The 243793-nt window shown below is 42.8% G+C and overlaps 2 protein-coding genes and 1 long non-coding RNA gene across 17 annotated transcripts; 1 reads left to right on the top strand and 2 right to left on the bottom strand.

The window, feature by feature from the left end:
• The first annotated feature begins 17626 nt into the window (after positions 1–17626).
• GAS6 (growth arrest specific 6) lies at positions 17627–100158 on the top strand. Of its 4 annotated transcripts, XR_007357458.2 has the most exons (17): positions 17627–17876; positions 18557–18723; positions 35185–35209; positions 35986–36048; positions 51038–51160; positions 54391–54513; positions 58151–58276; positions 59529–59650; positions 60483–60601; positions 61018–61207; positions 75292–75456; positions 77554–77722; positions 80526–80698; positions 82683–82911; positions 96582–96733; positions 99029–99246; positions 100068–100158. XR_007357458.2 is itself a non-coding variant. In XM_048856084.2 (16 exons), exons 1-15 carry the CDS (start codon positions 17642–17644, stop codon positions 96731–96733), a joined length of 2181 nt encoding a protein of 726 aa, XP_048712041.2. In that variant the 5' UTR covers positions 17627–17641; the 3' UTR covers positions 99029–99464. The 4 variants fall into 4 exon arrangements, 3 of the variants coding, with proteins under 3 accessions (XP_048712041.2, XP_048712054.2, XP_048712064.2); XM_048856084.2 differs by lacking the exon at positions 100068–100158 and having other exon boundaries at positions 99029–99464; XM_048856107.2 differs by lacking the exons at positions 17627–17876; positions 99029–99246; positions 100068–100158 and adding an exon at positions 17947–17986 and having other exon boundaries at positions 96582–97149.
• Positions 88402–90629, bottom strand: LOC142072604 (uncharacterized). Its single transcript, XR_012669131.1, has 2 exons — positions 89982–90629; positions 88402–88737 (listed from the first exon to the last, which is right to left on the bottom strand). It is a non-coding gene; the product is annotated as an uncharacterized LOC142072604 (long non-coding RNA).
• A 1096-nt stretch (positions 100159–101254) lies between the features above and the next one.
• Positions 101255–211365, bottom strand: TMEM255B (transmembrane protein 255B). 12 transcript variants are annotated; one of them, XM_048856200.2, is made up of 10 exons: positions 211132–211358; positions 210026–210229; positions 201157–201410; positions 197171–197233; positions 164813–164902; positions 135180–135260; positions 130058–130143; positions 122817–122976; positions 112515–112661; positions 101255–101934 (listed from the first exon to the last, which is right to left on the bottom strand). In XM_048856200.2, exons 3-10 carry the CDS (start codon positions 201253–201255, stop codon positions 101767–101769), a joined length of 894 nt encoding a protein of 297 aa, XP_048712157.2. In that variant the 5' UTR covers positions 201256–201410; positions 210026–210229; positions 211132–211358; the 3' UTR covers positions 101255–101766. The 12 variants fall into 12 exon arrangements, 11 of the variants coding, with proteins under 11 accessions (XP_048712157.2, XP_048712086.2, XP_048712075.2 ...); XR_007357466.2 differs by lacking the exon at positions 210026–210229 and adding an exon at positions 103050–103116 and having other exon boundaries at positions 101837–101934; positions 211132–211363; XM_048856129.2 differs by lacking the exon at positions 210026–210229 and having other exon boundaries at positions 112515–112658; positions 211132–211363.
• Between the last annotated feature and the right edge of the window lie 32428 nt (positions 211366–243793).

Below are 243793 nucleotides of genomic sequence, written 5' to 3'. Positions count from 1 at the left end.
CAGTAACTTACAAAAATAGCTTTCTAGCAGGATAAGTGTGTATGGTATAAGCAGGGTTGCAGAGAGCTTTAAGTGACATCTATAATTGCAAACAACCATAAGTTCCTGTGATTCAAGTTAGCATTGGCTGCATGATTCATAAGCCCACACAGAAGTCATCCTAGGCATGTTAAAATTATTGGCTTTACTAAGATCTTTCCTTGATGCAGTAAACTGGTTCTGGGTACATCTTTACATATCAGTCTTCCTCTACCCACTTTCAGCTATCACCATACTGCACTAGTCCTAAATTTAAAAACCGTTAGAAAAAATTATCCTTCTAAACAAGCAAGCTTGGCACCCCTCAAATCACGTAGCTTTCCTTGTGACAGTTTGTTTTGTTTTGGGGGAGAGAAATTGCAACCCCTTTGGCTTTAACCAGTGGCCCTCTGCATGATTCTGTCTCATTGTTCTGAAGCTCTCTGGGGCAGGGGCTGTCTTTAATGCTGACAGTGACACTGCACAGTACCCAAAATAAACAATAGACAGCGGTGGTAATATCACACATTGCTGGTGCTTGGTTAGTCCAAGACACCAGTGACATAATTCAAATCATTAACAGGAAGCAAAACTTCTAATACAAGACAGACTCAAAGAAAAGAGGGTGTAAATTTTAGGATACCCGGTTATAGGAACTAGGCTTTGAAAATAGTGATCATGATTTAAACCTGAGCCAGTGGCAGCTCTAGGTATGGACCCTTCCAATTCACCAGAAGCTGCACATGGTACTGTCGCTCAGCAATACCCCAAACCTGAACAAAGGAGCAAAATACTGAGCTGTGATGACCTGCTGCGTGTTGCAACTAGATCAGCAAGCCAGCTTTCTTCAACCAACATTAACTGTGGCAAAACAAACTAGTTACAAGTAATATAACACTCCAGCTGGAGTAAGTTCTTCATGCTCTCTTCGAATTTCACTGATTGCTTTAACTGGCAAAAGCTAGGAAGAGCACACTTCTGCTGGTTAGTTCAGCTTGGATGCAGCTGATCTATCTAGCTTGCAAGTGCATGTGCGCACATACACATTCCTATTGTTGTACTCACCAAGCATGTTGTTTCAGGTGGTGATTATGCCCTAAAAAAGAAAACTGTGTGAAATGACAGAGTTTGACAGATTGGAATGACCAATCTCTGTGTGGGAGTAATTGCCATGCCCTTACAAAATTGATGAATAACTTTCCTCGTGCAATGCAGTGTGTAATGTTCTGTTTCAGTTTATTTCAGTTTTGTTCAGCTCCACAGCAGCATTTATGTTCATATGTTTCAATTTTAAATGATCTGTAATCACACTTGCACTATGAAAATGATTACACAGTTCAAGGAATGGTTATGCATGCACTGTTACCTTTTACACTTGATCCCAGCTGTGAAAGTGTCTGAAAGAATTACATGGGGGAGATAGGAGAACTCAATCACATGAGAGACCCAGGAGAGAGGAGGCAGGGAAGTGCCTGCTGAACAGGACTTACAGCGGGGAAGTAACCTACCGTGTAAGAAGCAGGGAGGTCCCTGGGAGAAGTTGCTGACATTCCGACAGAGGGGATCCATCGAGAAAACGTGCTAGGAAGAAGGCCCTGCAGGGGAGAAGCCCAGGGAGGCTTGAGAAGCCTGGAAGGACTCTGCAGGGTTTGCGATTAGGGATGAAGAGCAGGGAACCTCAGTGTAGCCCAAGAGGGGCAGAAAGATTATTTGTTAGATGACTATTTGGCTTTTTAGTTGGACTCTTGTTACCTGGAAGGGAACTACATTTAAAAAGGGACCTGCATGAACGGCTAGACTATGCAAGTTGTAGACAGAGACAAGCCATTGCAGGGCCACAGACAGGGGTGAAAGTAAGGCAGTATGGGCCAGTACGATGTACCGGTAAAAAGTAGCCCCCAGTCCCAGCCCGTACCGCGGACTTTAAAGCGCTGCCATCGCTGCCCCTTTTGCGCCCCCCATTGGCGACCCCGCTGTGGGCATGGCTGCTGATGGGGAGCACAAAAGGGGCAGTGACGTTAAAACGCTGCCACGGCAGCGCTTTAAAGTCAGTGGTACAGGCCGGGACTGGCGGCTACTTTTTACTGCGGCAAAGGACCCTGCTTAAAGTGCCGTCACAGCATCGCTTTAATGTCATTGCCCCTTTTGCCCCCCAGCCCCGCCCCTTCTGCCTGTCTCTTTGGGGGACCCGGGGGGAGGAGCGCAGAGACATCCCCATACCGATAAGAGCTCAATTTTCCTTTCACCCCTGTCTCTTCGGGGGACCCGGGGGGAGGAGCGCAGAGCCATCCCCATACCGATAAGAGCTCAATTTTCCTTTCACCACTGGCCACAGAAGTGGTCAGCGGGGTGCTAGGGATGACAACCCTTTCAAATCCTTGCTCTGATGGCAGGGCTGCTATGGTGGTGAAGGGAACCCCTTACAGGCCCCTTACTTATTTCAGTTCATGGAATTCCCCTATCCATCAAGCTCTAGGCCTATAAACATCCAGTTTTTAAAATCATATAGCATAGAAGCCACTATTCCACTGTTACCATAGGTATATTCTATTTCTAAGTACAGGCAAATACTCTGATATTTCAGATGCAACTTATGGTTACTGGTAGCAAAAGCTGTTTAATGGCAACTACTGTATGAAAGCTTAATGTTGACCAGTGTCAGCAACAAGATCTTCCCAAACCATAAAAACTAGAACCTGCCCCACTCACTGTGTACCCTCAGAAAGCTGATGGTTAGTAGCTAGGCTTTGCAACGTCTTCAAAGCGTGGGCTCTGTAAGAGTATTTGAATTCTAAACAGATAATGCATAAATGTCTTGAACTCTTGACTTATTTTTGCTTATTCCTTTTGTATTAGTAATCTCCACTGCAGAGGGCTTTACTAAGGCTCTTCAACAAGAGTTTTATTTCATGCTAACAGCAGAAAATTAAATAAAGAAATGTTTGGGGCATGGCTGCATGCAGTGTTTTAACAATGCTCTCACTTGCTCGTACATTCAACAGAGGAAATTAATTGTTATGACAAAATATAGCTCCATGCTGGTAAGATCAGATAAACAAAGCTGGACAAAAATATTTATTTAGCCAACATTCCACTTTCTTTAATTTGGCCAGTACACCAATCTTACTTCTGAAAGGCTAAAGGCCTTAGTTGCATTTTGATTGTTGTCTAAGAGTTTCACAATCTTGCTTGTAAATGTCCTTGTTAGACAAGAATGAAAATCATGTGAGCTTTTTTTCACTTTAATAGTTGTGTGGTCCCTGGCAAAAATACAATTTTGCCGATAAGCAGCATACTGCACATATCAGAAAACCAACATGCTGAACAACATGTAAAATCTGTATAATCTGCAGTACCTTCTGCCCTTTCAGGGTTTTGTTTTGTTTTTTGTTTTTTTGCTGTGGAAATTACTCATTTGCAAGTTGGAAGCTACGTGATGTTATAGCTTAACCATGTATCTTTGAAATTTAAGAATAATATTGAGAAGAAAAAACTAATGTTAAGAAAACGTGGAGGTTATACTAGTCTGCTTTTGGATTAAGATTTTATTAGTGTTCCCATAATGTGCTCTGGGTTCTGTCAAAGCAGAGAACCTTGAATTTGACAGACCTGAAATATGGTTGTGATGGGTTCCACTGAGCAGCCGGGGCTCCCTCTCAGGACTCAATAGAGACCAACCAACAATAGAGAGGCTACAGCCAAAAGAATCCCCAGCCAGGACCCCAGAGTTGTAATGTCCCGCTCTGGTCGAAATCCGGACCAGTATGACTTTATTACCCAGTTTGTCTCTCCCTCAATGTGGAGAGGAGTATGCAACAAACTTGTTGTGTTAACCAAGCTGAGATTTTTCCCCAGACACTTCACTCAAAGGCACACTGGTTTAGATTAAGTAAAAACAAGTTAGATTATAAGTGATAGCAAACAGATCAAAGCAGATTACCTGGTAAATAAACAAAACCGCAAACTAAGCCTAAAATACTAGAAGGACAGAATATGAATTAGCAATTTCTCACCCTGACTGATGATACAAGCAGACTTGCAGATTCTCAAGGCACAAGCTGCAAAGCAAGTACAGCTTGGGCTTCCCACCCCCATTCCAAGTCCTTTTCTTCCAGAGCTTCTCTCAGGTGTTGAGTTGTGAGGGAGTGAAGATGATGATGTCACTCCCTGCCTTATACAGCTTTTCCAAAGGGCAGGAACCCTTTGTTTCAAATGTGGTTCCCATACCAGTCTGTGGAAAAATACACGTACTCAAGATGGAGTTCAGAGTCATGTGGTCTGGTCACTTGCCCTTGCAGAGTCATAGCCGCCATTACTTACAGGCTGGCTGAAATGTTTACAGAAGGCTAAGCTATTCCACAGCCCATTGTCTTTGTTGATGAGCCATTAGTACTGTCTGGCTTCTTCATTTTTGTATCTGAAAGGCTGGCTGTGGGTGTTTTCCAGAGCAAGCCAATTTGAAAAGCAGATTCATCGTCAATATTTATAACTTCAGTTACAAATAGGATACATGCATACAAATAGGATAATCATATTCAGCAAATCATAACTTTTCCAATGACACCTTACATGACCCATCTTGTACAAAATGAATCATAATTATGCCATAATCATGTCATAATATCACTATGATGAACATGGGGTGAAGCGTCACAGCCGTATATAACTATTCCAATAAGATAAACTGTTAATATCTTATGAATAAGGCCAAATTCACGGCCATGAAAAATGCGTCATGGACCGTGAAATCTGGTCTCCCCCCGTGAAATCTGGTCTTATGTGTGCTTTTCCCCTATACTATACATATTTCACAGTGGAGACCATCCCAGTCTTTCTTCTGTGCTGCTGCCTTCAGAGCTGGGCAGCCAGAGAGTGGTGGCTGCTGATTGAGGGCCCAGCTCTGCAGGCAGCAGCGCAGACTAAGGGTGGCAATACCCTACCAGGCCATCCTTACTTCTGCACTGCTGCTGGCGGCGGCTCTGCCTTCAGAGCTGGGATACCGGCCAGCAGCTGCTGCTGTCCAGGTGCTCAGCTATGAAGGCAGAGCCGCCGCCAGCAGCGGCGCAGAAGTAAGAGTAGCAGTACCGCAACCCCCGCCCCCTGCCAATAACTTTGCAACCCCACCACAATTCCTTTTTGGATCAGGACCCCTACAATTACAACACTGTGAAATTTCAGATTTAAATAGCTGAAATCATGAAATTTATTATTTTTAAAATCTTATTGTGGTTAGATGTTGATAGATATTTGGCGTGTGTGTGTGTATGTATGCTGGCCTAGTCCTGCGCAGATAGCTGGCATGGCAGACTTCAAGTGAACTACCCAATGACTACAAGATCTGTTAAGGGACAAAGGCACCCAGGTAGGTTTATTGTTGACAAAGCATGGTACTAGTATCCCGCAGACTCTACCGGACCACTAATACATGTAATCCCGTAACAATGGACCAGCTCAGTGAATGGTGGGACTTTCTGTTCCTCCTTAAGGTGAGACAAAGATACTCCCTCTGAGATACATCTTTATACCCCGATACAAACAAGTTAGTACTTGACAACCCCTTTGACACAGTTATTGCCCCTGACGTCGCTAGTTATCGCCCATCATTTTGTACATGTTGGTTCAATCAAAACATCTCTATTATGTACTGTCCTCCTGATCTTATCTTTTAGGAGGGGTCAGTGTGTTCCTGTTATCCTTGGGTAATGTTTTTGTACCATCTTTGATATCGGGATGTTCTGGTAATACTTGATATCGGGATGTGTTTGCGTGAGCACTTTGTGACTAGCATTTCTTAGGAATGTGTATTTTTGCAGTATCAGCCCTGTTCTTGCCAAATTTTGTGAGCAGGTCCTGCCTCATACCAGGTCTCTGATACAAGGGCTTATGTCTCAGGCTGTCTTCCTACTACACCTATGACCGTGAAATTGACCAAAATGGACTGTGAATTTTGGTTGGGCCCTAATTATGAACAAATTTACTGCATTAGTAGACTATTAAATTAACAGATTTAAAGCATAAGAAGTCACAAAGCTAAAGTTAGGCAACAGTACATATGTCATGAAGCACAGCTGTGTATTTTGTCATAAAACTGAAACCAAATCTGGGTCCCATTATCCTCAGAATACAGTGTTTCTCTGTGGAAGCTAGAGGGATGGTATCATTTCCCAGAAACCTCAGAGCACCCACAGAGTTGCTATTAGAGTCCAGGGGCTGCGTCTTCTGCCCTTCGTAGCTTCCACAGAGCACTATGCCACAGGAGCAAAGGTGTTCCGAATGGCTTCTCCACAATCTGCCACCACTGTGCAATGGAACTGTGGCAGCTCATCTGTGTATGAGATTTCCTGAGGGGGTGGAGGTGAGATTTGGCCTTTATGATATTAAGAGAAATATATGAAGTTACACACTATTTAACAATAAAAACAGGAATTAAAAAATAACGGAGAATGGCTGCTGAATTAAAACTGCCACCGGAACTTAATTTTCATATTTCTTGACATTTTGTGATATAAATCCTAATCCCACAAATACTTACACACATGCTTGAATTTTTGCATGTGAGCTGCGCATTGAGACTAATCACATGCATAAGTGTTTGTAGGATCAAGGCCAGTTTTTGGCATTTAGGGCCTGATCGAAAGCACTGAAGCCAATGTGGGGACGGGCATTCTGGACCTGCTGAAGTCAGTGGAAGATTTGCTATTGACTTAAATGGGACCAGAATTTCATCTGCAGTCTTTCCATTGACTTCAGTGGGCTTTCAGTTAAACCCTAAAAATCAAAGTGTTTAGGAAGAAAAATAAAAGGAGGGAAACTTTAAAAAAGGAAAGAAGGAAAAAACAACAAAAAATCTACAGTGCTACTCATTGTGCACATACCGTAAATTTATGAAATTTATTTTCATAGAATTATCAATCTGAACATGCTACTTCCATGAATTGCAGCTATTTGATTATTTTTTACATAAATTATATTGCCCATAATAATGAGAATCAGATTTTTCATTACTGTTTCCCACAATGAAAATTGTGATATTAAATATGAAAATATATAGCATTTAAATTCAGTATTTAAATTAAATAGTTTTTCCCCTCAAATTTCTATGTAATTCATAGGAATTTGTGGAATTTCTATAGTGGCCACAATATTATTTATAAATTCCCCAAGGAATTACAATTTTTCAGACAAATGGATATTACTTCACATTTTCCTTTTCCTTTCCAAGTCCTTTCATTGCACAGTTGGATTACTCTGTGTGCACGTGTGCTTCACACCCACATTTGCTATGTGGCATAACTGAACCATGCTGTGAGAATTTCTCTTGTGGAGTATATAGGGCCTGGCAGCTTTAAATAACCTTCATTAATGTGGTTTCTTCCCTGCCCCTTTGTCAACTAAAAACATAATAAAAATAGTTTTTAGAGTGAGATTTATAAACAATACATCTCTAAAAACAATTAAAATGAGAACTGGAAAGGTTTCATGCTGTTAAACAGCTGAATTTTTGTCTTCCAGCCAGATGATAATTGAACATTATTTCACAGAATCATAGAATCATAGAACTGGAAGGGACCTCGAGAAATCTTTTAGTCCAGTCCCCTGCACTGAAGGCAGGATTAAGTATTATCTAGACCAGGGGTGGCCAAACTGTGGCTCGTGAGCCGCATGTGACTCTTTCATAGTTAAAGTGCAGCTCACAAAGCGCCCCATGCCCTGCTTACCAGATTGGGGACTAGGGAGCTCAAGGCTTCTGTCCTGTGGTGGGGTTAGGGGCTTCTGCCAGAGATGACTAGGAGGGGGACAGATTGGAAGGGGGGGCATAATTTAAAGGTTCATCCCCCCCAACAGCCTGAGTCAGGCCCCCCCAGGCACACACACCCTTTTACCCTCCGTGGCCTCTCCCTGCAGCTCCCAGGTGTTAGCTGTGCCTGGAGAGGCAATGACAAACTGCTGGGAACTGCAGGGAAGGGCCGCTGGTTTAGGTCCTTGGGGAGAGGCAGCAGAAAAAGCAGTGGCTCTCTCTGCAGCTCCCAGCTGTTTGCCGCTGCCTCTCCCCAGGGCCACAGCTCCCAGCTTACAGATTCCAGCACCTGCTGTGCAGGAAGGGGGCTTGGTGGTACCATGTGACCAAGAAGGGCCAGCAAACCCTGGCAAAGATTGGGGGGGGGCACATGACCCCTCTTGCCCACCCTACGTGTTGCCTCTGGTTTCTGCCCAGCAGGGAGGGGGTCTCCGGACTTCAGACCTTCAGGGCATGCCTGCTGGGCCTCAGTGCTTCGGCAGGAGTGGGGCTGAAGCCCTAAGCCTGGACAGGTGCATCCTACAGGGCTAAAGCTCTGAAACCCCTCTCCCCACGGAGCTGAAGCCCCGAGCCCTGGCAGGTGCCTCCTGTGGGAAGCCCCAAGACCCTGTCATGGCAGGGCTGAAGCCCCGGCAGGCGCCTCTCCCAGAGTTGAAGTTCTGAGCCCCAGCAGGTGCGCCCCAGCTCTTGAACTTCTGAAGATTGTTGTATGCGGCTTGGAGGGTCAGTAAGTTTGGCCACCCCTGATCTAGACCATCCCTGACGTGTTTGTTTAACCTGCTTTTAAAAACTCCCGTGATGGAGATTCCACAACCTTCCTAGGCAACTTATTCCAGTGCTTAACCACCCTGACAGTTAGGAAGCTTTTCCTAATGTCCAACCTAAACAGCCCTTGCTGCAATTTAAGCCCATTTCTTCTTGTCCTATCCTCAGAGGTTAACGAGAACAATTTTTCTCCCTCCTCCTTGTAACAAGCTTTTATGTACTTGAAAACTGGTATAATGTTCACTCAGTCTTCTCTTCTTCAAGCAACAATTTTTTTCAATCTCCCCTCACAGGTCATGTTTTCTAGACCTTTAATAATTTTTGTTGGTCTTTTCTGGACTTTCTCCAGTTTGTCCACATCTTTCCTGAAATGTGTCGCCCAGAACTGGACACAATACTTCAGTTGAGGCCTAATCAGCGCAAAGTAGAGCGGAAGAATAACGTCTTATATCTTGCTTATTCCACTCTAATACTAATGCTAATACATCTCAGAATGATATTTGCTTTTTTTTGCAACAGCTTTACACTGTTGAATCATATTTAGCTTGTGATCCACTATGACCCCAGATCCCTTTCTGCAGTACTCCTTCCTAGGCAATCATTTCCCATTTTGTATGTGTGCAATTGATTGTTCCTTTCTAAGTGGGGTACTTTGCATTTGTCTTTAGTGAATGTCATCCTATTTACTTCATACCCTTTCTTCAGTTTGTCCAGATCATTTTGAATTTTAATCACAGGCATTGTGCTGGGTCTCTCCATTGGGGTCAGTGTTACCCTGTGAATATAAACGTAGCATGTGCATGGTGACGCTATGGGCCCAATCATCTTTTCCTATCAGAAAGCCCACAGACTGGGACTAAAGGAGAGGAAACCTCAGCGAGGCTCTTCTCACAGAGATTTCTCCCCATTTATTCCGTCTGGAGGAGAGTTTGACTCCCTTCCAATTGAACAGATTGCAGGAACCTCCCACAAAGCCTGTGGATTCAACAGATCCCAAAGGATTGGGGTGCGGGAGGGAGGTCCTGGGACTTCTACATGGAGGCTACGTGCCTCTATAGCAGCTCTGGCCTATGCCTTGACTGTATTGTCTCACAAATGGAGCTGTGCTGCCGGGGTGTCCCCTGCCATGGCTTCCCCCCAGGGACCTCTCTTTAAAAGGGAATGTCCCCTGCAAAAAGTAATCAAGCTCCAGACATTCGTACATTCCCATTCTGAGCTCCTCAAGGCTGCTGCAGGGACCAAACACATCCCACTCCAGTTTGCCTGCCCTCTCTGCCTGTGGAGATCTCTAGGCCACCAATGTGTGGGAACAGAAAATCCATGCGTGCATTAATATAAGGCAGTGGTTCCCAAACTTGTTCTGCCGCTTGTGCAGGGAAAGCCCCTGGCGGGCTGGGCCAGTTTGTTTACCTGCTGCGTCCGCATGTTCGGCCCATGGCGGCTCCCAGGGGCTGTGGTTTGCCGCTCCAGGCCAATGGGGGCTGTGGGAAGCGACGGCCAGTACGTCCCTCAGCCCATGCTGCTTCCTGCAGCTCCCATTGGCCTGGAGCAGCAAACCGCGGCCACTGGGAGCTGCGATCGGCCAAACCTGCGGACGCGGCAGGTAAACAAACAGGCCCGGCCCACCAAGGGCTTTCCCCGCACAAGTGGCGGAACAAGTTTGGGAACCACTAATATAAGGGCATGTTCAAGCCCTATGTTTTCCTATGCTCACATTATGGGCCTGAAGCTGCAGATCTTACTCAGGCAAAACTCCTATTGACATCAGTGGGCTATTTTGCTTGATTAAGGGCTACAGGAACTGGTCCAATAGAAGCAACATTTTTTAGACTTACAGTTAAAGATACAGTATTCATCTAGTACACAGTATACATGGCTATGTAGTATTAATTCTTTGGGTAATATCTGGTTTATCTCTCTCCTTTATAAAGTCCCTATATAACCTTATAAAAAAATCACATTAGAAAAAGAAGCCAATAGTGATTATCCTAAAGCATGGGCCTTACAATGAAAAAACAAAAGAGGAAAGCACATAAAAATAAGATACAGACATGCTTTTTTTTTTTTTTTTGTACAAGAACAAGAATTTATTTCAAATATCTCCATGGGTAAGGGCAATTGCCAGGAGAAACATGTTGTTCATAGCCCTTTCTGTGATGCTCATCAACATGGTGTCTGAGTTACTCTTAACATGAATAACTTTATCACAAGAGCACTGTGGATTAGTAATCATTATCATCCACATTATACAGAGGGAGAACCTGAAGCATGGGAAAGCTAAGTGTCATGACTTGCCTAGGTAGCTTGTGGCAGGGCCAGGAATCAGAACCAGTGTCCTGAATTCTAGTCTTAACTTATGGCATAAGTGTAACTGTAGTACATGTTTCAAGACAAAGAGGAGAGATTAACATCTGAAGTCTTGTAATAGGCCCACTTTGAAGTTTGAGGATTCCCCAATCATCATCTTTTTTCCACCAGTAATTTAGGCCACTCCTGCCCCATTCCACATTATTTTCCATAACAGCTGAATCCATTAGACCCAGATCTTCAAAGGTATTTAGGTGCATAGCTCCTACTGATTTCAATGACAATTCAGTCAGTAAATACCTTTGAACTATGGCCCAGCTCTTTATATTCCAGCTCTCCACAGACTTCAGTCTGTTCTTCATCAACTCAGGACTTCAGCTTTCTATTTGTAAATGGATATCATACTTCCCTGTTCCCAGAACCTTAATTAATTAATGTTTGTAAAAATGATTATATGGAAGATGCTGTATACCTGTCACATTTGTGTATGCTTCTCATGTTCTGTTTTTGAATGTTGCTATATTCATAAACAAATTTATTTTTACCAGAGAGTCAAGCTTGATAGTATATTTCAGTGGAATCCAGCTTACACCCAAAACAATATTACTTTCTTTAAATCAATTTTACTCTTGAAAAACCCAAATATTAGAAAGCCATAGCATTTTAAAACTTTAGCTATAGATCACTTTTTGACAATATGCTTTCAGAGGCAATATATTGTTGCTCACTAATGTATCTCCATGTCCTTTACTGCAAAAACACCTAGCCAAGTTGTCTGAAACTGGGAAAGTAAAGCCACATCTCTTAGAAACTACCTTCTTCCTAATTTTACTGAGGTACAAAAAAGCAGAATCTTATAACCTGTTGCTAAAATGTAATTTTGGGGATTCAAATATCAATGGCCTCCATTTTCTCCCTTCCTTGCTATATCTGATTCCAGGAGTTGTTTGTACCAGTAGCTATCAGAATGCTCATATAGTGGATCACTTTGTTAAAAACCTATATGCTCCTTCATCAGAGAGTCCAATGAATGCTACTTATTGTTCCAATGGATAGTGTGCTAATTCTGTTTCTCAGAGGTTCTTTTTCTAGGCATTTCCCCTTTCAACTGGTTTTTGTGAGACTTGAAAAATGCATGGCAGTCAATAACAAGGTTCAATTTGATTAGCGCCTTACCTCTAGAAACTAATTCTTCAACAGTTATAGGCTTGCCTTATAGCATGCTGATCCTCTGCCGTAACCTAATCTCAACTTCCATTTTTCTTTGTCTCCTACAGTAAAACTTAAGGCCTGATTCATCTTATCATTTACTCTAGATATCAGGCTATTTGAATATAATTATTTCCCTTCTGGGAAAAAAACAAGCCCAAATCCCACACCTTAAAAATTCAGCTTGAACAATCATAGTTTACCTAACCAGAAGAATTTATAATTAAAGAAAAAAATGATATAAATGAATTGCTATTTGGGGCAATCAGCACATAAAATAAAATTAGTTTATTCAGAAAGTAAATTGCAAGTGAAAGAGAAATGCATCACACAACTAATTTAAAATGAATTTTCAGCTCCCCACTGTTATATCCATGGGCTCTTGCTCTGCTGTGATACTCCAGGATGTTGTGACATCACAGCTATAATAGACCCTTGCTGGAGGAAGTAGCTGGCCCATATAAGGTGTAGAGCAGGCCCATTTCCATTTTGCAGCCTGCCCCTACTGGAACTCTCCTGCAAATATTCTTTGGCCAGTGAGCAAAACATTCTATTTATCAAACGTAGGAAATATATTTTTGGCCACAATTAACAAATGTAACTCTCAGGATATATATCTAAAATGGAAATTAACTGGGTTTTTTTTCCATTAAATTTCTCCAGCTAGAATCCACAATCATGCGCCTTTTTCGGTATTATTTTTGTTTACCTTTATCTTCAAGGCAAAATGTATCATCAGGCAGAAGTGCTGATCACAGTAGATATTAAAGATTTTGCTTATTTAGAAAACTAGATATGTTTTCTAGATATGTCGTTTGCTAGATATGTCGTTTTGAAAAACTATTTAGAGTTGGGATGCCATTATGCCTATTTAATTATAGTAAGGGTGGTGTTTAAACTGGCAAATAAACTATAAGGCACATTCTCAATATGTCCATATCTTCTCCTTACTTTCCCCTTTCCTTTCTCTGTTGACGCCATTCTGAGAGTGGTTTGCTAAGTCTTACATAGCATGGAACACATCTCAACAGAGAGATCGTCCTGCGGACCATGTCTCCTTCCATTTATGATTGCATAGGCCACCTCCACTCCCACAGGCAACTAACTGCCATCCCTCTGACAATTAAAGCAATAGTTTACATGAGAAAGTATTATTAGGAAGACATCTAATGTATTTTTAGCTCCTTTTAGCGCAGTTTAGCAGCTGAAAACAAAGGGAGTGCCAGTGCCACGTGACCAGCCAGCTCTGAGGACCATGAGAAAGTGCTACACTGACCAGCATTTGGGAACTACTGTGTTATGACAACTATTTCCTTGTCACCAAAACCAGTGGAAGGCAAGATGGCGCCTGTTTCAAGTGTACATATTTTAAGACATCTTTAGAAAAATGGAAAGTTTGCAAGTTTGAGGGGGACAAATGGGGTCTCATCTGCCCTAAGTTGCAAGGGTTTAAATTGTCCAAAATGCTATGGGTGATATTCTGGCTCCGCTGAAGTCAATGGGAGTTTTGCTATTGGCTTCAGTGGATCCAGAATTTCACTGCACCTAAGCAATTTCTTGTTTGATTACTTATTAAACCTAATGAGTACTATAAGCAGGTGAGGGGTCAGGGCCCCATTTTAGAGGCAATGGTGGAAATGCCATTATGGTGTGTGTGTGTGTCTCACTATGCTCTTATATCATGCATCCCAAAGAAAATTCAGCTAGCCTCTGGACTAATCTATTCACCACTTTGGGACTAATACGTTACACACTAGAGGGGTTTATATTAATAATTATAGTTTTGCTACAATTTTTTCCTATTTTTTAAATTTCTCTTGACAGTTTTTTCTTCTTTTCTTGAACTTCTCAGTAGTAATATATGGAGAAGTGACATTAGCATTTAGGGGAGGGTATGATGGACACATTATTCTCCATCAAGAAATAAATTATGCATTTTCTTGTAAAATACTATAGATGAATTTTGCTTAGGGCTGGATAATTTTATGACTCATATTTGTTATAATAAAACTTTGACTTATATGGCACTGATTATGCTTAGCTCCATAATACCTGACCCAGTCCAACTGACTGATTGCCCAAGCTGTGTTTGGATTGCAGTTGCCGAGGAATATGTGGGTTGTTTTCCAAGAGTCAAGGGGGGAAGTTGGGGAAAGCAGGCTGGGCTGCTACATTTTTCATGAGAGGGAAAGGAAGAGAAGGGAGTGGAACTTTCCAATTTGTGAAGAGCCGAGCAGCTCCAGCCTGTTCCATTTCCTTCTCCACCTCTCCATTCTCCTCCCCTCCCCAGCTATGAAAAAGTAGCAGTCCATTCTGCTTCCTTCCTCCTAATTGCTCACTAGTGGTAAGATCATGGTAGTTGGTCCATGCATAATGTAGATCCACTGGTCCAAAATTCTGGATTGAGGAGAGCCGTGGGTCACATCCACTAATCCCATCCTTCAACCATAGTAGTATCAAATCAGGTGTCTGCAGGCTGGGACTAAGGATTCTGTACTTCAGCACTAGTTTTGGCCTCAGTAATCAGCCCAGGGGCTGATCCCATCGCACGATGCACTCTAATTCAGGATTTGGCCCTAAAATTGCCTGCACATTTGTAATAGCTGGGGTGACCTTGCCTAGAAGGCAAGTGTGTCACAGAATTAACATCTCGTTTTGCTAATGCCTGCAGCCACTTTTGAATTTTAGTTACTATTTCGACCTCTAATTAAAGGAAATCGCACTGAGCTGAATCCAAGACAGTCACAGTGGGGACAACTTTAGAGCTTCCTGTCCTTGAAAACTATGGTTTATTTCCTGGCATCAGACTGGGAACTGCAGTTCATAACAGTAAGCAGCAAATTCCAGATCTTAATGTGCTAAGTATATTTTGGCACATTCCCAGCTGGTAGCGTGATTAGGTCAAGAATCCTGAATTCTATCTGCTTCGTTATAAGGATTTTCACATTTAAGTACGCTATTTTCCATTACCTTTACATTTTAAAAATATTCTGATGTAATTTCATATTTTTTGCTATATAGAATGTAGAAAATTTTGCAGCTGTAATTTACACAGTTTTGGTAGAGACCAAAGGCTGAAGGAGGAAGGAGACTGAACAATCCTATCATTCAGGGGTGCTGGAACTATTTTTATAGTGGGGGTGCTGAGAGCCATTGAACCAAACTGTAAACCCTGTATATAATGGAAACCACTTCAAGCCAGGGGGTGGTGCAGCACCCTCCCCTCTGCACCCTTAGTTCCAGCACCTATGCTATCATTAGGCTTGGAAGGATTAGATATTCATTGGTGTAAATGTTGATTTCATCATATATAAACAAACCAGCACAATATTTCCATTGCTAATTGAAATTTACAGATAGGCAAAATAAGAAAAATGCTTCTTGAGAACTTATTAGAGTTTGATATAAGGATATTAATTCATATATTTTGACATGTGATGTTGCCAATTTGTGGGTTTCTTTAACCATTATAAAGCTTTAACTTTTTTTGAGTCTCAGCATTGACTGCCATTAAATAATTACTGTTTGACGTTCCCCAAAAATTTCTCACAATTGTGAAAATTTATATAAAAATTGAAAAAAAGCTTAAAAATTAACTTCAATATTATCTGTCAAAATTATATATATATAAAAAATCTAAGTCTGCCAAGCCTACCCATCATCTCTAATATGCCAGGTCAGTGGCATTTTGGCCATGTGGGGAAACTGGACCACGCATAGGATAAAGATCTTCAGTCTCCAATGAGGTCAGGCTAGCATTTTTCTTGAGCAACACAATACTTCATAGGATGGTAAAGAGTCCCTGTCGTGCACCTAGCTGATGGAGTGTTGTACCTGGGAGAATAATTCCTTCCTGACCACCACAGTTGACCATCTTTTATCCTGAAGCATGATTTCTGATCACCCATATACTCTTATCGGTATCTTATCTTGCATTTTACAGCTACATTCTGCAATTACAAATGTTATCACAAAGTTAACCAATTTTTAAAATATCCAGTTACAGCATTTGACTGAATGATGCCCTGTAGCAGCGATTTTTCACAGACCAGGAATACATGGCATAAAGATGAGATATCTGTAATTTGTTCAAAATGTAAATATTCCTTTGTTTTTTTGGTAAGGGACCAGGTAAAGAAGAGTGACTGACCAATACTTTTCAGAATTTTGAATACTTTACTCAAATCCCCTCTAAGTCTTTTCCTTACCAGTCTAAATAATACTAAAATTTGTAGTCTCTTATCAAGGACAACCATTTGTATATTCCTAGCCGTCTGTGTTGTCCTTCTCAGCACCTTTGTCTTCTCTGCTATATATTTCTTAATGTGCAGTGACCTACAAACTCATACATGCAACTGAAGACCTCTGTGCCCATACAGAACCTCTTTAAAGTCAATCACGGCATAAAAAAGTGGATACACTGGCAGAATATCATTGTTCAATATAGTGTCATTTTAATATTTTATGCATTACTTTTCTATCCTTTTTCATGCCCTTGGAACTAATATAATGTTTTAACTGCTACTGTGTTCTAGGCAGGAAAGTATATGCATATTAAAATATCTTATTGTATTTAAAATATTAAAACATCATGTATTGATCAACAAGTGTGGGGAAATGTTTCTGCCTATTTACATAAGCCTGGAAACTGCAGGTATTTTGAAGCACTTACAGCATCACTGTGCTATCCGTCATACTGTAACTGCTGCTGAGTCATAAGTGATTGGCAGATGTGGGAATACACCATTTTGGTTAAACCAACATCTAAGCAATCTCCAAGTTTTCCCCTTGGAGGGCATTAGCTGAAAATATAAAACTGAAAAGTGGAACCTTTATTTGTGAAGAAAAATATATAGGGGGAAAATAATCTAAGCACCCTATTTCAACTAGAATGGGGTTTGGTTTGACCTCTGATTCGCTTTATTCCCACTAATAGTTGTAATCAGTTTACATTTCATCTGATACCCCCCCCCCCAACTTTTTGGGTAAACTTTTAGCTTATCAATATATCTTCCTTTTAGGTATATGAACAATATGCTGCTCACTTAGCTCTTCTAAATCAGTTTAATCTCAACCCTACAAATATTTACACACGTGCTTGATTTATGCACAATCCCTAGTCCCACTGAAGTAAATCCTCAATGCTGAGCCTTAAACCTGCGAGCAAAAATTGAGTTCAGTGGGATTGCCGACGTGCATACAGCGGAGCAGATGCCTAAGTGTTTGCAGAATCGGGGCCGTAGCTTTCCAGGGCTCAGGCACTACCGTGACGAATGCAAAACAAGGCGGCGAGTCGAGCGAGAGCTGGGATGTAAAGGGTGAGCCCTTGCCCAGCGCGTGAGCCAGGGATGTTTTTAAAGGAGTCACCGGGCTGGGTTAGTCACCTTGAGGGCCCCGGCAGCTCAGTCCCCGCTGGACTTTCCCTGTGTGCAGCCTTGTCTCTATGCGCCCCCCGTCTCCCGCGGCGCAGCTGCACCGAGCCGGAGGGCGATAGGTGTGTCCCCGCGGCCCGGCCTGGGGGGAGGAGGGGGGGGCGCTTTGGAAATGATTGGGCGAGAGGAGCGCGAGCGACACCCCTGCTGGGCTCCGCCGCAGCTTGCTCGCGCGCGCGCTCGCCGGGCTCCCACAGTAGCCGCGCTCTCCCCGCTCGCGCCGGACCGCCCCGCTCCTGCTGCTCCCGCCGCCGCCGGGCACAGCCGCAGCATGCCGCAGTCCGCGGCCCCCGCCGCCCTCGGGGCTGCCCTCCTGCTCGTCCTGCTGGCTACAGACTCCTCGCCGAGTGAGTGCCAACCCAGGGGGGAGAACAACGTCCTTCGCCTCCCCCCCCCGCCGGGACCCCGCCACCCGCACCCTCAGGCGCAGCAATGCACCAGCCCAGCCTTTGCGACGGTGTGCAGGGGAAAGCAGCAGCAGCTCCCCCGTTTTCTCCCAGGGACGCCCAGAGAGCGTTTGGCGGGACGGCGGAGGGGATGACTGTGGCGTTTGCTGGGGCAGGGGGTGATGGGGGGTGGGACACTGGCGTTGTTGTGTGGGCAGAAGGAGTCGTGAGTGGGGGCATGGCTGGGGCATTCCTCTGGGGGTGTCCGTGGGGTGCACGCGTGTGGCGTTGTTCTGGGGGGGGGCGGAGGGGCAGTGCCTTTTGGGTGCAGGCAGGGTGTGAGCGCACCCCTCTGGCATTGGATGGCTAGGGGGCACAGGGGGTGCACGGTGCAATGCCCTGGCTGCCCAGTGTTTGGGGTGCGGGCTGGGGAGAGTACGTGCTAGGGCAGTGCTTTGTGCGGGTGACTTGGTGTCTGTGCAGCGGAGGGGTGCGTGTCGCTAGGTGTCTAGAGCCGGGCCGGGGGGTGCACGCTCGTGCCGTTGTTCTCCTGCTGCGTGCAATGCCCAGCCGGCGGCTCGGATTTGATTCCTGTGTTGACCGCTGCTTTCCCCCTCCCCGGTGTTTGTCTGCGGCCGCAGCCGTGCTGCTGAGTGCCCCGGAGGCTGCCCAGTTCTTGCGGCAGAGGCAGCGCCGAGCCTACCAGATCTTCGAGGAGACCAAGCAAGGCCATCTGGAGCGGGAATGCGTAGAGGAGCTGTGCAGCAAGGAAGAAGCCAGGGAAGTGTTTGAAAACGATCCCGAGACGGTAAGAGTGATGAGCGGAGCTGCCGATCAATTTGGGGTTTTGGGATTGTGTCAATCTCTCGCTCCCCGGCAGCAGCTGGAATGAGGGCGCCAGCTGTCTGCACAGCTGGGGAAGTTGTTTGGGGGAGGAGGCGAACCATTAGATAAATAGCTGAAACCACAGCATAACCAGCGCTCCCCTCGGCAGGCTTGTGTTAGTGTTGTCAGGATCAAGCAAATACAGTTGTTTTTTTTTTTTAAAGTCTGGATACATTTACTGGGCTGACATAATTTTACATGAAATTCCTATTTAAAATATCCGTATTCTGCGTTCAAACTTAAAGGGCTAAATTCACCCCGGTGTAACTCCAGCAAGTCAGGGGAATTACACCAAGATGACAGTGTTATAGCATTTTTGTCTGGACACCTTTGTCTCCCCCCCTCCCCCCAATCCCTTGAAACCCAGGAAATTTAAAATCGTTTTAGCTATGTCCCAAAACAAAGTCATAAAGACATTTCAGGAAGAAATACATCAATAAACACGCTTAAAAACTTTCATGCCTTTTTTAAGTGAGTATTTTGAGTTTGTGGTTTAGGTTTGGGATTGCTCTAAATCAGAAGAGGGGAGACCAGAAAGAACGACTTTTATAGCATTTTAAATTACATGGTATTGCTGTAAATCTGCAGGGCATCTAGCTTCACACTCAGTCACAACCTACAAAAACAACTTAAAGTCCTCATGAATCTTGAGTATTCTGTTTCTGTGGCACTTTGTGTGGCTGTAGTTGTCTTGTTTTACTAAAGTTTGCTTATTTTCTTTTCCAGTTAGCGTGCACCTTCTGGGTGTGTTGTTTTGAATAGGTTGTCCCCTTTCAGGGATTATCTGGGATTAGTTTAGTGGTGGGGAGTGAATTTCTTGGAGATCACATTGAGGCTTGATATTGCACAATGTGTTCATGTTAATGGTTTGATGCTTTTTGAGTGGTAGGAGATACATAGTTCAGGAGTGGGGGCAGGGAGAGAGGGCAGGACTTGGCTTTTCCTCTTCAGTTAATGTTTTATATTTAAGTGAAAACATGTCTTGACATGTTAGCCTATTAAGATATACAGTGCATTGAATGCACCACATCACAGTGCAATGGATAGTTACAAAGCAAAAGTAAAAAGGACAGCAATATGCAAACAGATTCTAATGCTGGTTTTTCTTCTTTCTGCAGTTCAGAGTTTAAGATCAAACTCCTGTTTAGTTAGGTCCACTAATGTCTGTTACACTCCTGCCTGTGTACATACTCTTGCACCTAGATACAATACTGTTTGGTGCTCTGTAAAATACATAGATTGAATGCATTATAAACCCCTGTAATGGGGTGTCAGACTGGCTGACACAATTATTTTCCATATTCCCGTTGAGCTAAAATGTTTTAGTAGAATTTTACACTCAGTGTAGGTGTGCAGAAAAGAAAAATCCAAAATGTGAACTTTGACCTTTCATAAATAAAGTTAATCTGAGGTCACCACTTGTATTTATTGGATTTTAGCCAAGAAAATTGGCAAGGGTGAGCAAGTGTATGACGTACTCACAGGCTTGTTCACTAGAATAGTAGGCTGCTGTAAACATATGTAATGATTATGAATAATAATACTGGGCACTTATTTCACACTTTGGAAAATTGTAAAACTTTATTCCTATTATGAAGACATTGAAGTTATTTAGGTTTTACATCTTATCTATAGCTATAAACAAATTCCCTGAGACATAGCCATGTTATTTAAGCACCTTTGAATAACAAATATTTTGCAGTTGATAACGCTTTGTTTTCTATTTGTGGATTTATTTTATTTTATTGCAGCTGTTTGGTCTCTTTCTAACTTTGAAAAAAAAAAAAACTTAAGGGAATATTGTCAAGGTTACAGGCCTCTAATATTTGTGTCCACTTGCATATTCTACATGCACCCAAAATGTTACGTTTTAAAATGCCCCAAGCTCTGCAGGTCCTCTCCTGAGACAGCCACCAGCCTACCCAGAATGATTAATTTGTTAGCAGTTTGCACATGTGGTTCTTGCCTAAGACAGATCTTATGCCCCTTCCAGTTGAGTTGCAGATCAGTGTGTGGCATGGAGACAGCACTTGCTGTGCTGCTGGACAGTCAGCTAAGGGTTATGGACAGAGGTAAAACACCTATGCTATTATTACTACATCTGTTGGGAGCCTACAGTGCTGTTAATCATAAAGTAGCATGGATGGATGAAGTCCCATTCAGGGAACACTGCTGCTTCTTTGACAGAGCCTAGAAGATTTTGATGGACAGTTGTTCCTCATCATTTAGTACTCTCATCTGTAGAACCACACGTGGCTTAATCTTGTCACCTCTCCTTGTTTACTTTTATATGAGGCAACTGAGGGGGTTTGCTAGGTGCCATGATCTGTGGTGCTATTAATACACAGGTGACAGTCCTATCCTGTTGACAGAGAGAATCAGGGACCCAACAGCTGGCTCAGACTCAATTCAGGAAAGATGGAAATGAAGTTAGCAGTGTGTTGCAGTTTGAGGAATAACGCTAGCTGTGACCTCATCTCTCAGTAGAGGAAGTCTGTCCTCCTTTTCTCTCCCTTTGTATTTACCCCTTCTTGTCAACTGTTGAGAATAGGCCAGTTCCTCCTTAATTGAATTGGCTCTTTAGCACTGACCCCCCACTTGGTGAGGCAACTCCCATATTTTCATGAGCTGTGTATTTATACCTGCCTACTGTATTTTTCACTCCATGCATCTGATGAAGTGGGTTTTAGTCCATGAAAGCTTATGCCCAAATAAATTTGTTAGTCTCTAAGGTACTACAAGGACTTCTCATTTTTGCTGATATACACTAACACGGCTACCACTCTGAAACCTGTCCTCAAGTTGTTCAGGTGGCTGGAGATTGCATCTTTACTTCTTGGATGTGGGCCTAACCACAGTGATCTATGCTTTTGTCATATCAAAAAGAGACTACTGTAGTGCATTCTAGGGCTGATTCTGAAGGCTAACCAGAAAGTTTAACTGGTTCAACAGACCCATCTATAAATTGTCAGGACTATATCATTCCAACACTCTGATTTATGCACTGGGGCTTATCCAGCCCCAGGTCTGTTCCAAGCTCCTGGTCCGTAATTTTAAAGCACTAGATGAGCATGAATGACTGCTTCTCATTACATTTCTCACATGGCAGCTGTGCTTTGTAAGAAGTCTAAGGTCTGGTCTACACTACAGAGTTAGGTCAATGCACGACAGCTTACATCGACGTAACTATGAAAGTGTCTACACCTACATTTTCCTCCTGCAGATGTAACTGCCCCGCTATGCTGACTTAATAACTCCACTTCTATGAGTGGTGTAGTGTCAAGGTTGATGTAGTTAGGTTGACACAGTATCAGTATAGATACCATGTTGCTTATGTCGACTATTACTGGCTTTCAGTGCCCCACACTGACTGTACAATCGATGCAAGCATTCCTGATGAGGACACACACTGCTAACACAAGGAACAAAATGCAGACACGCATAAGCGATGTAATTACTGCAGCGGTCGTATGCCGATATAGGTTAGGTCTTCTTAATATTGTAGTGTAGACACGGCCTAAGGTTTAGTCTAAACCAAGGGCTTGTCTACACAAGGTAGCTAGAGCATAGTAAACAAGGGTGTGAATTAGTGCAGAGTAGCTAGTATGCTTTAACTCCCCATATGGATATTCTTACTGTACACTAAACGTTGGGCAGGTTAGTTTAATTCATTTCCAACGTGTAAGCTAATGCCCACAGAGGCACTCTTAGCACTCGGTAAGAGACCACAGGGGGAGTTGGTGCAGAACAGCTAACTACTGCAGGCTCTTTCCTTATGTAGACGAAATCTTAGATTTAAAGATATGATATGAAATCATATTAGCTAGTTCAGTTTAACTAATGCCTTCAAAAACATCTAGTCAAGAAAAGGCAAGTTTACTTTAGTATGTGCTAAGCTGGTCAAGTAAAACGCCTAGATTTCCTCCTAATCCTATAAAGTTTACTCCAGAGCCAATTTTGGATTTTCTCCTTGTGGAAAGATAGCTCTGTTGACCCAATAAACAGAAATGAAACATTTTGACTTGCACCTACAGTAGGTAGGATGACTACAACTACATGGTTGTCATTTTGGTGTCTTGCATGCATTGTTTTATTGACCAACTTTTTGGAAACACGCCTGCAAACATATTAACAAAAACATAAATGCTCTTAAACCTGAATGACGGTGTTGTCACATTTGTGATTACTTGTATCAATTGCTAGTCATATTATACCAAGTAGGGTTAAATGACCATATATTTGCAAGTAAATATAGCTTTTTGTTTTATATTAGGGAGAATATTGACTAGTCCCAGATCGGGAGAGGGAAGATCATTTGTTACATTTCTAGTTTGAAATTTTTCCCTACCCTTAAAAGAAAACAAGATTGTAGTATCTGTATGACTATAAATGGTAAAAACAAATACATGCTACCCTGGTATAGTCTTGCAGCCTATCTTTTAGATGAAGCCCATAGTAGCATCTTTATATACTGCTGCAGAACTCCTGGATAGGCTGAAATCTTTTGGCAGGTAAGAATGCCAGTAAAATAATGGGAGAGAATTTCAACAGATAATATTGATGGAGGAAAAATAAGAAAGGGAGCATGTTAATAGAGGAGGATTGCTTCCTAGCACACCATTTTAAATGAATGAGCTAGGTGTGATAAATAAGTTTGAAGTTGCAAAACATCTTGGACATAGAGATAAGAATGTTATCTTATTTAACATGTTGATGAGGGCCTTTATGAAGGCAGTAATACACAAATATTTGCCTGTAGTATTTAGTCAGCTACTATTAGCTTGTTAGCTTACTGATAAACAGCTCTGGAATTTGGCTGACCTATTCCTAAAATGGAATTTACACAATTGTATGAATAGAATGAAGAGTGCAAGGGAAAGTAACTAGCAATTTTTTAGTGAGCCTGGATTTCACTTTTTTTAAAAAGTGTGATAGGTCAGTTAGGTATGAGGGGGGGTTAGGATGTAGTCTCTTGTTTTCATAAATTGTTGCTGCTACTGAGCTGCGAGCTCATATACATGCGACCCCCGAGCATGCTCAAATAAATTTGTTAGTCTCTAAGGCACCACAAGTACTCCTTTTCTTTTTGTGTATCAAAGATGTGTATTCACATCTTTACAGCCTTTGGCACTTGTGTTTTGGCAGAGATGTAGACAAGAGAACTGGTATAGTTACACAAGGTATGTAGCATAATTCACTGATTGCCTGATGGTTACCTCTAGTGATCGAAAACATAAAATGATATCTGAGATAAGAAAACATGAGTTGTCTTTGTCTTCTGACTTTTTCTCCATGCAGAATTTTTTGACATGGATGCAAATTTGGCATTGTTCTAAATTTCTGTCTTCAGGATAGATGTCTGGCAGCAGAGAGCACTAGATATAGTACCAGACAGACTGGATTAGAAGCAAGGTTTCAGTTATGAATTTAGCTATAGAGTGGACACATGAAGACTTGCAAGGAAATTGAAAATTTAACTCTTCTAGGAAAAGTATGAATTGCAGTGGGTGCCTCGTCATATTTTTAAAAAACCTTCAACATTCTTTGTACTCAGCTGAGCTTACCAAGAATTTGTATTTACAAAGCAGGAGTAGTGGCCAGTGTATAGTAAAGGTCAGATGTATAGTTAACTGATTGGTCTTGTTAAGTATGAATGTTTGTTATTGTCCCATTGCATGACGTGTACAATACAACACAGTTAAGTTACAAACATAGACTACAGTTTTTGAAACTTGACTCCCCTCTTCTAGGAAGGATGTTGGAAGCTGAAATATTTAGGTCACACTTCTAATAATAGAGATGTAAATATAGATATCTAAATATTAATATCACATTAGAAAAGTAGGAAGGGATGTAATGGTAGAAGGAGGGAAGGGGAGCTAAGTGGAGGGATGAGAGGTGTAAAATGTCTTCAGGTTCTGTTAGTGGATATATGTAGTCGAAACATGAATAATATTCATATTATCCTTCAGTCTAGAAGTCTTCATCCCTGTATAGAATATTAGTATCTCAATCAAGGCAAAATCTTGCAAGATTTGCTCTAGAAAATCTTTTTTAACATTTTATATTCTTATAGTATTTTGCTACATTGTAAATGAAGGGCCAAATTTACTGCTGGCATAAAGGGACCAGCTCAGTTAAAGTCATTAGAGTGGTATTTGTTTATGTTAATGCTAAATTTATCCAAGAGAGCATGAGAGTTAGAGGAGAGTTTTGTTCTAATGACCTAAGCTAAGTATACTACAAAATGGAATCCCAGACACAACTGTGTGAGATTTATAGATTTCAAGAAAGGAAATTTTTGGGAAATTAAGAGATGTTGTGAACACAGTGCAGAAGGAAACTGTATTGGAAGAGATGAGCCAGATTTGCCACTGACTCTACTGGAGTTGTGCTCGTTTGAGCTGCGCCCACTTCCACAAGTGTGGAAGAAAGCTGGGAATCCTGAAACACGTCATAACTAACACACAATGGACCACAGTTCCTCTGTGAGAAAAAACTTGAGAAACCAGAAGCTCCTAATATGGCGTTATGAGAGGCTGTTCAAATATATGATGGAAAAAGAAAATTTAAATTGGAGAATTCTGAGGGAGTGGGATTATACAGGGCTGGAGCAAAGGAAAAAGCCCAGGAAAATCAGAATGAGTTAGTGTGATAGTGTGAGCCAAAGAACTCTAAGGATAAAAGGAATTTTTATAAAATGGAAGAACAGCTTTCTTTTTAAATAAAGAAAAGGGGAATGGACTACTGGGAATTAAGGCAGACACTTAGTACATCTGTTTGATGAAAATCAGGTAAAGGATTACATTGGAAACATTGAATATGTACAAATTGGCGGTTTATGTGCTCTCCAGGGTCTTAAATGAACATAATGAACCATTGACAGTTACTTTTAAATAGTTATGAAGAACCTGGGAAGCACCAGAGGATTGGAAGGAAACCAGAAAATGTGGTACTGATCTCCTTTAAAATAGAAAACTGTAATCCTGGTTACTGTCATCCAACACACCCGACTTCAAACCCTGGTAAGATAATTGAACAAATATTCAAGCCACTTGAAACCAGGATTCATCATCTCTTTCCATCACTCCTTTTCTCTCATATCTGGTGGAAATTATTGAACAGATCTCTCCTCTTCCCTGTCTGCTCCCTTCATGGCTGTTTTACTGTGGCAGTCTGTTCCCAAGGCTCTCTGCTTCAGAAACATCCATGTTAGTGAGGTTCCTATTTTCTGATTCCTTGATTATAAACAGTGAGACCCAAAGAGGGAGAGGCTTGTGAAGCTGAGGAAAAAGAGCAAGTCTTGGTGTCCTGCCCACATTAAGGTGCCTTGTGCTGCCTGCCAGTGTGGGACAAAGGGAACCTAGCTGAAGAGAAGGAGGGAAAAATGAATGGCAGACTGTAACTGGACTGACCATCGTAGTTCTGAATGACACCTGGTGGTGGTGCTTTTCATGACAGCACACATCAGATTTACTCCTGGAAGAGTGTTCCAGTGAGTTCCAGAACAGTTCATGAGCATTGAACAGGGAAGGAAGGATGGCTTTGTCATTGAGAGGCTGGACTGGGAACCAGGAGATCTAGGTTTAATTCTTGGCTTCGCCACAGACTTCCAGTGTGATCTTGGGCATGTTGCCAAACTTCCCTATTCCTCAGTTGCCTGTCTGCTCTGAGACTAAGGCTATGTCTACATTAAAACTTTTGTTGGTCAGGGGTGTGAAAAAACACACCCCTGACTGACATAAGTTTCACCAACAGCAGCACCAGTGTGGGCACCGCTGTGTTGGTGGGAGACGCTTTTCTGCTGACATAGCTACCGTCGCTTGTTGGGGTGGTCTAATGATGCCAACAGGAGAGAGCTCTGCTGTCGGCAAAGAGTGGCTATATACAGCAGTGCAGCTGCGGCGGTAAAGCTGTGCCACTGTAAGGTCTGTAGTGTAGACGTAGCCTAAGTCTATTCCTGTAGTGAAGTGCTCAGGTTCTGCGGTAATGAAGGTTTAAATTAAAAAAAAATCTGTGTGTAAATAATTTTAAATAAGAGCAAAACAATAGAAGATATTAATTCACCTTCCTTATCTTTCCAATATTTTGGGACCCACACAGCTACATCAATACTGTACACAACAATGGAATAAAATCAATAGACTAAGGGAATGTGATAGATGTAGTTTAATTTATCTGTACTTCAGTAAAGGATTAATAGTGTTCTCTGAGATCTGACTTGAACATTTAATTCAGAATGGATGGGATATGTGTCTTGTCATTCTGTTTGAAGTATGACTGAATGATCCCAAAGAGTAACGATAAATTATAATATATCAAGTTGAGGGGAAATGTCCTTTTTGATTACACCAGGGATTGTTATGGCCAGTTTTATTTAACATCATTATTAATGATCCAAAGAGGGGTAAACAATAGATTTGTTAAATTTACAAATAATACAAATTGGGATGTGTTGCAATTAGAGAGGATGCAACGCGGTACTAGGGATAATTTGTAAAGAGGTTAGGTAAATATAGACTGGAGAACAAATTCAATTCATCCTTTTAAAATTGTAGGTTATTACAGCTGAGGAAAAATAAGGTACCAGTGGGTGGTAGGTGGACTCCCCATGGAAGTGATAGAGAAATCCTCATGGCATGAGTAATTTAAAAACTGGACTGGATTAGCATAGTTTATAACCAACCCAGTGGAGACAGACTGCAATCCAAAATCATTAACAAATATCCTAACATTTGGACAGGAGGATCATTCTAATCCAATTCAAATAATTATTGCCCAATCAAGAGCGGTCTCAGACTGCCAGTAGAAACCCTCATTGTTTGCTGTTTGCCTTCTGTTCAACAATGAGCCATATGGTTGTTTTTCTTTTCTTTCCTTTTGTTACTGTCTTGATATTATTTTCTTTAATTCATGCAAAGTTGGTTTTATGGTGGTTCTATTTTTTATTTTTATTTTAATTTTTGACCACAAAAATCCTTGACTGGATTGAGCGCTCAAGAATATGCTGTTTGGAAACAGTCCTGGGTCTCCGTGAGAGAAAAGATGTTTTTAAACTTTGGTTTCCAGATTCTCTGGTTCTGTAGCGACACCTTGTATTCCTTTAGAATAGAAACACAACTGCTGGTGCTAGAAATCCCTTTCTTAAATGTATGTTATAGTAAAGGTGAGTGGTTTATTGGGCAAAATCAGCAACCCAGTGAAAGGGACAGTCATACTATTTGTGCTATGGGATAGTTGTGCAGTGTGGAATGGATATTTAAGAAACAGACACTGTGCCCAAGGGCCACCCAAAGAAGATATACATTTGTGTTGTGGTGGCAGTACTGAAGATTGATAGAAACTCTCGTTGGCTGTTGAGATGACTTGCTAGGTGCTGTAAAGTGTTCGGTCAAAAATTACACAAAGAAATGCTGTGAACTATTTATGGGCCTGATTCTGCAATATGCAGAATATCTCTCACAAATTTATGAATATCCTCAACTCCTACTGAAGTTAATAGGAGTTAATAAGGCTCAGCAGCTTGCTGGAGAGGCTCAACACTTTGCAGGGCTGAGCCCTTTGTGACCATAATCCATGACTGGTTTGACAAACCATTTATGAGAAAGAAGGCTTGGGCACTCAACAAGGTATTGGCTCAAGCTGAATTTACATGTTTGGTTGGAAATTATTAGTTATAGCACAGTGCTATTTAATTATGTTAGATTTCAAGCAAATCTTCTCCTTTTCCCTCTATGCACGAGAATTTTAGGGTTATAGTGCTGAATTTGCACCCTTAAAATTTATGCAATAATTTGCTGACAGAAATCTCAGTAGTTAAATGATTACTGGTATCATTGCAGGCAAAAGTCAGCCAGTTGGATTTGTAGCTAGACATAATGACTTGCAGTGAATAGCCAGTGCAAATGTAAGCGAAAAACAAACATGCAAGCACGTAGTTTGGAGGCGCAAATTACATTTGTAAACCAGGAGGCTATGCCACGTGTGTTTTTCTAAAATGTATGTTGTGGAAATTATTTTGGAGAAGTTCTATGGCCTGTGTTGTACAATAAATTGGATTAAATTATCACAGTGGTCCCTTCTGGTTTTGGAATCTATGAATCCTAGATGAAAACCTACTTGATAAAGTGGAAGGCAAGATCCATGTAAGGTTTTGAATAACAGTAAATGGTGCAGGGGTTGTCACTTAATTGTAAGATGTTGCATGTAGATAAGAAAACCAAATGAATTCAGTTTCAAGTTGTTGTGCTGATTCCATGGGTCTACAGAGTACCTATCCTGATGAAGGCAGATAAGATGGTTCTCCTCTTCTGCTAGGGAAAGTTCAGTATTCTGATGCAGGTTTTGTTATGCTGCATTTTGTTTCCTGAGGGTAAAAAAAAGCTAGGCTATTAAAATGGAGCTGCAAAGAAAAAGTAAATTGGCCTTTATGTCCTTTTATGCTTGGTTTGTGCAGCCTAAAGAAGGCCTCAGAAGATTCTCCTCCCCACCCCCCTGCTTTTTGTTGTTGTTGTTCTAATATTAGAAATTCAGATGTTGTTTCGCTTGAAGGACTGTGTCTCTGTCTACATTGGGAAAATGTTCATAAAATGGCCCACTTTTGCTAACTCTGGTTTAGTAGACCCACTGGTGTTAACAACATTGGAAGCCCTAGTGTAGATGAACTCTCACCAGCTGTCCCCAGTGTTTAAGCACTGTGTTGATTAGACCCGGCTCTGATAAGGGTTACATGACATGTTAAAACAAAACAGACAACTGAGAGACAGTCTACTCTAGGGCTCCCAATATTGCTGAATTAGTTTTAGCCACAGTGGGGAAAATGTCCCCGTTGTAGGCAAGGTCTTGGTTATGCTTTCAGAAGAGCTATTTATATACTGTGACTCACCTAAGGACTGCTTTCTGAGTTGATGTTCTTCCATCTTCTCTAAAAATGTGGTGGGACAAATATGACACTGGTGTAACTTCACTAGTTTTGGGGTGGTAATGCCAGAGATGAGTTTCATGCAGTGGATTTAAAATAACTGAAGTAAAAGTACCAAATACCTTTAAACATTGTTCTACCGTGGAATGATGGAAACAGAAAGTGGAAAAGAAATTGTATTCATCACACTGAAAGACTCCTCTTTTAAAAAGTATTTAAATCTCCTGAGTTAAAAATGCGTCTATATCTCTTGAACTCAATGAAAGAAGGCAAGCAAGAGCCCGTCTGGAGAGACTGGCCCTCTGCCATAGTTTCCACTTCAGTGGAGGGGAGGGGACTTGGATCATGTGAGACTCTCCTGGTCCTTCTCTTCTCCTCTTTTTCTGTTCTTACCTGAGTTCTGTGCTGAATCAGTGCAGAGGCACATGTCACATTGTAAACTGCTTATTTACATACGACATAGGCAACACTGGATACTGCAGGTTATGCAACACCATCCTTGGAAGTTGAGGCTTCCTTAGGTACAAAAGTAGGTTGATTGACAAGTAGGATACAAACAAAATGAGACATTATATTGAGCCACAAGTAAGAGGCATTAACATTTTGTCTGTTTTGATGGGAGCACACAGAGTTTGGAATTGTTCATACCTGCACTGATGGAGGACATTCTCTGATGGAGGTTAACAGTTCCGTTACACAGGGCTGGAGTGTGCTTGCCTTCCCCTCATTTGGAGTGGGATGATATTGATGGATGGGATAGTTATGCTGATTGGTGAGGTAGACTGTAAAGAAATAAGAAGTGATGGAATGGATAAGACAGCGTCTGTCTGGGCAAAAATCACACTGGAGAAGAAAGCTACTAGCACCTGCCCTGGGATAGTGTTTGGGGTGTGCTATAGACCACTGGGATCTGATTTGGATATGGATAGAGACCTCTTTAATGTTTTTAATGAAGTAAATACTAATGGGAATTGTGTGATCATGGGACACTTTAACTTCCCAGATATAGACTGGAGGACAAGTGCTAGTAATAATAACAGGGCTCAGATTTTCCTGTATGCAATAGCTGATGGATTCCTTCGCCAAGTAGTTGCTGAACCAAGAAGAGGGGATGCAATTTTAGGTTTGGTTTTGGTGAGTAGTGAGGATGTCATAGAAGAGGTGGTTGTAGGGGACAACCTTGGATTGACTGATCATGAGCTAATTCAGTTCAAACTAAATGGAAGGATAAACAAAAATGGATCTGTGACTAGGGCTTTTGATTTCAAAAGGGCTAACTTAAAAAAGTTAAGGAAATTAGTCAGTTAGGGAAGTGGATTGGACTGAAGAACTTGTGGATCTGAAGGTGGAGGAGGCTTGGAATTACGTCAAGTCAAAATTGATTAAGGATTTATAAATATATCAGAGGGATAAATACCACAGAGGGAGAAGAATTATTTAAGCTTAGTACCAGTGTGGACACAAGAACAAATGGATATAAACTGGCCATCAGGAAGTTTAGGCTTGAAATTAGACCAAGGTTTCTAACCATCAGAGAGGTGAAGTTCTGGAACAGCCTTCCAAGGGAAGCAGTGGGGGCAAAAAACATATCTGGCTTCAAGACTAAGCTTGATAAGTTTATGGAAGGGATGATATGATGGGAAAGCCTAATTTTGGCAATTAATTGATCTTCAACTACTAGCAGTAGATATGCCCAATGGCCTGTGATGGGATATTAGATGCGGTGGGATCTGAGTTACTACAGAGAATTCTTTCCTGGATGTCTGGCTGGTGAGTCTTGCCCACATGCTCAGGGTTTAGCTGATAGCCATATTTGGGGTCGGGAAGAAATTTTCCTCCAGGGCAAATTGGCAGAGGCCCCCCTGGGGGTTTTTCGCCTTCCTCTGCAGCGTAGGGCACGGGTCACTTGTTGGAGGATTCTCTGCACCTCGAAGTCTTTAAACCATGATTTGACGACTTCTGTAACAAACCCTTAACCTATGTCTGAGCTACTGGAGTGGGTGGGTGAGATTCTGTGGTCTGCGTTGTGCAGGAGGTCCGACTAGAGGATCATAATGGTCCCTTCTGACCTTAAAGTCTATGATTCTATATGAGTTGTGGTCTGGAAAATGTTTGTCTAATCCATGTTTATGTATAATTTTTGGTAAATAAAGCATGTGCCTTGTATTTTTTTATTCCAACAGTTACTGTAAAAACAAATCCAAGGGAAAGGGGTGACAATATGCGAGTGTTAATTCCTTTTTTTAGAGCCCTAGCTGGAAGCTAGCATTGACAGTAATTATGTGGTTAGTTTTTCCACTGGAGTGGCCACAAAAAGGATCAGCTAATAAATTGTTGCCTTTTGATGCTATAGATACTATGTGGCTTTCTGGATCCTCAGCTGTCAACTGACTAGTGTTTAACTCAGCTAGTTCAAAACTAAACAATGCATCGAGTGCATCTCTTACCACACTTTTTAATATTACGGATATATTAGCAAGCCACAAAATATTTCTTTGTATTATTTTTTATTCTTATAAGATCCTTCTTATTTTGCATACTTTTTGAGGTGTGTGTGACTATTTAGTAGGGGCTTGATCCTGCAAGGAGCTCAGGGCCCTCAACTCCCACTGAAATCCATGGGAATTGAGGGTTCAGAGCACTTTTCAGGTTTGGGCCAGCGGAATCTATGAAATGGGGATATAGAGCTCCGTGCTCATGCTAGAAAAGAGGTAAGTCTCACTGTATTGTTCTACAGACTAGAAACATTTCAAAGCTTTAATAATACAAAGTGCTAACCAGTGCTCCTGCAAAACAATACCACCTTGATGTTAAGTCATTTTCTGTTCTAACGATCGGCAGTAATACAGCATTCCTTCTGGGTTAATCCTTTGGTTTTAGCCAACCAGAAACACAGAACCACCAGCTCTTTGGAAACCTGCAGCAGTGGAAATTCACCCAGGCATGATGGATGGGGAAGTCATTTTCAGCTCAGCTCTTATTACTTTAATTCATTGTTCTTACATCTCAGAACTAAGCCCATTAAATAAAAAGTTAAACCATCATGAGCAAATGATATTAAAACCCATAGTCAGTCTCATTTTTATTTAAAATGTGTGGCAGAGTGAACCATTCAAAGAGGTCTTCTGCAGTCTGAGAGGTAATATTCATCTTTATTCTTGATAATGGAGGAGTTTGGTAATAAATAAATAGGTCATTGAAGGAAGGGAGAAAAGAGTTTAAAATTATATTGTAGACTTCAGTTGAAAATACTTACTTAACATGTGTGTTTCTGTACCACAGCTTGTAGTGGACAAACATCTGGTCAGTTTCATTTTGTTGCTGTTTGGAAAGCCATGAGCAGTAGCAGAGGCACAGTTCTGTGCACAGTAAACTAGCATTGCATTAGTATGTGCTGAATTTGTGTTTAGAAGGTTATGTTTGCAACCCAAACAGCTAATAATTTTTAAATGGAAGTTTAGATTCTGAACAAGTCGATGGTACTTTCCCAATATTCTTCTTACTCCTCATAAGTAAGTAGGTTAGTGGATTTTTCTGCCCTGCTTCTTCTTGTAACAGAGCTCCAACAATCGTAATAGCAGCCAACTTAGATGAATGTACATGAAACATGCCATTTCTGTCCCTTCTGATTCACTTCAAATGTTTGTTTTTGCCGGTAACTGATTTGGGCTGTGGTTGTGCTACATCCCCTTTTTCACAGCTGTAGGTTGACAAAGGGGAAAGATTTAATAAAATTTCCAATCATTCCATCACATGCATACATCTTTTACAATTCAAGTACTGACTGTGGCTCAGTATGTTAGATGCACATCCTGGTGCTCTTTGAAGTACTTAAACTGTTTGTATTTACTTTTATTTCCACACTATGTTTGCTCCATGTTTTTCAAAGCTTTGATTTCTTACTGTGGCTGAAAAACAGTAAAAGTAGCCAAAAAACAAGGAAACCTGGTCTAAATATTATGCTAACAACCAGATTCTGAGGGCCTCACTGGGTCCTTAGTGACCTACATTTTTAGTGTTTTCATTGAGGGTGCATGTGCTCAGCAATTCTTGGCCCTGTATGTCCTTTTGAGCTAAATGTGCTGCAGCTTTAACTACTCTTTACTGAAGCTTCTTTGATTTTAGGTTACGAGATCATGTGGCTGTGTTTCAGCAAATGGAGTTTGTTCACCAAAAGCTTTTGATCTTCTAGAGGAAGACAGTCATGCAAAATTATTCTAGATTTCATGACCTAATTGGTCAATTGGATTGCAGTTAGCAGTCCAGGGGTGTTGTATCAAAGTGTGTGTGTTTGTATAACGCATGTGTGATGCGCACATGCATGTGTAATAGAAGTTGAGTAGTTTCAGAATCTTGGGGATTCTGATACCTAAACGGATCTTGTGGTACACAAGATAATTACAAAACATGTAGTCAAACCCATCCCAATCTCACTGTAGATACTGGAATTGCACTGAAGTCTTTCAAGTGACCTCACAAAGACCAACAGTTATATGTAGGATGTCGTGATCACTGGGGGAAGAGTCTGCTTAATTCAAGCAACAAAATTAAAATCCCTGAAATTGTCAGTACTTTATCCTGAGTCGTCCGACTCCCGTTAACCTTAGTTTTAACAATATTTTAAACTAACAATCTAAAGTAAAACTATTAAGGGTGATGTAACATTGGAAAGAGATCTTTTCCATGGCTACATATTAACCCTTCTAAACCAGCGTTTCTCAATAACTGATCCATGGACGGTGCTGGTCCCTGAGATCTCCCTGACACAGTTTAGGAAGGCAGCAAGCCAGTCCCTGGTATCAAAAAGGTTGAGGAAACACTGTTCTAAACCATGCTGCTGTGGTGAGTCTTGCTTTCCCCATATTTACATGCCTAGAGTGTTCTTTTCTTTCAACAGATATTGTTAGTTATATACGTTACGGGGCAGTTTTATAAGGGAAGCTCTTCAGAGTAATAGTGTGCACCTTGTTCTAGAGGCAAAGGCAAAATTTAGGCTTTTACTCTAATGGTTAAGGTATTGTCAGAGTTCTGTTGGTGCAGAGCAACTCCAAAGAGGGGGCAGTGGGTGACTAAATGATTCTGTACTTTTCCCTCTGGTTTTTATCCCCAGATTCCTCTTACTTCCTCTACCTCATTCCATGGTCAGCATCTTTACTTCTTGGATAGTGGGTAAGTGGCTTCCTGTTCAGTCACTGCCAGTGCCACTTCATAGGTCAACTGTCAAAAAATTATTGGAGAAAAACCATTTTTTCCCCTTCCCCTTCAGATCAGAGTAATCAGTTCCATGATCTTTTGTCTCCATTGGCCCAGGGCAAAAGAAGTTGAGAGTCCTACGTGTGGACCCCGTTGTGCCACCACCAGGCTAGACCATCAAACTAGTAGCAGCAGTTAAAAATTAATAAAATTGATAATAAAAACTAATATTATTCCAATAAATCTTTGCTTTTTTTCTTTCTCCCACAGGACTATTTTTACCCGAAATACTTGGGTGAGTTACAGTTATTACTTTTAATTTTTTGGCAGTGCTGGTATGTGTGCCTAACATTGGAACATGGGACAGCCAGTCTGTCCCAAAGAATGTAATAGAGATCCTCTATTCCATCCTGAAATAGAACCAATTGCTCCTCATATGATTTTAAAGTGGGTGTATGTTGTTTATATGTATAGAGTGACATACACAAACACTTTACCTTATTTAAAGTGTATGTTTAATGTTGCATTTATTTCTGTAACTTACATCAAGAGTAAACAGTTTGCGGTCTTCTACAGTGCATACACTTTTTAATAGTTTAGTTTTGAAAGTATTTTTTAAATAAGAGGATTAGCTTGCAGACCTATTGCTTTTTACATTGTATGTATCATTGTCATGCCACCACATTGCTTTACATTTGCATTGAACATTTAGTATTTAACATTACATATATCAACAGTTTTAGAAAACTGCTTTTTGGATTTGAGAGAAATCTTTTCTATTTAGTAGATCAGCCTTTAGTAGCTACTAATATCCTTTTAGCACCATAGTAGCATCTGGTAGAACGATCATATTGTACAGTAGAATTATAAACTGTTCAACTGAATATCAGAGCTGAAATATTTATATGAACTGAGAAGAATTTTTAAGGCATCTGGAGGGCTGCAGTTTAACATGGATTTTGTACCTACCCTCCAGAACCTTGTTTAACGAAACATCAGCATGCCAGATATCAATTTACACACTGTGACAGCTGGCGCATAATAATAATAATTTCATTTTCTGTTCTTCAGCTTGTATTGAGAAATTTGGGTCACCGTATACAAGAAGTCCAGATTTCCTTACATGCGTTCATAGTAAGCATTTTTCATATTGTATATTACAACTAAACATAACAGCCATTTTGTTTGAGGTGGGGAGGCACCTCAGTCATCTCCATTCTGATAGAATTTTGGCACCTCTCCTACCCGTTTGCTTTCTTGAGGACCTTATGTCATGTGTGGCACCCTTCTAGCTGAAGGACCAGTTGAGACTCTATTCCTTTCAGAATCCATTAATGCTGCTCCTTTGTCTTCCAAAGGGTGATGTCAGGCATTCTTTCTCCCCTGCTTTCTCAAGGGCTGAGCAATCTGGGAAACAAGAGACAAGAACTAGGATTTACAATTACGTCTTTCACTGGGCTTGGCTTGTCACTTTCTTTTTCTTTCCTTAGAAAAAATAAGTAAAAGTTTGGTTCTTCTCTGTTAAGCCTGAATTTCACCTTAAGTCATTTTGGAGTCACTTAAGAGGGACTTTGGTGACTTTCTGCACAGGGTGAATTTCATCCATCACATGACAAATTTCTGTGTTGTATGAAAAGCTGCCAAATCACATTTATTCAGGTCGTAAGTAAAAAGATGGGTTTGCCAACCATGCAAACTCAACTTGGAATCATGTTGAAAGTCAAGCTGGGTTCTTTCTGGCCTGTGAATTTATTAATGGTAAAGATTCTGCAGTTGGAATTTAGTTAACCATTATGTTAACTATCCAGTTCCCTCTCCCATAGCTATGTTGGCACCATAATGCTAAGAATATAAAGTAGCAAAAATATTTTTTTCACTCATGTAAGCAGATACAATTCTAAATATACCCAGAAAGCAAATCAACTGAATAAACAGGCATTATTTATACCTAATCACTTTTTAATTTTTCCTCTGTACTTCAGTGTCTTATCATGGTCCAGTTTGATTGGTCATGAAATCCTACCAATGTTAGGGAGTTGTTCACAAAAGGAGGGATACAATTACCACTTCACTAAGTTTTCAAGGTTAAAATCCATTAGCACTTCAGCAGCTTCCCTAAACTGTTGACAGAGTTTGCTGTATTTGAACTCCAAGAATAATAAGCAAAAATTTAAGACCTGAATTTACAAAATGCAGCAACATGACTTACATAATATAAAAGAATCATCTGAATAATTCATAAATGTTTTAGAAATACTGGGCCAAAGGGCATTTACCTGTGTAAGGATGAATAAAAGCTGAGGAAGGGGCTAAGAATTTGGCCAATTGTAGGTGAAGAGGTTTAGCACTATAATCATATATTCTTTCCAGTTTAAAATCCAAAAATGTTTAAAACAGAGGGCATACAAATGTAATGAACTGATGGCTGGACTGTGGCCAGCTTGGGTGCTTGGGTACACAGGGGTAGGGGAAAGAGGGTGTGGAAGGAGCCCCCCATATTACATCTACTCACAGAATTTGCTATCGTTTCAGTCCTTGTGTTCACCTGACCAAAAGGACTCCATGAGTCTGACACTTCTTAATGATCTCATTTCTGTGTTCAAACAAGATGGTAGAGGGTCTCTTCAACATAGCAGACAAATGTGTAACAGGATCCAATGGCTGGAGGTTGATGCTAGACAAATTCAGGCTGGAAATAAGGTGCACACTTTTAACAGTGATGGTGATTTAGCCATTGGACCAAGCATACCAAGGGATGTGAAGATTCTCCGTCATGTAAAATCTTTATAACAGTCTTTTTAAAAGATGCTGTAATTCAAACAAATTATAAGATTGATGATGGAATTACTGGGTAAATTCTATGACTTGTGTTATGCAGGAGGTCAGACTAGATGATGTAATGGTTCTTTCTGGCCTTAAAATGTATGATTAGGCTTGCTTTTTTTTTTTTTTAATGAGGCAAGTAGATGGTGTCATTTTTGTAACTTGACAAATTCCCAGTGCAGTTTTAATCCAACAAATTGGTAAATCTCAGAGGATAAATTTAGAAGTCATAAGTGGCAATTACTATGTTCAGACTTTCAAGCTAAGGTCTCGTTTTGATGTCAATTTTGAAAAAACTAGAAATTTTATAAATTAAGGTGTGATATCTGGATATGAGAAAAGAGAATACTTGTGCTAGGAGATCTAAAGGAATAGAGACAAAGGCCTACAGAGCCTGATTCTGTTTCCTGTTACTTTGATGTAAATCAGGAATAATTCCAATTAAATTATTGGAATTACACTTGTAAAACTAGTGAGAGAGCATAATCAGACCCTGTGTTATAAACAAACCAATCTGGAAAAAGGGACAAAGCATCCAGCACAATGCTGGCACTGTACAAAAAATAAAATAGTTAATTCTTCCATTGCCAGTGGGTTTGGACATATTTTATTGTCTCACTGTATTTCTCCCATTTTGCTCTGCAGAACAGGTAGGGATGGAGTGTGTAGGAAAAGATGCAGAGGCCAGAGATCCTCTGAAAATTTGGGCACCAACCCTGTCTGTTCATTTTGTCTACTAGGCTCCTCTGAATAGCATCACAAAGTGTACAAAGATAGTTAATGCTGCTTTGAACAATGTTAAGCTTACTGTACACAAGCTTTGGTCTGCATAGGGAAAGGAACATGCTCAGAGCTGCTGTTTCTTGGCTTGTTTCCCTGCTCCCTGACCCTCCTTACCCTTTCCCCGTCCTCCCCCCTTTGGTATGACCTGTCAGCTGTGCAGAGACTTTCTAGAGGGGACGTTGGCATGTGTGGTGGACAGCCTGTATACCAGCCTTTTCCTACTGTGTAGCCTTCCTCATGCCCTTTCAATAGGTTTGCTCTGCTCTGCAGAGCTGGGGGAGGGAAGACATTTAGACCTTGTTTGTGATTGAGTGTTCTTCGTTATCACTGTGAGCCTTTCAAGGAGGGCTAGGTGCAAAGGCTTTGGCTAGTGATTCTCAGACATTCTCAGCATTTCAAGACAAACTATTACAAACATGTATTCCTATGGCAGCAGGCTAACCACATTCCATTCCCTAACAGTTCTCTAGTGCCTTCCTCCCTCTCCCGCAACAGAAGTATTACTGAGCCTAAGACAAGTTCTTATCTTCTCTATAGCTTGGTCATGACTGGAAATTCTTGATGTTACTTTAATTGCAGAGCTGCTAAGGTGGCTGTAGCCTTATCACATTTTGATAGAAATGGACAGAATTATGGGTGGGAATGTAAATACCATCAAATGTAGGCATTTTAGCCCTTTGGGCCTATTTTAAGAATTCCTTTTTCCTTCTCCTCCCCCTCCCCCCCCCCACCAACGCACCATATACAGCAACAGAAACCACCACCAATTACATTTTCCCTTTGTCCTTCAGTTCACTTCAGAAATGATTGAGTCTTTATCATAAGCAGGATCACAGTTGACAGGTATTTTTGTGAGAGTGTCTGAACTTGTACCATACCATCCTTTAATCCAGTTACTATTACTAGGCCCTATTAAGCATTCAGCAGGAAGGGGAGGGGGAAATTTTCATGCCATCCATTGCATTAATTCAAAAATAAATACAAAACTATTGCTACAGGGAAACTGGATAATTTGCAGCAGCAAAAATGGCTACACTTATTTTTTGAGTCTTCGTAAAGTTTAAAAACACTGTAGGTATACATGATTTAAGAGGGGTGCTAAGATGATAGGCACATGTCCTTCGTGGGCAGTGAAAACTTAGGGCTTGTCTACATGGGGAAGCTCTTCTAGAATAATCTAGACTGAATTCAAAGTGCAGTAACTATTCCACACTAAGGGCAAGTCTACACTACAAAATTTTAAGTCTACCTAAATTTCATTAATTTGTAAATCAGTTTTGCAGGTCCACACTACGCTCCTTGTGTCAGCGGTACATGTCCTCACCAGCAGCGCTTCCATCGATGCAGAGCCAAGTGCACCATGGGTAGCTACCCCACAATTCGCCTCCATCTAGTACAGTGTGTTTTGGGAAGGGTTTGCAGTGCCTCATGGGGTAAACGAGTTGTGCAGGGATGACTGGGAACATAGTTTCAGCGTTCCAGGATGCAGTTGTATCCATCCCATAATTTTAGCTGCATCCCATAATGTTTCATGCCTCTTTTCAAAGCCCCCCAAACCTGCTTGTCCGCCATCTATGTGAGAAGCATGGATCCTGCACAGCTCTGCACTATTGTGATGAGTGTTGCGAGTACAACGCCCCGATCCTGCACCATAATAGCACTATTTGCAGAGCTGCCAGAGGAGTTGTGGGGAACATGACGATTCCTTGGAGGCTAGATTGCTGTAGGACAAAGAAACAATTCAAGGTTGTTGTTGGTATTCATGGAGCAGCTGCAGACGATGGAGCACAACTTCTAAGCCTTTGAAACAAGCACTGACTGGAGGGATCACATCATTATGTAGGTATGGGATGATGAGCAATGGCTGCAGAACTTTCAGATGCGCAAAGCCACATTCCTGGATGGGTGGGCGGAGCTCGCCCCAGCACTCTGGTGTAGTGATATCAAAATGAGAGCTACACTGACAGTGGAGAAGTGAGTGATGATCGCTGTGTGGAAGCTTGCAATGCCAGATTGCTACTGGTGAGCCAGGAATCAATTTGGAGTTGGGAAATCCACTGTGATGGTTGCTGTAATGCAAATGTGCAGGGCCACTAATCGCGTCCTGCTACAAAGGACTGTGATTCTGGGCAATGTGCAGGACATAGTGGATGGTTTTGCGGCAGTCAGGTTCCCGAACTCTGGTGGGGCAATAGATGGCACGCATATCCCTATTTTGTCTCCAGACCACCTTGTCACATAGAAAAGTAACCCTTTCTGCTGATGTACCATGGTATTGCAAGCACTGGTGGATCACTGAGGATGTTTTACCAACATCAATGTGGGATGGTCAGGGAAGGTGCATGACACACGCATTTTTAAGAACACAGGCTTGTTCAGAAAGCTGCAAGCAGGGCCTTTCTTTCCAGACCAGAGGATTACCATTGGGGATGTTGAAATGCCACTAGTGATTCTGGGAGACTCTGCTTACCCCTTACTCCTGTGGCTCATGAAGCCATGCACCGGCCACTTCAACAGCAGCAAGGAGCACTTCAACTACAGGCTCAGCAGGTGCAGAATGACAGTTGAATGTACCTTTGGCTATTTGAAAGGCTGTTTGCGCTGTCCACTCACGAAATTAAACCTCGGTGAAAAAAAATCCCAATGATTATAGCTGCCTGCTGTGTCCTTCATAATATCAGAAGCAAATGGAGAAAAATTTCTGCCAGGGTGGAGGGTGGAGGTAGAACAGCTGTCTGCTGATTTTGAGCAGCCAGATACCAGGGCTATAAGAAGATCTCAACAGGGAGCTATTTGGCTCAGCGAGGCTGTGAAAGACCATTTTAATAGTGAGCCACAGTAATTTGTGTTGCTGTAGTGTGCTCTGCCTGGCATTGGTTTTATGCACCCTAGTATGAATTTTGTAATGTGTGTGTGTGTAATAATATAACATTGCAAATACAACTATTGCTGTTATCTGTGAATGATTTCAGCCCCAGCCAGTATATGTTGTGAACTAATAAAGATGACTTAAGTTTCCATAAATAGACTTTCATTCCAAACCCAGACAAAACAGACATATTTATAACTGAATGAAACTTTATAAATACAGGGAAAAGAACCTTTGAAGGGGAAAGAACAGTCATTCCCATTTCACAAACACATTCATCAGCCTTGTCTCTCACAGGTCAGTGTATATGTGGCTGCGATTGCCTGAACTCTTCCCCGGAAGTGATAGGGATAGTGCAGCGGCCTTGGACGCCACCTGGAATGTGGCAGGGGTGTGAAGGGAGGTCTTGGAATGCAATTCTAAATGGGCTGCAGAGGGAGGCGAGCATGGGTCTGTTCAATCTTGAAGGTCAGCAAGAGTCTCCAGCATTTCTGTCTGACGCTTGAGAAGCACTAGCATCTCCTGCTGCACATCTCTCTCCTTTTCCTGTGTCTTTCTCCTCTCTGCTCGATCCCCGCCCATGCTGTCTGTGAGGGTGATCCTCCAAGCCCTGTGTTTATCTGAAGCACCAGAGGCTTGCAGTATCTCTTGGAACATGTCATCCTGCCTCCTCTCCTTCCCCTCCTCCTTATCTGGCTGAGCTGCTCCACTGATGTAGATGGAGAGACCCCCAAGGCCACATTTCCAGATACAAAGATGCACAGAAGTCCTCTTGTGATTGTATTCACAAGATAAATGGAAACTTGCTATCCTGAACTCACTCCCCTTGATGCACACAAGTTCAAAGCACTACATTCGCATTTCTCCTTGGGATTCATAGAGCATGGTGGCATTCCCAGCTATGGTGAGTACGGTTGCGGGGGGGGAATGTAGCTGAACGGAGTATATGTGGATAGGGCAACTGAACTGAATACTGGCACCGTTTTCCATAGGCAGTGGTGATTTTAGCTGATCTCTCACTCCTGAGGGTAATGGAGGCTGAAAGGAAACAGCTTGTGCATGCATCCAGCTGCAGACTGGGTCCGTATGCTGCTAGCCTGTGTGCTGCATTGGTGACTGTTGAAGTAATTGCTGAGTGCCATGGGAAAGTGTCCTACCATGGTGGAAGAACTAACTGAGACCTCCCCAGAAACCTTTGGCAGAAGTTGCAGACTTATCTCCAGGAAAGTTTCCTCGAGATCTCTATGGAGGATTCACAGGACATCCGAGTGCACATAAACTGTTCTGCAGGGCCCCCTCTGCCTAACTGTATAGCCAGGGGAATGAGAAGCAGATAGTAACTCTTCCTCTATTGATTATTTCACTGCTGCTTCTAGCATGAATATAAAAGAGTAAATGAACAGATGTGTCCCTGCAATATCAAAGCAAACTGCATACTTGCCAGAGGTTCCTTCCTCTGTATCAGCCTCACCCACACTGGACTGTAGGGACTGGCTCGACTGCTCTGGAGTCAAAAACAGGTCCTGGCTCACTGTGCCACTGGATCCCCCTGTTGCCTGTCCCCCGTACTCCTCCTCCTTCTCTTCCTCATCCAACACCTCCTCACTGTTCCTTGTGGGGGCCTGTGACTGAGTTCTTCAAAGTATCAACAGGGCTCTTAGGGGTGGTGGTGGGGTCTCCACTGAGGATGGCATGCAGCTCTTTGTAAAAGCGGCATGTCTGCAGTTCTCCACCAGAGCAACTGTTAGCCTCCCTTGCCTTCTGCTATGCTTGCCACAGCTCCTTGGCTTTCACGGGGTGCTGCTGCGGGTCCCTCTTTTAGCCCTTCTCCATGCCTCGCGCGATCTGCTCGGAGATATCAACGTTTCTATGGCTGGATCGGAGCTGTGCCTACACAGCCTCTTCTCCCCACAGTCCCAGGAGATCCTCCACCTCCCATGTACTCCAGGCAGGAGCGTGTCTGCAGCGTATAGCCAGCAGGTCAGCTGGGCAGTTGCTAGGTGAGCGCTCCATGCCGACCAAACAGGAAATGGAATTTCAAAAATGTGCAGGGATTTAAAGGGGAGGGGCATATATACCTGTGTACCTGTCTGCCAAGCAGTGGAGTTCAAAATGGTGACCAGAGCAGTTATGGTGAGGCATTGTGGGACACCTCCTGGAGACCACTAAAATTGACGTAACTAACCTAAGATGCTATACCTCTCACTGAGGTGGAGTTACTAAGTTGGCATAGTGAGCGAGTTACATCAGTGGCAGCTGTGCTTTAGTGTAGACACTTACAGAGTTAGGTTGACACAAGCTGCTGTACATAGGCCTAACTCTGCAGTGTGGACCAGGCCTAACTCTGCATGTGGATACTCTTATTCCCCTCCAATAGTGCCTTGTATGGTTTGCTTAATCCACTTCCAGAGCGGATTAAGATCATACAAAAGCACTCTTAGCCCTGGTCTACATTACGAATTTATGTCAGTATAACTACATCGCCCAGGTGTGTGGAAAATCCATATTCCTGAGTGACATAGTTATACCAACCTAACCCCCGGTGTAGACAGTGCTCTAATGATAGGAGGGCTTCTCCTGTTGACATAGCTACTGCCTCTCGGGGAGGTGGAATACCTGTGCTGATGGGAGAAGCTCTGTCAATGTAGGCGATGTCTTCACTAAGTGCTACAGTGGAAGCGGTGGCATTGAAAGTGTAGCCACTCCCTTACTGTGGAGTAAGAGTACCCACATGGGGTGCTAGTGCAGAATAGCTGTTCTGCAGTAGTTGTCCCATGCTGTTTTCCCCCTGTAGACAATCCCTGGGAATCTTTCTAAAATGTTCATTGAGCAGTAACCAAATACCACTGTGCTGTAAATGCTTCCAAAATATGGCAAAGGGATTTGCTTTGTCTGCATCATTAAAAGTATGTTTTTTAAAAAGTTTTTCAAAGTAAACTGTTTCAAAGGCATGCCTTCAAGATCAAAGAGAGTAAGATGAGAGAAATGCAGTTCCCATTATTCTGACAAAGGAAAACATTCACTTAGTTGTGAAATACCTAACCCAAAATCTTATGTCCTCTGTAGCTGAGCAGTCTGACCAGACTTGTCATCAAAATAGGAAGATGAGGTAACACTATCCATCCCCCCATAATACACATACGCATGCACACAGAGCACATTTAAGAAAATAATTGTCAAGGGATGGCCCAATCATTAGTCTCATCAGAACCGGTGGATGAAGAATCCTTCCGGTTTTCTCCTTAATTTATACACACTCTTGCTGGACATAGCAGACATTTTGTAACTGTACTAGAGGTGAGAGAGGAAAGCGAAGTCAGTGATATTTGACCTAAATGTGCTGCCTGGGAACATCCTGGCAGTGATCTTGATTTACAATGGGTAAAAATAAGGTGTCTCTCCTGATAGGTTTTCAGCAGTCTGGCTGTAATGGTAGAAGTATTCAGCAATATCATCAACCTTTACTGGAGACAAACAGTGATTAGTGCAGAGAATAAAGTCAGGAGAGAATTTTTTTTTTTTTTTATTCCCCCACTGTGCTACTAATTTGCTATATTATTATGGTCAAGTAACTAAGGCCAGGTTTTTCAAAAATGGCCATTAATGTAGTGTGTCCAACTTGAGACATCTAGGGTCTGATGTTAAGATGTGCTTACCTTCAGCTGGAGTGGGGTGGGGGGGATGTGAGAAAACCTTGATCTATGCAGGAAATAGCCCGACTTGATTATGTAAAGAGTTGTCACTTTGGATGGGCTAGCACCAGCAGGAGAGTGAATTTGTGTGGGGGGGTGGAGGGTGAGAAAACCTGGATTTGTGCTGGAAATGGCCCACCTGTTGATCACTTTAGATAAGCTATTACCAGCAGGACAGTGGGGTGGGAGGAGGTATTGTTTCATGATTTCTGTGTGTATATAAAGTCTGCTGCAGTTTCCACGGTAAACATCTGATGAAGTGAGCTGTGGCTCACGAAAGCTCATGCTCAAATAAATTGGTTAGTCTCTAAGGTGCCACAAGTACTCCTTTTCTTTTTCTGAAAGTAAAGCCATAGATCTCTCAAGCTGAGCACCCAAAATCAGTTGGTCATTTTGAAAATGTTGGCCTTTACCTCGGTGCCTCACTTTTCTGATATGTAAAATAGTCGTAATGATACTTAGCTTTGTAAAAGGACTTTGGGATCCTCTGACAAAAGGCACATTGTTATTTATTGTTATTGCATGTAGTGCACCAGTCCAATTGCCTCCTACTCCAAAAATAATATGTTTACATAGGTTTTTGGCTCCCAGTAAGCATAACTGTTTTTGTTCTAAGCTGACTTATCTGCAATTCATGGCATAGGCCAGTTTCTACTTGGGGGATGAGGGAAGGAAGGGACGAGTGAACAATTATAAAGCATTTTACAAGGAAACATTGCCAGTGGTGCTTGCAGTAATACTAAAAAAGCAAACAAGTAAACAACAACAAAAACCATCCCCTAACGCTTTGCTCTTACTTTTAAAGTACTTTTTATCAAAGGTTCTCAAATTACTTTACAAAGAAGGGGGTAAGTATTAGCACTATGAGCATTTTTGTCATTTAAATCAGTAGATTTCTGGCTGAACAAGGCTTTGGCCCTATGTGGAGGGCATTTATTGTCACAGCATAGGCTCTGATCGTGGTGGGCCGTTGATCTGTTTGGAGCTCTGTTTGCTTCACTGGGGTTCTGCTCAGTCATAAGAGTCCATCCGCCCTGATTGCAGGATGAGGCCAGAGTGGGCATTGTGAAACTACTTACATTGTTTTCTCTAAACACTGTTGGCTGCAGTCTGTCCAGGCCTTGAACGGATATGCAGTGTGGGGTGTTCCTTAGTGTCCTGGGGGCATAAGGTACCCCAAAGGGGAAGCAGGGAATCCTAGCTCTGCAACCCTGCTACCGCCAAGCACTAGCTACCTGGCCATGCATGGGACACCTCAAGCATTGTAAATTGCAAGATTGGGACCATGAATTGTAAGTTCTCTGGGGTAAGGACTCTCTCTTCTTGTGTGTTTGTACAATGTCCTGCAGTGTGGGCACCCAATCCTGATTGGAGCCTTTATAATAGTGCTAATGCTTGCAGCGGGCACCGTAAAGATTCCAACGTTTTTGTTCACTGAAGTAATTACCTTTTGTCCCATGATTTGTGATATTGTTTCCACTTAGAATGGGGAATGTCTCAAACCCATCATTGTGCATTTATATACTGCAGGAGGTTAATGTCCAGATTTTAATGGCACCCCTTTTACATACATTTGTTATGCATTGCTTGTCCTGATTGTATTTGAACTTTTTTTATAGACTCCTCCTTGTTGCATTAAACTGAAGTGAACCAACAGTAATAGAAATTCCAGCACTTTTAGCCTGCAAATCCAAGCTGAGCTGTGAAACTACTTTAAAAAAAAAAAAAAAGCAATCCAGCTCAAAGCGAAGACGGAGTCAATGAAGAATTATAATATGCAACAGTATTTTAATAGTTTTTGCCAAGTCTGATGGTCCTGCAGATTGCACTGTGGCTAAAATTCATGTAGAAAACCCTCTCTGTGTGTGGGCCTTTCTACTGTCTGGATGGGAATGGGTGGTCTCTACATCTGTTCCAGATATGCTGATGCGAAGGGGCAGGTTTTGAAAAGGTCCCATGGGATGTGTGTTTATGAAGATCCAGTAGCCCAAAGCACCTGCATAAAGGGCATTATTCTTTGGGCCCTACCAAATTCCTGTTCCATTTTGGTCAATTTCACAGCCAGGAGGTTTTAAAATTAGTCAGTTTCACATTTTCAGATGTTCACATCGGAAATTTCATGGTGGTGTAACCCTGGGGGGTCATAGAATCATAGAATATCAGGGTTGGAAGGGACCTCAGGAGGTCATCTAGTCCAACCCTCTGCTCAAAGCAGGACCGATCCCCAATTAAATCATCCCAGCCAGGGCTTTGTCAAGCCTGACCTTAAAAACTTCTAAGGAAGGAGATTCCACCACCTCCCTAGGTAACACATTCCAGTGTTTCACCACCCTCCTAGTGAAAAAGTTTTTCCTAATATCCAACCTAAATCTCCCCCACTGCAACTTGAGACCATTACTCCTTGTCCTGTCATCCGCTACCACTGAGAATAGTCTAGATCCATCCTCTTTGGAACCCCCTTTCAGGTAGTTGAAAGCAGCTATCAAATCCCCCCTCATTCTTCTCTTCTGTAGACTACATGATCCCAGTTCCCTCAGCCTCTCCTCGTAAGTCATGTGTTCCAGTCCCCTAATCTTTTTTGTTGCCCTCCGCTGGACTCTCTCTAATTTTTCCACATCCTTCTTGCAGTGTGGGGCCCAAAACTGGACACAGTACTCCAGATGAGGCCTCACCAATGTCGAATAGAGGAGAACAATCACGTCCCTAGATCTGCTGGCAATGCCCCTACTTATACATCCCAAAATGCCATTGGCCTTCTTGGCTACAAGGGCACACTGTTGACTCATATCCAGCTTCTCGTCCACTGTAACCCCTAGGTCCTTTTCTGCAGAACTGCTGCCTAGCCATTTGGTCCCTAGTCTGTAGTGGTGCATTGGATTCTTCTGTCCTAAGTGCAGGACTCTGCACTTGTCCTTGTTGAACCTCATTAGATTTCTTTTGGCCCAATCCTCCAGTTTGTCTAGGGCCCTCTGTATCCTATCCCTACCCTCCACTGTATCTACCACTCCTCCCAGTTTAGTGTCGTCTGCAAACTTGCTGAGGGTGCAATCCACACCATCCTCCAGATCAATTATGAAGATATTGAACAAAACCAGCCCCAGGACCGACCCCTGGGGCACTCCACTTGATACTGGCTGCCAACTAGACTTGGAGCCATTGATCACTACCCATTGAGCCCGACAATCTAGCCAATTTTCTACCCACCTTATAGTGCATTCATCCAGCCCATACTTCTTTAACTTGCTGACAAGAATACTGTGGGAGACTGTGTCAAAAAAGCTTTGCTAAAATCAAGGAACACCATGTCCACTGCTTTCTCTTCATCCACAGAACCAGTTATCTCGTCATAGAAGGCAATTAGATTAGTCAGGCATGACTTGCCCTTGGTGAATCCATGCTGACTGTTCCTGATCACTTTCCCCTCATCTAAGTGCTTCAGAATTGATTCCTTGAGGACCTACTTCATGATTTTTCTGGGGACTGAAGTGAGGCTGACTGGTCTGTAGTTCCCAGGATCCTCCTTCTTCCCTTTTTTAAAGATGGGAACTACATTAGCCTTTTTCCAGTTGTCCGGGACTTCCCCGGATCGCCATGAATTTTCATAGATAATGGACAATGGCTCTGCAATCACATCCGCCAACTCCTTTAGCACTCTCTGATGCAACGCATCCGGCCCCATGGACTTGTGCACATCCAGCTTTGCTAAATAGTCCCAAACCACTTCTTTCTCCACAGAGGGCTGGTCACCTTCTCCCCATGCTGTGCTGCCCAGTGCAGTAGTCTGGGGGCTGACCTTGTTTGTGAAGACACAGGCAAAAAGAGCAATGAGTACGTTCGCTTTTTCCACATCCTCTCTCACTAGGTTGCCCCCATCATTTAGTAAGGGGCCCACACTTTCCTTGACTTTCTTCTTGTTGCTAACATACCTGAAAAAACCCTTCTTGTTACTCTTAACATCTCTTGCTAGCTGCAACTCTAGGTGTGATTTGGCCTTCCTGATTTCACTCCTGCATGCCCGAGCAATATTTTTATACTCCTCCCTGGTCATTTGTCCAATCTTCCACTTCTTGTAAGCTTCTTTTTTGTGTTTAAGATCAGCAAGGATTTCACTGTTGAGCCAAGCTGGTTGCCTGCCATATTTACTATTCTTTCTACACATTGGGATGGTTTGCCCCTGTAACCTTAATAAGGATTCTTTAAAATACAGCCAGCTCTCCTGGACTCCTTTCCCCCTCATGTTATTCTCCCAGGGGATCCTGCCCATCAGTTCCCTGAAGGAGTCAAAGTCTGCTTTTCTGAAGTCCAGGGTCCGTATTCTGCTGTTCTCTTTTCTTCCCTGTGTCAGGATCCTGAACTCGACCATCTCATGGTCACTGCCTCCCAGGTTCCCATCCACTTTTGCTTCCCCTACTAATTCTTCCCAAAAGGCGGTCAGGGTGGGAGGGTCGCAAGGCTACTGTAGGGGGGTTCTGGGATTGTCACCCTTACTTCTGCTCTGCTGCGGCCTTCAGAGCTGGGGAGCCGGAGAGGAAGGCTGCTGGCCCGGCACCCAGCTCTGACGCTAGCAGCACCTCCGGCAGCAGCACAGAAGTGAGTGTTGCAGGGTATGGGGGGGGGTGGGTTACCATATGTCCGGTTCTCCCGGCAGGCTACTGCACGAGTTGGGGGCTGACAGCTAGTGCCACAGCCTGTGTGTGTGTGTGTGTGAGAGAGAGAGTCAGCAGGTGACAGCTGGAGTCACCCGAGCTTTCTGCAGCAAGGGGAGATTTTGGAGGTGGGTCTGACCCACCTCGGGAGCAGTCCCTGTAGGGGAAGAGGAAGTCTCTTCCCTGCCCATCCCCAGCCGGGACTAGCAGCTGGAGCCCTGCACAGGCTAGGAGCCACCTGCTGTGTGCAAGATTTCATGGGGGAGATAAGATTTCATGGTCCGTGATGCATTTTTCATGACCATGAATTTGGTAGGGTCCTACTTATTGTGTATTACAACATTTGAAGAGGGGCTGCCAATGGATTTTATAGGGGCCTATTCCACCTCCACTTAGTTCCTGGTATGCAGCCTTATAACTTTTTGGTTTTGTACCTGAATGGGTGAATTTCACCTTGTGAGAACAGTCAAGTTAACAGTTTGGTTTTTGATTTAAAAATCCATCCTGAACTGGTTGACTGCTGTCTTGTGCGGAAATATTGCTGATGTGTACAATAGTATCAGCTATAAAGGCTATATGTGATGTCATTTCACATATAGAGCTCCCACTGACATCAATTGGAGTTCTGCTTGAAAAACAGTGGTAGAATCGGCTGACATTCAACTTTATTCAGCCTTGTCTGGTTAGGAACATTTTACGGTCTATAGACTAGAGGTTTGAAGTTATTTTATTAGTAGTACATCAGTCTTTTTTTTTTCTTCCTTTTTTCCTTATGATTTCTACAAAAGTGTGTACTCATGGATGTTTTGATAGCTATGTAAAATACAGCCTTTACTAAAACAAACCTATCGGTCTGATAACCTCACCCCAACAGCCAACCACCAATCCCCCCCTCTTTCCTCCAACACTGACCCTCTTCATGCCCCCCTTTCCCTCAAAAGCCTGGGAGAGTAGATGGGCTTTTCTGTGTTCCCTAAAAGTCAGCAAATTTGGGCTATTTTTGCCAAGCTGGGGGTCATCGGTTCCAAAATGTAGGGACCCTTGCCCGTCATGGAAGAAACTTCCTCCCATTTTTAATAAGGTGTGCTTCAACTTCAGTGCTTTTGCTGATTGTTACTAAGGTGGCATTGCATAAATCCTGACACAGAAGGATAATTCAGTACAGTAGCACTATGAAGCCTCTGTCTGTTGCGCCAATCACCTGTATTTCTGATAGTAATTCCAGTATTCCTAAAATGTCTTGATTTTGACAGAGGCAGGAAAACAAGCTGAGAGTTCAATGTGGTGTTTTGTTCTTTTTTTTTAACCAGATTTACCAAATCAGTGTTCTCCTTACCCTTGCCAGAAAGAGGGGACTGAAATATGTGAAGATCTAAAGGGTGACTTCTTTTGTCATTGCAGACGTGGTTGGCGTGGGCGAAAATGTGAACAAGGTAGTTATATTTGGTTTATTTCTTAATGACTTCTGATGACCAGGTAATACAGGATTGTCTGTCATGTACAATGTTTTTATACCTCATACATTTACTTGAACTGTTATTCAGTGCACTTGTAAATAGTCATTGATGCCAAACTCCAGTATTTATCCCTTCCCCACGGTTACATAATTCACAATTGCCATAGCATTGAACTTTGGTTTACACATCATTCAGGGACACTGCCCCCACCTACAAAAAAAAAAAAAGTCCTGTATGAAGCACATAACTGTATAAAATGACATTTTAAAAAAGAAAGCTAATTGTGTATAGGGTTGATCCTGGATACCCTTATTTATAGAGGACCTGATACAAAGACTACTGAAATCCCAGTGAGGATTCATATTGACTTTATTGGGGCTACTCACATAAGAACTACTTGCTTGAATAAGGGTTTGCTGGTTGTATAAATGGGAGGTTTTCCTGTGAGGTTTGCCATGTCATTTGTAGCATACAGAGGTTTCCCCAGCTCTCTCTGATTACTGGTTTCTGCTCCTTTCAGGCCTTTCATCAGAGCCATCACTTTACTGGCTGCAAGGATTAATTAAGATTCATTTGAGATCATATGCTGCTAGCTCACAATCATGCTGGCCCAGGCAGCAGGAGATCTCATAAGGGAACTGAACCTGAGCTTCCTGTAGAGCTGTGGGAATATTGTGCAGAGTGGTGGAATTATTCACAAATATTTTATTTTAAAAATGTTGTGAAATTTGTTCGTGAATTGATTTGTGCAGCTCTGTAAGCTCAGCAACGGCAATAATGTTTTGTTTTTTTACTCAATGTCTCTTCCATTGTCTTGATCATCTAGAGACACAAGTTGGGTGAGGTAATACCTTTGACTAGACCAACTTCTGCTGGTGAAAGAGACAAGATTTCGAGCTTACACAGGGCTTTTCCTTGGGTCTGGGTAATGTACTCAGTGTCACAGCTAAGGGGACTGCCTACAACCTCATCCCACATGAACCCACCGCAAGGACCTTCTATATGCTTCTCAAGATACACAAACAAGGGAACCTGGGCAGACCCATCATGTCTGGCCACAACACCTTACTGAAGGAATATCTGGATTCATAAAAACCATCCTCAAATCACTCCAAAGGGCCAGCTTCTTCCAGAACACAACCGATTTCCACCAGAAACTCAGCAACATTAATAACCTCCCTCAGAACATCATCCTTGCCACCATGGACGTCACCTCCCTGTATCCCAATAACCCTCACAATGACTGCATCGCTGCCTGTCTCAGATATCTACAAGATAATGGACAACACTCAGCCATGCACCCCAGACACATCACCAAACTCCTCCATTTCATCTTCACCCATGACAATTTTACATTCAACAGCAAACACTGTTCTAAACCATGGGAACAGCTGTGGGTACTAGGATGGCTCCCCGATATGCCAACCTCTTCATGGGCCACCTTGAAAAAGAATTTCTGAACAAATGTACCACAGAACCAATGATATTCCTGAGATACAGCAATGATGTTTTCATCCTCTGGACAGACAACCTAAACTCACTCATAGATTTCTACCACAACTTCAACAATCACCACCCATCCATTCAACTCTCTCTAGAACACTCTCACTTACTAGCATCAACTTTCTGGACACCACAATTAGCTTCAACAATGGAACCCTGCAGACAGCTATATACAAGAAACCCACAGATCACCACACCCTTCACAGATCTAGTAACCATCCCAAACACACCAAGACATTTGCTTTCTGCAGCGAGGCATTCAGATACCACAGAATATGCTCTGAGGAGAAAGTCCAGGATATACACCTTAACACACTTAAAACTGCCTTCACCAAACAAGCACACTCCACCAGATAAGTAGATTGCATCATGGAATGGTCCACCTAAATACCTCAAGAGAACTGGCTTCAATACAGAGATAAAATCCCCTCTGACTGTACACCCATAGTTCTCGCCTACTACTCCACATTGGAACCTGTACGGGGTATCATTAAAGAGTTACAACCCATACTCGATGGGATTACACCCTGAAAGAATTTTTTCTGGAACCCCCTCTTCTGGCCTTCAAACAACCCGCTGAGCCTCTCCAAGCTCCCCACAGGCCAGTATACACCAACTCAAAGAGGCACCAGATCCTGTCAGAATATATGCAAAATCTGTAGACCTTTCTCCACTGCTACGATGACCAACGCTCCTTACAACACACCTTTCAAGGTTCATAGGTCTTACACATGCCTATCACAACGTGTGGTGTACCTCATCCAGTGTCCTAAATGTGCCCATAAATATGTGGGTGAAACGAGACAGTCACTACACTCTCTCAAATGAACTCACACAGAACAGTGACAAAAGACAAAAACATCGTATCACCTGTGCGTGAATACTTTACAGAGTGATCACTCTATATCTGACCTATCATTCCTCATTCTCAAAGGAAATCTGCACACCTTCCAAAGACAATTCTGGGAGCTTAACCTCAGAACTTTGCTAGACACTAAAGATCATGGACTGAATAGACACACTGGTTTTATGGCTTAGTACTACAATCTGTAACCCACTAACAACCCCTCCCCCTCCTTATCTTTTTTCTCCTCTCCTTTCCTTTCCCCCTATGACTGGAGGGGAGTTAAGAGGCCATTTCACCTTGAATGGTTCCTTGAAATATGTGTTAACTATTTATGCTGCACAATCCGTTCCACCTTGTGGAACGTTCCACCTTAGCTTTGACACTCTGAGTACATTTCCCAGACCCCAAGAAGAGCTCTGTGTAACTCGGAAGCCTGTCTCTCTCACCAGCAGAAATTAGTCCAGTAAAAGATATTATCTCACCCACCTTGTCTGTACTATCCTGGGACCAGTACGGCTACAATAACACTGCATTGATCATACTGTTGTTTAAATTTTGAGTATAAAGATCCCTTCCCAGATGTGGCTCAGGATGCTATATGAACATCAGGTCTGCTCCTGCAAACACATATGGGAGTTACTTTACTCGTGGCGATAGTACCATCAGCTTCATTAGGATGATTCCCAGGAGTAAAGACACACATACCTGTTTGCATACATTTCAGTAGTGGTTGTCGAAGATCCTAGGTGCAATAAATAAGTAAGTGTGTGTGTGTGTGTGTGTATTTGAGTTGGTATGCACGTTTTTGAAGCTGTTTCTACACATAACAATTGTTCTTCCATCTCTTGATATCTAGATATTAATGAATGCAGTGTGCAGAATGGTGGCTGTAACCAAGTCTGTCTCAACAACCCAGGCAGTTACCGCTGTTCATGCTATAGTGGCTATGCTCTTCTTAAAAACAATAAAATATGTGAAGGTAAGATCAATGTATACCTTTAATTTCAGGTTAGCTGTTACATTAAAGTCAATGATTAGCAGTTCTCGATCACGGTGGACAACATTAGGGTATGTGTTATGTTTATATTATTTTGGATATAAGGTAGGTGGGAGGTAAAATGTGTGGGTGGAAGTGAGATAGTGGTTTGAAACTTAAGGACTTGGTAAGGGTCCCCTGGCTTGCTAGGAGCCACCCTAGAATATTTGTTGAAGTCAATAGGCACTGTCTTCCCCTCTGTCCGGTGAGTGCTCGGCCCAGTCCCTGCCCCTGCCCTGCCTCTTGTCTGCCTCCTCCCCTGAGTGCGCAGTGTCCCCACTCCTCCCCCTCCCGCCCGGAAAGTCCTAAGCGCTGCCAAACAGCTGTTAGGCGGTGGCAGGGTGGGAAGCACTGGGTGGGATAGGGAGGAGTGGGGACACGGCGTGCTTGGGGGGAAGGAGAGGAGGGGAGCTTGGCTGCCGGTGTGTGCAGGGCACCCGTGAATTGTTCCCTGTGGGTGCTCCAGCCCCGGAGCATCCACGGAGTTGGCACCTATGTGTTCGACAGTCAGCAGTGGGAGGGGGCCATTGGAGGAATGGGTGGAGATTTGCTGGCTGTAGGCAGTTTGGTCCAAGCTGGCTGAGGATGTCAAGAATGGTTTCTTCAAACACTGATCTATCAGGGATGATCGAGGCCTGGGCTCCTTAAAGAGTGATGGTAAGACCAGACTGGGAGAACATCAGACTTTGTGGCTTATGAAGAGGAAGCCTGAACTGTGGGGGGGTGAAATTGTTCTTTCCAGGGCTGGAAAAGGACTGTGATCCTGCTGATCAGTACTGGAGTTCATTCACAGATATATGTTGTAAATAATAAATCGCAGGTCTCTTAATTCAGTCCTGAGTGGAGCTGTGGTGAATGGGGATTTATGCAGTGGCCTTCAGAGAACACCTACCGTAGCTGTCGGGACCACTCTCCTGCTCCTGGGGTCCTTGTAAGAAGGGAGCAGAGGGAGGGGTGTCCCGAGGTAAAATTGCCAAATGAGAAGCTTGGTGGTAGCAGCAGTATACAAGACCAAGTCCTGGGAAACTTGGAGTTGTGACAATTACGTTTTATACTGTTAGTTTACACCAAATGTTGTGTTTTAATCGTTAGGCCAAAAGAAACTCTTAATAATTGGGTTTTTATTTTGTTTTTTTCCCCAAGTAACTGCAGCCTATTAGGATTTTATTCAGTAGTGCAAGTTTGGAATACATGCCTAGGCATGCCAGTAGTCACACCATACTTTTCTGCAACATCATAACATGGGAGTGATTCACGGAAGATTTGTGGGTTGGATTGTACTAAATTGGTCCAGCTGATCAGCCCTCACATCCTGACAACACTGAGAGGAAGAAGGGTTGGCAAGAAGAGTTGTTATGATTATTCCCAGTCTCATTGCATTGCAATATAAGAGCCTGTTGGTTTTCTTTTCTTTTTTTGTGGTGTTTGTTAAACTTAATATTATTTTTTCTTAATCTGGGTATGTACAGCAGCTAATAAATTCAGAAGGTGAAAGTGCAAAGAATGGAGCTTTCAGTCTTCCTTGCATAATCTCATTTAAGATTAACTGTTGAAATGCCCTGGTGAGGGCAGACAGCAATGTCACAAAGCAGTTTAGGACAGAAAGTGAAGCAGAACATCATGTCCAGTTGAAGCTACAGGGTGAATGTTATGTCAGCAGAATTTAACTAATCCAGATTTCAAATCCCCTTCTTTTGCAAGCTGTGCCATGGGATCATTAATGACCACAAGTGGCCAAGCCCTCAGCTCTATTTATCTCCATTCAAAAGACACATTATGTATAAACCTTTTAACGTGCTGGCACAGAATTTATTTCATAACAGTTCAGTCATCCCTGCTTATAAGAACCTTGGTCGACACACACAGTACAGGAAATAGAGCCCGGCATATGCAGAAGCTTCAGCACAATAACTTTATCAACCAAACATAAATACAAAATATGGAAATTTCCTGCAGTATTCTGGGGAGCTCTCACTGTATTAAGTTTATGTATGTAATTCCATCGGGGCGGGTGACACAGCTCCTACAGAAACTAAGAACAGTGGGGGGTGATTAGGCAAATTCACTAAGGTTGTAACACCTCTAGAGAAGTACCACCACCTGGAGATTCTCATCTACTAGTTCAAACTGGTTTCTGCAGAGAAAAACAGACAAAGGAGGACTTTTGATAAATAGCATGGGTTTAAACACACTCACGGTTACGCACCTGTGGGGGTCATCCCACTCCCCCATCGGGACATGAATGTTTGCTGTTTGCTGATCCAGCAAACACACAGGAGTTTCTGTCAAAGCGGGGGCCCCAATCCTTGGGAAGGTTTTTGGAAGGACCTTGGCCTACTGAGGCCCCATAAGACTGATGGGTGACCTCTGGTAAACTTCTAGCAGGCATATAAGGACTCGTGATTGGTTTTATATGTTTTTTTCTAGAATTTTCACCTTGAGAATCAAGGTGCTTGCTTATAGAGAACTATATGGTACCTTGTGACGGCAGGCAAAGCAGTTGTAGTTTTAATATGTTAGCAGGTCGAGGTAGACAATAAACTCTTCCCTAGTATTTACCTTGATCTGCTAGCACACGTTAAAACAACAACTTTGTCCACATTCGCCAGCACCTGCTGAAAAGTGACTTATTTTCCTCACCCCACCCCTGGACCTAAGGGGAGTATGCCTCCCTATAGCAGAACCACCCAGTACTCTTAAACTGATGCCTAATTTGGTGATTAGATTATAGACATGCACTCCTTTGGGCCCAATTCACAATAGTGCAAAGGGACACATTGACTTTGATGAGTTGTACCTATTATTCCAGCTGTGAAGTTCGCCTTGTGTCGAAAAGAAAATGTTCTGTTTAATGTTGGTTTATTAATCCAACACAACGACAATAGAACAAAAAACCTTGCTATTAAAGACAGATGTATAATAATAATAATATATATGTGCCACAGGTATCATAAATTTTAAAATGATAATATGCTTTAGGTGAAATTTGAGAGATGGTGTTTGAAAGAGATGTGGGAATTTTATAAAGTAACTGAAATTGAATTACAAATGGTTAAAGGCTGAAAATTTTAAAAAATTACATGCATTTTATGAAATTGTGTGTGTTAAAAAGAGGAAGAGCAGGGGAGAGGAGAAACCTGTATTTGTTAAAATAACGTTTCTTTGATTTTGGGTTTCAAATCTGTATTTGTGTCACCAAAAATAAAACTGGTCCTCCACTTCCTGACTGTGTGCTTCTTATTGTTCCACAGTTTGTAGTCCTGTCAAACTTGGCAACTGGGTCTATTTTTTCAGTGTTTTCCCTCTGGGTCACTTTGCATTCCTCTTCCAAAGATAGCCAATGGCTTGAAGAGAAACCAACAGCTGTTCTTGGGAAGCCTGTAATCACTTCCTTACTGGCACTGAACAGCTTTAATATTTAGCAGACCATCACTGTAGACAGATTCTCAAGGATATTAGTAAACTTCTCAATTAGCTAAATAACTGAGAAGACAGTTGACCCTGCCATACTCAAAACTTGCAAACATTGAAATGATACTGATGTGAAATAGCCCTGTGTGTTTGACTGTTTGTTTTGCAGACATAGATGAATGCACAGTATCAACAGGCATCTGTGGAGAAGCTCTTTGTAAAAATTTAATAAGCTCGTATGCATGTCTGTGTGATACAGGCTACAGATATGATAATTTAAGCAAGTCTTGTCAAGGTAAGTGCATGGAAATAATGGGATTAATTACATGGTAACATTTATAAAGTTCTGTGATGATGTAAAGCACTATGGGATTGTACAGTACATTTTATTAATCTCCCGTTCTTTTTAGTTCATCATTTAACCACTGTAGGTCAGTTGCTTTTCAGTGCCTGTGAGCAACTACAGAATAACTAAGACTTCTTGTATTGACAGGCAGAGATCTGGTTGGGATCCAGACAAATCTGTTCATAGTGTTGTTTCCATCTGTAGTGGCAGAACACTACAGAGCAGTAGTTGTTGTTTAAAAATCTCTCGTAGTATTTAGCTGCGCTTGGAGTCCTGTGTAAATAGGACTGTGTACAGCTCTGTAAGTGTTCCAGGACCAGTGTTGCCTCCAGCATTATGTCTGAGTAGTGTAAGGACATGAATTTCACATGAGCCTTTATGCACTGGAATGGGTTACCTAGGGAGGTGGTGGAACCTCCATCCTTAGAGGTTTTTAAGGCCTGGCTTGACAAAGCCTTGGCTGGGATGATTTAGTGGGTGTTGGTCCTGCTTTGAGCAGGGGATTGGACCTCCTGAGGTCTCTTCAACCCTAATATTCTATGATTTATAAAGTGCGAGGGCTTCTTTTTCCTTCTTTCCTTTCTTTCTTTCTTTTTAAAATAGCTACCTATATCCTTGGGCCACAAATGTGACTTTTTCCCCCCTGGATTTCTGAAGTGAATGAGAAAATGCAAAAGGAGGAAAGAAATTAATGGAGACCTCTCATTAGTATTGTCAGCTCCTTGTTGTTTATTAAGGACCCAATTCTGCAGTCATTACACTGAGTAGCAATTATGCAAATTGTCATGCTGATCACAGCTGGGCTACCAAAACAAGTAAGATCTACTCAGTGCACGAGTACCAGAATTGGCCTTATGAGGAAGCATTGTCTAGCAGTTAGAGCACAGGGCTATGAATCAGGAGACCAGGTCAGACCAGGAGTCAGGGTTCTGTTCTCAGCCTTTCCAGGACTCACTATGTAACTTTGGGCGGCCAGAACTTATTTGTAAATCAGATTCCTTACCTGTAAAATGGGGATAATAATAGTTCTGTACCTTGGAGGGATGTTGAGGGATAATTACTGAGTGTTAAGCACTTTGAGATCATCAAATGACGGGCACTATAGAAGGGCAAAAATATTATACAGTTTGTAGACCATTTGCTTAAAAAATTAATCAGTATTTTTCATTGTCCCCCCTTTCCCTTTGCTGGTGGTGTATAGATGTGAATGAATGTGAAGAGAAACTTTGTGAGCAAACCTGTGTCAATTCACCAGGGAGTTACACCTGTCACTGTGATGGCAAAGGGAGAGTTAAGCTTTCCCAGGACATGAACACTTGTGAGGTATCTTATCTCTCATTTCAGTAACTGAAAAACGAAAAGCTTTGAAATAATTATGCTTGGATTAAATAACTCAGAGGGGAGAGTCCAACTGTCCAGGCTTACTTGAGCTGGGTAGTAGATACCATAAGAGGCCAGTGTCCTGTCTCCTCCACCTCTGTAGGAAAGGGGTCTTGCTAGGGTGATGAGAGAATAGCTTATGCAAGTCTTATCTTCCCAGGATCCCACTGGCTAAGCATCTGTTGCTCCATTCCACAAAGAGGATGGCAGTGGAAGCACTGTGTGTCCTCTACTTAGCTGTAATTTACATCTGTCTGCATAAGCTTTTCTGAATTAGGTCCACTGAGGATGGTGTAGAAATTTAATGGCGTGATTTAAGTTATAGAGTAGTACTTTCGCTTTTTGTTGCGTGCCACGATCCCTTTATGATTTTTTTCCCTTTGGCTGAGGCAGGAAGGAGTCTCTGATACTTGGCGTGAATGCAAAAAGCATCCATTAGCAAGGTTTTTATAGTGGACTTTTTTCTGAGGATGTAGGATTACAATGGAAATTGTTCTTTAATGTGTAAATTTTTTTTTTTTTTTTGCTATAGAAAAATATGCCCTCAGGGGAAGCAAGGGGAAATGAACTTTAAGCGTCCTCATTACTAAAATTACAGTACTGTAGTCTTAGGACTTATCAACAGTTGTTTCATAATTGATACCCTGATCAACAACTATATCCATGTCATGAGTGTTTGAGATTAGAAAATAGCAAAGGAAATTCCATTTGATTGTCGTCTTCTTTCGTTAATGTATGAGCAAATAATTAGTCTACAAATATGTTTCGATTATAGGATATTATACCTTGTGTGTCTTTTGCTGTTGCGAAAAGTGTTAAATCTCTATACCTGGGGAGAATGTTCAGTGGTACGCCTGTTATCAGACTACGCTTTAAAAGGAAACAGCCCACAAGGTGAGAATGCTTTTAGAACTGCAGCTGAACATTGCGTCCCTTCAGTACATGTATGGAATTAAAAAGCCACTTGGAACTAAAATTATTATTATTAATTTGTATGTATTATGGTACACTTGGGAACACTGATCAAGGATCAGACCCCAATTATGTGAGGCACTGTACAGACAAGTAACCAAGGAGGGAGTCCTTGCTCCAGAGAATCTGATGATCTCTGAAATATGTCAGCGTGTTCTCTACTACTGTTTTCATAATAATATATCCTCCATCTAGTTTAGTCTTAGAATTGAGTTAAAAGCTAATACTTTTTAATACTTGGTTCTTAACTGTCTGAACTGATGCTCTCTGTATGGAAAGCACACAGTGGTTTTTGAATTCTGCATAACTGATTTGTTTCTTGACACCCATGTGGTCAGACTTGTGGCTGAATTCGACTTTAGAACCTTTGATCCTGAAGGTATCCTTTTCTTTGCTGGAGGCCATCAAGACAGCACGTGGATAGTCTTAGCTTTGCGCAACGGACGGTTAGAATTGCAGTTGAAGTACAATGGAATAGGCCGTGTGACCAGCAGTGGGCCAGTTATCAACCATGGCATGTGGCAAACAGTGAGTATAAGCTGCTTGTTTCATGGATGTTATTGTCCCATTGTTTGATTCTTGGACTGCATCTAAAATGCACTTAGGCTTTTTGCTTTCTTTGTATTTTGAAGGGATATTGTTTGGACATAGCCTCATGTTTAACATGCTGTTATATTTTATATTTAAAGGTGGAAATGAAACTATTGGGGTTTTTTAAATCTGGTGTTCCAGGACTCAGCGTAAATACAGCACTTTAGGGCACATTCTTCATCTAGACAGAGCATTGCTTGCAATCTGTGATTGCAGACACAGTACAGAATATGCACAGCCTTCTTTCCATTTTTCACTACAGTAGCGTGGTGGTGGGTGAATGGGGGCTATATGTCACTTCTCATTTTAAGTTACTTTTAAGAAAAGAAAATAAACTTGGGTGTAAGAACAACATTTCAACTATAGAATTCAAGTGTAGCAATAAGCTGATCCCTGGAGCAGGGTGCCCATGGAGAGACGTGCATGGCCTGAGTCAGAGCTCTAGGAGGCATTGTGCCTGTGCAGGAATGATACCTCCAAAGGCACTAGAGAAGTTTTGCTGCCACACCTCCTTGAAGAGGATGCAGTATATCCTCAAACCACGTGGCACATATGGCTGAGTTGGCAGAGTTGGCGTTATGCCACCTTTCCTTCTTCCCTGCTCCTGTGCACAATCCTCAGGCTGAGCCATCCTCTAGAGTAAATTAGAGCAGCCTCTGTGGCTAGGGGGCCCAACTGTAGAACTAGCTTTGCGATAGCAGAGGACTACCTCAGCTGGTGTGTGTGTGGTGGTGATAGTGGTGGGGAGTAGGGGGTGGAATCTTCAGCTGGCTCTGAAAAGCAGCTTTGAGTCACCTTTGTACCTCTGGAGCAGCACAAGATACGGCTGAGCTCTATGGCTTTGTCCTTTTTAAACTACGAAGAATGCTTATTTTAAATACAAAATGGTCTGTTTCCTCCGTAAATATATGGGGCAGCCTTTTTAAAAAACATTTTGATGTCTGCTTACTTATCTTCATAATAATGTAATTCCCAAGAATATTGCAAGAAGATGCAATCTGTTTTGGAGTTGGTGTGGGTTCATATTCTTCACAATCACAGCAATGTCTTCTAATTTCTGTTGATGTTGGAAATTTCATATTCTTGGGCATTATTATATGTGACCAAATCAACAAGAAAGGTTGCAATATGAATTTGTGAAATATTTGTCATTTTATGTATTCATCTTCTCTCTTATTCCTTTCTTTTTCCTTTCCCTTTAATTTTCATTCATTTGGTTTTCCTGTTGAGCCCTTTGACCTTAAATCCATTAAGTTACTTGTTTCGTAGAGACTGGGTGGGTAAAAATTCCTGGTTAATTTTAGTACTCTAAAGTCAAGGATATTAATATTTGTGGAGGAAGAGGGGCAGATTTGAAATTACAGAATATTATTTATAAATGTCCATTCAGATTTCATGTGTTTACGAGAAATTGGGTGGAGGATTTTTTTCCCCTAAAGAATAGTTGGAAAAACCATACCCTGTAGTGTATTCATATTAACCAATAGACATTTGGTAATACTTCCAGCACATCAAATAACGTCTCATTCAGTTCTCTTACTCTCACTGAAACAAATAATTTTCTATCTCCAAGACAACAGTGGTGGAGATTCAGTGAAGCTGTAGATAAAGTGTGCGACATGCAGTAGTTCATATTTATGAGCTTCTTCAAGCCAGGTCTTGCAAAACTAAAGATTTATCACCATAATTTGAAATTCTGTGCTGCATGCAGTGATGTCTCTAATTGGGTGTATGGAGTGGTGTGATGGCCTACTGGTTAAACTTGTGATGGAAAATGTGTTTTTATTTATTTTAAAAAAAAAGTGTAATTGATACTGCTAAGGCTGGTGTGTTAGTCACAGCAGCTGCAATCAACCAGTTAAACTCTTTAACTTGGGAACATAACAGGCGTATAAGCACCAGACCTCACGGTGTGGTAATGTGAACTTTCACAAATCAGTGAAAGGAGGAAAAGTCTGGAAGAGATTTTCTTTCTAAGTGTTGGGTAATGGAGCTAGGTGAGTGAAGAATGTAGAGTCTTGTTTCGGCTATGTTCGTTTGCTGTTGAACTAAGGCGGTGGTAGGAAGGGGAATTATCAGTGTAATTATTCTGTAATTAACATAATTGTCATTCCCCTGCCAACAGACTGTTGAGCACTCCTATCCCCATATTTTCCCCCAGAAACTGTTCTTAGTCACTGCTTTTCTTGTTGAGGTCTGTATGCCCACAGTGCACTGCAGGGATCACTGTGGTGTCTGGTATTACTGATATCTCTGTTACAGACCTGGAAGTGGAGGCAAACAGCATCTGAAATGAAATTTGCAAATAACACTAAACTGGTAGATTTGTAATAACCAGTGAGGAATGTGAATGCCAAGGAACTTGGAGCTACTAGAAATATGGGGAAAAAATAACAAATTGAGGTACAATGCAAGTTAGTTTTTCCACAGATGTATAATAGTGATCCAGAACATAGATAGCCAACAGGAGGGAGAAATGTGGAAAACAGGAATGCCAGCAGCTGACAGTTGGAAACTGCTTAGGCTTTAGATCTTGCCACTACATGGAAAAGTCTGTGTAAGGACTCCATGGCATTTCCCCTCTGTATTCTGCCCTGGGTCTGGGTTTCTCAATTCCTCTGCCAAAGAAGCTTCCCTGCCCCCAAGATCTGCCAGGTCTCAGTCTAGGGATTGGCTAGATTAAGGCCATCACTATGGAGGCCCTGCATGCCAACACTAACACTGGAGGCTGTCTTACTCTCCACAAGTCTGGCATCAAGTCTTTAACCCCTCATTCCACAAGTGCTCCTGGAATCCCCGCAAAGGGTGGGATGGAATAAGGGACCGATCAGTAAACTTTCAAAAGTACCTAAGGTGCTGATCTTCAAAGGTATTTAGGCACCTAACTTCAATGGGAATTAGCTGTCTAAACACCTTTGAAGATCTGGGCCTATGTGACTGAGGCCTAAATGCCAGTTGCAGAAGTGATTTAGGTGCTTAGGAGCCAAACTCTAATGGGATTTAGGTTCCTAAGTGCCTGAATCACTTTTGAAAATGATATTTAGCCCCTCCTCCCCACTACCATTATGGCCAATAGCACAGTGGTTAGAGCACTCATCTGGGATGTGGGAGACCTGTTTTCAGATTCTTGCTCTGCCTGATTTGAAGCGGGGGCTTGAATTTGGGTCTCTCATATCCCAAGTGAGTGTCTGAACAATGGGGTGATTGGGTATTCTGGGTGGGGTTCTTTCAATCTCTCCTTTTGGAGCTGTTCCACTCTGTATAAATAATTAAATATTTAGTGCGCCAAAATATCCCCTCACCTTAAAACTTACCTCCTTAAAACTCTCCTCTGCTCTGATGCCTACAGAAATCTTGATGAGCAAAACATCACAGGAAAGGAAAGGTTTAAGAAGGGCAGCTGAAGCTAGGCAAATTCAGACTTGAAATAAGGCATACATTTTTAATGGTGAGTAATTAACCATTGGAACAATTTACCGAGGTTTGTGGTGGATACGCCATCACTGATCATTTTTAAATTTGGATTGGATGTCCTAGATCTGCTCTGGGAATTATTTTGGGGAAGTTCTAGGGCCTGTGCTATATAGGAGGTCAGCCTAGATGATCAGGACGGTCCATTCTGGCCTTGGAATGATGAATAATGAATAGCATGTTCATGTGCACTGCTGATACCACAACCTATCATGCCAATCAACATTATCTCATTGTTTCCTTGTACTGTCCCCATCTCTCTGTTTCCATCTGTTGTCTCTTGTCTTGTAATTAGAATGCAATTTCTCTGGGGTAGGGACCACCTTTTGGTTCTGTGTTTGTACAGTGCCTGGCACAGTGGTGTTGTGGTCTGTGACTGGGGTTTCTAGATACTACCATTTTACAAACAATAGTGATGGTTAGGGTAATCAACCTGGGTTCAAGTCCCTTGCTCCAAATCAGGTGGGAATTTGAAAATGGGTCACCCACAGCCTAGATGATTGGCCTTCTGGGTATTCTGACACAATCCCCTGCCCCCAAAATTCCTGATATGGTTGCCCTGGCTGCCTTGTGCCAGACCCAATCCAGTAAGTATACTTTGAGAACCCCTACTGGATCGGTGCCTGTTACAGAGATAGGCAGGGAATCCTGAGTTCGACAATCCCATCAGGGCTTAGGTATGAGCGAGGGTGTTGAGCAGCACAGTGACGTCAGGGCTTAGGCAGTTTTGTGCATGCCAGCAGTGGGAACTTAGGCACCATGGTGGACTTTACAGGGAGAAACTTAAGCACCTAGGGAATTTAGGCACCTCCAGAATTAGGTGGCAGGTCAGCGGGAGTTTTGAGGATCTAACTGGTGCTTAAAAGTTGGGTCTTAGGCTCCTAAAATGGCAGTTGGGCACCTACATTTCATTGTGTATCAAGCCCTTAGGCAATTCTGAAAATTTTAGCCCTAAGCATCAAGTTTGACACACCTGTATTTGTCAGAACCACAGGGTCAAATCCCAGTAGGATCAACTCAGCCCTTCAACCTTCTGAAAGAGGGGGGTGTGGATATGGGTGTGTCAGAGAGACATATAGATGAGAATTTAAAGTGAGATGACTGAGGTCCTTTCTGTTCTGAGTACATGTTAAAAATCCCTTGCCACTTCTCAAAGGAATAGCATTTTCCCTAGTTTTCTTGGCCACAGTTTTCCCCAGCCCCATTTTTGTTGTGTGTGTGGCATGTCAGTTTTGTGCTTGACTGCCTCCCTTTATTCCTGGAGGTGGCTACATTTCAATGGTACTTTATGTATGTGGGCCCTGATTCTGCAGTGAGATGCATGCAGGGAAATCCTTGTGCCTACCTGGTGCCCCACTGAAGTCAGTTGGGTTTTGCCTGGACACAAGGATCTGCCTGGACATATATCAGTGGAGGATCAGAGCCATAGTTTGTAAAGCTCCTTTTGGAATTAAAAGCACTGTATAAATATACAACTCTTTAAATACTTTCTCAGATATGAAACCTTTCTTCTTTTGTTCTTTATTAAGCTGTCACTGCTCCAAGATGGGACCCATTTCTGTCCTGAAAGCATCTGTGTTTTTCATTAATTACAGGTCCAATAAGAAACCCTCCCTTATCTGTCCTTTCAGCTTTTCTTTTCATATATGGCTGTAGTAGTAGGAGGATAATAAATAACTTGGTATTGCAGTTAGACTGTTACATCTCCAAAACACTGTATCAACATTAAATGATTGATCCACTCATATTATAGAAAAGGAGTACTTGTGGCACCTTAGAGACTAACCAATTTATTTGAGCATGAGCTTTCGTGAGCTACAGCTCACTTCATCGGATGCATGCCGTGGAAACTGCAGCAGACTTTATTTATACACAGAGAATATGAAAAAATACCTCCTCCCACCCCACTGTCCTGCTGGTAATAGCTTATCTAAAGTGATCATCAGGTGGGCCATTTCCAGCACAAATCCAGGTTTTCTCACCCTCCACCCCCCCACACAAATTCACTCTCCTGCTGGTGATAGCCCATCCAAAGTGACAACTCTTTACACAATGTGCATGATAATAAAGTTGGGCCATTTCCTGCACAAATCCAGGTTCTCTCACATCCCCCCCACCCCCATACACACACAAACTCACTCTCCTGCTGGTAATAGCTCATCCAAACTGACCACTCTCCAAGTTTAAATCCAAGTTAAACCAGAACACCTGGGGGGGGGGGGGGTAGGAAAAAACAAGAGGAAATAGGCTACCTTGCATAATGACTTAGCCACTCCCAGTCTCTATTTAAGCCTAAATTAATAGTATCCAATTTGCAAATGAATTCCAATTCAGCAGTTTCTCGCTGGAGTCTGGATTTGAAGTTTTTTTGTTTTAAGATAGCGACCTTCATGTCTGTGATTGCGTGACCAGAGAGATTGAAGTGTTCTCCGACTGGTTTATGAATGTTATAATTCTTGACATCTGATTTGTGTCCATTTATTCTTTTACGTAGAGACTGTCCAGTTTGACCAATGTACATGGCAGAGGGGCATTGCTGGCACATGATGGCATATATCACATTGGTGGATGTGCAGGTATACGAGCCTCTGATAGTGTGGCTGATGTTATTAGGCCCTGTGATGGTGTCCCCTGAATAGATATGTGGGCACAATTGGCAACGGGCTTTGTTGCAAGGATAAGTTCCTGGGTTAGTGGTTCTGTTGTGTGGTATGTGGTTGTTGGTGAGTATTTGCTTCAGGTTGCGGGGCTGTCTGTAGGCAAGGACTGGCCTGTCTCCCAAGATTTGTGAGAGTGTTGGGTCATCCTTTAGGATAGGTTGTAGATCCTTAATAATGCGTTGGAGGGGTTTTAGTTGGGGGCTGAAGGTGACGGCTAGTGGTGTTCTGTTATTTTCTTTGTTAGGCCTGTCCTGTAGTAGGTAACTTCTGGGAACTCTTCTGGCTCTATCAATCTGTTTCTTTACTTCAGCAGGTGGGTATTGTAGTTGTAAGAAAGCTTGACAGAGATCTTGTAGGTGTTTGTCTCTGTCTGAGGGGTTGGAGCAAATGCGGTTGTATCGCAGAGCTTGGCTGTAGACGATGGATCGTGTGGTGTCTACACACGTAGACTGTCCATGGCAGACTGTAGAGATGTAGAGACTGTAGAGACGTAGAGACTGTCCATGGCAGACTGTCCATGGACACCATCATAGGGCCTAATCATATCAGCCACACTATCATAGGCTCGTTCACCTGCACATCTACCAATGTGATATATGCCAACATGTGCCAGCAATGCCCCTCTGCCATGTACATTGGTCAAACTGGACAGTCTCTACGTAAAAGAATAAATGGACACAAATCAGATGTCAAGAATTATAACATTCATAAACCAGTCGGAGAACACTTCAATCTCTCTGGTCACGCAATCACAGACATGAAGGTCGCTATCTTAAAACAAAAAAACTTCAAATCCAGACTCCAGCGAGAAACTGCTGAATTGGAATTCATTTGCAAATTGGATACTATTAATTTAGGCTTAAATAGAGACTGGGAGTGGCTAAGTCATTATGCAAGGTAGCCTATTTCCTCTTGTTTTTTCCTACCCCCCCCCCCCCAGATGTTCTGGTTTAACTTGGATTTAAACTTGGAGAGTGGTCAGTTTGGATGAGCTATTACCAGCAGGAGAGTGAGTTTGTGTGTGTATGGGGGTGGGGGGGATGTGAGAGAACCTGGATTTGTGCAGGAAATGGCCCAACTTTATTATCATGCACATTGTGTAAAGAGTTGTCACTTTGGATGGGCTATCACCAGCAGGAGAGTGAATTTGTGTGGGGGGGTGGAGGGTGAGAAAACCTGGATTTGTGCTGGAAATGGCCCACCTGATGATCACTTTAGATAAGCTATTACCAGCAGGACAGTGGGGTGGGAGGAGGTATTTTTTCATATTCTCTGTGTATAAATAAAGTCTGCTGCAGTTTCCACGGCATGCATCCGATGAAGTGAGCTGTAGCTCACGAAAGCTCATGCTCAAATAAATTGGTTAGTCTCTAAGGTGCCACAAGTACTCCTTTTCTTTTTGCAAATACAGACTAACACCGCTGTTACTCTGAAACCTATCATATTATAGACTGTTCTCTGCCTTTTGCAATGTTGGTTTCAACTTGAAACATACGTGGGTTTTCTTCTATTTGTTATAAAACAGGTGCGTAGAATCTACTGTTCTTCTTTGAGTGGTGTTCCTGTGGGTGCTTCACTCTAGGTGTCGGTGCGTCCTTGCGCTGGAGATGGGAGATTTCTCGCAGCAGTACTCGGTCGGGGGAAGGGCGCACACAGGAGTCATCTTGTGCAGCTGTTGGCACCTCCTGTAGCGTGTGCTCCCCCGACCGTGCCTCAGTTCCTTCTCAACCATCCTCGGCTGCAGACGGAGGTCTGCGGCAGTGCTCTCTTTGATACTTTCTGGGAGAAAAAAAAAAGTTACAAGTTACATAGGAACTTCTTTTTAGTCTATGCTTAGTTACATTGTTTCGTTAGTCTTAGAATATCAGGGTTGGAAGGGGCCTCAGGAGGTCATCTAGTCCAACCCCCTCCTCAAAGCAGGACCAATCCCCAATTTTTGCCCCAGATCCCTAATGGCCCCCTCAAGGATTGAACTCACAACCCTGGGTTTAGCAGACCAATGCTCAAACCACTATAGTTTCCTTAGTTCCTCGTAGAGGTTTTTCTTCCAAAAAAACCCAACCAAACAAACAAACGGAAAAGAGAAGAAAGAAGAAGACTTTTTCTCTCCTTAACTCCCTGTTTGGGAACAGTTTCTACAGTTTACCATTACAATTAACTCCCACCCTTATCTCTCAAGAGGCGGGAGAGGCTTAACTGCAGTCATGCCGGGCTTATCAGGATTTAGAAAGTGTGACTCCTGCCGTGAACCGCTGGTGACGGCCACACCTCCTGCATTCCCTGTCTGGGAGAAACTCATATCTCCCAGAACTGCATACATTGCACCAACTTAACAACAAGGGCAAGATGTGACAGGGATCTCCACTTGAAAAAGCTTTTGCTGGAGAAATCCCTCCAACCTCCGCAAGAGACATCCTCCGGGGAGTCTCATAAACCGAGATCCCCGAGCTCTGATAAGGCTCCAACTTCCAAAACTGTCAGGAAGCAAGCTTCGACTTCTCCAGCAAGGGTGTCTCAGAAAAAGGGAGCTTCCCCAGCGAGGTCGTTACCCTCAGTGCTCCACTCATCCAGAGTGAGCACTTACGAGGCACCGGGCTCCTCTGGCACCGTCCCTCAGCGGACCGCTGCTGAGCCCCAACGCACAGCACCGAAGTTGAGATGTCAAGTCTCCTCCATGGCAACGAGTACCCCAGTGCAGAGCGTGGTACAGACAGCGGCACTGCGATCAATGCTGCCTCCACCAGCACCGATCCAAGACTTGCTGCCGCCTAACAAGCCGAATCGGGCACTGGTCAGTGCTCCAACGGTCGACCGCAACCCCAAGGCAGGACCAGTGCAACTCCTGCGTCCTGCTGACATAGCAGTTTCTTCGGCACCGCAGTCACCACTGCTCGGCACTGAACACTCCTCGAGCTATATAGTGCGGCACCATCTCCTGCACCAATCTCCATGCATAATGGTGAGGAAGGAGACATGCAGGACAACCGCTTCTCCTCTCAACATTCATCCCCATCACAGATGAGACCTACATGGAACACTGTGAAGCCTAAGCCTCATCTCTCCGAGCATTCACAGCCCTGATATGCACAGCACTGGCCTTACCCATTACCACCTTACCCCATGGAATGGCATCCTTGGCCCATATACCAGAACCCCTATTCTGGTCCCCCTTCCCCAGCAACAAGAGGTTCCAGAGTACACCCATCCTTACCACACAGAGAAATCTCTAACCCCCCGCTGAGACAGAGATGGCAGAGGAAGAGATACTATCGCAGGTAGACCTGGATGATTCACCACCTGCCCCACACTCATCTTCTGCACCAGACAAAGCAGTGAAGCCGTCTACCCCTACAACACCAGATGACTTGAAACAGTTCCAAGAACTCTTCAAAAGAGTAGCAAACAGCCAAGAAATTGCCTTACACGAGGTGCAGGAGAAACAACATAAGTTAAAAATCTTACAACCAGCATCATCGACCAAGATCCCCCTCCCCATGGATGAGGCTATAATGGAGCCTGCAGAGGTAATATGGCAAACACCGGCATCGGCACCACCTACCAGCAAAAGGGCTGATAGAAAATACTTCGTTCCAGCCAAAGGCATGGAATTTTTGTTTTCTCACCCTCAAGCCTGCTCTCTGGTAGTAGAAGCTGCTAATCAGCGCAGTAAACCGCCTCATTTCCGCTCCTCACTGCAAGATAAAGAACACAAGAGACTGGACGTCTTTGGGTGGAAACTTTACTCGTCAGCCACACTTCTGCTTAGAGTTGCCAACTGTTCTGCCCTACTAGCAAATTATGACTACTGTAGTAAAATACAAGAGCTCGTGGAGGACCTCCCTGAGCATAAACATCCTCAACTCAATGCCATTATCAATGAGGGTCAGTTAATAGCCCACACAGCACTGCAAGCCTCAATAGATGTAGCGGGGACAGCTGCCCAAACAACCGCAACAGCTGCGGTTATGAGAAGAACATCATGGTTGCAGGCTTCGGGAATTCCTAAAGAACTACAGCTAAAAGTGGAAGACCTCCTCTTCAATAGGGATAAACTATTCTTGTCTCAAACCTCCATACCAAACGTCCTCCATACCATGAAGACCTCCCGAGCGACGCTGTGTACACTAGGCATACACCCACCTCCTGACAAACGCCCTCGCTTTTAACCATACCAGAGGTCACGAAACACCTTGTTTAACCGTCCACAACCACGATACTTCACTCAGAACAGACCCAAACAACGGTCTCCACAGAACCAGGCTCCACAGAACCAGGCCTCGTCCACCCGTCCATCTGCATCTAAGCCACAATTTTGAAGTCTTGGTCGAGGGTATGCACGACCTCCCCACACCTCTAACGCCAACAGATACCCCATCCCACAATTTTGGTCACTGCTTACGCCCATTTTACCATGCCTGGGCTGCGATAACCACAGATCAATGGGTTTTGGAGATCATACAATCTGGCTACACCATTCCTTTCACAGCCGTCCCCCTACCTTCTCCCCTTCCCCGTCCCTCTTCAGGGATCCTTCTCACGTACACCTTCTGCAACAGGAAGTAGACCACCTCCTGCTGCTGGGTGCTGTACAACCAGTACCACATCAATACCGAGGGAGGGGTTTTTATTCCAAATATTTCCTGACAGAGAAGAAAGGAGGGGGATGGATGCCAATCTTAGATCTCCGAAAACTCAACAGGTTCGTACACAGCCACAGGTTCAAAATGGTCACTCTGGGCACAATAATCCCAGTACTAGACGGCGGGGACTGGTTTGCAGCTCTCAACCTCCAAGATGCATACTTCCGTATTACAATACATCCTGCCCACAGACGGTTCCTGAGGTTCACAGCAGGACCCAACCACAGCCAATACAGGGTCCTTCCCTTCAGACTGTCCACTGCTCCCCGCGTAGTCCCCAAAACGCTCGCGGTAGTAGCAGCACATTTATGACGCAAAGGAGTCATCATCTTCCCCTATTTGGATGATTGCCTTCTCAAGGGTACCAACCGAGAAGAAGCGGCAGGCATGCTGAAGACCACAGTAGACCTGTTTCACCAGCTAGGTCTACAGATAAACGAAAGGAAATCCACCCTGGAACCAACCCAGCGATTGGAGTTTATCGGAGCCGACCTCGACTCCATACAAGCCAAGGCAATATTGCCAAACCACAGATTCACTACATTGACCAATGTTATTTCCACGGTGACCATCAGCTCACAAACTTCAGTGAGGACATGCCTTCAGATTCTGGGACATATGGCAGCTACGACTTTCTTAGTAAAGTATGCCAGACTCCATATGTGCTGTCTGTAGCACTGGTTAAGCACGGTCTGTGCAGCCAGCAAACACTCTCTCAACAGACGTGCGACACTACCACCAAGGGTTATCCTCTCCCTACAATGGTGGACACAGCCAGGGAATGTATGCTCCAGGATTCCCTTTCAACAAGACCCCCCATCAGTGACTATTACAACAGATGCCTCCCTGATAGCTTGGGGCACCCACTTGGGTCACCACAATCTACAAGGTAAGTGGTCTGTAATGGAAACCTGACTACATATGAATTTCCTGGAACTCTGCACGGTACACAATGCATGCCAACACTTCCTCCCACTCATACAAGAAACCTTAATCTCTATTCTCACAGACAATGTGGCGTGCATGTTTTACATCAATCGCCAAGGAGGAGCCAGGTCTCACTCGTTATGTGTAGAAGTCATGAATTTATGGAACTTTTGCATCCGCAACAATATAAGCATCACAGCATCATACCTACCAGGGTGCCAAAACACTACAGCCGACAGCCTCAGCAGGCACTTCTCACAGGAACACGAGTGGGAAATCCACGACAGTGTTCGTGACACAATATTCCAAAAATGGGGTCACCCAGTAATCGACCTTTTTGCTTCAGCGACAAATCACAAATGTCCACATTTTGCTCCAGGGCAGGACTGGCACTGGGATCGCTAGGAGATGCCTTCCTCATCCCGTGGAATGCGTCACTCACGTATGCCTTCCTGCCGATACCACTGATCCCATGGGTCATCCGCAAGATACAACTCGACAGAGCATACATCATTCTCATTGTTCCCACATGGCCCAGACAGACTTGCTTTCCATACTTCTCACATCTAGCAGTCTGTGCCCCACAACAGCTGCCTTTCTGGATGGACCTCCTGTCCCAGAACAAGGGCCGGATGCTCCATCCAGACCCAGCGAAACTCCGTCTCAAAGCATGGCTCCTCTCTGGTTCCAACATGGGGAACTGAACTGTTTGGAGAAAGTAAAACAGGTATTACTAAATAGCCATCGCCTCACCACTAGAAATACTTACCGCCACAAGTGGAGAAGATTCTCCCTTGGTATCAGCAAAAAAAGCTGGACGCAACCATGGAGCCTCTATCTATGATCCTAGACTACCTAGCCATAAGATCTATTAAAGTACACCTCGCTACCATCACAGCCTTCCACGAACAGGTAGAAGGGGCTTCAATATTCACTCACCCAATTACACGGCGCTTTCTAGCAGGTATTCAGAACATGTGCCCAGAAGTACGACAACTTGCACCACCATGGGATCTCAGTCTTGTGCTCAAATGTCTCACAAGACACCCTTCGAGCCTCTAGCAACCTGCTCGCTCCTTCATATGTCAGTGAAGGTTGCATTTCTAGTGGCAATCACGTCTGCCAGACATGTCAGTGAAATAGGAGCATTGATGGCTGAACCACCGTATGCTGTATTTACCAAAGACAAAATCATGTTACGTCCTAACCCCAAATTCTTGCCCAAAGTGGCTACAAATTTTCATATTAACCAAACCATACGCTTACCTGCCTTCTATCCCAAGCCACATGATGACTCTCGAGAAACAACGTTGCACATGCTAGATGTCAGACTGGCTGTAGCCTTTTACTTGGACAGAACTAAACCACACCGCAAGTCACCAAGACTATTTGTCTTTACAGCAGAGCGCTCCAAGAGCTCTACAATATCAACCCAGAGACTTTCCAAATGGGTCTCTACCTGTATTCAAACTTGCTACCACCTGCATCACAAAGAACCCCCCGTGGGCATCAGATCCCACTCAACGCGAGCCATGGCGACATCATTTGCATTCTTGAACAATGTCCCCTTAATAGACATTTGTAGAGCTGCAGCCTGGACATTAGAGCACACTTTTGCGAAGCATTACTCTATCATCCAAGGCCATGTCTCAGACTCTGTCATTGGCTTTACAGTGCTCTCATCGCACACTTATACATAACTCTGAACCCCTACCGCCCTGGTGGGGTACTGCTCTACAAGCACCTAGAGTGGAGCACCCACAGGGACACCACTCAAAGAAGTTACTCACCTTGTACAGTAACAATGGTTATTCGAGATGTGTCCCTCTGTGGGTGCTCCACCACCCACCCTCCTCCCCTCTACTTCGGAGTTCACACAACTGAGCTCTGCGGTGGAGAAGGAACGGAGGGACGGTCAGGGGAGCATGTGCTACAGGAGGTACCAACGGCTGCATGAGATGACTCCTGCGCGCACGCTTCCCCCGACCGAGAAGTGCTGCTAGAAATCTCTGGCGCAGGGATGCACTGACACCTAGAGTGGAGCACCCACATGGACACACATCTCGAAGAACCATCGTTACTGCACAAGGTGAGTAACTTCTTCTTATGACAGCACAAGTTATCAAGTGGTTTTTTTGTTTTTTGTTTTTTTGTTTTTAATCAAAAGACAACATAAAATTGTAAAAAGTTAATGAAGTGGGCTTGGCACAATAAATATTTTCTTAGCTTGAGGATTTTATTAATTGTGGCTGTACTTTGTGACTTTGCAGATACTAAACCTCTCTATCTCTGAATATTCTTATTTACAATTTTATTTCTTCAGATCTCTGTTGAAGAACTGGAGAGAAGTTTGTTTATAAAGGTCAACAAGGATGCAGTTATGAAAATAGCTGTTGCAGGAGATCTGTTTACTTCAGACAAAGGACTGTATCAGCTGAACTTAACAGTGGGAGGCATTCCTTTTAAAACTAAAGACCTTATTCAACCCGTGAGTACTGCTTTAATCTTCAATCACGTTGGTACACAGAGTGTAGTGGGCTTGACTTTTAGCTTCACTTACAATAGGCTAACTTTATAGACCCCAGTGGAGTAAGTCCTGATTTACGTCCGACTAAGTGAGACAAATCAGGCCCAGTGTGTTTTTGAAGCTGGGAGCAATGTAGGGGGAACTTTCCTTCCGTACACCAGCAGAGTGCTTAATGTTGAAGTATGTATCATGCCAAGCTTTTATTTCTGCTAACTTTTTAGCATTTATTTTTAGTAGCGAGCCCGAGGCATGGTAGCACGGGCGGTTTCTCACCCTATAAAAGGCTTTTTGCTGGCTTGTATGTGGTTTTGGGGTTGTTTTTTTTTTTTTTGCCCCCCATGCTCCATCTTCATGAAAGTCAGTTACAGCTAAAAGAAAAGGAGTACTTGTGGCACCTTAGAGACTAACCAATTTATTTGAGCATGAGCTTTCGTGAGCTACAGCTCACTTCATCAGTGTGCATCTGATGAAGTGAGCTGTAGCTCACGAAAGCTCATGCTCAAATAAATTGGTTAGTCTCTAAGGTGCCACAAGTACTCCTTTTCTTTTTGCAAATACAGACTAACACGGCTGTTCCTCTGAAACCTGTCAGTTACAGCTAAGAAACCAATTCCTTTTTTTTTCTAATTAAGATACTTCTATAGGAATGAAAGTCAAGATGCTCCTTGGAGATGTTTGATTGAGGCTTGGGGCTATTTTTGGAAGCTTTTAAATTATTGTAGCCAGAATTTCCATGGACGCCAACAGTGCAAGGAGGTTTATATGAGTTATTGTTCAAACAGCTGCTGTTCTACCTCTCTTTTGACTGACTTTCCACCTTGAACAATGGGGCTGGGTTTTATTTGTTTTTAAATAAGGTGACAACCCTGTGGCCTCAAGACTGGAAATATAGCAACCTAAGGATATGTCGTTCAGGGTGATTGCCACTCTGAATGTGTTTCAACTAGAGGTGTGGTCTGAACATGGGCCTGGGAGCCAGAAACCCCTGGGTTTTTATTCTGTATCTGACACTTACCCTCTCTCTGTCTATATATATCTTCTTACTATATGTTCCATTCTATGCATCAGATGAAGTGGGCTGTAGCCCATGAAAGCCTATGCTCAAATAAATTTGTTAGTCTCTAAGGTGCCACAAGTACTTCTGTTCTTTTTGCGGATACAGACTAACATGGCTGCTACTCTGAAACCAACCATTACTAATCTAGCAGCTTCAAGGGAGTCTTTGGTCTACTTGCTTTCTCCCATTTTAATGCTAGAGTTTAAAATATATATAAAAGCTGGAATTAATAAGGTGTGTGTGTGTAAGGTTGCACCCAACTTCTGGCTCTTTGCCATACATCTTTTACATCTGTGTCTGGTCACAGTGCATACCACTTGGTCGTTTCTCATTTCACACATTGTGTGACGTGAACTTTTTATGGTGAAATGTGTTATAATTCATGTCCTCTCTTTGTAAAGAGTTTCACATGGATTTATACATGGCAAATCTCGAGGGGATTCTTAGAAATAAATGGCACTAAAGATGTACAGCATGTAGAAGTGGGTAACACAGTTACGAAAGCAAATTTAGTCCCTGCATGAGCCATACCCCGTGGAGCATTACTGACTTCAGTGGATATCTGCATGGGCACAGAGCATAGGTGCTGACTTTCTAATTTCCCTGGCGCAGCTCGACCCCCTCTCCATCTCAGGACCCACTCCACCCCTTTCCCCCAGGCCCCACCCCCACCCCGCCTCTTCCCGTCCCAGCTCCATCCCTGTTCCACATCCGCTTTGCCCTCACTCCGCCTCCTCCCCCCAGTACCTCCTGCACATGGCTGAACAGCCCTGGAGCACCGACAGAGTCAGTGCCAATGGCACAGAGGTCTGCACGCATGGATGTCATTGCAGGATTGGGGCTTGAGTCTGTTCTGGTGTGATTGTATGTTGGTAAATGTGGTGAGATTTTCCCCACACCATTATATAGTTTGATCTTGTGGGACCCTCTGTGCCCATAGTCCTCTCTCCGTTTAATACAGAATAGCAACTAAAGGTAAGATTATTTCTCTGTCTTACAAGATAAATCCTCGGCTGGATGGTTGCATGCGGGCATGGAACTGGTTGAATGGTGAAGATACTACTATCCAAGAAACAATAAAGCTGAATGACAAGATGCAGTGCTTCTCGGTGGCAGGGCGAGGATCATTCTATCCTGGCAGTGGTTTTGCTATATTTAATTTCAATTATGGTAAGTGCTTTTTTTTATCATTGTCATAGTATGTTGTCCATACCTATGTATTCAAATAGAACAGAAATAACAATTGTAAAAGTGCATGTATTCCTGACTTCTCAGGTAAGCCTTTGTTTTTTTTTAAAGACACATACACATATGCTCTGAAATTATTTAAATGGGTAGGGAGAAATCATCATGTGTACTAAAATAATAAAGCAGTTGGAATTAGCTCTTTCCCAATTAAGAAAGCTAGCAGCTGTAGTGAGAAGCTGAATTTGGGATTCATGAAAAGGAAGATCTAATAATGCTGGCTAGAACCCAACATTATATGGGCAACTCTCATTAGGTTCCCTCTGTGTGGTTTTGACAATGCATTTATCTCTGATGTGTGTGTACCCTTCTCTGCTATTGCAACTCTGACTTTTCTTAAGACCATGTCAGTCATAGTAATGTATATTAGATTTATGACTTAGGCTATGTACACACTTCAGGTTACATTGGTATAAGTTACGTCGCTCAGGGGTCTGCATAAGTCCCTCCCTTTCTCCGAGCGACATAAGTTACATCAATCTAAGCGCTGACGTGAACAGTGTTATGTTGGCGGGAGAGCTTCTCCCACCAACATGGTTACCTCCGCTTGGGGAGGCTGGAGTGATTAAGTCGACAGGAGTGCTCTTTTCCGTCAGCTTAGAGCATCTGCACTAGCAGTGATGCATCGGTGCAGCTGCACCGCTGTAAACTCTGTAGTGTGCCATGGCATTAGATAGAAGTTCACTGTTGCCTAAAATGAAATGTCCATACTGAATTTCACTTGTGATTTAAGTTGATATTTATTAGATTCAGATCAGTCATGGTAACTATATCAATGATATAGCGAGGACGTCAACACAGGCTATGTGAAATTGGCCTGGATTTAGTTCCAACCCTCTCTTAATCATAATAATTTAGGAATTAGAAGGATGGCTTTGCCTTTGTTTCAGATTCTTCCATTTATACCTGTCCACTGAAGAACTAAATAGACCATTGACATTGGTAAAAGTTTTAAATGCTGACAGGCCTGATTACAAGTTCTCCTCTCCCGTTATCTCTTGTGCAGCATTATGTGGATTTTTCTGTTCTGCTAGTATAAATTAGAGAATATCTTACCAGGTGACTGTCATGCTGTTTACAACATAGATGCAAGAACTACTAAATAGAGTCTGGCATCTGAAGTGCAAATGAGACCACATTCTTAACAGAGCTGTATTCTCAGAATTTACATTTTTATATTCATTTATTATAAACAATTATACTTATTTTTTTGTTTAGTAACAGTAAAAGGATGTAAAGACCCCATTTATCCTATTTACAGCAGTAATAAATCAGTATTGTCTATGATCTTGTCTAGACAGGCCAGGGACAGGCCACATCTTGAATACTTGTATATTCAAGTTGTATATGCAGATCTGGTTGCCCATCTCAAAAAAGATATATTGGAACTGGAAAAGGTACAAAAAAGGGCAACAAAAATTATTAGGGGTATGGAACAGCTTCCATATGAGGAGAGATTAATAAGACTGGGACTTTCCAGCTTGGAAAAGAGACAACTAAGGGGGGATATGATAGAGGTCTATAAAATCATGACTCTTGTGGAGATAAGGGGGGATGTGATAGAGGTCTATAAAATCATGACTCTTGTGGAGAAAGTAAATAAGGAAGTGTTATTTACTCCTTCTCATTAGACAAGAACTAGAGGTCACCAAATGAAATTAATAGGCAGCAGGTTTAAAACAAACAAGAAATATTTTTTTCACACAATGCATAGTCAACATGTGGAATATTTTGCCAGAGGATGTTGTAAAGGCCAAGACTATAACAGGGCTCAAAAAAGAACTAGACAAGTTCATGGAGGATAGGTACATCTATTTCTGAGTTCAGCATGTGACCGTTTATTGCAAGCTAAAAGGGCTTCAGAACCTCTAATTGGCTTGTGGAGGGATAGTGCTCGAAGTGTTCTATTTATATTTCTTCTGTTTTGTTTTGACACATTTGTGTGAAAGTGTTCAATTCCTCAATCATTTTGTAAAGTTCAAGACTGATACAAAAATTGGATTCCACATCTTGCAACAGCTCTGAGAATGTGATGGATTGATAGCATGTGCGGCGGGTGAACCATGGGCTTGGGGAGGCTAGACCCTGGCTTGGCCTGCCCCTTCTGCCTCAGGTCCTGTCCCTCCTGCCCACCGGCTCCCCAGCCCTAGGCCACTGGAGAGCCTGCAGCCCTGGAGCACCAGGTGGCACGTGCCGCCTCCTCCCCCAACCCTAGAGTGCTGGGCGGCGCAGCTCCAGCACCAGGGCCCCAGCCACCCCAATTCCTGGCCATAGGCTGGCTGCCCTAGCCCCACCCAGCAGGCTTCCCGGAAGAGGAGGTAGTCCACCTGGGGTGGGGCAACTATCAGCAAGCAGGAGGGGGCCTTGGGATGGAACGTGGATGGAGCCACATGAGGCTGTTTGGGGAGGCACATCCTTCCTCAGCCTATGCTACGCGCCGCACATGATTGATAGCCCTTAGCAATTGAATGTCTGTCCTTGATTTAAAAAACCAAAACCCTCAGTCTTGACTTCTGACTTTCTGAAAGGCAGCGGCCCTTTCTGTGGAGTGTAACAAGGCAGAGCTGTTACCATTTTCCTTTCTGATTTTTCGCATTAATGCTTGTGTTTTTTTCTGGGTTAAAGAGATGTGGCAATCTGTCCATATGCTCATCCATCCATAGTTGTCTTCTCTTGTCTGCCACTTGGTCAATCATTTTGTTTTTCTGACATGCATCTCTCTCTGTAGTGCAACCATCTGCTGGAAATGAAGCTGAAAGGAATTGGGAAGTAGAAGTAAACACTGTAATTCGGCCAGCAGCAGACACCGGGGTACTGTTTGCTCTGGTTGGTGAAGAAGCTTCAGTCCCTTTATCATTGGCTCTTATTGACTATCACTCTACAAAGAAACTTAAACAACAGGTACGAGCTTTAATCTTCTACTGGTGTAAAACAAAAAGATCCCTTAATATTTCATCAGAATTTCTAGGGCCATTTTCAAAAAATCTCAAAATTTGTGCCTGCCATTTTGTGTATACATTTACATTCACCAGTTCAGAATTTTATATGCAAATCAGATGTTTGAATGTCATCAGAGTACAGGGATTCTGCTTTTTGTGGAAACCGTTTTAGAAGGAGAGTAAACACTTCTTTGAACATTTGGCCCTTATAAAGGATATTGATTCAGTAGCAAATATCTCCACACTGACAATATGGCTCAACCTCTTGAATTTTAGCCACTTTGTTACACTAGTCTGAATTATACTATAAACTCCTTTGTACGGAGACTTTGTGTTCTATAGTGTAAGTGAATAATAACTCCACTGTAGTCAAGGGAGTAACACAGGCCTAACTCCAGAGTGTCTGCAAAGTGCCATGTACGGTATAAACAATATAATTAGTTATATTCATAATATAGGGTTAGATTTTGCTGTCACAGTTCAGAAGTAACTCCACTGAAGTCAGTGAGACTACTTCTCATTTACACTTAGGGCTTGCCCTCAGTACATGGAGATCGATGCTGCTGCAATCGATGCAGCAGATGTCGATTTAGCGGGTGTAGTGAAGACTCGCTAAATCGATGGCAGAGCGCACTCTGGTACTCCAGCTCCCTGAGAAGAATAAAGGAGGTCAACCGGAGAGAGCATCTCCCGTTGACACAGTGCAGTGAAGACACCGGGGTAAGGAGACCTAAGTTGCATCAACTCCAGCTACGTTAGTCACGTAACTGGAGTAGCGTAACTTAGGTCGATTTACTGCGGTAGTGCAGACAAGCCCTTAAGCTGCTCAACACCACTTTGGCAGTGAGGCAACTCATGGGAGGGACACGAAGGGTCAAATGCCCCTCAAGCAGCTGGCCCAGGCGGGGAGAGGAAGGGGCGGGGCCAGAGCCTCCTCCAGTCACGTTGTCTGGGATGCTGCCTGGTGCAGTGCAGCGGCTGTCTGGGAGAGTGCCTGGCTGCGGTAGTGGGATAGCTTCTGGGGATATTGGCCAAACGAGTTGGAGTCTGCCCCCTGCTCTCCCTGGGATGCTCAGAGTTGGCTCCTGTCCCCAGAAGTCGAGCCGGAGCAGGCTGCCACTGCTCCCTGCCCTGGCTCAGCTTTTGGGGACAGAGCCGACTCTAAGCATCTCAGGGAGAGCGGGCGGCTCCGACTCACTCAGCTGCTGTCCTGGAAGCCAAGCCCAGGCGGGAGGCATCCCACTGCTACTGCAGGCAGATGTTCTCCCAGGCAGCTTCTGTGCTACACCGGGTAGCATCCAGGAGTGGCTCTGATGCCTGGCTGCTAGGAACAGCAGCCAAATATGCCAGGGGGAGCCAGCCGTGTGGGAGGACAGAGCTGCTGGTGCCCCCCTCCCTCCCCCCCCGTAATGTGGGGTGGGGACAGGGAGAGCGCAGGGGCCCCGGACTGGGGGCAGGGTGGGGAGGAGTCACCTGGGGAGGTTACGTGTCCTCCCCTTTAGCTGGCGTCCCCCTCCACCCCCAGTATGGGGAGGCACCAGTCATCTATCCTTAAGGCTCCTTTGAACTGCCAGAGTGGTGGTGTTTACAGTGCTGTTGTTGCTGTGTTGGTCCCAGGATATTAGAGAGACAAGGTGGGGGGGGGGGTAATATCTTTTGTTGGACCAACTTTTGTTGGTGAGAGAGACAGGCTTTTCATCTGCACAGAGTTCTTCAGGTGTGCTGTTAGTGTAAATGAGAATCAGACCCAGACAATGGAGTTACGCAGGGTATAAATCTAGTGTAAGTGAGCTCAGAACCTGACTTTCAGTAATAATATCATCCGTTCTTTGCTGGCTCTCAAAAAGCCTTCTAAACAGCTGCAGTTACGAGCATTATGAAATGGGAAATGTGTAAGTTTCAGTTTGTGTCTGTGCCTTCACTTATTGCACTTTTTTGCTTTTCAGTTCATTATCTTGGCCACGGAGAACACGGTTGTGTCCAGATTGGCAATAAACGTTTGTGATGATCAGGAACACTCCGTGGACATCTTCATCAGCAAGGGGCAGTTATCACTCACCGTGGATGGGACTGCAGGACAGACTGAATTAAGCCATTCCCAGCTACAGGACAGTCTATTTCTCTTGGAGGGCTACCTGCAGTCATCTGTGAAGACATACGTGGGAGGACTGCCAGGTGATTATCAAATTCTGCAAAGCAGAATGCAGGTTCTAACAACAAATAATGGTACTGGTGACTGGAAAAGGGATCAAATGTGTTCGTTAGACCCTGGTGTCAAACGCTCTATTTCTGCCCAAGTGAGTTTTGTTGTGCATGGGTGGGTGCAAGGAGGGCATTTAGCATTGATACCCTTTAACTTGTTTTTGTTGAATGACTATATCAGCCTTTTCGGAGAGGCGGAAGCAAGAATAGGAATCTTGGTTGGGTTTCTTTTTGGTCAGCAAATGGGGTTACCTGGTCAAAGAAGAGCTATGAGGAGGGTCACTATCCGTCTGGCATAATCTGTGGAGGTTATTACCTCAGATGTGTGGAGCCCTGAATTAGCATCACATTCAACCCATGTACAAGTCTGAGATCAGTATCCGATAAGGACCAAAACACTTGAAGGTGTAGTCCGACCTTTTGAGGTTCTCACTCCCATTGTCTCCCCAGCCTAGCAGACTGACTTCAGGCTCTATGCAGGCTCTTGGTACCCCTAGCCCTCTGTTGAGTGGGTGACCCATTCACCTCACCTCTGTTGGAAGTCTTAGGGGCTCATTGCTGTGGTTCTGTAGCTTCTCTGCTGATGTTGCCATCCAGAGAGCACTATGTGTAAGAGCTCATGACATTTCCAGTCAGGGACACCCAGGGGGCACAGCACAGAGGCTGCCACAACCTCTGGCTTTTGCAGCAAAAATAGAGCCTCTGCTGGAGTCACTTCTGTTCTCTGCCTGGAACCTGACAGATTGACCTTCGATTTGAATCAAAGATTTGGCTGTTCGGGGTTGTTTCTCATTCTAGCTGAACTGGTTTACTACTCCCTATTGCTGAGAAATGCAAATGAGGAAGCATATGAAAAGCATGTCTCTCTGCATAATAGTAGTTACTATCTGCAGTACTCACAGCAAGACAAAGTCCTGGTCTTGCTTGTCTAATCCATGTAATATGGGGAAGAGAGGCTGGAGCAGTGCTGGCCTTGTGGTAGGTGCCGCAGCAGTTAAGCCAGCATAGGGCAGGATAGTACAGGGCAGCTGAGGTGTAACATAGCAGGGTGCTTCTTTACTGCTGTTCCTAGAAGGAGTAATGTGAGCTTCCCCATAGCTCATGCTGCATAACAGTATTTATACTAGCAGGCCTGGCTCCTAGGCATGCCAGAAGATGGGAGACCACACCCTCCTGGGACTCTGGTGTGTTGGCAGGTGCAGTAGCCAGTCCCTCAATATAGCACTTAGTGGAGTGCCATAATGTACTGCAATTTTGCCCAGCTGTTGCGCTAGTAGGAGGTAGCCAATGCTCTCTTTCACCACTAGTGCAGCAGAGGGCAGGATTTTCTCCTGAAAATTAGGAAGTGTCTGTCACACACTTAGAATGGAGGTAGTTTTCTCTGCTATAGCGCTCTAGAGTAATTTATTTTTAGGCTGGCCTTTCAGTGCAGTATAAGGTACATTTTCATTAGTCTCTAACTGGAGTAGGTACATATCCTAGAGCTGATTTTAAAAAAAAAATGGACGAAAAAAAATCATGAACATTTTGTCATTTCCCACCCAACATTTCCCATTTTTTTCCTTGAAATTTGGAACATGTTGACTAGCTGTATCGAGCTGGCTGAACACAGGGCGCGAAGCAGGGGAATGTTAGGTGTTTTTTTTTCCCCAGTCAACGTTTTTATGAACATTTTCATCGAAAAATCAGCATTTGAAAATTTCTGATTAGCTCTAACATGCATATATTATCCCTAACATCAATAATAGGGCTCTTCTCTTGATCTGTGTACATGGCATCTTTAATTGGTCTCTCTTCCATGGACTGTCTGAGCATTAGCTTGCAGTGCAGAAAGAGCTTTAATCCATGGAAGCTCATCCTTGGTCATGAGAAGTGGAATTTGTTTCCTTGCTTGCAGGGAAACACTATTTACACTGCATAAATCCCACTAACAGAAATATCTCTGAACATCTGTGTCGCTGCAGCTGCATATCTTGCCCCACTGCATCAAGAACACTTTCTATTTATAATTAAGTGGTGTGACAGCTATTTTTCAAATTGTTAAAGGCTGTATCAGCTGGAAACTTCTTCCTGAGTCATCTATTAATCCCTGTATGCCCTGAAGCAGGAGGATTAAATGCTTATTTTGTCTAGTGTAACAGTAGGTCATTATGGCAAAGGATACATTTTGTAGATCTTTTAAAATCTGAGCTGTGGCAACCATTTGTTTTTCATAAATTCCAAGGCCAGAAGGAACCATTGTTAACCTCTAGTCTGACCTCCTGTGTAACACAGGCCATAGAACTTCCCCAAAATAATTTTTTTTAAAAAAAATCCAATATTGATTTAAAAATGGTCAGTGATGGAGAATCCACCACAACCCTTGGTAAATTGTCCCAATGGTGAATTACTCTCTCTGTTAAAAAAATGTATGCTTTATTGCCAGTCTGAATTTGTCTAGCTTCAACTTCCAGCATTGGCTCTTGTAAAGTAAATCCAGTTGCACTCTAAATCTACAAGAATTACAGCTAGGTTAGCTGCCTTCTTCCTTCTGTGATGTGATCTGATCTGCTCAGCAAGTTGCTTGTTTCTTTGATTGAGTCCAGAGGTGGAGCCTTAACATTTGGGTTAAAACAGTTTAACAAATGAGAAGATTATAAACATTTAAACATTAGGGATGGGTTAACTAACCTGGACTAAATAAACTGAACCAAATGTTCAACCGGAAGTTTCACTGAACTGAATTTTTTTCATCATTTGTTAGTTGGGGCTGACGCTGGGTTGTTTTCATTTTTTTCCCTGTCCTCCTGTTTCTTTATTTCAGCCAGAAATGGGAAAACCCCAAAACAGCAGTCACTCTTTGTATGTTTTTTAAGGCAAATGAAAAAATATTATTTGGCCTCCATATTAGCAGTATCCCCCATATTAAGTAAAGACCATGATGCAGATATGGAAGAAGCATTATTGGATTGCAAGGGAAAAAGGCAACAATTTATTGATGATCACCATACTTCAATAAAATTGTTTTCTATGGTATATTAAATTCTGCTGAATCCCTGATTACTTCAAATTTTGCACAAACAAATTTTCTTAAACTTTTCATCAGTGTAGAGACTAAACAGTTTATGTGAAGAGACTGAATCTTTGGATTCATAACCAACTTTTGTTTTTTGAGTGCTGTCCATTCCACATTAAGGGTGTGTGTGTGCACGTGTGTGTGTGCGTGCATGCTCGCTACATGCACCGGTGCCGGAAGTTTTTCCCTCAGCAGTATCCATAGGGGAGCGGCTCTGGTGCCCTCTGGATTGGCGCCTGCATGGTGTAGTGTAAGGGGCGCTGCCGACTCCCCCCACATTCAGTTTCTTCTTGCTGCCAGTGACGGTGCATGGAACGTTCGCCGCTCTTACAAGCGTTGCTTAGGCTTCTTTTGTATGAACTAGAGTTTTTATAAAGTTAGTTAGCCCTTACCAGTAGTTAGTTTTACTTAGTCGGGGGATGGGGCATGCGCCTATCCCCAGGCTTTAAGCCCTGCCATCGCTGCAAATGGCCCATGCCTGTGAGCGAGCCACATAGTAGCTGTCTCAGGTGCCTTGGTGAAGGGTACATAAGTGAGAAGTGTCGAATCTGCAGGTCCTTTAAACCTAGGACTAAAAGAATGTGAGATCAGACTCAAAGCGCTCCTGATGGAGTTGGCACTCACTCCAGCCCCGGAACAAAGGTCTGACTAGGTTCCCAGCGCCGCAGCATCGGTGCGTAGTGCCCCGCCATCGATGAGCTGGCACTGATCCCTGTCCGCGGCCCCAGCCAAGAAGTCTAAGGAGGCCAGTAGGGGATGGTCTCCTACTCCCCGCAAGGGGAAGGACAGGGCTGGGGGTGAGCTAAGACCCGTGCAGGGTGGCTCATCTGCCCCATCAGGAAGTCGGGCCTCAGCTCATGTCGAGCGATGCAGCCCACCCTGTTCCTTGCCTGGAAGCCCGGACGCAGAGGCAGGCCTTCATCAGCTTCAGGTGCTGTCGATGCCTCATGTGCTCCAGGCTGCGCTGGAGGTCCTGATGCTCCCGGCGCTGCTCAACCAGCCCTGGCGGTGTCCAGATCTCAGGGTAAGCCCGCCTTGGGACTTTTCTGTCTGCCCTCGCCCTATCATTACCTCTCCCCATAGTGCCACCGTTCACCCGCTTGAAGCCGTCATGCCTTGGAGTTAGGGAGGCAGATGCATCGGAGTCTTCTACAGTTACCGGACTGTGGACACCAGCAGCAGGATTTGAGGTGGGCATTTGAGGATTTGAGGTGGGCATTGCCAGTTACCTGGTGCAGACCCACAGAGGCATGCACTCCCCGGCAGGAATGTCAGGACCGGCCCTGTGCATCACCAGAACACCGTTACAGATTCCAGGAACAATCGGAGGACCGGAGCCACAGGCCCCACCAAAGATCCCCGAGATGGGTGTCACCGTATTCGGGGAGATCCCCCTGGCACCTGGACCGCGATACCTCCAAGTCCTGCTCCTCATTTAGGTAGCATTCTCGAAACGCGAGGTGTGGATTGCCAGTCTCCCGTTGCAGATCCACTGAGCGCCGCTGGTCACCGAGGTCCCCATGAAGGCACACGTCCCGCTTAGACCGGTCCTCCTCTGGTCACCGAGGTCCCCATGAAGGCACACGTCCCGCTTAGACCGGTCCTCCTCTAGACGCGACCACGATTATCGCCAGGCACAGAGTCGCTGCTCCAGTGGATCCAGGTCACCAGGTAGCAATCACTCTAGGTATGGCTCCGGTGCGGAGTAAGGCTCCACATCGGCAGGGCAGCCTCCCAGATCCTCAGGGCCTCCTGCATCATCAGTACCGAAGCCGGCCCTGTGGTACTCCTGGAACCTGTGGGGGTTCACCCAGCCCTCCCAGACTGCCTGCTCGGTGTCAGGAGCCTCGAACAGGCCTGTGGCCTCGATGACCCAACTCCCTCTAGTACTTGAGGCCTCAGGGGATAAGACCCCGCAAGTCCATGTGGACCAAGGGGAACAGCCAGCTGGACCACCAATGGGTGCCATGGAACCCGCGGTAATGGCCTCCTCGTCATCACCGGCCATGGCTATCATGGAGCCCCCTTACCCGGTTCCCCAGGATGATGCTAAAATGGACCAGGATCTGTTGAAGAGGGTCATGTCCAACCTTGGCCTGCAGGCAGAGGAGTTGGAGGAGCAAGCGGGCTCCCTGTTCAACATCGCCTACCCGACAGCCCCTGCTAGGGTGGCCTTTCCCCTTCACAAAGGGGTATTGAAGATATCCAGTGCTTTGTGGCAAACCCACTCCTCTCTTCCCCCCATTTCCAAGTGGGCAGGGCGTAAGTACTTTGTCCCAACTAAGGGGCACGAATACTTTTACTCCTATCCTTCTCCAAATTCCCTGGTGGTCGAGGCACTTAACCACAGGGAATGCCAGGGGCAACCCAGAACTACCCCCAAAAATAAAGACACCAGGAGACTGGACTTGTTCGGATGGAAAATTTATTCCTCGTCTAGCTTATAGTTGAAGGTGGCCAACCACTGGGTCCTCCTTGGCCCCTACGACTTTAATATGTGGCAGACCGCAGCCAAGTTCAAGAATGCCCTCCCGGAAAGTTCCCATAAAAAATTATAGGCGATCCTTGACGAGGGCACGGTCACTTCCAGGGCAGCCCTTCAAGTGGCATCTGACACGGCAGACTCCGCTGCCCACACCATAGCGTCCGCCATCTCCATGCGACAAGCATCCTGGCTGCTCCTCTCTGGGTTGTCCGCCGAGGCTCAGAAGTTGATTCAGGACCTCCCTTTCAATGGCCAGGCTCTGTATGTGGAGCAGACGGACAACAAATTACATGGGCTGAAGAACCCCCAAACCACCTTAAAAAACCTGGGGCTCTATGTTCCAGGCCCAGCATGTAAGTGGTTCAAACTGCAACTTCCCCAGGGGCCAGGGAGCCAATCCCGGCAGGACCTGCTGCAAAAAAGCCCAAGGGCTACAGGCTGCTCACGAGCCACCAGCCCCCACCCTCTGCCCAGTTGGGCTTGACCCACTCCAAGCAAGTAGCTAAAAAGTCGTTTTGAGGGTACACCTGAGGGCAGCCTACAGTCTGTTTCCTGGATCCGATTTTTTCCCAGTTTTTTGCAACCAACTTTCCTTTTTCCTCCTGGCACCCTCCAATTTATTTCCACCCCCCCCCCCCACTTCCACTCCCCATCTCTCTTCAGGGACCCTTCTCACGAGAGTCTTCTCGAGCAGGAAGTTCAGGGGCTCTTACAGCTGGGCCTCCTTACCGGAACAAGGGTTTCTATTCCCCGTATTTTCTGATCCCAAAGGCCAAGGGTGATCTGCGTCCCATCCTGGACCTGCAAGATCTCAACAGATACCTAAAGAAGCTAAAGTTTCACATGGTCTCCCTGGCCTCCATTATCCCCTCCCTGGATCCAGGAAACTGATATGTGACCCTTGACCTGAAAGACGCACTTTCACATAGCAATCTGCCCAGGACACAGATGCTTTCTCCATTTTACAGTTGGTTCAGCCCACTACCAGTTCGCAGTCCTTCTCTTTGGCCTGGCTACAGCACCAAGGGTGTTTACCAAGTGCATGGTGGTAGTCGTGGCCTACCTCAAGCATTGGGGTAACCAGATTTACCAGTACCTCGACGACTGGCTGGTCAAAGGCAACTCCAAGGCTCAGGTCCAATGCTGTGTCACTGTACTACAAGCCACGTGCCACTCCTTGGGACTGCTAGTCAACCACAAAAAGTCCATGTAAGTTCAAAGGATAGAATTCATCGGAGCCGTGCTCGACTCGACCCAGGCAATAGCGTTCTTGCTGTTAGACAGGTTTCAGGCCCTGACGGACCTCATTGCAGAAGTGTCTGTATTTCCCCTGACAGCGGCCAGGGTGTGCCTGCACCTGTTAGGCCACATGGCAGCTTGCACATACGTAGTCCGCCATCCCAGGCTCCGTATGCGCTCCCTGCAGCAATGGCTGGCTTCAACCTATTCCCAATCCAGGGACCTCCTGGAAAAGATCATAACCATTCCTCTGGTGGGTCTTACCTTGCTGCAATGGTTGGACTATCACAAGAAGGTCCTGGAAGGAGTCCCGTTCGACAGTTCCGCTCCATCCGTCGAGCTAGTGTCAGAGGCTTCGGACCTCAGTTTGGAGGCATACCTTGGACATCTCCAGACCCAGAAGATGTGGACCCTGGAGGAGACAACGTTACACATAAATGTCAAGGAGCTCAGAGTGGTCTGGTTGGCCTGCGAGGTCTTCCTGACACACCTGTCTGGCAAAGTGGTGAGAATCCTGACAGACAATACGGCCTCGATGTTTTGCATCAACAGGCAAGGAGGAGTGTGCTTATTGGCTCTCTGCCAAGAGGTTCTCCATCTCTGGGACTTCTGCATCTTCCACGGCATTCATCTGGAAGTTTGTTACCTCCACGGTATCAGGAATGCCCCAGCAGATCACCTCAGCAGGGACTTCTCTCACCACGAGTGGTCACTCCACCTGGAGGTGGCCTGCATGATCTTCCAGAGGTGGGGAACTCCCCAAGTAGATCTGTTTGCCACCAGGCGAAACAGAAAGTGCCATTGGTTTTGCTCCTGGCAGGGCCTGAGCAAGGGCTCCCTCTCCGATGCCTTCCTCCTGTCATGGGCCGAGGGTCTGATGTACGAGTTCCCTCCGATCCCTCTGCTCAGCCAGGTCCTAGTAAAGATCAAGAGGGACAAAGCACAGGTTATCATGATCGCCCCTGTGTGGCCTTGCCAGCACTGGTTCGGTGTGCTCATGAACAAGGCGGTTGCCCTTCCCTGGCCCCTTCCCTACCATCCGGACCTGCTGTCACAGGATCACGGTTGGCTCCTACACCCCAACCTTGAGTCTCTACACCTCTTGGCGTGGATGCTCCGTGGTTGAACCTGGAGGAGCGTACCTGCTCGGAGGAGGTCCAGCAGGTCCTCCTGGGAAGTAGGAAGCCATCCACGAGACTAATTTACCTGGCCAAGTGGATGAGGCCAAGCTGGCTGTCAGAGCACAGCATTTCTACTTCACGTTCTTCAGTGCATTCCATCTTGGACTACTTACTGCAGCTCAGGAATCAGGGTCTGGTGCATTCTTCCATCAGAATGCACCTTGCAGTCATCTCTGCGATCCACCAGCCGATCCAAGGTCAGATGGTCTTTCCTCACGACATGACTGTCAGGTTCCTGAGGGGCCTCGAGAGGCTTTACCCACAGGTATGGGCCCTGTCCTGCAGTAGGACCTTAACCTGGTCTTCTCCAGGCTCACCAGCGCACCTTTCGAGCCACTGGACTCCTGCTCCCTTTCCTACTTGTCCTGGAAGGTCAGTTTCCTGGTGGCAGTGATGTCAGCGAGACGAGTCTCAGAGATTAAGGCCTTGACCTCGGAACCACCTTACACAGTCTTTTATAAGGACAAGGTCCAGCTGCGGCCCTCCCAGCCTTCTTGCTGAAGGTGGTATCTTCCTTCCACATGAGTCTGGATGTATTTCTGCTAGTGTTCTGTCCCAAGCCGCACAAGACTTCTGAGGAGAGGTGTCTGCATGCACTGGACATCTGGAGGACCTTGGCTTTTTACTTGGAGCGTACCAAGCCTTTCGGTAAATTGATCCAGCTCTTCATTGCTACGGCGGATAGGATCAAGGGCCTTCCGGTTTATTCACAGAGGATTTCCAACTAGATCACCTCTTGCATAAAGACCTGGATCACCTCTTGCATAAAGAGCTAGCAAGGTCCCACCATTGCCAATCATCAGGGCCCATTCAACTAGAGTGCAGATGTCTTCAGCGGCCTTCCTGGCATGCGCCCCAATCCGGGACATCTGTAGAGCCGCGACGTAGTCCTCGGTCCACATGTTCACGTCTCTGTACGCCATCACTCAGCAGGCCAGAGATGATGCTGGGTTCGGCAGAGTTGTGTTACAGTCTGCACAGCCGTGAACTCCTACCTGCCTCCATGGGAACTGCTGGGAGCCATCTAATGTGGAATGGACATGAGCAAGCACTTGAAGAAGAAAAGACAATTACCTGTACTGTAACTGGTGTTCTTCGAGATGTGTTGCTCATGTCCATTCCACAACCTGCCCCACTGTCGGAGTTTCTGGCAAGAAGGAACTGAGGGTTGGGGGAGCCGGCAGTGCTCCTTATACCGCACCATGCAAGCGCCACTCCAGATGGCACCAGAGCTGCTCCCCTACGGATACTACTGAGGGGAAAACTTCCGGCACTGGTGCATGTGGCAAGCGCACACACCTAATGTGGGATGGACATGAGCAACACATCTTGAAGAACACCAGGTACAGAACAGGTAATGGTCTTTTCTGAGCTTCATCCATCACAATTTATAAAAGATCTATTGTGGAAGTACTAGAAATTCTTTACTAATGAGCTGCATATATAATACTAATGCAATGAAATTAATTCATTTTTATATACCATCTTAGAAGTCCTAGCATCCTTCATGTCACTCAGCTCATCCCGTGCCTACACCGCCCATCGTCCCTTTCCCCCTTACCTTTGTTACCCTAGATCAGGTATTCAATCAGTTTCTCCTGAGGTTAGAGTTTAGTTTAGTTTCCTACGACACACCCCAATGGTGATTTATCCCCCAGCTTAAGAAGCCTGTTGTTTTAAATATGGCAAATGGGGAAAAGCATGAAGTAAAGTTGGTTAAACTATGCTAATTTAGCTGGTCACTGTAGAAAATACCCTGTAGCTAGGGCTTGGGGCATTGTTTAAAGAACTAAACAAGATATGTAAAAGTAAACCCATTTCATGACTAACAGGTGGGCACCACATGCTTCTCTATCTGCTCTGAAGCCCAAAAGTCTGTGGACCAAATTTAAAGCTGCCAAATTCAGTAGAGTTATGCCTGTATACACGAACCTTGAATTTGGCCCTGTGTGTCTCCAAGCAGAACATGTTTGGATTTTGTGTAGTCTCCAGGGAAGTAGTGTTAATGTCATAGGAGAATCTTGTAGATCTAATCCTTGCTTTGATGTGGAGATGAGGGGTTTACCCAGATTCCCATGCCATTGTGAGATTAAATCATTCTTGAGCAATTCATCACTTTGTTACACAACCAACTTGATTAGCTAGTGGCCTTTAGGGCATGAAAGAGGACACTTATCTCAGTAAGCTTTCATTTAACGGTTTTATTGCCTTTTAATCTCCGTGCTTAAGGAGGCTAGGTGATAGAATTATAGAAATTAGTAGTAGTAATAATATCAAAATTTTCTTCTAATCTATTGGCATGTACTAAATTTCTGTCTTTTTTCCGGTTTCAGTATTTATGTGGCCACTAGTGAGCATTGAATAAAAGGTTTTCTGTGTGCCCATTAAAGCTCTCTTAGGGTGTGATAATCATGTTAATTTAGGAAGCATTATTGTCTTCAGCTCCTTTCCAGAGAATGTTATTAACTTCTTTATATGCAGTGTAAAAAGAAAAGGAGTACTTGTGGCACCTTAGAGACTAACCAATTTATTTGAGCATAAGCTTTCGTGAGCTACAGCTCACTTCATTGGATGCATCCGATGAAGTGAGCTGTAGCTCACGAAAGCTTATGCTCAAATAAATTGGTTAGTCTCTAAGGTGCCACAAGTACTCCTTTTTTTTTTGTGAATACAGACTAACACGGCTGCTACTCTGAAATATGCAGTATAGTTATAGCCCTGTCTGTCCCAGGACATTAAAGAGACAAGGTGGGTGAGATAATATTTTTTTATTGGACCAACTTTTCTGTTGGTGAGAGAGACAAGCTTTTGAGCCCTGCAGAGATCTTCTTCCGGTCTGGGAAAGGTACTTCCAGCATCACAGCTCAGTGCAGGGTGGAACAGATTGTTTAGCATAACTAGACAGCACATTTTAAGGGACCATTCAAGGTACAGTTGCCTGTTAACACCTCTACAATCATAAGATCAAAAGAGGTGGTTAGTGGGTTACAGTTTGTTGTAATAAGCTATTAATCCAGTGTCTCTATTCAGTCCATGATTTTTAGTGTCTAGCAGAGTTAGGCCTTGTCTACACTACAAAGTTTTGCTGGCAAAACAGGGGAGGTGTACACGTTACAAAGCTACTTTTGGCTGCAAAACTGCTGTTTTGCCGACAAAACAAAACCACTTCAACAAAAGGCATAAAGCTTTTGGCGGCAAAGTTAAAGTGACAGAGCATTGGTGTAGACACTGCTGTTTGTTTTGTTGACATAACTGGCTTCCACTAGAATCCCACAATGCCCACTGTGACCTCTCTGCTCACTATTTTGATCTCTGCTGCCCTGTAGGCATGCACCCCTCCCTTTTCAAAGTTCTGGGAAGTATCTGGCAACTGAGCTTGCTGCTCTGTTTGGGGAACAAAGAGCAAATCATTAACATGGAATGCTCCTGTTCTGCCCTGCACTAGGAACAGAGCTGCGGGCAGACTGCAGCTGCGGGGAGGAGGGGGGGAAGACTGCTGTGCTGCTTTGACATTCCTCAGCTATGGTTGCCAACTGTCTAATCACACAAACCCAAACACCCTTGCCTTGCTCCCTGCCTCGCCCCTTCCCTAGGCCCCACTCCTGTCCTGCCCCTTCTCTGAGGCTCCATCCCCCTTCCCTCTGTTGCTCTCTCTCCCCCACCCTCACTCACTTTCATTGGGCTGGGGCAGGGGATTGGGGCTGAGTGGTTTGGAGTGTGGGAGGGGCCTCCAGACTGTGCCTGGAGCAGGGAGTTGGGATGCAGGAGGGGGTTTGGAGTGTGGGCTCTGGGAGGGAGTTTGGGTGCAAGAGGGGGCTCAGGCTGGGGCAGAGGGTTGGGGTATGGGAGGGAGTTTGGGTGCAGGAGGGGGCTCAGGGCTGGGGGTTGGGGTGTAAGAGGGGGTGTGGGCTCTGGCTGGGCCTTGCTTACCTCAGGTGGCTCCCGGAAGCAGCGGCATGTCTCCGCAGTTCCTAGGCTCAGGGGAGGTCAGGCAGCTCTGCATGCTGCCTCTGCCTGCAGGCACCACCCCCACAGCTCCCATTGGCCATGGTGTTGGTGCTCGGGGCAGGGGCAGGGCGGGGACACCCCCTGGCCACCCTGTGCCTAGGAGCTGGACATGCCGGCCACTTCCGGGAGCCACGCGGAGCCAGGGCAGATAAGGAGCCTGCCTTAGCCCCACTGCATCAGTGAAGGGACTTTTAGCCTGTTAAAATCCTTTTTAAAAACAGATGCAAAACCTGCAGAATGAAGGATGAAATCATCACATATCCACTTGACTCCAGGAACTGGAACTTCAAGAAAAACAAAAATTACCATGCGATTCATGACAAAAATCATGAGACTTGGCAACATTGCCAGGTGATAGGGTGTTTCTGTCTTTATCATTGTCCTGTGTGAATTCATCGTGATTATCTGGTTTCACCCACATAGTTGTTGTTGGGGCATTTAGTGCACTGGATGAGGTACACCGCATGTTGTGATAGGCATTAGTATGATCCATGGATCTTGAAAGGTGTGTTATTGGTGGGAGGGTCGTAGCTGTGGAGATATGTCTGCAGGTTTTGCATCTGTTCTGGCAGGGTCTGGTGCCCCTTTGAGTTGGTGTGTCTGCCACCAGGCCCTGCCAGACAGCCCTGGCAGAGCCTTCCCAAAAGTGGGAGCCAAAGCGCCAACCCCCCATGTGGCCACACACCCGGCCGAGCCAGAAGCAGTGGCGGGCCGGGAGCCATGGACCCACCAGCTGCTGGGAGGGAGGAAGGGGGGGGAGCAGAGCAGCCCTCAGCCCGTGTCCTTGCCCTGCACCCCCCACCCAGGACAGCTGGCAGGTTCGCAGATCCCCACAGCTGCCCGCGTGGCTCTTACGCCGACCTGCTCCGGCCGGGGGACGGGGCCTCAGAGCCGCAGCCCAGCCATGCTAAAAGATGCGCAGCTAGGCAGCTGAGAGGCACTGTGGAACTTCCACCTGCCCTGGGTGGTGGGCCCAGGGATGGGGACCTGGGCTGGGGGCTGTTCTCAGGCCTCCTACCCTGGGCAGGTAGAAGGTCTGTGGTGCGGCATCCCCTGCTGCCTGGGCTACAGCTGCTGGCCTGGCGGGGGACCCATGGCGAAAAGTGGAAGGGTCCTAGTCCCCCCATTCCAGTGCCACTGCTGCCAGAATAACAGATGCAAAATCTGCACCTGTTGTTAGGGCAGGGGCTGTGGGTCTGGTACAGGAGTGGGTGGGTGAGGCTTTGTGGCCTGTGGTATGCAGGGGGTCAGACTAAATGATCACAATGATCTCTTCTGGCCTTAAAGTCTGAGTCTAAGTTGAAATGGAAAAGCAATGAGGGTCTAATGTTCAAAATGTGGGACCAGACCCTCAGCTGATGTAAACTGGCATACCTCTATTGAAGTCAGTGGACCTACGCTGATTTACACCAGCTGGGGATCTGGCCTGTGACCTCTTTTTGTGTGTGTAGAAATGGAAGCTTATGTGAGGTCCCTTCAGAAAAAGGCCCTTAATATGAAACAAAGTGTTCTTGCATTCTGCTTACCGTGAGGGTGGAAAGGAAGGGTACAGAATGGGGGAGAGGAAATGGGAATGTATTAGAATTAATCCAAGTACCAGTCATCTAAACTTGGTAGGGATGGTGTTTATTGAAATTTAAGGAAGTTAAAGAAATGTTCTTCTGCTTTTACACAGATGTTCCTGTCACTTCCACTCCAGTCACTGCATTCTACCATGGCTGCATGACTGTGAAGATGAATAATAAGGCACTGGACTTAGATGAGGCTTTTTACAAGCACAGTGACATCACATCACATTCTTGTCCTCCAACTGAGACTGGTCAATAGGTACCACTGCGATGTAAAAGTTTTATATTAAAAAACTTTCCATGCTTTTTTTAAGACATAAATTATTCAGACTTCCCGCACTATGTGTATAGTTTCTCTCCAACACTGAAGTTATGTAGGCGCTACTGATCCTCACGAGTCAAATTGATTATTGAAACATTTCTTTGCTTTGAGGTTTAGAGTTTGTAATATATTTGTAAATAGTTCAGAAGACTAAGATTAATCATCCAAAACTGAAGATGATACCTAAAGTGAATGTTAAGACTGTAAAAAGACTGATGGATAGCTGTAATGCAGAAAACCTGGTAATATGTCAGTGTGAACTGGAAGAAAAATAATATTGCTGTATTACTTTTATTACCAAGCATTGCTTTCTGATTTACAAAATATGAAAATAAAATATTTACATAAAACTTCTTAACTGCACTGAGATTGTCTCTTGGGGCTATGATTTCAGACTGTGGATGATTTGCAGAGCCGATGACATTTTATTAATATTTCAGTGACTAGTGTGTTCATTGGCCTCTGAAAAACTGTAAGTGGGCTCTAGACTAGCGAGCAAGCTCATTTTTAGGTGGCGGGGGAGATGTGTGGGTGTGGTTTTTAGGATTTGTTTTGTAACATGCTCTCTCCAGAGATAACAGGCTCAGTCACAACCTTTAGAAAAAGCTCTACATCAATGGAGAACTTGAAAGTGAGAGGAAAAATTGGGTCAGCAGGAAACAATTAAAAGGAAAGCCTAGCTCAGGTAGAAGCCAAAGTGTCTTATGTCAGTAATCAGTGAAGCAAGTGATGAAAGATATATCAAGAACAGGGAATATCACGCAGTGATGTAACTTTTGCTACTTAATTTTTAGGCTGGCTCACTTACCATGAGCCTATAGGAGCACTGAGGCTTTGTGATTAAGTGTGAACTACCCAGGCTGAATAGCGGTGTGGCTGAGAATGTGTATGGGCTTATTCACCAGAGTGTTGAGTGCCAACAGAACAAAGTGTGTGAATTTCCATGCTTACCAGTAAGGGCTCTTCAGGATAGACACGGTAGGCTTTGCCAACACGGTTTTAGGCAGATCAGACTATCTTTCTCACTGCTGCACACTGGCTCTGTGCAAATTTTAGTGTCCGTTTTGCCTACTCACTTTCAGCTATTGCTAGTCTCCAGAGAGGTTACTAGCATGGGGACAGCTCCTGCAAGGTGCTGAGCATCTCTTGAGATGATGTCATCCAGGGGATTTTAGGATGATTGGAATTTCTCCAGAGACACTTGAAAGCATGCAGCACTTGGCCCATATTTTGCATCAAATTAGAGTAACAAATTGAGAGTGATTAATATCTTGTTATGGTTAGAATTCAAACATTTTATGGATAAGGATATCTTGGAGTACAGCTAGAATTTCATGCATAGTGCAAATAACACTGGGTATGCCAGTATTTTGATATGAGATTTTCTTTTTGTTCAAGGAATTTTTTTTAATAAACTCTAGATTCATTAGTTGACAAATTATTTTACAAATAGAGTCAGAAAAATGACTTCTGGGGCTTGCAAGGGTCAGTATGGCACAGATCCAAGTTTACTAATATTTTTATAGATATTCTGTAGCACTTATATACAGTGTTTTACCTGGTCAAAGCTAGAGAGAGAGTCAACAGATTAACCTAATAACCTCCAACTTTGCCCACAGTTGTAGTCCAAGTATCCAGATAGAACTTTCCCCAGAAAAGGATGGGCAACCAGATAAAGTATCCCATGGGGAAAAAAATCCTTACTGCTAAATGTGTTTGGAAGAGGGCTATGGCAACTGTACTGTATATAGCCACTAGATAATGCAACATCAAGACTGACTGGTTCTCTGAGCCAGACGGTCAAGGGTGATGCAGCAAGACTGAAGAGGTCAGGTCTGCTGCTTCAGAGTCAGGCATCAAGCCTTTTGTGCTTTAAAGAAGGCCAAATAGCAGAAGTCCATGCATATTCAAAGGGGACCAGATGAAAGTTCTGAAGGATATTTATTCACTAAAAGTAAATGAAAAAGGAGACAGGCTTACAGGAGAAAGGTGAATAGGTCATGTATACCAGTAATAATTTAATTTGTCTTACCTTTTGAGGAATGGGGGGAGGGAAATCCAAATACTCCGGATGCTGCTTCTGTTAGGAGATGATGATGGATCAACTGGTGACATGATTAGGACCTAGGAAAGGTTTTATTCAGGTTTCTCATTTTCAGCCTTACTGGGGAATGCTACAGGTATCATAGCCTATGGTGATTCTCTATTGTATTGTTTTTCTGGTCATTTCAGGTCTTTTCCTACATCAATATCCCATCCTTGCAACTTGAAGTAGCTCTAAAGAAAACAGCACACGCTTGGAAGACATCTGACACTTCTTACTCATTGGAGGAACAAAACCCAGTTTAAGCACTGTTCTTTTCAAAGAGCACCTGCTAGCAAAATAGTTTCACCTCTAGCATTTGTGTTATTCCTGCAGTACTTCCCAAACAAATAGCTGTGTGGCATATGTGAGTCACAAATCTGTGTAACCTTTGTTAATGCCAATGGTTATATTTATAGTGCCAGAAATATCTTGGATACTGGAAATAAGAATTTTGTGGTATGAGGTGGTGCTTTAATTCCACATTCGATGATATGTGAAAGGGACTGTAACAGCGTACTGTGCTTAAAAAAGTGAATTGAAATAATTGACATACATGGGAAATACATCATTTTGATGCAAAAATTGCTCCAATTATTTGTGTGTGTAAAGACTTTATACACCTATTTTGTGTGGACAAAACGTTATGATTTACAGTATAAAAATATGGAGAATATAGGAATGTGTATTATTTCTAAACTGATGACATCTGTAATGCTATACAGTGGTGCGCAGACTGGGGGGGAAGGTGATAGGTTGGTTTCTTCCACATACCTTTGTTTTCTAACTGGCAGCAGTGAGAAGTCAGAATAGGAGACATACCTTCCTCCTCAATCAATTATACAGAAAAAGTGAAATCTCCATTTCCCCCCACCCTCCCTTTTGAAGCAGTTCATGTAGTTCACTAAGCCACTGAAGTTAATGGTGTTGGTCCATTCTAAATCTTAAGGTTCACACCGTGTGTCTTCTATCCTTCTAACCAGCCAAAATTCACATTATACAAAACTGGATATATGTGCAGTTTATTTTGTGACTGAGGAACTGATCTGTTTGTTGTCTTTATGTTATACAGTCATGGAAATCCAAGCACTTAGATAAACTAAAATCATTAGCTCATGTGTTTTGAAAGTAACTTACCCTTCTTTCCGCCTTGCTTAAAATTTTTTTTTTTTTTTTTTTTTTTTTTAGCTTGAGTGCCAAAATTCTGCTTGCCTTGCTCCTGCAAGTTATTTCCCTGGGCCTTCTTCAATGGGGTAAAATCTAGCCCTGATCCTTTTAAGAAACCATTCTGAACTGAATAGGTAGGTTTCTCTGGTGCATTTTGAATAACGTTTCATATTTTGTATTGAATTCCTTTTTTTTTGTACATCAGTACATCAATAGAAAACTACATAATTTTATGATCTTTTGGTGTGACTTCAGCTGTTCAAATGTTCACATCCTGTGAAGGAAAGCAATCTAATATTCTTAATAGATTTTTTTTTTAATTGTAACAACTGCTTAAAAGCTTAAGGATAAAATGTCTCCCTTCCCATTTTGCACTTTGACTGTTGGGGAAACTTTTTTTTAAGTTTCCAGTGTGGCACTGGATTAATTGCTACCCAATGAGGTAGGTCCATGGAGCAAACTACATTTCCTGTGCTGTTCCATAGTCCTGGTGTGGCAAAGAACACTGAGGCCCTAGGGGTGCTGCAGGAGGAATCAGCAACTCGGGGTCATGAATTAATATTTTCATCCTTGTTTAAGCACTGTCATCACTGATTATGGCAGCATAGAGCTGAGAATAGTGCTTGCTACTTATCCAGTAGAGGGAGTACAAGATCATGTCTTTCCTTTGGATGCTACCTCCACAGGAGTTACTGTGTGTATATGTATTTTTAAATTCTCTGTAGTGGGAGGTTGGCTAGGAAACCCCCCCAAAAAAGGAATACTCTGAGTATTCACTAATGCATTGCAGCAGCTTCAAAACTACTGGACAAGTCTCTTTTTATATAATAATTTAGGTCAACGTACAGCATTTTAGTTTCCATTTTTACTAGAAAAGGAATCATTTGCCACCATCTCATCTGCCTTTTACAGTATACGGAAAAATACAGAGTTCAATACTGTACTAAGTAGTATACACATGTTAAATATTTAGCTAAAGGTGCAATTTCCCGCTCACTGATATGACATTTTATCATTGTTAGCATTAGCTGGACTGGTACACATTTCAAACAATTAAAACAGCCCTGTTCAAATAAAATTTTATATTTGTACCTTACTTTTCAGAATAGGACAATACTAAGTGGCATCTTGACCTCTGAATTTTGCTTCCCCTTTCTTGTGATGTGTACACCAACTTAGGTTCAGTAAAAATATGCAAACACAGCATATTTTATTGTCAATAACTGTCACACAGTATTTATTGGAACAACATTTTTACCAAAAAGGGGCTATTAACTGAATAGTATAAGGGAAAGAAAATCTGGTTTCTTTCAATCCAGACTACCCACTTGTATCCACCAGACTATAACAGTTCTAAATCACTCTGTACTGGTTTATGAAAATGGAACCAAGTATCCAAAGTGTTTTTTATTTGTTTCTTCTAGTGGGAAAAAAAAGTCATCCTGTATTATGCTAAGAGAGAAAATCATGCTCATGTTAGCCAGACAATAATGTCCCAATTGACTACATGCAAACTGTGTGGTGATGGATACCTTCCTCTGGTGACACGCCTTCCTTAGGTTTCCAGGATTTCGGTTAGCTCACAGTGAGTTGGGGTTAAAAGTAGAACAATCATAGAACACAAAATGGTTTCCTTAATAGTCTGCTGCCTGTGCAGCTCAGTGTTTCCAAAGATGTCTTTTTAAAAAAAAAAAAATCAGTTACAATGTAATTCTATGGTCTAGGGTGCATAGGGTGGAGGCTTTTCTTCTGGCAGGAAGTAAGTTGGTGTGTATAGTGGTGGGGCATTGGGTGGGAGACCATAGTTTGAGCTGGACTGAGATGGAGGCTGAGTATCATCCGATAAAGAAATATCAGTAGATGATGATGTTGGAAAATGGCTTGCAGGCTGTAATTAAACAAAGAAAAAATTCAATCTTCAGTAAGGGATTACAGACATGTTTGTAGATATACTGTGTTACATGTGTATGGTATGTACCATTAAACCTCTCAGGCATCTGTAAGGTGCACATCCCTGTGGTGGTGTTAACACACACACATTATCACTGTGACTGTGAGACGGTTGACACTTATCACTTAAGTTAGTCTTCATATAAGTTTTATGCCTGCATTTCACCCTCCATCAAGGCAACTTAATAAAACACTATTTTTGTGAGAGAGGATGCTCTAGTCCCCCTGGTAAGTCAGTATAGCTGAGTGGGCTTTAAGGGATATGCAGCTGTTTATTTAAAATTCATATTGCTACCTGGAAACGATCCTAGGGCTGTAGGCATTTGAGATCAAGAGAGGGTAATAATAATAATAATATATATGTTAGTCAAAAGTTCAGAGCTCTGTGTATTGTTGCAGTTGTGAGGAGAAACGGGTGGTGGAGTCTGGTATCTTTGATGCACTCTTGTTTGTCTACAAACAATGTACAAAATTCTATTTCCATGAACAGAGGACCAACCAAACACCAGGACAGCATCCTTGTTCTCAATACCAAAACCTCTTTCAGCCAGCAACCTCCCCACCCCCAAAAAAGTGCTCTCTAGACTTTATCCAGGGTTGTGCTCCCAGCTCTGTCTGCATGTCGCTCTTGTGCTTCTTCACTCCCCCCCCCACCGCCCCACCATGGAATCCTCTGCCCACACAGTCCAAATTACTGGGCAGGCTCACATGCCCCTTGTGTCTTAGACAGCCAAACACCTCCACCTTACAGCTATTTTAAATGAGGGGTAGAAGTCATAAGAGTTTAAGTAAGGTTCAACCTGACCCACAATATCTTATTTCAGTATAGGATGCCTATTCTCTGATCCATTTTATGGCCCCTGTGTGTGTAACGTATTACTGACTGGACTGTAATTCTCCAGCTCCTTTAGACTTGGGCTGGAGTGAGGAAAGCAGCCCATCTTCAACCATGAATGCTTCACCCACTTTTTTAAAAACAAAATGGCACATTGACACTGTTTTAAATAGGAGTTTTGCCATTGATTTCATCCTTGACCCTCAGATGTTAATCACCTGCCATTCGAAGGGTATCAGCTGAAGTGTTGAGTGCTCAGCTCTGAAGTGCTCAGATTCAAAGACCCTGAAATTTTTCAATTAAAAAAAAAAGCTATTTTCAAGATAAGGGAAATGCAAAATCTGACAAGGAAATGCCACTGTCCCAGCTACTTAACATTTTAAAAAGCATCCATAATTTTCTAGAATAGTGGTATACCGGTAACCATTGCACCTAGGTAAGTTTTTCCTTTGAGCAGCACCATGGATCTCAGATCTGGCATTCTACTCTCTACATGGGGGCGGGCAAACTATGGCCTGTGGGCTGGATCCGGCCCACGGGATTGCCCCCTTTGGTGCTGCAGGCCCCGTGCTGCTCTCAGAAGCAGCTGGCACCATGTCCCTCGGGCTGGGGGGGAGGGCTCTGTGTGTTGCCTTTGCCTGCAGGCACAGCTCCCATTGGCCGGGAACAGGGAACCACGGCCAATGGGAGAGGTACCTGGAGGTGTGGGGCCCTGTGGCCCCAGGGGCTGTGCAGGGATGTGGTGCCGGCCACTTCCTGGAGAGGCGCTGCATCGGGCCAGGGCAGGCAGGCACGGAGCCTGCCCTGGCCCCAGGGCATGCCGCTGCCACCCCGGAGCCACTTTTGGAAAGTGGCACCAGGCCGGAGCCCAAATCCCTCCTCCATCCTGCCCCCCAACTCTCTGCCCTAAGCCCCCTGCCTGTACCTCGCAACCCTCCTGCACCCCTGCCACACCCAGCACCCCAACCCGCTTCCCTGAGCTCCCTCATACAGCTCCTCTGTCCCAATCCCTTGCCCTGAACCAGTTTCTGCATCCTGTACACCAACCCCCTGCCCTGCATACAATTTCCCCATCCCGCTGTGGCCCTTGGCCCAAAAAGTTTGCCCGCCCCTGCTGTAGCATTAGCACAGGGGTGGGCAAACTTTTTGGCCTGAGGGCCCCATCAGGAGTTGGAAACTATTGAGGGCCAGATGTAGTGTATTAAACTGCTCCCCAGAGGAATGTGCTACTCATGGCTGCCAGTCCTTGTTCTCTGAGCACCATGGTAAGAGTCTGGATAAAGGGCGGGGGAGGGGGGGGTGTTGGAGTCCTAGGAAGCCTGTCAGGGTGGGGGGTGTGGATAGGGGTTGCGGCTGTCAGAGGACAGGGAGCGGGGGGGTTGGATGGGTGGAGATTTCTCAGGGGGCAGGAGCTGGCTGTTGGGAGACACAGCCTTCCCTACCCGAGTGTAGTGTATTAAATTGCCCTACACAGTGTACAACTTACAGCTGCCAGTCCTTGTGCTCCATAAGTAGCCCATGCTTACAGGGAGAAATTTAATACAGTACACCTGGCTGTTCACACTGCCCAGCAGGAGCGTACAGCCCCTCTGCCCAGAGCGCTGGCGGCATGGCAAGCTGAGGCTGCGGGGGAGAGGCCGGGAGCTCAAGGGCCGGGCAGGACAGTCCCATGGACCGGATATGGCCTGCGGGCTGTAGTTTGCCCACCTCTGCATTAGAGAGTAAACTGTGCTCTAAGCCTATTTTAGAAATAGCTCTAACACAGTAAATAAAAAAACTCTGGCTTATAGCTGTGTAAAATATAAACTTCCCCTCTCACCATTTTTTTTTTTTCTGGTCTCTGCTTGTGGACATGGAAATAAGAGGCAAAACAAGGAGCTTTTATTGACAGTTTAACAGTTTGTTTTCAAAAATAACATTCTACCTTTTTATAACAATATGATTCTCCTCTAGCTCTTCCACAGTTGAGATTAGCGCAGTGTGGACTCAGGTCTAGTCCCTGAATTTTTAGCTGTTACTTAACCAACCAGAGACAGGCACTTTTAATAATTTAACCCCATGTCAAAATCCCATTTTCCAGAGTTAGGAATTTAGGCCCAGATCCTCAAATGTATTTAGGCCTCTAGAAGTCAATGGGAGTTAGGTGCCTAAATACCTTTGAGGATCCCTTGTGAGTCTAGGTCTCATAGAGACTCACTGGGACTTACTTAAGCTCCCAAGGGCTAAGTCCACAAAGCACTCCACCTAGTGCTTAGGTGGCTTTGCATATACCTACCCATGGAAACTCTGTCTCTTTCGGCCTCTAACTCTGAGCACACGCACAGTCTGGCCCCACACAAAAGACAGGTGTGTGTGTCTTGACTTAGCGGTTAGGGCACTCAGCTGGGATGTGTGAGACCCAATTTCAGATCCCTGCTCTGCCTGAATGCGTGTCTCCCACATTAGTGCCCTAACCCCTGGGTGGCAGCATCACTGTTGGGCTCCAAACTCTGCAGCAGGTACTCCTGGAAAGTCTGGGGGGCTTCAAGGGTATCTGCACGAGCTGGGAGCCTTGGCCCTGTAGCAAGGAGCCTGGAAGCGTTGAGAATGCCAGCGGGCTCCATGGCTCTCTGGGCTACTAGACTCCTGCTGTGGAGCCAGCTTCCAACTCAGCTCTCTGAAGATCCCGTTCTGAGGTAGAAAACTCCCCTTTCATTGCATGGGAGCCTGGGCACCTCAAGTGGAGGTGGGGAGTTAGACACTGCAATGCTCAGCATTGCAACTTCCACATCCCTTTGTACATCTCGCCCTACGTCACTTTTGAAAATGGGACTGAGAACATGAGCAAAATTGTCAAAACTGCCTATACAAATAACTAACACGGCACCCTCAATTTGATTAGGTTTATATGTAAAAGGAGACCAGTAGGTGGTAACTGTCATTTTTGCTTTCTGGAAATGTGAGCTAAGCTTTGGGTTAGGACTAAAGATTTACTCAGTAGTGGAGGTGGGTAATGTCTAAGAATTTGGCCATTTCAGAACAGATTATTTATAAAATGTCCCAAAATGGAAATGATTATTAGAGAGCCTGCTCTGAACATCTTCACCAATCGTGAGTTTGCTCACATACATAAGCCTTTATACTAGTGCTGTAACTAATTCCCTCCACACAGCAATTTGATTATCTCATACATGGAGCAAGGCTGTTTTTTTCCAGAAGGATTAATAGCTTTCATCTGTGGAGGCTAAAGCTTGTATCTGATCTCTCCTGGTGTGCAGGTGGTTCCTGCCTCTGATTGTCATGAAAAGGCAAATGAACACACTTCCAAAAATATTTAACAATATAGGAAAAATATAAAGTAGGTTTTTTTTAAAACATTGAAGAATTTTGGATAAACTAGTGACATTTATTTTTGAAAGGTGAGGGGGCTTTTATGTGGCAGAACACTAAATACTTAATATGCATCTCTTCAGTTTAGTTATTTTCTTTGTCATATCTTTTAGTTGTTCCTCACACCAGCTCATACTCAGCTCATACTGATTTGAACTTAATGATAATCTTTAGAAAGTCATAGGTCCATTGCCAGCTGAAAATGAGCCCTGATTACTAGACTCTCTCTAGCACATTACAGTCTATAATACACACAAGAGTAATTGTGGTGAATTAAATGACCATATTCAGTTTTCAGAATCTGAAGTTCTAAGATTGTAGGGTATCATTTTCAGGCATGCAGGCTTTTATGTGGTGCTTATTACTTTACTTTCCTGGCCTTCATCATTGTAGTATCTGAGCACTTCACCAACATTAGTTAATTTTTATCTGCACAACACCCCTGCGAGGAACAGAGTTATTAATTATTTCCTTTCTACAGATGAGGAACCAAGGTACAGAAATTAAGTGATGTGCCTAAGGTCAGTGGCAGAGCTAGGAGCTGACTTCAGGGCCCCAAGACCAGTCCTGAGCTTTACCCACAAGATCTTCCTTTCCATCAGGCCTTTGCTGACTTTACACTGTACTGCTCTGCTGTTGCCTCATGCAGCAGTTAATCTATCATTTAAAGGAAGGGCTAGATCACCAGAGAAACACCAGCAGGGACAGCAAACTCAAGGGCATTTGTTTTTTAAACCCTGCTCTTGTCAAAGGCCAATGTCACGGAAATGCAGAAAGGTGAGGGAGCCAGTAGTCACAGATGGAGCAGGGAATGTCGAGGATTTCAGGGCAGCAGCAAAGGATCAAACATTAGCTTTTCAAGTAGATGCAGCTGTGAATTCTCTGTGCGTGTGCGCATGCCCTCTGCACCAGAGACGAAGAACTTTGCCTAGCAGTACCCGCAGGGGCGGCACTTATGCCCTGTGGCCATAGCCCCTCCCCTGGTTGCGTAAGGGCAGCACCAGCCCGACCCCTCAGTTCCTTCTCACTGATCGTGACTAGAGTCAGAGCTTTATGGTGTCTTCACCTCCCACTTTCACTCTCAGTTTTCTGACTAGTACCTTAGGCTTAGTTTAAGTGTTATTTGGCAGCCTTGCGTGATGCCCTCACCAGCGTTCAAGCATTTTTCATCATGGAGGGGGGCCATCCCCAAGAGCAACCCCCACAGCAGGTCCTTGTTGAAGGACACATTAAAGAGAGTGGCTCCCTCTGCAAGTCAGTCACAAAGAGGACTTGTGGTTGAAGCAGCATCTTCTGGAACAGGCCATGAGACCCACTTTGGCTCTGAGACCCTCATCTGATAGGTGGTCACCTTCAGATCTGGCAAATGATGCCACTCTGCGCTTAGTCTCTGGCGTCTCCCCCAAGAAGAAAAGGGGTCATTCACTCCCCTCTGGCCAGGAAGAGATCTCATAAAATGAGCCAGAACCATTCCAGGGCTCAATGAGATTCCTCCTCCTCTTCCAGGAGGAGTGCTGACCAGCACTGCACTCCCTCTGGCATGTGGGATGGAGCAGGTCCATTCACCTGCTCCTCGGTACCATGTGGTGAGCAGCAAGGCCCTGTACTGTTGACTCGGTTCTGGCCATGGGACATCCATTGAGTCTGGTACCAATGAAGTTGGCACCAGTACTGATGGTCTCCATACTGATGGCATATGAGCTGGCATTGGACCTGCTTTGCCTCTCCATCCTGGACTCTCCGCTAGTTCATGAGTTCTCCAGTGCTATGGCGTCTACCAGCTCATCCTCCATTGTGCCCCTGGCACCCTCTAGCTATGTGTCAGAGATGCTGGGTACGCTGACCCTGCAGCTCCTACCACCTGAGCCGTGGACTGTGGATTTGAGGTTGGGACTGGCACAGAAGGCCTCCTTGAAGTTGGTGCATCCTTCAGCACCATCATTGTCTTGGCAGCAGATCCCATCATTAAGTGCAGTGCCTTAATCAGTGCTGATGCCTCTGCCAGTACCAAGTGTGAGCATGTCCCATTCGGTGCCACTGGTGCTGATTCCCCACCCCTCTTTGGCACTGATGCTCCCTCCCGACTGGGCTTCAAATGAGTCTGAGTGGTTGTTTGCCCCATCGGGGCTGGCTCTCCTTTGTTGCCACAGAACCTCCGGGATTCCTCAAGGTCAGGGTTGTCCTCGTCGGATACACACCAGAGCTCACCCTTGGATCATTATTCACACTGAGATCAGCATCTGCTCCACAGTTGGCACAGTGGTTCTTGGCCCAATGCCTGCTGGCCACCAATGCCTTATGCATTTGTCCAGTGGCTTCCTTGGAAGCTCTGGGATGTGCCTCAGTTCCTGAAGTCACTCTCAAGAGCGTGATCACTGGTCGCGACAGTAACTCCTGCTCCCATATCGTCTCAGCTGCAATTGACAGCTGAGTCCATTCCCCTGGGACCTATATAGCTCTTCCAACCAGATCCTGTGATGCAAGAATAGAATCCATCATTGGAACAGCAAACTGCCTCCTCGTCCTCCCCGGATGAATCTATTGTGCTGGAATCTTCCTCTTCCTCAGTGCCCAAGGACTTAGTTTAAGGCATACCAGGGACTCCCAAGGTAGTGGCTATACACCTCAGGTATCCAGGCAGAAGTCCTGCTGGAGAGCACACATAAGGTGCTGGGTATTCTCCAACCATCAGCTCCAGGGAGAGTAGCCTTCCTGCTAAATGAGGCTCTCAAGGAGCCTGCAAAGGCCCTCTGGAAGACCCCACCTTCCATTGGTCGCCTATGGCGAAGAGATCAGAGAAAAAGTACCTCATTCCAACGCAAGGGTGTGAGGGTTTCTACTCCCACCTGGCCCTTACCTCCCTGCTGGTGACTGCAGCAAATACCAGCAGGGCAGATATAAATCAAATGAACATCATGATCCAGCAGGCTTTGGTCTCTAAATAGGACTTGGACAATTGGGCAGCCATATCTAAGCTCGCAGACAGCTTGCTAGAACCCTCCAGGGAAAAGCTTTTTTGGCATTTGTTGAGGAAGGGCACATGGTTGCCAAGACATTATTGCAGCAGCCAGAATTATGGCATCAGCTGTCACCATGAGGAGGGCCTTACAGCTGCAGAATTATGGCACTGCGCCCAATGTGCGGCAGACTATTGAGGTATCCCGAGATACTTTGCATGCTTTGGGAGTATATATTCCGGCTGTTAAGAGACGCCACTATAACAGTCAGTGGCTGCAACAGCAATACAGCTCTCAGCGTTTTTTTGGACTATCGTCCCTTCCTGTGCAGCAGCAGGACAATGCCATAAAGAGCCACAGATCCCAAAAGAGAAAGTCCTGTGGTTCAGGGTTTAACCAGCTGGACCTCTCACTTCTGGTGCCTAGCGAGCACCCATTTTGATTTGTGTGTCCAGGACAGCTGTCCAGTGGGAATCTCCCCCCCATCTCCCCTGTTCGGGGACAGGTTGGACAGGTTCGGGGACAGGTTTACAGTGTTTGGAACTCTGTCACAACAGACATCTACATCCTAGGCACCTTCAGGTCAGGTTATGCCAGTGGTTCTCAAATTTTTGCATTGGTGACCCCTTTCACACAGCAAGCCTCTGAGTATGACCCCCCTTATACATTAAAAACACATTTTTATATCTAACTCTATTATAAATGTTGGAGGAGAAGCGGGGTTTAGGGGTGGAGGGTGACCTCGTGACACCCTACATAATAACCTTGTGACCCCCTCAGGGGTCATGACCCCATTTAAGAACCCCTGGGTTATGCCGTACAGTTCCTCTCCATCCCTTCTTCCCACCCACTACCACATCCCCTTTCAGGGACTCCCTCATGAGACACTGCTCCTTGAGCAGGTTCACTTTTTACTGGCTTTGGGAGCCATACAGGAGGTCCCCCTGTAACATCAGGGGCAGGGATTCTACTCCTGGTATTTCCTGGTCCCAAAGCCCAAGGGAGGGATGAGACTTATCCTCAATCTCCTGTTCGGCCAAATGGAAGCAATTCTCGGTATGATCATTAGCCTGTGGAGTTCAACCGATGCTACCTTGTGTCCAGGACAATTTGGAGTACCTGTTACACCTTCAGCCTTCTGGTCTTGCATTTAGTTAATTGGGACTCCACCTGGCTGCAATTCCAGCATTTCATCTGCCCATCAATGGGAAGTCCGTGTTTTCAAACCCCATGCAGTGAGGTGCTTGAAAGGAGTCACTCATCTCCACCCACCAGTTAAAGCGCAGTTTCCTTTGTGGGACTTAATACTCTTAGTAGCTCTTACGGGACCTCCGTTTGAGCCTCTTGACACTTCTTCCTTCCCTCTTCTGTGTCAGAAATCTGCCTTCCTTGGGGTGATAAGGAGGGGGAGGGATAGCTCAGTGATTTGAGCATTGGCCTGCTAGACCCAGGGTTTTGAGTTCAATCCTTGAGGGGACCATTTAGGGATCTGGGGCAAAAATTGGGGATTGGCCCTGCTTTGAGCAGGGGGTTGGACCAGATGACCTCCTGAGGTCCCTTCCAACCCTAATAGTCTATGATTCTATGATAACATCTGCAAAGAGTCTGTGAGTTGCAGGATTTGATGGCAGAACCTCCTTATGGGTCATTTTCCAGAAACAAAGTAACCCTGCAGCTAGACCCTAAGTTTTTATCTCAGGTGGTTTCCCAGTTTTACTTGAACCAAGTTAGATATCTACCAGTGTTCTTCCGTAAGCTGCATTGAACCCCAGAGAAGCAGCATCTTCACACACTGGATGTCAGGCGATGTCTAGCTTTTTATCTGGATAGAACGAAACCTTTCTGTTCCTCACCTCATCTGTTTGTTTCACATGTGGACAGCTGAAGAGTCAAGCAGTCTCGTCACAGACCATCTCCAGGTGGATAACTTCCTGTAGCATGACAGGATATGAAGTAGCCCAGGCTATGCCTCCTCAAGAGCTATGAGCTCATTCCACAAGAGCTCAGACAACGTCAACAGAATTTCTAAATGACATCCCTACATTCAACACTTGCAGGGCAGCCACTTGGTCCTCTGTGCATAGTTTTGCAAACCACTATGCCTGCATTCAGATCAGATGCAAACTTCAGGAAGGCAATCCTGCAGTCCTCCTTTAGATAAACTCTTGAGCCCCACCTCCTACGAGCACTGCTTGGGAAGCCCCTCACATGGAATACTCAGCTGCATCTACTTGAAGAAGAAAGAATGGTCATCTACCCATAAATGTTGCTCTTCACGATGCGAGGCAGATGTCTATTCTATTCTGCCCTCCATCTCCTCTGCATCGGAGGCTGTACTCCTGACATGGGGGGGTGAAGGAACTCAAGGGGTCAGGGTGGCGCCGCCCTTCTACAGCCTGGGGAGGGGCTGTGGCCACAGGGGGCGAGTGCTGCCACAACAGGCACTGCTATGCAAAGTTCTTCAGCCCTGGTGGCTGGGGTGCACACCCCTGGACACAGCTCACAGCTCTGCATCACATCTCAAAGAACAACAGTTACAGAGAGGTGACCGGTTGTTTTGTGGAGCCAGAGGGTAGCAGCGGAAAGATGGAGGAACAGATTAGATTTCTTTGGCTAATTTTGCTAGTCCAGGTGCCAAAGCGAATTCCTCACTCCATGCTTGTTCAAAATTCAAATTATGCTCCGGCAATTGCCATTTTATGATTCAGTTTGTTTCAACGAATAGAGGATTAGTGACCATGAGAACCGTGCTTCAAAATTAATACCCCATATAGAGAGCCATGGCCCTTCATGCTGCTATTGATGCTATTATTAACCCAGGCTGTTCCCTATGCATGGGGAAAAATGTATGCTTTCACCTTATCATTCTTCCTTAAGACCTACTCTGCTGCCATGCTTACAAATCACTCCTATCTGGCACTGAGTAGGCAACGTGGGGAGTTCTGCTTTTCTGCTAAACCAGTCTCATTTATGCTTCTCATCCTCCCAGCCTTCCCCACTCCTCTGTTTTGTCCAACTACTGTCCTGTCTGCTCTAAAGTGAGTTTCCAGGGCAAGGATTGTCTTTGTTTATCAATGCAGCACCTAACACCATGGGACCTTGATCGGGGTTCCTAGGCACTACCAAGGAACAAATAATAAAGATCAATGAAGGACCCTGGGGGGAAGATCTAAAAACAGACCTTTGCTGTAAGAATAGAGGAGAGTCTGTGTTTTAGGCAACCAATCCATCTTCCCTTCCATCTCCAACTCCCCCAAAACCCCACAGCAGACAGATTTAGCAGTGCAGGATTTATACCAAAGAGAAGCATCTGGCTTTCAAGAGGATTAACAAGAAAAATATCATTTTGTACTCTACCTGGAAAGGTAAAGGATAGGATGGATATGCAGGAATAGCGGCCGCAGAGGGACAAAAACTGGCATATGTCAGGATCTGCTGGGCTGGATTGTACAAGATCTGAGGAGGAGGGGCAGAACTAAAGGCAATTTGGGACAGAGGTGCCTGCTGAACACAAAAGACAACAACATATTAGCAAAATGCAACCCTAGAGTAGGAAAAAGGAAAACTATTTTGACTACATCAAACTGACAGATTACATCATTTGACAGTGTTTGATTTCTCTATTTTCTTATTTCCCCAACATAAGAAATACACAACCTATACAAGTTGTTTTTCCCTTCATACTAATAAAAATGTTATTTTCTGCTTTGATTGTACCAGCCATCCAAGAATCTCAAATATTAATACATTAACCTTCACAATACCACTGTACCCTCTAGAGAAGTAAGTTGGGAAACCAAAGAACTTTGAAATTAAAGCCTCCCTCACACACACACACACACACTTTTACTTTACTCTCTAGAAATAGGGTGTGCTGGGGCTTTTTGGTCTGAAGTTACACAGCTGCATTCTTTTTTGCCTTAAGAAGTGTCCAGCGCTTCCTTGTGCCTAGCTGACGATGCCATGGGCAGGACTCCAGCCCAAGAAGCAACAAGCCTAGAACCCATGAAGAGTGTGGTGGGGGGGCAGCCTTGACCTCTTCCCCTGAAAGCACCCCTACCCCACAATTTTCCACTCCGCCAGGCACATAACATCCCTACTTCTTGCCATCATTAAGCAAGCATGCTGCTGCACTCCCTGCAGTAGCAGAAATTGGACTGATCCTATAAGGCTTTTCCCCTTGTGCTCTTGAGACATGTGGCACATACCCTACCTAGCATTTGCTATTCCAGGCCTGGCCTCCCACCACCTTTGTTCCATCAGGGAAGACACTGTTGCAGCACTCCTTACTCCACAACCCTTTTGTTGTCGACGTACCCCATGGGCCTGATCCAGTGAGTAGCCAGTGTTTTTCTGGAGGTTCTTTTAAGATTAACCCGGCAAATCATCACATCTTGCAAAGGTGACATATGGGTCACGATTCAGCTGCTGCTTTACTAATAGTTTCTGTACATGTAAAACAATCCCCTGAGGCACCCAGTGTCTTATTTGTATTGTTTGGCCACGTAGGCCCCGACCCTGCAGAGCAACTTGAAGGATTGGGGGCTGTTGTGGCAAGCCATGTGAGACAGAGACCATGTCTTCCAGGCTCAGAGCTAGTTAATGAGGAGTAGGGAAGCTTCACAAAATGTAAGTGGAGGCAATCTGGATCCTCCCTAGGAATCATAGAATATCAGGGTTGGAAGGGACCTCAGTAGGTCATCTAGTCCAATCCCCTGCTCAAAGCAGGACCAATCCCCAACTAAATCATCCCAGCCAGTTTTGTCAAGCCTGACCTTAAAAATATCTAAGGAAGGAGATTCCACCATCTCCCTAGGTAACACATTCCAGTGTTTCACCACCCTCCTAGTGAAAAAGTTTTTCCTAATATCCAACCTAAACCTCCCCCACTGCAACTTGAGACCATTACTCCTTGTTCTGTCATCAGCTACCACTGAGAACAGTCTAGATCCATCCTCTTTGGAATCCCCTTTCAGGTAGTTGAAAGCAGCTATCAAATCCCCCCTCATTCTTCTCTTCCGCAGACTAAACAATCCCAGTTCCCTCAGCCTCTCCTCAGAAGTCATGTGTGCCAGTCCCCTAATCATTTTTGTTGCCCTCCGCTGGACTCTTTCCAATTTTTCCACATCCTTCTTGTAGTGTGGGGCCCAAAACTGGACAAAGTACTCCAGATGAGGCCTCACCAATGTCCAATAGAGGGGAACGATCATGTCCCTCGATCTGCTGGCAACGCCCCTACATATACATCCCAAAATGCCATTGGCCTTCTTGGCAACAATGGCACACTGTTGACTCATATCCAGCTTCTCGTCCACTGTAACCCCTAGGTCCTTTTCTGCAGAACTGCTGCAGAGCCATTTGGTCCCTAGTCTGTAGCGGTGCATGGGATTCTTCCGTCCTAAATGCAGGACTCTGCACTTGTCCTTGTTGAACCTCATCAGATTTCTTTTGGCCCAATCCTCTAATTTGTCTAGGTTCCTCTGTATCCTATCCCTACCCTCCACTGTATCTACCTCTCTTCCCAGTTTAGTGTCATCTGCAGACTTGCTGAAGGTGCAATCCACACCATCCTCCAGATCATTAATGAAGATATTGAACAAAACCGGCCTGAGGACCGACCCTTGGGGCACTCAACTTGATACTGGCTGCCAGCTAGACAAGGAGCCATTGATCACTACCCGTTGAGCCCGTCAATAAGCCAACTTTCTATCCACCTTATAGTCCATTCATCCAGCCCATACTTCTTTAACTTGCTGGCAAGAATACTGTGGGAGACCGTGCCAAAAGCTTTGCTAAAGTCAAGGAACAACACGTCCACCGCTTTCCCCTCATCCACAGAGCCAGTTATCTCATCATAGAAGGCAATTAGATTAGTCAGGCATGACTTGCCCTTGGTGAATCCATGCTGACTGTTCCTGATCACTTTCCTCTCCTCTAAGTGCTTCAGAATTGATTCCTTGAGGACTTGCTCCATGATTTTTCCAGGGACTGAGGTGAGGCTGACTGGCCTGTAGTTCCCAAGATCCTCCTTCTTCCCTTTTTTAAAGATGGGCACTACACTAGCCTTTTTCCAGTCATCCGGGACTTCCCCCGATAGCCATGAGTTTTCAAAGATAATGGCCAGTGGCTCTGCAATCACTTCCGCCAACTCCTTTAGCACTCTCTGATGTAACGCATCCAGCCCCATGGACTTGTGCTCGTCCAGCTTTTCTAAATAGTCCCAAACCACTTCTTTCTCCACAGAGGGCTGGTCACCTCCTCCCCGTGCTGTGCTGCCCAGTGCAGTAGTCTGGGGGCTGACCTTGTTCGTGAAGACAGAGGCAAAAAAAGCATTGAGTACATTAGCTTTTTCCACATCCTCTCTCACTAGGTTGCCTCCCTCATTCAGTAAGGGGCCCATACTTTCCTTGACTTTCTTCTTGTCACTAACATACCTGACGAAACCCTTCTTGTTACTCTTAACATCTCTTACTAGCTGCAACTCCAGGTGTGATTTGGCCTTCCTGATTTCACTCCTGCATGCCCGAGCAATATTTTTATACTCTTCCCTGGTCATTTGTCCAATCTTCCACTTCTTGTAAGCTTCTTTTTTGTGTTTAAGATCAGCAAGGATTTCACTGTTAAGCCAAGCTGGTTGCCTGCCATATTTACTCTTCTTTCTACACATCGGGATGGTTTGTCCCTGTAACCTCAATAAGGATTCTTTAAAATACAGCCAACTCTCCTGGACTCCTTTCCCCCTCATGTTATTCTCCCAGGGGATCCTGCCCATCAGTTCCCTGAGGGAGTCAAAGTCTGCTTTTCTGAAGTCCAGGGTCCATATTCTGCTGCTCTCCTTTCTTCCCTGTGTCAGGATCCTGAACTCGACCATTTCATGGTCACTGCCTCCCAGCTTCCCATCCACTTTTGCTTCCCCTACTAATTCTTCCCAGTTTGTGAGCTGCAAGTCAAGAAGAGCTCTGCCCCTAGTTGGTTCCTGCAGCACTTGCACCAGGAAATTGTCCCCTACACTTTCCAAAAACTTCCTGGATTCTCTGTGCACTGCTGTATTGCTCTCACAGCAGGTATCAGGGTGATTGAAGTCTCCCATGAGAACCAGGGCCTGCGATCTAGTAACTTCCGTGAGTTGCCGAAAGAAAGCCTCGTCCACTTCATTCCCCTGGCCCGGTGGTCTATAGCAGATTCCTACCACGACATCACCCTTGTTGCTCACACTTCTAAACTTAATCCAGAGACACTCAGGTTTTTCTGCAGTTTCATACTTGAGCTTCATACTAGGAAAATGTTGAAAAACCAGTTGTAACACTCTGCCATTCAAAAGGTTATAAGGCAACTCTTTTTCCATTGCCACTCCTTTCTCCCATACTCTGTAGCCATTCATGCTGCCCCTTCCTAAAACTCCATTCTGTCCATGAAGCCTAAGTGAGGAAACGTCGGCAGATTCACATCCATGCTAATCTGGGAAGGTGGCAGTTACAGACATTTCCATGCTGATGGGGCTGAGGGCTTCCTTTGGGTTTTGTGTAACACCAAGGACCAGGTCAGCGCTGAACACATAACATGGGACATAATAAGAATGATTTTCTATCAAATGTTGGATTGATACATAATTATACAGAAATAATAAATATACATCAATACAATTACAGTAATAACTTTATTGGGTGTTTCTATGGAAGGGGCTGACTCTGAGCTTATTGCACGGAGGTAGCCATGTCCCTTGGAAATCGCTTTACTGAAATGGAAAGGATTGTCCTCCCGTTGGTTTCAACAGAAAAAACAGTCGACGTAGCCCCGTTCTAGGTAAATTTCAACATGTATCTAAGCTGTAGGGGGTGCTTTTTTCTAATGAACATGAGTTTTATAGACATCTAATACGAACGTGTACATTAAGACAGAACTGCTCCCCCCCTCCCCCCCAGTACTTCTGGCCCAGTCCCTAAATATCTTTGTGGAGCTGGGCCTCCCTCCCTCCATGGCTGGAGAAAGGAAAGTGTGGAACACAGAGACATCCCCTACTCCAGAGAAATAGGGAGAACAAGCTAATGAGAGTAAGGCCTTTCAAGCTGAAGAAATACATGAGTTACTCATGCCAGAATGTGGCTCAGCCCTGAGTCAGAATGAAACATAAAATGCAGACTGAGACTTATCTATCCATTGATATAAACCAAGAGACAGACATGTTTTTTCAACAACAACATGAAACACTGGTATTATATTTGTATCTTTGCAGTTAGCCAATTTCTTTGCTTGTTACATGCTACGTACGTCGGTCCTTCTCACCACAATCTCTGTGAAAACTTTTAAAACCACTGTGCCAGAAACTCATGCACCAGAAGCAACTATGTTCCAGTTTTTGGAAGACAAAATAATATTTTCTTTGCAGGAAAATCTGATGGGCTTCAAAGCAATTGCACTTTGTTTTTCAGCTCATTCTCACACCACTATAGCTATAACTGGTAGCTATAACTCCCAAAAGCTACACGTGATTTTTAGTAGACATCCTAGCTGTCTCTTTTAGATTTCATCCTTAAAGAAATGCCCTCAGTAGCTGTAAAGGACAATGTCTAAATAAACCTTCACACAGCCTGTGGGCATTTCTGAGAATACCACATCATGAAAAAAGAGATTATGATTCTCTCACACCAAATTTTATTTTTTTATATCAATCAGCCTCATGCCCTTTTGCATGCCTCTCCTTAGTGTTTTCCCAGTCCCCAGTTTCCTAACAGCTGTTCATTGATACACAGCTACTGAAATAAAGTAGCAAATCAGTAAACCAGATAGTGTAGGTTGCCTAAAAGGAGACTGGAAAATAATTTGCTGCAGTGGATAACAGCAATTCTATTATTGATTTTTGTAACATTTGACACTATTGTGGGGTTTCTCTGTTTAACACATGCTTGTGGTGATTTACACAAATTCAGCTTTAGTTGTAAGCAGATAAAGTGCTCACTCCCACCCCTCCACTCCTGCTGCAGAGGAAATGTAAGCAGCTCTCTGATTTCCTCAGCATTGTCGAGAGCTGAATGAACTTGCTCCGCACTGAGATAATGGTGCATGACTGCTGCTGTAGTTTCATTCCATTGCTTTTTGCTGCTTGGATGCTTGCTTGGCCTGAGTGCTCAAATCTGTAAATGCAAGCTCAGCCTTTCCAGCATATTGTGATGTGTGAGGGTATGAAACTTGGTCACAATTATTCCATTTCATGTAGGAACATTTCAATAGGTTTGCATCCCTCATGAACAATGCGATTAAATCCAGAGGGATAAGTTTCACCCCAATGAGTATTTCTGGAGCAAAAGATCAGTCCAAGGTCTATGCAACACCCAAGTTCCCATTTAAGCCTTAGCTTAAGTAAAAGTGGGATTTATGTGTTGTATAAGCCTTGTGTTGGCCCTCTGCACAGGGGTGGATTTCACCATTATAACCTAATCCTCAGAGGAGTATTCACAACTCCTATTGGTTTTGGTAAAGCATAATTTAATTTAATTACCTTTTAACCTGCCTTGTAAGCTTTATAAGCCACCTTCCCATTACTTATCTGCATCTGTCTCCTAATGCACGTTGTGCCTCTGCCCACAGCAGCCCTGCTAGCCTGGAGAAACTTTTTAGCATTTAGCAATGCAGCCATTGTCCTTTAGAGCACCTACAGCAGATGTTACAGAAACAAATTCGAGATTTCCAGTGCTGGGTAGAAGACTAAGGTGATGTCTCAGTCTTCAAAGAGATGGAAATGTAATTCTTGATGTAGCAGTGGTGCTCACAAATTGATCCAGTGAGGGCTTCAGAAGAGAAAAACACTTCACAACAATCTGTCACTAGCCACATCATCACCCAATGGGAAGTACCGACAAGGCTTCCTCCTTTCACCTCTTTGCCCTAGCCAATGTATCCCAAGCAGTAGAAGCTGACAACAGCTGAAATGGGTAGTCAAACCTGACACACCCAGAGCAGGACATTTTAAATGGTTCCAATGTGGTTGATGTTCACTATGTTTCAGATAAATCTTAACCAATGCAGGAGACTGGCCTGAACAAAGCTAGTGGCCCAGGGACCCAGGAAAAGCAACATCTCAATCATTTCCAAAGTAAGAGGGACAAGTAGAGACAAAGAAGGGAAGACAAGGAGAAAGAATGAAGCAGAAGGGCTGTGTCAGCATTGGTTGAAACTGGCTCTGTAATTCTCCCCTCTGCTCAGGAATCTCCCGATTCTTCTCCTTCCTGCTCTACCTGCTCATTTTTACATGTGACCTTTCCCCATACGCGTCTATGGAGCACACAGTGAGAACATAAAGTAACGCTTGAAAGCAGCTTTTTCTCCCCTCAGCAAAGGAGGCACAGGCTGTTCATCACTAGATTGCTGTGTTTCCTTACCGGCACTACGGGAACACTCTTCATACCACTTCCCCTTGAGTCACCAAGTCCCCCTCATGCCTCAGAGTAAAGGATACTCTGCTGCATGTTTACACATTGCTTGCGCAAATGGCTGAGTGTGGTTGTTTACCGAATGTAGGAGGACAGTTGTGTACTGGTGTACATTGTACAGCCCCTTAACAGTGTTTTTTTTTAAATAACTCGCATGACCCTGCTATAATAAAATATTTCTAAAAGCCCTGAATCACGACACAGAGTTAGTTACTGATAGCTTGTTTTCCTGTGTGTGTTTTGCTGAAGGAAGCACACTGGGGTGGTTGTGTCTGAATAGGAGGAATATATTTTATAAGCAGTGGTCCCCAAACTGTGGAGCGTGCTCCCCTAGGGTGATGTGGAGGAATATTCGGGGGGGGTGGGGGGGAAGGCATGCAGCTCTTCCCTCAGCTCCATTTAGCCCCAAGTGCTGCTCCATCTCCAGACCCTCTCTGCCCCCAGACCAGCTCCACCCCCAGCCAGCCCTCATTCCATCTCTGCCCCCAGCCAGCTCCCTAGCCTCAGCTCCTCCCCGATCCCCAGTTCCACACCCAGCTCCTCCATCAGCCCAAGCTCAGCTGCCGAGGCAGCCTTGGCTGTGCAGTAATGGAGAGGGAGGCACAGACAGATTCTGTCACTGATAAGAGGAGGCATGACTGAAAAAGTTTGAGCACCACTGTTATACAGGAATGTCTCCAAGTGTCAGTGTTATGTTCATATGTACTTTGAATCACCTTTGCTGTCAGCTCCTAGCTCCTGTAAATACAGCCTGCCATCTTACATTTACACACAGCCTTTCATCCCAAAGGTCCTGAAGTGCTTGACAAACGAGGGGCCAGATCATCCCCTCCTGAAAAAACCCTCTGAGGACCGCTTCATGTCCTCCCCAGTTAAAGGAAGGATTGACACCATTGGAGGAATGGCAGACATGACCTGCTGACCACAAAGAGCCAAAATATCAGTGGGAAATGCTAGCCCCAACCAGGGGTAGCAAGTTGTATGGGCCCGTGGTGCCTGGGCTCCAGCAAATTCAGGGCCCGGGGGGCCTGGCTCCACCAACGTTTGGAGCCAGGTCTCTCCCCTGGCCTTGCCTGCCGCTCCTGCATACCTCCCCCGGAGTGTCCCCTGGTGTCACCTGCTGCCCCCACATGCCTCCCCCGAGCATCCCTGCCTGCCCTGGGCAGTGGGTGGCTGCCCCCTGCAGCTCTCCTCCCTTGCCGGCCGCTGCCACAGCCATCTACAAGGGAGTGGTGCTGTGGGCAGGCTGAGCTGGCTGCTGTGCCTGCGGAGAGAGGAGGGGAGGAGGTGCATGGCAGCCTGCCCTCTCCCCGCCCGCCCAGCTGATGACCGAGTTGACTCCAGGGGGCAGGGCTTATCCTGGCTGGACCTCCTGAGCAGCAGCCTGACGGGGCTTGAGTGAGTGTCCCCTGGAGCTTGCTGTTGCTGACAGGGAGAGGGCTGGCCTCTCTGGCCCCAAGCCCTGGGACAACCGGCATGCTGCACCCTGAACTCCTCATCCCCGGCCCAGCTCCGTGCCCCACACCACCTCCCACATCCCAATCCTCTGTCCTAGCCCAGAGCCTGCACCCAGCACCCAACCCCCCCGTCCCAACCCAGCACTCCAACCCCCCTGCACTCCCCATCCTGTGCCCCAACCCCCTGTCCCAGCCCAGAGCCTGCCAACATTCCAAACCCCCTCCCAGAGCCTTAGGCAGGTGTGGGGGGGGGGGGCGCGGCGGATTTGAACCCATTCTGGGCACCACCAAAAATTATACAAACCTGCCACCTCTGGCCCCAACCTGATGGATCTCAGGGTATTTGTGCAGAGCAGCAGCTTTTCTGTGTTCCATGCCTACCCCCACCTCATCCCTGCAGCCTGGTTAGTGATCCACGCTGCATTAACTCCCCACCACAGCTGTATGCTACCCATTCCTCCGACAGAAGCAGTTCAAGCAAATCTTGAGCCCCGTGCAAACACATTAGCCTGGGCATGGGAGCTGCAAGGCCCAAGATTCAGTGTGTAACATTATCCAACCCTACCCCCTTCCTACTCAAACTTAATCTGACCTGCCAGCTTTGTCGGGAGGGGAGGGTAGCTTGTGACATGCGCCTACCAGAGTAGCAATAAAGGGGGAGACATCACAATTCATCAGGGGCCTTAAGTTATCATCACTGCTGAGCTCTCAGTCAGCACAAAATAGCTTACACTCCCTATCACGCAGCAAAGGCAAACATCACATCACTGTTTCAACCTGCCCTTTAGGCAGGGACCTCTGTAGCTATAGGTTGACCAGCTTTGTCTGAATCAGTCCTGGTCCCTGCTGAACCACAGAAGATGCACACCAGGAATTAACGTAGCGACAAGCAACATTAACTTATGCATGGACTTCTGCAGCTAAATGAAGGCAGCTTTGCTGGAGACAATGCTCCCTGGTCCCTCCACCCTCCTCTTGCTTTTGGCAAGTGATACCCCAAAGATTTCTGAATATTGTAAAGGAAACACTGCTGTGGTGCTGGCTGCTCCTCAGGGGAAGGGAGGAAGCATGCCTTTTCCATCTGTGCTGCTTCCCTAACCCCGTGTAATCACAGTAACCTAGGTTTGATCTGCTACCCATTGCAGAACAGCCAGCAACATACAGCCATGTATTTTGGAATCATTTTATCCACCACTTAAGCACAGCCACCTCTACGACACAGCAGCTACTTAGTATCCCCACACACCACCACTGCACAGCCGGTTAGGGCAGGCAGGGAAGAAGAACAGTACCTCTTATGGAAACCAAAAAGGCGATTTAGGTTAGCAGAATGTGACAGTTCACATCAGAACCTGGCTGATACCCCAGAGCTAATCCCTGCTCTTTGGAACACTATCACACAATCTTTAATATTCACAAGTGGTTAGGACCTCAGTTTCACATATCTATTAAACTGGCACCTTCTAGCACCAAGCTGGGCCAATGGTTCAGTGCTTACTCAGATAAAAAGAGGCCACTTACTGAACCACCAACAGGACTGCTACAGATGCCAGTTTCTGACCTACACATGTGTATTACCCCGCCCTGACCCTACTTAGCTATAACACCTGGCCAGAGCACAGGCCAAGGACTCAAAGTTCATGCAGGAAACATTTTGTGAGCACTTGCTGTGTATGGTTCTGTTGTCTGTTTTTTTGAACACATTAGGTAACAGGATAATTAGCAACATACAGAAATCACCACTGATGAAAAGCTGCAGGAATTGCAAATCTTACCATGTCTTTAAAGGCCCCAAGTATGGCTGCCGTGACTATCCCAAGAAATAAGCCAATGATGTTCAGGACTGTGGAGGCCCACAGCAGCCGATACAAGTGAACCACATCCTGACAGCTGTTCACTCCAAGAAACTCGTAGTAGCTGGTTGACTGTTCTGAACTGCAATGGGATAGAAATGGTATCACCACTATATCAATGATTTACAGCGCACCAGCCCAGCTGAATCCTAAAATGTTTAATGGGGGTGGGGGAGGGGGCAAAATAGCTGAAACAAGAGCAAGTAGTCCAGCCTTGTCTGAATGAGGAAATTGTACACAAACATTCTCACAGGAGCTAACATGGCTCAGCTAAAACCCTGGGAGCTCTGGTCTAGATTCTCTGCAGCCTGACCTGTTTTTTTAAAATCCCTATGTCAAATTAAACTGGTTTAACAAAAAATAAAGCTACCAATGGCCATGCTAGGGGCCCCCCAGTGCTACCCCTCATTCAGCTGACTAGCATTAGCACATGTGGGGATTTGTTGGTACCATTTTCTAGGATAGCTATGGCACTAATAGGTGATGCTACATTTCTAATTTGCGAGCACTCTTAGTAATGTGTTTGAGAGCAGCTACCAGCTAAAACATGCCTAGCACAACCTCCTCCTCAGTTCACCTGTAAGCATTGCTTCAAAGATCCTTGTTGAATGTGCATGGTGCTTAAGAAGTGAATCCAACCATAGGGAAGGGAGATTTTACTAACTGGCTACATTTGCATATAGGGTCTGTGGTTTCAAACTGACAGAGGCAACACAATTCAGGACCTAATGGATATCATAAAGATGTTCCTTTAAATTGCAGATTGTACAATCTAGAAATAATATTTTTACATTCATACATACCAACTGCTATTACAAATCAGGCAAATTATGACCCCAAATTTTGTTTGCTGCAGACTCTGTGTACTGTGTGGTATTTGGAGAAATCAAATCCCATGTTTTGAAATACCCTGCTATTCTATTGGCAAACACAACTGCCAAGTAGTAACACTTTCCCACTCACCCACTTCATAACAGCTACCTAAGCTGGAGAGAGTTTCTCCCTGTTTGCTCTAGGGATATGTGTGCTATGTCCAAAGCCCTTCCCCTCACCATGAACTCTTTTTAAGGGTGGAAGGGAAATTTCCATCAACATTTTGATGAAAGGCAGAGAAGAGTGCCCTGTGAAATTTTTGTTCTGAATTCCAGTCAGGCTCATGGAGTGCAGTTGGGGATGCTGGGTAGGGAAAATGCTAAGGAGAAAGAAGGCAGGGAGAAACCTAAAGTGGTCCTGTGCAGAGCCACGCCAGCCCTGAGTATTTTTATAAATATCAAACCTGTTGCTGCAGTGCATGGTTGTGGGAGCACAGCACCTGTTGCTGTGGTGCATGGTTGTGGCAGTACACCAGCTGTTGCTGTGGTCAGCCACACCCCATCGTAGACATCAATCATCTCAGCAGATAAAGCCAGTGGTCCCCCTAGCACTGGTCACATTCACAAAGGTACTTAGGCGCTCTGCTGCCTAATGGCATCCCTCGTCACTGGGTTAGAGAAAGATTGTCTCTATGGCCTGGTGGCTAGGGCACTCCCCTGGGGGTGGGAGGCTTAAATCCCTGCTTCAGTAAATATTTAATTGATTCTACAAAGTGGAGCAGTCCCAACAGGAGAGCCTGAGAGACCCGCTCCAGAATATCCAGCGCCCCAGCAGTCAGAGCACTCACCTGGGAGGTGAGAGTCCTGGGTTCCTGCTCTCAAGCAGGGATCTGACCTGAGATGTTCCACCTCCAGGTGAGTTTCTGAACCACCAGCCTATTGGGCGTTCTGGGACACCCCCCCCTGCACCCCCCACAGACTGGCCTCTGTGCAAAGCCCTAGCCCCTAGGCATCGTCTGAGCATTGGGACTAAAATGGCTTTGCACGTGCCTGCTGGCAGAAATGTAGGGGCTTTGGGGACTTTGGGATGAGATGGCAGCTGAGCCATGGCTTTGAGAATATCCGTGGTGCCTAAATGTTGAACACAAGTGCCTAAGCACCTTTGTGAATCTAGCCTTCACCTCTCTGTGCCTGTTTTCCCTCACACCTTGTACAATCTACACAGACAAAACCGCTAAAGCCTTTAGGGCAGAGATAGTCTCTCAGTCTATGTTTGTTCATTGATTAGCCAATGGGGCCTTGATCTTGGCTGGAGTCTCTCGGCGCTATCACCATATAAATACATAATAAAATCATATCCTGTCTTGGACAGTGACCAGTATCAGGTGCTTCAGAGGAAGATGCAAGAAGCCCCATAATGTACAGGCTCCATGGACTGCCTACAGGGGAGTTTCTTCCAAGCCTCTGTCAGTTAGCGGTTCATGCCAAGAAGCAAAAGGGTTAACCTTCAATCCCTTATATTTTTCACTCTATCCGATAACTTTGGATGTTCTATTTATCCATTTAAGGATCAGTTCTGTGTTGTACCCAGCTAAACTCTTGGAGTCAATGTTACCTTGCAGCAGTGAGATTCACCATTAATTATGTCTTGTTAAGAAAATATTCCCAGTTTCAATGTATCACTTTTCAATTCAGATGGATTTCCCTTTGTTCTTATACTATAAAAAAGGATAAACAGGAGGGTCTGCTTTACCTTTGCTATGCCATGCATTATTTTGTGCACCTCTATTGTTACCCTCTTATTTCTCGCCTCTCTAACCAAGCCAAACCACTTCCTGAAAACCCTACAACTGAAGTTAAATGTCAGTTATAAGCTAGGGATTAGAATTAGAAGTAACAGAGGAGGAAAAGGACCTTGGAATATTGGTTGATCATGGGATGACTATGAGGCGCCAATGTGATATGGCTGTGAAAAAAGCTAATGCAGTCTTGGGATGCATAAGGAGAGGTATTTCCAGTAGGGATAAGAAGGATTTAGTACCGTTATATAAGGCACTGGTGAGACCTCACGTGGAATACTGTGTGCAGTTCTGGTCTCCCATGTTTAAGAAGGATGAATTCAAACTGGAACAGGTACAGAGAAGGGCTACTAGGATGATCCGAGGAATGGAAAACTTGTCTTATGAAAGGAGACTCAGGGAGCTTGGCTTGTTTAGCCTAACTAAAAGAACGTTGAGGGGAGATATGATTGCTCTCTATAAATATATCAGAGGTATAAATACCGGAGAGGGAGAGGAATTATTTAAGCTCAGTACCAATGTGGACACAAGAACAAATGGATATAAACTGGCCACTAGGAAATTTAGACTAGAAATTAGATGAAGGTTTTTAACCATCAGAGGAGTGAAGTTTTGGAATAGCCTTCCAAGGGAAGCAATGGGGGCAAAAGATCTATCTGGCTTTAAAATTAAACTCGATAAGTTTATGGAGGAGATGGTATGATGGGATAACATGGTTTTGGTAATTAAATATTCATGGTAAATAGGCCCAATGGTCTGTGATGGGCTATTAGATGGGGTAAGATCCGAGTTACCCAGGAAAGAATTTTCTGTAGTATCTGGCTGATGAGGGCATATGCTCAGGGTTTAGCTGATCGCCATATTTGGGGTCGGGAAGGAATTTTCCTCCAGGGCGGATTGGAAGAGGCCCTGGAGGTTTTTCACCTTCCTCTGTAGCATGGGGCACGGGTCACTTGCTGGAGCATTCTCTGCTCCTTTAAGTCTTTAAACTACAATTTGAGGACTTCAATAGCACAGATATAGGTGTGAGGTTTTTTTGTAGGAGTGGTGCGTGAAATTCTGTGGCCTGTGTTGTGCAGGAGGTCAGACTAGATGATCATAATGGTCCCTTCTGACCTAAATATCTATGAATCTATGAATCTATAAATAAAACACACACACTAGGATGAGTGAATAAATTGCTTCCACAAAAATTACAAAAGTACAGATGGCACTAACCTGATCAGTAGCAGACATACCATGGCAGTTCGATTTAGCATCTCGTAGGCAAGGAAAGAAAAGCATTCATCCAGGCTTTGACTTTGTCAAATTGGTTCCATAAATCTGAACCCCAGAAACTCATCCATTGCTCTTGCATTCTGGGGAAACTCCTACCTCTCTCTAGTCCCAAACTTCACTTTAATCCTTCAGGGAAGTAAGGCTTGACAAAATGTTTTTTTGTTTTTTTGCAGAAGCAAAAGATACTTGTCCGTTTCTCTGCCAGTTTCACTGAAAACCTCCTTCTCCCAAACTTGTATGACTTTTGGAATTCCCGTATGTGGCAACCTAGGTTTGAAATGGGCTGGGTCATTCAGGGTTGCAGGCATGGGTAAAAACAAAAAATGCGAGCGCTGATGTGAGCCAGGAGGGTGGGGGGTTCAGGAGGTCAATCTAGGGTGTGTAACACTAAAATGTGAACTTGCACTTTCCTGCTGGTACACAGAGAGCACAAGAGCCAGCATCCCACCCCTCCCCACATTCCCTCCCCACCCCACCGCAGGAGATTTTCCTGAAAGTTTCCTGCTCCTTACACAACATGCTCTCCTACTGCCATGGATGAGCAGTTTCGGATACTCCTTTCCTCCCATTCCCCGGGTTCCCAAGGTCCTGAGAATGACATGTTGTGACAGAACCAATGTCATTCTCCTAGCACTCTACTGACCCAGGCAGTTTTGGTTCCCAAAAACCAACAGGAAAAAATGTAAGTGTGTTAGAAGCAGGAAACCTGCCCAACAATTGGTGGGGCCACTGGACAACTGAAGTGCTGAAGGAACACTCAAGGAAGACAAGGCCATTGCAGACAAGCTAAATGAATTCTCTGCATCGATCTTCACTGCAGAGGATGTGAGGGAGATTCCCACACCTGAACCATTCTTTTAGGTGACAAATCTGAGGAACTGTCCCAGATTTGGTGTCAACAGAGGAGATTTAGGAACAAATTGATAGATTTAACAGTAATATGTGTCATCAGAACCAGATGAGATTCACCCAGGAGTTCTGAAAGAACTAAGATGTGAAATTGCAGAACTACGAAATTAGGTATATAACCTATCGCTGAAATCAGCTTCCATGTCAGGTGACTTGGAGAATAACTCACGTGACACCAATTTTTTAAAAAGGCTCCAGAAGCGATCCTGGCAATTACAGATCGTTAAGCCTAACTTTAGTACCAAGCACATTGGTTGAAACTATAGTAAAGAACACAATTATCAGAGACACAAATGAACATGACTTGTTGGGGAAGGTCAACATGGATTTTGTAAAGGGAAATCATGCCTCACCAGTCTATTAGAATTCTTTGTGGGGGTCAACAAACATGTGGACAAGGGAGATCCAGTGGATATAGTGTACTTGGACTTTCAGAAAGCCTTTGACAAGGTCTTTCACCAAGACTTTTAAGGAAAGTAAGTAGTCATGGGATAAGAGGGAAGGTCCTCTCATGGATCTGTATTTGGTTAAAAGAAAGGAAACAAAGGGGAGGAATAAATGGTCAGTTTTCAGAATGGAGAGAGGTAAATAGTGGTGTCCCCCAAGGATCTGTCCTGGGACCAGTGCTGTTCAACATATTCATAAGTGATCTGGAAAAAGGGATGAATGGTGAGCTGACAAAATTTGCAGATGATACAAAATTATTTAGGATAGTTACGTCCGAAGCAGACTGCAAGGAGTTACAAAGAGATCTCACAAAACTCAGTGACTGGCCAACAAAATGGCAGATTAAATTAAGTGTTGATAAATGCAGAATAATGCCTATTGGAAAACATAAACTGTTGCAAAATGATGGGATCTAAATTAGTTGTTACCTCTCAAGAAAGAGATCTTGGAGTCATTGTGGATAGTTCTCTGAAAACATCCACTCAATGTGCAGCGACAGTTCAAAAAACTAACAGAATGTTTGGAACCATTAGGAAAGGGATAGACAGTAAGAAAGTAAATATCATAATGCCATTAGATGACCCTTGTGGTCCTTCCTAACCCTCTGATTCTATACAAATTCATGGTACCCTGATACCTTAAATACTGCATGCAGTTCTAGTTATCCCATCTCAAAAAAGATACGTTAGAACTGGAAAAGGTATCGAGAAGGGCAACAAAAATGATGAAGGGTATGGAACAGCTTCCGTATGGACAACAGGGGATGGATCACTCAATAATTGCCATGTTCTGTTCGTTCCCTCTGAAGCGTCTGACATGGGCCACTGTCAGAAGATCAGATACTGGGCTAGATGGACCGTTGGTCTGACCCAGTATGGTTGTTCTTGTGTTTTATGTCAATGATGCTGCTTGCAATGGTACTGATGTACACATGTGCAATAAGGAAGGCACTGGGAAGGGACTTCAGTCTGGAAATAAATCTCGTGTTTATTTTGTTTGGCAATTGTGTTATCTGGCAGGTAGGGGAGGCCACGTCAGCCTGCTGCACCACGATTCTGAGCCCATCTGCACTAGCCTCTCTCTAAGGGCCGATGTAGTCACCTACTGTTACTTGACTAGCATATTCAGGCACTTCCACTGTTATATCTTCTCAGCCTCTGTTTTGGTAAGATTGACTTAAAGTGGAAATCTTTAGGAAATAGGATCAACATTCTCCTTTATACCATACCTATCTTCATGGCCATTGAGTAAAATCCCTTGAGCACATAAATGCTTGTGAAAACACCAAGGCCCCGCCTATGATGTAAAGTTTTGACATGGAAATGATATTTCCTTTAATTTTGCTTCCCAGAGATCAGTGAACACATGAAAAATTTTGAAAATTGTAATGCAAGCTCCCCAAAGAATCTTTACAAGGTTGTGCTTTATTTATTTTGGTGGCCACATAACAAAATCCTACGGACAATTTTTAAAGAAAACCTACTAAAATAATAAGAGCACTGAGGGGCAAACTATGTGAGCAGGGCCCCCAAAGACAGTTTATCCTACAAGTCTGTGGGGAGGGGAGAACAGGATCTGGGAAGTGCACACTCTGGTGCAGTACAGACCTCACCATAGGGAACTACTGTGCGGCTGAATGCCATATTTGTATTATGTGAATCCATTGGCCCATTTCCTCTCAGAATGGTGCTGCAGGCAGTGTGGGTGCTATTGCGGCTTTTGGCCATGCACTGGCTCTGCAGTTTGGGGCGTGGAGTATTCCTGTGCCTTCACACAGGGTTATCACCTGCTAGCCAGCTGTGTGCTGATTCCTGGGATACTGGCCTAAATGCAAAGGGTCTGTACTCTAGAATACACATACTGTACAAACAAACAAACATTCTGATAGAGCAGATGTGTATTGCTTACATGTACTTACTTTTCACAATTGTACAGGTCACAGCAATAGCATGTATTGCTCTTTACTCTCAGCTGGCACTTGCTGTTTAAGGTGTAACACGTTACCTGGGAATAAGAGAAGGGACCATTCTTTAGTCTAAGTACTGTAGCTACAGGACCTGGCCACCATTTTGCAATTCATCCCACTGACCACATAGAAGTAACACATTTGGTTTACTCTCAGGTGCTTGTACTGGTACAAAAATTGTCATTCACCCAAAGGGGAGGAAGCAGGCAAAGAGGCCACAGTAGGACTACAGCATTATACAATAACTGATAAGTATCTAAACATTCCTTTTGGATTGGAAACTGGAGAGTAACTGTACAAATGACCTGATGCCAGAGTGTCTTCAGCATTCAAACACATATAACTCCAGAAAAAGTTCTTGCATTTTTGTTTAAAGCACCATAAAAATACTGAAAATATTTTCCCCCAGAAGTTATAAGGCTTTGCTGTCATGAACTTGTTTGATCAAATCTGTTCACCATTTTTATTTTTTGTAATCTAAACGTGATATCATGGGCCTGATTCTCATTTACACTAAGACCCCCTTCTGCTGCCAGAGATATGAATAATAATATTCTCTAGTAAATTATATTAAGTCTTTCTGTCTACCTATTAGAACCCTCTGCGTCTCCTGAAGTCTCACTCCTTTCCCCTTCAGTTTTTATTACACCAGAATAAAAAAAAATTAGAACAAAAAACAAAATATAATAGGAAAAAAGTCCAAGCAATTAAGCAAATGAGTACCATTTCCAGCAAGCTCTGGAATACATTTGTGAGACTATGGACTCTAGAGAACAGACATATAAATGCAGACATATGCAAGTCACCCTCTATTCAGACAAGAGATCATTTTAATGACCCTTACAATGTAATATGCATACATCATTTCTATTTGACATAGCAGGCTCACTGTAATATTTTATAGGCAAGTTTCTTTTTGCGGTCTTTAGCTTTATTAATAGAATTTCAAAATATTGGAACTGCTGTCAGTGTTAAACTGGCTAATGGTATGGAAAATACAATATTGCTACCTTCTTTCTTAAAGACCATTCAGAAAGGTTCTGTTTGTACCATGAAAAAAGCATTTACTAGTGAATGGAGCCTTTCTCCTCATGAAAGAGATGGTAGCAACATGCTTAGGAATAAATTGCTGCCTTTGAAAAGCACTTGTGAAATGACCTCTGTCACACATGCCCATCCAATAAGGTATTATTCCATGAGAGAATATGGTGACTCTGGAAGACATGAACAGCTCAAATTAAAAAAATCAGAGAAGATGGGGGAGGAAGAAAATGGAGGGGGCTTCACAAAGACTAAGGAGAGAACAAAGAAAGTCGGTGACAGAAACAGATGGAATTTGATGTTTTTCCCTCACAATAAATGCAAGAATATCTCTTAAATTGGTGCTAAGAGGAGGTCAAGGCACAACAGCCAAAACTTGAAAAAGGTTACTGAAGTGTGGTCACTGAAATGCAGATGTAGGACTTGATATGCAGAGCAAACACAAATGGTTTAGCACATGGTTTAGGATCTGATTCTACCACCCTAGCTCACATTAAGTAATATCTTACTCCTACTGAAACCAATGGATTTTGTGCAGGGCCCACAACTGATGAGGCTAGTGAAGAAAAGAAAAAGAAAAGCAGCGTGCCTTTGGCGTAGGCCAAGACACCATACAATGGATACAAGCTAACTGAGAGAACATCATAACATGATATAGGTCCCAGACTCAGCAAAGTACTTAAGCACATGCTTCACTTTAAGTATGAACCTACATCCCATTGAAGTCAATGAGTTTGCTCGATGAGTCCTGTCACAACCTGGCCTAGTCCCACTTTGCGAGGACTGGTTTGTGTGGACCCATCCACTGGATCTCACATGCTGCTAAGCCACCTGAGTCTGGAAAGAGCTTGGTCACTGTTCCCACCTCTGGGTCTCTGGGACCCACTCCCAGGGGCAGACTTCATGGCTGCTCCCCTTCTTTGGGATGTGGGGTCCCACAGACTGTCTGCCTTAGACCCTGAAGCCAACGCCTCAGCCCTCTTGAGCCCCCTGCTCCCACATTTGCTTATACATTCCCCCTCAGAGTTCCACCTTCCTGTGGGCACTTTGAGGGTTTCTGTGGGTTAACCCCTTCAGGAAAAATGTGGCAGGCAAGTATGGAATACAGGCTTAGCAAAGGAATTTCTTAACCACAGGACTTTACTCATAAGAAACCACTAGAGAATTAGAAATCTTTGCAAAATAATCGAAAGCCTGAGATCTGGTCAGCATTTCAGTTCATCATGCATCCGATGAAGTGAGCTGTAGCTCACGAAAGCTTATGCTCAAATAAATTGGTTAGTCTCTAAGGTGCCACAAGTACTCCTTTTCTTTTTGCGAATACAGACTAACACGGCTGTTCCTCTGAAACCTAGTAGTTGACAGACAATCAAAGGTTGATTGCTCTGTGCTAACTGAACTATCACACTCATTCAACCAGGTGTCAAGCCTCTTTGCTGGGTAAGATGTGTGTCTCGTATATATCACAATAACTCTGCCCTGGGCAAGGTATACATGTGTTCAGTCTGTAATACAAAATGGATGCTCTAATCCAAAGTGGAGGTTACACTATGAAATGAAGGTCACAATGAAGGTTACAATCCAAGATGGAAGCTGCAATGCATAAAGGAATTCACAATTTGATACAGCTATATCTTACTCCATCACAAGCCCACTGAGTTATGGTGTGTTTTGTTTACCTCTGTCTTTTTTACTTCAAGTCAATGGGACTTCAGTACGTGCATAAGTGCTTTCCTGAACTGAAGGCATAAATCACCAAGGGCCTGATTCTGCTACACTTCCTCACACTGAATAGTAACTTACTTTACGAGGAGACCCACTAGTTTCAGTAACTACTGCAGTCTAATCAAGTGCCACTATACTGCATGACATGTGGCAGCATCTTACATCTATCTGTAAACTAAAGTTTGTGCAGAACTTAGCCACTTGCTTGTTACAGAGGGCATCTACCTGGCACCACATGACATGAGTGCTTTTGGATGTGTGCTGGCTACCTATTGGCAACTAGGTAAAATTTAAGCTGCTGGTTGGTTTTATCCTATCATATATGTTTGTGTTGGCCTGGGACCTATGTATCTCAAAGACTACCTCTCTCCTTATGCCATGCTGCCAGAGTCGAGATCAGGAGGGACTCCAGAGTTGATGCCCCATTTGTACAAGAGAGTTGTGGTACCTGGGAGGCCACTCTCTGCAATCACCCCGTGGCTTTGGGACTCACTCTTGGTTTGAAATTGTCCTAGTTTGTCAACATTCAAGGCATGCTGCAAGGCCCTTACATTTGCCCTGTCTGAAAGAGTTTGGGTGTATATTAGAGGAAGATATCAGCTTCTGTGTTATGATATATGCTAATTATTGGATGAGACAGTTACAGGAGTTGTCTATTTTAAAACTGCATTTCTAAAATGTGCTTGGAGTGCCAAGAACAGGCATTCCTTTTTATGAGAGTAGTGAATAAATCCAAACAAATAAATACTCAATGTGAGCAAAAGGGACAGAATCAGGCATTAAATCATGTGCCACTTGTGGTTATTCTGCATGTCAAGTCCCATTCCTTCATTTCAGAGATTAGATTATTATCTTTTTCATGTTTTGCCTGGTTGTGCCTCTCCATGCCCTCAACACCAATTTAAGAGATGTTCTCACATCAGAGTAATTGCAAGAAAATCAAATTCCATCTGTTTCTGCCAAAGGAAGAAAATGAAACGAGAAAACTCCACCAGTTATGTATCACTTGCACGCTATCAATGGCTTTTCTAAGGAAACTTGTGCTCAGGAGAATTGCATCAAGCAAATAATCTGCCTTCTTGGTGAGAAATTTGCATGGAACATGGGTCATGCCAGCTGGTAACCAGTTGGCTAAAATAAAAAAAACAAAAGCTAAACTTGACAGCTGTGGATCAATATCTCTGGATTAGTGTACAGAAATCCAGATCAATTCAATTGGAAAAAACATGTCAGTGGACAACCAGACAAGAATTTATTACAAGGGCATTAAACTAAACATGCTATAAACCCATATTACTTTTTTTTGCCAGAAGAGGGCAAAGATCTCAAAGCTGGTCAAATTTATACATTCCTAGGAGCTCAAGACATTGGCTAATATCTCTGATGCTTTTTAGAATCAAGTGGTCTGCTCGAGAAAATCCACAGGGAAGCTTAATCAACTTCACTTTAGCAGAGAAATAGTTCTGTTTACTTGGTAGACATATCACTGGTATTTTTTATTTTGTGGGGAGAAGAGGGAATTAAAATTATGGGAAAAGATGCTGACACAGGTCCTATGTCTTATTTACATAGGTCAGCAAGAAGATCAGTAAAATATTCCTTTAATATATTTTCTTAAATAAACTACGGAATGCTCTGATTCCAACTGCATTACTCATTTACACTTGTAAAAGACTTGACTTGACTTGTCTAATATTATTAACAGTAACATTTCCCATAAGCTTATTCAGAGCTGTGGAAAGAACTGTGATTGTGGATATCTGGCTTCCTGTAAACCCTAGTACTGTGTCTATTTTCAGTTCTGCTCTGCTTTATTTCCTTCTTGCTACCACCAGTTTGGAATCCCACATTTGAGGGAAAAAACACAGAATGAATAGCAATACTAAGGAACATAGGTGGGAAAAAAACTAAGTCTAGATTTTTCAGGAGGCAATCTATTTGGGCACGGTTATTCTTCCTGCCATTTTAATATGGTTGAGATAATAAAGGGAAGCTGAATACAGAATATGGACATTCTTGGCTTATATTAGATGATTACAGTAGAGATTTGAAGTTTTCTGGCTAATGCAAATTTATTAATTTAGATATTTACTACAATAGTCCAGGCAGCAAAACCTCCTCAGAGGATTATGTAATAAAGATGGAATGGCTATATGTGATATAAATATTATAGTCAACTCAAAAAGATCTTCTGAGAAATAAATTATTGAGGGTGCTATTAGGGAAAAAAAAAGAACATTTGGGCTTCTAATGAACCCCTCAGAACATCACAAAGGAAATGAATGAGCTATGATATCGTTTTGTTTACCTCTGTCTGGTAGGCATCGTATAAGAATCCTATTCCACTTGAATAAAACTGACACCTTCTAGTGTACAAAGGTCTAGGGTCCTGCAAGGAGAAAAAATATTAATGAAAGTATCTAAGCCAGAAAAACTGTGCCATCATAATATCATCCCCCACTGCCAAAGGAACATGTTAGGTGACCAGTCAAAGTGCACTGCAATGCCGTCTGCTTTCCAATCTGTATTTGCTCAGAAATCTGTTGCAAAGGGTTACATTTCCCTTGCCTGCTCTACCTCTAGGCTGTGCACGGATAATTTATTTTTCTCTGACCCAATGGCCTCCTTTGACAGACCAGCATCTCAATCACTTAATACCTTTTTTTTCCTCCCTACTGCCTTCTTCCACACAGAGGTCAGATGAATAACATACTCTTCTGAGAACAGTATGGCCACTATTTCCCCACGTATAAAATCTAATCCAATTAATTTTAGAATTAACAAAGTATTTGGTAGTTTATTTTAAAATACAATGCCTTACTTTTAAAGATTTTAAGAGTCTTTTGCCATAGAGAAAACAGAGAAAATAAAATAGGATCTTTAAATATACCACTCAATTTTTCATACTATGGGACCCCAAAGCGCTAACTTTTCTCATAAACTAACTAACTAACTAAATTGAAGAAAAGACAGTAGTGATATGAAAGAGAAAATCTAGAGCTGAGCTCATAATTCACAGTGAATAAATATTTGCCTCTTTTTCTGTTCATGAATATCTGCAAAATGATTGTGATTTTCTCAAATATATTCACTACACAAATTTACTACATTTTCTTGATGCAAAAATCTCCTCAGTGATAACACAAAGGGAAAGCCTCAGAGGAATATCCACCGGCTGGCAGGGAGGGGCATGCTTTCAAGCAGCAAATAACCACTTGAAGGCTACTGATGTATGCCATTGCTAAATTCAGGACTATGAGTGGGATCCACAAAAGTACTAGGCACCTAAATCCCATTTTAGGCACCACTGCAAGCCACAAAACACCTGTTCAGCTGCCATCTAACCCTGTAGGTGCCTAAAGTCCCTCAGCACCTATGTTTTTGCAATACAAGTTCCCTACTGCCTATATTTCTGCCTCTGAGCATGTACTCTGTTGCCTTCCTCGAGGTGTCCAGGCACCCATCTCCTGCCTCTGACCCAGAGTGATACGCACATTGGGGAAGGTAGGTGTTTGGCCACCTAAATGGCACGTGGGGCCCACTCCGGTAGGTATGCTCAGAGGCTGCCTATCAGACTGGGCCCCTTGGTGAGTTCACACAAAATAGCTCAGAGGAGGACAACTTCCCTTATAACCTGTAGCCCAATGGTTAGGGTACTCATGTGGGGATGTGGGAGAGCCCCAATTCAAGCCCCCCCGCCTGATGAGGAGAAATGAGTTGAACAGGGATCTGCTACCCCTCAGGTGAGTGCTGAGACCACTGGGATATAGAATCATTCGAACACTATCTCTGGCCTATTTAATTATATAATTGAAGTGGAACAGCTTCTACAGGAGAGATTGAGGAAGCCCCGCCTCTGACTATCCCATAGCCTAGTGGTTAGATCATTTACCTGCGAGCTGGCTGATTCCTGTTCAAATCCATCTTCTATTCATCAGGCAGAAGGGGTACTTGAGCCCGGGGTCTCCTACATCCTAGGTGAGTATCTGAACCACCAGGCTAAAGGTTTTCAGAGGGGGCCTCCTCCCCCTGCTTTGTGTAGAATTAGCAAGACTTTGAGCACACCTACTGGACTGGGCCCTGCACATGACTTAGGCAGCTGAATGCCTGACTTCCCCTGGTGTGGGACTCACAAGCAGAAATAAGTTCTTCCCTCCAGCCTGGACTGAGGTGCCAAACTCCAAGAGGGGTGCTCGCTGTTCAGGACACACCCCTCTTGTTGACATCTTTCATTGGATAGTTTAGGCAGCTCGTGCCTAGAGTGCTGCTGTGTGGATCCCATTCTAAGGCCCCTCTCTCTCCCCCCATTCATGGTATGGGGAGCCTCCGTGCCGAACTCAGGCTTTGTGGATCACAGCGTTGTTCCTGTGAGGTTTCTAGGCACCTAAAAGCTAGGCATTGTGACAATGAGTGTTGTAATCCCTAAATCCCTTTTGTGGATTCTGTGTGTGCAGGGGAGGGATTTATTGACTGCACAGATCTCTCTTACCAGTTGTATTTCACAAAGCAAAGCAGAGAGTGGGAGGAGTAGGTCTGAATGAAGCTGGCACACACAAAAAATTCCAGCATTTTGCCGTGCAGGTTTTTAAATATGTTGCTGAACCCTAGTCCAGACAACTGAAGAGCTCTGAGACAGCTTTATCACAGAGTGAAAAGCAACAGCACCTCAAGTAAAGGGGTGTGAACACCATTATCCACCAAAACCCTCTTTTCCTGCAAATGTACAGGCAAAGGACTCGTAACCCATTAGAAGAAACTCAACCCTCCCTCACCTGTCCTTTACTGTAGCGGCTTTGGTTTCAAAACCTGTTGAAACCAGGTGTAAACTGGCAGCTGAAGCTAGGGCTGTGCTAGTTAAGATCTGCTCTCATTATTTTATAATGAACTGCATAAATCTATAAAACCCAACAAGGCAATCAGAGAAAATGCAGAGCCCTGCAGGAACCAGACAGGTAGATTAATACAGCTCATTCGTCATGTTACTTGCTTTGACCTTCTGATTACCCTGACAAACTAAAGTAATAGCTTGAAGACAACTGGCCTAAGGGTTGGGTGAAGCCTAACATTGCATCCAATAATATTTGTTTATACCACACAAGTAGAGAATGAATTGCTTCAATAACTCCTATTCTTTGGAGGAACAGGAAATACCAGAGTGATGGAAATAACATGTTGTTTCTAGCATTTGTAAAACTTGAAGGGTATTTTTCTACTCTGGGAAAACACTGGGCTTTAGCAGTAACTTCTTTCACTGCTTGGGGGTGGGGGGGGGGGAGAGAGAGAGAGAGGACTAGTGAGCAGAGCTGAAAAGGAGCACAACACCAAGAGAAATGACGCTTGCTCCCAATATAGACATCGGCAACTTAATTAAAAATTGCCATTCATTATGTCCACAGCAGAAGCAAGCTTCATATGTGATAATGGAAGTGCTGGAGGTAATCTTTCTTTGTGCTAATATCCTGCACTGTCAGAAGGCTTCCAAGAGATGCTCAGTGCTAATGTTGTCAAACATAGCTGATCTTACATATTTTTAGAGGAAGTGAGAGAATTCCCCCTTTTCCAGCACCAAACATAGGAAGAGGCCTCTGACTCTATTCTCCCAGGTCACATGATGTTCCTACCCTTTACGTCTCTTTCCTATTTAACAACAAACAAATTATTGCTAATCTCCTCCCTATTGCTTTGGCCATGGAGGGGGCACTTGATGTGACCACACTGCTTGGTTGTGCCGGTGAGGAGCAGAAGGGGGGTGATTAACCAAACTGTTCAAAATAATCATTGTTTTACTGGAATGTTGTGTGGGGGAAACTATTAGGCCTTTGACTTGTAGTGGCCACTGTAAGTACAATTAATTCATTTGGTGCAACAGTATGGTAACCCCATATGTTTTTGTATGCAGCTAATTTTGAAAATGAAGTCATCTGAATATAGAGGGCAAATTTTCTGATCACAATCAATGCCTCTCAATGTGTACATTAGCCTAAATTTAGTTGCTGAACTACATTTTTATTTGGGTGATGGGTTCAGATTTAACAGCTCAATGACCCACAACGATACTAAAGATTATTTAATATTTACTTTATTCAGATACCCAAATAAATCAATAAACCAGGGATGCAGTCATCAAGGTTTGATTGCGCAGTATATTAAGGCTGCTGAAAAGTAAAATCAATAAGAACCATGATTTAACTTTTTTTTTCTTTTACTTACTCATATACAATGCGGTCTGCCTGAAGATTAAGAGGCACATAGAATATAACCACAGAGACATTAAAAAGTGTTTAAAAATTATCCTACAGTATGTCATACTTTATTAACGCTTAAATGATTTCATTACTCCATGTAATGACAAAGGAAAATGAACCATGTTTTAAAGCCGTGAAAGTATTCCTGCTGGACTGCTCATAAAATGCTGTCTGACTTCTTTATATTGCTATCTGCAGACTGCATATGCATATGAGATAACTACCACTCCTTGACACTAATATGTATAGCAACACTTGCAGAAATACAGTATGTGTACTCTTATACTCTAATACGTATTATTTAACCTATTAACATTAACTCTAATATTTCCCACCAAGAATATCCTGTTGTTGCATGCCCAAATAGTACTGAAGACAAATTAAAGAGGTTCTATTAAAATCACCTTAAAACAGACTGATGTCATTTTTAGTGTGTGCACATTATAGACACGCAGTAAAAATGCCATTGACATATTATAAAAAGACATTCTTTAATTTACCCACAGAGAGATGAAGAGATGGCTAGGGCAGCTAGATGCTATGGTGATACAAATAACATGTATATTTAGCATGAGCTAAGAACTACTCTTTTCCAGTCCTCTGGAGTACTGGGGAAAATGACAATTTTTCTTAAAAATGAATTCATTGTGGCACATAACTAAATTGCTAGACAAAATTCAGCTTCATTTTGTAAGTAAATCAGGGTTTCACCTGTGCACTCCTCAGCAGGTCTATGACTAGTGGTGCTTTCCAGTCTTCCCACTCTGAACCATCTCCTGTTAAAAGGGCATTACCCCAACAATGTTGTTTGCTGTTTGAAAAGCAGCGGGAAGGGAAAGAATAGCACTGTGTGTGTACCCTATTACATGATCCTGCAAAGATGGAATGACGCAGCTCGCCATGGGGCCTGATCCTGCAAGGTGCTGAGCGTATTTACATTCCCGCTGATATTATTTTCAACACAGGGCACTCAGAGTGAAATCCTTGCCCCAGGGAAGTCAAGAGGAGTTTTGTCACTGAGCTCAGTGGGACGAGATTTTGCCTTAGCACTTTACAAGATGAGGCAGCTGAAAAGCACCTGTGAACTTCTGGGGTTTCACTGGCCTGGATCCTGCAGGGACCTCTTAGGATTTACATTTTAGGCCGAGATTTCCATAACCATCTAATGGATTTGGATGCTCAATTCCTATTAATTTCTGCCAAATCACATAAGTCTCAGCCTTTGTGAACAATAATTTCAGACACAAAGGGACTGAACTGTAGCCCTCTTCCATCTTGGTTTTGGAGTTTGGCGCACATATTAGGACATAGGTCTGACAAACAGAAGGCTCGGAGAGGAGAGTTAACCCCAGAAAGAGAAGATTCTGGCCCAAGTGCATAGGGTTCTGGTTTGGTTGACCTGCTGTTTTTAAAAGCACATGGCACAAAACCCACATTCTCCTAGATGCTGGCAGCATCCCATTGCAATTTTTGAAGGATAAAATAGCCTTTGAACAACATCTCCAGCAGATTTGGCACAGCTGGTTTTTGGGTTTGTTTGGTTTTTTTAGCTCAGGTACGGAATGCAGGTTTTCTTATCCCAATTTTTGTTTCCTTAGGGAAAAAACATATATATAGTAGATAATACAAAGAATATTCCATGTTCTCTCCATCTGAGCCCCATTTTACAGTTTCTGAAGGCTGTAACAAGCATAAACCTTCGTAAGTAATGCTTATGCAGCATGTTGCAGATGAGAAACATTATTAATTAAAATAATTATACACTAAGTTCTACTTTTTATTTTTCTATTTTTTTTATCCTTCAATACTGGATTAATGGCTATAGAAGCTCTCATTTGTTTCTTGCTGATAAGTTAGGTCTTTGCACTGAGTACTTCTTGAGTTTAGTTGTGAGCTCATTACAGATAGTAGCCAAGATTTTTCAAGATGATCTAAATCTAAAACCACACACGATAAGACAAGACTTCTCCAGAGATAGTTTTCCTGTGTAACAACTAAACTCTGGTTCCAAACACATATCTGTATGTTTCTAGTTATTCTAATTCTCTTTAAGATCAAGCTATCCGTTGCCTTTTTGGAAACGGACATGCAAATGCACAGCTGTATGTTACCTCATCATTACTGCAGCAGGGCAAATGTAAGTGTGAATTCCAAAATCATCTGTCTGCCAACCAAAATGGGCAGGATGCCTTTGTGTTCAGTTACTATAAAAACTACATTAATATGAAGGGAAGTGTTCTGGAGCTCCTGCCAGTCCTAAATCTCTCTGATCAAAAACTGTTTCTTTAGCAAGAGGACATTAAATCATTTGGACAAAGCTCAAAGGAAGATGTGTGGCTGCTAAGTAAAGTAACTTCTAGAAAATCCCAGTGACTTATGAATGATCAATTCCCTAATTTTTCTGGATTCATATATAAATAAAAATCTTGTGTTTTTTAAAATGTTACAAGAAACTTCTCTTCCCTATGACCAGCAGGACATTAGTGAATATCTGGGTTGAATATGTAGGGTAGAATTTTCAGTGTTGTCGTAAAGAGGGTATAATTCATAGGAATAGAATATTCTACCCCCCCTTTGTACACCTGGCCCCAGCAATCACTAATTTAAGCATAAAATTATACATTGTGGAACCATGAACAAGTTGTTCTCTCTGACAGTTATTTTCAGTTTCCACTTCCTGAAGTTCTGTGTAGAGGTGTACAAAATTCAGTCTGCAGTTTGCAATTTTTTTCAGTAAAAACAGACCCTTTCATGTACTCTTGTAAAAAAAAATTACTTTGCATAATTTCACCACTGGGGAAATAAGTAATACTGTGAACCCCTGAACTCTCCCTCCCATTCCAATAGCGGTCGCTCATCTTCTAGAAAGAAACCTTGGCCACCTGGTGGATTAACAGAAAGAATGCCCTGCCAGTAATAGAATCCTAGCACTGGAAGGGACCTCAAGAGGTCTTCTAGTCCAGTCCCCTGCCCTCAAGGCATGACTAAGTATTATCTAGACCATCCCCGACAGGTGTCTGTCCAACCTGCTCTGAAAATGGTAGTGCAGAAAACTATATTTTCAAATGTACTATTAACTTGTAGTAGCAACCATGGGTGCTGCTACAACTGAACTTTATTTAAATAAACAAATGAAATCAAATTAACCAAGTAACCATTTTACATAGCATTTAAAAATAGGGTTGTGTTACTCTAAAATATTGTTGCAGTTTCAATACTAGGCAGAGCATGTTTGCCCTCTAGAGGAAAATATATGCATCATCTCCAGTACAGTAAAGTTCAACCAAAGGTTAGAAGCCACAGAATATTAACTCTGGGCTTTTCTTTCTTTCTGTTCATGCTCCCCTTCATTTTGTGCCATACTGGGGACTAACTAAGTTAGTGAGTGAGGGAAACGTCTCAAAAAGAGGTTGTCACGACATAATCCCACTTCTCACCTAATCCCACAGAACCATTTCGCCTTGAGCTCTGTGCATCAGCTGAGAAGCAGCTTCTCTGTGGGTCATACTCACTTTACCCCAATGGTTTTCCAGGCAGGAATCCATGTGGCAGTTAACACTGGTTGAACCACCATCATGTCTCCTTCATGCCCCTCAAAAAGTAGGCAAGGTGCAAGTCTAGGGGAGGGTGGAAACAGAGGAACAGGGCTCTCTTTTCTTACTGATGTCCCAGAATCCATGATTTGCATCCATAATTCTCTGCAGAGTCAGCAGCCTGGCATTTATTGGTATAGTAATGGGGGGGGCATAAAAATGACATGAAGCCACCTTTATTTTGCTTCTCCCTAGAGCTGTTAGGAAAAAAAATAATTTCTTAAAATGTCAATGAAAACTTTTTACAATATAACCCCCCCCCCCTTTTCTTTTTAATTTGCTGATTTTGGCCAGCTTAAAAGGGTCAGCATTTTTTAAAAATGTGAATTTTTGCTGAACATTTTTTTAAATATTTCCATGATATTTTTGCTGCGTTTTTTTTTTAAAGTCGGCTCTGTTTTTCCCTCCCCATTCCCAATCTTGGTCTGCACAGACCAGAGGATCTAGCCCTTTTTCTTTGTGTTAGATGCAAATGCAAATTAAAACTGAAGTGTCATTCAAGGATTCTGCACCTGTTGTGAAGGAGGCTCTCTGTAGAACTGCATCCAGTAGCTACTAGCAAATGGCAGAGAAAGAAGAGATAGATAGAACACCAACAACATAGCGGAGGGAAGAATGAAGATACTGCTAATAAAGATGCTGTTGATTTTCAAAAGTGATGAGTACCAGCACCTCCTTTTGACTCCAACAGAAGGTGGGACTGCTCAGACCAAAAGCGTACAGTGTGTTAAAGTGCGCACACATATGCAGTGCATGTTATTGTTTAAATTGGTCAATGAAGATGAACAATTTAATGCAAATTACTTCCACAACATTCTTTTAAATGGAAGCAAAAGCCTGGAAGAAATGTTTAATCAAACAGTCAACCCCAAGTCCATTCCAACACTCTTAAAATACTGTGCACTAGCTTTCTTTAAGTGCCAAATGATTAGAAAGCACTTAAAAGATTATTTAATAGTCTAAAGTGTCAAGAGAAGAGAAGGACCCAGCCTATCAAGTTAAATAGGAATTGTAAAAAGAGGCCCTTGAAAGTGCAGCATGGAAGATAAATCATTCCTAGGAATGATGGGGAAATAAATCTATTTTATGAGGAAATGAGGTTACTAAAACCACAGCATTGGTTCTGCTTTCAGCACTGCAACTAGTCCAGTTCAGAATAGCAAAAATGACAGCCTCGCTTTTTCGAATGTAGTACAGGCACCAACACGTATAGTGGTATGCGATGGGCAGAGAAGCACAATAAAGTACTTAAATATATTGTGATGGTTTCTGAATCTCTTGTAAGTTAAAATGAAACCCACACACTCACACTGTTCCTCTCCTATCTCTCTATCTACCCATCTATCTTACCTCCATCACTATAGTACCAGAGTGCCTCTGTAGTAAAAGGTGGCCTTTTAATAGGTCAATCTCTACCCTCAGATGCGTGCAGTATCAGACTAGAAAAATCTGTTACTTATGAGAGAGAGAAGCATAGGTGGTCCCATGAGTAGCAGGAAAGTTTCAGAAAATGGCTTGCCAATAGAATCTCACTCATTGTTTAGAAATCAGACCTTTCCTATTCCCTTTTCTATTTTAAGAGATATAACGTGTGGGGAAAGTTTTGCAATACGTCTCAAGACAGCACGTGCTCAGTTTTAATTCCAAAGGGGTTGGGAATCTTATTATTGTGCTAATGATCAGCCTCTCTCAACTGATCAATATCATGTTTACATTTTTTTGCACAAATATTGGTCAAACAGATTGAAAAATTTAGGCCCTGATTCTAAGGCTCTTTGCAGCACCTTTGCAATGACTTAGCTTTGGGGTTACTCTGATTGATGCCTTTGGGGGGGCCCGTCCTATGCACAGCAGCAGGATTTTGGGAATGCAAATATATGCTGTATGCTGTTTTTGCACACACCCCTTTGCTGACCTCCACCCAGCCTGTGCAGTACACTCCTTAACCATAGCCAGAGACTGGCCCATAACTTTGTAGCCTGTCAGCAGAGATAACATTGACAAGCAGGGCAAAATATGAAGAAAAAGTTTTGGGGAACAAGAACAGAGGCCTGTGGGATACCAATTTAGAGAAAAAAGAATTACTATCCTTGAGTAACCTGAGAGAGTAGTCATGTTAAGTAGGGAAGAAAACCATTGCACTGTGGAGTTAGCAAGATGTAGGTGCCCAGGCAATGAAGGAGAAGAGTGATGCTCAGACTCAAAAGCAACTGATATGTCAGGTAGGGTAAGAACAGCAGTGAGAACTTTGGTATTAGCCAGAATAAAATAATAACTAGAGAGAGCTGGTAGAATGGCCAGAACAAAAACAAGGTACGAGTTATCAGAGAAGTTAATTTTTCCTCTCACACCCAGCCTTACTCTGTTTTTTTTCTCCCTCTGGGCAGATTTTTCACAATTATTTTCTTTCAAACTTCTCCACACAATCCTAGTGACCTTATCCTTTAATGTTCATGGACTTCCACACTTTCCTTTCAATTGCATATTTCACTTTCAGGGCTTTTGGTTTTGTAGCATCACAGTGTCCCAATTTATTGTCAGTCACAAACACACAGCCAGTTCATTGGGTATTTTGTGCTTTTAGAGAATAGGAGAACATAAAAATAACGGAGACAGAGTTCAGTCCAAATAACTGCACTTTTACCAGCTATGGACCATAATTTCCCCTCCCAGAGACAAATCCCTGGGAAAGAAAAAAGAATTCAGAACATTCATCATAGAACTCATCATGATCACCTTGTGCTCCTGAAGGGACAGGAAATTATATCCCAGTGAAGGAGGCAAGGACATAACCTGTAAGAAACCTTGCCAAGTAGTAGCAGAGCTAGGCTTTGCAACTGGGGGGGTGGGGAGTGGGTGTGTGTGATGTATGGTGGTGCCATCTCAGAAACATAAGAACGGCCATACTGGGTCAGACCAAAGGTCTATCTAGCCCAGTGTCCTGTCTTCCGACAGTGGCCAACGCCACCAGGTGCCCCAGAGGGAATGAAAACAGCAGGGCATTTTACTGAGTGATCCATCCCTTGTCATCCAGTCCCAGTATCTGGCAGTCAGAGGTTAAGGGACACCCAGAGCATGGGGTTGCATCCCTGTCCATCTTAGCTAATAGCCATTGATGGACCTATCCTCTGTGAACTTATTTAATTTCTTTTTTTAACCCAGTTATACTTCTGGCCTTCACAACATCCCCGGCAATGAATTTTACAGGTTGATTGTTTATTGTGTGAAGAATTATTTCCTTATGTTAGTTTTATACCTGCTGCCTATTAATTTAATTGAGTGATCTCTGGATCTTGTGTTATGTGAAGGGGTAAATAACACTCCCTTATTTACTTTCTCCAAACCACTCATGATTTTATAGACCTCTATCATGTCCCCCATTAAGTCCTCTCTTTTCTAAGCTCAATAGTCCCAGTCTTTTAAATCTCTCCTCATACAGAAGCTGTTCCATACTCCCAATCATTTTTGTTTCCCTTCTCTGTGCTTCTTCCAATTCTAATATATCTTTTCAGAGGTGGGGCCAATTACTCTATTGGTTTGTTAATTTCATACATTATCATGCCTGTGTATTTTACATGTTATTATGCCTGCTGCACCCTCCACACCAGCATTGCCACTCTAATCCCAGCCTGGTATGGAGGGGAGGTCCTAGAAGAGGGTTGGGGCTGGAGAGCGAGCTCACCCAATGACGGCTCCCACAGGCACTGGCTTCCTCAGCGCCCAGGGAGTGCTCAAACCCCGGCTCTGCCATTGAAAGTCTGGTCCGTGGCGCAGTGGGGCTAAGGCAGGCTCCCTGCCTGCCCTGGCTCCGCGTGGCTCCTGGAAACAGCCAGTGTGTCCAGCCCGTAGGTGCATGGGTAGCCACAGGGGCTCTGTGCACTGCCCGCCCCCGAGTGCCAGCTCCACAGCTCCTATTGGCCAGGAACCGTGGCCAATAGGAGCTGCAGAACGCGGCGCCGGCAGGGGTGGGCAGTGTGTACCACACAGAGCCGCCTGGTTGCGCCTCCAGCTAGGGCCAGGACATGCTGGTCGCTTCAGGCTGGGAGCCTGCCCACAGTGCTGGGAGCCTGCCTTAGCCCCGCTGCACCGCTGACCGGGAGCTGCCTGAGGAAAGTGCCGCCTGGCTGGAACCCTCGCCCTGAACCCCCTGCCCCAGGTCAGAAGCCCCTCCTGTACCCTAACTCCTTCCGTGAGGATCCTCATGGAGCCAGAGCTGCCACATTTCCGGCTGCTTTGCACTGTCATGGTAGTCGCCAGGATCTTCTCCCAAACGTGCATATGTGTATCAGCTGGTCCAGTCCTCTCAAGAGACCTCAAAACAACATGTGGCCAGATTCTGACCAGCGTGAAGCCTAGGGAGACTCTTACCCGGATACAGAGTGTCGGGGAGGCAGAGGGAGCTTGCAGAGACTGCCCCCAACCCTTAATACAGCGCATTCCCCCACTGCCTGCATTCAGGTGGGCCTCTGCTAAATGCAGGGATGTCAGGGAGTCGAGAGGGAAAGTGCAATGGAGCTACTTTTTCTCCTCCAGTTTGGCTACTAATGCTGCCAATTGCGTTACCTTCCACATTGCACAGCAACAGGCAGCTCTGGCTTCTTAGCCCTGGTCTACACGACAAACTTATGTCATTATAACTACGTTGCTCGGGGGTGTGAAAAACCCCTGAGAGACACAGTTATACCACATAACCCCCAGTGCAGACAGCCCCATGTTGACGGGATGGCTTCACCCATCAACATAGCAACCGCCTCTTGGGGAGATGGGGGTACCTACACCGACGGGCGAAGCTCTCCTGACAGCGTCGGATGAGTCTTCACTAAACACTCCAGTGGTGCAGCTGTGTCACTGCAGCACTGTAAGTGTAGACAAGCCCTCAGGGTTGCACTGGAAATACTGTTTTTAATTTTCTGAGCATTAGCACCTAGATATTCTAGTCAGGGGAAGGAGAGGGGGCCTTAGAACTGCCAATAATAAATAATAATTTTGTATATTTGAGCTCTTTACTTTGGCTTTAGTGTAGTATTTTAACTAAACAGTTGATTGATATTACTCAGAGCTGTGATTTTAGTTGTTGCTTCATGCAATTATACATTTAATTGCTTATTATATTTGATTACTTACTTTGCTTGATTATAGGGTTCACTCTGTGAACTGACTGCTGTGTCTTGATTATAACTTCATTGTGTCATTTGAGCAATCACCCAATCACATGAACTACTCAAACTATTTAATCTATTGCTGGCAACATAACACAGAGCTATATTAAGTAAAAAAAACACAAAAACCTCCTCCTAATACTACAATAACTCAGTCTTTAAAAACAAAAATCAGGAAAATCAAAGTTATGGTTGTTGTGGGAACCACAACTCTGGAAGTTCCTAACTTTGATATTTTAATCATATAAAACTTCTTGTTGCATTAAGGTAGGTTTTTTACATTTATAATTCCTTTTTGCTTTTATTTCACGTTAAAGAAAAGGAAAGAGGAAGATACGAGTGCAGTGGTGGGAAACCTGCAGACCATGGCCCGTCAGGGTAATCTGCTGGCTGTCCACGAGACAGTTTGTTTACATTGACCATCTACAGGCACTGCCGCCCGCAGCTCCAAGTGGCTGCAGTTCGCCGTTCCCAGCCAATGGGAGCTGCAGGAAGCTGCGAGCCACAGGAACGTGCTGGCCGGCATTTCCCACAGTTCCATTTGCTGGGAACAGCAAATCATGGCCACTGTCTTGCGGCCGACCAGTGGATTACCCTGACGGGCTGCATGCAGCCTGTGGGCCACAGGCTGCTCACCACTGCACTAGTGAGTGCATTTACTTGAATGATCATATATCCAAATAAAATGCTCCAAGTCCCCCCTTATTATTTTATAGGGCCTGTAAATGTGCAAGGTGCTTAGAAAACAAATGGAAGCCGGGTGCCTGCTCCAAGACACACTCAATCAAAGGCCCTGATCTTGCAAACATATCCACATTTGAGGTAAACCCTCAAATTCACAGAGTGCCGCAATGAAGTCAATAGGTCTCAGTAGTAAGGGTGAAAGGATCTGCCTACATGGATGGGATTGCAAGACTAGGGCCTGAACATAGCCCAACAGACAAGCAAGAAGACAATATACATCGAAGCTGAAGGAGGAAGGATATGGGTTTTACAAGTAGGGAAGGGAAGTGGGGGAATAGTCAGGATGGGAAATAGATAATTCTCCATCTCTTGATGTCTTTAAATCATAACTGAATGCCTTTCTGGAAGATGTGCTTTAGCCAAACACAAGTTATGCTTTAGTAAAAGACTAGTTATTGTGCTCCATATAGTGTGAACAGGGTGAAGTTACTGGCCTGTGATATACTTGAGGTCATACCAGATGATCTAATGGTCCCTTCTGGCCTTAACTCTATGAATCCATGTTACCATGAATTAAGATGGCCCAAATTGAGTAATCAGTTCATCAATTCATATGTGTGTCTTGATTGTTCAGACGTTGTGAGTTTTTTCCTGTCTCCTCAGAATCATCACTGCACATTTCAAAGTTCAAGTACATCTCAGAAGTTCATGAATATTTAAATATACCATGTCAATGCTCAACAATAAGCACCCGTGGGCTGGTGTGTGGGTGCATCTACATAACTGCACCACGACACACACAAACCAGTAAGGAAAATGTATCATGCATAATCAGTATACTATTTTCATTAATTTATGCCGCCTTCATTTTGTACTTAACTTTTCTAAACTTGGCAAAGCATGTATTTCTCAATGAAGACTAAATACATGACAAATATGAACATTTAAAATAAATATATGTTCAAGTTACTCAAGTACCAAAAAACAAAGTGGAAAATTTGTTTAAAGGATGAACTTTGAAGGAAGCTGCCCTCCCTCCAACCCCTCTCCTTCCCTCCCGTGCAGAGCATTCTCCCCCACCCCCTCTCCTTCCCTCCTCCCTCTTGCACAGAGCTGCCTCCCGCCCACACCTCTCCTTCCCCCTCCCATGTGGAGCTGCCCCCTCCCAGCCCCTTTCCTTCCCCGCATTTTACACGAGTACAGTGAAACACACAGAGGTTAAGTGAATTGCCTACAGTCAAGCACAAAGTGAATCAAGTATCACTTCTAGTTAGAGAACTCAAGAGTCCTGACTCCCGGTCTCCAACACTTACCAAAAGACAATACTGTTTTAATAATAAATCTAATGTCTCAGCTATTACAATATTTGGCACTTAGGCAGAGTTCTCTAGCATTATGCTGTATTATGTGTACAGCTGCAGCTGTCCACACTCACCTAAAACTACAGGCTCCAAAACTACTGTCACAAGTATCAGCAGGGTTATTAATTCATAAGAACGGCCATACTGGGTCAGACCAAAGGTCCATCTAGCCCAGTATCCTGTCTTCCAGCAGTGGCCAATGCCAAGTACCCCAAAGGGAATGAACAGAAGAGGTAATCATCAAGTGATCCATCCCTGTCACCCATTCCCACCTTCTGGCAAACAGAGCCTTGGGACAACATACCCTGCCCATCCTGGCTAATAGCCATGGCTGTACCTATCCTCCATAAACTTATCTAGTTATTTTTTGAACCCTGTTATAATCTTGGCCTTCAAAACCAAACAATTTATTGACAAGATGACAACTTTAATATAGCCACATTTTTAGTGCATTGAACCATTTATTTTCATTCATAACTATTTCCATGCTGCCACTATTTTATATTAGTGTTTGATTCTTTAACATATAAAGAGACAAGGCTCCCGCCCTGAGCAGCTTACAATCCTGTATTTTTCCAATAAATATGTAGCTTATATTTAGTGGTTTTAAACTTCAAGCTGCTTTACAAAAGCTAAATAATTAATCCTTACTCCCTGGTGGGAGGTAAGTAAAAATCATTTAATGATGTGGAAACTCAGGCAATGCAAAGTTATGCAATCAGCAAACATCACCTAGCGAGGAAGAGAACTCATTTTTCTGGCTCCACAGCCTGTGCGCAGACACTCTGACTACATCAGCTTCTCAAACCACTTAAAAAGGAACATTTATATATTGTTTCTAAGTTACACAGGAATAATTGAAGTATTTTAAATCGTTACATGTTTTTCTTTATTAAACCTGTTGCAATAAGATAGGGAGATCTAACTCATTTAAAACAATAAAGGCAGTAAAATAAAGTTCACCAACTATACACGGTTCCTTTGTTGTCTTCAATAAATAGTTGGTTTTCCCCCATAGCTATTTTTTTAAAAAGACTTTTCCGGCCAGCCCAGTACATTATATATAAGCTATCTAGGCTTTTCTCTTCTCCCCTCTCACGCTCATTCATTCCTTCCCTATTTGAATGGGCCTTTTAGACAGCCAAAATTCCCCCTCTCTTTTGAATATATATACACACACTGCTCCTTTGCTCCCTGTATTTGTAAACAGACCTTCCCTTCTAGGGGCCCCCGGATCCCCTCTCCCCTGCCCCAAGTTTCTTTTTGGCAAAACTTGGCATTTGTCCCATTTGCTCTTGCCAACTGATGATGAACAAATGCCCAATTTTGCCAAAAAAGTTGGGACGTCTGGGACAGGGCTCACAAAGGGGACTGTCCTGGCCAAAACAGGATGGTCACCCTAGACTGTAGGGAGCCCAAGCAGCTGGGGGAGCCCAGGGCCCTCCACCTGCCCTGGGCGAGGAGTCAGGGCCCAAAAGCAGCCCCCAACCTGTGTCCCTGCCCCCCAGGGTGCACCATCCAGGATAGGTGAAGGGTCCAGGACTCCCCATAACAGCCCAGGCTTCCTGAGCAGCTCTTACCACAGCCCGCCTTCTGGCCAGGCCGTAGAATTTCACTCAGTGATTCCTGCGTTGAGTCTGTAACTTCTGGCTGAAGTAAGACAATCTTGCTTTAAAGATTTCACATGATGGACAATCCACTACATCCCTAAAAAAGTTGTTTCAATAGTTAACTATAATTACTGTTAAAATCTTGTGTCTGCTTTTCCAGTTTGTTTTTAGCATCAACTTCCAGCCATTGAATCTCATTATGCCTTTGTCTGCTAGACTAAAGGGATCTCTGCTAAATCCTCTCCTTACGATGGTACTAAAACACCATGATCAAATCACCTTTTAACCTTTTTTCTGATAAAGTAAATAGACTGAGCATAAGTCTCTCACTATAAGCCATGTTTTCCAGACCTCAAATCATTCTTGTAGCTGTTTTCTAAGCACTTTCCAGTTTGTCAGCATCCTTTCTGAAGCATGGACAGACACATAAACTGGACACAGTATTCCAATAATGGTCTCACTAATGCTGTAAACAGTGGTAATACCACCTTCCTACTCCTAACTGACATTCCCCTGCTTATACGTCCAATGACCATGTAAGCTATGTTAGCCCCAGCCATGTACGGGAACACATGTTCAATTTTTCATACTCTCCCTCCATCCTATAACCATGGTCCCTTCTTTGGATGAGATCCTCCCTGCTCCTCTAGCTCCTTCACTGCAGATAAAAGGGCCAGAGTGGTGTAAAAGGGCCTTAAAAAACCCATATCAGCTGAGAGGATTTCCCCAGTGCAGGCACTATGGAAGACAGATATTGGGCTGAGCTCAGAAGCCCCAGTCCAGCGAATGTGCCAGGATGGGACTGTGAGAAGAAGGGTCATATCGGGGTGGGACCACAACACACAGCACTATGGAGATTCCTATAGGGCAGCCCAAGAAGGCTGCTGTAACTTAGAGAGGCTTCCAGGGATGTCTAAATTATACCAGGGCCCTCTCCTGGGTCAGAAGGGCATAAAAGTTGCTGAAAGCCACCCTAGCCCCTTTTTCTTCCTGACCTGTGAATTCTATGCTGTACCTCTTAGAGGTGCAGAACTGAACCTCACCCTTTGTTCCTAGGTGCACAACTGCACTTGGCCGTATTAAAATGATTATTTGAATGGGCTCAGCACCTGTCCTGCTAGAAAGGCTTCCACTGATTGGAACAGCCCTGCTGGCAGCATTAAGAGCCGGATTCTGCAGTCATTTAAGTCAGTGGGAACAGGTACATAATATATAGTATCCTTCCCAGACTGCTGCACAAATTCGAGGGCACTGTCTAATTTGTGCAGTAGCCTGGGAAGGACACTATATGTTTTCCATTGTACTATAAGGTATGAAATCCAGTACCGTACTCTATGTAGCAAGAGCATCAGCTTCAAAATGCAGTGTATCCTAAATTATCACACTTCATTTTAAAGTTATTTACTAAAACATTCTCCTACACTGATTTTTCTTTTAAGAACGTCACTTTTTAGTAAAAAAAAGCACCTGTAAGTGCCTACTTCAAAAAATAAAAAGCATATGTCTGAAAATAAAGGCTTTTAATAGGAGCTAAACATCACAAGTGAGCAAGTGTTAATCTTCAATTAGGAATAATTAGTTCTGATTCCATTGAAAAAAATCTTACAGTATATGCCATGTCATTATATTAATGAGTCATACAGGATGGAAACTAAATTAAAAGTAATTAGCTATAATTTTGCATCATGTATCAGCATAGAGAAAGTAAAATGCATTTATGGTTTTCCTTCAGGGAAGCTTAATAATTTAATTGAGGCTAGAAATTACATATGACTTGAGTTCAGTTTTCTATTACCAGTCGTCAAGGTAACAACTTCTTTAGAAATGAAATAAAGCTATTTGTTTTTCCTTTGGATGAAAGGTGAATATTATAATATTTTCAAATGGGTTCTTAAAAGATTGTACAAAATTATTTTAAATTTGAAGGATATGTCTGTATGAACTTAATACTCATAAACAGTGCTGAGAGAGAACCCAGGAGATTGGTGCACAACTAGGTGACTTCAATGTGGTGACCAATGCTAAACTCCCCAAGTTACATACCCATGCCTTGGCTTTGGTTCAGCTTCTATAATGTGTGAGAGAGAAAACCTTAGGGGAAAAAAGTTGGAAATTCCCTGCCATTCCAAGCATAACCACCCAATGGTGTCAAGAAATCCATCAGTTCCTGGGCTTCAGAATACACACACAATGGCTAAAAGATAGGCCAGTAGCACATTCCCCTCCTACTTATCACATCATATAGGTAAACTGCAAAGAGCTTCCGCCTGTTCAGTGCGCATGAATTTCTTTGTTGGGTCCTTCCAAAATGTTGCTGACAGCGATATCTTAGCTTCACTATCATGGAACTTTCATTGTACCTGAGACTTCCAATGTGTGTCTTGCATTAAACTTATGCCCTGGGTACGGGGCTGACAGTGTCTGATTATTTCAATCGTTGTTGGATGTAACTTAGTCACCTGTAGCCCATCACAGACTGCAGTTTTCTGGGCCCCAGTGTTTGAGAAGAATGGGAGGCTGGTAACATACCTCAGCTATCACCAGCAGTCTTTGATTCTGAGGCAAGCTAGGGCACAGTTTGATTCAGTGTCTCACAGGGGGCTGAAGAAAAACTTTCACTATAGGCTTTGATCTTCTTGTCAGTTTCCATCACTTCCATAAATCTCCAGTCTAAAAACTCGTTCAACTTTGCCCTCACATTCCTGGAATGTCCCTCTCTCCCTTTAGTACTATCGACGTTCACTTTTACCCAGCAGTTCTAGGTTTCACTGGAAATAAATTATTTCATCCGCTATAAAATGCAATTCCTGCCAGATGATCTGAACATCATGTGGTGGTTAAGATCCTCGTTTAAAATGCTCACATCTGGCAGCAGCCCAGCTGCAGCAGCTCTGGGACCCACAGCCAAGACACTGAAATTCATCTTGTGTCCCATCCCTCCCAGCTGGGCATGTAACGCTCCGGATGTCATGGAGAATTATGGGGCACCTCTCTCAGTTCTCATGACAGCACCTGGCCCTATCCTACTCTCTTCTGTTGCCTAGGTTGGAGAGTCCCTGGCCTACCTGATACTCTAAAGAGATATAACTACTTACAGGCAAAACAATAAGTAAATCCAGATTAACTGGCTATCAAATCCCCCACTCTGCAAAATCATTTGCCATGATGATTTCTCAGCTTCTCAGTCTAAAGGAATAAAAACACCACATGGCTGATAATATTTCCACAAGCTCTTTTTGAGAAAAATTGTTGTATTCAAAATATGTATCTCCCAAAGTTGTCTATGTAAAATACGACGAGCTGCAGGACAATAAGCTCAGAAAACATGGTGGCAGGTCGCCCCTCCACTGTGTTCAAACTAAGTCATCTTAGCCAAACTTAGTCTAAGTCAAATACTAAGTCATCACAGCAAAACCATCTGCAGTTAGAACTCAGATACTTGCATCGTCCCAGGTTGCTCACGTGCTGATGCTGGGTGTGCATAGGGTACATATGGCTGCAAATTCAAAAACCAGTTAGTGGTATCAGAGTTGCACAGCTGTAGAAATGCAGGCATTTCACAGGGTGGCAGTGTTATACTTACTGCATTTCTAGTGTCACCCACTACACAGGACAAGAGGTAACAATGCAAGTTTAACAACACTGGCCCAAATACCGCTGAATAACTGGAAGGAACACTTCTAAACATGACCACATCTAAATGTCACATTGGCTTTCACCGCTCCTGCCAACATAGGCTGTGGTTTTGTGATATAAATACGTGTCCCCTCAGAACTCTACAGACACCAGATAGCCATACGAGTATAACAACTTTTGATCATTTCCAAACTGGACTTGATTCAGACTGGGAACCAGAGATGAAAGACTCCATATCCCCATCATCAAGTCTCTGAGCTACCCAGTTCCCCACATAGCCTGTTTCAGTACTTCTCCTTTTCTTATTAATTATTCTTTTAATATAACATGTATAGAGAGAAGACAAACAGATCAAGCTTAGGTTTTAAATCCTCAAAATTCTGTTATACTTTATAAGCAATTGTACAATTGTTCTGATTCAGCAGTTTACAAACTATGCTTTAATTATTTAAGAGTTCATTTTTATGGATATGCATTTTATAGCTTTTTTTTCCCCTTTGATGTCCACCTTGCTGTGAGTTCAGTAATATTTAAGGTGTATATTCATTTCAATGCAAACATTACATAATGCCATGTTCAGTTTTAATTCCTTCCCCTTACCTACTTCCCTCCAAAAAAAGAGAGAAAGAAATCAGGACATTTGAAGTTAAGAAAATAAACTTTTAATTTTGTTACAAAACTGAAAGTTTTGATAACTTCAAAAATAATGTAATGTGACAGCAAATTTAAATCAATCACATAAACATTATTGTCAGAGAAAGGCCAAAACCAGAGGTCCAGATATGTACTTATTTTCCTGTCACAGTCCTAATGCACTTGAAGTCTTTAGAACAGCTCAAGCGAGTTTACCTCTGTAATCAAAACCTGAATCTTGGTATGTGGCGCTGGCCAGCATGGAAACTGAACCTAATCTGGAGACAAGTGATACCAAGTCTGGGTCTTCAGAAGCTTCCCGCCGCCCATCCACCCGCAGTGAGATTAAAATGTGTCAGACAAACAAGGTCACTGATATTTACAGCATATGATTTCAGATGTCATACAACCTCCTCTCAAAGAACAGGAGGACTTGTGGCACCTTAGAGACTAACACATTTATTTGAAAGCTTATGCTCAAATAAATTTGTTAGTCTCTAAGGTACCACAAGTCCTCCTGTTCCTTTTGCGGATACAGACTAACACGGCTGCTACTCTGCAGCATCCTCTCAGAGGCTCTACAGTTCAAGCTCTAGACTCTATGACAACTAACTTTAGAAGAAACCCGTATCCAAGCCTCCACAGCCATTCCCTTATTTAGCCATCACTTCCCGCTAGTGACTCATGAGAGTCCATGTAGCAGAAAGTAAATAAGTTCCTAGATCTCAAAAACAAAGTAAAATTTGTGCTTCTATTATCTAAATGGAACAGACAACATCCTCCCCTGACCGTGGACAGGCAGATCTTGCAGGGGAAGGCATTTTATCCTCTCTGTGGCCAGTTTCCTTGACATTTGTGCACTTCTTCCTCAGGCTCAGACCAAGGATTCTTAAGAAGAAAATCAGGGAATGTTTTAAAGGGATCTAGTCTCCTGTAAGTAGAACACACAATTCTGAAGTTTCTAAGAAACGGAGCAAAAAGTTCTTCTCCTCAGATCTTTATAATGTGATTTTCCTTCAAATGGTTTGCTTCTGGCTTTACTCCATAATGCAATGCCATCACTTTAATGTTCACCATTATTATTAGAGGACCGAGACACATTTTATTGTTGGCTGCCCATGAAAACCCACCATTGACTGCCTCCAATTATTTGGATCCCTCTTTCATGTAATATGCTCTTTCAGCATCTCTCAATTCATAAATAGAGGTTTTAAGCAGCAGTTAACTTTAATAATGTTGTCATCCACTGCAGTTCCTTGAAAAGATTATCCACTTAACTCACACAAGTCAGGACTCCCAAGTTTCAGAAACTCGGAAGGTGATGTTCGGGGTTATGGGATAAAAGAGACAAAAATCACAAAAAAAATATAGGTTTCAGAGTAACAGCCGTGTTAGTCTGTATTCGCAAAAAGAAAAGGAGTACTTGTGGCACCTTAGAGACTAACCAATTTATTTGAGCATGAGCTTTCGTGAGCTACAGCTCACTTCATCGGATGTATACCGTGGAAACTGCAGACGACTTTATATATACACAGAGAATATGAAACAATACCTCCTCCCACCCCACTGTCCTGCTGGTAATAGCTTATCTAAAGTGATCATCAGGTTGGGCCATTTCCAGCACAAATCCAGGTTTTCTCACATTAAGGGTAAATTTTCAAAACATTGTAAGAGGCTTTAGCTGCACAACTCCTGGCCAAGCTACCCTAACTTAGCCTTTTCAATAAACTTTTAAGGCTGTCTTTGGAAGAGGGACAGGTCACCAGGACAGAAACACTAGCCAATCAGCAAGTAGTCAGGGCAGCAAGCAACCACAACTATCCATTCGGTAGATTTATACTGTCCCTCCATTTCTTTACAGAAAAGCACCTTTTATCAATTCCTAGACAAAAACCACATTAAGATGGAGTTAAGGTTGAGAGGAGAGCTGGGCAAATAATTTTTTTGGTGCAAAAAAAAAGAAACACAAAATTTCGTTTTGGGTGAAACCAAACATTATATTTGTCAAAAAAATTTCAGCAAATCAAAATGTCAAAAAAAAAAAAAGTCAAAATCAAAATATTTCAATATGACTGAAAAGAAAATTTTCAAATCAAAACATTTCAGTAATGTCAAAAGGTAACGTTTCATTCCAACCTGAAATAATTGCATTTACACTTTCAAGCATTTTCACCCACACAAGCAAAAGACAAAATGGCCATGGGAGGAGGCGGTGCCAGCAGCAGCTCCCTTCTAAGCGGTCACTCATTCTTAGTGACACTTTGTAGGCATTTGCGATGAACAGCCATTGGGCCAGAGAAAATAGTGTGAATGACTGTCCTGGTGGTTAGGGCACTCACCTAGGATGTGGAAGACTCAAGTCCCTGCTCCAGTGACTCCTTAATTATTTATAAAAAAGTGGAAAAACTTCAAGAGGAGAGACTGAAAAAAACCCATACTAGAATATCACATAACCCAGTGCTTAGGACATTTTCCTGTAATGGGGGAGACCCAAGTTCAAATCTTTTCTCTACATCAGGTGTTGGGAAGAGAATTGAACCTCGGTCTCCCACATGCCAGGGGAGTTCCCTTACCACTGGGATACAGCTTACAAATGAGGAGGAGATGGTAGCACACCTCCACGTCCATCCCCCCATTTGGGAACTACTTTACTTGCTTTTGTTAAAATGCCTGAAAGTCAAAATGCAATTTTTGAGGTCAAAACAAAATGAAACATTTTGTTTCAACACTACAGAAAATCTTTGACTTTTTCTATTTTGTCAAAACTATTCAGAGAACTCAACACAAATTCACAAATAGTTTCAGCTGACCTGAAACTGAATTTTTTAGTAAATAAACTAAGTCCAAAAACATTTCACCCATCTCTAGTTAAAAATACATGTCAGTAATTTAGGATAAAATACATTACAGGGACTCAAGCTTTATTAACCCAGTAAATTCACTTAAGGTTACATTTAAAAGAAAACCAGACATGATAAGGGATGGAAATTGACAGTTTGGGCACCCAAACAACCTTAACTCTGCTCTGTAGTGACATAATAAGGGGAAATTGAAAAAAAAAATTCGAATGTGTCTTTCAAAATCAGTGTACTCTAATCTGGATCCACAAAACACTAAAATGCCTAAACTATATTTGCATGGTTTTTGCAGTGTCACTACAGAGCAGAGTTGGAGGATAAACATGGTCATGAAGAATAATGAGAAAAAATTACCAATAATCATAAAACATATATTCAACTGTATCCTATGCACAAGATTTCAGAGCTTTAAACTATACAGGAAGTCTGACAAGGCAAAACTAAGGTTGTTTGGGTGTTCTAAATCTGCATTTTCAGTGCAAATATTCAGAAAATTCATTCTGAACTCAGAGTAAATTCTGTAATCTTGAAGTGGATATGATATATTCCAGACATAATGCAGGATTCAACTTCTTTGTTAAGTGCAAAATTCAACTCAGCCTTAACTATGGAGTCTGAACCAATGCCTCCACAACAAGTCAGTGAGTCATGAACACCATTATTTAAATTCTTTCCTTGTCAATTAATATCACATTGTTTCTAATGACCCTCAGATGTAACACTGAACTGTAACACCATTCTGATGTTTGCAGAATCAGTGTTCCAGTCCACTCCTAGGTAACAACATGCCTCAAGCAAACATGATTGGCAGAAAATGGATTCCTGTAGTCTCCATATTTTTCTGAAATAACATCACTGCACATTACTTGTAGCTTTGATTTGTTTCATTTGATTCTAGTCTTTTTTTCTTTTCTTTTTTTAAAGGTGAAGAGTGCAGTTGAATGGATCAGTGCTGAAATGAACCCTACGCGGTAAATTACCTCTGCACTATTATTTCTCAAATGAGCAAGCGCCACTTTATATCAAGCTACTTTTACTTCAGTGTCTTTAATTTTATAAGTGCTTTGCTCCAGAGCTTTCTATTGAGTGAAGTGTTTTTTAAATGAGTCTTAAATAATTTAAATATATCTTTTCTGAAGAATATCCCCTTCTAAGCAGGATTTCGTCAACTTTATGTCTTTTAAGAAAAAGAAAAAACAAACAGAGAAAGTACTTTATGATTTCATCCACAGCATTATAAAAGCAAGAGAAACTGGGTTAAAAAAAAAAAGGCCTCAACATTAAGAAGCAGGCACGAACTGGCAAGGATTATAATGTGGGGATTTATTTGCCTTGTTTCCATCTCTTCCTACTTTAATGAAGTCACGAATGAAAGACAAATAAGGGACGTTTCTTATTTTTAATTGGTGTGAAGGGTTGTGTTGTATTTATTGGAGTTCTGAACCAGGCTACTTTATCATCTTAATTCTACCCTTCCCCACACTCATGCCCCTACAGCTCTCAGACTCGTACTGTTTCACAATTTTGGATCATTTAAAAAAATGGTTTGAATGCCCTGACTTTCTGCCAGGTCATTCCTGCATAGGTGACTGGAAATGCCAGGTTTCTGCTTGTGGTGCTCCCTCCTGTGGCTTCGTTGTGAGGAGGAAATGCCTGTTCTGTGCTGCAACCCCTCTATATGGAACTGGAAAGGGATTCAGCCTGCCTAACCAGAAGATCTTGATGGAGATGTGTGGAAACCCTGTACCTCTCTAAACTGCCTTCCTGGCTTCAACTAGTGCCTTTCTCCCTCTTGGAGCAATGCTGCCAGGGGCTCCTCCACCAGTCCCAGACTCCTCCTCAAGACAGATTTAGAACTTGACAAGTTAATGCAGACAAAAGTTTTGTTAAACTTAGGTTGGAATCCTCATGAGTTGGCGGGGATGAGTAAAGAGCTACATAGACTGGCTGTCTTACCTGCCCTGATCCCTGTCTCCCACAGCCCAGCTTCCTCCACACCCCTGGATCCCTGGAGGAACATCTGGGGAGGGAAGGGACCAATGCCACAGAAACAGCAGTCCCTTATGTAGGCCAGGATTTTGGCCTCTCCTTGCAGAGAGGGCAGCTTGGACCAAAAATCCATAAATGATTCCTAAACGGTAGCAGCCAAACCACATCATATATTAGTGAGTAGCATGATACAGGTACAGTACGAGAGCTACTGGCAATATCCTGTGAGGAATTAAAACACTGTTACTACCCCCATCAAGAAGAAATTATGTGGGTAAAATGGGGAAAGGTAAAGAATTAACACAACAGTGACAAAGGTGGGCTATCTGATATGCCTTCCTTCGATATGTGCTAACTAGTTCATTAGACAACATAGGAGTGAGTAGCAACTCCCCCTCCACCTGTTTGGTGGTCAGTAAAGTTAGGTGACCTGTCACCTTATTTCACTCTTCCTTATTAAGTTCTTGCACTTCTCTGTTAGGCAGCTAAGAATGGAATAAGTTGGATGGTGACTATGATAAGTTTTGCATGATCTCTAATTTTCTAGCAATATCGCTAAATAAGTCTTTGTACTGTACTACTGAAGAAAGATGTATGGATCAAACTCGGAGTAAATAGGTAAACAGTGTAAACTTCACTGGATTTACCCGATGGCCCTCGTGACAGGTCTGAATTTGCCTTGTTTCATTTTAGAGTAAATCTCAAGGACAAACGTCTGTATTTTGTCCAGCACTGAGCAGATGACAACTGCAATTTAATGGGCTTAGTCGCTGACTTGCTGGATTCTGAACTACATCCAAGACTGCTATGGGCCTTCTCTTTGGGGCAATGCAACACCCTTGTGTCTTGAAATTGCATTGTGACAAGCCTTTGAATGTCTAGGCCCAGAACTCCCCTTTCAACTTCACAGCTCTGTACGAATAAGGCCACTCCAAGGGCATGCCATGACAGAAAGAGGCGTGCAGATATTTGTACTCTGATATACATGGGAAGAATATAAATGGTGGGTATTACTTGAGACATTTTTCTTCAGATATGAGAGTATACACATATACTAACATGATATTACTATTTGCCCAAGATAAGGGAGAAATGTCGTTTCTGGAGCAGATGTATAAAGTAAGTGCAGGGAACTGAAAGGCAAGAGAGTGAAGAATGACTAAGCAAGTCCCTAGAAATATTAAAGGGCTGTTATTTGTCTCTGTGTTTGAGATTTTTTCCTACACAGTGCCCTCAGACGTAATACCATGCATCAGAGAAGGTGACATTCTTTGTCTAACCCTTTACTATTTTGATGGATTGCACACACTTTTGGATACATACACAATGGTCACTTGTTCATAGTGAGGGTTGAATCAGGGAATGAACCCTAAAAATACACACCTTACCATACTAAAAAGGTTCTCTGATACCATGGTGCTGATGAATTCTACACTATTCCTACTGGCAGATTTCACAAATCTGCCTCACTAACATATTTGTAGATCTCACTCCACACATTAATGTGAATATGATATTTATATTAATAACAGCATTATTCCTCTGAATGAGTTGCAAAGAAATCAGAGATGATAAAGAAGCCACACCATAAATAAGATAGAGCCAAAAATATATGGAAGGGCAAAGAGGTTACAAAAAGCTGAACTGATGCTCAGTTTAGGCCAGACCCTGTTCTGTTCTGTCCTGTACACAGACATATGGGAGTAACCACGTATAAAGTGCTTCCTTGTGCCAGCAACCCACACCAGCATTCACAGGGCAAGAGAGGAAGCAACTCTGCACAGCATCTACATTCCCAGACTGAACAAGAGAAGGGAGGACAGCCTTCCCCTCTACAACTCACAGGTCAGCATAGCTGTCCTGACTCCTGATGCATCAGTAACTGTATGCTGCACCTGATACTGACTTGGAGTACTTTACTACTTCCCCAGAGCAGTAAGGAAACCAGGAGGGAGACTGTGATTCCTGGAGTTACAGTATTTCCTAGGCAGCTCCAGAAAAACACAACAGCATGCAGCCTCATTGCTCAGAGCAGACTGAAAGCTCATCATCATCACATTTATAATAATAAAAATCACAATAATTAATCAATATAAATCACCTTCAACTGAGATACTAAGGGTTTTGCACAGCTGAAATATAAAACCTACCAGTCACAAGAGAAGGAGATTAAACCAGATCATGTAATAACCATAAAACAAATTTTTTTAAAAAGTAACAAAATCACTAAAGTTCCTCTTCCTCTCCAAGTATAATTTTTATTTATAATAATAATAACCAGACTTAGGGGGGGGGCTCTATAGCCTGTGCTCATGGTGTTCACCTGAGGAGGGAAGGGGGGGGGGGGAAAAACAGCAAGGTTCCAGTCCCTGCTCCAAGGAAAATGTAATTATTTATACAAAATAGAACAGCTTCAACAGAGGAGACAGAGAAACCCACCCCAGAATACCAAATATCCCAGTGGTTAGGCACTCACCTGGGATGAGAGAATTGGGTTCAAGTCCCTACTCCAGAGCAGGGATTCGAACCACATCCCAGGTAAGTGCCTTGGGCCATTGAGTATAAAGGGGTTACTACCACCATCTCCTCCTCAGTTTGGTGAAAACTGAAACATGTCAAAGCAAACTATTTCAATGTTCCCAAATTTTTTCTCTTTTTCTTTCCGACCAAAACAATTCACCAGAATGGACCCGAGTTCACTAAATGTTTCAGCGGACCCAAATCTGCATTTTTCAGAAAAAATATTCAGTCAAAAAAAAAAATCACCCAGCTGTAGTCTCCACATTGTTTTGGAGGGGAAAATAATGACAAAGAAAAAAGCATCCAGGTCCTAGCCTCCACTTGCTCCACCACTACACATCAGGAATCATCAATTAAGTCACACCAGTGTAAGTCTGATGAAAATCAAGGCCATAAAATTTTGTAGTAGTGTGTGTGATGTGTGTATTTTTAGTTAATATGTGATGTTGTATGCAATGTATCCGAGTTACAATTCTGTTAAAAACTTAACTTTGCATTTGTTGACATTTATACAAAATCTCAATCAAAAGGATGCATTAATGTAGATTTCTGCACTTGATTTCCTTGTTTTTAAGGGAATTAAAAAAAATACAAAGGAAAAAGAAACAGGATTGATAAAAATCTGAATGTCAGCTGAGATATTCAAATAACCCCACATTCAAATCTGTCTGTCTGCATCATCCATCTGTTGTCTTTGGTCTTATTCTTAGATTGCAAGTTCTTCAGGGCAGGGACTGTCTTTTTGCTTTGTTTGTGTACAGCACCTAGCACAATGAGATCCTGGTCTATGATTGGGGCTTCCAGATGCTACAGTAATACAAATAATAAATGTTCTATGACCTAATAATCAAATAAATGGACTAGTGAAGTAAACACAGTTGTGAGGTCTTTTTGGTCAGAAGGAGGACAAGGTCATTGCAGAGTGAGGAACAAGGGGCTGCATGGGGCTTTTGGAAGATAGACCGAAGATGCTTGTCACTCTGGTGGGTTGAGCATTAGGCAGCTGGGAGATGGTCAGGTTGGGGCTGTTTGTCACTTGGTAGGAGTTCCCAAAGAACTTTCCATCCTCTCTATCTCTAACCATAGCCTTACCATCTCTCTATCTTCTTCTCCATCAAAATGATCTCTCTTCCTCTGTTGTACCCCACTCCCTTTCTTGAAAGGACCTGGGGCAAAGCCACCCCTGTGCTGGGCCATGGTGTAGTGTGACTGCTTTGAACAATATGTACCCTGAACAATATGAATTTGGAGCGTTCCACATCCTGACTGGCCATGCTTAGGGCTTCTGTATGTCTGGAGTTCTGAATAATGAAAGAGCTTTGCGGGGAGCCTGAAATATCCTCACTTTCCTAAGCAGGCAGTAGTCTGTGAGCTCCTGTCATTGTATCATTTAACTTTTCACAGTAGCTGAAACTCACATAGACATGAACATATTCTTGGCAACATCTCTAAGTTTTGACATGAATAGGAAACCCCAATCAGTTTTCTGCCAACAGGAATGGCATAATCTTCAACGAATAAATCATTTCTCTAACTAGAAGGGCTACCAAGTAACTAAAACATTGCTTATCATAACTCAGAAGAAAATATTTTCTACTGAAAGCGCCATGAGCGTTCTGAACCAAAAGAAAAAATATTAAGGACCATACTTACTATATGTCGTGCGGCAAAGACTCCATCAACTATTGCACAACAGAATGCTGCTACCACTCCAAAGCTGATAAACACGATGGATGCTACCAACTAGAAAGAGAAAAGCGGATTTAACAACTTGTTCCGTGCAATTCTTGAGACACAATTATAAAAAAAATTGCTCTGACAAACTAGAATGAGACGTTTCACTTGTGTCATCAAATGTAATCGCTCACTTTGCACCACTGCAATGCGAATACCAGTCGCACAAGGCAACAAGGTAGAAATTCTTGCAGCTACCAGTTCCTCTGAATTGATGTACAGCCCAGTCTGCTGGAAAAGCTTAAATCTTTCCACTAAAAATGAAAAAAGCTGTAAGAGCTATTAAATTCAATGGTGATTTCTCCTAAATCAAGTGTACCAAATAAACCAGCAGTGATCTCTGTAGGGAGCATGGCAAAGACAAGAGGCACTTCTCCATTGGCTCAAATAAATCTGTAAAGCTTTGTTACAGCAGTAGCAATTCACGCACACAAATAAGGACCTTGCAACAAACTAATAACCAGCCAAATGCACATCCGTCAACTGTAGGAAAGCTTTTGCTACCCCAACCAGCTTATTGATTCTTTTTCCCCTTAGAAAAATTTGAGGACTGATATTATATTCCATGTTTAGCTCCTCCACATTGTTTATAAGATTTTTCCAAAACGGCCTGGAATCACCTCATTTCTCCTGGAGTTTGTTTAAACATTTCCCAACATTTCAGATGAAGCATTTTATTTTATTTAAAATCAAAACAAGAGCAGAAATACCATCAAAATATCCCAACTTTGAAGTGCCCTAGTATGTTACAATTAAATATTATAGCACATCATTCACACATACACACTATATTATAATACTCATCAGCTACAATAATGGAAATGTAGCTAAGTACAGTAGACAGAGATATATCAATGCTCGGTAAGAAGTGCTGGAGTGGCAGGGAAACAGAGTATAAGAAAAGGAGCTATGGTAATTTGTGCACTTACAGATGCCCTCTCAACCTTTTAAGCCACCTAAGTCAATTAATATATCTTAAATAATTATTTGCCCTGAAAATCTTCTCACCTTGACCCTGATCCTATTTACCTCTATGTACTGAGAGGAGTCCCACTGATCTCAACAGGACTTCTCGTAGAATATAAACTTAAGCATTTGCATAAGTCTTTGCAGGATCAGAACCTTTATTCCTAAGGTGCAGTGCAGGAGGTTTAAGGTTTATTTTATTATTTAACATTAGCTCTCCCCCACATTGACTCCAACAGAGACCAACTTCCCCCTTACAGGAGCGGCTGCCAGTAACTGCAGGAGGCAGGTGAAGCTATACAGATCCTTAGTGCTTGTCTACACTTACCAGGGGATTGACAAGCAGCGATTGACGCATCAGCGGTCGATTTAGCAGGTCTAGTGAAGTCCTGCTAAATTGACCGCAGATTGCTCTCCCGTGGACTCCTGTACTCCACCGGATGGAGAAGAGTAAGGGGAGTTGAAAGGAGAGCGCTTCCCGTCGACATCCCGCGGTAAGTAGATCTAACCTACATCGATTTGAGTTACGCTATTTACGTAACTCAAATTGCGTAGCTTAGATCGAATTTCCCCTGTCGTGTAGACAAGGTCTTATTCACACCATCATGGAATCCTCCATTTTTAAAGACTTACATTGAAATGGGCATCCTTGAAGTGGTTATGGGTTTTTACGCTCTGCTTTCTCCCAAGTCTCTTCCTCAGTCTGAATCTAAACCATAGAGATGGAAGGAGAACACATTGGAGCAGCAACGGGGGAGCCGTTTGTCTTCCTGTGTATTTTATAGTCCCTAGCACATTTGGTTGCTATCACAATAACAATCTACAACTGCTGGTTTTCGCCTTACAAGTCTACTAGTGACAGTTCTGAACTTGATTTCAATTATCTCATTCAGATTGTAATTAAAATCATTTAAGGACATATTATTCATGGAACAGAAGGGCCAGTGTTACCCTTCTCTTAACAGATAGAGACCAATTCTTATGCCAGCCATACTCTCTCAATAACAGTTGCTTATTCTTAGTTAAGTATTGGGTTCGGTAGGCTTGTGGTTTGCCTGTGACCCAACGAGCACTCTATCACTGTAACATCATCCTCCAAGCACATAATTCATCACTTAAAAACAAATTACAAAAATATTACACAGCTGACATGTCAACCACACTAAGACAATAGGTAATGCCCAGAACTCCAAGCATGCATTACATTGATACACAGGACCAATAAAGGCCAGAGCAGCCTCGTTGGCAGAAGCTTATTAAGGAGACATGTGCTCATCAGAGTATTTCACAACTGCCCTGGCCATAACTATTTCCAGGCCATTGCCACCACTCATTTTTGGGACTTCGCTGGCCACCATGTTCCTTTTGGTGGAGGAGAGGTTTTGGATACTTTCTAATACTGCAACCTCCCTCCACTCAGAAAACTTATTTCTCTGGAGACTCTGTACCTGGGTTTGTATCAGCAGAATTCAGCATACACAAACTGAACCTGGCTCACAGTTCCCACCTGAAACTTCAACCTTAGCTATGACTCCCCTTGCATTTGTGAGTTTAAGTCACAAGTTAGATCTCTAAAACCTTACTTCATGATGGTTTAGTTTTCACTTACAATAGAGTTAAGTTATTAAGAAGGAAATAAAGAAAGGATTGGAGGATTGGGCCAGAAGAAATCTGATGAGGTTCAACAAGGACAAGTGCAGAGTCCTATACTTAGGAAGGAAGAATCCCATGCACCGCTACAGGCTGGGGACCAAGTGGCTAAGCAGCAGTTCTGCAGAAGAGGACACGGGGGTTACAGTGGATGAGAAGCTGGATACGAGTCAGCAGTGTACCCTTGTTGCCAAGAAGGCAAATGGCATATTGGGCTGTATTAGTAGGAGCATTGCCAGCAGATCGAGGGAAGTGATTATTCCCCTCTATTCAGCACTGGTGAAGCCACACCTGGAGTATTGCGTCCAGTTTTGGTCCCCCCACTGCAGAAGGGATGTGGACAAATTGGAGAGAGTCCAGCGGAGGGCAACAAAAATGATTAGGGGGCTGGGGCACATGATTTACGAGGAGAGGCCGAGGGAACTGGGATTATTTAGTCTGCAGAAGAGAAGAGTAAGGGGGGATTTGATAGCAGCCTTCAACTACCTGAAGGGGGATTCCAAAGAGGATGGAGCTAGGCTGTTCTCAGTGGTGGCAGATGACAGAACAAGAAGCAATGGTCTCAAGTTGCAGTGGAGGAGGTTTAGGTTGGATATTAGGAAACACTATTTCACAAGGAGGATGGTGAAGCACTAGAATGGGTTACCTAGGGAGGTGGTGGAATCTCCATCCTTAGAGGTTTTAAGGCTCCGCTTGACAAAGCCCTGGCTGGGATGATTTAGTTGGGGTTGGTCCTGCTTTGAGCAGAGGGTTGGACTAGATGACCTCCTGAGGTCTCTTCCAACCCTGATATTCTATGATGCTATGATTCTAAAGAAGGAAAAAAAGAAAGAAAGAAAGAAAATAGATACATGTGGGAGAGCTGATAGAACAGACAACAACACATAGTTCCATTAGAGAATTTTGAAAATGTCTGTTATTTGCTACATTGACAGTAATTTCTCCTTTAAAAGCACAGGATGTACCCAAGAAAAATCTAGGTCTGAATTATCAAACTGGCCCCTAAAACAGCACCCACACATTCCACACAATACATTCATTTGCAGGCAAAAGCCCCATAATTGCATTTCAAAATGCTGGTTTCACACACAGAAAATTTGCTGGTATGACATCAGAGACCCACTGAAAAATTTGGCCCTCTTTATTTCTGTTTAAGCCTCTATTTTTAAATGTGTTATTTGCTTGATGTAGAGCCATTATTCTCCATCATATTCTGTCACTGTCATTATGTTAATACATATGGGCTAATTTTAAAAATTTAAGACAGTGGATAGGTAGGGAGAGAATCTTATAGCACATCCTTGTGTAACAGCAAATTTTTAGGCATACACACATCAATTCAATTTAAGATTGAGGTGACTCATTCACTGAATTTGACAAACTAGAGAGAAGCCAGTCTCCCAAACCAAATTGACTGCCTATGCTATCATTTAAGCTATGCTGTGCAGAAAGGCAGTTTGTGCAAACATTATGCAGACTTTCCCACTTTCCCTGTACTTTCTTTCTGTTCCTCAATGGTTTTCTGGCATATCCCTTCCTGCTCTCTCTCTACCGTCCTTCTCTCTTCTGGCCTCTTTTGGAAACCCTGATAACCATTATAAACACTCACTGGGAAAGACAGACTTTGTTTTGATCTATCCATCTTAAGAACACAAGAACATCCATACTGGGTCAGACCAAAGGTCCATCTAGCCCAGTGTCCTGTCTTCAGACAGTGGCCAATGCCAGGTGTCCCAGAGAGAATGAACAGAACAGGTAATCAAGTGATCCATCCCCTGTTGCCTATTCCCAGCTTCTGGCAAACAGAGGCTAGGGACACCATCCCTGCCCATCCTGGCTAATAGCCATTGAATTTATCTAGTTCTTTTTTGAACCCTGTTATAGTCTTGGCCTTCACAACACCCTCTGGCAAGGAGTTCCACAGGTTGACTGTACGTTATGTGAAAAAAAGACTTCCTTTTGTTTGTTTTAAACCTGCTGCTTAATTACATTTGGTGGCCCCTAGTTCTTGTGTTATGAGGAGTAAATAACACTTCCTTATTTACTTTCTCCACACCAGTCATGACTTTATAGACCTCTATCATATCCCCCCCTTAGTCATCTCTTTTACAAGCTGAAAAGTCCCAGTCTTATTAATCTCTCCTCATACGGCAGCCATTCCATACCCCAATCATTTTTGTTGCCCTTTTCTGAACCTCTTCCAAGTCTAATATCTTTTTTGAGATGGGGCGACCACATCTGCACACAGTATTCAAGATGTGGGCGTACCATGAATTTATATAAAGGCAATATGATACTGCTGTTATAAGTAACTGCTGTAACTTGGCGCTTTAATTTAAAAACAAAACAGAAGAATCCAGTTCACAATCAACTAATCATATACAAATATTCACTTTTAACTATTATCTAATATTTATACAAAGCTTTTCATCCTGAAGAATAAAACTGAATACAGCACTGTAGAATTAGAATTTTAACAAAGCAGCTGTTTTGGATTAACAAGTGAATAAAAGTAAATCATTGGTTTTTTGGACACCTATAATTTCATAATAATTTCCCTCTAGCTGATACCTTATATAGAGTACCATGTTTCACCACAGCGCAAATCACTACATATTCATTCTGAAGCCCTGAAAGAGTGAAGTTAGACTTTAAAACTTCACATCCCATAACTACAGCAGCATTGGTGGACACTAGTGTCTTCAAGCAGAAAAATGTATAGTGTGTCAGTACCAAATTATGATCTTGCAATCCTGCATCATGTGATTGATTATATATATGGGGTAATATTGTACCACCCACTTTGAAATAAAATACGTCAATGAAATCAATAGAAATTCTGCTTAAAAACTGATGGCACAATATGGCCCACATCTTTCAAATGACATAATTCATGGGTGCTTTTTTAATATATCCTTTCATCTCTTCATGCAGACAGAGCTATCATTAAAGTTACTTATGGGAAGTTGGACTGTGATATCACAGTGTAAGTACAGTTGCTAAGACTTATGATCTCTTTATCTGAAAGACAGTGGACATACAAAAACCCTAAATCAGGCCAATCTACATGAAGCTCAAATATATCTCTATCTTGTTTTTCAAGCCATAGCAGTTACTCAAATAATTAGTGTACTCATCTGGGTGCTACCAAATTGCCTATCTGACCTGAGAATGAATTACTGGAAACTGACCCAGAGTTGCCTTTCCTATTTCACACATGAGCAACTTATTGATGATTTACACTCCAAAAATCAATGTTTTCCCCTCACAAGAATCACTTAAATCATCTAACAAGATTTTGCTAACTTTCAGTCTCACAATTCCTATACTGAGTACATCTATAAGAAATGTCTACATAAAAGTACAGAGTAAACTGTGGTTTTGTAAGAAATTGTGGGGTTGATTCTGCTGCCCTCCTTCACGTTAATGATCATTTACCCATGCAAACACTTTCATGGACTTCAAAAAGATGGACTCTGGGCTAGATTCGGCCACCCTTACTCAGATTGAATAGTAATTTAGGGTAGCTTTCTTACTTAGGCACCTAACTCCCATTAAAACAAAAGGGGGAAGGAGTTAGGCATCTAAATACCTTTGTGAATCCCACCCTTACCCTGAGAGATCTCCTATTGAAATTAATAGAACAACTTGTGGAGTAAGGTAATATGTGGTGTGAGTGAAGATGACAGAATGAGGCCTTACTTCAGCTGGGTTCTTTTGGTTCATTCAAAATTTATGCAAAATATCTCCAGATACAAAAAAGATAAAAAGAAACAAGTAGAAAACAGAACAAAGAATATCTTAAAATAAAATTACAGACTAATATGGTCTCTCCAACCGTGTTTTTCTTAGTGAGAGACAAATCAAACTACAAAATGAGAGACTTCACAAAAAATGCAGCTAAGACAGCAAAGTGAAGAAATCTTGTAAATTCAAAAGCTTATTCTCATGACTAGTCTGACTGCTGGAGTCGTTACATTACTAAACATTCCAACTGCTGGTCACTGACAGGGAAAGAAGAGCAGTAGTAAATAAACTGCAACGGATAATTTTACTAAGTGGCAGCCAGTGAAAAATAGGGGTCAATTTAAAAAAAATAACCCAGGTTCAGATCAATGACAGACTCTCACACGCATTTTAATATTGACTATCATGTTTTATATGGTAAATACTTCTTTATTAATAAGAATTCCTTTTAACATTGATTCAGTAAAAATCTCTGCTTTAACGGTTATATTGCTATGCAACTGAACTTTTCCACCTCTATTATTATTGGAACATATTATTGGCACTGGTACAGAATACAATAATTTGGTTGTTTCCAGGGGAAACATGTACAGTCAATTAATAGACAGTGAAAACCGTCTTAAGTGAATAATCAAAAGAAAAACATAAATCAGCTGTTTAACAGAGATATTTTTGAAAAAAAGGACTGGACTAGCGCTCTGAAGGAACAGTCCCTCAAGCATTTATTACTGGATAGAGAGTACACTATCATGATTAGCCCCGCTGAAATATAAAATACTGAAATGGGAAAAGCTAAAGAAAGAGTGGATTAGGGAACATAACTGCCTTCTAAAAGAACAGATGTGTAGGTTTCACTGTGTCAGACTCCATCCGTATTAAAAATCGCAAGTCTTATTATTAGTCATATAGTACTCTGGTTGTACATGACTTAATTAAGAGACAACATCAAAGTATCCCCAAATTTTGAACACCCATTTTTGAAGTTTTGGATGCTGTCAACTCTGAGTTCTCGTGCAATTAATAAGAGTGCTGCACCTTCTGTTCAGCCCACCTGACTACTAGGGGCACAAGTGGTCACGATGTTGCCCCAACTCCGTCTCTCCGGAAGCAGTGGAACCTGAAATGTTTCCTTCCTGCTCACCATTGCAGACATTGCTGTTGTTCTAACACTCGTGCGACGTGAGACACCCTAGAATGCAATGGGCCAATCTCGAACCCATACACATACTCCTCAATCTCTCAGTAACATGCAATGCCATTGACCATGAAGTCTAACTAATGAGATTGTTCACCCCCCTATCTGATTGCACCTAAACTGTTGCAAAAGACAACTGTTGACGTATCTCAAAAGTTCTCATCTGTGGAGTTCTACAGGACTCAATACCCTCCTCTAGCCATTTATATAAATGGCTAGATGAGATTTTGTCCTGCCACGGGCTTAAAAGCCGTCAGCACGCAGACAATACCCAGTTTTACCTATGGTTCATGTCAAACGCAAAAGCCATCAGCATACAGGTTTCCCAATGCCTGAATGAAATTAGCAGCTGGACGAAGGGAAGCTAGCTGAAGTTAAACTTTGGAAAGACAGGATATGAAATTTTAGGAAGTCTGGCCACGCCAGTTGGTTCCCCCCTACACATATAGACGGGTATATAAGACCATTGGGTCTCTTCACAATGGCAGCTCAAGACAGTGGGTGGTAGTGAGTGGGCCTGTTCAGTGAGAGGGAGAAAGATGAATAGCCTGTAGTGGGGAAGAAGGTGGCGGGGAGTAGCATGTTTTGGCGTGAGATGGTGCTTTACAAGTTTTGGAGACATTTATAAAGTGCACCCAAATTCTGAACCTTAGAAGTTTGCCTTTGCTGACATGACTTTCATATTTTAGATCAATGTGTAGTGTCTCTCAGCGTATGATTTTGTTATATGCTGGTACCCCACCATCTGCCTTCAGGGCAAAGTACATCCCTATAAGACCTGCTAGGCTCAAGATTGTGGCTCTGATACATACCTGGCTCCTTTATGGCTCTGAATCAACCCTTCCTTGCCTTCACTCAAAGGCAATATCTAAATTAAGATTGTTGTTATATTCACTTGTGAGTGCTGGATGTTTCTCAAGATACATCACCCTCTGCGTTTAGGCTAATAGCTCAATCTCTAGAAAAATATATGGATTTTTTTGTTTTCTAAATCACTACTGCATAAGATGTAACTAACAAGAATATTTTACTCATGGTAAATGGTTGCTTTTGCATTAAACAGGCTCTGGCGTCTCTGTGTATTATGGTCCTCATCAAATCTCCGTTTTTTTCCCCCCAAGTAGAGGCAGTCGCAATTATCTGCATCAATGTAAATTGAGAAACACTGTCATCTGATGCCTTTTGGTTTGAAAGGAGACGCCACTGAAATAGCTGCATAAATGTTACACCACAGGTTTTCAAAGCACTTTATATAGTCAAAGGGGGCACAGCAAATTAATTTAGTAAAGAAATACAGGAGGCAGTTTGTTGTAGCTGTTCCTAAAACTAATTTATCAGATGCATACTTGGGTTCTGTGGAGCTTTTACTATTTGTGTTTCCATGTATCTCTAAGCTTAGTGCTCAAGATGTAGTCAAATAAGTTCATTGCACTTTTTCCGCACACCAATTAATACTTATAAGAGCAGAAGTTTACAAATGGGTTGCATACTATATCACCATCTGCAACATACAAGGACTTTTAATACCTGGCACAATCCTCACCAGGAACTGCACCTGTTGCTATGGCAGCTTCATAACCTGTAAAACTAAGAATAAAACTCATTGCATTCTGCTTGAGGTGCTGCTCCCAGTAAAGAGCCGCCTGTGTTGTCAGATAATTAACAATTGAAGATAGGAAAAAATAAAAAGTAACATACTCTGATTTGGGGCCTCTGCCTCCTCTTTTGCGCAGACTTCTTCACAACAGCAGCTTTTGCCCCCATCATTGACTGAAACCATTGCTCTGCCTCTATGGAGAGAATTAACATAGGCCAGGCTCTTATACCAGTGCTCACTCTTGGGCTATTAAGGAGGCTTATCGCTGCACTAGGTAATGTGCCTCACAATTTATGGCCTGTCAGCCCATTCTTTCCAAAGGTCAGTTCTTCAGTAATAGCATCGCTGTAATGGAGACTTTGCTCGAGAGCTGTCAGACCACAGGAGATATGATTATGTCATGTGCTGGAGCTTCATTATTCATTAATGTCAATTCTAGCTGTAACACTGAGTACAATTACTGGAATTTCTAACGATGAAAGAATTTTGCGATTGTCCATCCAGTGCCTGTGGGATTGTTTCTTAGACTGCCCTCCAGATCAGGGAGGGAAAAAAATCCAAATTAAATTACAGCACTGGGAACAACTGAAAGAACCAGAGGTAGAAAACTGAGTTCTTATCTTCACAAATTACAGCTGTATCAACACGTTTTTACCTTAAGGAAAGTCCTGCATAACTAAATATGGGACTTTCAGTACTGATTTCAACTTTCAAATTTAAACATTACATATTGAAAAATGCATACAGTCCTCTCCAGAAGGAAATTGACATGGCCTTCTGAACGGCACAACTGGGGGAGCATTTTTGGCCACTTGCATAATGCCACAATTAATATTATTTAGCTGATTCAAAGGAGGACATGCTTGGAAGCAACCCAGGCAAATTTGGCCTAGCTAGACCCTAAAAACCTATTTATAATATGGCTAGAACAAATTGGTAGGCAAGGGCGTCTAACCATCAGATAAGGTGATGGAATCAGGAGAGCTGGGTCTTCTTGCTAACATCATCATAGTATGTCTGCTTGGGCAACTCCTTTACCCTTTTCGGTGCCTTAATTTCTCCATCTATGAACTGGAAATAACATTCACACTTTTGAAAAGAGCTGTCAGACACTTAAATGAAAAGTGTCATATAAGTGCAAAGTATTTTAGATGTTTAGGCAATGAAATAAGTTTGTATAAAACATCATGGGCTTGGTTCCCCACTATCTGGCAGTTTGATTAGTCATTTACCTCTGTACAATGTGAGGATGAAGTGGGTGTAGAAACACTACTTACTATTTGGATTTAGTAGCATTGTACACTCATTTTGCCTAAAGGTCTGGCTACATCATATATAAGGCAACAGAGAATCAGATCCAACACCTTGCACCTCTGCAAACAGCACACCAACCTCACAGAAGAGGTAGCTGATACCTTGCAAAGTGCTTTTCACAGAGTTAACTGGTAAGAGGTATCTTAAAAACCTGAGGACTTCCTTCCACTTCCCTGACTCTGAATGTTTTCTTGGGTGTTTTAGGAGTTTATGATATTGGATTAACAAAACGTTTGAAAGAGTGGAGCTGAGTCAGTTAGGGATCTTGAAAACAAAGAAATGTCTTATCATGGTTGTGATAGACTGACAATTTCCTGCAATATCCTGAATGAACTTATTGAATTAAGTTAAACCTTACTGAATGAGTTTTAAAACCTTTGGAGTCCATTGTATTAAGAATGCAATTGTAAAAAGTGTTATTAGGGAAGTGTGTGTATTTACATGGGAAGGACAAATAGGAGAATAGCAGTGGGTGAGTAGGTAAATTTACTCAGGTTGTAACATCTAAAGAGAAGCACCTCCCTCCCCGCAAAGTGGTAAACAGACAACACCTCTGCTCCATGGAGGGCTCCAGTCCAAAGGAAGAGTCAGAATGACCAGGCCTGCCAGAATCCAAAACTTCTTAGCCTACATGTAGGTTCTTTTATTGTTTGTAATATGTATTCTCTCTGTAATGCTTTTTACCTTGAGAATAAAATAAGCTTGCATAGGAAGAAATGATATCTTATAACTGTTGACAATCTCTCCCATACCAGCCTCTGAAGGGAAAGCAAGCAGATGTCCTTGGGCAACCTGTCTCTGCTGGAAGATACATAGTGAAGGCAAGGAACTGTGCAGCTGGAAATACCTCGGTCAGAAAGGAGAGGTGCGGGTCTCCACCCAAGACAAGCAACAACAGGGCAGCTGCAAGACTGGAAGTGGGTGCCCTTGCTGAACCACTGAAGGGAAATACAGGTGTAGTTACCCTGAAGTGTGAAGAGGAAGAAGTTTACAGCAAAGATGCAAATAATCAAAGCCCATCAGAGAAAGCTGTACTCCCTTCCATCACGCTTTGAGTTCTGCCACTTCTTTTATATCTGCAGAACCAGAAAGCAAAAAAATTGCATGAGAGTGATAGTACTGTCTGGAGCCAAAAAGCACATAATTGGGAGGCACGATGTCCTGAGCTCTAGTTTTGGCTCCACCACTGACATTATGTGTGGCTTTGAGCAGGTCCATTTACCTCAGTTTTCCCCATCTGCAAAATGAGGATAATAATGGTGGCCTTACAAAGATGTTGTGTGGATAAAAAGTTAAATATTTGTAAAGAACTTTGCAAATGTAGGACCAAATTCTGCTTTTGATTTTCCTAGTGTAAATCTGAGTGACTTCACCAAAGTTAATGGAGTTATTTAGATGTACATTTGTGTAACTAAGAGAAGAGACTGACCCATAAAGCACAATATGCCAAGTATTATTACAAGTGCCATAGTGATGTAATTAGAAACATATGTAATAACATGAATGTATAATTCTAGTTCCAGTGGAGTTAAATCAATTTACATCAGCTGAGGATCTGGTCCAATAACTTCTTTCAGAGGAGAATGTAACAACACAAAAAAGTGTGAATACTGTTTAATTTGTTTGTTGAGTATGTAAACTATAAAATATATATATATAGGAAAGATGTTGTGATAAACTATACCATCCTTCCAGTCACAGCTTTTCCTCTATAGCTTTTATGTTAGAATCTCGGTGACTACAAAAATAAAATATAGTTTTTAGTTACAACAAATAATTGGCTTTTGGTTTGCACTATTTCGTTCTTTGGTGTCAAGGGACACTTTTGTTTTCCTCTCTGTGAAGAAGTCCACCATTTGGTAAAATGTCAGGACTAATTAGGCAAAACAGTGACATGAAAATCCCAATGGAAATAACAGAGACAGGGAAGAACTCCCAAGAGAAATCTTGAGAAAACGGACATAAATCAAAATGCTCAACTGCTTAAATAAACTAAAGGTGTGGGGAAAGGATAAGACCACCACACCAGAGATATCAATTATTTTGCTGGATGAAAAAAATAATTTAATCCTCTTTCATATTGTGGACTACATTTTCCCCTCAAAAAATTCCTTCCATAATATTGCACATGCTGGAGGGCTCAATGGTCACAGGCACGATATACAAAGGTCCTTTTCAGACACTAAAATATGCTCTTATTTATCTCTACTCTTTTCTTCCAGTGATATTGATGGAAACCAGTCAACTTTCTCAGACACTCATTTAGCAGCAACAATTTCCACTCAGGGCTACACTCCCACATAATGACAATGGGAGTCTAGCACTGCCGGGAATATCTAACACTGTGGTCAGGAGATGAGGATCAAGAGTGAGCTATAACACCAACCCTCCAGCTGCACTGGCTAGGAGAACTGAGCCAGCAAAGTGGGTACACCCTATAAAGGGGGGCAGCAAAGGATGCTCAAGCCTGCTTACCTCCTGCATTCACAGAGGCATGGCCAATTCTTTGCGAAAGGGACTGTATCTTTACTAGCTATGTAAAGTGCCATTCACACCTGTAGCTCTATATGCAAATGTTTAATGCTAATAATGCCTCTGGGAGTGACTGCCTGTAAGCGGTTTCCTCATTTGGAAACAGAAATAGTACTTCCTTACCTACCTCGGTGGGGCATTTTGAAGTTTAGCGAGGGTTTGTAGAGCATTTTGAAGATGTAAAGTACTACAGAACTGCTAAGACTATTATTTATTATGGAGTACAAGCCAGTGTGGTTCTGCTTCATTTACTTCTCTGTTTTTATAGAAGCATCAATGATGTTTGCAAAGTCCTGGATATTGTTTGTCAACTTATGATCTGTCTTCTGACAGAGTAGCGCATAAAGTATTACCAGTTCTCTATAAACAGAGGCAGAGGCTGTATTTTGTTTTCTAAATTATTGCTGATGGGAGGGTGAAGGAAGATTATTCACCATCAAATTAGGTTATGATAAATTGAATTTGGGGCTTAACATACTTGATGCAGCATCCATTGGGCTTGCAAACTCTGTAGCTGCATATGCAAATTAAGCAATTGCACAGGCATGCAAATGCCCATTTCTATTTTCAAGTGCTCTTAAAAGAAGCCTTCTTTCATCTCTCCATTCATCTCTTGCATAGCAGCATCACTGACTGACTTCAGTCTAGGTTTCATTCTGACAATAGCAAAGAAACCATTTTCCAGAAGCATTAAAGTCTTCCCTCTTCCACGGATACTGCCTCTTTCGCCCTCATTTCAGCACAGTCTTTCCTGGACTTGCATAGCTATGCAGGCATATCTAGTTCCTTCTGGTCATGGTTCTATTCTTAAGGGTTCTCGCTTTCTATTTGGAATGGCTCCTCTTCTGCTTCTTTAGGAAGATACCTCTTACATGGAGTTCCACCGGTGCTCTTTGCTCTTTTCTCGTCGGCCCTCTCAGTCATCTCTATTTTTAACTTCAGGACCAGCCCACAATATTTTGTCACCTGAGGTGGGAAGCTCAAACGACGCCTCCATGCCCACTCGCTTGGGCCAAAACTTTGAAAGGTCTCAATTCTGCCTTCTTCCTATTCTACTCCTCTCATGGTACTGCTCTGCTACCTACCCCAATAAAAGAGAACAACTTAAAATGCCTTGTTCAAAAATTTTAAGTAACACTTAACTTTCAAACGCCTGAACAGCAAATGTAACTTTTCTTGTCTGCATACTGAACACTGGCATTTTTATCTGTTTGAATAATCAAAGTGGTCCTTTCCATGCCTTCTTGCTTGCAGAGATTTGAACTGCTTCCTGAAGGTCCAGTCTGGGCCAGCTCATGATCTATGGAGATGGCTGCAAGGCCAACCAGCCTCTCCTGTGTCATTGTGGAGCGTAGATGTGTTTTGATTAACTTCAGCTTGGAGAAGCTGCGTTCTCCACTGGCAATTGTTACAAGAAATGTTAGAAGTATGCGCAGAGCGACAAAAGCATTTGGAAAGAGGGTGGTCATCTTCTTTGTGCACATATATTCCAGAACAGCCTTTGGAGTTGATCCTGCTGAAATGTATCTTGAAAGGGCTTTCAGTTCATCACCTAAATCACTCGCATCAATATCACGCATGTCATCATGTGTCAACGCTGTCTCTAGTGCCCTGCTGGTGTAGTGCCTTGCTGGTGTAGGTCTTCTTCAGGTATAGCGAGGAGTTTTGGAATATCATACAACATCCCAAATACACTGCTGTGTTCCTTGAACTGCATGAAATGTTGTGCCTTACAGTCAATTGGAGAATCTAGCACCTGGTTAAAGAATTCAACTTTGAATTGTTGTTTGGAGTCTCTTATGGGATTATCTCGTGCCTCGTAATCAAAATGCCTCCTTCTTCAGTTACTCTTATATTCTTGAATGGGTAGGAAAATAGCTTCAGTGTGAAGTTCCTCTGCCAACTTCTGTGCCCTCTTCAGAACGTTTTGAAATCCCTCTTCTGACCGATAAGACTGTAGGTATGACTTTGCTTTGTCCGGTTGTTCCGTTGCTCCAGATATATCAAGGTCAATACCTTGGATTCTCTTGCTTACAACATTTATTTCAAACAGTAGGTCATGCCACAATACTAAAGCTACACAGAAATTTGAAGTTGTGTGCGTTTCTGGTGATTCCATTTCCCTCTGCCACTGTTCTCCCACAAACAATTCCTGTCATAGCATTATCCTCCATAATGGCAACTATGGCATCATCTATCTTCCCAATTTGGTGTTTGATAGGCTTTATCACCTCCACTTGACTTTCCCGTCGTGTGGCACTCAGTGGTTTCAGTGTCAGAGAGGATGTTCCCAGATGTTTCTTCAAAATTTGCCATCGATGAGTTGATGCAGAGAAAAATACATAGATGCTCTGAATTACATTAAAAAATTCAGCAGCCTCACTGGAAGCTGATGCTGCATCACTGACCACCAAGTTCAAAGAATGAGAACTGCATGGGACAAAAAAAGCTCAATGGTTAAACTCTTGGATCCGTGTCTGCACTCCTCTGTTCTTTCCTCTAATGTGGCACCATTATCGTAGCCCTGACCTCTCATGTCAGCTATCGCAATTCCCGTACCTTCCAGCTTTTTAAGAAGCACATTTTTATACCAGCTCCTGTAGAATCATCAATGTTAATAAATTCTAGGAAAATGCTCTCTGACAGTCACCATTGCAGGGACAATTTCACTAGGTTCTGTTACTGTTACAAAACGCACCTTTAAAGTCATTTATTCCGTATGGCTGATGTCGGGTGTGCGGTCCAGAACAAAGTAATAGCTTGCTGACTTCAGATCTGCCACAATCTTCTGTTTGACTTTTGTTGCCAGTAACTATACGAGCTCATTTTGAATGGTTTTTCCAAGGTAGTGGTGTGTATACATTTCTTGGGTGGTGACTCTTAGATGCTCCTGGAGTACAGCATCAAACTCAGCCATCAGCTCCACAATTGTAAGGAAGTTTCCATTGTTTGGCACATACAGCTGATCTGAAGCGCCACGCAGTGCTAGGTTTTGGGTAGCAAGCATTCTCACAATGGCAATGAGCCTTTTCAGAACATTTTGCCAGTAAAGAGAGACTGATGCGATCTTCTTTTGATGATCATCATCTATGGTGGCCTTTAACCTTAGTCTCATCTCAAGCTCTTTCCACCTATGGAATGCTCTCTGGTGATTTGCTGCCTTCTCATGGCATGTTAGACTTCTAGCCAGATTTTTCCAGTCATTTGTTCCTGTAGAACCCAATATGGCTGGAACATTAGACTGGAAGAGTTTGCAACAAAAACAGTATGCAGCATTCTGGGTTTTTGAGTACATAAGCCATGGCCTCTCCACTTTGTCACCATTGGGGATTTCACGCCAGTAATGTGGCGGTTGGAAACTTCTATTTTCATTGTCTTTGAGGAACATGAAGTTTTTCACTTGCTGTGGTCCATGCAGTACAAGGAAGTCCCCCAGGCTACTGCTCAAGTGGGTCCACAGTCCTGGATCATCTAGACTTAAGGAACTAAACTCAGCAGCAGCTGTTTCTTGTGCCTCCACCACACTCTTCTCTGATCTACACTTTTCTTCAGGAATGTGCATGGTTACATGGAGATGGAGATATGGATGCAGCAGTAGCTGCCAGGTCACCTGCACTCTGACTAACTGGAAGATCAGGCATTTCCTCACCACTCACATTCTCTCTGGGGCTGGAAGGCTCACTGTGAACATTTGTGTCTATGTATCTCAGGAGAGTTCCTTCCTGCTTAGATAGAAAAGCTTCCTTTGCTTGCTTTCTTTTTCTGAATGCTGCCCCAGGGGGGCGTTTTCTTCTTTCACTCATGACTGCTGTTCCCTGCCAGTTATAGTGGCTCTCAACCCTCGATTGAAGGGGACAACTAAGCAGGCTGGTAGCAGGGCCTGAGTGAGGGAAGATATCAGCGTCTTAAGGGCGTAACTGGCTCCTACTACTTCTGTTGGCTGCCTGTTCTCCTCAAGTGGGTTCAGGGAAGTAGCAGGAAACAGGAAGCTCCCTGAGAAGCTGGTGTTAATCAATCCAGGCTCCTGGGGGTGCTAGAGAGGTACATAAGAGGCTCCTCCTCCTCTCTCTCCCTGCAGCTTCTGCTGCTTTCTGTTATTCCTCTCACCTTTTCTCCTGCCTGCCTGTTATGTCTCGTGCCCTCCTTCCTCCAGCACAGCACTCCACCATCTATGTGCATCTAGAGCAGAGAGAATACATATGCACTAGCAGCAGACACAATTTTCTACACTCTGGGTCCTAGTGGTGCCCCCCAACAGTCTGGCACCTAAGGTGGCCGCCTCAGTTCGCCTCATGGCCTTACCACTGTTGTGTTGAAGATATTCTGCTGTAGATATCTTTTGATACTCTGCTTCTTTTGAATAAGGAAATGTGGGGCTTCAGTTTCCTTCAGCTAAATGCTTCAAATACAGAAATTCTTTTCTTAAAGAGGAGCACCCTCAACCACATCTTCATTCCCTTCACCTTCCTCTATGATTTATGCATCCTGCTTGCTTCCACTGTCCATCATCTTGAACTTTCCATCTGCTCCCACTTCTGTCTGCACCTAGTATCTTAAAAACTGTAACTTCCTTCACACACACACACAGTTACAGCAGCTCTTAGTAACCACACCAGTGATTCTTAAACAACCACACTACCTCCCAGGAATTCAGTTCAAGATTGTCCTGGTTTTTAAAATTCTCCAAGGACTTGTTCCAGTCTACATCATATACCTTCTCTCTCTTTATTCTCCTTCCCCTTCTCTCTGCATTTTAGCACTGGCCTTGCCATTTTGAGCACAAGAGCCTCCTTCTCTGAAGTTCCAACTTATCAACACCCTTGCTGAATTGTGAACACTAGAATCAGACAGTATTTCAGCAGTGGTTGCACCACTGCCAAATACAGAAGTAAAATAAACTGTCTATTCCTACTTGAGATTCCCCTGCTTATGCATCCAAAGATGACATTAGCCTTTTGGACACAGTGTCACGCTAGAAGATCACGTTCAGCTGATTATCCAAGATGATTCCCAAATCGTTCTCAGAATAATTGAAGACTCAAAAAACACATCCATTTTCCCTAGAGGTATATACTTACATTTAGCTGTAGTAAAATGCATATTGTTTACTTGCAACCAGTTTATCAAGTGAACTAGATTGCTCTGTACCAGTGACCTGTCCTCTTCGTTATTTATTGCTCCCCCAATGATTTATGGTTTCTTCCAGATCATTGATAAAAACGTTAAGTTGTGTAGGGCCAAAAACCAATCTCTGTGGGACCCTGTTAAAACTCTTGCTTGATGATGATTCCACATTTACAACTTCATTTTGAGACCTATCATTTAATCAGCTTTTAACACATTTAATGTATGTCATGTTAACTGTATATTGTTCTAGTTTTTTTAATCAAAATGTTGTGCAGTTCAAAGTCAAAAACTTACAGAAGTTTAAGTATATTACATTAACACTATTACCTTTATCAACCAAACATGTAATTTCTTTAAAAAAAAAAAAAAAAGGTTGCCGATCCCATTAGAAGCGGTGGGGAACACAATGTGTGTGTATATGAGGAAGGTGCCCAAAAAGTTTAACCACTGTGAAAACTTCAATTATCAATGTATGATCATAGCACTCCCTTTTGTGTATGCCTTACATCATCATGTTTTTCCCAAACATAGAACAGAAATATTTACTGAACACTTATGCCTTCCCTGCAGAATTCTGCTCAAGGGAGTATAGAGGCAGAGGGGATTTTACTTATATCTGGTTGAACACCTCCACAATTTGCTCATAAAAAGACTAAGGAAACGTTCCCTGTAGAGATGTCTTTCTGACTATTGGGCTAGGATTGCCTTCATTCTAGGGCAAACAAAGGAATACACAAACTCATGTGGCTTCATCTGCTGGAAGGGAGAATTGTTTAAAATGCTCATTGGAAAAAGTGTTGTGTTCCATACTCTAGATGTCATAGGGATGGGCCCACCAGAGATAGACAGAAAGATGGTTTACGAATCTCTGAATAGAGAAACATACTGCTAAAGCAAGACTGTTGCAGTAGTTACTATACCATCCTATTCCTTTGCTAAACTTTTCTGAGAAGATTTCTACAGTTGCCAAGCCAGCAACTCTTCAATTCTTTTCTTTTGTTAATATTTGTCCATTCAATATACTGTAATTCATTGATAAACCCAGTCTTGGGTCTCAGATTGCAATACCTATAATAGCCCTGTTTGCTACTGTCAGTGCCTCTCCAGAGTGTCTCAACATTGTGTGGGATATCACACCCAGAATTATGTTATACTGTTCACTATTCTATTTTATGCTTCATTTTTGTATTAAAATATTTTTGTTATATAGTAAATACACTTCAAGAATAAAAATTAAATAATAGAAATAAATGTCAACAACATTATCTAGAATTAAAAGCAGTCCTACCTTAGTACTCATATTAAAGAAAGTTACATAATCTTTTTCTCCTTTAATATGGAGATATACCTATCTCATAGAACTGGAAGGGACCTTGAAAGGTCATCGAGGCCAGTCCTCTGCCTTCGCAGCAGGACCAAGTACCGTCCCTTATTTTTGCCCCAGATCCTTAATACTGTTCAACTTTTGTGATTAAACCAGGCATTTTATTTATTTATTAAAGTATGTAGAGAGGAAAATAACAGTATCATGCTGTGAAAGGAAAGAAGATCAAGTGACTTTCTGGACTGGACAAACATTTAGGATTCAGGAGCCAGTATTAGCAAGCAGCAGTCTACTGGGCACTTAGAACTGCTAAAACTCCCTTGGTGAGTATCAACAAAAACCACCTGTTTAAGAATGATTACAGGATGGCTGGGTAACAGAAATATAAAAAAGAAGCAAAAATTAATGACCGCATTAAAGGAAAGGCAATAAAAATTAAAAATATATCTAGGTCTACAGATCAACAGCTATGGCATTACAGAGACCAGCCAAGAACTTTCATTCACAGATGCTCCTTTATTGATTAAAATGTGAAAGTACATTTTATTGCTTTAACAGGAGTTTCTGTTCAGAGCAATAAAAGAGAACAATACAAATGAAATAAGTGGCATGCTCAATGTCGTAAAGGTTTAGCATTTCCTGGTAAAGAACGGTGAAATTTTCAACAGATCAAGATTATTACTACATCCAATATTGTTTTAAACAGCAGAAAAACCTCTAATGGATCTGTTAACCTGCAAAATTGTGTCTCAGACTGACACCACTGATGTCTCAAAATACACACATCTATTAGCATAAATGCTAAATGCACGCCACCCCCCTACACACACACACACCCGATTAATTTCTAATGCTGTGTTTATCCTCTAATTTGCATCTGATGAGCACAGTAATCAATTTATTTCCACAAACACATTTCACAGGTCATAAAGTTTACTTTTGTTTTCAATCCTGTGACAATAAAGTACCCAATGCTGTCATTCCATAAACAGATTAACAAAACATTGTAAATTAGGATTTTTTTCCACAATTAGTCCTGTGCTGTTATTTCTAAAAGCACCGAACTTCACTTTTCAGGGACCATACTCTGTAGCTCATCTACTCTATTAAGAATATAAAGATTTACACTGCATTGCAATTGTCTTAGACTTTAGCACCAAAGAATAGTGCTAATCCTCAAGGGTTAAACTGAACTGGTATGAAGGAGGTAAGTGATGATGTCCCTCTCTTTTAGTACCTAATTTCTACGTAATTTAAATATTCATTTACAAAAGAAAATTAAAGACCTTCTGGTTGCAAAAGAAGCCCTCAAAATGTAAAACAGTGCACTGCTGTCTTACTGGCCTTGTCTGCACTAAATTTTCAGCACTTCCCATGTTGACCTGGTGCCTGCTGGTAGAAATGGTGAAAACATGACTAGTACAGGTAATGGCCAGTAAAAAGCAGTAGTGAAAATGACGACTAGCGCTTGTGTAAACAGGTTCTGAATGAACTCTCCCCGACAGCTAGTTGGGGAGGGGGAGAGACTTCAGGAGCAAACTGCATTTACATGAATACGCCTACTCTATGTAGGTATCCAGCAGACAGGAGCTGTATAGCTCCCAGTGATCAGCTTTTGCTGGTGATGGATTACAAATCACGTTAGTACTGAATGCAGGGATAGTGAAATGTTATCATCAATGTTGTTGTCTTTATTTATGAGTAAAGGGGAGCAGAATTGTGCTTAACCTGTCCCAAATGAGGAGGTCACCCTCAGCTGAAAGGACCCCGTTAAGTCAGGGGCTCGAATACCAGACCTTTGTGAAAGCAGAGAGGGGTGGTGACAGGTGTCCCAGCCACGAAGTGTGGACACTCCCTAAGGGTCCCCAGTCTGGTTTAACCTGTTCCTCCCCACTGTTCAGAGCTAAATAGGCTTCATTAGGAGCCTTTTGTTATTTTAAGTGCTGAAATCACTTATGGTAGGACAGTGTTTCTGCCCAGCCTGATGAGAGCTAAAAATCACTAAAAGCTGACAATTACTAAGGGGCTGACCTATAGAGGTCACAGCAGAGAGGCAGGTGGCAGCAGAAGATGACCGGTGGGAGCAGCGAGCAGGTGGCCGGATGGCGGAGTGAGCAAGGTGGCTTTTACTCCTTCCCCAACTGCCATGGTGGGAGGAGAATTCATGCAGATGCACCTCTGAACTCTGGGTCTTCACTGACCAGGGACAACAACTGTGAGTGGGGTGTTAAGGGGGGGCACACTACAAGAACTTTGGTGTTGGATTCAAGAACCTGAGGCAAAAGACACTGCCCAGGGTATTTTGGGGTGGGTGTTTTGCTCCTTGATTTTATGTTTATGAATCCTGCTTGTGCTGTTTTCCCTGATTAATGCTAGGTTACTTTTATTAAAGAAAACTCTTTCCACCTCGGACTCTGTGCTTGCTTGTCAGAGGGTGGAGATGGATGGCAGGAGAGAGATTACTTGATCATTACCTGTGAGGTTCACTCCCTCTGGGGCAGTTGGCTTTGGCTTTGGTCTATCCTTTCGGTAGACAGGATACTGGGCTGGATGGACCTTTGGTCTCACCCAGTATGGCCATTCTTATGAAGTATTGCCTCTTAGAGGCGCCCAGAGGGTAGCGTGTAATTTTCACAAGTTACTGGGTGGGAGGTCAAGCCAGTTCTGTGTTATATTGTTGAAAAGGCACCCCTAGATATTGAACCTGGCCCTTCTTGCTTCGCACTTCAACTGGCAGAAGGGTTACACTTGTACCATTGCTACCCCTGCTGGAGCTATATTTAAATTTTCAGGAGTGCTGAAAATTCCGATGGGAAACACAGTCTTTGGATCTGCAGATAGACTGAAACAACAGCTTTAAGAGGAATAATCTGCTCTTAGGGACCTATGTACTGTACATAAGATGGCAGACAGGAAGCAAGAGAATGGATAGATAGTGGATATATAAGGATCACTAGGGCCTTATTCTACACTTAAAAGCTTTTCCCAGTAAATCTATAACTGGCTTAACCCGCCTAGTGTAGACACAGTTATACTTCCAAAGAAATGCTTCTGAAGGTATAGCTTATTCCAATTTGGCAAGCAAAATAAGCCATATTGACAAAAGTACTTTTGAGCTGGTAAAACTGTCCGTGCTAGAGCCTTTGCTGGAATAGCTATGTCAGAACAGAATAAAAATAAAAATAAAATATCACTCCCCTAACTGACATAGGTATGCTGGTAAAATGTTTATGTATAGATCAGGCTCACATGTCTGACATACAATCTAAACTTTGATCCACAGGAAAATATGTAGAGAACAGAGAAGATTAGATTCACAATATGAATGACAAAAGGAGAGTGTAAGCATTTACTTATGCCTTTGAGTCCCTGAACTTCCAGGATCTCAAAACACTTTACAAACATTAATTAAGCAAGCCTCACAGCACCCCTGTGACCAACAGAGAAGAGGCACAGAGTGGTTAGTTGACTTGCCCAAGGTCATAGTGTGTCCTCAATGACAGAGCTGTGAACAGAAAGCAGTTCTCCTAGATCCTGATCTATGCTCTTGCCGTTAGATCACATATCATAAAATATTAAACATAATTTCTCTCTATGAAGGTAAGAGGAATGTAGCTACTCTGAGTCCAAAATAAGAGACATTACCAATCCAATCCCAACATTCAGATAAGATGTACTTTTAATAATATTATTTATCAAGCAGAACAGAATGGGGATCATGAAATTCTGAAATATCCATTAAGTATGACTAATATTCTCAGCTGTTATACACCGATACAACATTTTAATATTTCATCTTTAAGGTGCAGATATTTCAAGTAATTGTATCTCAACCCAGAAATATTCTAGTAAATGCTGAAGTCTTAAAATATAGGAATACTGTGTAAAACCAAAAAGTCTCTCAACATTTTAGCTGACTGAAAGAGTCAATAACATAGACTTTCAGTTTCCTTGATTTTATTACTGTCTGTATAGTATTTCCCACTGATGATAGCAATAAAATATAAAATGTCACTTGCCTTTATTGTGGAAGGTTCTTTTCTTATTGGCTATTCCTCTCTCCACCTCAGAACCTTTCCATCACTGATAACTGCCAGATTGGCCTTTTTCTTGTCACAATCCATACTAAGAAGGATATGATCATCCTGGTGCATGGTAGCAAAGGGAGGTGGGAAAGGTACCAGGACTTAATTGAGCTTTCACCAAAAGATTGAACTTTTCCCCCTCTACTTACGCCTATACCTTCCTTTGACCCAGAACACTCCTGTGTCCTGCTACACAAATCTCTAGGCCCCTATATCAATGAACCACCCTCAGACGACGCTTCAAACAAGCACAGAAGTGAAGTCAGAAAGCTGACTCATCCTCATCCTGCCAAGAGAGACAACCAGTGCAAAGGATTCCACCCCATGTCTTCCAGCGCTGCAAACATGTGACAGTCCAAACATCTGCTGACCCAGTAACAAGAATCTAAATTCAAAAATATGCAAAGATATCAGCAAGGATGTGCCATCTCCTCAGCAACATGAAAGGGGAAACCTAACAGACACTTAACAACTGGAAGATGGAAAGATGCAACCATCAGCAAACAGTTGCAGAAAGGCTGCATTAGGGCAATAGCTACTTGGTTCTGTAGAATTTAAAGCCACTCTGGGACAGCACCACCACTAGGCATTTTATGCCCAAGGTGAGCAAGCATATTTGCATCCCCTAATGTTTTGGTTTGTTTTTTTGTCAGAGGGTGAACATATTTCCCTAAACTGAAAACAGGACAGTGAGTAAGCGGCGACCCCAGGCTGCCTGGCATCACCACTGGCCCAAGCTCTGCCATTTCATTTTTCCACCCCTGCAGGTTTGCTTCCTTGGCAGCTGCCCCGCTCACTCTGTCATAGTTATGGCCCTGCTCTGCAGGGGGAAGTGCTTATAACCCTACACTGAGGAGAACTAATAGGGACCGAGAAGTCAACAAGGAAGGTGCTCCCAGGGAATAAGTTGCTTAGGTATTATGCCCTTCACGGCTTTATCACATCATTTTTAGGGTATATCTCACAAATTTTAAAAAGCCATATTTGAGCTAGGACACCGTCAGCATCCTTAAACCTCCTTGTTTGTTTTCAGCTTATGCAATTAATTTATATTACAATCTCTACCTCACATATATGGTGACAACAAAGTATGATAATGGATTGTTTGGGTTTTCATTTTTAAAAATGGAGCTAAACAATATAAGAATGGTTACTAATCACATATATTTTGTTCCATTCGTATTGATATTTTTTACATTAGCATTAATTGTTTCTTTCTTTCCTGAGTCAGAATATGAAGTATGGATTGGCAGTGGCAAAAAACCAAAACACACACAGGAGTGCTGTTCACCTCATAGTAAGTGTGAGTTCAAGAGTGGAAATAATACCATAGTAATGACAATGATTATCTTCACGTGATTGGTTTTTCCCCCTTGAAATATGAAACAAAACTCTTCATTTATTCATGTAAGAGTGGCAGAGACCTATCCTCAGGAATACAAAGAAAGTTAAACCAATTTCTCTTCATGCAAATAAGATGCTTTCATTAGTCTAATATATGATATGGGTGACCAGGTGTCTAGTTTTCTATCAGAACAGCCGGTCGAAAAAGGGACTCTAGGGGCTCCAGCCAGCACTGCCAACTGGGCAGTTAAAAGTCCGGTCGGTGGTGCTGCGGCGCTAAAGCAGGCTGTCCTGTCTGGCACCGTGCTGTGCCCCAGAAGCGGCCAGTAGGTCTGGCTCCTAAGCGAGGGGGCCATGGTTCTCCACATGCTGACCCTCCCCGCCCCCGAGCACCAGCTCCACATTCCCATTGGCCAGGAACCAGCCAATGGGAGCTGGGGAGGTGGTGCCTGTGGGCAAGAGCAGCACATGTAGCCTCCTGGCCTCCCTGCCTAGGACTTGGACCTGCTGACTGCTTCTGGGGCACACACAGCATGGTGCCAGGACAGGCAGGCAGCCTGCCTTAGCCCCCTCACTGCGCCACTGACCGGGAGCCGCCCAAGGTAAGCCCATGTCCCAACCTCAAGTCCCAACCCCCTCCCCAGCCCTGAGCCCCCTCTTACACCCCAAACCCCTCAACCCCAGCCCCACCCCAGAGCCTGCACCCCCAACAGAGCCCTCACCTCCCCTGCACCCCAACCCCCAGAGCCCCCTTCCACACCCTGAACCCCTCACCCCCTCCCACACCCCAACCCCCACCTCAACCCGCAGCCCCCTCCTGCACTCCAAATCCCTCGGCCCCAGCCTGGAGTCCCCTTCTGTACCCCAAACCCCTCTTCCCCAGAGCCTGTACCTCCAGATGGAGCCCTCATCCCCTCCTGCACCCCAACTCCCTGCCTGAGCCCGGAGCCCCCTCCCGCACCCTGAACCCCTCATTTCTGGCCCCACCCTGGAGCCCGCACCCCCTCCCGCACTTCAACCCCCTCCCCCAGCCCAGTGAAAGTGAGTGAGGGTGGGGGAGAACAAGCCACTGAAGGAGGGGGAATGTAGTGAACAGCGGGCAGGGCCTCGGGTGTTCAGTTTTGTGCGACTAGAAAGTTGGCAACCCTATATATGATAAGGCGTCTGTCAGCAACTTAAACCTTTATCTAAAACTCCCACTCAAATTCCTTTCCTCTAGCATGTTCTGTTTGCATCTGAACAGCAGACAAAATGCAATTCACTGCACTGATCCGGATAGGCATTAGTCTCAATAACTCTTGTGGGAAGTTTAATAACTGCCTTCTTCACAATACATATCAAACACGCAGCTTCTGATGGTTGTAAACTATTTATAAAATGTAATCAGTGTCAGAAATTGGAAGAGGTTTGGCTCTGAATACTCTTTCCACATGCAACTGCCCTGGAACAGCAGCAGCTTCAGAAAGAAACGTGCAGTACCGAATACCAAACTGGAGTTGCTGTTGAATCATTGCCACAAAATGCACCACAGTACCTCATAAGCACTGCGCAGGGCCATTAGTGCTAGCACGTGACTCTAAACAACCAAACAGAGACAAATAAATGTGATCACTGCTTCATTTCTCCAAAGTCTGTAATAGTTGCTTTTTCAACATTCCATTTGAAATTTAACCCCCATGACACAGCTCTAAAAACCAGCCATCTGTTGGTACCCTATCTAACTACCTTTTGATAAATCTGAAGAATGGAAAAATCTTTGAGATTATTTTTGCAGATCCCCAAGATTTACTGGGGAAAACCTGAAATTTAAACGCTGCATATGTGAGAAACCAATTTCTGAACACTGACAGGCTCTTTCTTTAAAGAAACATACAACATGATTTAACTACAGATAAACACCAACCTCAGAATTGCTGTAGGCAGCTCTCTTTACTATAATCACAAACTAAAACACGATCAGTAACAATCTGGTAGCTCATCCTAGCCTGGGAATGATTGGTGCTGCTCTGTCCTTTCCTCTCTCACACTTCTTGTCTACTCCTAGTCCCTCTGCTGCTGCTCTCTTGTATTCTCACTACTGAATCGCAGGCTTGTGACTTCGGTGGTAGCTGAACCTCTTCCATTACTGCTACCCTCCTGCTAGCTATTGTTGGCTGGTGGGATTGTGACACTAAAGGTACCTGTAAGTCTGCCAGTTACTACTCTCCCCTCCTTCAGCACCACCATTGGTAGGCACCACCACTGGAGAAACTTTATTTTCAGCCACGTAAACAGTACAGCTTTCTCCAGGCTAGATTTTAAAAGGTGCGTGGTAAGTATATGTTAGCTAACATTAGGATTAGCTAAAGGACAGCCCATGCTTTAACCCAACCAGTTTATCATATGTTCAAGTGTATACTGCCTTGTCTACAGTATACTTTTAGAAAGTGTTAGGTGTTCACTGATGCATTCTAACACCACACCTTTACATCCTACTTTAGACAAAGCCTAGGAGAGAGTTTTCATGGAGCTACCAATTCCCCTTCCTGAAACAAAATGGTAGTGCTGCTGAAAAAGGCATCCACTGTCACCCCTTTGTGTCGGTCGACTCTAAATTCAAATCTCATACTCTGCTGTCATAGATACCCTCTCTTATTCTCAGCCTCTCAGACCCCTGTATTTAATTCCAGCATCAAATTTTCTAATGGCAAATACTCTGTTGTCACCTTAGAGTAGACAGCAAGCAAGGTTGCTTCATGTGCTTCAATCAAATCTACTAGATTTTAGAGTGATTGTATTTTCCAGGCACCAAACTGGACTAAGTAGCCACTCTGACTATAACGGAGTTTTACTTCTCCTCTTTTTCAATTTTACTCTGTTCTGTTATCAGCGACACCAGCTGTACGCTTTTTTCGAGGGGGGTGGAAACACCATTTTTTGCTTCAGTCATTTTCTTGCTGTCCTGTTCCAAGCATTCCAAATCATCTCTTCCAGCGGGAGATCATCCCCTGACTGGCTGATAGCCAATTTTTTGTTTTGTTTTGTTGGTGGAAATTCAGCACAACATAGAGAGGGGAGCAGATTAACAGCAGTAGAGAAATAATGTTAAATAGCCAGTGAGATAACAAGCCTGATCCTACAAGCTACTAAGCACTCCCAATTCCCTCTGAATTCGGGTTATACCAAAAAGTCAGTCTATTGAAGTCAATGGGAACTGAGGGTACTCAGTATCTCACAGAATCAAGTTTAAAATTCTTGCCTATATCTGGTAAGGGTTTGAATTAGTGGAGCATCTGATCACTTTACTCTCTCTATGGTGATCATCAATGTTATACTTTAAGCACAACCAAACTGTTGTCCATTCTAGCAGACAGAACTTGCACCTTCTTTCATGTTCAATCAGCGCTGGATTTCTTCTGACCTAACTCTACCTAACCATAGCATACATACACATACATTACTACTCCTGGAGGAATTCTGTGCCACTGCGCAATGCAGAATTTGTGCAGAAATTAATGTTGTGTGCGCAGAATTTCCTTCCCACCGCCACACCCCCAGAAATGGCCTGCAGAGCTGCTGGCTGCCACTAGGGGCTGCTGGAGCCCAGCTCGCACATAGAAGACACTGCCAGGGGAGAGAACTGGACGGTTGGCAGCAGCTGCAGTTCCTCGCACACCCTGAAGGAAGGAGGCGGCATGCAGGAAACTCCACACAAGCCCAGAATCGAGCATCAGGCTGTTTCTGCCTCCGGATCCCTGGGGTCTGGGGGTTTGTGGGGGCGTATCCCGCAGCTGGCCTCTGGAGGGGAGGGGACAGAGAAACAGCAACTGTGTTGTCATACGGGTTTCTTTAACTTTCTGTTCCTGGGGGAATTTTTTGTGTGTCTGTATTGTTTACAGACATACTTGCTGACAGGTATTTTGAAATAAATTATCAAAATAATTGAAATGGCATGATTATATAGTGTTATTTTGACAAATAAACTATTCAAATGTTGCAGAATTTTAAAATATCGTACACAGAATTTTTAATTTTTTGATGCAGAATTTTAAATTTTTCACACAGAATTCCCCCAGGAGTAACATTATAAATATCAATCATAAGGAAGTTATTAACAGCAATGAACAAATTTGAACTTGCAGCTGTAGACTGAAAACAAATGCAACTTGTAGGGAAAAAACAGGTTTACCAAGAAAAGTAAGTTAATAAAATATGTATCTCTGCTTGGCTGAATCATGATTTTTCATGTTAAGATTATTTGAAACAACAAAAATGAATCACGTCATTAGACAGGGCTATATCATTATCAGTTCTGCATTGGGTTAGTCTCAAATTACACTGAAGGTCTATTTCAAATTAAGTTCAATTAAACTTAGAGCCACTGATACATCATTTGCCTTCCCTACTGGATTGAATTCATAAAGCATTTTTACATTATAGTAACATGATACATCTGTAAAATTTCCATACTTATCTGGGCTTTTGTACTTGCTTTGTTAATGATGGCTGAAAACCCATTTCAGCTACTCCCAAGCCTTTCAACAGAACATACTAAATTAAACTCAAGAGAATAATTAGAGCCCTGGATCTTACAACCTATGATATAATCCCTCTTGTTTTAGAAGCTGTTTCTGTAATACTTAAAAACAAGCTACTGACTCATCCTTACCTTTGATAATGTTTTTGCACATCATGTGATCTACTGATGGATGACAAGTTTAACTGAACTTCTAATTATTTTCTTACCCAGTTCTTCATCTGTCAAACTTTTTTCCTTCTATTCCCCCACTGCATATTTCACACCAAAAGCCTGCTTTTTTACTATTTCACGTTGGGATACGCAAACAGACACTGATACTAAGCAATTATGACATGCATTTCCCACAGTCCTTATTGCATGAATGTTACAAACATACCACGCAGTCTACCACTGTTTCATTCAACTCATTTTTTTATAGCATTTTGGCTGCCTGTTGTGCATAAAAAAAGAAGATGGAAAACAGAGGTGAATTAAAGAAAAATTGAGAGGTAACACTACTGTCAAGAGTGATGACAACTAGAAAACTATCCTGATTACATTGGAAAACAAAATCCTATTCTCATCTGGCAAGCATTCTTTTGCCTTTAGATGAGGAGTCAAAACTAGTCCCATTAGCAGCTCTGAACTCTGATATAGAAATCAGGGGCAACAGTTGTTAAAAATGCAAAACAAAAGTTCTCAAAGTTAGGGGAATACTTGAAAATGTGTTATGAAAACTACCATGCAATGGAAAAATGTCCTGAAATTATTTTCCTGTTTATAAATAGCAAAAGCAATTCAGTGTTTATGGACAAAAACAGAAAACCGCAAAAAATACATAGCAAAGTAATTGGCCAGTTCCTCAGCTATGTAGGTCCACTGAAGTCATAGTATTTCGTGAAGTTTAACTATGATTTTTCTAGTGTAAAATGCATACAGGACAAAGGTGATATTCATCCACCACACAACCACTTTTTGCACCGAGTAAGGAAGCTGTATTACACTATCTACAGACCCAATCCTGCAAAACTTTATTCACCCAAATCGTCTCAATTGCCTAAATAACTATGCACACAAGTAAAAGCAACTCATTTATGTAAGGATCTTACAAACCTAATTTAGCAAATGCCTACATAAATGTAATGGTCAGGCCACGTCTAATCTAGCCAGAGAAACTCTGCTATCACCTTGCTAATAAGAGCTATAGGTTGTTTTTTTGAGACTACACAGTTTTGCAGAAGGCATTGCTAACATGGCTTCCATGCTCAGTGGAGACTAGGCTACAATGCATTCTATAGTTACCAAAATCTTGACAGAAAAAGAACTGAACAACTACATTTAGGGGACAAATGCTGTAGTTTTTATTCAGGCAAAAACTTCCTTTAAAGGACTAAGGAGGGTAGATAAAAATTAGGGCTATTAAACTGTGATTAATCACAGTTAACTCATGTGAGTATTCAGAACACTTCAAATATACTGATTTCAATTACAACACAGAATGCAAAGTGCACAGTGCTCACTTTATTATTGTTGTTTACAAATATTTACACTGTAAAAATTATAAACAAAAGTAACAGTATTTTTCAATTCATCTCATACAAGTACTGTAGTGCAATCTCTTTATTGTGAAAGTGCAATTTACAAATGCCAATTTTTTTATTACATAATTGCACTCAAAAAACAAACCAATGTAAAATTTTAGAGTCTTCAAGTACACTCAGTCCTACTTCTTGTTCAGCCAGTCGCTAAGAGAAACAAGTTTATTTACATTTACGGGAGATAATGCTGCCCTCACTTTCTGGTAACATTGTAAATAAGAAGCGAACAGGCATTTGCATGGCACTTTTGTAGGCTGCATTGCAAGATATTTATGTGCCAGATATGCTAAACATTCATATACCCCTTTGTGCTTCGGTCACCATTCCAGAAGACATGCTTCCAAGCTGATGACGCTCGTTAAAAAAATAAGGTGTTAATTAAATTTGTGACTGAACTCCTTCGGGGGAAACTGTACATCTCCTGCTCTGTTTTACCGGCATTCTGCCATGTATTTCATGTTATAGGAGTCTCGAATGATGACCCAGCACATGTTCGTTTTAAGAACACCTTCACAGCAGGTTTGACAAAATGCAAAGAAGATACCAATGTGAAATTTCTAAAGATAGCTACAGCACTCGACCCAAGATTTAAGATAGGTTTATTTAATTAAAAAAATTAAAATGCCATTTCTGCATTTTAATTGAATTTGAATTTCCATCCAAATAGAGCTGGACACAAACCACAAGTAAAAAATTAATCTAGTAAATTAGAAATGCATCATTCACCATTTTCTAATATAATTAATGTAAAATATGTAAAAATTAAAGATCTGAATAAATTTAAGTCAAGCAATATAATTGCTTAAATTGATGTATATAGATATAGCGTATCTTCCTGATCAGCAAACGAAAGGCCCCTTCCAGTTCACCCATTTTGAAGCTGGGTATCAGATCCATTGGGTTAGGGCAGTCAGATATGATGCTGGCCACATCACTCCCTTGTGTACCATTGGCTATGAAAATGACATGCCTTAACAATGTCAGCCCGGTGAACCGTTGGCTTGGGGGAAAACTTTGATTCTGACTATATTTAGTTGCAAATCAACATGTTTTAATGGTTGTCAGTTTTCTTTAGGAAAATAACTAAAGTACAAATGCAAAACACGATAAAAAAATCAAGGTGTCCTGCTTGCAGATTTAAAATCATGATTAAAAGCAGGGATTTAAATCAATTGACCCTGGGACTAAGAACTGCAGGAGTCAGTCATGGCAACTACAGATAGTAAATCCGTTCTTTTTCTTCAATTAAGCCTTTAACACATTTTAATATTAAAAGAAAAAGAAAAGTGTTGTTGCTTACCATTTGCCTTCTGTTCTCTACCAGGTTGATTCCAATAATCCCTAGGAAAGATCCGAAGCCAAGCTAAGGCAAAGAACAAACCAACAGAAACACACCAGGTCAGCTTATTTGGCAACATAAATATTGTAACATTCTTGTAAGGTGAGATGTTGGGCAGATAAACCAACTAAAACAATTTGTGAGAAACAGCAAAATATTTAGTATAAAATTATTACTGGCCAGAAATTATGTGATGCAACAGGGAACAATCAGAATGGGAATTTTCTTATATTTTAGCAGTTCCAGTGTGGCCAACTTTGCTTTCTTTATTCAAGGCAAATCTTCCCATTGGTGTCAATGTGGAGTTTGGACCAAGAAAATACAAACAGTAGTCATCAATGTTCAATAACATAAGTAATTTTTATGTCTATTTTAAAGCAACAATAAATTATACAGAAAAATATGACACTTCACATTTGTTCTACCCATGGTTGTATTATAAAAGTATACATATTTAGGACACCTTCTTTGAAATGACATTATGAAACTGCAAGAGACAATGGCAACTTCTTCAGAAAATAGATGTTTTATTTTAATGCAAGTCCCCAAAATCCTAACATTTACTTTTTAAAAAAAATTGCAAAATATTGCAGGTCCTAAGAAAAAGATGTTTTTAAAATTGCTAAAGAGTACAGTGTTTCTCATACCGTACATCCCACAGCACACACAGCCACACCTGCGGTAGCTGCACCACAAGCAGGACGAGGGGGAGAATGAAGTTCAGCTGGAGTTACCCCTTCCTCACAGAATACATCTACACTGCAGTGGGAAGATTTGATTCAAAGCACTGGGGGACAAACTAGCACTAGCTCAGGTTGAGCTAGCATCCTAAAAATAGCAGCATAGGCATTGTGGCACTGGTCACAGCCTGGGCTAGCCATCCAAGCTCGGACCAAGCGGTGGGCAGGATTGAACTCGGGTGGTTACCCTGAGTCTCTGTCAGTCGAAACATCCACACTGCCATTTTTAGGCACTAGCTCAAGCTGAGCTAGCATAAGTCTTCCTACTTGTGCTGGGAATTACATCTCCCAGCTGCAGTGGAGAAATACCCTCAAAGTCAGAATTGCATGGGACAGCCCCCACTCCTGGGAGGAACCAGCTGGAAGCAAACAAAGAGGCAGCTGAACAATGAGGGGAGGGAGGACGGGGAAATAAGACTCAGCCATGGTTACCCCTTCCAACCAGACCCCATCTTGAACCAGACCTATACCAGGGCCCACATGAGATTGGGAAAAAAAAGAGAATTTCCTGGGATGAGCCAACCAGAGACTAGACAGCAACAAATACTGAAGCAGCTGCAACAGGAACCTCTAGAGGCTAATAAGGTCATCAAACTCTGTCCCCAGATTTTACTCTGGGCATCCTTTCCCTTCTGCTGGTTGGCTGCTTACTTCGACATGGTCACTTTACCTCATCCGCATGCCACCTTTCCTCCATGCCTTCTTTTCTTACTCCCCCACTTCAGTGTCTCCTCTCCCCACCTTTCGGTTCATCTAATCCCTTTTTAACAGCCCCTACCCCATCATGGGACGAAACAGGATGGATGGATGGATAAACAAACAAACGAATAAATAAATGCCACCAAAAAAAAAATCATCACGGCACAGACATTGGGGAGTTTGTAAGCCATCACAATGTTCCTGCTGTTTGTATGTCAAATCCCACATCTGTCTTGTCTAATCAGATAGTAAGCTCTCTGGGGCAGGAGCCGTCTCTGTCTCCCCAGTGCCAGGCACAATGGGGCTCCCATCTCAGTGAGTCTCTAGGTCCTATTGTAATAAACAAAATAATAATTACCACCACCACACACAGCATTTACAGAAGGTGAGAGGGGATGCTGTCAGGGGTTCCTTTGGTTGGTTGTTTGGCTGGCTGATGGGGTTGTTCGTTTGTTTGTTTTTTGAACAAGCTCTGGGTCTGATCCTACAAGCTGCTTGACACAGGTGGAAGCCAGAGCCCATGCAGAGCTCCATAAACTTCAGTGGAACTCCATGTGGGCACAGAGGTCTTCCTACATGCAGTCATTTGTAGGATCAGGGCCACTAAAATTGATAATTAATATAAACTAAAGATGTAGATAAAGGGATTTTTTTCAATAATGGAATAAATTACTAAATCCCTAGTCCTATAAATATTTATGCACACAAGTAATTTTATGCAAGTTAGAAGTAGTTTTGGTAGTGTTAAGAGAACTGGGAGCTTAAGTCATTTTGCATAATATTCTTTTAAAAGACCAAAGTCACTTGAGCTAAGCCTAATGCACCTTTGGTGCCCTATCCTGTCCCACTGAAGTAAGAGCATTGTTACTGAATTCCATGTGAGCAAGCCACCACCACCCTTTTTTTAAATTCCAATTTAAATTTCTCTCTTCACAAGCAGTCTTATTTTTTCATTGCTCCATAAAAACAAACATTTAGTTTATCACATCAAGAATGAAAAACCATAATCTTACCTTACAAATGTTTGCATTTTCAGCTGCTCAGATACTTCCTAAGCTAATGCACCATAAATCTATGTATTGTATGCTGCATTCACACAGCAGGAAAAGAACAGTCAGTCAGACTTTGTGAATGAAATGTTACTAGTAAAGGAAAAATGGAACCAGAATAGGTATGTTAATACTCCTCTTAGATAATGCTTTCCGCAAGATGCTCAGCTTCTTCAGCTCTCACGGAAGTGAACGGGAGTTGAAGCTCACAATATCAGAAGCTGTAATTGTACCAATACGGGTGACATTGATGTATCACGAATGCTTATGCCCAAATGAATTTGTTAGTCTCTAAGGTGCCACAAGGACTCCTCGTTATTTTTGCTCTCTCGGCTACTACAATGATCGACCACAAATGTGCAAAATATAACCATGCTTTTACAAAATGTCGTCAGCTCTAACAGCCTTAAAACGAAATAGAGAGAAAAATTATTATTAAAAGGTTTTCATTTGCAAATCATTCTGAACATTTCTAGCTATTCTATCAGCCTATTAAATAAAAACCTATAACACTTAATTTTTAAAAAATGCTCTAGAGCAATATATTTTTTGTTTAGTACACAGACGTTTTCTCCCTAAAATAAACTAATTGCTATAATTAACTGCTTTGTGCACATGAACTTTATTAGTTATTACCCATTAAATTTCCTCTAAGGGAATGACTGCAGAAAGTTTATTCTTTTAAATGTTTTAATTTCAATTACAACTATTTAAAGACTATGCCATTGTATTAGTCTACATATTTTAATCTGATCCAAGGACAATGCATTCTTTTAAAATTTTATTCCTGGAACTAATTTTAATTCCATTTTTAAACACCACTTATTATAGATTATTACCCTAAAATTAATCCTTCCAACAAATAAATTCTCAGCATGACTTTAACATATTAGAGAATTTAGTTAGAAAGAAGAATTGTAATTTACAAATAACGATTGGCAATGCAAAATTTATACATAGTTTTAACAGATACTCATCCCTCTTCTTAAAATGTATGATTATATTATGAACAAGAGCAAATAGTACACAAAGTCATTCTGGTCCCAATTCAGCAGTGTACGTCAGCATGTGCTTAACTTTAAGCAAGTGAATGATCCATCCTATTGAAGTCAATGAAATTAAAGTCAATGCTAAACTATCTTTTGATGTCGTTAAAAGCAGAGTATTTATTGGTACTTATATTCGTTCTTTTACTAAATGACGATTTAAAAGTCCAGTTAAGAATCAAGGTTGTGATAATGCATTAAGTGGTTTGAAAGTCATTACTAACATACAGTAGAAAATTATGGCCCATTCTTGAAATTGAGTCCGTGTGCCTGTCCAGAAAGCTATTCAATTCAACGAGGTTCCACACAGGCACAGTGGTCAGCTCTCATGCACACGTTGCAGGATTAGGGCCTACACCTGAATTACAAACATAACAGAACTAGATCTAAACATTATGGTGGTTTTCCCTCACCAGTAACGCAAGAGGATTTGAAATTTCCCTCATCAATTGTGGTTGCTTGTGTCTATGCCATAATAGTGTACTGGTAATAACGGATAGTCTAAAACACATTTCTCTACGCACAATGATTCCTGGGTAATAGCCTCCAACGGTAACATTTTCTGTTCTTGTAGTAGCGGCAAGCCCTATGGTCAGTACGAACACAGACACTACCAGCAGAGAAACTGTCAACCAAAGCGAAGTCTTCTTTCGTTTTGCAAACTGCCCTGTTGGGGGAAACAAATATAAAATAGCTTTTCATTGCCATCTTAGCAGTACAAGTATGAAATAAAAGCTCATTCCAGCTATTTCATTTTTAACCCTTTCCCCCAACAAGGGAGACTATTTTGCAGCAGAGAGAGGATCTTAAATTATATCAAGATTAGCTGGAACTTAGTGAACTTTAATACATTGTGCACACATACAAGATGGGGTTTTACTAAGCTGAAGTGACAATAATATTTTCAGTTATCTGTGGTAAATCTTGTAATGAAGTTGTTGTTCACATCTGCAGGCCAATTCTGCAGACCTCAAACTATCCTTACCTAGGCAAAATTCCCATTTGGCTCTATATGGACAACACATAAATATGTACATTTTAAAGAAGATTAGCAGAAGCTCTGCTGTGTTATCATGAAATATTTTTTCTCTTTATATTTATCAGGTAAGCAAACCAGTTGGTATCTTCTGAAGTAAAGAAGTACAGCAGATAATGAATTTGTGATAGATTATACATATACTATTTTATTTAACAGGAACTGCTCTGTGGAATTTATTTAATCCCATTTCAATTTGGACTCAAGTACACAGGAGTAGAAGACTGCAGATAATCCTACTGTAGTCAGCCTGCTCTAAGGCATTTAACCTTATTTTTTTGTTGTTGTTTTAATTTTGAGGCAGAAGTGTATCTTTTAGTTGCAACTCTAGGTTTCTAAAATTATTATTATAGAGCTCCTGCCCATAGCTCAACAAAATTCTGTAAAAACATATTTTAAAAAAATACAATAAATCACTATAGCCATCTAAAAATACACCCTCTTAACATTCAAAATGAACAAAAGAGAAGGAGTCCACTGTGGGAAAATGTGAAAAAAAAGGAACCAGAGGGAGAAATAGCAAACAAGGAGCCTATCAAGGAACAGAAGCAGTACAATGTGACCAAATAAAACTGAGGAACACAGCTCTATTTTTGAATTTCAAATCCCACACCACAGAACAGATTAAGTTTGCAAACCAATTCATCAATGATTTTTTATGAACACATATATAAAAACTGAGATATGTTTGTTGACATTCCTCAAACAGAGCCAGCAAACACGTCAAATATTTTCTTTGGTATGAAGTGTGCTCTGCTTTACTGAAGGAAACAGACAATTAGAAATTAATCCAGGTGACTCCAGTCATCTCCTCCCCAATCTGTGCCCCAGCTGATTCAGCTTTTGGCAATAACATTTAATCTATGGTGGTCCATTGGTGGTAAGGAAGGAGAGAAGCGTGGAATAACCCATGCACCGAAATACATGAGGGTATGGTCAGATCTTTCAATAGGCTGATCTACAAATCCATGACACTAAAGCTGATCCAGTATGGCCATCCTCAAGAATTCAAAAACCATGAGTCGGGTTACCACCCAAAGTCAAAAACTATCTTAAAAACAATGAGATTTTTAAAAATATTTTTGGAGGATATGGTTATCTGCCTTCTTGTTTTTGAGCTCTTAGATTTCACATTTTCAATGAAAATATAAAGCCTAGAAACTTTTTTTTAAAATGAAAGCTGAGATTCTCACATAATCCCATGACTCCAGGATCTGGGACTTTAAGAAAAACACCAAATATTGAGAGAGTTGTAGACCCAATTTAAGCATATGGCTGATCCTGTTAGAGCACTCCTCAAGTCTCAGGGGGGTGGGGGGAAAATCAAGAAAATCCATTACTTCAAGGAGCACACAGACCAGACTATTCAATCTGATGTCCAAATGTACATTGAAAATTCCCAAGGATTCTAATCCAGGAGGACTTCAACTGCATTGCCAGCACCAGTTTACCATACTCATCTATGAGGCCTACTGTGTAAACAGAACCACAAAACTTAGTAAACTTGATACAGCCCCATGGATAGAGGAAACAGCCATATGCTTGAACAAATTCATCTCCATGGTTAACTAACTCCTTCATTACAAGGAGCATGAAAATATCACAGCTATTGGCCCACATCTTTATTCCGCTTGAGGCTAGTGACCACTGAATATCTGTATAGAAACAGCCAGGCAACTTCATCCAACCACATGTCAAATTTGCATGATGACACTTCAGAATCATCAACTGTCAGCCTTAGTCACAACAGATCAGGCATTAACCAACCAAGCCCGCTTGCAAAAGGTTTCTAAATTAGTCATTCCATCTATGCTGCTCAAGTATTTTTCAATGGAAGCCAAAGGGATTTTCTGATATTTCACCCTGAGAGTCTTCAGTAACCTCAGTGCCTTTGCTCACCATAACCTTCCACACACAGCGTCATCTTCGAACCTACACTAACAAAAAAACACTCTCTCACAAAAAGATAAACAGAAAAGGGTTCTCAGCCCCACTTCTGCCCTCCTTCCACCACCTCAGCAGCACCAAGGGGACATAATCTGGCCACAGTTGGCCGGAGGAGAATTCTCAACTATTTTAAAGAGAGCCAGGCACTATGCCAGTCCCCCCTTATCCCTAGAATAGGATGCATGTTGTGGTGGAAGAGGGCATGACAGGGCCAAGGAGAGAGCAGAGCTCCTATAGCAGTTCTCATCTGGCATGTGACCATTCCCCTCCTTAAGCCTCCCTCCAACTCCCTTCCAACCTCTCTCCAGTGCCGAGTGTATATTGGTGCAGAACTGGGAACTTTTATTCCCCTGCCCTCAAGCTAACACATCACATAAAAACAAAGAACAAACCAAGAGAGAAAAGAAATCTCCCACTAACCTCCATCCCAGAGACATACACACGCCAATCCTCAAGCAAACTGCCCAGATAAGGAAGAGAAGGTAAAAGGAACTAAAGAGGGAGATACACATTTTAGAAGGAATTAATTTAAATATTTATGTAAGAACTTGACAAAGCTACTAACACATGTAGATGTGAATGTGTAATGTACACAAACTACATAAGAAATACTGGTTTCAGAGTAACAGCCGTGTTAGTCTGTATTCGCAAAAAGAAAAGGAGTACTTGTGGCACCTTAGAGACTAACCAATTTATTTGAGCATACGCTTTCGTGAGCTACAGCTCACTTCATCGGATGCATACTGTGGAAAGTGTAGAAGATCTTTTTATATACACACAAAGCATGAAAAAATACCTCCTCCCACCCCACTCTCCTGCTGGTAATAGCTTATCTAAAGTGATCACTCTCCTTACAATGTGTATGATAATCAAGGTGGGCCACTTCCAACACATTCAAAGGACAAAATTAGGATAGTCACATTTTTCTTTCCTCTCCTGCTGGAAATAGCTCACCTTACCTGATCACTCTCGTTACAGTGTGTATGGTAACACCCATTGTTTCATGTTCTCTGTGTATATAAATCTCCCCACTGTATTTTCCACTGCATGCAGCTGCTGAAGTGAGCTGTAGCTCACGAAAGCTTATGCTCAAATAAATTTGTTAGTCTCTAAGGTGCCACAAGTCCTCCTTTCCTTATTACCCTGAAACAGCTCTCTTATCTTAGAAGTCTGCTACCTTTAGAGGCACATCTCTAGCAAAGTATTTTCAATGAATGCTACTGTTCAAGAACAACATTTCATTTCAAAGAAGAAAGAGAACTGGAGCACAACTCCAATGTGACCAGCATTCTTGAGGGTCAGACTAATGTTCTGAATTTTGAATCTTCATTCCAATGACACTTCAAAGCCAGCAAAATCACACCAGAAAATAAAATGAAGTCTCAATCATTTGGTCTCCTCAGAATCAGTAGTTTCCAAAAAGAACTAATATAGAAATGTTTTATGTTCAAAATGGACCTTAGTATGTAATCTACCAAACAATTTATATACTTCCTCAAAATTCTGTGCATGTTTGTAAAATTCCCAGTCATGAAAAATTACTTATAAAACTTATACTACAGACAGTTTTGAAAAATTTCTGTATAATTTTACATCAGTGAGACATGCATGCATAAGTTTAAGGCAGCACATATGGCCTTGCCTTAAACAAAAAACATGAAGACTTTTTACAATCTCAACAATACCAAGTGCCTTGATAAACACTGCAGGGAAAAGAACACTATCCAATTCACCTGTGAGACTCAGCATTTCCAATGCTCCAATGGCCTGGGCTTTAATGTATATTGGCAACTCTGGTGTTTACTGAGATCATTTAATATTGTCTTAACAGAATATTAATATTTTAAATGTACGTAATGCTTATCCTGAACTACATACACAGAGAATGTTAAACTATTTGTGCGGTTTAGAGCCTCAACTAGGTACTTTGCCTGATAAACGTTTATTCGGCTTATTTGTAAAGCAGTTTGAAATCTTCAAATGAACAGCGCTACAAGAACAAAGCTTTATTATTTCCCTTCTGCTACTATTTTACTGACAGCAGCACTGCTGCTATTTAAAAAAAAATGTCCATAGCTTTTGTTTGCTTTTTAGAGGGCAGATACAATATGTTTGGGATTTTCTTTTAATATAGCTACCCATTGTGGGGCAGGAAGGGTTCAGCTACAGTTACCTGCAGCCAAAAACAATTCAAAATTGTTCAGTCAGAAGTATTCCTGTGGTACTGAGGGAGAAGACTGTTAGGGTCTGATTCAGCATACCCCTCAATCAGTCTCCATTGGCCATGGCTGTTACAGAGTGTCAGCCATGAATTAAAGTGGCCTTTGGAACAACTAGGTAACCAATGAGATAGTACTGGTGCCAATCCTTTCTAAGGGCAAATTCTTCTTCAGTGCAGCTGCCCCTGCAAGGACAGGAGATTGTTCATCAAACCCATTAACTGTCCAACCTGTTATTGCTGAAGTCACTCTCAGTAGCAATTAGTCAGTCCCTGTTAACTGATGCATAGTGACTCAAGATGGAATTGTAAAATATTAAATTGTCCCTCACTGGAATGCCCCAATTTTCTATTAGTATCTCACCATTCCAAGAATCAAGCAAATTAAAGGAAAGTCTTCTCAGTAGACAGGTTTCAGAGTAGCAGCCGTGCTAGTCTGTATTCGCAAAAAGAAAAGGAGTACTTGTGGCACCTTAGAGACTAACCAATTTATTTGAGCATAAGCTTTCGTGAGCTACAGCTCACTTCATCGGATGCATAAAGTGGAAAGTACAGTGAGGAGATTTTTATATATACACACAGACAATGTATATTTTTTTCATGGTAAGGAGAGTGATCACTTAAGATGATCTATTACCAGCAGGAGAGTGGGGTGGGGGGAGAGAAAACCTTTTGAAGTGATAATCAAGGTGGGCCATTTCCAGCACATTTCCAGGAGTTAACAAGAACGTCTGAGGAACAGTGGGGGGGGGGGGGGGGGAGGAATAAACAAGGGGAAATAGTTTCACTTAGTATAATGACTCAACCACTCCCAGTTTCTATTCAAGCCTAAGTTAATTGTATCCAATTTGCAAATTAATTCCAATTCAGCAGTCTCTCATTGGAGTCTGTTTTTGAAGTTTTTTTGTTGAAGGATGCTCACTTTGAGATCAGAAATCGAATGACCACAGAGATTGAAGTGTTCTCCGACTGGTTTATGAATGTTATAATTCTTGACATCTGATTTGTGTGCATTTATTCTTTTACGTAGAGACTGTCCAGTTTGACCAATGTACATGGCAGGGGGCATTGCTGGCACATGATGGCATATATCACATTGGTAGATGTGCAGGTGAACGAGCCTCTGATAGTGTGGCTGATGTGATTAGGCCCTGTGATGGTGTCCCCTGAATAGAGTCATGTTTACTAGAGCCCCTGCTCTAATCAAGGATCAAATGAGGACGGTCACAAATTACCACCAGCATTACATTGTGATGGCAATGTTCGTCAACAATCTTGGCTGGCAGTGTGATAACAATGCATAGATACCACAGCGATACTATAAAAAAAATCCAAGAGATAGATTAGATACACAGAAAATGCTAACCTTCACATCACTGATCCGTGCTCCACCAGGTATGGTCTTAAACTGCCCAAGAAAAGCAATAACCCAATAGTACTCTCTGCTCTGCCTAATAAACATTTATCGGGCTAATTATCTATTTGAGGACCTAAACCACACTAATCCCACCTCCATCAAAGGAGAAAGAAAGCCATCAGGACACATAGAAGAGAAAATAGAATCTCCTCTTCCAAGCAGGTCAGAGACAGGAGGAGAAAGGCATGTAGAGCTTACATACACATACAGCAGTTGGGTTGGATAAGAAGTACAGATCATCATTCCTAGAGTCAACAGAGGGAACACAGTGATGTTCAAACCCTTCCCAGCACCCTAAAGATGGGGAAACAGAGTCAGAGAACCCCCTGTCAATCAATCAGGAATTGAGGAAAATATACTGGAGAACCCCTTTTCACAACAGCCAGCAGAAGTATATTTGGGGAAGTGTCTCCCCGCATTGAAAAAAGACGATACAGATAGGATAGGACAAAAGATAGGATACAGTGGGTCTGTGATGGAAGGTGTGGGGAAAGAAAGATCTGTGATGCATAATTTGTCAGAGCTAGAAAAGCCATCTATAATCTACAGTCCAACTCCAAAAGGTCTAAATCCACCTTGCTTTGCTAATGCACGTACTCCTGTTAAAACCAATGAACAGTCTCCTGCAAGCAGACCCTTTGGAAGCCTATGGGAAAAATCAGAGGGAATGAATTTGGCAACGGAGGAAATGCAGAGGACAAATCACACTTACTGGGAGATCAACACCACACCATTTTGTCGCCTTGCTCTAGTCAAGGAGATGTAGATGTGAAGAGACTTGTCTCTAATTAATATTGAACGCAATGTATATTAACATCCTTGATCTATAGGAGAAAGATTTGTAAGGGGAAAAGGTTACATTTTCAATGTTTTATATTACATGATGTTACAAAGAATCATGCAATACAAGTTAACCCTGTGTAACATAACATATAATATGAAAGGGCTTATACAGGCTTTGCATCTAATATTTTGTAGCTATGAAGCTAATATTTAAGGAATGAGATTTGTATGTCTTTGGGGCTAAATTAATAATGTTTCATTATTCCAGTCTTCCCTTCAATGCCATATCTTCCTTGGCTATATTTTTCCTTTGTAAAAAGAAAAGGAGTACTTGTGGCACCTTAGAGACTAACCAATTTATTTTCACATCCGATGAAGTGAGCTGTAGCTCACGAAAGCTTATGCTCAAATAAACTGGTTAGTCTCTAGGGTGCCACAAGTCCTCCTTTTCTTTTTGCGAATACAGACTGACACGGCTGTTACTCTGAAACCCATTTTTCATTGTGTATTTTAAAAAATGTGCTATACTAATGACATTGAACTAATCCTACATTGCCTCCTAAAACTAAATGTGATGGGCTGAGAGGTTTTAAAAAAGATATCAGCCCTGCTTTTGCTGATTACTTCCTCTTTTCTGATTAAATGCTTGACTTGTCCAGAGTGCAAAAACTAAACCATAAGCAACTGCATTTGTTTCCAGGCACAAGCTAGCAGCTTTTATCAGTGCTGACTCTTGTCTCCGTTATGTAGTTGTGTTGTAGAACCCATGAGTATATTGTATAGTCTAGTCCTTAAAAAATGTTGCTGAGTTTTTGAGTAGACCTTAAGAAAAAACTACCTAAATACTGTAAATAGTTTAGCTATAGTAAGTGATCTTGTGCAGTATCACTATGACTTCATTGCTTTGGCAACAATTGTTTCACCTATAAATAATTAAATGACTAGCTAATCAATGGTTAAAATGACAGTTTAACTGAATAAATACTTACATCACATAGAGAATATCCTAAACAAATCTTTGCTATTACCATTTATTCCCTTTTTGTTTTTTTTTCAAAACTGCCACATAAAAATATAAAGGTCTAATACATCTTTTTTGACTGCTGTCCTGATGTTTGGGTAAAGGCAAAGTCTCCCTATACCATATTGAATGCCATACACAAGAACTACCACTGATAAAGTCAAGATAATCTAGAAAGTAAGGAACTTTGGGGGAATAATCAAATATTTAACTTCTCTTTTACATGTCATTTATATTTTCCAGGACACACACTGTACATTTAGGAACAGAAAACAACCTTTTTCAGAGACAGACTAGTTTAGCAATGAGGCACTCAATTACAATTATAATGTAAAAATGTAAAAAAGTAAAGCCAATTGTCATGCGGATATTACAACAGCACCAGTCAAAAGTTTGAGTGGAATTGCTTCTACTACTGAATACAGTATAGTCCCATCACAGCCATAAACCATCCGTAAGTGGAAAAGAGCCAAAACTAACTCTACCCTGATCTGCTGACACTCCAAACTGCTCAGGCATAGCAACTGTTAATTTTCAGCAAAGAGAGAAAAGGATATTTTTCCACATTAGCTATATACATGCATACATACACGCACAAAGTTTATTTCTATGTTACATTATCCTCACAGCAATTCCATGAAAATAATGCAACAGCAAAATGGAAAATGTTTTTAAATATCCTAATGTGATAAATGAGAGTGACAAGAAAGAGCAGAATGATAACATTGACAATGGGATTATTACAACCCACCAATACCCGTAGTACTGTACTATACCATATACAATAGGTTCCTTTTTTTAACCTTAAGAGTATTAACTAAAATAGTAAAAGACAAACTCTATCTGTCAAACTCAATTACCTATCTCTGCATTCTTTCCATATTGCTCTTTTAGTTGTTAGGCACTCTGTGGTATGTTTTTAGATTGCTATTTAAGAAGGTGATCAACTGGGCTTCATCTGAGCAGAAAATGATATCCTTCATTGCAAGTGCAAGCATTTATAAACGAATAGGCAAATCAGTAGTAGTGCATCCCATAGAGATTACCAGAGAATAGATCTTTCCCTGTGAAAAAATAAGATTTGCAATATTGGGTAGGGGGTCGGAGGGGAAATAGTACTTTCATGCTATCCTCACAATGTTGCAATCAGAAATCTCAAATCCAGAACTTAATAATACTCATCAAGTTTATTGCTTTCAGTGTACCAGCTACACAGGTGAGTCCTAGCATCTCTGTCCATGGCTGGTTAAACAAACAACGAATAGCCATAAGAGTAATTATAACTACCTAGATTACATTTAAAAACGGTTTTCGAGCCAAATTTAAAAGAAAGAAAGAAAGAAAGAAAGAAAGAAAGAAAGAAAGAAAGAAAGAAAGAAAGAAAGAAAGAAAGAAAGAAAGAAAGAAAGAAAGAAAGAAAGAAAGAAAGAAAGAAAGAAAGAAAGAAAGAAAGAAAGAAAGAAAGAAAGAAAGAAAGAAAGAAAGAAAGAAAGAAAGAAAGAAAGAAAGAAAGAAAGAAAGAAAGAAAGCCTGGTTACGTGTCTGAACTCTCTGAGCAGCGTGAGACTCCTTGCACAGCTACAGGGTTTGGGGGAGAGGGAGCTGGGGAGTGAATTTCCCCCCAGTAGATGAATGTGCACTGCAGTCCTCTCAGGGCAGGGAAGTTGGCTTGACTGCACGTTGGAGAAAGCAGGGAACCTGGTGAAGCAGCAGCGGGTCAGGCGAAGGCGCGGCGCGGTCACAGCTGAGAAGCCCCCCAGCAAATCCGCGTGCGCTGCCAGGGGCTTTCCGGCCACGGGCCGCCACCTCCGGGCGAACCGAGCCGCCCCCGGAACTTCAGCGCCCCGCTGGGCTCCTGGCGCCCGCAGCTGCCCGCCCTCTGCCCCGCAGCCCAGCCCCGAAGGTACCTCTGGGCACGGGCCGGGGGCGCCCGCTGCTGCTGTCGGTGCCCAGCGCCGGGACCTACCTGTGGGATCCAACACGGCTAACGGAGCCGCCACCGGGGGAGCGGGAGGAGGCGGCTGCATCCTCTTTGCTCCCTGCTGCCCGGCTGCTCTCCAACCCCTGGCCCCTGCCCCGCGGCACCGAGCCAGCCACCCCCCAGCGCCGGACTGGCAGGCAGCGCGGAGGAGCAGCCGGAGGGAGGCCGCCGCCGGAGCAGAGGGAGGAGCCAGGGAGGGAGCCGCACTGACCTCGGGCTCCTCAGTGCTGTGGAGCCTGTGCGGGGGGGGGATAACACCACGCCCCGCCCCACCCCACCCCGCCGCTCGCTCGGCCTCTTCCCTCCCCCCGCCGCCTTCCTGTACCCTCCAGGGACCCCCTCCCCGCCCTGCTCAGCTCCTCCTTTGCCCCCTGCAGGGATGGGGCTGCAGCTCCCTGGGCTGGGGGCTGCTGAGAGAAATGGGCGTGAACGTCCCCTGGGGTGTTACCCTATTTTTGCTGCCCGGCGCTAAGGGGATTCTCCCCGCCGTGGCAAAACAGTGTTAAAGCGTCATGGGGGTGTTACAAAGTCAAGCAGTGGAAAGTTAGGAAATGCTGATATTATGGTTCCCTGGGGAACCTTCATTCACCATCCCCCATAATTCACCTACGTATTATATGATCCTCTTTAATTACCTGCTCACTCATCCAGCTCAGTAAGAGTAAGGTCAAAAGTATCCACTATTGGTGGGTGCTGAATTTGAGACACCTGGGACCTGATTTTTCGGCATATATAGCATTCCCTACGTTTAAAGCACAGCTCCTATTGACTTGAGTGCATGTGGGAATGCCTGGCGTTTCCGCAGATCAGAAGCCCGGGTCTCAAATCAAGCACACAGAAAAATGAGGACCACAACCATTAATGGCCACCTGTGAAATGTTTGGTTTAAGTGTCTTTCCTGGCTCCTATAGGAACTATGTGGCTGCATACAATGGCTTTTCCGCGGAGATTGTCCTTCAATCCCATACCTCATTCACAACCCCCCTGCCCACCTCTACAGGAAATGAGGCAGGGGTCCTACAAATAGCAGCTTCATTCACTACGCAGCCCTGATTCATTCCCAGAGCTGATCCATCCTGCACCCTGAATGTGGCAGGGGTCCTGGGGAATACACAGCATGAGATCATGTAATTAAAGATTGTATTCTAATGAATAAGCACAATGGTGGTGAATTAAGGTTGCACACACTTTAAGGTACTTTCCACTTTATGCATCCGATGAAGTAAGCCGTAGCTCACGAAAGCTTATGCTCAAATAAATTGGTTAGTCTCTAAGGTGCCACAAGTACTCCTTTTCTTTTTGCAAATACAGACTAACACAGCTGCTACTCTGAAACACACAGAAAAGTTGCATAAACTAGAGCTAATACATCTCCTATAGGACCCATTTTTTAAAATCAATTGCAAAGAAAACATATCAACCAAAAACAATAAAAATAAACAGAATCCACTAATAAAACACACAATTAGAAATATGTACAATGGATGTCAAGGTAAACAACCTGAATGCCCTTGACAAATGAAAGTGGTACTCTGTCTTTTATTGGACATATGTCAAGAACTGTAGTCTTTGGACCTCTATGGCTTTCTGATCACATTTGCTTCATGTTCCCAAAACAGATCCTTCTGCCTTGCTCTTTTCAGCTGCTGAAGTAGATCTGCCAACTGGAGCCTATATTTACGCTCTTGGTGTTTTCTACTTACTGGGTATACACGTTACATCTGGTAGTAACATTATGTACATCCTCAATAAACAGTTAGTGTCCTCCTTGGCTTTGTTTACATGTCTTCTGTTCCTTCTGTAAGACTTATCCTGAGGGTAATGGTTATGACATATGACCTTGATATAGTATGATACAGTGACAGAATGCCAACCACACTTTGCTTGAACTAATATGCTCTTCCACTTGCAATAACTTTTTGGAATTTTTATTGTAGTATTTCTTCTGTTCCAGTTTCCTGGAATATAACTTTTTTGCAGCTGTTCAGTGTTAATTTTCCTTGGCTCAGGAAGCTGGTTAGATGACAGGAGACAAAGCTTTTTGTGGGCCAGCCCAAGATTATGCAATGAACTCCCAAGGGAACTAAGTATCATTCCAAACCTCACGACCTTCTGATCTAAATGCAGGGCTCTAACCTACTCTAACAAACATATAGCAACATATCTATCTATACATTGTATACACACACACACTGTATGCCAAGTAAATATATTATAAAAAAAATCCAAAACAAAACACTCCACTGCATACACTTCTCCCGGGGGGGGGGGGGGGGGGAGAAGAGAACAAACACATGACTTCCATGGAAGTTAGGAGCCTAAATACTTCTGTGGATCTGGGCCTTAGACACTATGACGATGAGCCTGGTATAAGAACCTATATATAATAGAAATGTTGGCACTAAGGATTTTGTCCTTCTGCTCATAAGTCTCTAAATTGGTGATCACCATAAATCACTGAGAAATATATTGTCATATTCTAGGAGTGCTAAATATGAATCCTTTGACTGCACCATGTTTGTTTTTTTAATCAAGTTCTTTTCTACTTACTGAGTTAGCAGAAAAATCACTGTAAGTTGTGCATAGCAAAGGCCTGAAATGGTGTTTTTGAACTGATAGTGTAAGGTTGTGTCATTTTGTGCTCTTTATTTCAGCTAAATGTGTCAGTCCTAAAGGCAATAAAATCTACAAGCTATTCCAGTGGGAGCAAGAAAAAAAGCTGAAATTGCTAGTAATTCAAAAAAGTCAAGAATATTTAGATCCATGGGAAAAGTACATTTTCTTTACATGAAACTAGCTGTCAGGTGAGATTACTGACCATTATGTTACCAACCGCTGTAATAAATCAAATTATTTGCAGTTAACTAATGTACTATATTAGAGAGTGAATTATTTACGGTATAATCAATAACCACATCAAAGCTAGGCTATTGTGAGAAATGAACTTGACTTTTCAAAAGACAGTGGGCAGTTGCTGGGCTAGTGAAAACTATGCTTCCCAAATTAAAAGTGTTTGCAAATAGTAAAAAAAAAAACTGAAGTTCATTGCATAAAAAAAATACATGCTAAGAAATAAAGACAGAATGCAAGAAGGTTAACAACAGGCAGAGGTCAGATTTGTTTGCAATATATGCGGAGGCAATCATGACAGTACAAATATGTCAAACACAAAGGGTATAGAGTAGCGGCCGTGTTAGTCTATATGCGCAAAAAGAAAAGGAGAACACTTGTGGCACCTTAGAGACTAACAAATTTATTTGAGCATAAGTGACTAGGATGGTGTTTTCAGGAAGATCACCGATGGATTGTAGTTACCTCAGGAAGTGAGTGGTGTCTCGAAGATAGCTTGGAGTGCTGGTAGTGTAGAGCCTGAGGTGGGAGTCTACATAGCCAGACAATCCTGCTGTCAGGGTGCCAATGCCTGAGATGATGGGGCGTCCAGGATTTCCAGGTTTATGGATCTTGGGTAGCAGATAGAATACCCCTGCTCCAGGTCCTAGGGGTGTGTGTGTGCGGATTTGTTCTTGTGCTTTTTCAGGGAGTTTCTTGAGCAGATGGTGTAGTTTCTTTTGCTGAAGTGAAGAAACAGATTGACAGAGCCAGAAGAGTACCCAGAAGTTACCTACTACAGGACAGGCCCAACAAAGAAAATAACAGAACACCACCAGCCATCACCTTCAGCCCCCAACTAAAACCTCTCCAACACATCATCAAGGATCTACAACCTATCCTGAAGGACGACCCATCACTCTCACAGATCTTGGGAGACAGGCCAGTCCTTGCTCACAGACAGCCCCCCAACCTGAAGCAAATACTCACCAGCAACCACACACCACACAACAAAAACGCTAACCCAGGAACCTATCCTTGCAACAAAGCCCGTTGCCAACTGTGTCCACATATCTATTCAGGGGACACCATCATAGGGCCTAATCACATCAGCCACACTATCAGAGGCTCATTCACCTTCACATCTACCAATGTGATATATGCCATCATGTGCCAGCAATGCCACTCTGCCATGTACATTGGCCAAACCGGACAGTCTCTACGTAAAAGAATAAATGGACACAAATCAGACATCAAGAATTATAACATTCAAACACCAGTCGGAGAACACTTGAATCTCTCTGGTCACTCGATTACAGACCTAAAAGTGGCAATATTACAACAAAAAAACTTCAAAAACAGACTCCAACAAGAGACTGCTGAATTGGAATTAATTTGCAAACTGCACACCATTACTTTAGGCTTGAATAAAGACTGGGAGTGGATGTGTCGTTACACAAAGTAAAACTATTTCCCCATGTTTATTTTCGCCCCCTACTGTTCCTCACACGTTGTTGTCAACTGCTGGAAATGGCCCACCTTGATTATCACTACAAAAGGTTTTTTTTTCTCTCCTGCTGGTAATAGCTCACCTTACCCGATCACTCTTGTTACAGTGTGTATGGTAACACCCATTGATTCATGTTCTCTGTGTATATAAAATCTCCCCACGTATTTTCCACTGCATGCATCCGATGAAGTGAGCTGAAAGCTTATGCTCAAATAAATTTGTTAGTCTCTAAGGTGCCACAAGTACTCCTTTTCTTTTTACAAAGGATATAATGTCCTTAATAAAAGCAACCGAATATTTATTAAAAGTGAAATACATGAACAACAAAGAGCTTCTTAGGGTGGGTACACTTAGATTCAAGAGTACCTATTAATAGTAAAAGCAAAATTTGACAAGCAAACTTGCCCACCTCAAGGAACCTTAAATCCTTTAAAAAAATAGTGAATTATGTTATCTGCTTAGGCTAGGGTTTTGAAAGCACCTGAGAGGTAAACATCTAACTCCTACTGATTTTCTTTGGGAGCGCCGTGCCTAACTCCCTTAGGTGCTTTTGAAATTCCCTCCATAAAAACACTGTTAAGGTTGAAGAAAATTAATAATCACGTAAATTAGATATGGAAAATACCTGTTAGTCCCTGTAATCTCCCTGCTAATGCAAGATTTCTCCCTACAGTATATTCTCAAAAGCGTTGTTCAGTTTAGTTTTAAAGTCTCAAGGGAAGATGTTTCCACCGCTTCCCCTGGGAGGCTGTTTCACCGTCTAATTGAAATGAGGAATGTTAAGAACTGAGTTGCATCTCAAAAACACCCAGGAGGGTTGTTGTAATCTGCTCTGAAATTTGTCAAACTGTTCTCATAATTGTTTTAGTGATGTACACTTATACAGTACATAGCGACTTCCAGACTCTTTGGACAGTAAAATGTAAGATTAGTATAATCATAGAATCAGACTTTAAGGTCAGAAGGGACCATTATAATCGTCTAGTCCAGTGTTTCCAAAACTTGGGAAGCCACTTGTTCAGGGAAAGCGTGCCAGGCCGGTTTGTTTACCTGCCGCGTCCGCAGGTTCGGCCGATCGCAGCTCCCACTGGCCGCGTTCGCTGTGCCAGGCCAATGGGGGCTGTGGGAAGTGGTGCAGGCCGAGGGATGTGCTGGCCGTCCTTCCTGCAGCCCCCATTGGCCCGGCACAGCGAACCGTGGCTAGTGGGAGCCGCGATCGGCCGAACCTGCGGATGCGGCAGGTAAACAAACCGGCCCGGCCTACCAGGGGCTTTCCCTGAACAAGCGGCATCCCAAGTTTGGGAAACAGTGGTCTAGTCAGATCTCCTGCACAACACAGGCCATGGAATCTCACCCACCAACTCCTGTAACAAACCCCTAACTTATGTCTGAGCTATTGAAGTCCTCAAATCTTGGTTTAAAGACTTCAAGGTGCAGAGAATCATCCAACAAGTGACCCGTGCCCCACGCTGCAGAGGAAGGTGAAAAACCCCCAGAACCTCTGCCAATCTGCGCTGGGGGGGAAATTCCTCCCTGACCCCAAATATAGCAATCAGCTAAACCCTGAGCATGTGGGCAAGACTCAGCAGCCAGATACCCAGGAAAGAATTCTTTGTAGTAACTCAGATCCCACCGCATCTAACATCCCATCACAGGCCATTGGGCATATCTACCACTAGTAGTTGAAGATCAATTAATTGCCAAAATTAGGCTATCCCATCATATCATCTCCTCCATAAACTTATCAAGCTTTGTCTTGAAGCCAGATATGTCTTTTGCCCCCACTGCTCCCCTTGGAAGGCTGTTCCAGAACTTCACTCCTCTAATGGTTAGAAACCTTGGTCTAATTTCAAGTCTAAACTTCCTGATGGCCAGTTTATATCCATTTGTTCTTGTGTCCACATTGGTACTGAGCTTAAATAATTCTTCTCCCTCCATGGTATTTTCCCTCTGATATATTTATAGAGAGCAATCATATCTCCTCTCAGCCTTCTTTTAGTTGGGCTGAACAAGCCAAACTCATTGAGTCTCCTTTCATAAGACAGGTTTTCCATTCCTCAGATCATCCTAGTAGCCCTTCTCTGTACCTGTTCCAGTTTGAATTCATCTTTCTTAAACATGGGAGACTAGAACTGCACACAGTATTCCAGGTGAGGTCTCACCAGTGCCTTGTATAATGGTACTAACACCTCCTTATCTCTACTGGAAATACTTCGCCTGATGCATCCCAAGACCGCATTAGCTTTTTTCACAGCCATATCACATTGGTGGCTCACAGTCATCCTGTGATCAACCAATATTCCGAGGTCCTTTTCCTCCTCTGTTACTTCCAATACTCTCATATTCACTGTAGTTTCTCCCATATTAAAATTACTTGATAAAGATAACAACAAAAGTTTGAAAATAATAAGATACTGGATAAGTGAGGAAGACCAGGGCAGGAAGCCAGGGTGGGGTGAGGGAAGCCGGGATTCAAGAGCAAGTGGGTTTTGTGGGGATCAAACTAAGATTCTGATTATAAAAGCAGATCTGTTAGTTGCAGAGACATATTCAGAATAACATAGACAATGGATCTCTTCCTTCCTCTCTTCCACTAGAGCTACTGCTCACTCCAGCTGCATACTACAACTGACAAGAACTACCCCCACTTCTTGTGGGAAATAAACATCGGTTTTAAAAATTAATTATTAAATAAAAATGGAAAGCTCTTCTGAAATTATGTTGGCAATACTTTTCTTTGTATAATTCAAATAAGGGTGAACCATAAAGATAACTTGAATAAAAACCCACTTAAAGAGAGTGCTAAGGAGGCAAAGTGTCTATAAAGCTGACTTAGTGAGAGAGGTTAGGATTCCTCTGGTTTGGGGGAATTCTGGGCTGGCATAAAGCCCATGCAGGGATGTGCCAGAGCTGGCTAGGGAAATGTGCAGAGGCCCAGAGGCAGGTCCAGAATGTGATACTCACTAGCAATCCCTGGCCAGCAGAATTGTCCTTAAGGGACTGGCTAGCTAGTGTAAATTAGAGCAGCTACTGTTCTAACCTGGCTGATTGTTTCAGCCTCCATTCCACACCAGGATCCAAGTCACCATTAGGTCTCTCCCCTCCCCACCTCACCCCCATCTCAGCTGCATCACACAAGAGCACAACACAGTTGAGGATTATGGTCTTTAATTTTTAAGCCAAGAGTGACACCACATCCTCAACTAATACCCAGGTGGGAAAAAAGATAATCAATTATATGTTAAAATATCAGCTTTATCTTTGAAGTTCCTAGTTTTTGTTCATTATAGCAGCACAAACAAAGGGTTCCAGACTGGCCTCCTTCTACCATTTGACTTGAAACATACCAGTTTTAATGGATCATAAAGGTAACAGAGGCTACTTGGAGAGATAAAGGCTAGCGGGAGGAGTTGAGAGGGAAAAGGTAACCACTTTAAACTGTGCCCTCTTCCCGTAGTGCCAAGACATCCTTTCAACAGCTGTTTGAGGATCTTCCAGTCACACTGTATTATAAAAAATTAAATAGTGAATAATAGAAAGTGAGTTAAAAATGGCTGTTGGACCACAGACTGCTGCTGAAAGTTTACCCTGGGCACCTGGGTACAGGCAGAGCAAGATGGAGGAAAATAGTCCAAGAACTTTTACAGAAAGAAAAAATGTCTGAAGAAGAAAAATAGTCAGCCTAGTAAGGAAAAGGCATTTACAATTTTTTTCAATTACTAGAAACTAATTTTCATAGTGGAAGAATAAATTGCACATACCCCATTCCTTCCCTTTCCACACAAACCCCAGTTGTTTCAATGAAATGGAGAAGAAAGGAGACATTCTAATAGCAATAATGGAGGTAGGCTAATGATGATGCTAGTCCACTGCGAGTATTCCTGCGTCCCTGTTCCTCCACTCACTCCCTGTCTTCTGCTGTTGCCAGTTAAAGACTTTGGTCCTGATCTTCAAAGTCATCAGTGGGTGGTGTCTCTCTGTCCATGACCCAGTTAGACAGCTATGTTCCTCTGGGACAATGAACCTTTCAAAGCCCATGACAGAGCACATGAGAGCCAGAGACAAATCTCTCCTGGTCATAAAGATCCAACTGTAAAATGAACTTCCATAGGAGATTAGCATGATCCAGAGACTGACTATTGTTAAGGCATACTAGGGCCCTCCTCTATGATAAAGTTTTCCCACTATAACTGAATTATAATTTTTAAAAGATTAGCTACTAAATAGAGCCTTCCATAGACAGGGGAAAGAGAAGAGCAGAAGAGTCTGTGAAGCCCATTTTGTTGTGCAGATCTCATTTACATGGTGCTAGGAACCACAGGAAGCTCTGAGATGTATAGGCTGATGCATTTCTCAGGTGTTTCCAGGCTCACCACACAATGAGGCATATATTAATGTGTGTGTCCTGCGTTGTGGCTTGTTGCTTTAGCAGGTCACTCACAATATTCAGTGATGCTGGAACTTGCTGCCTCCTATTCCTGCCCAGCTCTGAGATGTTAGGGCAACAGAATCCAGGTAGGGGGACCAGACATCAAGTGTGAAAAAATCAAGACGGGGGTAGGGGGTAATAGGCGCCTATATAAGACAAAGCCCCAAATATTCGGATGATCTCTATAAAAATCAGGACAGCTGGTCACTCTAAATCCCGGTCTCCCACTCAGTGCAGTGGAGATATGTTTTCTCTGCAAACTTTCCAGCCCCTACACCAGGATTCCCTGAACACTATCATCCTGACCATCGCCATAATCCTGTCTCAGGAATACTTCAGCTCAGGCAGCAAAACTTCCTTCTCTGTGTCACTGGAACCCTCCAGGCTTCCCTAGTGCCTAAGGCTCTGGATTCAGTTCCGTGCTCAAAGGGCATTTGTGGAGTTGAAGATGGTGTTGACAGAATAACCTGCAGACCCCAATAAAGTGAAGCACAACAGAAGGCTAAATTGAAAGTTTGCCTTGTCTTCTGTTTTCCTTTCTGCAATTAAGCAGAATTGCCCATTAGACCAGGAGAAAGGCCCGCCTATAATGTAAAAATTAAAGAGGAAATAAAGGGAGACAGGCTAGAGAGGTAATACTAAAGGTTACTAAATTACTAGAGATCACACTTTTGCTCAAAAATAGCCTCACATATTTTTAAAGTGCAGTAATTGAAAGTAGCCAACATTAAACCAGCTTCATTATTCCTCTGCAAACAAGCTGAAGCGTTCAACACAGTGAAACCAGAAATGATTTAGCATCTATGCACTGATGAAGGCAGATAGATAAGAGAACCAGACAGATAATGGGAAACCAGGCTCATTCTACATCATGTGTTTTTCCAATGCTACTGAGAGAAAGTATTGTTGGAATAAGAGTGAAGAAAAACAGAGAGAGAGAGAAATTGCGTGAATTTAGTTGCTTTGGTTGTGCTCATTAAAATGCTGATGGAGGTAAATGTGAAAATATTGATGCACAAAAGCCATTCCAGCCTTTTGGTTAAATATATAATTATGATTTTTTTAAAAGACGAAACCTATTAATTTCCCTAAGAGACAACAGTGGCTTTTTTTCAGCCATTCTATTCGATCTGATAATTATATACTTTCATCACCTTTTCTGTGTTGCAAAAATCCTGTTACAGTTTGCTATATATGCCAGGGGTTCTCAAACTTTTGTACTGGTGACCCCTTTCACACAGAAAGCCCCTAAATGCAACCCCCTTTATAAATTAAAAACACGTTTTTATATATTTAACACCATTATAAATGCTGGAGGTGAAGAGAGGTTTGGGGTGGAGGCTGACAGCTTGTGACCCCCCACGTAATAACCTTGCGACCCCCTGAGGGGTCACGACCCCCAGTTTGAGAACCCCTGAGGTATGCATAATAAACAATTTTTAAACTCAGTTTTTGTAAACTTAATTTTCTTGTAAAATAGTAAAAATAGTAAAGCTATTACAGACAGTTTTCATGTTTTCTGGAAAGTAGCTTTGCAGATATAATTAAAAACCCATAATCAACCATTTTCTCTTTTTTAAATCCTTGTATGTTGAATCAATTCCATTTTTTAAATTATTTTTAATTAGCTTTGCAGTCAGACCTCAAATACTATGCACTAGTCTGGAGTGGGCTGAGGTTTCTTCCTGAGCTGATACATTCTCAGAAAAAAATAGGTGTTCAAATGGGCAGGGAAAGGGATAGAAAGATAGTCTTGGGTTTAAAACCACGGACTGAGGTTCAGGAAATGTGGCACAGATCTTGTGTGTGACCTTGGGCAAAGAAATATATTCTTCTTTGGATGTATTGCCAGATCTTCAGTTAAAGCTCCTGGGAGTTAAAAGTTCACATTAATGGAAGAACAGACCCCCAATGAAAGTATTTTCTTTTTCAGATCCATGACATCCAGACCCTCAACTAGCTTCTGTTCTATAAATATTAAAACTTTGCACAATTTTTACAATATAGTTAAAATTAAAGGTACTTATCTGGTCCCTGTGACTCAGCTCTAGTATTCAGCAGCTATCTATGTCAGTATGACATTACCAGGATGTGCTGAGTGATAACTCAGACTGGGAACCAGCAGTTCACAATGCGTCTGGATTTCATGGACCTAGAAAGAAAGTTAAATTTAGAGCTGGTCAAGCTGCACACAGCGAACAGTTAATTTGATAAGTATAACCCTCTTTTTGGGTCACAATTTACTTGAGAATGAGTTGTAATTTTTTATAAATGTGTCCATTCACATGATTTGTGCAAATAAATCTTAAGCTACCGATTAGTTGCTAAATGGTCACGATGGGCCTGATCCAAAGTCCATTGAAGTCAATGAGGGCGTTTGCACTGATTTCAATGAGCTTTTAAATCAAGTCCTATCTAAGCTATGAGTTTTATATTGCTGCCCATCACCATAGTATCTAAGTGGCTTCCAGGTACAACCAATAGCAATAACACAGCCCTAAGTGAACTTCATGGAATCTCTTGACACTTCTTCCTCAGGTCCTATGAACATTTTGCTGTTTCTGCAATGTGATTGATCATCTATGACCATGGTATTTCTGTTGCCTGAATAGAGAACCTGATCTGTATAAACAGGACATTGCATTTTTTGATTCATAAATTATCCATAGACATTTGTATTTGTTCATTGAATCTATTATGCAAAGAACTTTTTTAAATGGATGCTGGCCCAATTTCAGCATAAATACTCGTGAATATTTATTCATGTTACTTATTCCTGGCCCTCTTCCTTCAAATTAACATTCTTGTGAGTATAACCTTGCTCACCTAAATATTTGTAATTACGGCACAAATACCAGTAAAGTGTGAGACATCAGCTTTTATTTACAAGAATATTCTGAGAATACAGCAAAAATGTATCTTCCCAGCTCTAAGTAAGTTTTAAGATGATAATGCCCTCAAGGTTTCTCTTATTTTGATATTTGGGGCATTCAGCATACAATTCTGAAGTTGCTTGATTTTAAGGTATTTTTCCAGGTCACCATTAAAAAGAGGTGTTTTTAAAACTGTCTGTTTTTACCACACAGTTAAATTGTGGCAATAGTTACACAAATAAAAATCCTTATTTTAAGGACTTATAATTCTGACATTAAAATGTATCTAGAGATGGTCAACATGGTCTCCAACTGGTTTTAAAGTATTTTTGCCAATTTGCAAAGAAAAAAATTCCTTTAACTTATTATTTTTCTATTGATTTTATATCAAACAAAAGTACAGTGAAACAACTGAAAACTAAGGCCTTGATCCTGCAAAGACCTATGTATGTGCTTAATTTTACACATTGTGATTAATCCCATGGGTTTCAATGGGATTCCTCACACAGTACTTTGGATCTTAGGGCCCTGATTGTACAATGCAGTGCAATATAGGCAAACTCCTACCCCTATATAGAGACCCACTGATGTTAGTGGGGCTCTGTGTAAGTACATGGGTTTCTTTTTCATGCTTCTCACTGCAGGATCTGGAGCCCATAAACTAGTATACACCTTGCATATGGATAAAATCTATAATGGTGTGCTGTGATATAAAGGTTTAATGGTTTGAGTTGGGATGACCACATTACTCATGAATGGCAAAGACACAAATGATTTATACAGGTCATCCCAAACAAGTGCCGATAAAAGCTGTACATAGTATATGATGGTGTGGTGTATATGCCACGTATTTCATAGACAAATTATTTCTGAAATGTTTTAGAAAGATATTTTAAAATTATATTGGCACTATTTTTCACATCATTCTGCCTTTATAGCCAGGTGTCATGAGTACAATACCACCAGACTCAGAGGAAAATGAAAAGTGTAACTAATAAGTTTCAGAATTCTCTGACAGTTATCTAAAATTGCTTTTCCATACACCATAATATCTCAATTTTAAGGACTGATATCTTGGAAGCATCTATGATAGAAGCAAGTGCCATGAGACACCTTGAAAAGCTGGGAATCTCCTCTTTCCAATTATAAAAAGCTCTCCGTTCTAGCCTTGATGGGTCTTGAGATAAAAGGCCTTAAATCTGTCATAGTTCGAGTACTGACTATTACCCTTTCTACACTGCCAGTGTCATTGGAGGAATTTGCAGTAGAGGGGTTCCATACTTGTGGGGGAAATGAAGGAAATGTTTCAGGTTGGTTGGTTTGTGGCAGCTGTTTGAAAGTTTCAGGAGTTTGAAATATGAGAATAAGAACCAAAAGGAGAGGGATTAATGGAGTAGAGTGCAGATGAGGTAGTCAAAAGTTCATGATAAATATAATTATAATGTCTCTGCAATCCATCAAACAGCTATTACAACCTTATATAGGCATAGCTATTTCTATCTGTTTAACTATTTATAAAAACATGCTCATACAACCATTAACACACACAGTTGGATTCACAAAATATGTGAGCCAAACCTGGGAGTCCTCACTCAGGCTTAGGAGCTTGTTCAATTGCTCATCACACATACTGTAGATCATCTGATCAGTTTAGCTCCTCTGTCGTTCATAAATCTGTCCTGATTTCTATTAATGTATTTATTTGCAAATACTCTCCGAATAATTCCTGAGAATACATTTCAGACTATGAAATATTAGTAAATTGTTCACCTCAATTATGTGTTCCTCATTGTTTCTTTTTGGCTGTGTGTGTTCGGTCACCTAAATCAGAGTCAAATTCAAAATTTTCTACAAACATTCTGAGTCAGATCAGCATGTTTTTTATGGACATAGACTCTGAGCACATCAGAACCATTAATTAATGGCTTAATGACCTAAACATATGAATATGGGCGGGGCCCTACCAAATTCACGGTCCATTTTGGTCAATTTCATGGTCATAGGATTTTAAAAATCATAAATGTCATGACTTCAGCTACTGAAATCTGAAATTTCACAGTGTTGTAAGTGTAGGGGTCTGACCCAAAAAGGAGTCGGGGGGGGGGTGTCGCAAGGTTATTGTAGGGGGGTGTGGTACTGCTACCCTTACTGCGCTGCTGCTAGAGGCGGTGTTGCCTTCAGAGCGGGGCAGCTGGAGTGCGGGGGCTGCTGGCCGGGAACCCACTTCTGAAGGCAGAGCTGCTGCCTGCCGAGCTGGGCTCTCAGTCAGCAGCTGCACTCTCCAGCTGCCCAGCTCAGAAGGCAACAGCGCAGAAGTAAGGATGGCACGGTATGGCATTGCCACCCTTACTTCTGTGCTGCTGCTGGCGGGGCGCTGCCTTCAGAGCTGTAAACCTGGCCAACAGCCACCGCGCTCCAGCCGCCCAGCTCTGAAGGCAGTGCAGAAGTAACCTTGTGACCTCCCTGCAACTCTCTTTTGGGTCAGGACCCCCAATTTGAGAAACTCTGGTCTCCCCCATGAAATCCGTATAGTATAGGGTAAAAGCACACAAAAGACCAGATTTCCCGGGAGGGAGAGGGTGGAGGGAGACCAGATTTCATGGTCCATGATGCATTTTTCATGGCTGTGAATTTGGTAGGGCCCTAAATATGGGTATTCACACAGAGAATAGCCATTTCTCAAACATTCATGTAAACCAAATACATTCACATAAAGGTTTGTGAATAACATAAGAAGTTACAAATTTGGTTGACCAAACAGTCATTTAAACGGAAGCAATGTTTCTGAATACTGATTTTGCAGTATAGGGCAAGTTCTACTTAGAAGGTAACCTTCACTGAAATCAGTGGGAGTTTTGTTTAGACAGTGACTGCATCAAAACTCCAGGTGAATTCCTGACACAAGTGAAGTCAATGGCAAAACTCACATTGAGTGAAATGGGGCAGAATTTCACTTTCAGTATTTGGCTATCTGCGGAAATAAGACAAAAAGAAAAAAAACAAATCAAAAGTAGTTCCCTCCCCAATTTAATAATCATCTGTCCATGTGTTATTCCTTTTATTTGAACTTACACTTACCTTAATAAAAATGTGCTAAGTTTTACTAAATTTTTATTGTTTTCCCCCATAATTAAAAATAGGTTTCGTATCTTATCAAACTGTTCCATTTTGCCTAGAATCTATACCTTCCTTTTTCTTATGAGACCCTGACTGCAAGATTTATTAGAAATTATTTTATGGGGAAGTCATTTTTATCCATATTATAACTCTTTTTAGCACTAATTAAGCTTATTGATCCACTGAAACATTGCCTTTGAGACTCCCTCTGTTCTTGAACTAACGCACAGGTTGCAAACATATGGTTCCAAAAGTTACTCTTTTGTCACTGAGGAACATTTGTCTCTTAAATCATGTTTGTTTTTTATGAGATTAGATATTGCATTCCTTTGTGCATCCCACATTCCCAATGAACCTAATGAGAGTTTGGAAGTAGAATCATACCCACAGGCTTCTCTATCTTGTCAATACACTTATGATAAAATAAAGATTCTGGGGGGCCAGATCTTCAGCTGATGTAAATCTGCACTGCTCCATTGAATTAAATGGAGCTATGCCAATTTGAACCAGCTGACGATCTATCCCTTCAATATCTAAAAGCTTCATATATATGTCAGAATTTGGCGCAATCTAAGTTTGCTAAGTCAAATGAGCTATTTTTGATGTCTTGCCTGTTCACAATCTTAGGACAATGGATATTCACACTGATCGGAAAAATCAAGTAAAATACCTGAGGATCAAATGTAAGACAGGGTTTCCAGAACATGAGCAAAGATAAATGACTAGGAGTACTGACAGAAATATCCAACAACCTACAGTATGAAGATCAGAATAACAGTCTCAACATATGGGGAAGAATTATTAGAAGGTTTAAGAGCCTGATTTTGAAAAAAGACCTCTGTTTCACCAGGCATAATTCCACACCCGCAGACAATTGCAAATTAATTGTTGGTGCAGTTGTTGACACTTAAACAAATGATTACTGTACCTGATTGGTGTGTGCATCTGATAGCTACATATTTAAGTGCAAGCATTTGAAACCACAATTAACTGGGCAAAATGGTTCCTGTAAAATTAGAAACCATACTGAGCCCCTTGCAAAACCAGATTCAGGTAGCATTTAAATACAATCATTAAATAAATAGAACCTTATTTCCATAGGGTGATTTTTGGCACTTGTTCCAGTCAAAGTTTCAATTTAAAAAATGCTGTTTGGAGAACTACTAATTTAGGGTCAGAACAGAACAGACCCTTTCTTTAATCCATTTGCCTATATCTCATTTGAAAACAAAATTAAAACAAAATTGAAATGAATGGGACAAATTTTCTGCTGGTATAATTCCACTGAAGTTAATGGAGTTAGCCCAGCAGACGATTTGTCCAATGATTAATTTGTAATGAAAGAGGTGCTGGGGTGCAAGAAACTGTTTTACATTCAGAACTGAGACAGCAAGCCCAGAGGTGGAGGAACTGCCAAGCCTAGAGGTACCAGGGCTCAGCCCTGGCAAGCCCTGGCACAAACTAAGCACTACATTTGGCCCAATAGCTCTAGGCCAAAGGCCAAGATCTGGTATTCTCCTCTTATGACAACCTGAGAGATCTGAGTCTGAGTTTCCCTGCTCATCCTGTGCTCACAAGAGGTGTAGAGGCAGTGCACTTAGCACTGAAAATAAAGGGCAAAGGAAACAGAGTGCCTCCCAGATCATTCAACAATAACCCATCAGGTGAATTAGGAAACTGTGTAAATGGCCCCCAAAGACAGTTGCATCTAGCCATTTTCAGCTAGAAGGATGACTTGTAATATAGGTAGGAGACAGGGCTTGATTCTCCTCTCACACCATTTTTTTTTTATCATTTACCTTAATGGAGTTACTCCTGATTTATAGCAGAATAAGTCTAAGCACAATCAGGCCCATGAAATGCAGGGACCAGGATAAAATGAAGGAATCTTTTGAGCTTAAATGGAAATGTGGATGATCGTTGAAGTCTGGGTCTGTGAATGAATTTACAAATATGCATTTTTGTCTTATATTTGTAAAAAGGGACATAAAGGCAGAACAACAAAATAAAACAATACAAGAACTGAGAGCAAGATTTCAGCTGTTCTATAACCAGCTTTGTAAAGTCAATCAAATGAAAATACACACATACCAAATTCCAGTTCTATTTAGATTCTCTTTTTCATGGACCCATAACATTTTTCTTTAATGACTACAAAGTCCTTTTGTGTTCAGATGATACCCACAGAAGCAGTATTATTATATGCAACTAACCAGAGACTTAAACTACACCATTTAACCAAACTAGCTTTAATAGCGTTTTGAAGATTATGGCCACCTGTTGACAATAGCGAATGATATAACACAGTCTGTTAGGGAACTTGTGCTACCTAATAAAACCAGGTATGTGAATTTCCTCCCCACCCCCTTTTCTGCTTTCTTGCCCTCAACATCCCCCATCTCCTCTGTCCATTTTAATCATCATGCAGCCCACTGGCATCCAACTTTTACCTTTTACAAATTTATTTCATTTCTTCCCTTTATTTAGCTCTTACTAAAACTAACAGCTAACTGCTGATTTGCTTGCTGTAATTTTCCTACTTCATTTCAAATGTCATACAAAGGCCTCCTGCCATTGGGAAATATTCTACCTTCAATTAAAGGGGTTGATGTCTTCAGTATTAATGTTATCTTTTATACTGCAGTCTACTTATATTTCTCTGTGGTTCCTGGAAGCCACTATTCTTCTCACTCTGATGAATGTTGCAACACAGCAAGGCCACCATCCAGTCTCAGAATAATTTGCAACCTTTAAGAAAATTTGTATGATTATTATTTGTTTCCACAATGCATTGGGCACTATACAAACATAAAGGAAGGCCTGGTTCTTGCCCGAGAGCACTTAAAGCCTAAAAAAAGACAGACAAAAGGAGGGGAGAAGAGGTCCAACATACAAGTTAAGTAGTCAAGGTGATGACTGGCCATGTTTTGATAGTACAAATATATTCTGTTTTGGGGTGTTTCTTTATATGAACTATACAATGCCCATCAGCCGAGCCATTGTTGGTGTGCTAATTTCTCAAAGGCTTCCCAGTAGATGTAGGTTTTGAGAAGGGGTTTGGCTAGGGAGAGATTTGCGGACAAGCCAGTTGGGTAGGTTTGTGTGTGGAAGAAAGCATAGAGACATTTATGGGAGAAATGGACAAATGGCACGTAAGGTTGGTATTGTTAGTAGAACAGAGAGGGCAACTTGATAAGAGACAATGATCTGAGAAACTTTTAGTTGGGCACAGGCAGACTAATGCAGGGCCTTGAAGGTATGGACAAGAAACTGGGATGGGATGTGGCGGAAGGAGAGGGCCAATGGAAGGATTCAAAGGGGAAGTGGGGGAAGTAGGTAACCTAGTCGTGGTAGTATTTTAACCTTGTCAGAGTAATAGTGATTACACTTTCAGCAATGATTTTACAAACGTTTACGATGACTTTACAAACTAAAATTAAATTATTAATTAAAAAGGGAATGAGACACAAATTAACTCTTCCTTCTAATAATGATGATTTGTGATCCATAGTTCTATCCAGCTGCCAGGATAAATGGTGGGGAGTCTGCTGTGGGGGTCTGGCAGGTTTCTCAGATTGGATTATTCCTCTTCCTCTACTTGATAACCACAATTAAGACTTATTGCATTGTGTTATCTGGTTATTATACACTGATTCCCCTATCTTACCTCATCTGTCTCTAGGCTTCTGCATTGCTTCTTTGTAATTGTGACTGACCAGCCCCACGCTTCTCAAGAAGTGTTGTGGACATCCCCCATGGGTTTTGGATGCAAGTAGTGGCTTTAAGTCTGTGAGTGGCTTTGCAGCTCTACCCACCCTAAAATTGTTCATCTCTTGCTTGCAGTTCTAAGTAATAGCTTTCTCACAACTGTAGATGCATGCTGCTAAACTGTCTTCACCATCACAAACAGCAAAAACAAACAAAAGTAGCTTGTCATCACACCCATTAGTGAACTAGATGAACCTACTTCCATCCCCGCATGTAAAGGCCCAGAACTGATATGAAGTGATGAAGTTGTGCTAATGGTTTGGAAGGCACAACAATGAAGATCTTATAACTTACAAAAACGTACAACACAGCTTTAGTAATACCCAACACCATCCAGTATTTGTTCACTGAAGCAAATATAAGCCATTGTAGTAATATCCATGCCAAATGCACTGGTATGTACTAGATGATGTGATGGTTCAACAGCAAGATCTCAAAGACGCTGGTGCAATGCATGGTGCAGAATGTTGTACAGATCATAGCCTTGTTCATAGTAAGCTCTCTCTATACATACAGCCAAACTCTAAAAGTCCTGAAGGCAACTCATCAAAGATTAAACAGGAATTGCCTCAAAGACCGTGGAGTAAATATATTCCTGGTTAAAAATCTTAAAGAGTTTGTTTGCACCCACCTCTCCTTCCCAGAAGGATGATTAGAGAATCACTAGAGGCCAGAAGGGGGAGGAATAAAGGAGAGAAATGATACATCCAGGGATTACTACAGCAAACTATGCAAGAGGAAAATTGACAAGTGCCTAGCAAGTGGCATAAAAGTAGCAGGTTCTCAACTTGAAGACAAGTGTTCTGTCCAGCAAGATAACAATGTTGTACATAAACAAAACCTGCATTTACTGAGCTATTAATTCAGCTAACCATCCACTAAAAGTCTGTTCTGAAAAGTGACATTGGCAATGAAAAAGATTTCAGAGATGGAAGATGAACACTGAATCCTGTCTAACTGCTATTGATTACTTCATTCTCATTTGTAAGTACCCTTTGTATGCATATGCTTGTTAGTTTTGTGCTCTAGGGATATTAACATAGTATTTCATCTTTTTTTAAATACTTGGTTTAATATATTATGCAATGTAATAGGTTTCTGTCTCTGCAGAAACTGGAAGATTGGACTATTGAAATGCTGGACATTGTGGGTCATAGTTTCAGAAAGTGGTCTTCTCTTGTATGCACACAGATTTGAGAAAGAAAATCCATGCATTCTTTTCAAGTGCCACACCTGTGCATTCAGGTGCTAGAATTTATACACACAAACACATTTGTAGATAAATGGATTTTGACTACGAATCTAGTCAAAGATGCACAGGTGTGAGGGCGTATGCAAGTATTTGAATTTTAAAATCTGGGCATGCACAAAAGGAAGGAAAAGGAAGTCAAAGAGAGGCCCCTTTGAAAACTAGGCCCTGTAAAAGTGAAACATCTAAAGTGTCTTCACCCTCCACCCCCAAAACAGAGGATAGACAGTTCAGACTCATAGTTTTGTATATTCTGAATTTATGATTAATTGAAAGATTCTTGTCTTTTAAAGATTGTTACGGGTTAATATGTGGATAACAAAAAAAATATAAGGCACACCCACACTACACACTTCTTATGGCAGCATGTAGAGTACATACACTGCATGCCCCCCTGGCACGGGTATAAATAGTAGTGTAGACAGTGAGGCACTGCTTAGGTGAGTAAAGACACACCTGAACATAGGCGATGACTCCGTGGGTGCTCCAGGACTGGGGCAGCTATGGAAAAAAATAAGTGGGTGCTTAGCACCCACTGGCAGCCAGGTCCCCCTCCTCTCCCGCCCCCCAGTGCCTCCCACCCACTGGCAGCCCCGCTGATCAATTCCTCCCCCTCCCTCCCAGCACCATCAGCTGTTACTCAGCATGCAGGAGGCACTGGGTGTGGGGGGGAGGGGAGTAGCAGGGACAGGGCACGCTTGGGGGAGGGGCAGAACTGGGCAGAAAGAGATAGGGCGGAGGTGAGAGGGGGCGGGAAGAGGTAGGGCAGGGGTGGAGTGGGACCAAGAAGAGGTGGGGCGGAGGCTTGGGAGAAGGGGTGGAGTGGGGGCAGGACCTAGGGAAGAGCAGGGGTGGGAAGAGGTGGGGTGGGGGCTTGGGAGAAGGGGTCAGGTGGGGGCTGAGCCTGGGGCGGAGCAGGGGGTCGAGAACCCTCAGGGCCTGGAGAAAGCCGGTGACTGTGCACCTGAACCTTGTGGATATGGACCCTACGCGACTCTGTACACACCCAAGCAGTGCCTCCCCCATCTACAATGCTATTTTTAGCTGTACAGGGTCCCCCACCTCACACTCACAGGGAAAGGCTCTGGCAGGGGGGAAGCAGCAGGGAAAATCTCCACCAGCTCGCCATTGCAGAGTCTTTTCATGCTGCAGGGAGCTGCCAGAGCCTTGCCCAAGCAGGGCTCAGGGTCCCTAGTCTCCTCTGTGGGTGTTAGGGCTAGGAACAATTTAACCTGCAGTGGGGAACATCCTAGAAAGCTGATCAATGTACGAATGTTTCAGCCATCAGGTTATTCCCCCTTTCTTCATTCTCTCTGGTATTTTTTAAAATCCGTATTAGGTTCCAAAAGTTGTAATCCGACAGTGGCTACTCCCTACTTCTACTCAATATTCCTGTTTACACATCCAAGAATTGTCTTTTTGTCAGCCAGTATCTGCAGCACCTCACGTCCAGTTGGTTACTTACAATAACCCCTCTCTCCTTTTCAAAGTCCTTGCTTTCCAGGATACATTAAGTACCACCTATCTTCTTTCTGCTAGATGTATGATCTACAAGCATTTCCTGACAGTCATGAACAATTTATCTAGAGATAAGGGAAAAGGATACATAGTATGTTCTCATGGACTGAACATAAGACTGGACAAGAGCTATAGATAGTCAGTAGAACCATGGAAGTAAAGGATGTATACTATTTATGAAGACCTCCAGAACTGTTTCAAGGAGTGGAAATCTTGGTGAATCTGGGCTGCCGAACCCTAAAAACTGATCTGAATATTGCTCTCTGTGAGGAGTTTCTATGTTTGTGGATAAGTCTGATTAGATTTGAACTGGACTGTCTGCCTCCACAGAAGCAGAAACACGCATGTAAGGGAGAAATGTCACATGTTAGGTTAGGAATCAATATTTTATTTCTTATGTCACAGTGTAACTGATTAAACTGAAAATTGTTAGTGACAGAATTTTAATGAACACAAGATAATGTGAGATTCACAATCAAACATGTGATCTGTTGGTGAGACCTGGTTGCAGTGCACAAATCCAGAACTTCAGCAATATCGGCAGACATCTTCTGTTAAGCACTATCTTTAAAGCCAAAGACAACATTGTTTTTTATTAATCATGTCTTTCTCAGCAAATATGTCCAACAACAGATTATCAAGTGCAGCCATGATAATCATGAACCTGCTTCCCTACTTCTCCTCTATAGATTAAGGATACCTGTAAAAATGCATTTCTGTCTCAGACTTGGAAGTCTGGTCTAATATTGCTGAAGGCCAATGCTAAGGCAACTCTATTACTATGTTCCATTAGTGACCTGCCAGATTTCAGATTTCACTGTACTGCGTGCTGAATCTTAATGTTGATATTATGCTGCAAACACTATGCCAGATAATAAATGCATTCTGTAGCTCACAGTCTGCCATTACAGCCAAAGAGAGAAATTGTGTCTGAATTTTGGGGCTTGTGTGCCAATTGGGAGAATGGGCATAAGTGGATTAATGACTGTTTGGTAAATCAGAGAGGCAGGATGATCCAGAGATTAGAGCACTAACCCAGGACTTGCGAGACCTTGATTCAATTCCCTGTCCTGCCACTGACTCCCTGTGTGACCTTGGGCAAATAACTTAGTAGCGCTGTTCCTCAATTTCCCAGCTGTAAAAAGTGCATTAATAGTAGTTTACAGGGCTATTGTGAGAATAAATACACTTAAGATTGTGCTACTGGGCCCCTGGGAGCCAAATATGTGCCTAAGATAGAAAGTGAGGCTCATGCATACACAGGCCAGTACATAAAAGCCCAATGAAAATGAACAAGCAATCTGCTTTTCCTCATTAAAGAAGGCCTGAGCTTTAGGGAAATTTTTATCTGAATCTAAACTTTGCACCTGGCCTCTATCACTCTAAAGCGCTAGACCACAACTCCGAGCTGAATTTTGTAGTTCTGATCTATGTCTAATCTCCATGCGTAAAGCAACAGTTCTCTAGCTGTTCTCTTTCCATAGCTGCTTAAGGAATACATTGGTATTCATTAGCTTATTGTCACCAACAGATGGTGGCCACAGACACTGACATCCCCTGTGAGTGATGAATTGTACCAGCCTGCCAACCTATAAAGTTAAATGTCAACATGTGGCTCTAGGGACTACATAAAAGAAAGCATACATTTTTATAGGACCACCTTCTGGTTTCAGGATTTTGGGTTTGCAGACAGAGCTGGGATTGAATTGCATCCAGCCTGCCCCAGGTCTCTGCTGGCCTATGTAAGCTGTACCAGTTACTGTTCAGCTTAGTTAAACTAAATTTTCTGTTTCTTTCAATCAAAGCAAAACAAAGCAAAGCAAGGTACCAAAGCATGATAAAGAGGGATCCCTCCTCCCCCTAGATTAACCTTCAGACTGGGATAAGAAAGACAAGACAATGAAAAAAGCTAAGTGACTTGAATACACTGTCCGTACACAAACAAGTAGGAGTGATGGAAATCAGGAAATTGCAACTCAAGATGTGAAAATCATGGCAGCTTCAGTGGGCAAGGGATTTGTGGTGGGATTTTCAAAGACACCTAAGTAGGTTAGGCACGGACTCCTGTTGCAGTCAATGGGAGTTAGGTGCCCAACTTGCTTCGATGCTTTGGAAAATCCCACTCTTGGTAAAAACTTTGTTAGTTTTCCAGAAACTCAGCCAAAACCACATATTTTTGCCTAACTAAGGGTCACGATCATGTGACCACGCTACCCTTTGCACAGCTTTCCTACCTCCTTGCAGCATCTGTGATGGGGGAGGCAGGATTACCAGAACTTGACCTAAATTCATGAGCTTTTCCAAGACCCTGGGCTAAATTTAGGGGTTATGATGTTTTGTCTGGTTGCAAGTTTCATTACAAAACATTGGCAAGCTTTATTTACTCCATCTAAACATTTCAAAAGAGCCTAAGTCAATTAGGAGCCTAAGTCCTATTCCCAAAAGTGAATTAAACATTCAGAAGTCAAAGTGCTGTTGACTTGCAATGAGTCTTAGGTTCCTAAGTGCCAACATCACTTTTGAAATTGGAATTTAGGCTCCTAAATCAGCTAGGTGCTGCTGAAATTTTTACCCATCATCTATATTCCTAATTGCTACAGTAATACAAATAAATAATATTATAGGCCAAATTCATCCTTGGTGCAACTCCCTGGAAGTCAGTTGAATTACACCAAGCATGAATTTGGCCCTTACTTGCTTGCCTTCTCTTAAAACAAGCTATTTTTGTGTAAACTCCCCCGCCCCCAAATAATTTTTATGTTCAAATTCCCCATTCAGCAAAGACATCATCTAAAAAAATGTGAAAGATCTGGAGAAAGATGATAAAACAGCCACAGAGCTAGTTCTAGATTGTTTGGAGAACTATTCAGGCTTATCCAGCGACTCTGGGAAGAGAAACCAGGAAGTACAGTAAGAAGAGAAGAGGAGGGGCAGCTGTTAGCCAACATGCTTTCACATTAAAGCCTCCCCCAGTTCCCTGCCCCGGCTGCTCAAATTCAGGAGTGAAGTGGCCTTAGTTCATCCTCCTTCATTCTTGAATGAGAGCAGCCACAGGGTGAGTTAACACACTTTAATTTATGCACATTGACTTCACACCTATAGTTGATTCACCTTAAAGTTTCCTGAGTGTCCCAGAATATGAGAGAGACTGGGTGGGTGAGCTAATCTCTTTTATGGGATCAACTTCTGTTGATGAGAGTAACCCAGACCTGAAGAACAACTCTATGTAAACTCAAAAGGTTGACTGTCTCACCAACAGAAGTTAGTCCCATAAAAGAGATTACTCAGCTCACCCACCTTGTCTCTCTCCTATCCTGGGAAAAACACAAACACTGCATGTCCCAGTGTAGACATGTCTCCAGATAGCTGATCCTATGCTGCAGCTATAGAGCAATCAGTGAGGACAATCTATCTTCAGTCTTCTGAAGTGTGTCTGCCTTGCAGTGAGTGCAAGAGATGGGATTCTTCCCAGTTAACCTGGCTACCTAGCAATCATGTCTATTTCCTGATCCTCAGCTGCCTGACATGGGTCAGAGTTACAAAAGCGTATACCCCTATCTCTTTATTAAGATGTCTGTATCTTTTAGTAACTCAATCATGGAAAATTCTCCCAGTTTCTGGATACACACAGGTTGTACTTATTATATGCCTTAAGGCCCCCTTTTTTTTTTTTTAAGAGTACCCCCTAAATTTTGAAAGAATCTTCTTCAGATAATTTGCCTTCTCTCTAAGTGGAAAGAAGCTTGTTCACTATCATGGCATCTTCTTTTATTTTGTCTGTTTCATCACAGTTCTATGGTCTGCCCTACCATTAATTCTTTTTGAGGCAAACTATTATACAAGAGACTTCCTAAATTATAAATCTATCGCAGAGCTGCATTTGCCAGTGTGGACCAAACTTATCTTGAAACCAGTCCCATCACAGTGGGCTGCATGATGAATAATTAAGGACAGTAGCAAATAAATAAATTCTAAACATAAATGGAAAAATATAACAGCTAGATTCATGCAGTAGTTTTCATTAGTGATTAAATCAGACATCCTGCATTGTTACTCCTTGTGACAAGAACCATTTAGTTGATGACTACAACACTGTCAAGTTCAGATATTGGCCAGATACCTCTGGGATACTTTCAGCTCACTTAATGCTTTCTTCATACTACATTAGTATTCAGCATATGCTGTATAGGGTTACAACTGCATCTTTCCCATCTGACGCTCTGCTGTATTGTATGCTGTGATCTGTGTTATAGTTTTGTGTTTGCAAGATTTCCTTTAGGCTTGTTTCTTTTCATGATGTAACAATTGGGATATATGGTACCGCACAAATGCTTTTCAAGAGATTTCTCTTCTGTAAACAGAGTATCTTGTAAAAAAGGTTACAACTAACCATAAACTCCACTGAACAGAGGAAATAAGCTTTCTACAGCCTCATCTAAAACCTGGAAACTATCATCCTAAACTTGAGAGAGAACTTTACAATTTATTTTCACAGTCAGTTGGAAGGCTTTCCAACCAGGAAGGCTTTCCAACCAGGAAAACAAAAACACTGAATAAAATCTACCCCATCTATGTTTCATGACAAATTCTCTTTCATATATTTCAAAAAGCGACTGGGACAGAAAAGTTCTGTCTAGAATGATCAGACACACACCTTTTTTTTTTTAATCAAAACACAGATCTCCTGCAAGATACATGCCCTTGGTCAGGTCATTTAAGTTCTCCAGGCCTCAATTTCTCTATCTGTAACCTGAGGATAACAACATGAGCTCTCTTTAGAAGAATATTTTGAGATCCTGGTTAAAAAGCTCTGTATGAGTTCTAAATGCTGTTATTGACTCAGAATGTCAGAGCATCTAGATTTCTGAAGATGCTGTAATCAGTAAGGAATGCATTTGTGAAGACCTCTATTCCTCCCATTATGTTTTAATTGCAGGTTTCTAGTTACAGGTTTATACCTAGGGCTGCTAGTGATGACTTCCTAAAATATACTCTTTATAAGAAGTTCCTTAAAAACCTCTAAAGGATTTGATTTGACCCCATTATGGACCTGGACACCTAAAGGACTATCACAACTCTGTGGTTGGGTGGAATGAACAATAAAGTTATTTTTATACATTGTTTAAAAACGAACGTAACTCCTTTATTTAAAACATGTAAATTATTAATTTGCTGATCTGTGTCTCCTGACACTTCTCCGTATAGCATACATTGTTAAAAGGGCAAAATCCATAAGTAGCACTCATTTTATAGGCCCATACTTTAGATTAATGTATACTGAAGAGCTTTACTAAAGTCCTGGCTTCTTAACCTAGCAGCATGTATATCCTCAGGTAATAACCCAGCCAAGATTGCACAGAAGCCCTTTTAACAACTATTTTGATTTTATGCTTAGATTTTATGCTTTGATTTTATGCTTAGAGGTTTAGATTGGATATTAGGAAAAACTTTTTCACTAAGAGGGTTGTGAAACACTGGAATGCGTTACCTAGGGAGGTGGTAGAATCTCCTTCCTTAGAGGTTTTTAAGGTCAGGCTTGACAAAGCCCTGGCTGGGATGATTTAACTGAGAATTGGTCCTGCTTCGAGCAGGGGGTTGGACTAGATGACCTTCTGGGGTCCCTTCCAACCCTTATATTCTATGATTCTATGGTTCTATGATTCTATGCTCCTTCAATGTACGGAATTCATTGAAATCTGATACTGCGTTCTTACACAGAGAAGCTAAACTTGCTCATCTGTAATATAATTTAGTTGAAGAATCCCTTGCAAGAGCCATGCAATGGAGTTTTTCTGAACTCTGGATAACAAATTGTATACATACTGGGGTCAACAGAGGGCTGAATTAGACCCAAAAGCTTTGATTCTTCTCTCCCTTTAGCTTGTTTTTACATATTTACACTTCCGCTTCTTGGTGTTGCTCCAAACTTACACCTGTGAAAGTGAGAGGAGAACCTGACTCAGTGTCTTATTGGATGGCTTAATAATCTTTCCCACTGATCGCACCTGGTCTGTCAATCTTAGAACATTATTTTTAGGAGGGAACAACCTCAAATGACAGAAATGAGACAACTGATTACATTTAATGTATTTTTGTTTGGACCTGGCATACATTTAAATAACATAGCAATCCCTTTTATAGACAGCAATATATTTTCACTTCAGTACATGGGTATTTACTAATAGCTGTGCAACTCCTATGGATAGTAATGAGAGTCAGATGGTTAATTTCCAATGCACTACTTTAATTATGTATTCCCTAGTCTCAGGATCATAGCTGAGTGTCATGATTCATTACTGACTGACTCCAACACTAATGGTCAGTCAAATCAACATAATCAGCAGCCCTCTCAGATACACTGGTATTTTGGTTTCTATTTACAGTGTAACCCTTCTGCCCATCAGAGTTAGCAGCAACAAGGGCCCGGTTCAATACCTAGGGGATCCATTCCAATAACACAATGCAAACCGGCTCGAGCCCCCACCCAGTGACCTGGGACAAATATATACCACCCCCCCTGGGCGCCTCCAAGAGGCAATACTTCCCCTCTTGCAAGCACATAATCTGAGTGTAGCAAAAAGCCTTTTAATAACAGAGAGAAACAATGTGGCATTATGTTGGGGAAACACCACCAACAGGATTCATAACACAACCCATGAGCAAAAACTCACCCCAAGCAAATTTGGGGCATGCCCTTTCCCTTTGGTTCTTGAGTCCAGCAACCCCAAATCACCCAAAGTCCCAAAAGTCTCTGTCCCTGGTCAGGGCAGCCCCAGAGTTTGAAAGTTTATCTGCAGAGCTTTACCTCCCAACCTGGGTGGAGATGGGGGGGGTGGGAGGGGGAGGAGGTAAGGGGCACCTTACATGATCTGAAGCTGACCACCCCACAGCTCCATAGGCCTTCACTCCGCTCCGCTCCGCCAGCCGCCCCACGAACTGCTTTGTTCGGCTCCGCTCTGCATCCCACAAGCAGCTCCCGCCGTCCCACGAACTGCTCCACCAGCCTGTCCATGAACTGCTCTGCATCCCACAAGCAGCTCCCGCCGTCCCACGACCTGCTCCGCTCCGCATCCCACCAGCAGCTCCCGCCGTCCCACGAACTGCTCCACCAGCCTTTCCACAAGCAGCTCCCACCGTCCTAGGAACTGCTCCACCAGCCTTTCCACAAGGCACTCCAGCCATCCCAGAAACTGCTCCACCATATATCTTCAGGCTCCCCCACTACTTAACACAACGCTCAGTGATTTCAGCTCTTAGGTGAATTCAGGTTGTAGTAGGGGAGCCTCAGTGCTGGTGCACCATTAGCCCAAAGTGAGCTCAGCAGCCTGTAACTAGACTTCTAATGGAATCAAAATTAGCTCTGATATTCCACAGTGGAGAGAGGAGGAAGTGCAATTAGCATGTAAGGCCCTCACCAAGGAGCCCATGCCACCAAGTATTAATACTTGTCCCCAGCCTCTCTCCATTCACACAGTTTTGGAACCCATGACCCTTGCCTAGCGAGTGCTACTTAGTTGATGGTGAGTCCCTCCATCATAACAAAAGGCCCAGTACAGTTCCAAGCACAGTTCCCATAATCAGGGTAATAACAATTTATTCTTCCTGCCCCAATAACAGAGACACTGGGGATCCCACAGCAGGCAAAGTGACCATTTGGGCAGCTATGGCCTCATTCTAGGTGGGGTGGGTGTGCCTATGCAAATGAGATCAGCCCCTGAAGTTCTTTTCCACAACTTGCCACACCTCACCACCAGATGTCAGGGTGGAGCTCATTCTGACACTGCTTACAACAGTAATGATTTTAAATGCTCCCACCTTGACGATATAGTCAAGATAAAAGCACTGAAAACACTCCTTAACACATTTTGGTACAAAATTCAGTTTTAGAATTCATTTCTCTAACCCAGGTCTTTCCTTGAAATGTTGATTCAGTCCCCAGTGGTTAATGCTATTTCCATTAAGTTTGCCACAGATTAATGTCCATACCTTGGTGTTATTCTGTCACATTCCATAAATGTTCTCTCTTAAACATTCCCTACTTGTTCCAATGATTTCAGTGAACCTGGGCAAACTGAAACAGCCAATCAAGCTTTGTGAAAAAACTGGCTATGCTCAAACTGCAGTTTTCTTGAGAATCTCTGCATAGAGATTCTAATTACTTTCTTAGTACATGTCTATACTTGATCTTTTCCCCATTAGCAACATTTTACTGGAACCGGCCATTTCTCCCTCCAGGTAAAGATTGACTGCATCATTTTTTACCATTTTCTCTGCAATTTATCTAAGTATTTTACGACTGCTGTCTCAGTAAGTTGGCAGTTTTTTAAAGAGCCATCATTAAGAGCAATGACTTAAGAGTAAATTTACGAAGAAACATTAAATAAGCTATTAAAATATGAATAGCTTGCTGAAACTCCACCTAAGGTGATGTATCAACAGTTTTGAAGAGTGTGAACATCATGGAAGGGGAGGAATATGAGGAGTAGTATGATAGTAGTACGATAAAATTAAGAAACCAGGCTGAATATCAAGGAAAAAATCCGGACAATGAGATACATTAGCTTGTGTGACAAAGTTCCTCCTCTGTCTTAGTGGGTCCTGTGCTTATTGGTGGATTTGCTTACCTCAGAAGTTCACGGCAGCTCTCAGTTTGGCCACTTTTGCTCGTGGCTCAAACCTGCTGTCCACTCAGCTAACCTCATCACTGGTCAGCATGGGGAAAAGGAAGGAGAACAACCCCCGCAGTCTCTGCTGATCCACCTAGACCTTCCTGTCTGGTGTGACCCACAGACCAGGTCTTATATCCAATAGGGTGGAGGGGGATGGGGTGAACCTGGGCCCACCCTCTACTCCGGGTTCCAGCCCAGGGCCCTGTGGATCACAGCTGTCTACTGTGTTTCTTGTAACAGCTGTGTGACAGCTACAACTCCCTGGGCTACTTCCCCCGGCCTCCTCCCAACACCTTCTTTAGCCTCACTGTCACACCTTCCTCCTGATACCAGATAGCTTTTGTACTCCTCAGTCCTCCAGCAGCTCACCCTCTCACTCTCAGCTCCTTGCGCACTCTTCACTGAAGTGAGGTCCTTTTTAAACTAGGTGTCCTAATTAGCCTGCCTGTCTCAACTGATTCTAGCAGCTTCTTAATTGGCTCCAGGTGTCCTAATTAGCCTGTCTGCCTTAATTGGTTCCAGCAAGTTCCTCATTGTTCTGGAACCGTCCCTGTTACCTTACCCAGGGAAAAGGGACCTGCTTAATCTGGGGCTAATATATCTGCCTTCTATCACTCTCCTGTAGCCATCTGGCCTGACCCTGTCACATATCCCCCTCTCTGCTCAACACCATGGGGCAGGGCAACTTAGGACATCAGGCAGTGTACCTGTGACAAGCCATCCGCATTGCTATGGTGGCTTCCAGCCCGGTGTTGCATGGTGAATTGAAAAGGTTGTAGGGACAGGAACCATCCGGTTACCCTTGCATTCTTTTCTTTATTTCGCTGCATCCACTGGAGGGGTGCATGGTCGATAACAAGGGCAAACCATTGTCCCAGCAGGTAATAACGTAGTGTTTCCATGGCCCATTTCACAGAAAGGCACTCTCTCTCAACCACTGCATACTTTTGCTCTCGCGGGAGGAGTTTCCTGCTGAGGTAGAGGATCGGGTTTTCTTCGTCTCCAACCATCTGTGATAGGACAGCTCCCAATCCTACTTCAGAAGCATCTGTCCGTAAAATGAACCCTTTGTTGAAGTCTGATGCTATAAGCATGGGGTTACTGCACAAGGCTGTCTGTAGATCCGTGGATGCTTTCATCCACTTCACCATGTCTGGACCCCGGGCTTTCATCAGGTCCATCAGGGGACTTGCTCTGGTGGCGAAATGGGGAATAAATCGCTGGTAGTACCCCACCACACCCAGGAATGCCCAGACTTGCTTTTTCCAATTCAGCCGGGGCCAATTTTGGATAGTCTCCAGTTTGTTTAGTTGGGGCTTGACCATGCCCCTTCCTACAATGTAGCCAAGGTATTTAGCCTCGGCTAGCCCTATAGCACACTGGGCTGGGTTGGCTGTGAGGTTGGCCCATCTTAGTGTGTCCAGTACCGCTTCCACCTTTTCCAAGTGGGTCTCCCAGTCAGGGGTGTGAATAATCACATCATCCAGGTTTGCAGCTGCATAACTACTATGGGGCTGCAGGAGCTTGTCTATAAGATGCTGGAAGATGGCAGGTGCCCCATGCAGTCCAAAAGGAAGAACAGTATATTGAAACAGACCCTCGGGTGTAGAAAATGCAGTTTTTTCTTTTGCTTCCTCCACCAAGGGGATCTGCCAAAATCTGCCTAAATCAAGGATGGACAGAAATCGGACATTGCCCAGGTGGTCAACTAACTCATTGATGCGGGGTATGGGGTATGCATCAAATTTGGATATCTCATTCAGCCAGCGAAAGTCATTACAAAACCTAGTGGTGCCATTGGTTTGGGCACCAACACAATCAGGCTCAACCATTGACTATGGGACTCTTCAATGACTCCCAGTTCCAACATCCTTTTTACCTCAGCCTTGATCTCCTCCCTTTTTGCTGCCGGGATGCGGTAGGACCTTAGTGTTACCATTGCCCCAGGGTTTGTGATAATGTGGTGATATGTTTTTGTGGTCTGGCCTGGTTTAGTTGAAAACACATCTTGGTACTGGCTGATCATCTCCGAAACTTCCTTTTTCTGGTTCGGTGTCAGATCAAGGGATATCCTGATCTGCTCATGCAGGTTATTTCCCTGGTTTGGGGCCTCTTGGGCCACTACACATGCCTCTCGTGGGTGCCAAGGTTTTAAGAGGTTAATGTGATAAAGCTGTTCTTGTTTCTGGCATCCGGACTGCCGCACCTTGTAGGTTACTTCCCGCATGGGTTCAACCACCTCACAGGGCCCCTGCTATTGGGCCAAAAGCTTGCTTTCTGCCGTAGGTACCAACACCATTACCCGATCCCCTGGTTGGAACTGTCGGACTTTTTCCTGGTGATTGTAATGGGTTCGCTGGGCCTCCTGCGCCTTTTCCAAATGTTCCCGTACAATAGGGGTGACCTGGGCTATCCGGTCTCGCATCTACAACACATGTTCAAAAATATTTCTCCCCTCATTGGGTTCCTCTTCCCAGATCTCTTTGGCAATACCTAGTATGCCACGAGGGTGGCGCCCATATAATAACTCAAAGGGGGAAAACCCAGTTGAGGCCTGAGGTACCTCCTGGATGGCAAACATAAGGTAAGGTAATAGGGTGTCCCAATCCTTCCTGTCTCAACTTACCACCTTCCTTATCTAGCCTTGAGGGTTTGGTTAAACCTTTCTACCAGCCCATTGGTCTG

This window comes from Caretta caretta, chromosome 1 (genome assembly GCF_965140235.1).
Source record: "Caretta caretta isolate rCarCar2 chromosome 1, rCarCar1.hap1, whole genome shotgun sequence".
Taxonomy (NCBI): domain Eukaryota; kingdom Metazoa; phylum Chordata; order Testudines; family Cheloniidae; genus Caretta; species Caretta caretta.
The sequence above is the reverse complement of the archived record's forward strand: the minus strand, read 5'-3'. Positions and strand labels throughout refer to the sequence as shown.

Excerpts from the sequence above, each read along its gene's own strand:
- GAS6 (XM_048856084.2), top strand. The coding sequence starts at position 17,642 with ATGATTGGGCGAGAGGAGCGCGAGCGACACCCCTGCTGGGCTCCGCCG. Across the intron at positions 36,049-51,037 it reads TTTCCTTACATGCGTTCATA|ATTTACCAAATCAGTGTTCT; the intron begins GTAAGCATTTTT and ends TTTTTTAACCAG. Across the intron at positions 54,514-58,150 it reads AAACAATAAAATATGTGAAG|ACATAGATGAATGCACAGTA; the intron begins GTAAGATCAATG and ends TTTGTTTTGCAG.
- TMEM255B (XM_048856118.2), bottom strand. The coding sequence starts at position 211,192 with ATGCAGCCGCCTCCTCCCGCTCCCCCGGTGGCGGCTCCGTTAGCCGTG. Across the intron at positions 201,411-211,131 it reads AGCCGTGTTGGATCCCACAG|GGCAGTTTGCAAAACGAAAG; the intron begins GTAGGTCCCGGC and ends TTCCCCCAACAG. Across the intron at positions 101,935-112,514 it reads CCTATCCTTTACCTTTCCAG|CCTGCAAGCCATTTTCCAAC; the intron begins GTAGAGTACAAA and ends GTTTAATTACAG.